Raw genomic sequence first — 257,775 nt, 5'->3', positions numbered from 1 at the left:
GTATCCTATACTCATTAAGTAAGAATCTCTGGGGACATTAGTAGTTTTTAAAACTTCATGTTATTCAAATATGAAGGCGCACTTGAGAACTACTTTAGAAGGGGAAACAGGTGAGGGACAGACCAATAAATGCAATGAACTCTAATCAACTTGTTTCTGGAACAACAGTCCTTTGGTAATTTGAGGTGCTACGTTCTTGAGGGGAATGATGCAGGTGAGAAACCTGGTACCACCTCATGTCCCACAGCTGGTAATTTGGGGAGTAAAGATGTGGTCTCGGGACTTCCCTGGTGGCTCAGTGGTTAAGAATCCACCTGCCAATGCAGAGGACCTGGGTTTGAGTCCCAGTCTGGGAAGATCCCACATGCCACGGAGCAACTAAGCCCGTGTGTCACAACTACTGAGCCTGCGCTCTAGAGCCCATGAGCCACAACTACTGAAGCCTGTGCACCTAGAGCCTGTGCTCTGCAACAAGAGAAGCCACTGCAACGAGAAGCCTGTGCACTGCAACGAAGGATAGCCCCTGCTCACTGCAACTAGAGAAAGCCTGCGCGCAGCAACAAAGACTCAATGCAGCAAAAAAAAAAAAAAAAAAAAAAAAAAAAAAAGAATATAGAGCCCAGAAACAAACCCATACACTTAAAAACAAAAAAACAATGTGGTCTCAACCAGGTTGTACATAGGCAGGTCCAACTGCAAGGCAGTGGGGACCTCAGCAGCAGGGCAGGGCGTTGGGGAAGAGAAGAAGGCTGGGACTATTGAGGGCCAGGGCCGAGAGTGAGGGTAGGTTTCTAAATCATGGCATCCAGAGAAATTGGGGGAATCCACAGAGTTACCTACACTGAGAAAAGTGAAAGTCTCCAGGAATGCACAAACCACCATAACCTTCATCTGTATAACTTTCCCTGGTATTTCAGGTCATATCTTAGAGATACTTCTTCCAGGAGTCCTTCCCTAACCTCCAAGCGTGAGTTAGAGTCTCCCTTTTAAAGCACCATTTTAATAGTCTGCCACATTTAATCCTTCTAAGCCTATGTTATAGTAGTTAAATGATCCTCCGTGTCCTCAAGCTAAATGTGATTTATGTAAAAACAGTGCCATGGCCCATGTGTAGAGTCTATTTATTATTATATAGCCTCTGGATAAGGCAGAAACATGGCACTTGTGGCAGAGTAAGAAATTATATCTTGAACCTTGATGTGCAGAGGAAAAAATAAAACAGAAATTATAACCAATGCAGGTTATTAAGCACATTCAGGGTAACATGCCCTGAGTTCATAGCTTTCTATTCCCTGACAGGACTCCATCTCCCAATACCCATCCCAGATTGGCCACTGTTGGTCACCAACACAAAGTGTGTGTCAGGAGGGTCCAGAGGAGATCCAAAAATTTGTACTTATCAAGCATCTCTAGTTGATATCGCTTATCCTTTTGCTGACAGTTGTATCCTTTAAACCTACAACAGTAGAGTGGAATTTGCATACAATCTATATATTTGAGTGTTAGTTCTCACCAATTCTAAAGCCTAGTCTTCTGTTGAATTAATGATCACTTTTCACTCAGTATTATAATTGCCTATTTGACTGCTTAGACATTCCACCAAACCAGAATTTTTAAGGTGGCAGAGAGCCTATCTTCTTTACTGCTATATTTCCACCCTGAGTTTAGTGCCTGTCATGTAGCAAGTGCTTCTTTATGTTTGTTGAATGAGAATAAAGATGAGTTTTTGGCCTGTTGAGTTTGAGGAGCCTTTGAGACCTCCAGGTAAAGACACCCGCTAAGCAGTCAGTTGTGTAAGGCAGAAGCTCGGGAGGCTGTTCTGGGCTGCAGTTCGGAAAAATGGTTGCTGCCATGGACAGGAATAAGGTGACTAAGTCGAAGTGTCTAGAGCAGGGCATTATCGACATTTGGGGCTGGATAATTCTTTGTTGTAGGGGGCTGTCCTGTGCACTATAGGATGTTTAGCAGCATCCCTAAACTCTACTCACTAGACTCCAGTAACACCTCCCAAGTTGTGACAAACAAAAATGTCCACAGACTTTGTCAGATGTTGGCTGGAGAGCAAAGTTGCTCCCAGTTGAGAACCACTGGTCTAGAGTGACAAGAAGCATTGGAAGGTCAGCATGTCAACGTGTGCACTTCGGCAAAGGCCTGGCTCTGTAGAGTCAAGGGAGGGGTTCTTCCTCATTGCCTCACGACCTTGCCTACACTTCCATCCTCTTCCTCCAACCCAGACACTCACTTTGGTATTGGAAGTAGCAGTGCAGCCTTGACAGATGCAGTAGTTATGTCTATGCTGCTTAGTATTTTAAAAAAAAAAAGGAAGTCATACTCCCAGTTGTGTAAAACGGAGTCTCTTTCCTTCGCCTAATTTCATGGGTGAAGAATGCCTCCTTCCTGAGTGGGAGCCCCTCCCTGGGGTGCTTCATGGCTCCTTTAAACTCCTGAGGCTCTGGATAGGAACTGAGACCTCTGAGAGAAGGTAGGTTGCCTGGGGGTGGAGTGGTCCTGAGGAAGTAGTTGGAGCAGGTGCCAAGTAAAATATTTCTTCTGAGGCTCCACACATCAACCCTTTCCTTTCATGCTCAGAAAATATGTGCTAACCACACAACAATAACCTCAGTCAGGCAATGAGTGATGTTTCTCTAGATGGATTTAATCATTAGAATGTTGCACATAAGCTGAATTCTCAAAATGAACTCACTCTGCTTTCCAAACTATAGGAACGTGAGAAATAAAGCCACAAGGGGAACTCGGAGTGGGTCAGTGCATGTCATCCTATAACAATACTGGGAGGATGCTTAGAAGGCTTCCCTTCAGGGTCTAAGCTGAGAGCAGGAAGGGCTGGTTTTCCTCCCTATATCCCTTCCTATGTTTCCCAGAACATTTGCCATGTTTAAAAAAAACCCTCATTTAGATATTTGTGGACAAAAAAATCAGGTTAATCTAAGAAAACATCGACTCTTCCCTGTTTAGGGTAGTAAGCATCTCATTTTTCACTATACCTCATGATGAAATGTTCATTATAATATAAAAGGGGTCACAATTTGAAAGCAGGAAACGTGGAAGGGGCCAGTGATTTCTGTCAGAAGAGCAACATAATTAAGGTGGGTAAATGGACACTTGACCTTCTCATCATTCAATGTTTGTGGGGTCTCTACCATGTTCCATGCTCTGTGCTAGGCATGGGAGATGTACGTGGAAAAGGCACAGTTTGGAACCATAGTGTTGTGAAGTAAATAGCTGACTGCCAGCCAGGGTGATAAGCTTAATAACAAGTAAGGGGGGCTCTGGATATACATAAGGGGTGGTCCTAATAAGACAGAGTCAGTGAAAGGGTCCCAGAGGAGGTGTCACGTGAGCAGGTGTGAGTATCTAGGTGAAGGGCATGGGCAAAGATGTGTCTAGTTGTCACACTGTGGTTCCAAGGCCAGACTGAACTTTCCTCCAAAGCCATAGGAAGTGCTCTGAGGGAACACACATATAGACTGGGGCACTATGACTCATTTCTATTAAAAAATGAAAGTGTCCTCCTATAAAATGAGGGGAAGGAATTCATAAATAATCAATGCTAATTAGAGGTAAGCAACGACCTAGCTAGAGTTTCTGTCAGCCATTAGGTATAAGTGGATAGTGCCTGCTTAAAACTACGGTATCAGAGTGAAGCCCCTCAAGCCGCCTGTCAGAATCTCTTCTCCAGTTGGCCAAGCCCGTGAGCTCACTGGGCCCTAAGAGATTCCAACTCCGTATCTGAGCCTCACCCTGTAGCTACCTTCTCTGTGGCACTTCTGCTCCCTCACACCCACCATAGTTGACTTTCCATTCCTTCCATCACTTACCACACAGGACTCAATAGAATTCCATCAAATTTTAGAGCCAGAGGGAGCTTGCAGAGCATATTATCCGACTTTTTCATTTAACAGCTGAGAAAACAAAATTTATGGCTGAGAGCTTTTGGAGGAAGAAGCCATTACCTGCTATGCAGGCTGAGCAACAGAGAAAGCCTGACTGGTGCAAGAGAGACGGCGAAGCAGAGAGATGCTCAGAAAGGAGCAGAGATGAGAGGCTGTGAAAGAGAATTCCCAGGCTGCCTAGTTCTATCTGTTCTTGAGGTCCAGCTGCACTCCTGCCTTCAGGCTTCATGAGACTCCCGCAAACCCTTATTACAAATTGCCTTTCCTGCTTATGGTCACTAAGGTCAGTTTCTTTTACTTCACACACATAATGAATCAGAATTCAGTCATGTAAAGTCATCTGTACGAGAAAGGGTGACTCTCAAGCTGAAACCGTTAAGTATTGGTCTATTAGATTCTTGTGGCTACTGTAAAAAATTACCACAAACTTGGTGGCTTAAAAAATTCAGAGGGGCTTGCTTCCCTGGTGGCGCAGTGGTTGAGAATCTGCCTGCTAATGCAGGGGACAAGGGTTCGAGCCCTGGTCTGGGAAGATCCCACATGCCACGGAGCAACTAGGCCCGTAAGCCACAACTACTGAGTCTACGCGTCTGGAGCCTGTGTTCCGCAACAAGAGAGGCCGCGATAGTGAGAGGCCCGCGCACCGCGATGAAGAGTGGCCCCCGCTTGCCGCAACTGGAGAAAGCCCTCGCACAGCAACGAAGACCCAACACAGACATAAAAATAAATAAATAAAATAAAATTAAAAAAAATCAGAAATTTATTTTCTTACAGTTCTAGAGGCCAGAAGTCCAAAATCAGTATCACTGGGATAAAATCAAGGTGTCAGCAGGGCCATGCTCACTCCAGGGCTGTGCTCCTTCCAGAAACTCTAGGAGAGAATCTGCTTCTTACCTCTTCCAGCTTTTACTGGCTGTCACAGTTCCTTGACTTGTGCCCACATCAGTCACTTCAAACTCTGCCTCTTGGGTCATGTTGCCTCCCCATCTTCTGTCTATGCATCAAATCTCCCTACTGTTAAAAGGACACTGTGATTGCATTTAGGCCCACCTAGATAATCCAGATATTTAATGTAATCACATCTGCAAAGACCTTTTTTGCCATATAAGGTAATATTCACAGATTCGAGGGATTAGGATGTGGATATCTTTTCGGGAGCCATTATATAGCCTACCACATTTGGCATATTTAAAAAACAAAATGCCAATTTAAAATGGTATTAGCTGGCAATGGAATGACAAAGTATTTTCAGCAAGGGGTGGAATAAAAGGCCCCCAGATACAAAGAACACAGGATGTAACCCACCCCCAAGGTTGCATATCCCCCTGGAGGAAATGGGATGGATGCATCATGTTATTGTGGTCCAGACACCAGCCACTATGCTCACTGAGCTAGCATCCCTTGTTCTGATTTCAAAGAACTTTCCAATAATTTGGCTGCTTATGTAGATTAAGCAGTGACAGGATATGCTGATCTGTATGCCAAAGTACCTAGTTTGTTGGATCATTATATTTCTCATTATAAATATAAAAATCAGAGTTCTGGTTTTTTCACTCATTAGTTTTCACGAGTTTGGGTAACACATATCATCAGGCTCTGAGATGAGGGCTGTCTATTTCACAAGTTCAGAAATACAATTTGCCAGTACACTAATGGTTAATCCATTCCTGCAGGATAGTTAAACTCAGTTGTAATCTGTTGGTCCTAATTCCAAATTCCTAAGGAAGGAGTATAATTAGCCAAACTCTAGTCAATTTCCTGCCCTGGAACAATCAACTGTGGCTAAGGACTGAGGTCCCTTTGAATGTACTGCTTTTATTTTATATGCATTTGGGAGGGATAGGGCAGTTTCCTCAAAAGTCAGAGAATATGGCAAACAAAGGACATAATCGTACACTGCAGCCCGTGTTATACCTTAACTCTTAGAAGGCATTCTATTCCCAAATGCTCCCTGTGCTATCTATTGTCTTCTTCATGATTGTGTATTTGTATTTTGGGGATTTATGGGAAAACTACATTTTCTCCTTCCTCCAATGTATTCTTCTCACTTCTACTAAATTAATCTCTATAAAATACCTTAGATTTATAATCTATGATGACTATTACTGATATACTGTTTCTGTGTTTTAGCTTTATCTATGTTACCTCCTGTATTTTATCACTTAATATTTAAAAATATCAACTCATGCTATAATTAAATACATTAATTTAAAAAATAAACTATCATAAATGAAAACTGATATCACTTTCCTTAAATAGAAAGTAATCATGCAAATAAATATAGCAGGATGTTAGAATGTGGTTTCCAACCATGGTTTTTGACTGAGGCTCCAATGTAATATACAGCATATATTGCCAAAGTTAGTGTAAGATGGACTCCTCATATGCAAGTTTACATAGGAAATTGTGGAGAACTGGTTCCATGATTTTTGTACCCCTTAGCCAGATCAATGATATTTAAAATGAGTCAAAGTGTGGAGGGAGAGGAGGATTTGTGGAGGATCTTTCAGGTGGGGTCTGGTGCTATAGCAGAAAGGGGGTACTGCCTTTTCTTCAGACTTCGAGTGACAAGTTTCCTTGGGACGACACAGAGAGCTATGGAATATGTTCCCCACAGTTAGGGGAGATGGAGTAATTGCAACCAACTCCTGCCTAAGAAAGGGTAGAAGTGGCTATGTTAGGAGTGGGCTGCATTCCCAGTGTTTTGGGGACAAGGAAGGTATTACTGTTTCCCATGGACCAGATGTGGGCCACTTGGAATAAAGAGAAGTTGCGTCAGATCATCTAGGGTCCTGGAGGAACTCCAGCAAAAAGAAGCTAGAGGGGAATGCTGTCTTTTTAGGGGCTGTGAAAGGACTAGAAATACTTAAGTGCCCTGCCACAGGGAGAGAGAGAAATCTACGTGAAAGTGCCCAGGCAAGAAGAACTGAGGTGTGACCTACTTGGCCAAGAGAGCCCTCAGCCACCAGCCAGAAAATACTGTCCTAGCGCCTTTACCTCTCTTCTCTCTGACCTCCCCTTTTCTAACCTGGGAAGAAGTAAAATAGCAGCTAACAAATGAAGGAGGAAGCGAGTGGAAAGAGCAGAAGCCAACCACACTGCCTTCCTGGAAGGCAGGCAGCTGTCAAGTAGAGGCCTTGCCCAGGGGATGGGGAGGAGGTGGAAGAGCTGGCTAATATCTAGGACTTGACATTCAAATTACCAAATTAAAACTGAGTTAGAACATAAAAGACTGTAAGACTGTCTTTTACCTAAGAGCTAGTGGAAAAAAAGACACTGGGCCTGCTGGGATGTTATCCAGTGGTAGTTAAAAAAAAAAAAAGCTTTCCCACTGGATCAAGTTTAAAGGAGACCTGGGAAACAAAACATTAAGTTGAATTTTGATTGTGTCTCAGTCATACTTGTTCAATATACTGCTGACACACACTGCAAAAACAAAAGTTATATTTTAAAAAATTAAAATAAAAAATGACAATCAAGTAGTAAATATAATTTTGTTTTCAAATGCATACAAGAAAAGAGTTTATTTTAAACATGTGAAAAACTCCTTGGTCTAGGTTCAAGACTGGCCAGTTGGTGACTGATGTTGCCACTAAGCCTAGATGCTTCCTTGGTTCAGAGTGGGTGGTGCCCCTGCTTGGTGGTATGACACAGTTGGGACACCTTGACAGCCCATGCCAATTTGGATGCAATCTCAATGTGGGAATGATAACCTACCAAGACCACTATGGGAAAGACGATAGGAGCAGTTATTCTTACTATCCCTACTTCCAAAAAGTCATGGTGAAATGTTTAGTACATGAGGGTCTGAAAAATTCATGGCAAAATGTTAATCTAGGTGGTCTGTGTAAACATGTTTCTACCTTCTGTGCCCAAGTATTTTTTTCCCTAATAACATTAAAATAAATACTTAGGTATAAAGTTAAAAAAAAAACCTTCAGTGGTATGCCTCCTGAAATCCTCTTGCATACCACACTCTGCCAGAATTCTCAGGTGCCATCATATGTAGCTGACTCTGTCTCTCATGGGTCCCAGCCTGGCCCATCTGTACAAAGTCCATCTTTACTGATTTCCAGTCCTGTCATGTTTTCTGGTTTCTAAATCTCTAGTGATTCAAATCTGCTCTTCCTTCAGAATTCCTCTATTTCTCCTTTCAGTTCTATTGGTTTTTACAGCACTGTTGCTTGATGCAAACATATTTAAGATTACTCTATCTTCCTGATGGGTTGACTCATTATTATACAATGTCCCTCTCTGTCTCTAGTAAGTTTCTTTGCTTGATGTCTACTTTGTTACTAATATTCCTTCTTTCCTTTAATTAATGTTTGCATAGTATATCTTTTTCCATACTTCTACTTTCAACCTGTCAATATCATCATAATTGAAGTGAGTCTTTTATAGACAGCATATAAGCTGGGTCATGTTTTTAAATCTGGTCTGCCAATCTCTGTCTTCTAATTGGTGTATTTAGACCATTTGTGTTTAGTAATTATTAATATGTTAGGGGCCTTAATCTTCCATTTAATTTTATTTATTTCAATTTTTTGTTAATGAAAATAAGTTTTTTATGTCAAATAATAAATACACACGAAGATGAAAGCAGTTTTAGTCTTTTTTTCCAGATGTTTTGATCAGCTTACAGTAAAGACAGTACTGAAATCTACAGATTTGTCTTGGTACAAAAATTGCTGTTGGGTTGCTCCTTTTTCTGTATTTATAAATTGTGACTTTTTAAACTAACTTCAAAGCACTAATATCCATGCAAGTGCTTAAGCAAAAAAGAAGTTCTATTATGTAGAATCTATACTGTACAGCTGTCAGTAAAATAAAAATTAAAAAATAAAGTGAGCTGTCAGTATTCATTAAAAACCAAATCCTTAGAGTTGTGTTGGCTTATGAAAAGGAACAAGGAAGAATTTGGGCTACATAAATGAATTCAACAGAGAAGATTAAAGTGAGATACTGGTATCTTGGAGGCAAGCTATAGTTTGCCAGAAGAGTAGATAACAACTTTTATGTGCGTCTTTTTAATCGATGCTTTTAAAAAACCCGAATAGTTCCTAACTACTTAAAATGCAAATTCTAATTAACTGCAAAATCTTTTCCATAGGTTCAGAGCCTAATGAACCATGAGAGGGAAAAGGGGAGAAAAATTCAAACTGTTACTATTTTGAAAACATGTTTCTTCTGGACAGAAGAGACAACTGTAACCTCCCATCTTGTAAAAAAAAAAAAAAAAAAAAAAGGAAAACCTTTCAAAACTAACAAGGTGACTAGGGTCTGGCATTGTGTTCTGTTTCAACCAAGCACTCCCTAACCAGTCCTCTAGGGTGGATGATGCCTCAGTGTAGGTGGGTCTGATCACTTTCCCCAACCCTTTATGATGGTCAGCTGCTCTGCATATTTGCTCTGAGGTACTTGGCTTCTCCCAGTTCCCTGGGTGTAGCCTAGGGATGGTGGCCTGTAGTCACTCAGCCGCTGATAGTACTGTAAGGACATTACCATGAAGGTAAAAGGTGAGTGGACTTTTCCAACCTTGTTGAGTGAGACCACGGGCCTGTGCAGTCAAGTTTAGTTTGGAAAACATGCCTCCCCTCCCCCCATCAGTGATGGATGGCACTTGGTTGCAGCCAGGGGCAGGCCTGTGAGTGTGGCAGTGGTGAAGCTGGGCCTACTGGCAGGTAGTAGTGGTGGCTTAGCAAGCCCGGCATTTGTGTGCTGGTTTGTACAGTTGTGCACCCACTGAGCTCCTGAACACTTTTTATTATTTCCATTTTATTTTTGTTTTCTCTCTGTTTTTGTTTCTCTGGTTTGTTTGTTTGTTTCTTGCCTTCCTGTAGGTTACTTAAACATTTCTTAGAATTCCATTTTGATTTATCTGCGGTGATTTTGAGTGTATCTCTTTGCATAGCTTTTAAATAGTTGCTCTAAATATTATATCTACCTAACTTACTAGTCTTTTGGTGTCATCATTTTACCAGTTTGAGTAATGTTAGAGAAGTGTTACCTCCTTTTGTGTACTTTACCCTCCCCCATTTATAATATAATTGTCTTAAATATCTTACATTTAGAACCAAATCAGACAGTGTTATAATTTTTTTGCTTTGTCAAAGATAATTTTGAAAACTCAAGAGGAGAAGAAAATTGTATTGTATTTACCATAATTTCGCTTATTATGTTCTTCTTTGCTGATATTTCAAATTTCCTTCTTTTATTGTTTCCTTTCTGTTTAGGGAACTTCAGTTAGCCATTCTTTTGACATGGGTCTGGTGACAAATTCTCTTAGTTTTCCTTCACTTGAGATGTCTTGATTTCCCCTTCATTCCTGAAGGATATTTTCACTGGGTATAGGATTCTGGGTTGAAGGTTCTTTTCTTTCAGCACCTGAAAAATATTATGCCACTTCCCCTTGGCCTTCATGATTTCTAACGAGAAATCTGCTGTCATACAAGTCATTCTTCTACAATAGATAAGGTGTCATTTTTCTCTGGCTTCTTTCAAGTTTTCCTTGTCTTTAGTTTTCAGAAGGTTAATTATAATGTGTTTTTGGCATGGGTTTCTTAGCTTTATCCTGTTTGGAGTTTGCTCAGCTTCTTGAACCTGGAAATATATGTCTCTTGTCAAATTTGGGAAGTTTTCAGTTATTATTTCTCTCAATAATTGTTCAGCCCCATCCTCTCTCTCCTCTTCTGTGATGTTGATGACACAAATGTTAGATCTTTTGTTATGATCCCACAGTCTGAGATTCTGTTCATTTTTTTTTCAAAGGAAAGAAAAAGTGAAATAAAAGAACCATAAAAATTACCCAATCTGAACAATAGAGAAAAAAATAGACTTAAAAAAAAAAAGAACAGAACCTCAGACTGTGGGATCATAACAGTCTGTGTGAGGCAAAGAGAAAACCCAGGGAATTTGCCACCATGCCATTCCTCGGGTCCAGAAGTCTTGTCCTCTCTCCACCTTTCCGAGGTTTCTTATATTTGTTTTATATTTTATGTCCAGGGTTTTCAGTTGTGCTTAGTGGGAGCAATGGGGAAAATTACATTTCCTCCATCTTCTTGGAAGCAGAAGTCACTGGGTCTATTTGAAGTCTTAATAAACACTTGGTGATTTGACTCAGGCACATCATTTCCCCCTTCTCACTCCTACCCTTTACACAAATACAAAAGAGTAAAAGCACCAAGTTAGTAAAATATTTTAGATTAATTAATAATATAAATATATTTAATTAATCAAGAGGTGAGTTTATTTAAATAAAAAGTTAAGTAAATAAAATAAAGATATAATTTGATACATATGTTTATCTACCCATGTAGATATTTTTATAGACATAGGAACATGAAAGTTAACAGATTCAAAAATATATATGTTTAGACTGATGCTGTGAATTGGAGAATGTTGGGTATCTTCTAGAGGCCCTGAATTTCAGACCTTGGGGATAGAAGATGATAGTTACCCTGGACACAGAACCCTCAGCAAAGTCGAGGGTGATATGTTCCCAATTCTGCACACAAGCAGTGGATCAGGACCCTTTGGCTTGTGGCTTCCTAATACACATATTCTCATCTAGCTGTCCCCAGGACAGATAGAGCAGGATAGTCAACAGACAGGCAGACAGATACACACACACACTGTGAGACATTGATGAACTAGGCTGATAGAAAAGTGACTGAAAGGATTGAATACAGGAGAGTTTATGAATAATTAATTAGAATACCTGTTGCTCATCCTCTATGTATCAGATACTCTATAAACATTACTCATTTAATTTTTAAAAGTTGGAATTACTACTCAATTTTAACCAATAAGTAAATAACTGAGGCCAGGAGAGGTTAAATAACTTGCCTAACATCACATCTATTAATTGCAGAGCCAAAATTCAAACCCCAGTTTGCCATATTTGGACATCGTCTGCTTTGCTGCCTATTTCTCATAGAGGAAGGTGGGGTCTGGGGAAAGCAGCATCAGGAGATAAGGTAATAGAGACCTCAGTAAACTCCACGATGTGGTCACAGAGGATTGATAGATGTGGTTGGACTTCACTGCCTTCCTCAGTCCCTTCTATTCTCACAGTTGTGATGTGCATTGTCCCAGAGTCTGCAGACTTCTTTTCCCAAGATGAACTTTCATTTCAAGGGAAAGTCTGTGCTGGGTTCTACTCTCCTCCCAGTAATGAAGGGAGTTGGCCAGGTCTCCTCTTCTGAGTGTACATGACTAAGAGAGATGGGAGGGGGCCCACAGCACAGAGACCCATTGCCAAGAACATCTCAGGGTGGAGAGACCTCTGGAACATTTTTTCCATTCTGCATCAGACAGGGTAAAATTGATTAGCATTTAATTGGTTTCAGCTGTTCTTAACATGTTGCGTAGAAAACTTCGATGTATTTTGCTAAATTCAATATTCCTTATGGTTAACAGATTGAAAGCCAAAAACACCCTTGAAGAAACACCAGAAATCAGTGCTTTGGATCACACTGAGTTCTTTGCTATGGTTCACCTATTTGGAATGTTCTGGGAATGCTAAATACTTGGGATTGGGTATAAAAAAAGAAACAAATCTGTGTCTGGTAAGACTCTTGGGTAGATAGCTTCCTAGAAATCAAGATATCTAAATTGCAGTTCCAGCTTTCCGTGTGCAGCCAGGTGATTCTGGTGAACCTCTTCACCTCTCTGGACTGCACTCAGGCTCCTAATCTAGAAAGTGAGGAGACTGAACTCAATGATCTCAAGAGCTGCTTCTATCTCTCAGATTCTGTCATTTATTTTCATTATTCTGATGCTTTGGTACAATTCTGGAAAAACAATGCTACAATGCTCTCTAATTAAGAAGTGCACAGAACAGCTATGGCAGATTATGTCTTGGAACCCACTGAAGGGAGAGGTTTCACAGGACATAAAGTGGTTAAGGGTAATCAATAGGTATTTTAGTCTCCAGAGGCCAAAGGACAAATGAGGAGCTGGGAAAATCTCTGACACTGTGTGTTCTTGAGGAAGGACACTCCAGTCCTCACCCTTCATGTCTCCATCTATGAAACACAAATAAGGACACCTACCTGTTAATGCAAAAATCTTTGTTAAGAGGTTTGGTCAAAGTGGGATGTAAATAGTATCAGATGCTGAGGGCCACAGAGGGGGTACAGCTACAGTAACAGCTCTTTCTCAGTCCTCCCTCCATTCTTTCCTGTATTCCCTTAAACTGCTCATTCTCCAACTTTCTCTTTGCCTTTTTTTCTTCTCTGTCATTGCTTCTCTCTTGCTGAAACACCCTCACTGGGTCTTCTTTTTGCGAATGCTCACGGAAGACTGAGGTGGCAGCTAGAACAGTGAAAGGCCCAGAGAAATTCCATCCTGTAACACAGCTGCTTAGGAGGACCTCAGAGGGAGCCTTCTGAGCCCTGCTTGCCACCCATTTGGCTTCATAGGGTCCCCAAGGGTTGTTGCTCCCTTACCACCAAACCTCAGGTTAACATTCTACTGACTCACTTGCAGGCCCAACCCCAAGGCCTGGAGAACTCCAGAGCCATCTCCAGCAGCCCCAGGGACTTCACCACTTACCTCCAGGGCTTTAGGGCTGAACGAGGACTTAAGCTTGAGCAGGGAGAGATGCGAGATACCTCCACTGAATGCTTCCCTCATTCTCTGAAACTAAGAACTCCTCTCCATGAATGAGTTAATGCTTGAAAGAGCTCAGACTGCTGGACCCACAGTTGGTGCTGCTGCATGCCTGGTCCAGGGCCCTTTAGGGTCATAGGCTTTCACAATGGGGCAAGGCCAAACCTGGCTGTAAAATTCTAGAGCCTTGCCATGAATATAACACTTAAGAGCTGTTGGCTTCGGCTCAGTTGGTTCTCCAGGATTTAATGCCCCCTATAGATGGTGTGGATTTGTGTTAGTAAAACACAGAGCTATGATATTGAAGGCAAAACTAGACATTGCTTGTAACCCTACTTCATGAGGGTTATTGTATCAATGCAGGACCCTCTTTCCCAGGGCTAAACCATGCACTGGGAATCTGAAGTATGGGAGAGAGTTCAGTCTTGGTCACTGACTTACCCACTTGAGGATGCCAGCCTCACTTGATTGGAAAGTGGATGAATAGTGGAAATAGTGTCAGATGGAAATATCTGATATATTTCCTCTGGAAATATCATGTGGCCACCTAGGAGGAGAGTGAAAGCTTGTAGGCAGCAAGGTCTTCCCAGCCCCGTCTGGTATCTCTTTACCACAGTCTGGGTAGGACTGGCCCGTACAGGTTCTTCTCCACAAGTAGTGGAACATTCTATCTCTCTGAACACCCTGGGAGAGCAGAACAAAACCGAGCCTGTTAAGTGAGCCCAAGAGTGCAGCAAGTCCAGAGTGCTACACTCTGCTGTGTGCTAACTACTCCCTCAGAACCTGGCTCTCTCATGATTTTATTTGGAAAGCTTTACTGAATCTTTCCCTGGTAACATGGGAATTACACACTATTTCAGGTATCATTTCTCTTAAGAGTTTACCCATTGTTGGAAATGTGAGGAGTCCATGGAATAGATATGAGAAAAAGAAGTTGAAAGTGCTTTGTAAACTCTAGAGTGCCGGTGTTGTTTATTCTTATTGGTATATAACACCCCTTGAAACCTTCCCCAGTGGTTCCTATTTTCTACGTACTGAGTCAGGGAATGGGGCCCTGTCATCTGGTGACTTCTATGCTCATATTCCTCAGGGAGAAGTCCAATCCCATCCTTGTAGCCTGGCCAGCTTGGCAATAAGCCCAGACTCATCTTATTACATCCTGATTCTGCTCTTTCTCTCCATAGTCATAGCACATTGACCCTAGGCATTTTTGTTAATTTCCCAACTCTAATTCACCTTGAGTTACAAATGGATGATGGAAGATCACATGGTTTCCTTCATTTCGATTATAAAGAGAGAACATGAAGGAGCTTTTATTCTTGCACTCACTCTGTGCTCCCCACATGTTCCTCTGGCTCAGTTGTGTGGGTGGAGGGTATGGTTGAAATCATGCCCCACATGCCCCCAGGCTCTCAGCATAGGCTCTGTTTCTCCTCTGGGTTCCTCTCCCAACCCTTCTGAAGGCTTGTTTTTCTTTCTCTGGCATCCTTTTAGTCTGAACTCATGTAAACTATTAATGAGCCAGGCAGCGTTACCCGATTTTTACAACTTGAAGGATAGAGGTTTATAAGAAAACAAGCCTTGATTATGGAAGGTGCCATGAACATCACGTTCTACACTGATGCTATTGAATTGGCCTTTATTAAAAACCAATTATAATTCTTCTGGGGTCAGGACTGCTAAAAATATTAGGAATTAACTTGGAAATTCTATGCTTTCATTATCCCCACTTTCCCTAGTTATTTGTTTTCAGCCAGAAAATCTGACATATCTTAAGATATGTTGCTTTTGCCATAGGCCATAAACTTAATTTTCAGCTGCTGCACCTTGGAAACCCAAGATACTCAGAATATTATTTATATTCAGAAAAAAAAGATTTTATTTTAATCTATCAAGGTTACTTTATAGTAATTAGGTCAGCTTGAATAAACCTACATTTTCTTCCTCTTTTTTATTGATGATGAAATTATGAGAACTATAGTATTTCATGATTATGTATTTAGATATTATACTATCAAAAAGCACCAATAAAGGAGAAATAATCAAATGAAACAGATAAATAGGAGAAAATTCTATCCCCCTTCCTCCCTCCCCTACTTTTTTGGGTATTTGTAATAGTCCTCCTAACTAGAAGTAGAATTTAAACTCCCTGGACATTAGTGGAACTGTTTATGTTCAAACTCCTCCCTAAGTGAAGATTTTGTGTTCTGAGTCATTGTGTTCTTAGGCTTTGGTCCAAAGTGACTTCATTTTCTGCCTGCTGGGATTTGAGTGACTGCTAGTGTAAGGGCGGCAGATTCGTGAGCCAAAGATGCCTTTTTTCTGACTCATGTTAAATAGGACTGAACTATGTGTTAAGATGCCCATCAAGCGTCTCCAAAATTTCAATCACGTTTTGCAGAATTCTATTTGGCTCAACCACAGAGTTAATTAAAATGTACATTACAGATCTGATACACTTAACAATGAATTGGCATTGGGAAGGCATAGGAACAGCTACAAAAACTCTAAAAATAACAATTCTCAGAGAACAGTTCCCAACCTCATATTAAACACATCAAAATTAATTTCAGCTGCTTCAAAAATTTGGCCTGTGAGTTAGTTCAGGACTTGTTTTTGATTTTTTAAATTGGTTTGAATAGAATGGCAAAAACAAATCTAGGGTTTCAAGATGGAAATGAAGAGTTTACTAACCATGAGCCTGTCCATTAAGAATGATGCACCATCTTACTACTAACATCAAGCCTTCTGGCAATTGATACCACTGTGAACCAGAAGGTCAACATTCCTGGGAGAGCCTGAGCTTGAAGAAAATTGGCATTTGAAAGTTATCTCTCAAGTCATTTACTCCAGCCTTCAGAAAGGGAAAAAGATAATCCAAGATGTGCAAAATAAAAAAAAAATTTGTAGAAGGTTATTTGTTGCAACAATATTTATCACTGTGAGAAATTGGAAACAAATAGCCAAAAAGAGAATCCTCCTTTAAACAAATTATGATATGGTCACACAGTGGAATACTATACAATTATAAAATAATGTTATGTTGTAGTAGTATTGAATTTCATAAGAAAATTTTATGATATATTAAACTAATTATTATATGTATTAAGAGAAAAAAAGCAGGTTAAAAAATGACTCCAAAAGTTAATCATGGCCATCTCTAAGGCAATGCCAGAAAAACCTGAATTTTTTTCTCTCTGCCTCTTTCTATAATCAAAGAAAAGAGAAATAAATGCCTCAAAAAGACATTTCATTTGCAAAATCTGCTGAGAAATGGTGCATATGCTAATCTCTTATTTTTAAATTAGAACTCTCAAATTACTTGGCTTTTTAGAGTGAATCTACTTCTTATATTTCTCATCAATAAAAAATAATACCTGTCAGTTCCTGTCATATTTGGAAGTTTTCTGCTCTTTACTTATGTGGTGCTTTGGGGAAATTAAATTTCAGTGTGCCAAAGTCAACAGAAATGGTCTTAATTTTATTTCTGTGAAGCCTCTTTAAAAGTTGTTAGGTGGCTTTAATAGGCCATTAAATTGGTCAAAAGGCCTGAAATAAAACAGTCCTTTATTACTGCAAAAACCTCCATAGACAAACACCACCCTCAAAACAATATGCAAACCCTAGAAACTGAAAAGAAGGCATACATGCTAAGCCAGGGTGCTCCTGCATACAGAGCCCAGATCAAGCTGCCTGACTGTAGATGGAGAATTGAGGCCTTGACCAGTAAGACTGTGCACTGGGGAAAGATCAGGCCTTAGGTCAATGCAGTCTTTTGTGGAAGGATCCCTGTCCATGGCAATTTCACAGCACAAATGAGAATGACTCATGGTTAGATGGGAAATTCCATTAAACCCTATTATCCAAGATGGTCAGGAAACTAAAGTGTTATTGTATTAGCTACTCCCAAATTGAGACACATGTATTTAAAAACTGCAAAATCTCAATCTCATTTCTCTTTCTGTCTCTCTGTCTCTCTCTCTCACACACACATATACACCCCCAGTGAAAAGAGAGACAGATTTTAGGAGAGTGACTTATAGCAATAGTTGGAATTCTCAGTGTTTCTTCCTGTTATATCTTTCTTCTTATGACCTGGACCTCTTCCTTTTCTCCCTGGCACTCTTATTTCTACATATTTCATCTACTTCCTGCACTAACCCAATTGCATAAAGGATAATGGGGAAGCCTTTCTTATGCTTCCAGGCTTAGGTTGCCTAGGTTGCACTCTCAAGGGAAGAAGATAGCAGAAAATCCAGCAACAGATATGTGGCTGGTTGGCTTAGAGGGTAAGATGCAGGAGACGGCAGTTGCTTGGCACCATGGGGATAACGAGAACCAGGTCAAAGGAGGGGGAGAGTAAAGTGAGGAAGAGTAGAGAGAGACCAGAGGGAAAGGGTTAATGGTGTGCACACTATCAGGGCACCAAGCATGGCAGAGGCAGGGAGGAAAGTGAGGTAGGAGTGGCCTGGGGTGGAGAACTGCTGAAGAAGAGATGGGCAGGAAGCCTGGTTGGCAAAGCAAAAGTTCTTTCAATGGAGGTCTGTGGATTATAAATAGTTTTAGTTTTGTGTGTCTGAAAATATCTTTATTTTTCTTCATCACTCAAATTGTGGTTTGGCTGAATATAATAGTCTAAGTTGAAAGTTTTGTTCATTCAGCATTTTGAAGACTGCTTTCTCTATTGTTTTGTAGTATTTAATGTTGCTGCTGAGAAGTCTGATAATCTGTGGGTTTTTTTTTTTAATAATAATCTGTGTTTCTTTTCTGGAACATTTAAGATTTCCTTTTATTCTTTATGTTCTAAGTCTCATGACAGCATTCCTAGGTGGGGATTTATTTTTATTTATCCTTTCGTTACTAAGACTGAACTTTCAATCTGAGGATTTATGTCTTTCTTTTGCTCTGGAGAATTCTCAGCCATTACTTTTATGTGAAGCAACTTATGCTGTCGTTCTTTTTATTCTCTTTTTCTGAGACTCATATTATATGCCTGTATCCACTCTTTTGTATATTTAAACTCTTTGTCTCTCCGTGTTAAATCTGGGGTGAATTCCTCAATGTGAGCTTTCCAGTGACCAGTACTTTCTTCACTGAGTCTAGAGCTCATTCTGTCTATTAAGTAATTTTAAAATTTCGAGGGGCTACTTGAAGAGTAGTTCTATTTGGTCATTTTGCATATCCAACTGTTTTTGATTCATTTATGCCTGTTTTTGTTCCGTAATAGCTGCTTTTTTTTTATAACTGTTATTCTCTTATTTATCTCTTTGAGCTTCCTTGTTTTAACCATTTTGTTATACTCATTATATATTCATTACAATTAATTTCCTTCTGGAGTGAATTTATGTTCTGATTTCATATTTTATTGACTTTATTTTTTAGGATTAGATTTCATGGCTATTGGAATTTTGATTTGCAAGCTAATTTTGAGTTGAAATGTTTTTATTGTTGTTTGGTTTCAGTCTCCTTTTTTTTCTCTCTTCCTTTCCTGTGTCTACTTCTCCAAATTCATTGGTTTTGTGATTGTCTCTTCACTTGGCCCCCTGGAATTCTGTTTCAGAACCAGATTCTATAAAGGCAGTTCAGGGCTCTTGGCCATGGTGATGTCAGAGATACCTCAGGTCCAGTCACCAGGCCAACATGTGGTTTGGTTCTTTTCCTGCTTTCAAGGCTGGATCTGTGTCCTCTCACCTGCCTAGCTACCTAGACTCTCCTAACTCAAAGCTTAGGCAGTTTCTGGCTAAGGCGATGATCCTAATTGAAGTCCCTTGTCCCAAGTGGAGTAGACTTCCAGTCACACAGCCTTCACCACCTAATTCTGGACCTGGAGACTGGCGGGTCCATGGCTTTAGCCTTACTCACTCTTTGGTATTCTGTTGTTTTTTTGCTCATCCTTGGAGACAGCAATCTTTTTTTTCCCCCCTTGAACTCTGCCATGTTATTTTTATTTTCTTTTTCATAGTTTATCTTTACCATGTATTTGAGGGAAGAACAGCAATGCCAAAGTGTGAACTCCCTGTCCCATCTTATTAGAAGTCCAGCAGTTGTTTTTAAAAATCTCCCTTGCCAAGCTTTCAATTTTCTGTGACAAAGTGACCATTAATTAGAACATAGGCCATGGGTTGTAATGTTTAAGGTATGAATGGGAATTTTTGTAATTAGCAAAGTTAGAATGACTTGCTGATTCTAAAAATAATAGGGTAAGATTTTCTTTGTCAAGGGTTAAACTATTCTTACAGAATCTAGAGCTCAGTACCTGAATTGATTTGCAAATTCTGTGGTCCCTCAGGACCTAAAATCCAGAAAAAGCTAAATATATTCTCTTAAGATCTTGAGGAAGATATATCATCATGGGATTTTAGAGTTCAAAGGAACATCAAAGATCACATATTGTAGACCTCTCACTCCTGGACCTGGAAAAGGAGAAGCATAGAGAAAGCTTTTGCTCGAGGTTACATGGTATTCTGGTAGCAAAGCCAGAGCTTGAATAGTTGGGTTCTCCTAGGTTTGTATTTCTCCAACAAAGTTGTCTGTAGCATATACCAGAAGTGATAGAACTAGGATACTTGATAAATGAGTTCTACTGCAATGCTTAATTATTTACAAAGTAGAGGCATTTCACAGAACAAATCACATCCAGGTTTCATAAGGTCTCAATTTCAATCTACTGTGCTTTTTTCAAATACAACTATGTGCATACCAGCATTTCTTGCTTCAGATATAAAGCAGTTAGCCAGGATGCTCCTTATTCTATCTCTCACATGGTCATATTGTGTCCAATTCAGATAAATATAAGAGAATAAAAAATAAGAATAGAATTGAAAATAGGGGCTTCCCTGGTGGCGCAGTGGTTGAGAATCTGCCTGCCAATGCAGGGGACACAGGTTCGAGCCCTGGTCTGGGAAGATCCCACATGCCGCGGAGCAGCTAGGCCCGTGAGCCACAACTACTGAGCCTGCGCGTCTGGAGCCTGTGCTCTGCAACTAGAGAGGCCGCGATAGTGAGAGGCCCGCGCACCGCGATGAAGAGTGGCCCCCGCTTGCCACAACTAGAGAAAGCCCTCGCACAGAAATGAAGACCCAACACAGCCAAAAAATAAATAAATTAATTAAAAAAAAAAAAGAAATGAAAATAGAAGTATTATGGGGACTTCCCTGGTGGCACAGTGGTTAAGAATCTGCCTGCCAATGCAGGGGAAATGAGTTCGAGCCCTGGTCCAGGAAGATCCCACGTGCCACGGAGCAACTAAGCCTGTGCGCCACAACTACTGAGCCTGCACTCTAGAGCCTGCGAGCCACAACTACTGAGACCGTGTGTCACAACTACTGAGACCATGTGCCACAACTACTGAAGCCCGTGCGCCTAGAGCCCGTGCTCCACAACAAGTGAAGCCACCGCAATGAGAAGCCCGCGTATTGCAAGGAAGAGTAGCCCCCGCTCACCACAACTAGAGAAAGCCCGCGCACAGCGACAAAGACCCAACACAAAAATAAATAAATAAATAATAAAATAAATTTACGTTAAAAAAAAGAAGTATTGTGTATTTCAAGGTCCACAGTTACAAGCATCAGAACCTGACTCTAGATGATTAAACAGAAAAATAACTTATTACTAGGGTTTTGTGTAGCTCACAAAATCGTTGGGAAGGCTAGAATCAGGCCTGAGAATAAGCTTCCAGAAACAGGGCCCCAAACTTTAGAAGTAGCCTGCTGAGAAAACCACTACTGTTTCAAGCACTGAGCAATGGATGCTATAGTGAACTAGTTGCTTAGAGGAACTTGGCTTTACTGAAACTACAACTGCCACTAGCATCAGTGCTATTTCTGTGTAGAATACACCATGCTTTGAATGACACCTGCTGGAATTGTGCAGTGTGTTGGTACTCCTCCAGTCATGGGACATCAGTTGCAACCCTACCAATTCTGAAAGCCAGTCACCTCTCTTGCCATCCCGAGTAGCAAAATATTCAAAGCTTCTTTCTTCAAGCAGGAATCTGCTGTGCTTTGTTATGTCTAATTGATGTACTACAGCTCACACCTCAAGCTAGCTGCAAATGAGGGGCTGGGGAAGCTAGTTTTCTGTTTTCTATCTTGTAGAGCCAGGGCTCCGAACACGGAAACTTCCCCAAATATCTCAACAATGATCAGGTACCAAGCAACTAGAAAGTTTGCCAATGTTTTCTACATTTAATAAATTAAAATTGGTAAACAAACAAAGAAGCGGAAGTGTTCATGGAGGTGCATGGGGACAATCCATTGTGCTAGATACTCTCCATTTACTCCTCTAAATCCATTTTCCATCCTTCTCCACACTGCAGTGTGCCACGAGAGGCTGACTTATGTGTACTTCATCAACCAGCTTCCTTGCCTTCTGCCTCCAGTTAGGTTTGGCCAGTGGGAGGGGCTGGCAGAAGATGGGAAGGTAGCAGAAGGGCAAGGTTTGGGCGTTTAGTACCCCAGTTCCCTCCTGGCTGGGTTACAGGTTGTTTCTCTCCTGAAGGCCCCTGTTGGGTGACCCTCTCCTACAGCTGGAGTTCTGGCCATCACTCCTTTCTCCTGCCCCTCCAGGTTCAGTGGTTCCCACTATTGCTAGCTGGGGCACTTACCCACCCCTTGTGACTTCCCTATCCTCTCCACACCTTGTAAATAGCTTCTTTAAACTCTCCCCAATTATCCTATTTGCATGTTTTATCAGTTCCCTGCCATGATCCCAAATAACAAATACATCCATCCCCACTGTGACACATGCCTGACCTTATTTTCTCATCTCACCCGTAAAATTCCAGAATATATTTCCTTTTGTTTTCTTCTCAAACCCAAATCACTGATTAATTGAATTAGATGAAGACAATATTTAAAACACGACAGTAGGAGAAACATATCATTAAGGTTTCAAAATATTTTTTCTATAGCGATAGCCAAGTTCTTTTCATTCCTGGCCATGCATCATAAAAACACTTAAAAAATCATGAACTTGGGGCTCCATTTCAGACCAGAAGGAGGGAGACCAAGTCATATATATCTTTTTAAAAAGTATATCAGCTGATTCTGAGACAAACCACAGATAGATGCTAGGGAAGAAGGATTCACTGAAACAACACAAAGTGATAAAAACTGCTCCCACCTTTCCACATATTCCAATGGACATATTTCCTCCTTTGAGAGTGTCACAACTCTGAGAAAGCTAAAATTAGTACCCTGAGTGGATTTTTTTAACAGAGAGAAAAATTATACCTCTTTGAATTCTCATAAAACTCTATAAAGGGCTTCCTTGCTTAAATAGCTGTTTCCCCAGTTGTTTCTGATTGATGGATAACTTATTCTCACATTCTTACAGGTGTCTTAGCTATTTCTGTCACCTGTAACATAAAATCCTCTGCACATAAAACCTTTAGTAATATGATACAGTAATGAATCCACTGAAATTTCCACTGTACTCTGCTTAAAAAAAAAGAACATCCTAAGAAAACAAGGTCATATAAAAGTAACAAAAGAGTCAACTGGCAGTATAGGTACAACCACTGCCCTACATCTACTCTTAGAATCATGTATGGGATCACTGATCTCAGAACGACGGACGCGGGGCCTGCATTATCTTCAGTCTTTAAAATCTGTTTTATTATGTTCAATATTTACTAAATGCCTTTTATATGCTCAGTTCTCCTCCAAGTTTTACAGGGAATGAAAAAGTATGATCTATGGTGTGTGCCCTTAAGGAGCTTAGAATATAATGGGAACAACAGTGAAAATTATTGAAATCATATTAAATGCTAAATGGTATGGCATTCAGCGAAGAGAAGTTCAGAGAAACCTGTTATGTTCCTGTATGATACACACTTCAGTGTTTCAAATTAGTCAACAAGCTTAGACCAGTCAATCTTGGTGGATGACCCAGGTGGCAACTGTGGCCACATCTCTCTTCCCAAGGCTTCTCTTAATATGGCTTGAAATTATATTTTTAGCATCTACATCGTAGAACGGCTTCTACAATGATGATTCTAACACTAGGTTTCTTATATCCTGCACTTATGCAATTCATGTTCTGAACCTTTAAATAAAAGTCTATACTCTTCTCTAGTCCATTATTCTGGTTGTGTGAGACCCATTGTTCCATTCATTAAGATAATTTCGATCAATTTATTAGCTTACCCTCCTAACCCTGGTCCACTGAAACTTCAACTTGGATATACCTTAATTATAAGAAATTTCATTGCACTGTGAAGTTTGTGAAACCTTGTTACTTATATCTCGTTTTATCATCGATGTCTCAGGGCAGTGCTCATTCTCTTTCTTACAGGGGTCCTGAAGCTCAGAGCAGCAAGGTGACTTACTAGCAAGTGCAGAGGATATGTGTCTTCAGAGTAGTGCCTTGGTGCCTTTTCTTTCTTTAAAATATTACATATTTTTAAAATTAGTTAATTTATTTTTTAATTAAAAATTTTAAATTTACTTTTAACTTTACAGGTAACATGCTAAATAACATTAACATTGCACAAAACCAAACACCATAGATTAAGTGAACATCCCTTTGGCCCTTCTTCCTCTAACCCCATGTTCCTCTCCAGAGGTATTCACCCAATGTGGCTTGGAATATATTCTTCAAGACTTTTTCCCATGCATTTCTTTACTCCTAGAAATAGTTCATTTTGTGGGATATCATACTGTACTTGTTTTTCTGAAATTTGCCATTTCACTTCATAATATATTTTAGAGTCCTTTCCATTTCAGCATTTACATATACTAGTCATTTTTTTATCTGATGCAGTGTTCCATTGTAGGGATGTGTATTACTTATTTAACTTTACTCTTGTTGATAGACATTAAACTTGTCTTTCAGTTTTGTTATTAAAAAAATACTGTAACAAATACCTTGTACCTGATTCTTTGGGTACACTTGTGGGAATTTCTCTAGGCTACGTACCCATAAATGGAATTGAAAAGGTATATGCTTTTCAAATGTTGATAACAAATGCGAAAATTGTCCTGCAAAAAGGCCTTCCAATGTGTATTCCTGCCAATGTGTACAAGGGGAGCGTTTTCCCACACTTTCAGTAATATTGATTAGTACAAATTCCTTTAATTTTTACTAACCTGAATTGCTCCAATTCCTAGTGCATCTGAGGATCTATTTCCTTTTCTATGAATTGCTTATTCTTATTCTTTTCACAATATTCTCTTTACTCTGTTTTATAGTGTCTTCATATGCACCTACCCGAAAGAGTGTTGAATAGGAAAAGAACATGTACAGAGCTACACATTACAGCCTTAGAGGCCTTCCTCTATGATGGACATGGATCAATTAACAGACATTTGAATGCAATTGTCTGGTCAGCAGTGGATCCCTCTAACCAGTGTACAAACTGGGCAACATCCCTCCACCTTGTTCAAATGAATATTATGAGCATCTTTGCAAAATATCGTGCTGAAAAAAGATTAACTATGCCTGGTATTCTTACATTCTATCTATCTTTTAGCTCTATCGGAAAATAATATGAAGTTAATTCAGTGTCTTAACGCTTAGTTCACAAATGTTTATGTAATATGCATTCTAGAATATTGCAGAAAGTAATGCTAAGCTCACTCTATAGATTCCATAATCCATTTTTTCTCCTTTTAGAAAATCTGTATTTTTGCCTGGCTTAGATTTCTGGCACCTGTCCTATTTTCTATTTCCCTGAGACCTATAATCTTTTGTTCAGACTGCAAAGCCTGCATACCAGTTCTCTCTGACTCTCTCCTCACTGAGATTGGGCTTCAATTTATTCTCTGTGATATCTATTATACCCTTCTCAGTTTGAAGATCATGTTCCTTATTGGAGAAGAAAGAAGCAATTGAGTAGCTCTGCCTTTTCTCCGTTATCATTTAACAGAATCTTCTCTAAGCAGTCGGCTTATCCGTTCCTTCATCTTGCTTCAAACTGTGTGTGTGTTTTTAAAGCCCTTTCTGCGGTCCTTACCATTTGGCACTCCTCACCTCATTCTGGATTTTTGCCTTCTGTCACTTTCTTACAACGTTTTTATAACTTTTTTATTCATCTTGGTTTGTGACCTTTCTTTCATCTTTTGTATGTGTCATTTCAAAACATAGACTCATTGGAGAACTCCATGTTGGATCACATTGGCTTCTGCAGGTAATTAGTATAGTACAAAGTTTAATTTTTCTCAGTTTCACAATTAAGAAAAACCAACGTCCTTTTTACTGCCTCTGGCCTTGGGGTTATATTTATATTTCTATGAACTTGTTGAAGTTTGTTTTCCTAAAGCCTCAATTACATGTCTATTATGATGAAAGGTTCTTTTTTTTTTTTTTTCTATTAGATTCTAGAATGACATGATCCCTTTCTTTCTTCTTCAGGAAGGCAAGGACTGCATTTTATTTCATGTTTGTTAAAAGATTTCTATCATATAAACATCATCAACAAATCCTTCCTTGCTGGTCAGATTGAGTCTAGCACAGCAGTTCCCTTCATTCCTTCTTGTACTTTTTGAAAGATGAAATTATTAGGAAGGCAAGTCAAGGATGTATTAAATTCTAAGATTGTTGCAGAGATTTTGAATAGCTGTCCAAGTAGTTGAAGTAAATAACAATATTACTTCCTGCCTCTGTGACATTTTTATCATTTGATTTAGGGAAGCATCCTCCTTTTTAGCCTGGCATTCTTAGCATGCTCCCACAAATGACAGTACTCTCTCACTCTCATTTAATCCTCTCCATATGCTGTATACTGTACTTGTGGATTCCATACATTTGCAGTTTTGACACTATATATATATGGTGGTAGTATATATCCATTTTTATCAGATATGTTTACATTGAAAAACATACCATTTCATTGCTTAAACCAGTTTCATTTCCCCAAGTCTCAGTAAGATCTATGAAATTATACTTATCTGTGAGGTGGATGTTATGATGTACCACCCATTCCCCTTCAGGAATAAAGGAATTGTTACTCAAGCTACTGGGAATGACACTGAAGCTGGTCTTCACCTGTTAGTCTCCTCGGGGACTGTCTCAGCTAAGGAGAGCTGCCTCATCTCCCAAGGCCATGCCCCTTCCAGGGTGGCCTGCATCCAATGACTGACTGATGTGGGGATAAAGGCCAGGCCCTCTTGCCTCAGTTCAGGGTAGCTCTGAGGGTCATCCTCAACTAGGTTGGCTGAGACATTCCATTGAGATGGCACAGAAAATCCACTTCTCCCTCTGATCAGTTCTGCTTCTTTCCTTCCAGTTCACAGATATTAATCCCAAGAGCACTCCCTAATAAACTTCCTGCAAGCTAATCTCTGTCTCAGTGCTTGTTTCCTGAGAAATCCAACCTGGGACAATTTGCTTATCTTAAAGTGTCAGTTATATTATATTACCTTATACATTGAAACATGAATAATTGAGCCTTAAATATTATTCCCAGTCTGGTTCTCTGTTATTTTCTTAGAATTACTGGGCTTCTCTTTCTCCCACTGTGAATCTTTTTTCTATGTCATTCATAATAACTTCCATTCATGAGATTTAGAAGTTTCTTCTGAGCCTTTTTCTCCCTTCCCTTCAAACTTCATGTGGAGCCCTTTGGCTAGTAAGCTTTGTCCCTAAAACATTTTTTTTTAAATCTTCCTAACCTGTGTCCCTTGTTTTGCCAGGAATCTGTCATTTTGGTATTATAAATCAGAGTTGAGAAGAAAAATACTGACACCATCTTCTGAGATACCTATTCACTTCCAGTAATCTTTATTTTTTTATTTTTTTATTTATTTTTTATTTTTATTTTTTATTTTTACTATTTATTTGGTTGCGCCGGGTCTTAGTTGCAGCAGGCAGGCTCCGTAGTTGCAGCTCACCAGCTCCTTAGTTGCAGCATGCATGTGGGATCTACTTCCCTGAACAGGGATCGAACCCGGGCCCCCTGCATTGGGAGTGGGGAGTCTTATCCACTGCGCCACCAGGGAAGTCCCCAGTAATCTTCTTAATCCTCCAAAGGCACAACTTTCAAGTGGAAGAGCTAAGATAGTGCTGGTGCATTCAGTCCTCTGCCTGTAACCCTCCCCATCCAGCAGCTCAGTGTCCACCGTCTGAGGGTTTATTGCTGAGGATTCAGTGTGAGATACTGCCTCTCACGAGAGGGTCCAGTGGGCTCTGTCCTCGGAGGCGTTCTTGGGGGCCAATGAGCCCAGTGTGTCAGTTTGGGTCCTCCGGGAAGCATAATGGGACAGAGTCAAGAGTTCAAGAGTCAAGATAAAGGGGGTGGAAGCAGGCTAGGGCAGGGAAAGGTTTCAGACTGGGAGGTAGGTCTGACACCTGTGAAAGGAGAGTAGGGAAGAAGCATAACTGGGCAGGGAAAGCTGCAGCTATGCTGCAGACCTAACCACCTTGTATATATACAACAAATATATGGTAGCAATTCAGGCAAAAAGAGGAACAGCACCCACACTCCAAGTCCTACAACATCTGCCTCAGAAAGTATGCTTTCTCGGTCTTAAATCCTTCCTCATAAATAAAGAATTTTATTATTAGTAGTGGCTAACATGTAAGTACTGATTACTATCCACGGACTATTCTGCATATCTTATAATTATACATGAACCCATTTGCTAATTACAATAATAAACTCTATGAGGTAGGTACTATTGTTTCATCCATTTTGCAGATAGTAAAACTGAGGGAAAGAGAAGTGCAATGACTTTTCTAAGGTCATATAACCAACAAAAGGTGAAGCCAGGGTGTAGATGAAGGCATCCTGGTCCAAGCCCACCTAGTAAACGCTAGACTACACTGCCCAGTGAAAGATTCATCAAGCCTCCCTATGGTGCCTCAAGAAGACTTAAAGGAAGAGTCAAGAATAGGTGGTTACTTGGTAAAATTTAAGACCAAGAAGTGTCCTGTGCTGGGTGGTGGGATCTCCTATTTGCTTCTCTCAATGGGAACCAATATTGCCATATGCCAGACATTTTCACAAGGGCTGCTGATTCTGGGGCTTCTGAGAAGGCTCTTTTAAGGCTGAAGGTTGGTCTTCCTCTAAATTGTTACTTTCCCCTCCCCCTTTCTAAGCAGCTTTTGCCTATTAGCAAAGCAATTAATACCTGGAAAGGAGTTCACTTCCCCAGTGGCATTCTACAATAATGTATTTCTTCCCACCTGTTTGCCAGGACTATTCAGTGAGTCTCTCGGTCTAGGGACCTGTGAGAAGCCTCTTAAATTCACTTTGGTTTTTGTAAATTGTTATTTCCTACCCTTAGGAAGTAAGCAAAGCAGTGAATGCTTAGTAATAAATTAACAAGGAAAGTACACTAATTCATTTTAGAAAGATTTTTCTACTGGAAGGTTTTTTCAGTTAACCTTCCATCTCCCATTATCCAGAAAATTAAATTAACAAGAATGTCCAATTCCCTGAGCCAGTTGGTCTATTCGTATTTCAATGTACAACAAAGTTAATATTTACGGTCGTTAATCTAATTTTTCTCTAGAGAATCTATTCACTTGATTAATGCTTCTCCTTGCAACTCTCTCACCTTGTGAATCCCTCCAATCCAGTTTTTCCTTGTCTGAGAATGGTTTAAGAATTCTGCCCTGAGTATAAGAAAATGTTCATGGAAGTGGTCCATGGAATACCTACCACAGAGGAGCTACTCACGGGACAAGGAAATCCACATCATTTTTCTCATCATCTAAAGCAGGGTAGTTAGACATCTGCGAGGTTCTGGTTCGTGTTCCAGCGCTGGCTGGACAATACTGACTGGCCACAGTATTGTATAACATATAGTATCAGCTGTTAGGTTTAACTGTGAACCCAATGCCGTGTCCTTTCACCGAGTTTGTGGATGTGATATTTATAAGATTCCTCAAAGCTTATAAGATTCCTCAAATGCTCCTCAAATGTGGAGCATTTCCTAGGTTCCAGGGAAGCTAGGACGTAATCATAGTCCATGACCACCTACCTTAGCTCACCTTAGGGATAGTGGTAAAATAGGCAGAACTACTGAATGAGAATATTCAGAGTTGGGCCCAGGCATGTGCGTTTTACAATTATTAAGCACACTGGAGTTTGAGAACCATAGGCTAGCCACTGTAAGTGGTATAAGTTAAGAATCAACTGAGGGTAGAATTTTTTGCAGATATTCACAACCTGATTCTAAAATTTATATGGAAAGGCAAAGAAATTAAAATAGTAAAAACGTCACCAGCAAAGCCCGTTAACAATTCCCGGGAAACAAAAATAAAATCTGGGTAATAAAATAAAGTCTAACCTTTTCCTTTTCCTTTGTGGTTAGTCTAGTTTCACTTACTCAGAGGGTGCCGTGTGCAGAGGCCTCGCACCTGGCACTTCAGACCAGAGTTCCTAGTGCGAAATGGTTGCGCCAGCACCTCAGTTGGGTGTGTGTGTGCAAAGATGCTGCACCCGCCCTGCAATCTGGAGCACGAGCAGCACAGCTGTGCCTGACCCTCGAGAACTCCACCCCCATCCCTGCTGATGAGATCCCTATAAAGTAGCCCCTCCCACGGCCTTTCAGGGAGAGCAAGTGCTCTAGAGCATAAGCTTGTTACGTCTCCATTCTCTGATGAAAGAATAAAGCTTCCCTTTGCTTCTGGCCCGAACTCAGTGTCCTTCTGTTGGCTCAAATGACACCATCCAGGAGGACCCTTGTTCGGATCTGACTCAAAAGGATCGGGAACAAATTTTGACACCACAGGTGGCCTTTTTGCCTGCACCTATCCACTAGGCTCCAGGCTCACCCTGGCTCCAGCGGGAGGATGGCGGAGGCTTTGGGAGGTTCACAAAGGTGAGACTGGGAAGAGGCCCAGGTAATAAGGACCGCCTGACAAAACGGAATGAGGAGTTCAGGCAAAGGCACGAGGGATGCCTGAGTGAGAAAGGGTCCCAGTGTAGGTGTGCGACTGGTGACTTGACCAATTCCAGCACTAGTTTCTCTGAAATGGGCTGGGGAGCCCTGTGAGCCGCTCATAAGACCAGGAACTCCTTTATCGGGAAGCCCTGTGAGCTGCTGACAAGAACAGGAAACACCCACCACCTGCCCTCTGCCCTCTTCTGCCTATGAGGCAAACCTTGGGTGATTCTTTATTGACCGAGGTTCCAGGGGCTCCCCTCCCCAGCGATCTGGTGAGTACCCTGTGGGAATCCCTCATGTTTTTAGCTCTCACCTGATGAGAAGTTGGAAAACTCCTTTTTGGCCAAAAGGAGGAAAGAGAAGACTGCTGCCTCAGATAGCTGTGCTACTCCCTAATGGACCAGGTGGGTCAGGAACTAATGTGGCTAAGCTGCTCTGGCCCAGAGGTGGTCCTGTCTAACTTCCTCTGGGATGTTCTGACTGAGCGGGGACTAACTATCTCAAGCACAGGCTGTTACAGATTCAAGGGGGACCCCCAGTTATATCGAGGCCGTGACATTTGGACATCTCATATTTTGGTCTTTTGAGGAATCCATTAACAGTTTGGTGCTGGTTCCAAATTTCCTGAACTGGAAATCTTATTCGGGTCAAATCATGTGCCAAATGTGTGCCAGTAAATCACTCCAACCGCCCCCCTCAGTAGTGGGAAACAAATCCAAAACAGAGCATCTAAGGTATGGGAAACCAAACGTCCACTATACCGAAGGGCAGCCTGTTAGGGTGCATCCTGCAGAAACATTCAGTCTTCTATGTAATACAGCCTGGCCCCAATACCAGCTGGGAGATGGAGAAAGTTGGCCCATCAATAGGTCACAAACTAGGGTGACCTACCTAGGCTTCATTCTCACAGAATGTCAGAGAAGCCTACCCCAGGAAAGAAAATAAGCCATTTTCAGTTTTGCCTCTCCTAAAACTAGAAGACAGCTTAGAGGTTTCCTGGGGATGGTCAGTTTTTGCCCTATCTGGACCCCTAACTATGGTCTAATAGCTAGGCCTCTATATGAAATGTTAAAAGGAAAAGATGATGATCCTTTTGAATGTAATTCAGAATGCCAAGGGGCCTTTCAAGAATTAAAAAAGCAATTATTTCAGGCCCCTGCCCTGGCCCTCCCAGATTTAGCTAAACCCTTTGACCTTTTCATTCACGAGAAAAGGGGAATCACCCTTGGGGTATTAGCTCAGAAACTGGGACCCCTTACTGGGGTGGTTGCTTATTTCTCGAAACCATTGGATCAGATTGCTACGGGATGGCCTCCTTGCCCCTGGGCAGTAGCAGCTACTACAACCCTGCTAAAGGAGGCTGAAAGTTAACGTTTGGTCAGCCAATCATTATATGGACTCCACACCAGGTTCACACTTTAGTAACTTCTAAGGGAACAGAACGGTTATTCCCCAGAAGGTCGATTCAAGTCCAGGCTATGCTTTTAGACAACCCACTTGTTATCATGAAAACCTGACACATGCTAAATCCTGCCACCTGCTACCCTGGAGGGTGATTGTATAGAAATGGGGCCCCTGGAGCATGATTGTGTAGAAACCATACACATGATCTATTCTAGTTGCCCTGACCTAGGAAGTGATCCTTTCCCAAATGTCGAAGAGGAATGGTTCACAGAGCAGTTTTATGGGAGAGGGTAAAAGGCTAGCAGGATACGCATTAACCTCCCAGACCAAAGTCATAGAGGCACTACCCCCAGGGACTTCAGCCCAAAAGGCTGAGCTGATAGCCCTCACTTGAGCCTTAGAGCTCAGGTCAGGGAATATCTTAAATGTTTACACAGATTCTCAGTATGCATATGCCACCCTACAAACAAACACACACACACGGGGCTATTTGGAAGGAAAGAGGTATGCCTACTGTGGAGAATAAACAGGTGAAACATGGCATAAGCATACTGACACTCTTAGAAGCAGTACAGCTTCCAAAAAGTGGCAGTGATTCATTTTGCAGGGGGTCACCAAAAGGGGGATGCAGAGGTTATAAAGGGAAACAACAAGGAAGACGCAACTGCCAAAAGGGTGGCCCTAGAAACAGTAACTTGGCAACTACCCCTCATACCTTGAAGGCCAGATCCATCCAATTATTCCCCAATCTATACAAAGGAAGAATTAGAGCCTGAAAATGGAGCTTCAATAGAGATCCAGGAGGCCATGTGTGCCTACTTGATGAACATGGGCAATACTTCTTTCCCTAAACTGCAGCTTTTCAAGCCATCAGGGAGGCTCATCAAGGAACTCACTATGGGAGAGAAGTCCTATATAATTGGTCATTTGAGGTCATGGTAACTCCTGGCGTGAAAAGTATAATCAGTCGGATAGTTGAGACCTGCCCCATCTGCACAGTGAACAACCCCAGCACCAGACCCCCCCAGAGGTCCCCACATAAGGTCCATCAGACCAGAGAAGCATATCCTGGAGAAGATGCAGGTTGATTTCACTGTCATGCTGAGAGCATCAGGCAACTTCAGGTATCTCTTGGTGCTAAGGCATACGTTTTCAGGGTGGGTAGAAGTGTTCTCTGCTGGCAGCCAAAGTGGCTAAATTATTACTAAAAGAGATAATCCCCAGGTTTGGGCTCCCAGGACCCCTACAAAGTGATAATGGTCCAGCATTTGTCTCTCAAGTGACAAAGGGGATAACGAGTGCCCTGGGCATAAAATGGACCTTGCACTCAGCCTGGAGACCCCAATCACCAGGGGTAGTAGAGAGATCCAGTCAGACCTTGAAACAAGGCCTTAGCCTAGCTATGTCAGGAAACTCAAGAAAATTGGATTAAGTTGCTTCTAATTGCCCTGCTCCACATTCGGTTAACTCCAAGAGATAGGTTAAAGTTTAGTGTATTTGAACTCATGTATGGTAGACCCATTCCCAAGCCTGAGACAAGGGACACCTTAACCCCCTTGAAATGGGACAACTCAAGTATACCCTCCAGATAGGAGAAACCATGGATCCAAGCCCTCATGAAACATGGTAACCAGGTGCTGCCTGCACCCACTGACCTTGCCCTGCACCCCTTCTGGCCAGGAGCCTGGGTGAACCTAAAAACCTGGAAAGCTGGCAGTCTGCAAGACCAACTCAGTCCTAAGGAGAACAGACTGCACTTGGTGATCTTAACCACCCTTTCCAAGCTGAAGTTGCAGGGATCACTCCATGGCTACACCACACTCTAGCGAAGAGGCCCCTGAGCCCCAGCCTCTGGAGAAACAACCTGGGGCAATGAATCCCCTTGACTACTCATGTGAACCTCTCTCTGACCCGAAGCTTCTCTTCCAAAAAACAACAAAAGTGTGACCAGGGATATTCAGGCTATGGCAGTGAGCCCCAACATCAGGGCACACTTTTGCCTACAGGCAAAAGACCCAGATAACTGCATTTTTAGGAAAGAAAATTGACATGTGACCATTATTCGCCTGCTAATATTTGGGCCATGTATTATTTATTTATTTATTTATATTGAAGTATAGTTGATGTTCAGTATTATATGTCACAGGTGTACAAAAATTGATTCACAATTTTTAAAGGTTATACTCCATTTATACTTATTATAAAATATTGGCTATATTCCCCGTATTGTACAATATATCCTTGTACCTTATTTTATACCTAATAGCTTGTACCTCTTACTCCGGTACCCCTATATTGCCCCTCCCCCCTCCCCACTGGTAACCACGACTTCAAATTGTCTGGTGCCCTTTGTCTCCAAAAGGTTAGACAAAAGGTGGTCACTCAGGGATACCAACAGTCAGGGCTGAGGTCTGGTGACCATCAAATGTATCTAAAGGCAGCTGAGGAGAAGTTCCGCTCCTTGCCCTCAGCAGAAAGCAGTTACAGAAGATGGACCTGCACCCCTCAGCGCCCCTCAAGAATGAGGAGCAGGACAAAAGACAGAGGAGGGATTTGCCACTGGCAAAGCCCATTAACAATTCCCAGGCAATAAAAATAGAATCTCGGTAGTAAGATAAAGTCTAACCTTTTTCTTTTCCTTTGTGCTCTGTCTAGTTTCACTTGCTCATGGCGGGGCCGGGGGGCGGCGTGCAGAGGCCTTGCACCCAGCACTTCAGACCAGAGTTCCTAATGTGAAATGGCTGCGCCGACACCTCAGCTCAGCCGGCCGAGCGCAGGGACGCTGCACATGACCCAATTCAAGATGGCGGCCGCAGCAGCGGCGGCGGTGGGCCGTGTGCAGAGACGCTGTGCCCGCACTGTGGTCTGGGGTGATCTGGAACGTGAGCAGCGCAGCTGCACCTGCCAGGCAAGAGCTCCGCCCCCTTCCGCCACTGAGGCGATCCATTTAAAGCAGCCCCGCCCACTGCTGGCCTTTTTGGGGAAAGCGTGTGCTCTAGAGAGTGAGCTCACATCTCCATTCTTTGATCAAAGAATAAAGATTTCCCTTGCTTCTGAACCGAACTGGGTCTCATTCTTTTGACACGAGTGACACCAGGCAGGAGGACCCTTGTTGGGGACTGACTAGGGAGGGTTGGTAATAAAAATAATTTTGGAAAAGAACAAGGTTGAAAGATTCTTAGTACCTGGTTACAAGACTTCCTAAAAAGTCTTTTTAAATAAAAACTGTGTGGTATTGGTAAAAAGGTAAGTATACAGATCAGTAAAACAGAATAGAGGATCCAGAAATAGACCCACACAAGTATGGTCTATTGGGTTTCGACAAAAGGGCAAATGCAATTCAATGGAAGGACAGTTGTTTCAACAAAAGGTGCAGGAACAATTGGATGCCCAAATGCATAAAGGTGAACCTCAAACCATGCTCCAAACTTATACAAAAATTAACTCAAAATGGGTCATGGGCCTAAATAAGAATGTAAAATTATAAAACTTTGAGAAGAAAACATAGGAGAAAATCTTTGTTTGAGTTAGGCACACAGTTCTTAGAGTAGCAAAAGCATGATTCCCAAAAGAAAAAAATTAATAAATGGAACTTGATCAAAATTTAAAGCTTTGTAAAGATGTTATAGACTGGGGGAAATATTTCCATATCACATACCTGACAAAGGATTTTTATCCAAAATATATAAGGAACTCTCAAAACTCAACAGTAAGAAAGCAAACAACTCAATTTAAAAATAGGCAGAAGATTTGAACAGATACTTCATTAAAGAAGATAATTCATGGATGGCAAATAAGCACATGGAAAGGTGCTCAGTATCATTATTTGTTAGGGAAATGCAGATTAATACCACAATGACAAAATACCATACATCTATTAGAATGTCTAAAGCAAAACAAACTGACAAAGTTACAGGAACTCATATATTGCTGATAAGTGGTACAGCTACCTTATAGGAAACTCTGGCAGTTTCTTAAAAAGTTAAACATAGATTTATCATATTACCCCACAATCCCACTCTTAGTTATTTATCCAAGAGAAATGAAAACTTATGTTCACCCAAAACCTGTATGCAAATATTTACAACTGGAAACAACCCAAAGGTCCTTCAGCTAGTGAATGGATAAACAAGCTGTGGAGCATCCGTGGAACACTACGCAGCAACAAAGAATTAACTACTGATACAGTCACTGAAATGGACGACTCTCAAAAGCACTTTTCTAAGTGAACTAAGCCATATCCAAAGGCTACACACTGCACCATTCCCTTTATATAACAATCAGGAAGGGGCAAAACTACAGGGACGAAGGATGGACCAGTGGTCTCCAGGGACTAAGGGAAAGGGGAGTTTTTGACTACAAAGAGGCAGCATGTATGATGGAGTTTCTTAGGGTTATGGAACTGTTCTGTATTTTAATTGTGGTGGTGGTTACAGGGCTTTTTATGTTTGTCATGACGCAGAACTGTATGCCAAAAAGTGTGAATTTTACTTATATGAATTAAAAAAGAAGAATCAGCTAAGGCATATCTCATTAAGACCTGCCAACAAATTGAAACCAGTATTTATTAAGCACCTATTATGAGTAGGGCCTAGACTAGTGGTATGAGGAAAACAAAGCCTTCTAATAAGCTCCTTCTCTCCGTAGACACCAGTCCACTGGAAGACACAAACAGGTACACAAATAACTACTATTTACTTAGGATATGTGCCTAACAAAGGAACAGTGAAGGTGTAAATGGAGAACACTGGATTCTTAGAAGGAGAATTATAAGCTTGGAGAAGTGTAAGGCTGAATCACAGCAGAAATAAATCAGATTGTACACTCATCAAAAATCAGATGGGAAAAGGTTATGAGGATGGAAAAATGTGATTACTGATCAGGGAGGGTAAGGTAATAAAAGCAAACTAAATGTAATGAGATTGAATCAATGCATGTAATGCTATTTTTTAAAAAGGCAAGTCAAATAATTCACTACTGATTCCCCACCAGGAAGGGAAATGAATAGATAAAGTTTGTGGTATGAAGGTGTGTTGACTTTAGATTCTATGAGCAATTTCTTTATCCCCTCCTCCCCCATAAAAATAGTTCCTCTGAAAACTACTGATGGAAGAAAAGGCAGGTCTTCTGTAAGTTGAATATGAAGGTTATTATCAGGAGAGACCTCTGTCCCTCCTGGGTGCAAGGGAGTCATCTGGTAGTTAGATCCCAAAGAGGACATTGATATCAAAGAGGTATAAAATGAAAACTCCCCCTTTATAGCATCATGTGTCTGGGATAGTGGTTCTCAAATCATGGACCCTGGACAGCCACAAAACTTCATTTGGGAACCTGTTAGAAATACAGGCTTTATGCCAAACCTACTGAATCAGAAACTCTGGGGTTAGGCCCAGCAATCTGTTTCAGCAAGCCCTCTGTGTAATTCCAATAAATATTTGAGAATTTTGAGAGTTTGAGAAGGTGTCAAAACTGAATGCCGTCCTTAACTATTGTAACCAGCTGAAGCTGAAAAAGGAACATCAACTTCTAGTGAGCCCCCACCCAGACCCTCACTGGGCCTAACTAAGGACTCTCCAGATCAATGGACAGTGGGGCTTGTTTTAATGGATCATGTTAAGACTTAGGGTCTGGCTCCATTCTATCCAAAGTATTAGTTTTCAACGCTTACTTAGCATAACCACCTTGAATCCCCTCTACCTTTCTAAAGCACTTACAAATTCTGACTTTTCCCCCTCAGCAAACTAGTCACTGAATTTTTTTTTTTTTTTTAAACTGATGAGTGTTTTCTTGTCAGGCAAAGAAATAAACTTTACTCTGCTTTCTTTTTTTACTGTTAAAGCTCTGGTGGTCTTTGTTTCATTCTTTTACAGAGACCAGGCAGTTAGCAAGTGACTCTGGGATGTAAGTTTGCTTTTTCATCCCTAGACAAGTTCTTTAGACCTATATTCTAATCCTTGTGTCAACCCAAATTGTTGGAAGGCCTTGGGCAAGCTACTTAACATCCCTGAAAGTCAGTTTTCTCATCTGAAAAGAGCAAGCAGGTAATTATCCTACCCACCTCAACTGGCATAATGGCTGTGAAATTGCTAAGTGGGGAGTGGATACACATGCAAGCATTATTATCATTTTGTGGGCCTTTCTCAACACTGCTCTTAGTACCCTCAGTTTCACCCCTCCCCACCCCCATCATCAGACCATCCCACAGGGAAAGCCTGTAGTCTGGGCATGGTCCAGACTCCTCTGGAGGCCCAGCCAGCAGGGCAACCATCATTGTTTTAGAATTACTCTGGGTGAATGGAATAGCAGAAAACATTCCAGCCTGAGGGATCATGGATAAAAACATTAGACGACTATAAGAATACATTATAGACTTGCCATCAGAACTTGGAAATGACCTGGCAAATCTGTGTGTAGTTTACAATAAGAAATGTTCTTCTTATCCTTGGAATGAGCAATTGGCTTATAGCAAATCTTCTGAGCTTCCCCCAAAGGCGATCCAATGAAGTGTTCTGCATGCAGAGTATCTCATTACCTGACACAAACAAATAGGGTACAGCTGATGTCAGTGTCTAGTGGTCCTAGGAAATAAACTGCTGCTTCTGGTAAATAGGTGGTAATTTATGTTGAATTATTTGCTAAGGGCCAAATTAGTCCCTTGTAGTGTGCACAGCATTTCTGAAGAATGAAAAATAAATGTTTTTCTGCTTAAATAATACCATGATCCAAAGCAATTATAACTGTAATGTATCTGACATAGGAGTGATCCTAACACTTCCCCAGGGCCTTTACGAATAAGAGGATCTTTCTAAAGCATGCTAATGTTAAAAAGAAAGTAGATCTCTAGGCTTGGCTTAAAAGAGGCAAGCAGAGAATAAGTTCAACGAAGAAGGGAAAGTAACTTATTTATCTAGCACTTACTGTGTGCTAGGCACTGCACTAAATGACACACATGTTAACCTTATCCTCACAATAATCTGTGAGGTAAGGATATTCCCCCTCATTTTAACAGAATAGGACACTGCGGCTCAGAGCAGTTAAGCATCTTCCACAAAGTCAAACAGCACACAGTTTATGGCAGAGCTGAGATTCAAATTCAGTAAGTGGTCTCTTATCTAGACAGTTGCGACAGCCCCTGTGCCAGATAGTTTCCCTGTGCTCCTCCAGATCCTCTCTGTACACTTCTCCATCTTACTCTGTTCCCACAAAGGCTGCACCAACTTGCTTGCTGGTTTCCCATTGTGTTTGGCCAGTAGAGATTATTGGCAGGAGGTGCGAAAGAGGAAGGAGAGTAAGGCAAAGGTTTTTCTGCTCCCCTCCCCAGCTCTCTCCTGCTCCACCAACCAAAAGTCTTAGCTCCTCTCTGCACAGGTTGCTTCCTCTGCGTTTTGATAACCACTCCCTCCTCTGAGGGCCCTACACCCTGGCCACACCGTCTCAGATCTCGCAGTTTCAGTGTGCCTACAGTTACAGTAAATTTTAGCTCCACCAGCTTATAAGACATCAAAGCTTGGAAAGGATGGCCCCTCCATCTTGCTGTTGTTTTGTTACTGGTTCTGATTCAAATGAAGTTGTTGAACGATGGACACATTCCGTGTGTCCTCCACAGTGTTCTACCTGAACAGCTCCTGGTTCCATGTTTAGAGAGTGTCTCTTCTTCTGGCTACAGCTCCCAGAGAGAAACTAAATGGTTTTTATGAGCAAAAGCACCTCACTGAATCATATGTGGTTTCTGAATGATGGCGTTCTGAATTTGGTGAAAAATAATAACAGAACCTGACATTTATACAAAGTTCTATAGCTTTACATTTATTACTTTCTGTTTAAGGGTATATTAGAAGGTAGATGCATGTCCAGAAAAAAATAGCTGAACGCGAAGCTACAGTAGTTATTTTTTTAAAGACAGGTAATGTCCGAACTCTCATCAAGACACATAATAGCTGATGAAGGTCTTTCCCCTGAACTATTTTCATTAAGCTAATGAAACTGGTCTGACTTGGCAGTGCTAACTCACTCCTGTTTTCTGAGTGAATTCATTACCCATGACTTCAGAAGAATAAAGAGGAAAGAGAAGCAGACTATTAAACGGGACAGATGCAATAAGTAGTTTTGCACAGTAATGCTATATAGGGACAAATAAAATCTTTGGTGATCAGCAAATGTAATAGTCCTAACATTTTCAAAGGTGTCACTCTTAAAAGTCTAATGGCAGGCATGGATGGGCAATAATTTTTTAAAAATTGGTTTCATCATATTTTGGTGCTTGAAATGACATGGCATTTTGGAATCATCATCTTACCTGAATATAGTTATTCTATTATTAGAAAATTATAGCACTTAACAAAAGAAAGGAAGATAGAAATGGGTAATATTTTAAAATATGTTTAATTATGAAATGTCCCCTTTAACCTCTAGCAATACTGCTTACCTCAACATCTACTTTGTCTGATATTAATTTAACGACATCAGATTTACTTTGATTAGTATTTGGGTAGGATGTCTTTACTCATCCTTTTATTTTTCAATCTTTCTCATCTTTCTCTCTAATGTGTGGCTCTTATTAATAGCATTTAGCTGGTTTTTGTGTTTTTATTTGCTCTGACAAACTTTGTATTTTAATTGGATCATAGACCACTGACATTTAAGATAATTAATAGTTAATGATACAGTTTAAGTCTAACACTTGCTATTTCTCTCCTATCTGTCCTCTTGTGCTTTCTTATTTCTCATTTCTTGCCTTCTTTTCTTTTTTTTTAACATCTTTATTGGAGTATAATTGTTTTACAGTGTTGTGTTAGTTTCTGCTGTATAACAAAGTGAATCAGCTATATGCATACGTATACCCCATATTCCCTCCCTCTTGCATCTCCCTCCCACCCTCCTTATCCCACACCTCTAGATGGTTGCAAAGCATGGAGCTGATCTCCCTGTGCCATGCGGCTGCTTCCCACTAGCTATCTATTTTATATTTGGTAGTGTATATATGTCCGTGCTACTCTCTCACTTCGTCCCAGCTGACCCTTCCCCTCCCTGTGTCCTCAAGTCCATTCTCTACGTCTGTGTCTTTATTCCTGTCCTGCCCATAGGTACATCAGAACCAGTTTTTTTTTTTTAGATTCCATATATATGTATTAGCATATGGTATTTGTTTTTCTCTTTCTGGCTTACTTCACTGTGTATGAGAGACTCTAGGTCCATCCATCTCACTACAAATAACTCAATTTCATTTCCTTTTATGGCCGAGTAATACTCCATTGTATATATGTGCCACATCTTCTTTATCCATTCATCTGTTGATGGATGCTTAGGTTGCTTCCATGTCTGGCTATTGTAAATAGTGTTGCAATGAATATTATGGTGCATGTCTCTTTTTTTTTAATGTAAATTTCTTGTTATTATTATTATTTATTTAGTTTTGGCTGCATTGGGTCTTCATTGCTGTGCGCGGGATTTCTCTAGTTGCGGCGAGCAGGGGCTATTCTTCGTTGCGGTGCGCGGACTTCTCGTTGCAGTGGCTTTTCTTGTTGCAGAGCACGGGCTCTAGGCATGCGGGCTTCAGTAGTTGTGGCTCGTGGGCTCAGTAGTTGTGGCTTGCGGGCTCTAGAGCACAGGCTCAGTAGTTATGGTGCACGGGCTTAGTTGCTCCGCGGCATGTGGGATCTTCCCGGGCCAGGGCTGGAACCCGTGTCCCTTTGTATCTGTCTTTAAGGTGGAAGCCAATAGCACTCTGCAACTTGCATAAACAGATGGGGCAAAGGTCGAGGGGACGCTGGTCAGCTTCTTCCAAGTGGTTGGAGCCTTGCATCAGGCATGCGAGCCACGGGCAGTGCTGAAGTCCAAAGATATGTCCAATCTCAAGGGTTAAAGTCTTACAGGACTGAAGCAGCAAAACACTAGTCACTTCAGGAACGTAATAATTATCAAAAACTGAGTAGTCACGTGAAGATTTCTTCTGCAGCTTCTTCAGTTTGTCTTCATAGTGTGAGATGTAAAAATCACTGCCGTACCTGGCAAAGCTGAATATCCTCACACCATCTGTCAAAGAGGCCTGTCCAGAGACAAAATTCCGGGAGTCTCTTGGGTAAAGATCGATCGTTATTATTCCCACAACACAAAAAGCATGTTCAGGTTTCTTCTTTTTTAAGAACTTCAGGATCTGCCTTGCATGAATCTGTAGGTTCTGTGTATTATCATTGATTCTAAAGGAACACCTCGTTGCAGAGACAGGAACTGGTTCTAGGAGTTTTACTGTCAAGCCATAGAAAAATGCTTCACAGTAGCCCTTGAACCATTTCACATATTCTTCACTGATACTTCCAGTGTTTCCTAGCGATCCAATGCACTGTATATAAATACTGTGCTTCTGTGGAGAAGGTGTCTTTCTGTAAGGATCATTGAAAAACTCTGCAAAGTCTTGGGGAGCCTCAGGATGGGAGGTTATCCAGTCTGACTGTGAATGCAAAGTAATGGGTCCAAAGAGATTACTGTCTGGCCGGAAGGCTTCATCCATCAGACGCTTTTCCCCAGCATCTAACTTCTCGTACTGTGACACAAGTGCTGGGTTCTTTGAGATGAGAGCTGTCTTTAGTGTGTGTTCAGAGTGCCGTACTGTTTGCATAGTGACAGGCTTCTTCCATTCACATCGCATGCCTGCGCAGAGATTTCATCCTTCCCTTTGAACGGGTCAGACAGCTGTTCCACTGCGAGGCTTCAGGGAGAGGACGGCTCCCTCTCAAGTTTCTGCCTCACAAGGACCGGCATGTCTGGGCCCAGGTGGGAGTGCATGGTGTGGGTGCCTTCACCCCCGTCACCCTCATGCCATCACCGTCATCCCGCCGGGCGTCGATGCCGCCCACCCTGCGCCATGCCCTGCTCCGTGCCCTGTGCCCGACGCCATGCCCCGCCCCTTCGTGCCACATGTCTCTTTTTGAATTATGGTTTTCTCAGGGTATATGCTCAGTAGTGGGATTGCTGGATCATATGGTAATTCTATTTTTAGTTTTTTAAGGAACCTCCATACTGTTCTCCATAGTGGCTGTATCAATTTACATTCCCACCAACAGAGCAAGAGGGTTCCCTTTTCACTAAACCCTCTCCAGCATTTAATGTTTGTAGATTTTTTGATGATGGCCTTTCTGACCGGTGTGCGGTGATACCTCATTGTGGTTTTGATTTGCACTTTTTAATGATTAGTGATGTTGAGCATCCTTTCATGTATTTGTTGGCAATCTGTATATCTTCTTTGAAGAAATGTCTATTTAGGTCTTCCACCTACTTTTAGATTGGATTGTTTGTTTTTTTGATATTGAGCTGCATGAGCTGCTCGTGTATTTTGGAGATTAATCCTTTGTCAGTTGCTTCATTTGCAAATATTTTCTCCCATTCTGAAGGTTGTCTTTTTGTCTTGTTTATGGTTTCCTTTGCTGTGCAAAAACTTTTAAGTTTCATTAGGTCCCATTTGTTTATTTTTGTTTTTATTTCCATTTTTCTAGGAGGTGGGTCAAAAAGGATCTTGCTGTGATTTATGTCAAAGAGTGTTCTGCCTATGTTTTTCTCTAAGAGTTTTATAGTGTCTGGCCTTATATTTAGGTCTTTAATCCATTTTGAGTTTATTTTTGTGTATGGTGTTAGGAAGTGTTCTAATTTCATTCTTTTACATGTAGCGGTCCAGTTTTCCCAGCACCACTTATTGAAGAGGCTGTCTTTTCTCCATTGTATATTCTTGCCTCCTTTATCAAAGATAAGGTGACCATATGTGCGTGGGTTTCTCTCTGGGCTTTCTATCCTGTTCCATTGATCTATATTTCTGTTTTTGTGCCAGTACCATACTGTCTTGATTACTGTAGCTTTGTAGTATAGTCTGAAGTCCAGGAGCCTGATTCCTCCAGCTCCGTTTTTCTTTCTCAAGATTGTTTTGGCTATTTGGTGCTGAGATGAGGACCTCCGGGAGGCCTCACTCTGATTGATATTCTGCGGGGGCTGAAGTTCTCTGTTAGTCCAGCGGTTTGGACTTGGAGCTCCCACCACAGGAGCATGGGCCTGACCTCCGGCCTGGGAACCAAGATCCTGCAAGCTTCATGGCATGGTTAAAAAAAAAGGAAGAAAGAAAGAAAAAAAGGAGCAGTACAATATCAAAGAATAAAAAATAAAATAAAATTAGAAAGATAAAGAATATATTAGGAAAAATAAAACTATAATTGAAACAACTGCAACTAGGTAAAATAAAACCACAGCAGAAAAAAGAAAAAAAAAAAAGTGGGGGGGGGGCAACAAGCCAAAAGGAGAGATCACTAACAAAGTATAAAGAATAAAATAAAATCAGAAAAGTAAAAGATTTATTAGGAAAAATAAAAATATAAAAGAATCAACAAGGTAAAACAGAACCCCAATCTAAAAAAGGAAAAAAAAAAAAAAAAGCCTTGGGTGTGGAGGCAGAGTTTAGGTGGAGGGTGGAACTTAGGCAGAGGCAGGGTTTAGGGTGGGGTAGGACCTAGGCAGGTGGCGGGTGAAGTTTGAGTGTGGCACGGGGCCTCTGCTTAGGACATGCATGGAAGGGGAGAGGCAGCATATGGAAAGAAGGCCCTCTGGAGTGTGGGGTTCCAGCGTTTGGATGTAGGGCCCTGAGTGAGGCTGTGTGGGTGGGGTTTAGGCCCAGCTCGTGGGAGGGGGTCTCCGAGTGCAGAGGTGGGGCCCTGCGTGGGGGTGTAGGGGCGGGGCTTGGGCTCTGCACGGCAGGAGGGAGGCTCCGAGGGCAGAGGATTAGGCCTGGGAGCCCAACAGGCTTCCCGGAGCCTAAGTGGACAGGGAAAGCACTCGCCTCGTTCCCTTCTGTTCCTTGACGTTCCCCCCCCACCCACCGTCTCCTCCAGGGTCTACCCCATCCCCGCTGGACCCCTAACCGTGGGTGGGTCCCACTGGGTGTAGGAACTTCTTCCCTTCCCCAGCCACCACTCAGGGGTGCTGTCCCGGAGGTCTGGCCTTTACTTTTGCTCCCCTTTCCCTCCCTCCCACTCCCCCAGGACCCATGCAGCTGGCAGGGGCCTAGGTGGGCAGAGAATCAGGCCCGGGATCTCAACAGGTTCCTGGGGGTCCAACTGTCCTGCCTTCTTTTGGATTATGAAAACATTTTTTATTATTCCATTTTTCTTCTTCACGTTTTAGTTACACATTCCTACAATAGTTCTTTTAGCGGTTACCCTAGAGATTACAATATGCCTTCTTGATGTATTACCGTCTACCTTAAGTAAGTACTTTTGATTTTACCACTTCCTAAATAAGGCAAGAAACTTTGCAACAGTTAAACTGCATTTATCACCCTCCCACAGTTTGAGCTATTATTACCATTGTATTGTATTTTAGTTCTACATATGGGGTTATTATTGTTTTGATGTAAACAGTCAACATTCTTGTACATTTAACCACACATTTACCCTTTCCAGTGCTCTTCGACGCTAACATCTGATATCATTTTCCTTTAGCCTGAAGAACTTCGTGGTATTTCTTTTGGTTTACAGCTGCTGGCATTGAATTCTCTCATGTTTTGTTTGTCTGGAAACATCTTTACTTAACTTTCATTTTTATTTTTACATCTGTATTGTGGCATAATTTACATGTAATAAAATTTACCTACATTTTAGATGTATAGTTTGATGAATTTTGGTAAATTGCATGCATACATGTACAGAGTCATGCAGCCAGCCCCCCACAATCCAGTTTCAGCACACTTCTTTCACTCAGCAAAAGCTCCCTTCTGCCCTTTTGCAGTACATCCTTTCCCCCAGGGAACCACTGATGTGCTTCAGGTCATTATAGTTTTGCCTTTTCTAGAATTTCATACAAATGGAATCATATAGTACGTTATGACTTTTGTGACTAGGTTCTTTCATTTAGCATGATGCTTTTGAGATTCATCCATGCTGTTATGTGTATCAGTAGTTCATTCCTCTTAATTGCTGAGTAATATTCTATTGCATAGATATGCTATATTTTGATTACCCGTTCACTAGATGATGAATATTTGTATTATTACCATTTGTGGTTATTATGAATGCTTATGCTATATTCAAATACAAGTCTTGTGAGGACATATTTTTATTTTTCTTAGGTAAATATCTAGGAATGAAATCGCTGGACTACATGGTACGTATATGTTTAACTTTAAAAAAAACTGCCAAACTGATTTTCCAAGTGGCTGTACCACTTTGCATGCCTGCTTATAATGTATGAGGATTCCAGTTTCTCCATATTCACCAAGGCTTCATATTGTCAGTCTTTTTAATTTCAGCTATCTTACTGTAGTAAACTGTAGTTTTAATCTGCATTTTTCTAATGACTACAATTTGGGGCATCTTTTCATGGGCTTGTGGGCCAAAAATATAGCTTCTTTGGTAAAATGTTTGCTCAAATCTTTTGTCCAATTTGTTTTTGTCGAATCTTGAGAGTTATTTATATATTCTAAATACAAGTCCTTTATCAGATACATATTCTGTTTTGCAAATATTTTCTTTCTATCTGTGGTTCACCTATTCATTTTCTTAATGCTGTGTTTTGATATTAGTATGGTGGATTATACTGAATAATTTTGAAATATTGAACTAACATTGCATTGCCAGGATAAACTTCCTTGATTGTGGTGTATTATTCTTTTTATATATTACTGGATTCAATTGCTAATATCTTGTTGGAATCTTTGTGTTTCTGTTTATAAGGTATATTAGTCTCCAGTTTTCTTTCCTAGTACTATCTTTGTCTGGTTTTGGTATCGGGGTAAAGCTGCCCTCATAAAGTAAGTTGGGAACTGTTCCCTCATCTTATATTTTCTGGAAGAAACTGTAGAAATAATGTTATTTATTCTTTAAACATTTGGCAAATTCACCAGTGGAACCATCTGGGTTTAGAGCTTTCTTTTTTGAAAGATTTTAAACCATGAATTCAATCTCTTTAATATCTATTTAATCTTTAGTACATCTCATAGTTTGTAATTTTCAAGAAATTAGTCAATTTAATTGAAGTTGTTGAATTTTTGTGTGTAGAGTTGTTCTTCATAGTACTCCCTTAATATTCTTTTAATGTCTATAGGGTCTGTAGTCATATTCCTCTTTCATTCCTGATATTGGCAATCCCTGCCTACTGCCGGATTTATCAAGTTTTATTGAGTTTTTTGTTTCATTGATATTTATCTATTGGTTTTCTGTTTTCAATTTCATTGATTTTTGCCCATATCTTTATTTTTTCCATTCTTCTGCTGTTTGGGGTTGATTTAGCTCATCTTTTTAAAAGTTTCTCAAGGTGGAAGTTTAGATTGTTGATTTGAGAACTTTCTTCTTTGCCAATATAAGCATTTAATGCTATAAATCTCTCTCTAAGCAATGCTTTAATTGCATCTACAAATTTTGATGTGTTGTATTTTCCATTTTTGCTCAGTTCTAGATACTTTCTAATTTTTGTTTTAGAAAAGTATTTTAAATAATTCAAGAGGAGAAGAATACTCTCATATTTACCTATGTATTTGTTATTTGTGTTGCTCTCTCTTCATTTCTGATATCCCAAGTTTCCTTCCTCTGGTATCATTTTTCTTCAGTCTGAAGGACTTCCTTTAGCAATTATTTTTGGGCAGGTCTGCTGGCTCTTAGTTTTCCTTCATTGAGAATGTCTTTATTTCACCTTCCTTCCTGAAAGTATTTTTGCTGGATATAGAATTCTGGCTTGACAGTGTTTTTTCTTTCTTCACTTTAGGAATGTTGTTCCACTTCCTTCTGTCCTCCATAGTATCTAATAAGAATTCCAAGTTCTTATTAGAACAAGTTTAACTGAACAAGTTTAAGTTCAGTTCTTAAACTTGTATGCTGTTTGGAGTCAGCATGGGCATGGGCATATGCACTTGGAAGTGAGCCCAAGAATTCATAAGCAACTTTATGGGGTTGCTTTCCCAATCTCCTCCCTGTGGCAATCTCTTCAGTACTTTCTGGTTACCTGGAATTCTCCAACCAGAAAGTTGGAGCTTTTTATTGACTCTGTTGCACAATTTTTGCAATTACACTGATGTCCAAGATCAACCAGCAGGAGGACAGAGAGAAAACAAAAAGCAACAGGGGTCTGTCCCACACAGATGATCACAGCTCCTCTGATCAGAGACAAAGGTTCCCCTCCCTCAGCATTTTAGAATCCTGCAGGTCCAACCGTCACTACAGATGCTGCCACTGCCACTGCCACCATGGGATTTCTTAGGGGCTGGCGTGTAAGAGAATGGAGAAAAGAAAAGAGGCGGGTTTCCCCCACTCTCTCAGAGCATTAGGAGACTCTTCTCTATTCTTTGAGCCAGAGCTAGAGGGTTTCTCCTGGAGCTCCCTCTGTGCAGATACCCACATTCAGGTTTTATGCTGCTTATTGGAGCAAAAAGATGACAAACTCACTACCAGTTTGATGGTACTTCAAATTCTAGTCCTCTTCCCCAATCACCAACTACTATTTAATTTTCAGAGTCCTCAAAAATCTGCTCTATATATTATGTCCAGGTTTTTTGTTTTGTTTTGCTTTGTTTTAGGTGCATCCATTGTGGAATATGTGGAATACTCCATTGTACCTGGAATTGGAAAATTCTATCTTGTTTGAGCCACTGAATTACTGTTGGGTCCCTGGTTACAGCAGCTAGGCCTATCCTAACTTACTGAGCCAATTCCACCATTCCTTTGTTCTTGCAATGCATCTACTCTGCAATCCTTTAACCTTGGATCAATCCTAAAATCCACCTATCTGCCCCCTACACCCAGAATGATGAGCTGGGCTGGAGAAAATTCATCCAACCATGTGGGCTGGTGGCCTTTCACTTGTTAAATATCTCTGCCCAGCTCTCTCCTGTTCTTCACAGAAATTACTATTAATATTTGTCTTGGACCTTTATTGCTATCCTTTCACTCTCTCAGCAGATGTCTTTACCTCTCTAATGTCTTAGAGAAAACTAGGTGGCTTCTTACTGCTCACCTATAGATGTGTCTTCCCTTCTGTTTTAAATAGGCATCCCTCTTTCCCGCCTCCTGTTGAAGGAGCTAATGCTTCTTATGCTCTGGATCCTATCTCCTCCTGCCTTCTCAATATTATCCATAAATTATTATCCCTCTTTCTTCCATCTTCCACTTGTCTTCTCCAACGGCTCCTATACTTCAGCATATAATATGGAAAGTCTTTATCTTATCTCAAATATTGCAAACATCTCCTAATACTCCTTCTGCACTAGTCAGATTAGTTAGATTAAGGTAATCTAACAGTGTTAACAATATTTGGATCTCTGACGCTTAACACACACACAAATTATTTTTTTACTCATGCAAAGTTCAGTGTAGGTGTTCTTGGTTGGGTGGCTCTCCTGGGCACCTCTTCTCTGACTCAGGGATCCAGGTTCCTCCCATCTTGTGACACGACCGTCTTCACCATGAGACCTCCAGGGCTGCTGTGGAAGGGAAGACAGTATGAGGTAGATTCACTTAACCACCTTGGCTCAGAATGCCCTATACAATTTTACTCACATTCCTTTAGCCAGAGCTAGCCACATGGTTCCACCTGGAAAGATCTAGGAAATGTTGACACTCGTGGAGCAAATGCTTCCCTGCATCATGAATATTCAGTAGTCAGCCAACTATTTCAGCCACACTCCTTATCTCTGATCTTACCATATATCCATCCACACGGAATCTATCATGGTCTTCTTACCACAGATCTGATCATGTCACTTCCCCGTTTAGCACCCAATTACTGCTGACTGCCAACTGAATGAAATCCAAACCTTTTATCAAGGTATTCAATACCATTTAGGATCTAGCCCTTCCAGCCCTATCTCCTATAAGGTCTTGTCTTAGGCATTAGTCCCATCAAACTGCTTCTAATTCCCAGTTATTGGAACAAGTTACAGTTACTGTTACTTGCCTCTTTACATTAGCACACACTCTTCCATCTTTCTGAAATGTCCTTCTTTGCTGTACCTAGTGGGAAAATTTCTACCTCTCCTTCAAAACTTGTTATAAGCATCTTCCTCTGTGAACCTTTTGTAGCCTTTTTTTTTTTTTTAATCTTAGTTTGGCCTCGCCGCGGGGCATGTGAGGTCTTAGCTCCCCCCATCCCCATCCCTGACCAGGGATCAGGCCTGCGCCCCTGCAGTGGAAGTGCAGAGTCTTAACCACTGGACCACCAGGGAAGTCCCTGTAGCCCTCTGTTTTAAGTAGAGTTGATCATTTAGTTCCTTTGTGCCACAACTGAGCATCAGCAAACCTCCATGTAGTACCCATTTCACTGAGTTGAACTTGTATTTTTATTTACCTGTCTCTCTTCTTTTAAACTATGAGCTCCTTGAGAACTGGGACCATGACTTACTATCTTAGTATCTCCAGCACCTAATACAGTGTCTGCCACATGATGGATGTTTAACAAATGTTTCATATAATGCATAATTAAATGAATGAATAAATGATGTACAATTTAAAATATTTCTTACACTTAAATTTCAGTTTAGTGTTCATTCAATATTTAAAAGTTCTTGGAGAAAGCGATGGACTTGTGCTATATTTACTGTATCTTCTTTTAATGAAGAAGAATGGCTGGCATTAAATTAAAGCCTTACAGATATACACTAACATAAATTCTTGATCTGGTGAGGGAAGCTTCTTCACACTCAATCAAAAAAGTTAATGAAAATAATGCAAAAATGAGCTGAAGCTACAAGGAGGTTACAGTGACTGATTCTTACTGATGCAGAAATAATACTGAATGTTTCAATTCTGGGAAGTCAAAGAGCACGGAGAACAGTGATAAGACTGAGAGGATTTGGGTGATTGAGATGAAAAGTGTGAGGAAACAATTATTTCAGTCTGTAATATAATCATGAGAGGTGGGTGGGGCGCAAGCATACTTTCCTGAACTTTTCCCTTCTGAACCATGAAAAAACAACTCAATTAGAGTTAATATACATTTTGAATTAACTGTATTTCATTAATAATTCTTCAAAAATCATTGTTCATCTATGTTATATATACTATCTCTTAATTACCTAGACTGTTCAGTTAATCGGCTAATCATTCCATCTCTGACCAGTCTATATGAGTGGAGTCACTGTACCTTCAAAAACAATAAATAACAAACAAAACCCCCCAAAACCAAATATCCTGATGCCCATGTTATCTCTTCTGAACCATAATCAGTTATTGCCATAATTCAGGTGGTCTCCAGCTTGATCTGTGCTGAAACTTTGTCACCTGGGGGGGGGGGGTGGAGGGGAGTCAGTGGGGAGCTGGAGTAAGGCAGGAATATTATCTATCAAATGGAGCTAAGAATCAGGAGAACTGTCCCAGCTATAGGACTGGTGCAGAGCAGGAAAGGAGGCTGAGACAGTCTCAGTCCTCATTTCTGACATCAGTTTTGGCAGAATATGGAAGCAACAGTGGGAGGTCTCCCTCTCCATGAATTTGGAGATCAGGGACATAAGGTCACCTTCTGAGTTGAACTAGTAAAGTTCACAATGGATGTGGTTAGTCACCTGTGGGAGTAAAGCAAGAGACTATCTGAAATGTGTGGCTCTCAAGAAACTCCAATCAAGGGAGGCAATCCAGATGTAATCAGAGGAAGGCAGGTCCAGAATGTGAATGTCATTTCGTAGAAGGTATTTAATCAACTGAATTGTATAATGCCTGGGGGAAGACTATATGAAGGTGGGTGAGGGTGTGGGCAGAGGGGAAATGGTCACCTTGGACTACAGGAAATAAAAACCCAAGGCATCTTAACTCGGCAGTGCACACCCAAGCCCTATGCCAAGGAGAGACCCTGCCTTTTGTGGTTGCTATGGGACAGGAGTGCCTCTTCTGATCTCTCTTCAGTATCCTGTGTTCATTCTGATCCTGGGACTGGCTGCCCTGGGCAGTGGACATAAGCTTTTCAGTCCCTGGGAAGAAATGTCTCCCACTGTAAACTTGTACTATGGCTATGAGTAACCTCATGGATTTGAGTGATTCAGGTGACCCTGGATTCTGAAAACTTCTGAAAACCTGATGAGAGTAAACACTGGAATTTGGAAGGTGGTTAGTTCCTCAAGGGGTTGCTACCCATGAGACCTCCTGGTAGGCAGCTACAGCCTTCTTCCAGGAATGCACCGACCTCCTCTTCAGTCCTTTTCTGCCTTCCATGGACAGTATCACAGTATCCACTTAGGTCAAGGATTCTCAACCCCATCAGATCCAATGACCTATTTTTAAGTGAATGTTTTGTTAGGTCCCATTTATTATTCTGAAAAGAAATTCACAAGTTGTAAACCTCCTATACACATTTCTAAAAGTCAATACAATGTCCTAACTATAAAGATAAAGAAAAATTACTGGTAGAAGAGGAATAATTTACAATTAAATAATATGTACTGGAGTGTATTAATATTTAGGGATGACTAACTAGCAGGTAGAATGAAGCAGTTGCTTTGAGATCCGAGTGAACGTGACAGAGACAAATGGAGACAGAGACACGTGTGCGGACAACTCAAATAACAAGAGCAAATTGCTGGCAGCGAAGTGCTTTTCTGAAATTGTGACTACTGTTGGTAAAGTTCTGAACAAATACAGTGTAATCCTCTCTTCCTTTAAAAATGCCTAGGAGGTGTTTGCAGAAAAGTCAGTGTATATTAAAATATGCAGAAGTAACTTGTATTTCCAAGTAAGATGGGATTGAGTTTCACAGCCAGATAATTATAAACAGGTTTTTCCACACAAATGTCCAGTGTGACTTTTGAAGGTTGCACAGGACACACGACACTTGTTGGTGTAGTGCCTGTGCTGCACATGCTCAAATAGCCAGCATCCTTGGTTCCTCTCCATAAATGTCACTAGTGCCCCTCCTAATAATTGTGACAATCAAAAATGTCCCCTGGAGTTTCCAATATATCTCCTAGGGGGTGGTAACACTCCTATTGAGAGACACTGACTTAAGTGAACAGGAATCAATATTAGGGTCCAATAAGGCAAATGTGCTTTCTTATGGCACAGTCATTCCATGAGCTGGCATCACAGATCACCCCATGGTGGAAAGAAGGGACAAGGGTGGATGAAAGTTGGGTAGAGTACCTAGTGCTAGAGGAAGAAGCAGAAATCCAGGCAGAACAATAAGTCAGAACTTATGAGGGGAAACCAGGATAACAGTTCACCTCTGGGACTTGGGCCAACATACAGAGAAAGGCCAACATAGAGAGAACTGTGGTCCTGGGGCCACAGGGGTACCCAGGTTTGTTCTTGGTGCCAGATATTGCAGATCTGGCTGAAAGGGAAGAATTTAGGTCAACGTAGGAGCCCAAAAGTAGTGATTTGGTTCCTAGAATGTGGGTCTGGGAATGTGAAATTTCCAAACTCCTTATGCATAGCCTCAGCCAGAAATGACTCAACGTCAGGCATGGGCTTAAGTCTTCTCAGATAGTAGCAGCTGAGAAGAAAGCGAAGGCAGGAGAGACCAACAGCCACAGTTTCTCAATGCCATGTGATTGAAGAGGGTATGTCTACACAACTTTTGATTTTCTTACATTAGAGTATTTTTTTGTCCTCACTTAAACACATATGAATCAACCCATTCTTCAAACAAAAATATATGATTTAGGCATTCACAAACCATTCCTCACGCCGCCCCTACATCATCTATCTGTTGCTTTGCTGTGGGTGGACATAAAACAGCTGCCTGGAACTCAGATTTGGAGTCCATTTCCAAAAGTGGGGTCATAAAGGCGTGGACATAAATCGCAGCAATGCTTATACTGAATACCACAGTTTACAAGGGTAAGTACATAACTTTGCCTGGAGCCCAGACCAAGGCCAGCCCTACAACCCATGCTTTGTGACTCAGGAGCAAAACAACACTCACACAAACCAGATATTCCCCAAAGACCATCTCAACAGGACGATGCCTCATCTCCCATGACTGTTCCCAAGGTCCCATCCAAGACCATTATCTAATCTCTGCTCAGGACTCAAATTACCTAATGTTTTTACTTCATTGGATTAAGCAGGCTCCTTTGTGCATACAGTTCCTGAAAAAAAAAAAAAAAAAAGATGTTCTCATTTCAGTTACCTCCCTTTCAGAGGTCTTATTACTTCATCTGTCCCACGTTCATTATAGTGGATGGTCATGAGAACAAGTTCAGCTGTATAGTCCTTGATGGAATGCATTAGCAAAATTGAGTCTTAAAAAGAAAGAGAGAGAGAGAAAATTAAAAGCATTCTGTGCATGAAAAGAATTTTCCATTTCAGCCTGTAAATTGAGGGAAGAGACTAAAAAATTATCTGCTATTATAAAATATTCAAGGAGACAGCTGGCAATATATTTTTTTCTTCCAGAAGCTTCAATCCAATCATGTTTAAGGTATTGCTGAATTACATACCTGAGGTCCCAACTCATTGTGCTGACCTCTCACTTGTTCTCTGATACCTTCCATCCCTCCACTCTTTCCCACTCTCTCCTGATGCCTCCTATTTCCGTATATACACCACCCTCCAAGCCTATCTCTGTCCCTAGCTTTTGAGCACGTGCCTGGGTAGATTTGAAGGCCGCTTACCTTTTGGTTGTTCCCTCGGTGCCAGTGACCAAGGATTTGATTATCTGGTAGTTTAAGATCTGAGATGCCACCAGAAGTAACTCTGGACAAGGCACTCTATGAAAAGGAAGAACATCTGCATGTAGGTGCTAATATATTTCTCTGTGCTTTTTCCTATATGAATGTGTCCTTAGGATTTTCTTCCTGTGTGTATCTCAATTTAAAAACCTAAATCCAGCATGTATATGTATTATGGATTCACTTTGCTGTACAGTAGAAACTAACACAATATTGTAAAGTAACTATATTCCAATAAAAATTTTAAAAAAAATAAAAAATAAAAACCTAAATCCAGATCCACGTCCCTATTCAGAAAGCTTTAATGGTTCCCTGCTGCCCACAAAAATCAAGATCCTCTGTGATTTTCCCCCAACACACCTTTTCAACAAATCAATTCCTTTAGCCACAATGAGAGAAGCTGTATAAAGCGGTGGCTGGATGTATAGCCTTTGGGCTCAAATCCCAGCTCAGTCACTTATAGTTTGTATCCTCAGGTGAGTTACTTAAACCTCTCTACACTTCAGTTTCCTCAACTGTAAAAGTGGCTTAATAATAGAAATAGTTTAAATTGCATGAGAATCAAGAGAATTAATAAATGTTAGTTGCTGAGAACAATGTCTGATACATGATAAGCATCATCTACTATTGCGATTATTATTACTCACTACCCTCAATACACTTGTATTTTTCTATTTTTGTACCTTTTCTTACAGTTGCCAATTTCTGAAATGCTCGTCCCTTCTCTCCACTTCCCATCCTTTAAAGTCCTGATCAGATTTTTCCTTTTCCTCAGACTTCCCTGGCCTGTGCAGTTCATGGTGTTCTTTTGTGCACCAATACGCAAATTATCTATTCCAATAGTGTTGCAAATGGTCATTTGTTGCTTCATGGCACTTCTTGTATTGCTGCTTTATAATATAATCCAAATATAATTTCACCTGGTCTCCCCGAGTTGGCCTGTGAGTCCTTTGAAGGCAAGGACTCAGACCAGTTTTTGTATAGAGCTCAGCACCTGGTAGATTGCCTTCCCAATTATAGTTGAATAAAGATCTGTTTGTTTGACTTGATTGATCCGCAGATTGAATACAAGTTTGCTGGATGCTTTCAGAAGTGGTGGGCTAAAGGGAGTGCAGAAGCGTTGGAACCTTAGTTATTCACTTGCAGAACATTTATGAAGTGTCTGTGCAAGGCTCTCCACTTCCACCTTGCACCTGACAAGGTGTCACACCCACCTCTAGGAGGCACCTGGACTGTCTGATTAGTGGATGAGATCAGGTGCTGTGTTTGGCCAGAGGGTGCAGGCTTGGTAACCAGAAAGGCTTTTAGAATAGCAATTTGGGGGGATGCAGGGAGGCAGAGACAGAGTTCCCAGTCCTGGCTGTAACATCAAGGGTCTCCTAAAGAGCAGCTGCTTCTGCAAAGAGGTTTTGCAAATTCAGATCTTCCTTCCTTGGTTGTTCAGAGTTGCCCCTGGCTGGAGACTTCTGGCGTCTAAAAGGGCCAGGGTCAGGTAAGATAGGAGAAGAGCTAGCAAGGCATGGTATTGGGTCAAGACTTCCGGGTTCCAGTCCAGGTTGTTTCACTAACTTCCTGGGTGGCCTTGGACACTTATATCATCACCATACTCTTAAGTTCACTCATCCGTCAATGAGGGTGTTGGATGAACATGTAATCTCTAGCGTGCATGTTATCTCTAATATTCTTTCACCTTAGGAGTCTTCTCATAGTGGAGTCATTGGTAGCTACCAGGGGAGAGACAGAGACCTCCTTCAGCTGGAATTAAGATTCTTCTGGCCAGTGGAGCTCAACTCTGTGAGCCCCTAGGGTATGGGATGGTCTTATTTATTGGGAGTGGCCCTGCTTGCAACAGTCTTGGAATCCTTCTCCTTCTCCACCAAATCTGGGAAAGTAAGGACTTGGGATATAGAATAATGAAGAGATGTCAGGGTAATAATGGGGCAAAGGTCTTAAGTTGGGGCCATCCCTGTTTATCAAGTCGATTGTCTTCACCTCTGGATTATCCCTGAGTGTTCCCCCCTTGTGGTCCTGACAAAAGGACTGAAGTCACAGTCATTGATGAGGGTAGGGGTCTAGGGACATGAAGCAAGACTGCACTGAGGTTAGGTGCCAAGTGTGCACAAGTGGTCACAGAACCCACACAGGCCTTGGGCTCAGCCCTATTGGTTCATTCCCCAGACCCGCCCATCCCTCCTGCTGGCGGAAGGCACTCTCTCCTTCCAGTCACCCGGATGTCCTTGGCAGCTTTCCTCAGATGCTCTGGCTGCTCCTGCCTGAGCACTCCTTTCCCTCTCAGCTTTAGCTCAGAGCAGACCCTCCCAAAGTAATTCACCTCTACTCCTCAGCTAAGGCAGCCAGTGGGTCTTCTTTACTTACATCAGGCTCCTGAGGCATGAGATCACTGAGGCCATGTCTCTTTGTACCTATGAGCCCATCTTGTGACTGGAAAATCATGCTGAGGAGAAGGATATTGCTGTTGCCATCAGGGGAAATTGTGCTGTATTCTAGGACTTGGGGAATAGTCTGGCAATCAGATTACTGTCTAGGGCAGAACTAGTACAAGGATAATAGTTCTTTTGGGACAAGTGGTCAAATGTGGAAACATACATCTGTCCCATTTATGTATTTCACATTCTTTCTTTGTTTTCCCTCTCCTGGCAATGCAACAGCCCCTGCTAGGTGCTTGGCTCTGTGACACTTGCTGGAGGGGTATAGGAGGGAGGAGAAAACACATGGCCTGAACCTCCAAGGAGTTTGCAATCTGGTCAGAGAAACAAGGCGTTCACACATTTGTAAGAGTTCATAGGGTGGTCGAGAGTAAGGGGATTTTACCTGGGGTCCATGTTGAGCTTAAGCATCTAAGAATCCCAAGCTCATTTTTCTAGATAGATGATCCATAATTATCCTATTTCAAAAGCACACTAGACCCTCCCCCACAAAAGATGAAGAACTGAGCTCAAGTTAGCGGACCTGGGCTGGAGTCCTGGCTTTCCACTTTCTGACTGTGTAATAACACATTGTCTAACCTCCTTGAGCCTCAGTTTCTTAATCTCTAAAATAGGGAGAATAATTTCTGTCCTACCTATCTCATAGCATGGTTGTGAGGATCAAATGAGGCAAGCATGTGGAAGTGCTTTATAAATCATAAAGCACCGTACAGGTAAAAGGCATCGTTAATATTTAAAACCAAAACACAAGGCCATACAGAATGAGAGAACATAGAGTTTATGGGAACCTAAGAGACGTTTGCACAAGTATTTTCCTCTTGCAGATAATGAAATCAGACCCAGAGTGGATAGGTGGCCCAGGGACAGACAGACAGCTAATCTGGGACACAGCCAAGACCAGAGGACAGCCTCCTCAGGCTCTGCGCTGGAACCGCAGGGGGGGCCAGGTAGCCAGCGCTCTCTGCGTCTGTGCTCCTGGGGCCCCGTCTGCTGCAGGCTGGGCTTCCTACTCCCTCAGCCATGTGGACAACACTATCTGGCTAATGGTGGATTTATTCACCTCCTCACTCTACTCTGCTCCAACCCCTGTTTTCCATCCCTTACCATGCAGCCAACCCCTATAAAAATGGTTTCCAAGAGGAATCTGTGTTTCCTCTTACATCACCACCAAATAACTTCTGCCTCTCTGGAAGAGACCCAGAGATAAGGTGAGGTCGGCTTATGTGCAAAAGTGAGAGGCCTTGTAGCCAGTCCAAATATTGCAGACAGAAGTTTTGTGAGCAAGGACTCTTTGAACAACCATTTGCCAAGATGGCTCACGTCTTTGCAGGCAAAGATTTAGGCACAAGTTTTGAAACTAATAACACAGGAGTGGCTTGATAGAAGGGGTCCTGGCGTGTTGGTGAAAGGTGGGCCAGTGGGAACCGTGAGCCTTTTATCTGTCTATTTCTTTCCAGCTGCTGCTAAAGGCCTCTAACGTTACATGAGTTCTTTTCTCTCCCAATCTAGAAGAGAATCTGGGGAGCCAAGTTCTCCAGGTCATGCCCGTGTCTACGCTGGGTGTCACCTGCAGCCCTGCAGAACACAAAGGCTGCTTCTTTCAATAAAGGCCTCTGGAGGAGAGTGCCCAGCCAAACTCTGTGACCCATTCTAGTGTTTAACTGTTGCCAAATCTTCAAAAGTGGGCCTTACAATGACCTTAAGATACCACCTTGGCAGTTTGTTTATTTCCTCTGGTTCATACTGATTAGAGGTGGAGAACAGGCACTCACCAAGTTTTCCACTTAAAAGCATGCTTTTAAATATTTGATCATAATGCGCCCCCTTTACCTACCCTTATCTAGACCTAATAATTAAAAAACACTTTATGCGCTGACTAACTTGATTATAATCTTCTTCGACTGTTCTATAATCCCTGATATCTGACCCCCAGCTCTTCAATCCCACCCCCTGCAAACACAAACAAACAAAAAAACCTCCCCCGCAGGGCTCCCCTCTCCTTTCTAGGCACCCACCTCTCTTCCCTTCCTGAGAACCTTTCCATCTTCAATTCACTAACATTGAACAGCTGCACAAGCACAAAGTGTTTAATTTGGGAACAGTGTCTGTGGGAAGGAATGCTTTGTAAGTTTCCAAAGTAATGCAAAAGCTTAATTTAGAAAGTCATATAACAACTCTTTTGGTTCTGCAAGTCACAGAGATTATGGATTGCACTGCAGAGGCAACCTGCCTGATGATGTTAGCACTTTATAGCACTGGGTTTTTCTGCAGCAGTTTCATTTTTATTCCTGTTCAGAGACATAGTGGGTCAGTCCAATTGAAGCATTCGCTCCCTGAGGACAGGGCCTATGTCTTGTTCAGCCTCTCTGTGTGGTCAGGGCCCAGCAAGGGCAAGCAAGTCGTCAGTGCCTTTAAATGTTGGATTGTATTGCCTGTCTGCCCCCCTACTCCCTACTTTGGTCTTCAACTTGGTCCAAACAGGTTCTAGAACTAGGAAATGATAATGGTTACCAAGTATTGAGCAGGGCAGGAAGAGGGGTGATCAGATCATACCACCACTACCTTCCTTGGCTACAGGAGGCTGAAAGAAAGTTAAAGTGCTAAGATTAAAGAGTCTCATGTCCTACCTGATCTCATGTTAGAATCTGCCTCTCAGGGATACACATAATTAGGGTCTGAAAAATAATGAGAACCTGGATAGAACAGGATAAATCTGGACATAGGATGGGTCCTGGGAGACTCATCCTAATGAGGGTGCAAGCACGAAATGTAGAAACGAGGAGGACACTTCACCACCACCACCACAGTAGCCGCAGTACCTGGGGCTGGAACTGAGACAGTGCCTGCTGAGCGGCATTGCCCAGAGCCATCTGTATAAAGTCCATGCTCAGGGCACTCACTTGGCCTCTGTGGGGTCCAGGCAAAGCATCCTTTTGTAAGATGCTAGGGGTGCTTCTTGACTGTCATGGGATATTCTGGAAACTTAAAACACATACTCAGTTGCATTTCTTGAGTCCTCAGTGCCCAAAACGCCAGACAAAGAATTTAAACTTTGTCCCCCAAAGGGGTCAGATATATACAGACTGTGTGATAAGCCAGAGGTCCCCTGGTGTCAGTCTGGAGAAGAAGAAAGACAATGAGGAAGATCCCCGAGAGAAAGTCACCATGAGCGAAGATACTCTGGTAGAGTAGACCAGGTCCAGCTGGAGCACCTGATATTGGAGGACAAGAGGTTTCAGGTAGAGCGCAAGGCTGAGCTCCTCACCAGTTTCTCACCTGGAGCCCCTCGACCCCAAATCCCAAGAGTTCCAGTGTGTTCTGGGCTGGGTCTTACTTAAGAAACGAAAAACTGTGTCACTAGAGGTACAACTATTCTGGACCTGAAACACCTTGTTGGGCTGGTCAGGGAGGGAGATGACCCCTGGAGGTCAATGGTTTGGGGGAGGTGGGCAGCAGCTTGGCAACAGCAAATGGACAACAGAGAATTATAGGATGGCAAGGGCAGCAGGCCTAGAGACAGAGACAGGAGAACATACACAGAAGACATGACTGAACTGTAAGTGCTGGCAGGATTAGCCACTTTTGCTGTATAGCATATTTTAAATTCTGTTCAAAGTGTTAGTTTTTGCCAGATCTTAAAACCTTTCAGAGCTCAGTCTGCAGTAGTTTCATCTCCATTTATTTTTCATTAACATTTACTAGTGGGCCTAGAATGATAGAGAAAAAACAAGAAAGAAGCATAGGCAGAAACACATATTCAGAGGAAATGGGAATTACAGAAGGAGATACACACAAAGAGATACTGAGCGAGTTTGAGACAAGGGATTAGAAATAGAGGAGGACAGAGAGAAAGGAATTTGGGAGGGAGAAAAAAGAAGGAGAGACCTATTAAGATATCCAGGACCCAGCTAGTGTTCTGTGAGAAGCTAGCTGGGTCCCCTAGGATGAAAATCAGGCCGTCTTGGATTGAGCGTCCCAGGATTAAGAACCCAAGAGAAACCACAAAGGTTCACTGTTTTGTTTAACGGGAGGTTTTGGCTCCTGGCAACCTGGACGCTGGCATTCTGACACACTGCCCGAGCTCCCCCTGCTGGCGGCTCTGCAAAATCTCACCATCCGGCTCCAAAGTGGAATAGCATTACGTAAGTCTTTTCGAGGTTTGCCCGCCATTTTGTCTTTTTTTTACCTTTTTAAAACATTTTTTAAAAAAATTTTAAAAATTTCTCAAGTTCTTGGTTCTCCAAAGTCTGCAGTCTAATGCTGGGGTTTGAATTCCCTAACTGATTGCTACCGTCCTAACACCCAGTGAGGGCAGTCCTGGGAGACCCTTACTAACAAGGGTGCAAGCGGGCGGCTGGCTGAGCAAACATTTATCGAACCCGTGCTACATACAAAGTGCTGTGGAAAGGCCTGAAGGAAGTTCATTTGGCCGTTAGCCTTCTCGCCTCAAAAGTGACTGCTAGAATTAAACTGGCCTTCCGGGCTTGGGGTGAGGGCACTCCCCTGCTTTCCAACAGAACCAACGGGATCGGCCTTCCAAAGTCCAGAGAAGAGCCTACTAGGGCAACAGTGACGGCCTCCCTCTCTTTTTTTCTTCTCTTTCTCCCCGTTTGTCTTCCCTGCATGAAGAAGAGGAATTGCTATGTGCAAAGCCCCTGGGACAGGAAGGAGAGAAACACAAGACTCCCCAAATACCAAACCGATTTCACTGCTAAGAATAACCTTTATCTCTGGGAGGAAAGGCAGAAGACCTGGTTCTCTCTCCTCTCTCTCCCAGGTGGATTTTAAAGGGGCATCAGCACCCACTCATAGGAATACACTGAGCCCTGTCTTTCCTCAAGCGCTTAAGTTCTGAGTCACAAAGTCTGGAGAGGGGCAATGTGGGAGGAGAGAACTTGAGTCCAGAGGACCAGGGAAGGAGGTGAGGGAGGAGGCAAGAGGGAAACTGAGGGGAAGAGAAAGAACAAGACACGGGGATCTCTGTTACACCCCGAGCCCGGGGCTCTGCAGCCCCAAGCAGACTGACAGGGGTAATCAGACCCTTGTGGGGAGGGTGACCGTGGGGTGGGCAGTGGAGCCCCCACTCTGGCTGAACTTGAGGATCAAGTACTTGGGGGATGGGACAGATTTGCAGGCCTCTGGCTAAGATGTATGCTCACAATAAGGAGCCCTTGTTCCTCCCCCCACCACCTACTCAGAGGTTAGAAACCCAAACCATCTCTCTAAAAATTAACTTTTCTTTCATAAAAGTGCTGCGTTTCTCTCAAGGCAGAAAGCATAAATGTTCCTAAAACATTAGGTCAGAGGCATAGGGTTGTTTTCAAGGACTCTGGAATATCAGAAAGGATTCCCTTCCTTTGTTAACTAAAAACTAAACAGATTTTTACAGTTAACTGCATTGCAGAAAGCAGATAATAGCCCTCAGAAAAATGGAGTCACTTCTTTAGTCCCCTGTTCTGTCCTTACCTACTGTTTCTTTCTCTTATCCACCTTCCCTCCCCTAGCTTCTTCCTTTCCTCTTATCACTGGTTCAGACTTTTGCTCACACTGTCTCATGGTCTCCCCGGGCTCTGGCTTCCTTCCCCACTCACCTTTCACGTCCTCCTGCATCTGCTTTCCTGGCCAGAGTGCCCATGTGGAAGGAATAGGAAGAAAGGATTGCCAGGTCTGCTTGGGATCCCCAAATGCCTGATGCCCTGCAGCCGTCTAACAGGGCAAATGGATACCCTACAGAATATGAGGAGAATCAGTCTCTGGGTTTTTCTTTACTCACCACTCAGTCTACAAACCACCTCTGGAAAACTACTGGCCAGTTAACGGCCCATAAATTGCACTATCTCCTATTTCAAACAGCCCTTTCCCCCTTCTACCATAGGAAAGCATTTTAGTGACTCATGAGTCAATATAAGCAGAAGGGCCTGGGCAGGCACTGCATAAATACAAATAATGGTTATTTATCACAAATGAAAGTGGCTCATAAATATAACCAAAAACTGGCCCAGTTCTGCTACTGTTGAATAAAGGGAAAAACCCTACCAACATCAAAAAATAAAAAAAGAGGAATGCTCTGCAGAAGAGGTCATTTCTTCGTATTTCTATAGCTAAATAAATTGTAGCAATTTCCAAAATGCTCCTGGAGAAGAGATGATTTTAGAAGAAACCTCCTCAGTGGCTCTGTGGTGTGAGTCTGGGCTGCCCGCGACCAGCAGAGGGCAGACTTCAGTTGTAAACAGGAGCCTTCAGAGTGGATGGTGGGGAAAGGGCAATTTAGGATTCCAAGGTTGTAAACTGCTTATTCCATGATACGCATACCATCAGAGATCATAGTCCAAGATTCTTGACAGGATATGAGGGACTAGATTTCAAGGAATCGGTTATAAGCACAGAATGACATAACTGTAAATGTTCCTTTGTTTATAAGAAAAGGCTGGTTCTGCATACCTCCTCTGGGTGCTGCAAGCTGCTATTCATTGTGAGCCACTGCAGTGACTTGTCCCCATTCTTGTCTGCCACAGTCCTTCAAAGCTGCATATTGTTTAGAGTGGAGATGTTTGGGCTTTGTATCTGACTTGGAAAAGCAGGTGCTGTGTCCAGGACTTGGTGAAGAAGTTCCTGCTATTGGTCATTCCCTTTTGTTTAATGAACATAGAGAAACCTGTTCCCTGGGAAACAGATAAGAATGACGACCATTAGAAATGTTTCTTTAAGATTTGAGCCAGCCTAGCAACTCCACTTCTAGATATATATCCAAGAGAATTGAGAACATATGTCCACACAAAAACTTGGGCAGGAATGTTCATAGCAGCATTATTCATCATAGCCAAAAAGTAGAAACAACCCAAGTGTCCACTGACTGACGAATGAATAAGCAAAATGTAGTTTATCCGTACAATTGATTATTCACTCAAAAAGAGGGGAAGGACTGATACATGTTACAACATGGATAAACCTGGAAAACTTCACGCTAATTGATAGAAGCCAGTCACAAAGCACCACATATCGTGTGAGTCCATTTGTATGAAATGTCCAAAATAGGCAAATTCATGGAAACAGAAAATAGATTAGTGGTTGCCAGGGGCTGGGGAAAGGGAGGACTGGAGAACAACTGTTATGTGTCTGTGATTTCTTTTGGGGGGGTGATAAAAATGTTCTGAAAATAGACAGTGGTGATGTACAACTCTGCAAATAAACTAAAAACCACTGAACTGTATACTTTAAAAGGGTGAATTATATCTCAATAAAACTGTTATTTAAAAAAAGATTTTGAGCAGGGTAGATGTTATAGAGGGAAACTCAGAGCAGGAAATAAGGAGAATATAAAGAGAATATTTGACTCTAGGAGAGCCAGTCCTATCCCCAAGCTAAAAAATATTTTGAATGAAAACAGTAGATTTAGTGCAGACTGGAAATAGAGGTAGCCCAACTCACTATAGGAAGCAAGGAGAATATCCACAAAGCGGAACTGATCCTGCATCTTCTCTAACTGCCTAACTTGTAAAGGGTTGAACCTCTTTGATCATGCAGTCATGGTAACATGGGTGCTATTTCACTCAAGGCAAGAGGGCCACCTTTGTGTTGATGTCAGGGTGACCCCCTGTGTTGAGGGAAATAAGGGAGAATCACACACCTCGGGGCACAGTAACAAGAAAGACTTCCCAAGCTCTCAGGAGCTGGCGAGGAAGGAAGGTGATAATACTTAGCTCTCAGGAGCTGGCGAGGAAGGAAGGTGATAATACTTAAGTCACCAGCTCAGTTGCTGGGGGCCTCACAGTCACACCTGAATTCCAGGTGTATTATCAATAATGCCCACAGAGTCTAGAAGCTCATACTTCATTCCTCCTGTAGCCCCTGCACAGCATCTTGCAGAGCCTGAGCCTATAAGAACTCTTAGTAAGTACTTGAAAAAAGTGGAGGAATGAAGAAATAGATGAGCACACAAGTGAAAAGGCCCTAGGATGCCTGGGGCCATGGCCAGGTATGGCCTTGGTCAACACATGAGTCAGAAAGACAAGAAGAAATGACTTTATTCACCCACTCTTTATCAGAAGATAAAGATGATTCACAGATCACCGGGCCTGCCTTGTTGAGTCCTGAAGCATTACGCAGGGCAAGGTCCCAGGCACATCTGAACACGTCCTTCTAGAACAGCATGTTTGACATGTCTTTCATTTCTCACCTTTATCCAATTCCTGGAGAGAAACTGTAATATGTTAATATCATTGTGTGCTAGCGAGTCAAAATTTGTTTCACTTCTAAGATGCACTGTGAAGAAACTCTATGAAAGTATATGCCTTTTAAAATTCGTGTTTACTGATTTAAAACAAAAAAAGCACCTTCCAGTTCTATAATTGCTTATGGTGACCAGGGAGAGGAATGATACTGGAGTATAATAAATATTTCCCAGCCCTGTGTTTTTCTCCAAGTCTGGTCCTCTGGGTGAATGTTAACGCATTTTAGGGAACCAGGGACTATGTCTAAGTATGTCTTATGAAACTTGCTTAATTACAGATTCCGCCAAGAGATGGGAACTCAGTAACTAATTATGTACCTAGAGCTTCAAACAGGCATTGGAACCAGAGCTCAAAACACTTCCAATTATCCAGTAAGGGGTTAAAAGCCACGGGCCAAATACCAATTGTTTTTAATAAATTATGAGTTCAGAAGTAGAAAGAATTAGATTTGGGAGTTGGGCAGATCTGGATTTAACACTTGGCTATTTCCTTCTGTTATTCCTTTAGGAAATGTGTATTGATCTCCTACTATGTACCAGGTACTGTTAGGCATTGAAAATAGAAGCACGAATGAGAGAGTCAGTCTCTATCCTCGGAGAGCTTACAGTCCAATAGCTACATAAAATACTTATCTTTAAAAAGTTGCTAAACCTCTCTGCATCCAAATCCGTAAGATGGAAAAAAAAGATGATTCCTAAATTTGAAAGTTGTAGGAAGGATTGAGTTGAATAACAAACAAAATGCCTAGGATATTGCATTTTAAAAAATGTTGCTTCTTTTTCTCTTATATACACCCACTGGTAACACTTCATCATTTGCTACCACACTCTACTACTGTCTTTAATTGAACATTCATCAAATGGGTCAGGGCTTTGAATAGAAACCCCAAAGCAAGTCCATTAGGAAACAGTAAGCGTTATAGTTGGGAATATGGGGGTTGGCGTCAGAGAGGTCTTCATTAGAAGCCAACTCTGTCACTTGCTGATTTGGGGCAAGTTATTTAACCTCTCTAAGCTTCACTTTCCTCCTCTGTAAAGTGGGGCTAAGACCCCTATCCTCATGGAGTTGTTGGGAGGTTAAATGAGAAAGACCAGAGTACATCACAAGTAGTAATAATAAAGTGTTATTTGGTGAAATCTTTGTTACATGTCATATATGTGTGTTGATTTATGTATTGTGATGTTACAATTTAAAACACACTTTTAACTGTGGGCCATGGTCCAAAAGAATTAAAAGCCACTGCTACTGCTTTAAGACATGATCTGTGTTGCCTGTGATTTAAAAAATCACACTAATTTTCTTTTTTAATTGAGATAAAATTGGTACATAACATTATATAAATCTTAGGTGTACAACATTATAAATCAATATTTGTATACACTATAAGGTGATCACTGTCATAGGTCTAGTTACCATCCATTGCCATACAACTGATTCCCTCCACCCATTTCACCCTCCCCCTACAAACCCCCTCCCCTCTGTTAACCACCAGTCTGTTTTCTGTATCTGTGAGTTTGTTTTTGTTTTGTTTTGCTTGTTTTGTTTTTTAGATTCCACATATAAGTGAAATCACATGGTATTTGTCTTTCTCTGTCTGACTTACTTCACTTAGCATAATACCCTCTAGGTCCATCCATGTTGCTGCAAATGGCAAAATTTCCCTCTTTTTATGGCTGCATAGTATTCCATGGTGTGTGTGTGTGTGTGTGTGTGTGTGTGTGTGTGTGTGTATATACATACACACAATGATGAAGTTGGCTATGATTATACTCAAGGTTCTAAGACACAATGTCTTTCTGAAGAGAAGCTGTATGTATACACACACATACCACATCTTCCTTATCCTTTCATGCATTGATAGACACAGGTTGTTTCCATATCTTGGCTACTATAAATAATGCTGCAATAAACATAGGGGTGCATATATCTTTTCAAATTTGTGTTTTCATAGTCTTAAGATAAATACCCAGAAGTAGAAGCATAGCTGGATCACATGGTAGTTCTCTTTTTAATTTGTTGAGGACTCTCCATACTGTTTTCCACAGTGGCTGCACCAATTTACATTCCCACCAACAGTGTTCAAGGGTTCCCTTTTCTCCACATCCTCTCCAACACTTATTATTTCTTGTCTTTTTAATACTAGCCATTCTAACAGTTTTTTTTTTTTTTAATTTTTATTTATTTATTTATTTATTTATTTATTTATTTATGGCTGTGTTGGGTCTTCGTTTCTGTGCGAGGGCTTTCTCCAGTTGTGGCAAGTGGGGACCACTCTTCATCACGGTGCGCAGGCCTCTCACCATCGCGGCCTCTCCTGTTGCGGAGCACAGGCTCCAGACGCGCAGGCTCAGCAATTGTGGCTCACGGGCCCAGTTGCTCTGCGGCATGTGGGATCTTCCCAGACCAGGGCTCGAACCCGTGTCCCCTGCATTGGCAGGCAGACTCCCAACCACTGCGCCACCAGGGAAGCCCCTAACAGTTTTAATATCTCATTGTGGTTTCGATTTACATTTCCCTGATGATTAGTGATGTTGAGCATCTTTTCATGTGTCTGGCGGCTATCTGTGTGTCTTCTTTGGCAAAATATCTATTCAGATCTTCTGCCCCTTTTTAAATTGGGTTTTTTGTTTCTTGTTGTTGAGTTATGTGAGTTCTTTACACATTTTGGATATTAATTCCTTATCAGATATATGATTTAATTTGCAAACGTCTCCCATTCAGTAGGTTGACTTTTTGTTTTGTTGATGCTTTCCTTGGCCATGCAGAAGCTTTTTAGTTTGATGTAGTACCGTTTGTTTATTTTTGCTTTTGTTTCCCTTGCCTTTAAAGTCAGATCTTAAAAGAAAACATTGCTAAGATCAATGTCAAGGAAATTACAACCTATTTTTTCTCCTAGGAATTTTATGGTTTCAGGTCTTACATTTAAGTCTTTAATCCATTTTGAGTTGATTTTTGTGCATGGTGTAAGATAGTTGTCTAGTTTCATTCTTTTGCTTGTGGCTGTCCAGTTTTTCTAACACCATTTATTGGAGATATTGTCCTTTCCCCATTGTATATTCTTGGCTCCTTTGTTGTAAATTAATTGTTCATATATGCATGTGTTTATTTCTCAGATCTCTATTTTGTTCCATTGATCTGTGTCTGTTTTTATATCATTTTTAATTACATATTTTGAATTACACACTCATTAATTCACTCAATAAATAGTTATTGAGCACCTACAAAATGCTAGGCACTGTTCTAGGCACTGGAAATACAGCAGTGAACAAAATAGACAAAAATTCCCGCACTTATCTGACTTACCTTCTGGTGGGGGAACACTAGTAATATATAGATGAGGTACAAAATTTAGGAAATACATACGAGGAGAAAGGAAGAAAGGAAAAAAGAAAATGCAGGACATTCATAATCATACAACCCAGAAAAAAACAGTTAGCATTTCAGTTTATGGTCTCACAGACTTTTCTTCATCTACATATGCTATTTATCTTGCCATTTAGAGAACTTCAGGGTAATAGGTGTCACATAAATGTACAGGATGGATACTGACCAACATCCAGTCCTCTGAAGCATGTAAGGAGAGCCTTTGCTTTTCTCTCCATCCGCTTCCCTCCTCCCTCTTTCCTTTTATCCCACGGTGATCTCCACATTGCTTCGTTTCTCTTTTCTATAGTAATTATACTGCCAGGTCCTCAGCCTTGAAGACAGAGACCTCTATCGTACATGAAATAGGCACAGTGCTGGCTGACCCAGAGCACTGGGAAGTTCTGTGTCAGGGTTCTGTCGAATATTAACTTTTAGTGACTTTAATGATTTAATCATTTTATAGATTAAAAAAAAATTGAGGTCCAGAGAGGTTGTGACTTATCCAACGTGTCACAACAGGAAGTAGATCAGAAGTCTGACATGCCTTGTGCTCCCCTGTGTGAGAGCCTTTTTTTGGCCATCACCATCTGCCATGCATTTCAGATTCCTTTCTTATTGTGCCAATATACATATATATTTTTAAATTTAAAAATACTAAGCTGCTGTAGTTAAGATGTTGTTTTCTAGAAGGCACAAACTGGTTAGACTTATCCTGGGTTAAGAGACCATTAATTTAGCAATTCTCCTTGGATTTTGTGACTGCCATACTAAAAGTCGTAAATGTAATAAGAAATTGCACTTGGGTACAGCGATAAGAAGATAGAATGGGATCACTTCCAAAGGCAGTATTTATACTTGGATGCCTCTGGCCTTCTCATTTACTTTAACAAGCTATTTCATGAGGTAACTTTATCTTTAAAGACTTTTTTTTTTTTTTAAAGGGGAGATGGTTTTTAGGAGAGCAAGGAACTTAAAATCAAGAGGTTTGGGCTCTAGTCCCAATTCTGCTGGGCGATCTTAGATTAATTTGAGCCTAAATTCCTCATTTGTACAATGCGAGGAGTAGACTAGACTAGAGATTTTCACACAGGGGTCAGTGGGGCCTCAGGATTTCCAGGACATCTTTCTGGGCCACACTGGGGGACCTATAGTGAGGCTGACTCACGGGCTGGGGCGCCAGAACCACACTGCCCTCTGTCCTCCTCCCCTGCCCTGCTCAGAGCAGCATCCCTTTTATTTGCCTTATATGGGGAGAGTCTGCATAAAATTCTATTTGAAGGAAAGGTTCTGTTATTTTTTTAGTATTTAAATATCACCAGAACAGCTCGATGATCTGAAAGAATCTTTCTTGTTCTAACGTTCTAGCATTTCTACGTTCAAAGAATGGCTCCTGATTTTTCTTTTTAGAGGTTTCTCTGCTTTTATGGATACAGTACACTCACCAATCACCCCTTAATTATGAATACTTTCTCTGCTTACCCTAGCTGACTGCTAACTATGGATTATGCTGGCTATAAAGATCCTGGAAATGAGCTTGTCTGGTAATCCTGCCCTAAGAGCGTTGTGACCAGCAGGGAAGAGCGTTTGCAGCAGTGCTCATTTGCTGACCAGGGATTTTATTTATTTATTTATTTTAACTTGTAGGCATTTGTTCCAGCCACTTTGGAAAAACAGTTCCAGAATCGTCCCCAGCCCTGGCCAGCACAGCAGCACCCTCATTTGTACGCTGCCACTTCTAGCAAAAGGCATCCTGCTATGCTATTCCTAACTGCTCCCCGCCGCGGTGAGCAGCTATGTAGATGGGATGTCACGTCCTCTCCTGCACATTTTGTTTTTCTGGCTGTCTGTCTCACTGTGTGCTCACAAAGTCGCCTCTGAACGCCAGCGATCTTTGGCTGCCACTGCAGTTGGGACTGAGCCAGGCGGTGCCAGCCCAGTCCTTCCTAGAGCACCCCAGCCCTTTCTGGTATGGATTTATTTCACACACAATGTGGCTGCTTTGCCCAGAGTGGAGCAAGAGCAATTTCCTTTACAAAGAACTGATTTGGACTTTCATCTAAAGTCCACTGGTGCTAAAAGCAGACCAAGATAAATCAGCATTTTTCACTCACTGCAGGTTGGGAACGGTCAAGAGCTTGCTGCCAGATGTGTAAAATCAGGATGTAGGATGGGGAAGGTGAACACTGCTTCAGGGCCTGTTACGTATCACACTGAGTGTTCTTTACCTCATTTAATCCTTATAATAACCCTCCTAGATAGGTACTCTGATCCCTATTTGTTAGAGGAAGAAACTGAGGCTTAGAGAGGTAGAATAGCTTGTCTGACATACAGTTAGGAAGTGGCAGATGCAGGAACTGAACTTGTTCTATCTGGTACCAAATGCTGTGTTTTTTCCATTTCATCATGCTGCCTTCTTCATGAGCATGCTGACTCATTTGGGAAGTTATGTAAGCTTGTAAATCACATTGAGATTCCAGATAATGTGACTGCATAAAGAAGAACAAAGTATTGCCATGGTAGCTTGGGTGCAGTGGCAGTGGAGGGAGGCACTCCACTGCCTGGGAAGGATTATGCAAAACTGTTGAGGTGTAAAGGGCTGCACTAGCAGAATCCAAACCAGAAGCAATCATTTGTCCCTCCCCCTCCCAACCTGCTCTGTAAGTAGACAAGGTTTTAATGATACACATATGAATAAAGCTCTCTCTCCACTGAATTCACAATTGGACTCAATTGGACTCAAAGTCCAATCAAAACTTTGTTCATATGCAAAAGGTATGCCAAAGGTGCCCAGGATCATAAGGTCAAGTACCACTCAAGACAGTCAACTCCATCAGGGTAAATAAGCAAGGTTGTTCTTTAGCATCATCCATATACCCTTTTTATTAAATAGAGAAGTGCCAGAACTAGATTTGCACTTTGGAAAGTTATCTGTGGGCTTTGTGTGGGGAGAGAGCAAGAAGGGAGGTGATGTAGTGAGTGCTGTTAGTGCCCTGCCATGTCCCCTCCTTATTCACCACTATACACTGAAGGCCTGTGACCCTCTGCCTTCTGACTGGCAGCATGCTCAGCCTGTACACAGTGCAAGACTTCTTGCCCCTGAGAGCAGCCATCAAGTGATGATGGGTGGAGAGGTGGTGGATAAATACCCCAGCTACCTTGCCCATCAGTTGGGGTGACTCTGAGGTGTGTTCTATAATGTACCCCAGAGTTTTCCAGTAGGATGGAGCGCCAATGTCCTGCAGTGCTTGTTAACACACCCTGTACTGGCTTCTTTCACTTCCCCTACTCAGTTCCCAGGTCTCCTGGGATCACCTGTAGAATAAATGATCCATACTCAAATCCTTGTCTCAGGCCTCTGTTTCTGGGGGAACCCAAATGAAGACGTTCCCATACCTCAGTGTAGAGATAGATAATGGGGGTCCAAAAGGAGCTGAAGTGGGAATGGAGAGGAGGGGATGGATATGAGTGATATTCACCCTGAGATTTAGGACTTTAGAACTGGTAAAATGGAGCACCAGAGAGAGGGGAGGGAAAAAAGACTCTACAAGGACTCTGGGTCTTGACCTTGAGCTCCTGGATGGTGGCTAATGCCTTGAACTGAACAAGGGAATATATTTTGGGGTAAGAAAGTAAATCCAATTTCAAATATGTAGGAGAAAGTGGCATCTGGCTCTGTGATGTCATTTACAAGAGTGAAAGTACCAACTTTGCCAAAAGCATCTTTCCAACTTGCTTACCCTAGTGCTTGAAATTCCATATTACTCATTCTTTTGGCTTGCTTTTTCCAGAATCCTATTTTTAAAATGCTCCTGAGATTATTGATAATTTTGTTTCATGTGATAATAGCATTGTGGTTATGTAGGGAAAAAACCTTCTTAACGGTTAGAAATATATGCTGAAGTATTTATGGGTAAAACAAAATACTGTCAGAGATTGCTTTAAAATAATCCAGCAAAAACAAAAGTGAAATGTATATGTCGGGGGATAGATAAAATGACATTGACAAAATATTTAAAATTGTAAAAGCTGAGGGATGAGTACATGGGGTTGGTTCATTATACCATTTCCTCTCCGTTTGTGTATATTTGAAGATTTCAATAATAAAAAAAAAAAAAGAAGTCACCCTGATATTTTAATGATGGTCCTGGGAGGATATCACATCCAACTGTCTTTACCACTTGTGAAAAAACTACCACAAAAGTGTATTTTAAAACTTTGGTTGGGGACTTCTGTGGTGGTCCAGTAGGTAAGACTCTGCACTCCCAACACAGGGGGCCCAGGTTCGATCTCTGGTCGGGGAAGTAGATCCTGCATGCATGCTGCAACTAAGAGTCTGCATGCTGCAACTAAGAGTCTGCATGCCGCAACTAAAGATCCCACAGGCCACAACTAAGACCCAGTGTAGCCAAAATGAAAATAAATAAATAATGAATAAATAAATATTTTTTTAAAATCCTTTGGTTGGACTTTATGTTTTTAGAACATTTAGAAGAAAAGGGAGGCTGGTCTTTTTAAGAAATAGACTTCTGATGGACGGAGAACCAAGATGGCAGAGTATAAGGACGTGCTCTCACTCCCTCTTGCAAGAACACCAGAATCACAACTAACTGCTGAACAATCATTGACAGGAAAACACTGGAACTCACCAAAAAAGATACCCCACATCCAAAGACAAAGGAGAAGCCACAATGAGATGGTAGGAGGGGGGCAATCACAATAAAATCAAATCCCATAACTGCTGGGTGGGTGACTCACAAACTCGAGAACACTTATACCAACTGGAGTGAAGGTTCTGAGCCCCAAGTCAGGCTTCCCAACCTGGGAGTCCAGCAACGGGAGGAGGAATTCCTAAAGATTCAGAGTTTGAAGGCTAGTGGGATTTGATTGCAGGACTCTGACAGGACTGGGGGAAACAGAGACTCCACTCTTGGAGGGCACACACAAAGTAGTGTGCACATCGGGACCCAGGGGAAGGAGCAGTGACCCCAGGGGAGACTGAGCCAGACCAGCCTGCTAGTGTTGGAGGGTCTCCTGCAGAGGCGGGGGGTGGCTGTGGCTCACCGTGAGGACAAGAACACTGGCAGCAGAAGTTCTGGGAAGTACTCCTTGGCGTAAGCCCTCCCAGAGTCTGCCATTAGCCCCACCAAAGAGCCGGGTAGGCTCCAGTGTTGGGTTGCCTCAGGCCAAACAACCAACAGGGAGGGAACCCAGCCCCACCCATCAGCAGACAAGCAGCTTAACGTTTTACTGAGCTCTGCCCATCACAGCAACACCCAGCTCTACCCACCACCAGTCCCTCCCACCAGAAAACTTTCTCAAGCCTCTTAGATAGCCTCATCCACCAGAGGGCAGACAGCAGAAGAAAGAAGAACTACAATCCTGCAGCCTGTGGAACAAAAACCACCTTCACAGAAAGATAGACAAGATGAAAAGGCAGAGGGCTATGTACCAGATGAAGGAACAAGATAAAACCCCAGAAAAACAACTATATGACGTGGAGATAGGCAACCTTCCAGAAAAAGAATTCAGAATAATGATAGTGAAGATGATCCAGGACCTTGGAAAAAGAATGGAGGCAAAGATCGAGAAGATGCAAGAAATGTTTAACAAAGACCTAGAAGAATTAAAGAACAAACAAACAGAGATGAACAACACAATAACTGAAATGAAAAATACACTAGAAGGAATCAATAGCAGAATAACTGAGGCAGAAGAATGGATAAGTGACCCGGAAGACAGAATGGTGGAATTCACTGCTGCGGAACAGAATAAAGAAAAAAGAATGAAAAGAAATGAAGACAGCCTAAGAAACCTCTGGGACAACATTAAATGCAACAACATTCGCATTATAGGGGTCCCAGAAGGAGAAGAGAGAGAGAAAGGACCAGAGAAAATATTTGAAGAGATTATAGTCAAAAACTTCCCTAACATGGGAAAGGAAATAGCCACCCAAGTCCAGGAAGCACAGAGAGTCCCATACAGAATAAACCCAAGGAGAAACATGCTGAGACACATAGTAATCAAATTGGCAAAAATTAAAGATAAAGAAAAATTACTGAAGGCAGCAAGGGAAAAACGACCAATAACATACAAGGGAACTCCCATAAGGTTAACAGCTGATATTTCAGCAGAAACTCTACAAGCCAGAAGGGAGTGGCATGATATACTTAAAGTGATGAAAGGGAAGAACCTACAACCAAGATTACTCTACCCAGCAAGGATCTCATTCAGATTCGATGGAGAAATCAAAAGCTTTACAGACAAGAAAAAGCTAAGAGAATTCAGCACCACCAAACCAGCTCTACAACAAATGCTAAAGGAATTTCTCTAAGTGGGAAACACAAGAGAAAAAAAGGACCTACAAAAACAAACCCAAAACGATTAAGAAAATAGTAATAGGAACCTACATATCGATAATTACCTTAAACGTGAATGGATTAAATACCCCAACCAAAAGACACAGGCTTGCTGAATGGATACAAAAACAAGACCCATATATATGCTGTCTACAAGAGACCCACTTCAGACCTAGGGACACATACAGACTGAAAGTGAGGGGATGGAAAAAGATATTCCATGCAAATGGAAATCAAAAGAAAGGTGTAGTAGCAATACTCATATCAGATAAAATAGACCTTAAAATAAAGAATGCTATAAGAGATAAGGAAGGACACTAATAATGATCAAGGGATCAATTCAAGAAGAAGATATAACAATTATAAATATATATGCACCCAACATAGGAGCACCTCAATACATAAGGCAACTGCTAACAGCTATAAAAGAGGAAATCGACAGTAACACAGTAATAGTGGGGGACTTTAACACGTCACTTACACCAATGGACAAGTCATCCAAAATGAAAATAAATGAGGAAACAGAAGCTTTAAATGACACAATAGACCAGATAGATTTAATTGATATTTATAGGACATTCCATCCCAAAACAGCAGATTACACGTTCTTCTCAAGTGCCCATGGAACATTCTCCAGGATAGATCACATCTTGGGTCACAAATCAAGCCTCAGTAAATTTAAGAAAACTGAAATCATATCAAGCATCTTTTCTGACCACAACGCTATGGGATTAGAAATGAATTACAGGGGAAAAAACGTAAAAAACACAAACACATGGAGGCTAAACAATACATTAGTAAATAACCAAGAGATCACTGAAGAAATCAAAGAGGAAATCAAAAAATACCTAGAGACAAATGACAATGAAAACACGACGATCCAAAACCTATGGGAAGCAGCAAAAGCAGTTCTAGGAGGGAAGTTTATAGCTATACAAGCCTACCTCAAGAAACAAGAAAAATCTCAAATAAACAATCTAACCTTACACCTAAAGGAACTGGAGAAACAAGAACAAACAAAACCCAAAGTTAGCAGAAGGAAAGAAATCATAAAGATCAGAGCAAAAATAAATGAAATAGAAACAAAGAAAACAATAGCAAACATCAATAAAACTAAAAGTTGGTTCTTTGAGAAGATAAACAAAATTGATAAACCATTAGCCAGACTCATCAAGAAAAAGAGGGAGAGGACTCAAATCAATAAAATTAGAAATGAAAAAGGAGAAGTTACAACAGACACCGCAGAAACACAAAGCATCCTGAGACTACTACAAGCAACTCTATGCCAATAAAATGGACAACCTGGAAGAAATGGACAAATTCTTAGAAAGGTATAACCTTCTAAGACTGAACCAGGAAGAAATAGAAACTATGAACAGACCAATCACAAGTAATGAAATTGAAACTGTGATTAAAAGTCTTCCAACAAACAAAAGTCCAGGACCAGATGGCTTCACAGGTCAAGTCTATCAAACATTTAGAGAAGAGCTAACACCCATCCTTCTCAAACTCTTCCAAAAAATTGTGGAGGAAGGAACACTCCCAAACTCATTCTATGAGGCCACCATCACCCTGATACCAAAACCAGACAAAGATACTACAAAAAAAGAAAATTACAGACCAATATCACTGATGAATATAGATGCAAAAATCCTCAACAAAATACTGGCAAACAGAATCCAAAAACACATTAAAAGGATCATACACCACAATCAAGTGGGATTTATCCCAGGGATGCAAGGATTCTTCAATATACACAAATCAATCAATGTGATACACCATATTAACAAATTGAAGAATAAAAACCATATGATCATCTCAATAGATGCAGAAAAAGCTTTTGACAAAATTCAACACCCATTTATGATAAAAACTCTCCAGAAAGTGGGCATAGAGGGAACCTACCTGAACATAATAAAGGCCATATATGACAAACCCACAGCAAACATCATTCTCAATGGTGAAAAACTGAAAGCATTTCCTCTAAGATCAGGAACAAGACAAGGATGTCCACTCTCGCCACTATTATTCAACATAGTTTTGGAAGTCCTAGCCACGGCAATCAGAGAAGAAAAAGAAATAAAAGGAATACAAATTGGAAAAGAAGAAGTAAAACTGGCACTGTTTGCAGATGACATGATACTATACATAGAGGATCCTAAAGATGCTACCAGAAAACTACTAGAGCTAATCAATGAATTTGGTAAAGTTGCAGGATACAAAATTAATGCACAGAAATCTCTTGCATTCTTATACACTAATGATGAAAAATCTGAAAGAGAAATTAAGGAAACACTCCCATTTACCATTGCAACAAAAAGAATAAAATACCTAGGAATAAACCTACCTAGGGAGACAGAAGACCTGTGTGCAGAAAACTATAAGACACTGATGAAAGAAATTAAAGATGATACCAACAGATGGAGAGATATACCATGTTCTTGGATTGGAAGAATCAATATTGTGAAAATGACTATACTACCCAAAGCAATCTACAGATTCAATGCAATCCCTATCAAATTACCAATGGCATTTTTTACAGAACTAGAACAAAAAATCTTAAAATTTGTATGGAGCCACAAAAGACCCTGAATAGCCAAAGCAGTCTTGAGGGAAAAAAACAGAGCTGGAGGAATCAGATCCCTTGACTTCAGACTATACTACAAAGCTACAGTAATCAAGACAATATGGTACTGGCACAAAAGCAGAAACATAGATTAATGGAACAAGATAGAAAGCCCAGAGATAAACCCACGCACGTATGGTCAACTAACCTATGACAAAGGAGGCAAGAATATACAGTGGAGAAAAGACAGCCTCTTCAATAAGTGGTGCTGGGAAAACTGGACAGCTACATGTAAAAGAATGAAATTAGAATACTCCCTAACAGCATACAGAAAAATAAACTCAAAATGGATTCAAGACCTAAATGTAAGACTGGACACTATAAAACTCTTAGAGGAAAACATAGGAAGAACACTCTTTGACATTAATCACAGCAAGATCTTTTTTGATCTACCTCCTAGAGTAATGGAAATAAAAACAAAAATAAACAAATGGAACCTAATGAAACTTCAAAGCTTTTGCACAGCAAAGGAAACCATAAACAAGACGAAAAGACAACCTTCAGAATGGGAGAAAATATTTGCAAATGAAGCAACTGACAAAGGATTAATCTCCAAAATATGCGAGCAGCTCAATATCAAAAAAACAAACAATCCAATCTAAAAATGGGCAGAAGACCTAAATAGACATTTCTCCAAAGAAGACATACAAATGGCCAAGAAGCACATGAAAAGCTGCTCAACATCACTAATTATTAGAGAAATGCAAATCAAAACTACAATGAGATATCACCTCACACTGGTTAGAATGGGCATCATCAGAAAACCTACAAACAACAAATGCTGGAGAGGGTGTGGAGAAAAGGGAATCCTCTTGCATTGTTGGTGGGAATGTAAATTGATACAGCCACTATGGAGAACAGTATGGAGGTTCCTTAAAGAACTAAAAATAGAATTACCATATGACCCAGCAATGCCACTACTGGGCATATACCCAGAGAAAACCATAATTCAAAAAGACACATGCACTCCAATGTTCACTGCAGCACTGTTTACAATAGCCAGGTCATGGAAGCAACCTAAATGCCCATCAACAGAAGGATGGATAAAGAAGATGTGGTACATATATACAATGGAATATTACTCAGCCATAAAAAGGAACGAAATTGGGTCATTTGTTGAGACATGGATAGATCTATAGACTGTCATACAGAGTGAAGTAAGTCAGGAAGTGAAAAACAAATATCGTATATTAATGCATATATGTGGAACCTAGAAAGACGGTACAGATGAGCCAGTTTGCAAGGCAGAAATAGAGACACAGATGTAGAGAACAAATGTATGGACACCAAGGGGGGAAAGCGGCAGGGGGGAGGGGGTGGTGGTGGTGTGATGAATTGGGAGATTGGGATTGACGTGTATACACTGATGTGTATTAAACTGATGACTAATAAGAATCTGCTGTTTAAAAAAATAAATAAAATTAAATTAAAAATAAAAAGCAAATAACTCCATGAATAAATGTAAAATGTTTAGAAAATTGGAGTTTATTTAAGTACTTATTTATACTTTCTTTTTTTTTAAAAACCAACTTTAAGTTCAAATACAGGAGATAAGTAAATTATAATTATTTGCTCTTGTTGGAATTTTATGTATCCATAATATTATGGATAATAATATGGATATTATTATCCATAATAAAGACTAAAGAAAAATGCTTACATACAATCTTAAGTGAAAAAGCAGCATACAGTATATCTATAGCACGATTACAATGTTTTAAAAACATCCTCTACATGGAACAAAGTTTGGAAAAAATGACAAAAAATCTTGTGATTGTTCTGAGGTTGTAGAAATATGGATTCTTAAAAATATTTTGATTTTTCATTCTATCTTAAAATTTTCCTATAATGAAATGTATTTGGAATGGAAAAAATGTTAAAAAATAAACCAAAGAACTTCATTTTACTTTTTATCCACGTTTAATCCAGGGTAATGAAGATGCTAATAGGAATAAAAGAAGCTAAAGATATTAGTTTTATGTTGAGAACATAAATATAATTTGGCAGGAAATCTGAGCAAGTGATGGTAAGTTACATCTTAGCTGCCCTCAGCCATGTACAAGTGAAGTAACCTCATCACTGGGCCTCCATCCATTTTGCTTGATCAAGGTGACTATGAAACATTGAGAAGATCTGTTCACCTGAAGATCACAGTAATGGTAACAGAATAGAGTGCTAGCAATAGGTCTCTCTCTAGACCTCAGGAGCTTAAATTTGTACGCCAACATTTTTCGTTAGCCATCTCGCTGGCATTTTTAAGAAGTCATAAGAGTTAGACTCTGTTTCAGGGGCCCTGACAGTCTTTCAAGGGCGAGACTGATGCTGCATTTTAGAAAGCTAGAGTCTACCCGGGCAAAAATGTGAACTATATCTTTTAGCTGGAGAGAGAACTTCTCTCCAAGACTATTAAACCAAAGCTGTACTGCACCCACCCACAATATCTACAGAGCTCTTTCACAGCGGTGGGGCCGGGGGGAGTAGTTTCTGCTAGCTGACTCCAAAATTGAAACATTGGCTGTCATTTGGAAACATGAAATTTAGTCGCTTTCTTGAAGAGGCTTTTACTAAAGCCTAAGAAAAGATACACGAACAATTTCATTATAATCTAATCAGGACTAGAGCCGGGCTGTGCACAGGGTTCTAAGCCACGCTCTTCAGGGCACGTGTAAAACAGGAAACCGAACTTGCTCTTAAAGGAGAGGGAGAGAAAAACAACCATAACATTGCCTGTAATAACAAGTAGAATAAAAGAAGTAGTGAACATACTTAAGGAAGAGAAAAATCACCTTTGCTTATTGGACATTTGAAGTGGACTTTGATGGATATAGTATTTCAGTCGGCCACAGACAGCAGGGAGGGCATAGAGTGGCATTGATGGGGGGAATAATATCATCAAGCAAAGGAAAAAGTGAAAAAAGGGGCAACGTTTTCTGTTCCAAATTTTTAAAAAATGCAAGAGGCCCTATAAACCAAGGCCCCTAGGAGTTGTGGCTCAGTCTATGGCTGTGCTTTGTTTTGCTGAGCATAGCCTCAGAGGCAGGTAGAGGATGAGGTAGCTCGGCTAGAGGGGCTCCCAGAGCAGACTTGGCAGGGGGCAAAAGAAGAGGGATGAGACACCTCAAAGCTGCTGTAGAAATAAGAACTAGGGGGAAAAGCAGAGATGTTAAAAGGGCATTGTTAGGGCATTTTGCTTTGTGATGTACCCCCTCCTCTGTAACTACACAAAATCTTCAGTAAAAGTCTACATTACTGGACAATGGTTTTTTTCCTTGAATTTATAATTTGGGGTTGGGGGCACAGGGGGGAGAGGTGATGAGTATGGAGTATGGCGTGGAAGTGAGGATGGGATGAAAGCAGAGGCAGCAAGAAGGGTGTAGGCATGTTTGGTTAATATATTCTCTTTGAAGTGAAGATAGACAACTGGTCATTTATTCATTCATCACTGCTATGATGTGCCAGGCACTGTGCTAGTGTTGGGATGGAGGCTGAGCCAAGCCTGATGTAGTCCTGGTCTTCAAAGAGCCTACATTCTAATGTGGGGGGTGAGGAGAGACAGGGATTAGCTAAATAATACCAAATGTAAAGTTAGGATTGGAGTTAGTGCTGTAAAGGAGAGGTCTACAGTGCTATGAAAGCTCATAGGAGAATTTGACCTTGTTGGTTAGTTATGGGAATATAGAATTGAGTGAGTTCTGAAGGATGAATAGGAGTGTAGAGTATAATGTTTAAGGCAGAGTGAAAAGTAGGTGCAAAGGCCCTGTGGAAGGAAAGAACTGAAGAGAGGCCAGTGTGGCTGGAGCGCAGACAGTGATGGGGGAGCATGGAGCCAAGTGTAGCTGAAGAGGTAGGGAGCAGACCTCACTGGATCTTGAAGTTATGCAAGACTTTAATTAGGAGAGATAGGATAACAGATATTTTAAAAGGTCACTCTGGCTGCTGTGTGGGAAAAAAAAATGGAAGTGTGGCAAGTGTGCACATGTATAAGAAAACCAACTAGGAGGCTATTGCTTTTCGCAAGCAAAAGATGATGGTAGGGCACAACTTTATCCCAAGAAGAAGGCATGACATAGCCTCAGTTAAGAGTATTAACCCTCTTTTATGTTAAATTGACAACTTGCAAGAAAATGTCACCTTACACTTTGTAGGAAACTTATTGTTCCTTTCAAGTACAAATATGTCCTTATGTAAGTGACTTTAGTAGTAAGAACAGATATATGACTAGGATGAAAAGACTGTCTCTGAAGAAGAAGAATGCAAAATGTAATATTCATAAGCTTTTGTTCAGGTCTACATGACAGATGTGTTTCTAAGTGTACTGTATATTTTAAGCAGAAATCTTTCTTTTTTCCTGGTTCGTTTGTATACAGCACAATAAGTGGATGGAGTGAGCGAACCATTATGTATGAACTGCTTTGTCTTTATGGTAAAAACAATTCACAGATGCATGCACATTAAAATGTTTTCATATCACCTTCAATTCACCCTGTGTATTCTAATTTCGCTCAAGGAGAAATGAACAAACCACAATGGCATTGGAAGATTATAACACAACTCTATGTTAGAAATAGATCAAGTAGACAAAGATGAATAAAGATATGAGAGATCCAAAGCACACAATTAACAAGCTTGATCTAACCTTGCACTCAATGAATACAGGATATACATTCTTTTAAAGCTCACATGGAACTATTATAAAAATGACTATGTATACACAGGGAATATAGCCAATATTTTATAATAACCTTTATAAATGGAATATAACCTTTAAAATAAATGGAATATAACCTTTAAAAACTGTGAATCACTATACTGTACACCTGTAGCTTATATAATATTGTACAGCAACTATACTTCAATTAAAAAATGACTATGTGTGGGACTGCCCTGGTGGCGCAGTGGTTAGGAATCCACCTGCCAATGCAGGGGAAACAGGTTTGATCCCTAGTCTGGGAAGATCCCACATGCCGCGGAGCAACTAAGCCTGTGTGCCACAACTACTGAGCCTGTGCTCTAGAGCCCACGAGCCACAACTACTGAAGCCCACACGCCTAGAGCCCGTGCTCCGCAACGAGAGACGCCACTGCAATGAGAAGCCCGCACACCACTTCAAAGAGTAGCCCCCACTCGCCGCAACTAGAGAAAGCCCGTGCGCAGCAATGAAGACCCAACCCAGCCAAAAATAAATAAATAAAAAATAAATAAATTTCAAAAAATCACTTAAAAAAATGACTGTGTAATTATGAGGGTGTGTTCACTTTGTAATAACTCATTGAACAGCATATGTACGATTAATGCATTTTTCTATATGTAGGTTACATTTCAAAAAAGATGGTGTGTTAAAAACAAAACAAACTGAACAAAAAACTCATCACATATGAAGTCCCAAAGGGCTAATATTATACAAAGTTCTCTGACAATAATTCTGTTAAACTAGAAATTAACATTAAAAAGATAGACAAAACAAAACATCTTTTGCATTTCTAAATAACTAATGAGTTGAGGAAAAAAGCATAATGGAAATTTTGAAATACTCAGAGCTACATGACAATGAAAATACTAATAAAAACTTGTGGAGATGTAGCTAAAATGAAAATGTACAGAATTACATGCATAAAAATTATAAAACACATATAAACAAAAATAAATGAGATAAGCATTCTGCTTAAGAAGCTGGAAGAAGAACATTGGAGTACTCTCAAGAAAAATAGAAGAAAAAAGTATAAGAGGAAAAATTACTGATTAGAGATAATTTTAAAAATTAAAAATAGTTTCTTGAAAAGACAAGGTAGACAGAACTCTAGCAGTATTGAGGAAGAAAAACAAGGAGCAATAAATAAACAGTAATAGAAGCAAAAAGAAGATCATAATTATAAAAGACAATGGAGACTGAAAAGATCATAAGATGAGAAACTCTATGGCAATAAGTTTAAAGAAAGATATTTGAGAAAATGTAAATTACAATAAATGATTCCAGAAGAAAACCTGAACAAACCAACAATCATTACAGAAATTGAATTGACAGCCAAAAGTCTCTCTTGAAAAAATATAGAAGACTCAGACAGTTTTATTAGATAATTTACTAAGCTTTCAAGAATTATAGTTCCTGTCTTGTACAAACCGTTTTGGAGAGTTAAAAGAAAAAAAAAAGAAGGAAATCTATCCAACTCATTTCGTTTAAATATATTACCAAAAGTACATAAGAACAAAATAAGAAGAGCCAATTCATTTGTGAACATAAATGGTAAAATTCTATAAAAAATGCTCATAAATTTAACTCATCAATATATTGAAAAACACATGACCATGAAGTAGAGTTACTTCCAGAATGCAAAATGACACCACATCAGAAAAACCTACCAAGGTTCTCTGTCTTTTTTAACAAATTAACAGAGAAAAAACATATAGATCAAGAAATGTGGAAATAGCATTTGATCAATTAAACAATCATTCATTATTTTTAAAAACTTTTGGCAAGAAATAAAAGGGAATTTTATTAACCTGATAGAGCACTTCTACCAACCCCACAGCAAACATATTTAATGGTGAACTAACAGAAGATTTCCTATTAGAGCTGGGAACAAGATAGGAGATTCACTACTTTTACTATTATATTGTCCTGGAGGTCCTGGCTTATGCAATGAGAGAAAAACAGAAGTATAAAACTTGGAACAGAAAAGGCAAGACTGCTATTTTCACAAGATATGACTGACTACACAGAACAATTGAAAAGAATATATAGAAAAGCTAATAGGACTGGTAAAAAGTTCAATAAGGGTACTGGTTCCAAGATCAGCATACCAACATCAATAATATTACCATATACCAGCAATAACCATTTAGAAAATATAAGAGGAAAAATAAACAATTAACAATAGCAATGAAATCTATAATGTAGCAGGAATTAATCTAAAAGAAGAGGCCAGAATTCTTTATAGAGAAAGTTACAAAACATGATTGAAGGAAATAAAAGACCTAACTAATGAATGGGAAGATACAATATTATAAGGATGTTTGTTCTCAGGTCAAGCTATAACTTTAGTGCAATTCCAATAAAAATCCCAATGGATTATTTTTTTTCATGGAACTTGATAGCTTAATACTAAAATTCTTCTGAAAGAGAAAAGGAAAAAAAAGTTGCTAAGACAATTGTGAACTATAAATAAAACGGAGAGATTTGCCCCATGAAATATCAAGACTTATTAAAAAGCTATGGTAGAAACAAGTAGAAAGTGATGTATGTTTGTAAGAGGCTGTGTAGTCTCAAAGTGTCTTCTGGATACAATCTGCTTCTTAAGATAGTAGTTCTATGTGAGTCTTTTCCAAATATGATAAGCTTCTTTGACCTAGGTGTATTTGTTAGGGATACAGAAAAACAGTTGTGTAATCTTATTCATGACTAATTTGGACAGTGCCCAAGTCAAAGAGCCACAGATGAGTTGGATACAATGAAAGTCAACCTCCCATGTAGTGCTTTGGGGCAATCTATATTGAATAGTGTCAAACTGACTCAATAATATCCTTGTTTAAAGGAAGAGTTAACACTAGGTAATAAACAAAGGGAAAGTGGGATACGTGAGCTTAGGTGAGACTCTGAAAACTCTGGAGTATTTTTCTTATTCTCCCTTGCAACTGCTGTTCGTTTCAATTTTGGAAGACAAGTTCCCAGGGTGGCTATGCGAAAAAAGAGATGACTTTCCTTGCTACCCCCATGTTCCTGGATCTCCTTGCAATTAAATTAATTCACAAAGCACTCTGAGTCCTTTCCTTGCAGCCTTAACAAGACTGACAAACAGGAAGATCCAGGTTTGATGGGATTTGAAGTTTATATAATTTGGGGGAGAAGGAGGGGAGAAAAAATCTTTGAGAAAAAGAGATTCAATGATGACTAGAAGAACATTCTACAAATTAGCTTCTAGTTCTGTTTATTTCAAACCTTGTTCTCTTCCTCTACCCTCATTATTTCCAGGGCCAGGCTTCACAGGACAAGTTTATATCACAATACAAACTCTGATCCTGAACCTTCATGGCACACTAGATGATGGCAGTATCCCTGGAAGCCATCCTGTACCTGGATGGCTAGCAGTAACTTAACTCCACCTGGCATAGATGTGAATCAAATAAATATATCTTACTAAACCCCAACTTTTGTTGGTAAGATTCCCCAAATATCTAAGGCCACCGCAATACCACCCAACAGCAGAAAAATGTGATAGAAGGGGGAAGTCAGAGAGGAGAGACACAGCAGTCTTAGGCAATTGTGATTCAAACAGCTTACCTTTACTAATTTTACAAAAACAGAATGACCATGCGAACACATTTTTACGGTCCTTACCAGGGTAGTGGAGAGGGCCCCTGTAAAGAGGGGACGTTTCATTAGCTTGAGAGTATATCCTTTGCTAACATTCAATGTTAGGACAAGATTTTAAAAAATAATAGTAATAGAGAATACTCACTAAATGTCAACTGCTGTTAATCACTGATTAATTAAATCTCTGGGCATTGGGTTTATTTTCAACCCAAAGTGAAGAGTTTATTCCCAAATATACATATGATCCTACTCAATTAAGAGAAGGAATGTTCTTCATATTGTTGCAAGCTGGAACTTATCTTCTTCTTACAGTTTCTGTATTCACCTGTCCATCTTCTGTTCCCTGAAACCCTGCCCCATTTATATAGCTTAACCACCCCTGCATATATGCACTTCTCTCCTTCTACACTTCACCACTTCATCCCCCCTCTTCTGACCAAGTACAGATACATGTATTTAGTCCCTGTAATCCAATAAATTCTGATAAATTCTATTAGGAGATTTCTTAGAGAAGTAAAAATCTTCAAAACATGAAATATACATTGATGATATGACCACCTGTGAAACTGCTGCTCACTGAAATTATTCCATCTGCTAACCCTAGTGCCTACATTCACCCCATCGAAGTCTTGGTCATCCATTTGGAAATATCCAGTTCTCGAATGCAATAGAAATCTATTGCAAATCTTGCAAAAGATGTGGAATTTCATGAAATTGATGAAAGTGATGTTGGTGAACTGCTAGATCCACATGCAAAGTTCCTAATACAGGGGGATCTTACAGCTGGACCAGGTAGCAAATGAAAAAGAGAAAAATGAATAAGAATGATGATAACACCAGTGTTTCAAAAGGAAATAATCTGGTTTCAAAGGATTAAGAGAGCCTTGGGAAAACTGGACAAAGCCCTCCAGCACTTTTGCAAATATGACCCTGCTGCAAAAAATCAAATGAGTGAAGCATAATGAGCTACATAAAAATAATGTCCCCACAAATTAACACGTGATTTATCAGAGTTAGCACACAGTTGTAATTGTGACCTAAAATGTATTAAATACAAGATAAATTCATTTTCATAATTAATTGGTTGCATTGTTTCAAGCTAAAGTCCCAATCAAGTCTTTTTCTTTCACTATAGAATCTAGGTCTCCATCTTAAATAGATTCACTCTAAGATGGCCTTTTCTGGGAAAAGGAAGACCTCTTATATTCATCTCTATGTTCCCCAAACATGCACTATTGTAAGAATCCCTTCAAGAAATTGTAAAAAATACAGACTCCTGGGTTCCCCTGAAGACCAATTCTGAATCTACAAGAGCAGAACAAAACCTAGGACTTCATATTTTTAACAGTTATCTGAAGGGATCCGTATGATAATTAAGCAAATGTGGAGGGACTTCCCTGGTGGTGCAGTGGTTAAGAATCCGCCTGCCAACGTAGGGGACACGGGTTCGAGCCCTGGTCAGGGAAGATCCCACATGCCATGGAGCAACTAAGCCCGCGAGCCACAACTACTGAGCCCACGTGCCACAACTACTGAAGCCCTCACGCCTTGAGCCCATGCTCTGTAACAAGAGAAGCAACCACAATGAGAAGCCCACGCACCACAACAAAGAGTAGCCCCTGCTCGCCGCAAAACCAGACAAAAACCTGTGTGCACAGCAACGAAGACTCAACACAGCCATAAATAAATAAATAAATAAATGAATAAATAACTTCATTTAAAAAAAAAAAAGCAAATGTGGAGATAATCCCCTTAACTCATCCAAAACAAAATGATGTTTCTTCTCTCTGTCTCTCTCTCTCCCTCTCTTAACCTTAAAAAGTCTTTTATTTTTTTTTAACTTTGTCAGTGGCTTGTACTCTTCTTTTTTCTTTTCTTTTTTTTTTAACATGCCCTTCTTCCTAGATCAGCATCTAATCTGTTAACAAAAGGTTGTTGAAACTATCAAGGTAGTCTTTAGAATTTTCAACCTGCTCCTGCTTTTCATTTTATTTTCTTAATATGTTTAAACACCTCAGAAAAAAACAGAACTTTTTTCCCCCTGCTCCTTTAAAATGGAGTGTAAGTGATTTGTCTCAAGTTTCTTTTTTTCTACATTCCCTCAGCCTGCATTCTCCTGAGCTCACTTTGCTCTATATTTATTTGATCATTAAACTGCTTTGCAAATATTATCATATTCTGTCTGTTCTTTCTGTACTGCCTGATTGTCAGCTTCTCAGAGACAAACATCTTGTCCTTCATTTCTTCTGTGTTTCCCCCACTGAGCCTAGAAGATTGACCAAGACTGACTAGTGTGCAGTGTGCTTCATGCGGCGAGTGCTTAATAAATATTTTAAAACAGTATTAAAATGTTGAATAAATTTGACAGCAGTGCTACTCCTCATCACTTCAAGTGCCAACACTTTCTCGGCCCCTTCTCTGCCTAGTAACCATTTCCCAGCGTACCTACATGTCCCCAGACGCTTCACCCAAGCTGATCCAGCATTCCCTGCCTGAGTTATGGAAATACTGTTTACATGTTTTCCCCTAAGGAGTATCTGACTGGTACCCAAAGACCCTGCCATACAATTTGAAGTTGCCCTTTTTCTGTGGTGATAGTGGGGAGAGGAGAAGGACAGTAGGGGTGGAGAACGTTTCCTTTTAGGTTACCCTCCTTGTTTCCCCAAATCATCTTTCGCAGCAAGACACAATGCACTTATGCTTATTTTCGTATCTCTAAGGATGTTTTTTTATTCTTAGCACCTGAAGAGTGCTAGGGATTTTACATAAGAGGTTTTAGTATTTTAACTAAGATATTGTTTCTTTGCGAGGTTTATTCAATACCATTTTTTTCTGACCTATAGTCAGGCAGGGAACACTTCTAACATCATTCTCCTATGAGACATTATTTCATGCCAATGAAAAATACTCTTCTGCTTATGTTGTATGGATCTAATATGGTAACGCACAGAATAGCTAATTTTCTTTTTCTTGGAAGAGAAATTGTGCTTTGCAAAGTATGTTGGCATCTATTAATTATTTATTTTAATCCTCACAACAGTTTTGCTACGTGGATAGAATAGGGGTCATTATCTCCAGGATAAGGAAGAGGAAACTCCGAGAAGTTAAGTGACTTGTCGCAAGTCACAGAGATGAACCCACACTGAATCAGAATTCCACAGTCAATCCCATTTTCAGTCTCTGCCAGCTCAACTTCACATAATAAGTTCTGTATGTCAGTAGAGATACGGCTGCTAGGAAGGAGCAACAAGCGATAGATTTGGAGGGTGGTAGGGGAAGCGGGGTGGGGAAGGCGAGGAAAGTACCTTGCGCCTGCGCAGATCGCCACTAGGGGGCCAAGACCGTGAGGAAGGTTGAGGAAAGAGGCTGAACTTCTTGCTAAACTCCATCTTCAACCTCTGGCTGACGCGCAGGCGCACTGCCTCGGGACGAAGGTCAGACCGAAGAGGGCGGGCTTCGGACCGCGCAGGCGCAGTTGTGCGCCGGGTCGCCAAGATGTCGTTCCCCAAGTACAAGCCGTCGCGCCTGGCCACCCTGCCAACTACCCTCGACCCGGCTGAATACGACATATCTCCGGAAACCCGGAAGGCACAAGCCGAGCGTTTGGCCATAAGATCCCGGCTTAAACGGGAGTATCTGCTTCAGTACAACGACCCCAGCCGTCGTGGGGTCATCGTGAGTGAGGGGCCAGCGGGTGGGAATCGAGGGGCCAGAGTCGGGACGGTCCCGTCGGGCTGGGCAGCTCAGACCTGACAAGGGGGATCACGCCGCGGGGCGGTCACCGTTCCCGAAGAGTATTTTAGGCATGGATCCTCTTCCAGGCCCAGAGAGCAGGCCAGTTCATTAGCCCTTTGACCTTGGGCAGAGAGCTCGGTGGTCAAGAGGACGGGTTCTGGATTCACACCAGGCTGGGTTTGAGCCTCGGCTTGATCACTTCCCGCCTGAGTGATTTTGAAAAAGTTGTTCAACTCTGCTGCTCAGCCTCGGTTTTCCTGTCTGAAAAATGGGGATAATATAGTAATTCCTATCTTATGAGGCTGTTAGGAGGATTAAATGAGATAAGGCACGTGACCGGCCAGCACAGTGCCTGGCTTGTGATGAGTGTTCAGGAAATGTGGGGGGTGTGTGTGTATTTTTTTTAAAGATGTTTTCCACTTTTCAGTTCACAATTATAGCAATACTGCTCTCTTTTGAAGGGTATATAGTGATTTTTCGGTTTATATCTTTTAAAGACCCAAACACCCTACAGCTTGCTGAAGCTTTGGGCTTTGGAGTCAAACGCCGAGGCAGTATGTACTAGCAAACTATATGACTTTGTGCAATATCCCTAACCCTTCTGAACCTTAGTTTTCTAATTTTCATATATGGAAATGGTAGTACATTCTTTATAGAATCGTTGTGAGGTTAAATGAGATAGTCTGTATAACATTCCCGGCACATAATACATGCTCAGTAAACTGATAGCTATTATTATTTAAGAAGTGTGCTTTTAGATTAAAAAAGAAAAAAGACTTCCCAGCAGTTGCATTGGTGTTCCGCAGGAATTTTAGGAAGTTGTGAGAATTGAAAGAAATTTACAATGTGCCAGGCACTATTGAAACTCTTTCTGAATGATATTCAAATATCACAGCTATTCAAAGAGTTAAGCTCTATTACTATCCCCATTTTACAGATGAGAAAGACTACATGGGAAGGACAAGTATGTCATAGAGTGATATACGTTAGCAAGTGCTAGAGCAGAATTTGCACCGTAGTCTGTGTAACCCAAAGCATCTCTTAACCATTTGGCTATATTGTCTTCAGCCAGAACCTCATTTACTTGGGAGAAGATGAGGACAGAGACATTGATTATATACATACTCACACGGTTGGGTTTGATGTGCCAGATAGTAAGATGTAGTTAAAAAAAAAAAAAAAAAAAGAGACTTTGAGTCAGACAGAGCTGAGGTTTAAACTCCAGATTTTCTTTTTTCCAGTTCTGTGACCCAGGGCAGTTATAGTTTTGCTGTGTAAAACAGGTTTTACACCAGCCTCACTGGTTGTTCTGTTAAGTAAATGAGGGCCTGACAGTTATATATTGAGCAATACATGGAAATTCTTTGCCTAATGTCTAAGAATGATTGATTTAGGGAATAAATAATTGCTCAGGATCTGTTATGTACCATGTCCTCTTTTAGACACTGTGGTAACAGTGGAGAACAAAACAGGCAAAGACTCCTGTCCTCATAAAGCTTTCTTTCCAGAGGGAAGACACGTAATAAGTTAAAAAATTAAATCATTTAGTCTGTTAGGTAATGGGAAGTGATAAGAAGAAAAATAAAGCAAGGAAGGGGATTAGGAGTGTGTGTATGTAGTAGAGAGGGAGAGCAGCTGCAGTTTTAGGAAGGCACAGGAAAGGCCTCACTTGGAAGGTGACATTGAAGTTCTCTGGGAAGTGAGGGGAGGGAGCGAGCCATTCAGCTCTCTGGGAAAGTAACATTTTAGTCAGAGGGGACCGCAAAGACGAGGGTCCTTCGACAGGAGTGTGCCTTGTTAATCCCCAGATACTGAAGAGACCGTTGTGACTAACACGGAGAAAGGTGAGGGCAGAGTAGGAAGAGATGAGATGGGAAAGTTACCTGGGACTAGATCACACCAAGCCTCATAGGCCATTGAAAGGACTTTTCTGAGTCGGGTGTCCCCTAATCAGGACTTACATTTTAACAACATCTCTGGCTGCTTAGTAGAAAAGAGACTCTGGGGGAGCAAAAGCAGGAGCAGGGAGACTAGTTAGGAGCCTTTTACAGTACTCTAATTTCTTAGTTGATGGTGGCTACAAGGGTGATGGCAGTGGAGTTGGTAAGAAGTGGTCCGTTCTGGTTATGTATTGAAAGTAGAGCCAGTTAGGTTAGCTGGCAGATTGGATATGTGGTGTAAGAGAAAGAGAGGACTCAAGGATAACTCCAAGGTTTTTGACTGAAGTGAAGAATGAAGTTGCCTTTTACCAAGATAGGGAAGAGTGTGAAAGGATCAGGGATGAAGGTGGAATGGCATATTGGCAAATCAGTTTGGGATACATCATATTTGGCATCACATTTGCCAATTAGACAATATGTCAGCATTAAGCAGGGAGTGGGATATTATGTCTGCAGTTCAGGGTAGAGGTCTAGGGCTGGAGGCATCATTTTGGGGAGTCATCAGCCTATAGGTGGATATTTAAAACCATGTGACTAGAGATTATCAAGGGAGTGAATGTAGATAGGAAAGACCCACAGGGTCTGAGGTCCTATATTAAGAGACTGGGGAGATAAGGAGGAAGAGAGCAAAAGAGACTAAGAGGGAATGGCCAGAGAGTTAGGAGGAAAGCCAAGCTGGTGTGTGCCCTTGAAGCCAAGTGAAGAAATGATTTCAAGAAGTGGTGTTCATGGGCTTCCCTAGTGGTGCAGTGGTTGAGAACCTGCCTGCCAACGCAGGGGACACGGGTTCGAGCCCTGGTCTGGGAAGATCCCACATGCCGTGGAGCAACTAAGCCCGTGCACCACAACTACTGAGCCCATGCGCCGTAACTACTGAGGCCCAAGCGCCTAGAGCCCATGTTCCGCAACAAGAGAAACCACCGCAATGAGAAGCCCATGCGCTGCAACCAAGAGTGGCCCCCGCTCGCCGCAACTAGAGAAAGCCCGTGCCCACGCGCAGCAACAAAGACCCAATGCAGCCAAAAATAAATAAATAAAATAAATTAAAAAAAAGAAGTGGTGTTCACCATGTCACATGCTGCTGATAGTCCTTTGGACGTGGAGTGGTGTCAGAGAAGGAGAACTGTCTCCCACGGCAGGTGTTTTGGAACCTCTTTCAACAACAGTACCTTGTTCAATGAACTATGGTCATGGAGCTATTGGTATTTTTATGAAATGAAATGTCTGTTTCTGGAAGACAGATCTGGCAGATATTAGGTGTAGAGAGGTGACTGGTAGAGAATTCTGGCATGAGAGAGTCATTCAAATGCATTTATAGCAGGAAGGGATAGATACAAGAATAGATAGATGTATTTATCCTTTCAGGTATAGAGCTCAAATGTCCCCTTGAACCTGTATCTTGTGTCTTCACCTTCTTTACTGTCTCTGCAAAGAGTTTGACAAACAGTTTGGTTTAAAATGTTACTGTGAAAGATCCAGTTTAATTATTTATGCCCTACCAATCATGACTTCTTGGCGTTGGTTAAGACCTTGAATGTTCTCCTCACAGCTTAGTATTAAAGTTTTAAAGCTGATTTCATTTGCTTATTTTTATCTATCAGTTAACTGGAGCAAATAATTTTGTAAAATCATTAGGGTATTTAGCTAATTAAATTTAATTACATATTTGGGGTAGATTTGCTATTCTTACATAGTTATTCTAGTATAAATATATTAAAATTGACAGTTACTTTTTTTCTTAACCAAGACAATCTGATTATTTTTCTTTAACAACCTTGTCCTTTCAAAAAAGTATTTTAATCATGTGAAATGTAATAATTTTGCTCTTAAAATACCAGCGAAGTCAGCTTAAAAAATGTAAAGTTCAGAGTTAGCCTACCTCTGACTTCCTCTTCCTGCAGTTTATTTGTAGCCTGGAAAGACCAGTGTGGGCATAGCATTAGAAAAGGTCCTGGAAACAAAGTTCACAGTATGATAGAGCATATGAAATCTGTTTGTCCTCATTGGATATACTGTGTGGTTCTGTTCGTCATACTTCGAGAAAGACAGTGAAGCCAAAAACAATCCAGAAAAGAATAGAAAAAAATGATTTAAAAAAAAGTGCCTTCTCTGACAGCTTAAAATGACTAGGAGTCTTAAATCTTAAATAAATAGGAAGCTGAAGGATGATATGAGTCTTTTAAATTCTGAACAGGATCATCAGAGAATTATTCAACAAATACTGGAAATGAAAGATCTTCTTTGAAGCTATTTAGGAATATTCAGGGTATACCCTTAACTGTAGAAGAGAACAAAGGGCATCTCTTGTGCTTCTCCACAAAAGTCCTGATGAGATTGTTTCTTAGTGTAGAACTTAATTTCCTGTATCTTTTGTTTTCATTCATTTTAGGAAGATCCTGCCTTGATTCGTTGGACCTATGCAAGATCAGCAAATGTCTATCCCAATTTCAGACCCACTCCCAAGACCTCACTTTTAGGAGCTCTGTTTGGAATTGGGCCCCTCCTCTTCTGGTATTATGTTTTCAAAACCGACAGAGTAAGTATTAGGACCTTGTGTTTGGTATCTGTGTGATAGGTTCCCTCTGTGCTGGCTGCAGCTCTCTCTCTTGATAATTCCCATCTTGTCTTTCTACTCTTCCTTCAGTTCCTCTTTTATCTTTATTCCTTTCCAACTGAGTTAAAACAGGAAGTTTCAATTATATGTTTAGTTTTATTGCTTTATTATTTCATCTCATATAGAAATATACTTTCTTATAAACTACGATTGTCTCTGGGTCTTTCAAATTTAATTTAATGGCTATTCTAGAATTTAAAGTAATGAATTGGTCACTTTAAATATCTAAAACTTGAACTTAGCTCATGAAAGAGTTTTCCTGTTGTGTTTTATTATTTTTTTTATTTATTTTTGTTTTCCTGATGTGTTTAAGATTAGGTAAGGAAATTATAATGTGTATATTAAGCAAGAGAATATAGAAATAACTTAAAAAGTTAATTTCTTTTTTCTCATTAGATGTGCAGAAGTTAACCTTTTCTATTCTGATTAATCTTTAGATGTTATCTTTGCCAATTTTTATATTTAGTTTATTTTGTTTGCTTTTAAAAGAGATGTTTATTGGGTTAAGTATTAGCAGACTACATATATCACTTAGTATGCTCCCTGTTGGCATGAATTCCAGTTATGTTGGTCACATTTTGTGAATTAATGTTAAAATATATTAATACTCCAACAACAGAAAAGCCAAAGCAGCCTGTGGTGGGGCTCACTGCCACCAGAGGCCTGGGTATGTGACTGCACAGAAAGCCAAGCTAATCTTTGACACTAGACCACTCTGATACTAGGTCCCCAACCCAGCCCCCAGGCCTCATGTTCCCATCTACACTGGAGCCCATCCATGTAGCTCTGCCTTAAACTGGCCAGTCTCCTGGAGTGTATATATTTTGATTATCTGATAAATTATTGCTTAACAGAAAGGTAGGCCACACTTACCTAGAAGGTATTTACATTTTGCTTTCAGTGTATGCTACTTAGTGGGATAATATAATTCTACTTACTAAAATATAGGTGTTTTTCAATAGGAGTGTTTTCTTATTGTCCCTTTATTTCTTCAGATTATTCCTCGCTCATACTCTGTAGGCTTTAGACAATAGGGGATTGTAATTAGGCTGGGAGTGTTTCATTCCTGTTTTTCAGAGCTATACCATGAATTGTGCCAGAATGCATTGTTTTTAATGTACTTTTTTTTTTTTCTGTCTATACAGGATAGGAAAGAAAAACTTATCCGGGAAGGAAAATTGGATCGAACATTTAACATCTCATATTAAGTCTGGCAATGATGACTATATGTACTGTTGTTTAAATGAGTCTATTAATCATTAAAAAGTTTTTCTTTCTTAATATTACTTTGATTCAACAAACATTTGCTGGACATTGTAGAATCCCTATTTCGTAAGAGTTCTCAGTTTAATGAAGAAACAGATTCATGTTCATTCATTCAGTCATTCAACAAATGAGTGTCTGCTATGAGCCAGGCATTGTGCTATTGTGCTCAGATTATAGCAGTCAACAGGACAATTTAGGCCCTGTGCTTAAGGAGTACACACTCTGACAACTGTTTATTCAACAGTTATTATTTGAGTGCTTATTACTACTTAAAACCTAAGCTGTCGTCTGGCTCCAGCCCCAGTGGTAAATGCAGCAGAACAGTTACAACCTTGTGGTTTTAAAAAAAAAAGATAGCGATTCAGGAAAGTGATGTTGGCAAGCTGATGAAGAAGCAGTTCTGTCTAGGGAGATGGCATTTGATTTAGGCTCTGGAGATCACAGGGGCTGACAGAGCAGGATAGGAGCACAAAAGGGCAAGGTGTGTTGGCTATGGCTAGATTGGGGGCCACTGCTGGGTGAGAAGACAGGGAGGGTGGAGGCCATGCTGAAGAACAGGTAAAATGGTATAGAGCATGGGCTTTGAAGGTCAGATCTGGTCTAGAATCTTAGCTTGAGTTTACCAGGCCCCCCTTTCATCATCTATGGCATGGATATAGTAATGCCTACTACCTCATAAGGTCATAAAGATGAAAATGAAGTAACAGAGTATTGCTCAATAAAAGCTACCCCATGCTTTGTAGTTTAGTCTTGAAACAGTAGGGTGACAATTTCATCTATGAAGACTAAAATCAAGTGCTATAGGAAGAACAGCATGCTCTGTGGGGCTGGCTTACATGAGTATATTGCTTTTAACTTTCAAAGCATATTCACAACTATTGTCTCATTTGATCCTTGTATGAGCCTGGAGTACCCCAAAATGCAGAGCCTGAGAGAAAAGCTTGTATGTAGATAGTTTATGTTAGGAAGTGATCTGAAAGAACAGGTGGGAGACTGCTCAGAGTGAAACAGGCTGAGGGAAAACCCAATGCTGTATAGCATTTTACCTGTGTTCTTCAGCATGGGCTCCACCCTCCCTGTCTTCTCACCCAACAGTGGCCCCCATTCTAGCCGTAGCCAACACACCTTGCCCTTTTGTGCTCCTATTCTGCTCTGTCAGCCCCTGTGATCTTCAGAGCCCAAACTGTGCTCTTGGCCCGTTGCCTCTGGGAGTAATGGGCTTAATTCCTATAGGGGCCTTCTGAGGAGCTGTGTGGAATGGACACAGAATTTTACCCCCAGACACGGAAAAAGTGAATATTTACGTACTAGCTCTTCTCCCTCTTGGTCCAGAGTTATCTCATGCAGTTAATTCCCTTGTACTCCCAGGTATGGGCATGCCTCAGACTGGCTGACTGGGTTCTTACTGGCATCTCGTGGAGGAGGAAGCATAGGGCAGAAAGCAGGTGGTGTGCTGTGCAGCTGAGGTGAAGTATTGTCAGGTCACACCTGCAGGCAAATGAGAGCTGCAGCAGCAACTGGAGTAAAAAGATGGACTGAGAGGAAGTGAGGCACGCACAAGAGGTATACTATTTCCTCATCCACTCCATGTACTGCTTGGGTCTGTGCACACATTGAATCTAATCTGCAATGTATCATTCAGGGTGGTAGTCAGGTACAGTCTAACAGGAGGGTTAGTGGAACAAGCTACAGTCTACACAGCTGTGACTGGTCTGAGGCCCTAGCTGATAATCTTCATTTCCCCCTCACTGTAAATTTCCCTTCTCTTGGCCATAACTTTTGCAGATCTAGGTTGCTTGCCTGAGTCACCAGGACCTTCATTTCCAAAGGCCAGAACCTTAGTTACTCTAGCATCATCAGATGCTTTGTTGCAGCAACTGCCTGTTTACAGTTATCACTGGACATGAAAGCTCCAAGATAAGCCAGTGAATCCCTTGGGTGCCAGGCATATCCCTTTCTGCCCCTGTTGTGTAGCAGCGACCCTAGCTCCTTGTAATCAAGGTCACTTAGTGCTGCCAGTGTGAAAACCTTTTCTTTTTTTTCTTTTTGTCTGCTGTTTCCCAGGTACAAGAAGACCCAAATGGCCAGGAGATAGTCATAGCTTCAAATTAAAGTGAAATCCTGTTATACTGTGATTTATAATAAATATATATTTGGTCTTTGTTTCTGGCACAAAGCTTCTAAAACCCTTGGGATTTCCTAAGTGATGAAACAGATAAAGGTATCTTTTGTTACATTAATGAGGTGAGTTTTGGGCCACACCTAAGGATGGGGGCTGGCTGCCTGGAGAGCCAACCATGTGATTAGAGAGTTGGAACTTTCAGTCCCACCCCTCCTTAACCTTTATCTCCCTGCTCTGCTACTTACTGGTGAAGTGACCTGGAATGTATTTAAATTCTGTGTTTCCTTATCTTTAAAATGGATAAACTAGTAAAACTTACATTGTTATTAAACTCATTGTTTAATGAGTTATTACTTACAAAATATTTAGAACAGTGGCGTACATTCAGGTCTCAGTGAGTGTTTACTATTATTATTATTTTTTTGGCTGCATCAGGTCTTCCTTGCTGTGCACAGGCTTTCTTTAGGTGCGGTGAGCGGGGGCTGCTCTTTGTTGTGGTGCGTGGGCTTCTCATTCCGTGGCTTCTGTTGTTGCGGAGCACGGGCTCTAGGCGCGCACGGGCTTCAGTAGTTGTGGCTCACAGGCTCTAGAGAGCAGGCTCAGTAGTTGTGGCACACAGGCTCAGTTGCTCCGCGGCATGTGGGATCTTCCTGGACCAGGGCTTGAACCCGCGTCCCCTGCATTGTCAGGCGGATTCTTAGCCACTGTGCCACCAGGGAAGCCCCTATTATTATTTTTAAACCTAATTAATGAAAATGTTTTAATTTGCATTTCATTTATTATTGAAGGATAACTTTTTTCATATATTTTTGTCCATTTTTGTTTATTTTGTTATTTACTTGCTCAAATCCACTGCCCAATTTTTCTGATGTAAAATGTCTTTTTTTTCTTAATGATTTTAAGACTTAACCAAGGTAAATTAAAGATGTTAATCCTTGGGCTTCCCTGGTGGTGCAGTGGTTAATCCGCCTGCAATGCAGGGGACACGGGTTTGAGCCCTGGTCCGGGAAGCTCCCACATGCTGCAGAGCAACTAAGCCCATGTGCCACAACTACTGAGCCTGCATGCTGCAACTACTGAAGCCCATGCGCCTAGAGCCCACACTCCACAACAAGAGAAGCCACTGCAGTGAGAAGCCCGCGCACCGCAACGAAGAGTAGCCCCCACTCGCCACAACTAGAGAAATCCCTCGCACAGAAACGAAGACCCAACACAGCCAAAAATAAATTTTTAAAAATAATAAATAAATAAATAAATAAATATATTAATTCTTGATTATACCCATCTTCTTTCCTCAAGAGTTGTTTTAGTACACCTCAGTAACAGGAAAAACATTTACAGTATATCTTTTGTGTCTAAACTTTGAAAGAAGGCAATACCCAGAGAGGCATAGGCAGGATTTTTTAAACACTTTTTTAACATAGAGAATTATTGAGCATTGTGTTCTTAAGAGTTTAATCAATTTCAAAAGATTTTTCATCACCATGAACAGTGCCCCAAATCACACTCAGAAGTGATCTGGTGAGAACACCAATTACACCTCATCTGAGCACTCAGTGCTGCCATTTGTCTGACTGATGCTGCTAGGGGTACTGGGCACAGAAGCCCACACCAGTAATCTGCTTCTGTTGGCCCAAGAACTCAAGTTTGTTACAAGTACAGCCGCTGGAAAGAGTTCCTCAAGGCCGCTGTATCTTCCCATCACTTGCTGCTAAGTCCAGGGCATCTGATTGGCTGAGCCTAGGTTATGTGCGTGAGTTCTAGCTGCAAGGGAGACTGAAAAAGCAAACATGTAGTATGTTCAGCTCTAAAGCAGGTAAGGAATTCCCAAACATAAAGTGGTTCAAATGCTGAGCATCCAAAAAATGATAGTTATATACTGAGGAAGGTAACCAGGAACAAGATCATAAAGCCTTTATCACAGGTAAGGAATTTAGACTTCAACCTGATGACAGTGGGAGCCTTTGAAGGTGTTAAGCAGGAGTAACCTTATTGAATTTGCACTCCTGGAAGATCCTTCTGGATCCTGGAGGAACATCTTGGGGTAGGAGAGGCTGGAGGATGACTAGTAACCAGGCTGTTGTAAGACTTCAGGCCAGAAATTATTTTCAGTTTTTGAGACAGCTCTCAGTGTAGAACAAAGCAGCCCCTGCCGATCCCAGGATGACTTATTTAGATGTGAACTTGTCGAAAGCTTTATGAAAGTCTAAATATATTATCTCTGTTAGTTCCCCTTCAGGCACATGCATGAGAAGTCAGTGTTCTTAATAATTCCTTATCCTTGTATGACATCCCTTCCTCTCTCTGGAACAATATTGCTTCTCTAACAGGGTGGTTTGTTTAAGTACTATGTCTTTTTACCCTTTATTATGGATCCTGCCTGGAGAAAAAGATTATTCATGCTCTGATCAAAATCCCCTTGAGTCCAGTCCCTGATTTATTTTTCTTTTTCTTCTTTTTCACTCCTGGCACATAACTTCTCATAACTTTGGGGAAGATACAGGGTATTGATTATCTCTACAGTCTTCAGGATCGTTAATGGGGTATTTGAAGAGATTAGAGATCTGAACAAGAAACTGTCTTGATCAAATATGTGTGATTTAAAAATATGAACAGCACTTTAAAATTAGTAAAAACATAATCCTATGAAAACATTCAAAGATTCTGAATTTTCAAAGCTTCCAGTGCCACTTTCTACCTTTGTGTGAACAAACAGAATTTTATCATGTTTCTATTACAGGACCCATTTGTACCTATAACTATGACTGTAATACACCCGATAGTTCCCTCTCTGGCTGCCTTGTTTACTGCCGTTTCTCTAGCTGAGCTAGAGATGACTCCTTCTGCTGATAACCACTGTGGCCTGGACAGTGTCATCTACCTGGAGACCCTTTATCATCCCAAGAAGGTGCAGTGAGCATTAATCTTATGGCCAAGTTTCAGGATTTATAGGATTAAAGTCAAGCTGAAAGTCTGGCATCTGATCTCTGAATGTCCCTGGAGATGGATGGCTGGTGAAACATCTGAGATTTCTGAAGCAAACCTGCACTAAAGTTCAAATTCATTTCCCCCATAATCACAAAGAGTATCATCTTATCAGATTAAAGTCAGTTCTTATCACCAATTGCATTTAAATCATTCATCCCTTATTTAATAATTAGGCTCTGGAAAAATCTTGGGGGTGGGGGAGAGAGGCAACTTGGCTGAGGCTGCTCCAGAAATCATTACAGGAGGGATTCAAGGACTGCAGTCTGATATAAAATTGTTGTGGGTAGGAGGGAAAGGTGAGAGGGGACTTCTCTTGAAACTACATTTGCACAGTTAAGCACTTTTTTCTGCTTACATTATATGTTTCACATCAATTAAAAACAAAGTTTTCTAAAGAGGGTTTTATTCTTTATGTGAGATGGAGATGGCATCAAAGAGTAGTAGTATTATTTTATATGGAGTGGCTTGGGTGAGGGTAGATGGAGATGGAGGGTTTCAGTAACCCCGGCGCCATGTACTAGAAGCTGGATGGGCAGCTTCTCCAAAATTATGCTCTGCAGGAGTGGCACAGAAGCAGTTTGGTACCATCAGGGAGTTTGGGAGGCGAGACAAGTGCAGGCCACAAGGAAAATGAGCTGCTGTTGGTCTGCAGGTACTGGGGATGGTTAGTTTCCTGGAGCCACTGGGATAGAGGAGCCTGTGTCCTGCTGAATTCTAGTAGGACACTGGCCATCAGGTCTCTTCTGTGCGTGTGTGTGTGGTGTTTTTTTGTTTTTTGTTTTTTTTTTTTTGAGAAAGAGGCGCTTTATTGGGAAGAGAGCACTGCACATGACCAACATACAAAGAGAGCCAGACGGGAATCCTACACATCATGCTCAAAAGGTACTCAGGATGCTGTGCTAATGAAGGTCAACTGGAACATGGACTCCTAGGCAACTTCCCCAACCTCACACCTCCGAGGGGTCAGGACACTTCCAACCTTTTCCTGGAAGGCAACTGTGGTCCACTAGAGATAGGGCCCCTAAGGAGAGCCTTCCTGTTTTTCATAAAGAACATTTTCTTTAGACTTTCTGAAGTCTTCATTCGTTACTTTCATTCTACGTTCTCTCAAGGCCATCAGGCCAGCTTCTGTACAGATTGCCTTGATGTCGGCACCAGAGAGGCCATCTTTAGCCATGATCAAGTCGTCCAGGGTTACATCATCGGCTAGTGTCATACTGCTCGTTTTCTGTGTTGATCAAATACTTACTGAGCCCCGGTCATTTACTAAGCACTAAGGATACTAATCTGAAGATACAGCTTCTTCTTGGAGGAACTCACAATGGAGAAAAATAATTACAGCAGTCAACGCTTGTTAAGCTTTTTACTAAGCTAAAGTAAGGGCTTTACACACCTCCCAACATATCTTAAAAATCATCATTAAAATCGTACCTTAAATCTCATCATCATAAAATTTTGAGAGGTTAAATAATTTGCTCGAGTCCTCTAGCTAATAAGGGCTGAGATAGAACTTAAATCTGGGCAGGATGACTCCAGAGGGCATATCTTTGAAAGCGATAAAGACTGATGTTGTGTGGAGCCCAATACTAAGAAAGGACACCTAATCCAGCCTGGAGGGATTAAGAGATGGTGCCTTCAAGAACAGGGACCCCCATGTGCACTTTTCTAGCACATTCACAGGTATATAGTTAGAGCTGGAAGGATCTTTAAAGATCTGCTAGTCTCACAGCCTAACTCTATAGGAAAGGTTTGGATAGGAGAAACAACTTGTCCAATTCTTCAAGAACCCTGAAAAAGAACTCTCATTCATTTCTGGTGGGAATGAAAAATGGTACAGTCACTTCGGCAGTTTGTCAGTATCAGTTTCCTACAAAACTAAACATACTTTTACCACGTGATCCAGCAATCATGCTCCTTGGTAGTTACCAAAAGGAGTTGAAAACTTATGCCTACACAGAAACCTGCATCTGGATGTTTATAGCAGCTTAATTCATAATGGCCATAACCTGGAAGCAACCAAGGGAGGGATGAATAGACAGAGGACAGGATTTTTAGGACAGTGAAACTACTCTGTAGGACACTGTAAGGGTAGATACATGTTATTATATTTGTCCAAACCCACAGAATGTACAATGCCAAGAGTGAACCCTAATGTAAACTATGGGTTTTTGGTGACAATCGTGTGTCAATGTAGGTTCCTCTGTTTTAAAAAATATACCACTCTGGTGGGGGATATTGGTAATGCGGGAGGCCATGCATGACTGAAGGCAGAGGGTATTTGGGAAATCTCTGTACCTTCCCCTCAATTTTGCCATGAACCTAAAACTGCTCTAAAAAAATAAAGTCTATTTAAAAAAAAGAAAGGGACTTCTCTGGTGGCGCAGTGGTTAAGAATCCACCTCCCAATGCAGGGAATGTGTGTTCGATCCCTGGTCAGGGAACTAGATCCCACATGCATGCTGTAGCTAAGAGTTCACATGCCACAACTAAGGATCCCGTGAGCCACATCTGAGGAGCCCGCCGGCTGCAACTAAGGAGCCCGCCTGCTGCAGCTAAGACCTGGCGCAACCAAAACAAATAAATAAAATTTTAAAAAGTTAAAATTAAAAAAAAAAAAGAAACCCTGCTAATTTGAGGATCAGTATTTTAGGTTTTGATTAAGTCCTACTGCTCTGATTGTCCGTGTCACCTGTTTGTGATTAGAAATGAGACTGTCGGGACAATTGAGACAACTGCCAGCCAACCTCCTTACCCTGTATAAAAAGAAGACTTGAAAAGCCATTTTGTCACCAGCAAAGCCCACTGGGGTCCTGGGAAAAATAAGATGGAATCTAGGTGATAATTTAAGGTCTAAACCTCTTCTCTTGTGCTTAGTCTAGTTTCACTTGCCCATAGGGGCCCGAGTGCAGAGGCCTTGCACCTAACACATCGGATTAGAGTTCCTGGGGCAGAACAGCTGTGCCTGACACCTCAATTCAAGATGGCCACGTGCTGTGTGAAGAGGTGCTGCGGCCTGAAGTGCCGTGAACAGCACAACTGCGCATGACCCTCAAGAACTCTGCTGCCCCTCCCTCCGCAGATGAGAACCCTATAAAGCAGCTCCTCCGGTTGCCTGTCCCAGAGAGAGCATGTGCTCTAGGGCTCGAGCTCGCATCTCCATTCTTTGATCAAAGAATAAAGCTTTCCTTTGCTTCTGAACTGAACTTGGTCTTGTTCTATTAGCGCCAACGACACTGGCAAAAGGACCTTTGTTGGGGAGCAACCCGGGAAGGTTGGTAACAATTTTAATAAGGATGTACTTGGAGAGAAACTAGGCAGATGTTTGGAGCATATTCTGTGTAAAGCAGGTATCAGTAGATTTATCTCTTCTTGGGGCTGTGAGAGTGAAAATATTTGATTCAAAACCGACACTTCCCATGTTATTCTTGCCAAATTTCCACAAGAAGTTATCCATGGCAGGCAGTAGTTGTTGCCCACCAATACTCACTCTCCTTTTTCTTCTAGTAGAACCCTGATTTGTTCAGGAGGGTGGTGGAAGTCCCTTTATCTCAGGGAGGGTGGGCATGACCCCACGCCCAGGGAATGAACCTGGGATTGGTCTAAGGGTGGACATGTGACCCAGTTCTGCACATGAGACGTAAGAGAAATCTACTGGGGAGGGCTTCCTTCCCTCAATAAAAGACATTTCCCAAGGAGAAATCTTTCTGTCCCTTCACCTTTTTGCTTTCCTCCCTTCCCCTGACCAAGAACATGGAAGTGAGATGAAGATAAGACAATATCCCAGAATAGCAGAGCAGAAAACCAGAATGAACTTGGTTCCAGGATAACTTCGTGTTATCATTGTCCTTGTCCTGACCTGCCAACTGCAGACTTCTTTTTTGAAATAAAGTCCTAGTTGTTAAGCTAATGTTAGATTTTCAGTTACAGTTGAATGCACTCAATTGATACCATGTCCTTTTATTAAGAGAAGTGGTGTTGTAAAATGTACCTGTCCTTTAGATTTTAATTTTATTTATAAAATAAGGGCAGTAAATGCTCATTAATGAGTGAAATTGCCCCATTTGTTAAATTTCTATTCCAGGAACTGTATAGAATTGCATACACTTGTTTTTTTTATGAGGTATCACTGTTGATAGTGCTGTAGTGAGTTGTGTCAAAGCTTCTGATATAAGTTTAGATTTAAAAAACCTAGAGTAGGCTAATTAGAGTCCAAAGGCCCACATGATTAGGCAAGATTCCTCAGGAAAAGCTCTGTAGTTAGTCATAGGTGAGCTACTTATATCAAAGCCATTTTAGATTCTGTCTTAATTTTCACTTTAATTGAGCTATTAATATGCACTGTTGAGATCTTAAATTGAACTTCAATATGGTTTTCTTGTTTTAAGACCTAAAAGATGACAAAAAGAAGGCAGTATGTACTTTAAATTTTCCATACTTTGGGCTTCTGTTACTTATTGCATTAGAAGAGTACATGCCTTCCTCCTCAGCTAAAGGCTAGTTATTTAGGGACAAGGACCTTGGCTTACTCATTCCAGTGTATCCTACAGTAGGTCACACAATAGCTTCTCTGAGGCAGGAACTAATAAGTATTCACTGAGTCACCATAGCAACAATAAACTATAACAATAATAATAGCTAAATTTGCCTATGCTCACTATGTGCCAAAAGCAGTGTGGGTGCTTTCAATGCAGGCTCTCATTTAACCCCCACCAAATCCTTGTGAAATAAATCATTTCCTTCTTACAAATGAGGAAGGTGAGGTTTAGAGAGGTTAAGTCACTTGCTCAAACTCATTCAGCTATAAGCACAGTCTGGATTCTAGAGTCTGAATTCCTCATGAAGTAGGTACTATCATTATCCACATTTTACAGCTGAGGAAATAGAGGCTCAGAAAAACTGATAACTCACTCAGGGTCACACAGCTAATAAGTGGTAGAGCCTGGATTTGAACCCAGGCAGTCTGGCTTTAGCATCTGTCCTCTTAATTATGTACGACACTGACTCACAAAAGGATACATTTTGGACATACTTCAGATTTGTCATGCAATTATATAAAGTTGATTATATTAAATTGAAGGCTAGCTGATTACTAAATGTAACAAAGAAGTTTAAATGTCAGCTCTCAAGCTCCCCCCCACCTTTTTTTCATTTTAGTAGTAAAATATCTTTCCAGAAGGACAGAACTTCCTTCAGACCCAGAAGTGATAACTCTTTCATCACTCTGGAAAACTACAACACAGAAACTGCACATTAACTATTAACTTATAGTTTACATCCGGGCATTAGGTTTCTTACCTTCCCTCTCGTCCTCCCTGCACTCTCTCTGTGCCCCATCTGGGCAATAAAGCTTGTGCTTTCTGGAGGAAGGCAGTGGCCCTCCCCACCACTGCCTTGTAGCCTGCTTCTCCTCCTGGGTAATTGCTCACTACACACCCCATCCCATCCCATCCCATCTCATTCCATGAAACATTGGGAACTTTTCCCACCTCCTTTCTGTAGACCCCAGGAAGCCCAGATTTGGACCAGGATCTAAGGTTGGAAACAGAGAATGTTTTGGATACTGATTTTAAGGTAGTTTCCATAACAGTGGTCCTCAGCCTTGCCTGTGCATTGGAATTACCAGAGGAGTTTCAAAAAAATTCTTGCTTGGATTCCATTCCTAGTATTTCTATTAGTTGATCTGAGATACACCCTGGGCACTTGGAGTTTCAGAAGCTGCCAGGAGCTCCAATGTATAGCTGAAGTTGAAAACCACTGCAGGGTTTTTCAACCTCGGCACTATTGACATTCAGTACTGGATAATTCTTTGTCCTGTGCATTGTAGAATGTTTGCCAACTTCCCTAACCTTTACCTGATAGATGCCGGTAGCACCCTCCCCAGTTGTGACAACCAAAAAATGTCTCTAGACTTTGCCAGATGTCTTGGGCGAGGGGTACAAAATCACCCTTATTGAGACCCATTGGTTTAGAGCGATTGCCAGTAGCCCAGGCTGTGAGAGAAGTCTCCCAAAAAGAAAAAAGAGAAGGGTGGCTTCTATGGCATTCTCTCGAAAATATATAAAGATGCCAAGCGTACCTGGCAGAAAACCCTCCTGTCATTGGAGGAACCTTAATCGGGGTGGCTTTTTTTTTAAAAAAGATTTTTTAATTTCTAAGCCAAGAGATGGTGTATTTCTTGGGAAGCACAGTAGAGGAAGATATCTTCGAGAATAGGGAATTAAGGAAATGATACAGATCTTTCTAGCTGATCTGAAGCACAACAGAAGGAAACTAAATCTTTTTTAAATTAGTGTGAAGAGCCTGGCCTGGATGAAATATTGTCTCCTGCTGATGAGTTGCTGCCAGCACTGGGGAGATAAAGTACACAGGCTTGGATGCTAAATGGATGTAAACCCAGAACGTTTCCTTAGCTCTAGGAAGTCTTTGTCACCACACTGATGATAGAGTGAACCAAAATGGGTGAGAGTCTAGGTTTGTGTATAAGAGGAGAGTTAGAATGAGCTCATTACGGAAGTGCTGGAGTTTGGGAATATTTAGTGGTTGTCTTAGTTTGGGGTCATTTGAGAAAAGAGCCCAGGAAGCACCATAGGAGAGTGGGGGGGTGAGAGGGAAGGAAGCTACTAATGGATGCCTTTCTAGAAGTTGCCACCATGGGCAGTGGAGCTTAATCCTTCTGGAAATTGAGGGGAATCACAGCTGAACACAAGCCTCAGAAGTATGGAGCAAGAGAGCTGGCGTATTTATCCACTAATTTCTGTTCCGTTGGTTGAGGGCTGCATCCAGGGCCGTCCAATCCTCAGCACTAGCTGATTCACTTTTTTATACAGCAGAAACTAACACAACATTGTAAAGCAATTATACTCCAATAAAGATGTTAAAAAAAAAATCCTCAGCACTTTTGTTCTGGTTTGGGCCTCAGTCAATGTTGTGAGTGTCCTGCTGGCAACTGGAAGCAGCTGGTCAACACAGGATGGTGATTGCTAATGGGATATAGGTGAGCCACTGGCAACCTGCTATAGGGGTCAATTTAAAAATTTTAAAGGACTAACTGCTTTACTAGTTTACAATGGTTTATTTTTAATAGATTTCTTAATATATTAAGGAACATTGGGAAGGCACACCAACTACTGTCACCCTCAAAGGTACCTTATTGTTTGAGATCATGAAATGCCACTGCCAGAAACCCAGCAGTTGTCCCAGCCCTGTCTACAGTTCCTCTTTCCACAGCCCTTACATCCAGCCCACTAACAAGTTCTTTCAGGTCTACTCCAAAGCTTTCAGGGATTTATCCACTCTCTCCCTGCTGCCACCTCACTAGTCCAGGACAATGGTGTCTTTTGCCTGGACTATTGCAATGGCCTGCTCCTGGGCTCCCCACATCCACTCTTCTTTCAGTTCCTTGAACCCACAAGGCTTTTTCTTGGAATGCTCCTTTTCCCCAGCCCACCCCAGCCCAGCCCTACTCTTCCAATGACTTGCTCCTTCCTATCCTTTAGGTCTGGCTAAATGTCACTTTTTCATTGAAGACCTTCCTCTCTAAAGAAAGATCTCCCCATCACACCTGTCATTCCCATCTCAGTTCCTATTTGTTTTCTTCCTTGCCTGTTTCACAATTTGTAATTATATTGTTTGTGTATTTTGTCTCCCTGTCTACAATGTAAACTCTGTAAGGGCCAGGACCATGTCTATCTCCTTGACGACCATACCCTTGTAGGACTGACAGATTTAGCAAATAAAAATACAGGCATATCAGTTAAATTTGAATTTCAGATAAACTATGAATAATTTTTTAGTATAAGTATATCCAAATAATGCACAGGACATACTTATACTAAAAATTATTCGTGATTTATCTGAAATTCAAATGTAACTGGGCGTGTTGTATTTTATCTGGCAACCCTAGTTCCTAGGCCCTGACACATAGCTGACTCTCATTACACACTGTTAAATAAAAATTTGGTAGCAGCAAAATTTGGCAACAAAGTGGGGGAAATGTGTTAAAACTACAGAACTAAAGTAGTGAGAAATACTGCTTCCCATTCCTTTCTGTTCTGTTGCCTGTCTTCTCACTCCAGGAGAACCTAATCTCCTGGTCCAATCTCATGGACTTCCATTCCCAGGCACTACAGGTCTGCCTCATCAAGGCCTGATTATGACCAATTGCCACTTTCACAGAACACCAGCAAGTATTTATTGAGTAATTAAGCTGACAGAACTTTCCAAATACATATCTATGAATGTTTGAGTTCCTTGACTGTGAAAAAGTAAGTTCTCATTTTAACCAACCTCCTCCCCCAATACTGCCAAAGAGCATGAGATTCTAAAGGAAATCACACAAATCCATTCTCGATTATGGTAGCAATGCTCCAGTCTCAATTAGTTCCTGCAGGGTGCCTGGAATTGGGGGTGAAGTGGCTCTTGAGAGGTTCCCAGCACTTGTAGTAGTTCTCATCCAAACAATTAGAGGTCTTCAGCCCCCACTTGGTGACAGCCATACTTAGAGAAGACTCAAACATAAATGCCTGTAGGGAATGAGGTTGGGGACAAGAAAGAAGAAGTGAGGTGGATAATAAAACACATTTGATTAGATGTCAAGAGAGACGATATGAGTAGGTAGAATCTTTGAATAATAAATCATGTGTGCTAGCATGGTGAGGAGAAAAACTCAAGCCTTGGGTTCTGGCTCTGGCCCTACTACTTATAAGTGGGTAGTAGCTTGTGCAAGATCCTTAACTTCTCTGACACTCAAGTTTCATTCTGTAAAATGGAACTGGACACGTAAGCATCACATTGTCCTTGTAGCATCATGGAGCTAAATTTGCTTGATCCAAGGGCAGAGGTGGGAGAGTCCTAGGAATATTCTTCTCAGGGGCCATTACTGTGGCTATGTCCATGTGAGGGAGAACATACTTCCCATTTTGCAGATGAGAAAACTAAGGTTCAGAGCTGGGAAATGACTGTCTAAGGTGATAGTAGTAAGAAATCATAGAGCTGGGATTTGAACCTTTCTTTTGCAGGACTCTGACCAATAAATAGGCTGGGAAAAGGAAAAGAAGGAAAAGAGAGAGTGAGGAGGAGGAGATGGGAAGAAGGGAGCAGGAACGGCTGTAGCACTTTTAAAAGCCCTGTCCCAGAAGGTTCTGAATGGTGGATGTCCTGCTATGTTCAGGCAGGTTTCATCTGCAACAGAAAGAATATGCAAGTGCCCTGTGCATCCTAGACATTCCAGCTTCACCTATTGCTGATTTTCCAACTCACTATGGCTTAAAAAAAAGAAAACCCCAAATTCTTATGTGCTCATGTTGCTGGAAATTTTTAAAATATACATGGACAAAAGGAAGATAAAAATTTTCTTTGTGCCACAACTCAGAGAACCCATGTTAATGTCTGGTGTCTAATATACATTAACTTCTTTTTGCCTAAAACAATGGAGAGGGACTTCCCTGGTGGTCCAGTGGGTAAGACTCTGCACTCCCAATGCAGGGGGCCTGGGTTTGATCCCTGGTTGGGGAACTAGATCCCGCATGCATGCCACAGCTAAGAGTCTGCATGCTGCTACTAAGAAGTGCGCATGCCGCAACTAAAGATCCCACATGCTGCTACGAAGATCCCATGTGCCGCAATTAAGACCAGGAGCAGCCAAAATAAACAAACAAACAAATAAAATAATAAATAAATACATATTAAAAAAATAATACAATGGAGTTGATTGTCTCTGCCTGACTTCCCGTGACAGGCTTGATATGAGGACCAAATGAGATCATATGGAGGTGTTGTGCACGTTATAAAGCACTATTCAGATATAAAGGTCATTATTAAGGCCATAATTATTGTTGTCTCTGCTGACTACTTCTTAGGGCCTTGCTGTCTGACTGGAGTAACAAAACTCCATCCCAGCTGAGCTATGAAGACAGTATTATAAAGTTAATTTATTCCAAAGTGGTATAAGGATAAGGCATATGGATGAGCCTGGATCCAAATTATGTAATGGGAAATGGTGAGGGAGACCCAGTTAGGTCTAGTAAAGTGTTGGACCCTCCTTTGCCAGGTAGTCTGGGCTCCCCTCCATAGGAGAGCTCCTTCTCACTAGAGCTCCAAGCCCTAGACATTCCCCAAAGCCTTGCTCCTCATAGAAACAGCCCTGTCCTGTGCCTCACTGTTGGCAAAACACTGCTGCCTGGTAACACTATCCAAAGCCAGGTTGGGCACTGAAGGTTACTAAGTGGTAACTCTGGGGTAGCCTGTGAACTTCCAGGAACTTTCAGAGGTAATAGCTTAAGATTATCAATATTTCATAGAGCTCTCGCACAGAGATGAAGGGGTTCTACAGAAACTCTGCAGAGGCCCTTGCGAGGGGAAATGGAGCCGAGGTCCAGCAGATGGGACTCGCACCCTGCCCCTGCAGATCAGCTCCATCAACTATGGTCCTCAAGTTGGAACTGAAAGTAAACTGCGTTGGGCAGAGGGACAGATAAGCTCTCTGATTAAGTAGTTTGCGAGCTGGGCATGGAGTCAGGCAGGTCTGTGCTATCGATTTTAAAGTCAGGTGGCACTGAAGGCATTTGTTTAAAACTTTAAAGCAAATTTACATATGATTTAGCATAAAATTACTCCTTGTGGTCCCTAAACTAGAATGCAAAATAAAATGAAATCAAGTACTGCAGCCAACTGCAATTGTGTTCAGCCTCAGTGTTTACAGCGTGACACAGGAGGAATACAAAACAGGTTTTAAATCCCATCAGCTTCATCCCATGCCAAAGGAGAGCAAAAGAAAATGAGAAAACAGCTGAGAACTGCTGCTCACAATCTCTGACTATAGTCAGGCAAAGGTTTCCTTGACCCTCCTGGGCTTGAGAAACTAGCTAAAGGTGACATCTTGTATCCCCTGTTCCTGTGGCCCTAGAAGATTACTTCAAAAAGCAGGAGATGACTCTTGAGACAGAGCATATATACAGAGGGCTGCATACAGATAAGGGAAGACTCCTCACATAGTATTAAAAATATCCGCCCTTATATTTGAACAGTGCTGTACAGTCAGCAGGGTTAAATCACAGCCACTGGCTGGGTTGGATGCCCTACCTATTCTACAGATGGAGAAAATGAAGCACAGAGAAGTTAAGTGACTTACTCAAGGTCACACAGGAACCAAGAGCTAGAATTTGAACCCAGGTCTGACTCCAAGTACAATACAAACTCTTTTTACCCTACCACATCAGGAGTCTAGTATATACACTGGGGTGTGTGCATACACACATGGGAACATACACATAGACACACACTCTCCTCTCCTGACTCCTTCTTTGTGACTTTGGGAAAATAAAAAATAGCCTCTCAATAAGGTTGGGGACCCCAGAGGCCACCAGAGCCTCACATCTAACTTGCTTACCATGGTGCCATCAGCAATCCTCTCAGGTGCCAGCTTGGCTTTACTGGCCTTCTCAAAGCAGTCGGCATCAGGCCCATGGGGCGTCATTGGGCTGTGCAGGCTGCCTCCCCCTGGCAGGAACCCACCTTGCTTTGCCTCATAGTGACCTTTGATGAGTCCCATGAATTCACTCATGCAGTTCCCTGGGAAGGTTGAAACAGTATTATTTTTATTATCCCACGCAAGGCCCGAAAACACCAAGACCTCTCAAACATTATTTCCACAGAATGTCAAGAAGATAGGAGAATCTGATAAATTTCATAGAAATAATAAAGAATATAGATAGACAGGAAAACAACTGCAAAACATTCATTAGTGTGGAATTCTTGGTAGGCAAAGCTCTACTCCATGGCCATGTGGATTATCAGAGGTCTTAAGTTCCACTGCCTGGATGAAATTATGCTAGATCTAAAGAAAATCAGGGCCCAGACAAGAATTTTAATAATAAGTAACATGCAAATCATAATAAAGAAGGGATGTACTCCATCATCTAGGCTTACAAGCCCCATATAAAAATTATCCTCTTTCTCAGATCTGAATCCTTTCTCAAATAGTCTCACAGTCATACAGGGTATCACCATATTTCTGGTTACCAAATTAGAAAATTGAAGTGGTGTGTGTGTGTGTGTGTGTGTGTGTGTGTGTGTTGATGGAAATGTGATGTAATGGAAAGAACCCTGGACTTGGAGGCCGTTATCAAATAATAATCTGTGTGAAAAAATCTTATTATCTATAAAAACTAATCCATAAATACTATATATTCTAACAAATATCTTCTATATCTGAATCTAATATCATCTTATTCTTTCATTCTCCAAAATGCTTCTTAGATTCATTCTTTTTCCATTGACATTCTCTTCATAGAATCTGAAAATCTTAATATTAGAAGGGACCCCTACTCCTGCTCAAAACAGAAATATTCTGTATATCATTCCTGACAGATTACCTTCTGGACTCTGCCTGCACTCCTCCTGTGAATGGAAGCGCTCTACTCAACAAAGGAACCTATCATATTACTGAAGACTCTGGGTGTTAGAAAGTTCTCCCAAGTTAAATGGAAATTTTCTTTCATATAAGTTAAGTATACTGGTCCCAGCTGTGCCTCCAGAATCAACAAAATTTGACAAAAATCACCATGTTCCCACTTTTTCAATCTTATGTTTCTGTTGAAACAAAGCTCTTTATCTAGAGCAAGAATTAAAGAAATATAACACCTGGGTGAATATCTACCCATCCATCCATCCATCCATTCATCTGTCCATTCCTTACCCTATCCATCTGCCTATCCATCCATCCAGCATATACGGACACTGTGCTAAGTACTGTGATAGAAATGAGTAAGAAGCAGCCACTTTAAAGTTCTTCATAGTCTCATAGTCATAGTCTGTCCCATGAGAGTGCTCAGAGTGCAAATCTTGGGCAGAGAAGAGAGAGATGGCATTGGCAACCCTTGCAAAGCCAAACATTTGACATGATAAGTGCTCCACCCCCTTCCTTACATGTGAATATAGCCAAATGCCAAAATACTTGTGGAACTGCCTAAGCAGCCATACCCATTTTGCCCAGAAAACAAAATGCTGCTGCAGGCCCCTGCAGAAAAGGTAAGACCCAGATCATAGCTCTACTTGTTTCTCCATGAAGCAGAAATAGAGGAAAAGAAGCAACTGTAAGCATAAAGTGTCTATATTTTAAAAGCAGTTCTGTTCATGACTTAAATATGCTGTCACACTCCTTGATCTAGTATGTATCCTCAGGGTCACCTTCATGGCTTAATTTTGAGACGAGAGCAAGACAGAATTCAGCTTTGGTCTGAATATGAATTTAGGTAGCAATGATTTGGTGATGACATTTCTACATCATTTTCTGTATTTCAAAGGACACTGGGAAGGTAGACCTTGTCTTTTTGATTAATGCTGAATCCAGTCGACTAAGGTGCATTAAGATGACTGGAGGCGGGCTTCCCTGGTGGCGCAGTGGTTAAGAATCTGCCTGCCAACACAGAGCACACGGGTTCGAGCCCTGGTCCAGGAAGATCCCACATGCCATGGAGCAACTAAGCCCGTGCGCCACAACTATTGAGCCTGCGCTCTAGAGCCCGCGAGCCACAACTACTGAGCCTGCACGCCACAACTACTGAAGCCTGTGCACCTAGAGCCCATGGTCCGCAACAAGAGAAGCCACCACAATGAGAAGCCCGTGCACCACAAGGAAAAGTAGCCCCCGCTCACCGCAACTAGAGAAAGCCGTGCAGCAACGAAGACTCAATGCAGCCAAAAATAAATAAATAAATGAATAAATAAATTTATTAAAAAAAAAAAAAGATGACTGGAGGCAATATTTCTACAGAAATCATTCTCCACTTCTGTAAAATCACATCAAAGTGGCAAAGATTTTGATTATTGCTAAAGCATTATTTTTAATATCTCTGGTAAAAATAATTTCTAACTCAGGGTTCTGGGGTTTTTCCAACTAACTCAGGGCAACCATACCTCTCCGAGATTTATCTATCCTGGGCCAAATTTATTTGAGAGTCTTTAAAAAAAATTAGAAGAGGCATTTCACGAGGCCATTTGTTTCAGGCAGTCTGAATTACAAACTAAAATCAAGCAATGGATTGAGAACTATAGCACAGGAGCGAACCTGGGTGGGGAGACTAGCCCCAGGCCAGCATTTCTCAACATGTGGTCTGTAGACCTCCTGCATCAGAATCCCCTGACTTGCTAGTTCAAAATGCAGATTCTGAGGTTCCACCTCAACACCAACTAATTAAACTCTCTGAGAGTGGACCCAGGGGAAAATTTTTTTAAAAAAGTCATTCTAAGTGGTTTTTATATCCCCTAATGCTCTTAAAGTGTGGTTCCTGGAACAGCTGCATGAGCATCAGGAGGGAACTTGTTACAAATACAAATTCTCAGGTCCTACCCTGGGTGTTCTGAAGCAGAAGTTCTGAGGGTGGGACCCAGGAATCTGCATTTTAATACGCCCTCCAGGTGACACTGACACATGCTAAAATTTGAAAACCACTACCTCAGGCACAAAGAGCAGCCTCCATATAAGAACTATGTGAAATAGTGAAGTATCAGGGATTAGTATGTGACGTACAGGCTATAATCCAGAGCAATTCTCTTGCCTTGACAACAGGCCCTCTAGGGGACTAATTTCCAGGAGGAGAACAGTTGGGACCTGTGATGGGCTTGATATTCTTCAGAAAGGACATAGTTTGTTACATCTTTATTCAGAAAGTATCTGGTGTCCTTGAAGCGTTAACCAATTGCGTCCTTTTCAGGTGACATCACCTGAAAAAGGTGATGCTGACATTTGACCATGAAGTGACCTTCTTCCATTCTGAGGGCCCTTGTTCTCCATCCTCTACAAATGCCTAAATTGCTCATTTAGTCACTGTTGTATCCTGTTAAAGTGCTGGCACCTGGGAACATATAGAGATGAGCCTCAGAGACAGAAAGCCCTGAGATTAACTAAAGAAAGGGGTTTGTTTTTTAGAACGTTGCAGCTGACATGCACCTCAGAGTCTTTCCAGAACTCTATGTACAAAAATGCAATCTCCAGGAAGTAGAATTGTGCGTTGACATTTAGGTTGGGTTTATAGCTAGCTACTGCAAAATTAAAAATGCCAGCTTCATTAAGTACAGCCATGAGGTACCTTATTCATTCTTGGCGATGCATTCACTTATTAAATAAATATTTATTAGATGCATATCATGCACTGGGCACTGTGCTAGGCATATCCGTTAGTGCCCATGACTGTCTGGTCTGGCATCGGACTGCCTTCATTAAATCCTGACTCCACCACTTAACTAGCTGTGAGGCCTTGAGCAAGTTACTTAATCCTTCACAGCTCAGTTTCATCTCTGAAAAAAAAAAAAAAGCGGCAGGGGTGGAGGCAGATAATGATACTACCTACCTTTCACAACTGTTATGAGGATTGAATGGGTTAATACTTTTAAAGAACCTTAGAGCCACAGGAAATTGTCATTAAGTGTTCGCAGTAAGTAAAAACAGTATTAATACGATGAAAAAAAGCATAGATCTGGTAAGTTCTGTTCTAGACAACAACTGCTTTGCAGAAACTGCTTCCAGAATAGGATCCATCCCCTAGTGTGGACTGCAATCTGCTTTACCCCTCCAATTATTATTGGAGAAGGCACATTTTATTGGCTTTTGAACCAGACTTAGATAATGAACTTTCCAAAAACAGCAAACTAACCAACAACATCCCACGGTTCCTCCTCCCTTTACACCTAAAATGTAAAGAAACATCTTGCTTCATCCTTTACCAGCCTTTGTGCCATTCTTCAGGGCCAGAGGAACTGGGCTCTAGGCATTACACAGTTGTTTCCTTCTCAGAGTCAAACGCCACTGCCATCCCCACACAAGTTGTGGCGTTTAAGTAGCTAAAATTCTGGGGAAGCAGCCCTGGGCCTGGGGAGGCAGGCTCTGAACTCCAGCCAGGGCAGGGCGCCCAAAAACACCTCTGGCAGCGTTCCCCGCGGGTAATGCTCACCACTCTGCTGTCTCTTTGGTTTTCAAATGTAACTTGGCAAAAGACTTACTGTGGTAATAAGGAGGCCTGAAGGTCTTATCAGCAACTCCCCATCGCGGTGGGAAGATGACAAAATCAGCGATGGCCACTCCGGGGCGGACAGACTTGGCAGTCAATACCGTGAAAATGGATGGGTCCTGTGAAAGAAAGGACAAGGAAAGCCTGAAGACACGAGGAAAGGGAGGTGACTGGACAGTGACACACGTCACCCACGCATGAAGGGGCTTTTGAGTGAAACTGCGATTTCTGATCAAACCACAGGCCAGGATAAGAAGTCTGGGCTTGTCATCGGGGTGTAGTAATCACTCATCTGACTTTCCCCTCTTGCTGTGCTTGAAGCAAAATGAATTAACACCAGCTAAGGAGATTCTGAGCAGCTTTTTCACCCTGCTGAGCCCTCATTTCTTGTAAGTACTACCCTGTGGGTCTGACAACAAGCAGTGCATGCCCCCCAACCTCAGGTCAGAGTGACCAGAGCTGGGATGTGCTGCAGGGAGCTCTTGGCAGAAGGGGTGCTCAGAGTAAGGTGGAAATAGAAATAAAATAATATCCAAGGGTTGGTATAGATGTAGGATGTGCATCCCTTTGGAGGAATCACAGAGATTCCAGATGGTATCCTCATTGCTTTCTTACCCTTGTTTGACTCTCAGGTCTAAAATGCATCACTCGTCTGGGTGGTGGTAGTGTAGAAGGGAATAGGTGGGGGGACAATATTATGATTTATCAAGAACTTTAGAATCGGTGGAAAGACTGAGATTCAACTTAATGGCAATCAGTGATCACGTTTGCTTTCAGATGCCACATGAGGGTCTGGGATTCAAAGATGATTGAGCACTACTCCTTGCCCTTTAGCGTCATTAGTGGTGGTGGTGTGTGTGTGTGAGGGCGACTGAAGGAGTAATAAAACAAGTGCATGAATAATGAATCACAGCAAGGTGCCAAGGGCAATCTAGCTTTACAAATAGAGAGCCAAGGGGGTACAGAGTGCCTATCTCTACGGAGAGGATCAGGGAAGGCTTCAAAGAGGAGGTGACATTTGAGGTAGGACCTGAAGAATGAAAGGAGAAAGAAAAAGAGAGGGAAGGAGGAAGGAAGGAAGGTAGGAAGGGAAGGAAAGGAAGGAAAAGGCAAAAAGGCATTTTAAGCACAGAAAACAGGAAAGATCAAAATGCACAGAGATTTTGTTAAGAGGCAAGAAAGCTAAAGCCCAGAGTGCACTGGCAAAAGGGAGAGGGGCAAGAGGTGGTACTGGGAAATGAGCCCAGGGCCAGATGGCGAAGACCATCAGATACCATGCTTCAGAGCTCAGACTTAATCCTAAACCACAGGGAGCCTGCAAAGGTTTTCTAATGCTGTGATAGAATGATCAGGTCTGAATTTTGGGAAAACAACTATAGCAGCAGTACAGAGGAGATTGGGCATGTGTAAATGCAAGTCAAAAAACGCTTTATGCTGTGAAAATGAACACTTCATCTGTCATGAGAAATGATCTGAAACTGTTAAAGAAAAGGTAGCGAAGCTCAAATAAAGCTCTATCAATGTCTCAGGATCCCTTTTCTTGCTGCTTTGGGCATGACGCCTCATTTTCTTTTCCCTTTTGATTTTATTAAGTGTGGCTGCTCTTCAGAAGGGTAGTTTTGGGCCCCTAGAGGTAAGCTGAACTGGCTCAGAGTAAGCTTTCTGTCTCTGGTTCTCTGGCTTCTGCCCTAATTACCCCTCCAGCTTGTGGGTTAAGTTAATCTATTATGCAAAGTGAACTTTCCCCCAGGATCTCAGAAGTAGCACTTTATCAAGAATGTGGGGCCTTGGGGGCCTGCACTGTGGGCTGGGGACCTATTTGTAGTCCTGTGATTGACTGAAAAATATGACCGAATTCATAATCTAGAATTTCTTTGGTTTAAATTCAAGTACGGAACATTATGAGTAACTTTAGAAAAGGGCTGTCTGTTCCATCATGGCTAAAAAGAGCCGGGCGTGGAGGCACTGGAGTGGGCAGTCAGAGCAAGCAGACTCTTGGTATTTATGAGCAGGACAGAGAACTTTCCAAATCCAGAAATGTTCCTTCCTCACCACTCCATCACTAACATTAGCACTGGTTTTCTTTTGGGGATATATTTTCCAGGAAGAAACCAAGTTTTTAGCCATGTAGGAGAGTTCCTGTGAATACTCTGCAGAGAACTGAGCTGTATTGCAGGGTGAGTGCTGAGCGTCTAGCCTGGATCGCCCTCTAGCTATGTTATTTACTCCTTCACTGAAGCCTTGCAGCAGATGATTCAAGTTCCTGTCAGCACAATGACAAATGACTAAATCTCGGGCTTCCAAGGGTGACACTGGTAGTGTTAAATCTGTGAATGTCAGGGGTCTACTGTGGACCCCTCCCACCTACGGGTGTCCTCTCCCCGGGGCCCCTCCGTGGGCCAGACTTACTGCGTGGTCAAAGGCCACTGAGTTGATGACCATGAAGTTCTCCAAGTTGTACTTGTAGGGCGTGTAATTCCCATGCCAGGCCACAACATTGAACGGGGAGACATCCTGATTAACAACAACAACAAAAAAAGGCAGGAAAGGGTGATTCTAGCATGTAATGCTTTTGTAGCTATGATTCCTCGGTTCGTACTTGGCATTACTGTCTCTTTTTTGATTTGATTCTGTTCTCATCATTTAATAATACCATCTTTGGGAAAAATATCACCCTGAATCATCTTGTGGTTGCTTCACATTCTCTCAAACCGTCCTCACTACGCCGCTAACCCTAGTCTTCCCGTTCATAAGCTGCAGCTGCTTCTGATCACATGTGCAGCACAAGCACAGCACATGCTCCAAGCAGCAGTGCCTTTTCAACAATTTTAACACAATTGTGAGAATCTGTGGATGCCAGCAATTCTTTGACAATCTGGGCCACCGTCTGGGTTTCCCAGTGCTGAGGGCAGGCACTTGGCTGTGACTGCTCTCCAGCTAACTGCTGCCCAGAGGAGATTCTGGTATGTTCAGTGCCTGGGTTGGTGAGTGCAGGAAGGCTAGAAGGTCTCTAAGAGTTCCAGCCCCAGGGACTTGAGATTTCAGAGCAATCCTAAGGTGATGCTTCTTGGGTCTGCCCTGGGGTAAGAGAGGATCAGTGCTCTGTTATAGGAAGGTAGTTAGGCTAGGGAGTCCAGGTGATATAGTCCATGTAGGTCAGCCTCCCAGGGCACAGATCATGGCAGAGATGGGAGAATGGATCAGCGGGGGCCCACACAGAGAATAACCTGCACAGAGTCCATTTGGAAAGTGGAAACCCATGGAGCTGCTGGCTACCTCTAGAATGGTGATCCTCTATCAAATGTATGTCAAATATAATACAGGGAATAGTCATTTAAAAATGAATGTGGATGGCACAATTTCGTTCCTTTTTATGGCTGAGTAGTATTCCATTGTATATATGTACCACATCTTCTTTATCGCCATTTGCAGAGACATGGATGGACCTAGAGACTATCATACAGAGTGAAGTAAGTCAGAAAGAGGAAAACAAATATCGTATATTAACACATATATGTGGAATTTAGAACAATGGTACAGATGAACCTATTTGCAAAGCAGAAATAGAGACACAGAGGTAGAGAACAAACATATGGACACCAAGGGGTGGGGGGTGGGATGGACTGGGAGATTGGGATTGACGTATGTACACTACTGTGTACGAAGTAGATGGCTGGTGAGTTCCTACTGTATAGCACAGGAAAAAAAAATGAATGTGATTTCCACACTGCATCCCCAGAGGTCATCATTTTTTGCCAGGCTGGAGTAGTGGCTCAGCACCTGCATTTTAAACAAGCTATCCTGAGAATTTCTGATACAAATGGTCTCTGAACCACATTTTAAGAAATCCTGATCCAGAGAATATAAGGGTGACTATGTGTCAATGAGGGTGACAATGAACCCTCAAGAGTTAATTTTAAATGCCAAACTAGTTGGCCTCTGCTGGTTAGCATACCTTCTAGATGCTGTCCAAAGAAAATAACAATGCCCTAGCAAAATATAAGCAATAAGTTAAATGGGCAAAAATAAAGCAAATGAATAATGGTAAACAGAAGAGATATTTGGATTATTTTTACTGTATGTTTACTTTATTCTACTATATTATATATCCAGTATATGAAGTAATAATGTATTATATTATAGATTATATATTGTTATTTTTATTATTATCTATGCCTTTGCTTATCTCCTGAGTTTACCAGGCTGGTGCTATAAACGAAGTCAAACTAAATGAGTTCTGCTTGTTTTCTATCAATCATTTGCTTGTATTTGAAAATATAGTGACCATTGTTGAATATAAGCCTTAGACGAACTGCTATTAACTCATTTCCCTTTTCAGAACACATTGCCCTGCCTGTATATTATGTTTCCCCCACCATTTATAGAGACCTAGATATTGCGGGGTTTTTATTGCTTGATAAATAGAAAGAGGATGCATGCCCTTTGGAGTCAGAAAGATATGGGTTTGAATGCTGATTCTGTCATTTACTGTGACATTTGGTAAGTTATCACCACCTGGCCTGTTTTCATGACTACAAATAAGGCAAGTAGCACCTTATTTGTAGTATCTTAGTGATGTGGTAAAGATGAAATAATATACGTAAATACTTAATACTAGCCTTGGCAATCAGAAGGTGCTTAATAACTATTCATTTGTTCCCCTGCCTACAAACCCGCTTACTTTACCTGTTTGGCAGAAAACAGCTTGCCCTGGTATTTATTAATCACAGTGTAACCACCTGGCACTTGGTGATCTTCATACCAGGCAACAGGTATCAAGAAATCACGAGGATTGGCCAAGCCATTGGCTCCTAGAACAAATGACCCAAAAGTCTTTTAGACACTTCTGAAATCACATAGGAAAGATGCCCACTGTTGCACAAAGAGAAAGGGCTTTCTTCCACGTCAAAAGCTACTCCACAATTTGCTTTCATTGTTCAAAGGCTCATTGGAATCCCAGTCTGGTGACTTTTAAGGAGGACCCAAGGAATTTGGTCAGTAAAAAATCATGAAAATATCATCATCATCATCACCAGCATTACGTCCTAAAGTTGTAGAGTGAATATGGTTTATAAACATTTTACATGCATTATCTCATCACTACAGGGGAGGGAAGGGGAGGAGAGGAAGAAACTAGAAAAGAGGAAAGGGAAGATATGATAGAATACTAGATCTTTTTTTCCAAGAAAACTCTGATGACTCTAGAACTCATCTACAGTCCTTGAGAAAGAAAAGGTTACATACTGTAGCCCCAGGCGTGCCTCTGTTCCTCAGACAGAACTCAGAATCAACCCAAACCTGAAAAACTGCCCTGCAGCTTGACAATCTGTCTGCCACTGAGGGAGACAGTATTTGGGACTTGCCTGCTTACCTTTGTTTTGTGAATGTTCCCTCCAGAGAGAAAAAAATAAATCAAAAGACCAAAAATGAAAAACGTAAGTGCGAAAACATAATTTAACTCCAAAAGGAGAGACCTGGGGAGTGTTTTATCATTTCCAGCTCCTGGGGTTTAAAAAAAAATATGTCCCCAGCTGGTTAGTAAATTATATATATTTTCCAGAGGGTACGTGTTCCATGGAACCCGGAGGCTCTGCTGGCTCTGGAGCAGCAGGAAGCCAGAGCAAAGTGGGAAGAGAGGGTGGAGAGCAGGATAACAGATGGCCCACCATGGCTCCACTGCCTCTCTGCTGCCTCTCATCTTCCTCTGACTATTTGGATCCCCCAGGGGAGTGACCAGAAGGCACATGCTGGCCTGTCCCTGGTTTGCTCTAAAAAAATCTGTTGACAAGGAAAGGGAAGAGCTGGGGGGCTGTGGCCACCACCTTCAGCAAACATGCCAAAGATGGATCCAAGGGCCAATTTTCCCAATCACTCCTTTCACTCCCAGAGACGTTTTGAGAACAACCCCTCCTACTGCCTTCACTTCTCTCCTGCTCTCCTGTCTCCAGCTTGCCAGAAGAACTGGGGATGGGGGACCTTGGTTCACTTTTGGAAGTTTTAATCTGCCTCATGGAGGCTGTGGTTTCTAGCTCCTTCACAGGACTGAGTGAGGTACGCTTTTTGACCCTCAAGTGTGTAGATTTTTTGGAGGATGCTCAGTAGGAATGTGAGGGTCATAGACTGTATGTCTTTCAGTCCGTTTCCCCTTTCCATAGCCACATAGCCCCTACCATTGTTATGGCTTTTCCCATTTTATTGTCTACACACAAGCCTCTCATTTAAGAACATGATCTTCCTTCTATCCACAAAACCCATTCCCACTTGTACACTTTTTCTTAAGCTGATCTCTTTCCTCTTTATTTTCCCTCAACTTTCCATCAAGGATTAGTCAAATCTTATCTTTTCTATGAAGCTGTTCCTGGAGACTTGGCCTACAGTAACCCAGACTTCTACATCCTCTAGGGTATACTGTGTATAACCTGAAATCTATTACATATTGTTTTGCTCTCCAATGGTCTGTATACTATTCTAGAGAGAGATTTACCATGGGTTGGCTTGGATCGTTTTCTGTTATGCATGTATGTGATGGGAAGAAGCTTGTTCTACCCTTAATGTGGTTCCTGTCATTACGCTCAGCACAACATGGGAGCCGAGACAAGCTGATGGACTGGTGCACTGACCAGCTAATTAAAGAAGCTGTCATCTCATCAGATGGGTCAGCTATGCCACCTGGAGCCCCTGAACTTAGAGGTCTGAAATAAGAAGTCTGCGATTGCTCAGGGAGCTCTAATATGTTCTGAAATTCCCAACTATACTTGGTCTAGGGAAGAAGTTGTCTAGAGAGGAAAGTTGAAGTTTGAGTGAGATAAAGAGGGGAGATGGATGTTTAACTTTCATGCAATTATCTGTGTCCTATATTTCAAGTCAGGCTTAGAAGCTTGCATTGAAGATTTACCAATCGGTCCCAGGTCAGGCAACTCAAAGTGGACGCCGTAGACCTCCAGGATGTAGCCCCTGGTCTCCTCGAAGACATCTATGCTGAACCGCATTCCTCTCTGGAACAGAAGTAACACTGGTGTGCTCTCCCAAATTATACCTGTAGTTATAAAGAAGCTGCCCAAGAGCCATAGCCAGCCTCACTTGCACAAGTAATTCTGTAGCCTGTTGAACTATGTTGGAGAGGTGACCAGCTCAAAGAGGAGGTAGAAAGAAAAATTTAACTTCTAATCACATCTGTGACCCAAACCAATTCTAGTCTACTCTCTCACTGGGTTCATAGATAACAGTGCCCTGATTTAGCCAAATTTTAAAGAAATCCATCTTCACTGCTTTCCACCCCCACCAGGGCCTTATCCAGAGTGTGTATAAATATTTAGGAAAGTGAATTGACGATGTTCTTTGCTTTGTGATTGTGTGCTATTTTAAAACAAAGTAGGGGGCTTCCCTGGTGGTGCAGTGGTTAAGAATCTGCCTGCCAATGCAGGGGACATGGGTTTGAGCCCCGGTCTGGGAAGATCCCACATGCCGCGGAGCAACTAAGCCCGTGCGCCACAACTACTGAGCCTGCGCTCTAGAGCCCATGAGCCACAACTACTGAGCCTGCATGCCACAACTACTGAGCCCGCGTGCCACAGCTACTGAAGCCCGTGTGCCTAGAGCCTGTCCTCTGCAACAAGAGAAGCCACCGCAGTGAGAAGCCCTTGCATCACAACGAAGAGTAGCTCCCGCTCGCCACAACTAGACAAAGCCTGCGTGCAGCAACGAAGACCCAACACAGCCAAAATAACTAACTAACTAACTAAATAAATAAATAAAATAAATTTGAAAAAAAAATAAAACAAAGTAGGCACACAAGTCTAGTTACCCTTCTGCACAGGGAGCCTTCTGTATAACTTAAACTCCCTCCCCATTGCCCAGACATGACAGAGAAATTTTAGAGTTGGAAAAAGCAGCAGTTGCAACATCAGATTGCTCCCAAATTAGGGAGAAGCAGGGAGGAGAGGGGGACACATCACCAACCTGAATGACGCATATCTCGTTGGGCTGAACAAGCATCTTGCCAAACTCGGTGTAAATGAGAAGTTTCCCTTTCTGGGGAACTAACAAAAAAGACAGGGTGGCAGTGAGTAGCTCTTTTCATGCGAGAACGACTTCATGAAGAGTAAAAGGCTTAAGGGCTGCATTTGCTTTTTCATTCCAAATGAAAAGTACTTTATTGAGTTTTATGGGGGAATATGACAGAATTGACAAGTTAGGTTAGCGATTTTACTGTCTAGAAAAACATGAATGGAAAAATTGACTCTGCTTTTTTCTTCTTTTCTTTGGTTGCCAGGTAAGGAGCTTGTATTTGCACAATTCTGTGGCTTGACCAGAAAGAGCAGCAGAAATAGGATGGAAAAAGACCCATTTCTGATGGTTCCAGCAGGATGCTGGCATTTGCATGTCTACTGTCTACATCAAAATGTTCACTCCAGAATATCAGTACTAAAACCATCGAAAAAGAATGGGAAGACCAGAGAAATCCCTACTAGACTTTCCATCTTGATGGTCTCATGAAAATTTGTATTTATATTGCAGATATCTATGACAGATGGTCTTTTCTTGGGTGAGTTTGAAGGCAAATAGAGTTATCTTAACAAGTTAATCACATGTTGGTATTACTCTTCATTTCTTTTCAGTTGCCCAGATCTCCCAGATCAGAAAGGCCCAGAAGAAACGAGCAAAGACAGGGAGACCAGGAAATAGAGTAGGGGCTTGGGGGTACACAAAGAATCTTTTCCAGACCTCCAATTGCCTTTACACCTCAGTCTGTAGACTGCACTAAGTAAGACAGATTGAAAGGAAAGTCATATGCATACAATTAAAAAGTAGCTTATGACTAGGGATCAATTAACCAATGAAAGGGTCTGAAATCTTCAAAACTTACCAATCAAGAAGTCTCCATCTGAACTGTAAAAGCATCTGAAACATATAGAATAATTCCTATGATTTTCAGTTTTAACACTGTCCAGGCAAATTAATTCACTGCACAAATTATTGCTCAGTACCTGGTATGCGCCAGGCTTAGTGCTGGGTGTAAAATGATGAGCAAAATGACCCCATCTCTGCCCTCATGGAGCCTTAGAGTCTAGTAGGAAGTCAAACAGCAATCCAACAATTACAGAACCATATCATCATAAACTGTAATGGCACTGTGAATGTCACATTCAGGGGACTGAAAGAATAATGAACCTGATCTAGTCTGAGGAGGCAGCCAAGGCTTCCCTGAAGGGGGAATGTTTGACCTGAGATCTGAAGAAATCATCTAGGCAAGGGCTTGGGGATGGGATGGGGGTGGGGTGGGGAGAACATTCCAGGCAGAAGGAACAGCACAGGCACCTGCTCTGAGGCAGGAAGGCACATGGCAGGTAGAAAGAACTGAATGAAGGCTAATGTAGCTCAGGTAGACAGAGAGGAGGAACCTGATATGATGCTGGACTCCAAGGGACATCTCCAGTGCCTTGTCATAGGGCCGTGATCTTGGCCCTGATTCATGGCTCAGAGAAGTTAAATGACTTGTCCTAGGTTGCTCAGCCAGGAAGAATGGATTGAGCTTTGGACACAACAGTCTGGTTCCAAAGGTAGTGTGCAAAACTGCTATGATATTCTGCTTCCCAAAGAAAAGGCAAAAATGACTTTTATGTAAGTGTTTCTGATTGAAAAAACAATCTAATATGTAAGTTCTTTTATTTAGGATCTTTAAGCTTACGCAAAGTTATTAGCTGAAGCCAAAGTCTGCCACCAACAGGTAGCTCTAATGGCTGCTCATATAGTATGACTTTGGACTCAAGAACAGCCCTGGGGAACCTTAGAAGTTAAGGATATTCTGACTCAAACCTGATTAAAGTCAAGGTTTGAGTCAGAATACTTAGATTACTCCTGCTTTCAGTGCTCCATTGTCCCTTTTCTATTTGCATTGTTATGTGACATTCTTATTTATGCCACAGGAGTCAGTCAAGATAGAAATGCTCATTTATTGTCATTATTTTAAAATGTATACCAAGATTGCTCTGGGGTAAAAAAAAAAAAAAAAAAAGTAACAAAAACAACAAACCAGCCTTCACCCTCTTGCCAGTAGCTCTTGGGGAAGGGGGCTCTTGTGCCATAGCTCTGAGCCACTTACCTGTTGCCCATGGAGGTGTTGCAGAGGAAAATGTGGACAGCAAGCCCATTGTTAGACCTGATGTCTCCAGCTCCACACAAGGTGTGCAGGCCCTGGGAGAGACCCGCACGAGAGGGAAAGGTGAATGAGGCCAGCCCTCCCGCTGGTCCCTGAGAGTCATGAGGCAAATTCTACTAGGGTCTTCCCTTTGGGACCAGGCTGCCTCTGGGGAACCCGGAATTTACTGACTTATGTTTTTCAGATGGTGGCTCACCCTCATTGCCAGGCATGGCCCTAGATCTGGATGGTCTTAATGGCTCCATCAGAGTTGACCTTACAGAGCATCAATTCATTAATTGGCATTTTATCAGTTTGGTGCTTAAGATCAACCTGAAGGAGAGTTTCCTTTGGAGGTAAAATCAGGCATCTAGGAGGCTTGGGGAGGAAAGTTGCAGCATTAAGGACCAATTAATGCCCCTCAAATATACGTTACCATGTGGGTAGCCCTCTGCTTATGAATAGGGTCAGCCCTAACCTTTCCAGAACAGGGTAGAGGAAAGTATTCTGACCAACTGTAATCCTCTCTGCTAATAACCCACAGTCCCAAAGACTTTAACACATGGGCCTTCCCGAAAGGAGGGAGCTCTGTTCCTCCAGATATCTGTAATTCATCCAGGGTGAGGGATTTCTTTTTATATTTTAACTCAATTTGCAAGTTTGGGGCCTATTTAGATGAGCCCACACAGGGCTTGGAGCACTTAATATGATAAAGAATTCAACATGGAACAAACAATTTGGCCTAAGGCTGGGCACCTGGACTCTCCTTAAGTAAGCTATGAGCTGAGGTTGGTGTACAGAACCCTCCACTGGCTTCTCTGAGCCCCACCTCCTTGTAGTTCCCAGCCTCTCCCCTATATATGCTTTGTTCTGAGGACAGGTGTTCCAATACTCCCAGCACCTATAACTACCAAGTAGAACTTCTTTTTTTTTTTTTTTTTTTTAATTTTATAGCTACTTTATTTATTTATTTATTTATTTTTGGCTGTTTTGGGTCTTCGTTTCTGTGCGAGGGCTTTCTCTAGTTGCGGCAAGTGGGGGCCACTCTTCATCGCGGTGCGCGGGCCTTTCACTATCGCGGCCCCTCCCGTTGCGGGGCACAGGCTCCAGACGCGCAGGCTCAGTAGTTGTGGCTCACGGGCCCAGCTGCTCCGTGGCATGTGGGATCTTCCCAGACCAGGGCTCGAACCCGTGTCCCCTGCATTAGCAGGCAGATTCTCAACCACTGCGCCACCAGGGAAGCCCCCCAAGTAGAACTTCTAATCAGCATTGTGCTAACTAGAGTTGCCACCCTGAGTCGATGCTATTCTAGCCCAGGGATCCATTTTGGGGAGTTCATGAAATTGGATGGGGAAAAAAATTATATATGTATTTCACTAATCTCTGACTTAAATTTATCATTTCCTTCAATTGACGTGAATGTAAGCAACAAACCACAGCAGTTGTAGAAGTGCCTGTAACCTTGTACTGATAGAAACCATAGATGCTTTCATATCACATTATAGTTGTTACAGATATCCCAAAATATCATTTATGCTCATACTTTTAATAACCATAGTTATTAGATCTTTTCATAGATCTTGTGATTTAGTGCATTAAGAAGGTAGCATATATATTACTATAAACCAAACCAAATTTACTATTTTAATATTTTTATCACTGTATTTCAATATAATTGGCTTCTTCGTAATTTGATGTAATTTATTTTATGCATTTAAAAACACAGGCTTAAAAAAATAAATAAATAAATAAAATAAAAACACTGGCTTCCAGACTTTCAAAGGAGTCCATGGAACAAAAAGGCTCAGAACCCGTGTTCTAGCCAGGAACAAAGAAACGTGAAGTAGGTAAATGCCCAATTTCCACTGGCTGTTTGGAGATGTTGTAAGTAGCTCACAAGCGCCCTTTGGTGTCAGTGGCCATATAGTGCCTGTACGTAAGACATCCCTCTGCCAGCCCCCAAAAGCAGAGGCAGGTGGTGCTAGGTCTGCTGCCTGCCTCCAGGGCTGCTTCTGCTGGGCATCCAGGCTGCAAATGGCTGGATCACTCACCGCAGAAGAGAAGAGAGTGGTGGGCAGGTGTGGATAGTATTGACTTACACTCACGAAGTCCACTTTCTTCTGAGAGGCTTTTGGAATCTCAAATGGTTTCCATCTCAGCTGGAAAAAAAAATACACATACAGAAAAATTATTTCACAAGGGGAAACCACAGACTTTCTCAATAAATAGCATGAAAAAGGACAGCTGCTCACTCTGTGAGGCTCTGACTACTTGTGATTTTGTTATTTTCAATTTAATAATTATCCATCATTTCCTTAAAGGGGCTCAGTTGGGTTCTGTGTGTGTATGCAGGGTGTATGTTTGTGTTGTGTGTGAATGTTTAACCTATATGTATATATATTGTCTTCATTCCTTAGCATTTTAAATTACAAAAATAAAAAATCATTGCTTCCTATTTCAGAAGCTATTTCTTTTAACATTTTGCTCTGGCACATCAGTGAGTTTTGACTGATGCTGCTTTTTATGCTATTTATAATCAGCTCCCTTTCCTGGTGTGCCAGCCTCTCTGTGTGGGCTCCTGACACTGCAGGGGAAGGCTCTACTTCTTACTTCCAGCCCTTGGAGTTTTGAATTATTTCTTTAAGAGAAAGAAAAAGCACCCAGCTGAGATTGGATTTGGTAAATGCAGTACCAGGTTCAGTTTCTTCACCAAACCCCGTGTTTGTCCCCAGGCTTCCTGCCGGTTCAGTTTAAATCACAACAATCTTTAATTTAATAATGAAATGATCTAAGCAAGTAGGAAATAAAATCAGCAGGTCTGAGCCCTACTAGAAGTGTCAACCCAGCACTTATTAATCAACTTGGCCGCAGGCCTGACCCAGGCAGTCTGGCAGCTGATAAACCCAGCAGCCTCAGGACATCTCATGGAGTGACCTGCACCCCAAGGGCTGGCTCCACTGGCTGCAGTGCCTGGTCAAGGCAGGCCAGGCAGGTCCTCCAGTGGGTCATGGGGCTCAGCTCATTCTGTAGTCCAGAGAGGCAGCTGGGTGGGAAAGGAAGCAGCACGTGGAAAAGGCAGCACTGGTGTGATCCTGCCTCTCTGATGTACACAGTCAGGCAGCAGCCTTTATTTCTTAAAAGCAAAGCAGGATTATCACATTCTGGGACTACTTGAAAAGAATGTAAGATGTTGATTTGAAAAACATTGTTGAAATCATGCTTCAGAAAGAAGGAAAAGGTTTAGGACTAATTCCACTGAGGATGATATTTCCTAGGGGAGTGGGGGGAACCTGAGATCAAGGATCTAGGAAAGGGTTTCTCAACTCTGGCACTACTGACGTTTTGTGTCAGACAATTCTTGTTGCAGGGGCTGTCCTGTGCATTGCAGGATGTTTAGCAGCATCCCTGACCTCTACTCACTGGATGCTGGTAGCACTCCCCCAAGTTATAACAGCCAAAAACGTCTCCAGACATTGTCAGATGTCACCTGGGGGACAAATATTCCCTGGTCGAGCACCATTGACCTAGGAGGATATTCCCCCGACATCAGCCAGGGCCACAGCTAAGCACTGCTGGCTTTTTGAAGGGGGTTTTGGTTTACCATGAACCATTACCTGCTGCTTCCCTGTTTAGTAGCAGCACAGAGTTTGTACACCCAGGAAGATTGTCTGGAAGATAATACTACATAGAATCTTGGTTCTAAGAGGAGTCATCATTCTAGATTTCCCAATGGAAGGGATTTAAGTATCCGATCAGTGGTTACCTGGGCAACCTTTTAGATCTATCCAGAGATTCTAAACCCTGACAAGCCATGAGAATCACCCAGAGAGTCTCTGAGACCCGAAAACTAATTAAATCAGAATCTTAATTCTGATTGAGAAGGTAGGGTCCAGGCATCAGTATTTTATAAAAGCTCTGTCTTATAAAAAAACTTTAATGTGCAGCTATGGTCTAAGAATCAGCACACCCAACCCAGAGAGCCTGTGATTTTTGTATTGCTGTTCATGTTCATGTTCAGAAAAGTCCACTTAGTCAACCAACCAATCAGTCAATCAACTAAATTGTTGTATCTAGGGCCAGTTACCAAATAGCAAGGATGTTTAAATAATACAAGTCTAAGGTTTGCAAACCTAAGGGAAAAAGAAGAGCAAGAAAAGAGAGAGAAGAAAGAAAAAAAGAGAAATAAACAAAAGGGAGCAAGTAAGCAAGAGAGAATCCCAGTAATAGGAAAGCACTACCTGGTTTGTTGCACCGAGACTGAAACTGAGCAGGACCCTGCAGGGTCCTCCCAGGTGTCCCCTGTTTCTTGTTTGTAGAAAAAAAAAAAAAAAAAAAGGCTTTAGTTTGCTAGGCCTTCTCTGAGCTCCAAAGAGCAGGCTCAAGAAGAGAGAGTCACAGGACTCCTGGTTCCTCCTCAAGGGATATACATGTCTGTATCTGATGCATATCTTTGAGTTGTTCTGCAGAAATTAAGACCCCTACCCAGTGGAAGATGGTGACTATATGCTGACAACAAGCACTTAGACCCCAGACTGGTTGGAACCAGAAGGTTGAGATTCCAGAGACACCACTGTGTTACCTCACCACCAACCAATCAGAAGAAAGTCACACCCCCTGCAGTCCTCACCCCAAATTTTGCCTTTAAAAACTCTTCCCCAGAAATCATCATGGAGTTTGGCCCTTTTGAGCATGAGCCACCTTTTCTCCCTGTTTGGCCCTTGCAATAAATCTTTCTCTGCTCCAAACTCTGACATCTCATTTTGTTTAGCCTCACTGTGCATCAGGTACATGAACTTGGGTTTGACAGCAAGACAGCACCTTTGTAGATCTTCCTGAAACTAAAAATACCTGTTGTGGGTAGAAATAAAGTCCTGGCCCCTAGAGAAGAGGTTGGTACATTTTGAGTAGGAAAGACTGAACCAGAGAGGACAATGGGTTGGTTTGGTTAGGTTTTTGCTGGTCAGTTTTTCAAAGTCTTCTGTAGCACATCAGTCATGAAGAGAGAGAGCCTGGAGTGGAAGGTGGAAGGGCACCTACATGATGATGTAGGTAACATGCCTTCAATAGAGCCCACATCCTGGATGAGGCGGTGGTCTTGAAGAACCTTCTCTAATGCAAAAGGTGATGCCCTTCAGATGATGGAGATGGTATAGGGAAAGGAGTAATTTATCTGCTGAGTCTGAGGGCAGAGGATTGTGCAGGACCTATACTCAGCATATCATGAACAATAATAAAGACCCCAAGGTAGTTCTGATAAACCCAGTACCCACAAGAAGAAGCCAGCTTTGAGTCTTCAGGTAAGAGATTTGTTATTTCTTTTTTCTTTTGCCCTACCCAAGTACCGGGGGAGTTTCTTGCCTTTTGGGAGGTCTGACGTCTTCTGCCAGCGTTCAGTGGGTGTTCTGTAGGAGCAGTTCCACGTGTAGATGTATTTCTACTGTATCTGTGGGAAGGAAGGTGATCTCCGCGTCTTACTCTTCCGCCATCTTCTCTCTCCCCCCAAGAGACATTCAGGTAAGAGATTTGGGTCAAGAGTTTTGGTGCAATATCATGTTGAATGCAGGGAGGGAAATTTGAGGAGAGGATGAACAGGAAGAGGCTATGGAGTGGAGAGTGGAAACATCTCCTGCTAAAGCCAGATGTTCAGACTAACTGCATGCTATGGAGCAGTAACCCTCTGATCCAAGGCCAGCCCAAGGGGACTGTGCACTGGGCTGAGCCAGGAGACCTGGGTTCTGCTGCTGCCTCTGTTCCTATTTACTCTGTGACTTCTGGCAAGTCACTGGATGCTTATTAACTGATTTAATTCTATAACTTTTTAACAGTTAATTTTGTTTATATTATATATTATTGCTAAAGAAACCCCCACACAGAATTCAATTATTAACATTTCAAAAACAATGAAATCAATTGAAGTACCCAATACAACATCTTGACTATAGTGGATATTAATATATTTGTATTGAATGATTGAATGAATGAACAAATATAAGATACTGAGAACATTGCTAATATCTCAAAGAACAAGACTAAAGCAAATTTGTGAGACTTTTGGAAGTCAAAATGACATTCAGGCAATAGCTAGTAAATTGACAAATGTTTCTAAAAGTCCTGAGATTGTTTCTAAAATATGTCAGTTCTTTATACATGTGAAAACCCCTCAGTTCTTCCATATCCTTTCTGATTTTCTGTCCACTTGTTCCATCAACTGTTGAGAGAGAGGTGTTGATGTTTCCAACTATAATTGTGGATTAACTCTGTTTCTCCTTTCAGTTCTATCATTGCTTCACATATTTTGCAGCTGTGGTCTGCAAATTCTATTGGAAAATAAACTCTTACTAGAAGTGAGATGGTCAAAAATAATTTGGAAAGCGTCTTCAACAGAGACTAAAGTTAGAATTAAAAATTATTTAAGGTTACCAAAGGAGTAGGAGAATCAGTGGCAATATTTAATGATCAGGATTTGAAATTCATACTCAAGGATGTAAATGAAACCAAAGAATTGGACTCAGTATTTCCAAAGTCAGAAGATTGCGAGGTGTACTGGATGATCTGAGTATCACCTTCAACACTATGTGAGATTCCCTCCAAAGCTGCCTTGGACTCAACTATATTGGATGAGTTGGATACTCTCAACAACATTGGTGGGCTAGAGGTAGACATATCATTAGAAGTTGATAACATCTATCCAAGATTTTGGAAGTAACTTATAGATGCTTTTGTGATCATAATATGCAAACAGTCGTTAGCAGCAGCTATGGCTAGGAGAGGTCCAGGGTAATGCACTACAGTGAGTTTCAGCCCAGACTAGGGAAGATGGGACAGGGGATTAAAATAAAACATTCGCTCATTAAATTCTTCAGCAAATCTAGAATTTGAGGAAAAAGGCAACATAATTTATGTGGAGAGAAATCAGGCTTTGAGCGACTCTTTGGCAGTCTTAGAGGTAATAGGTAAGAGCACAGGTAAGGAAGATTCAAATCACTGTAGTTTTTTTAGACTTTTAAAAGTCTTTCATGAGAAGACAAAAAAAGATGAGCCAGCATAGTATTTAGATGACATTTTTTCATGGATAGAAACCTGGATTCCTATTTGACCTTGCCCTTGAGGGTAAAGCTAAGGGTTTTATATCCATTATTCAGCACCCAGAGCATGAAACATAGTAGTCACTCCATAAATATTTGTTGGATGACATTTAATTCTCACAACAACCCTCTAAGGCTCCCATAATTATTATCTCTATTTTAGAGTGACAAGACAAATGGTTTAGAGCAGTTAAGTTTTCTTTACTAAGAACTGATACCAACAATTTCTCAGCCTCCCTTAGCAACCTAAACCCTGAGCTCTTTAATCTCAGCCTGTCTTGATCTGCTTTCTAAACCATTCATGATCTCCATGGCTCCTGAACCCAGGCTTTGCCTCCTTTTAATGGTCTTGTACTTGGTCTTCTAATCTGGGCCCTTATCTACTGCTCCTCTGGTGCTGAGTTGCCTTGGCCCAGTCTAACTCCTGGGACCCAAATCCTGCTAAGGTCCTTCAAAGTCAGCATTCTTGTCCAATCCCTATATATTAACTCATTCAAATGATTTATTGTACCACTCCATGTGCCAGGTTTTGTGCTAGGTACCAGAGGTGAACATGACAGTCTCTGCCCTCAGGGAACAAGAAGACCCTGCAAGTATGGGCAATTCATGATTGAAAAACAAGGAAATGGATAACTGGAAATGACTTTGGAAGAGAAATATAAGCAGGAATGTTCCCTCAGGAATAATTCCTGGTACAGGGCATATTTAACATTCTTACACAAGAGCAATAAGAGACACACACAATAAAATAAGCTGGTTTGCATACAGCTTCAACATCTTTCCAAGCAGTGAAATGCAAGTTGATGGAGATGTACTTAAAAAGAGCCAGCAAACTGTCCAAAAGGGCTGAAAAGGGCAATGTGCACTGCGGTGTTGGCAAGTGCCAGTGAATGCATTTAGAGAAATGTAATCTAGTCTATTTATAGGATGATGGGATCTGAGCTATCAGGGAGTTACTTCAACAAATACTTGTGATTCTACCGTTTGGAAGAAGGCATGTGCTGGACACTGCAGGTTATATGAAAATGATGGAGACATAGATCCTACTCTCAAATACTCTGAGAAATATTGAAAGAGTTCAATGAAGAAGGTGGTATTTAAGATGAGTCTTAAATTATGGGTGGCATTTGGATGGGTGGATACTTGTGAGGGAAGAAGAGAAAATTCTAGGTAGATGAAAGAGAATAAAGCACCCAGGCAAGAAAATTTAGAGTATTGTCCTGGAATGGTGAAGGTTCCAGTGTGGCTGATGGGTAGAGGACATGGAAGAGAGGGAAGGGCTTGAAAGATACAATAAAAGTCACCTGTCATGGGAGCCTGCACTTGATTGGCTGGGCAGTGGGAGGGAGAGGTAATGACAGGATTTAAATATTTTTGAATGATAATTTAGTAAGTTGAGTCTGGCAGCAATGTGAGGGATAGGGTGGGAAGACACATAGATCAGTTAGGAGGCCATTTTAACAGTCCTGGTAAGAGGAAAAGAGATCCAAACCAGGGGTGTGAAGAAAAGGAAGGAGAATACAGATACCAGAGACATCTTGGGAGCAAATGCTACAGCAGTGTTTCTTAAAGTGTGGTCCAGAGCCAATCTGAATGGAAATCATCTACAGAGACTCCTGTGCATCATCCCAGACCTACTGAATTAGAATCTCTGGGTGGGGAGTCCGGGGAATCTACATTTTCAACAAGTCACCCCGGTAACTTTTATGTAGATGGGAATCACCATTCTATAGACATGGCACCTAATTCAATGTAAAGAGAGAAAGAAGTTTTCAAAGATGACTCTAAGGATTGGCTGAGTGGTGGAGGGGAGGGGTAATAGCAGGTTGAGTGTGAAAGAATGGTGTGTCATTAACAGACCTAGAGAAGCCATAGAGAGAGGAAAGTTTGGATGGGACTATGATGTCTTCAGTATGGATCCTGTTGAGTTGGGACACACACATGGCAATGTCCCCTGTGGGGTTTGAAGTTGGTGGGGAGATTTGTAAAACATATTGCAGAGAGGTAATAGTTAATGTCATGGGAACGAATGATGTTTGTTAGATTTTAAAAAGTAAAACATGGGAGATGTGGAAGATGGCGAGAGGGAGAAGAAGTGGATGCTAGAGTATAAATGAGGTTCTACAGTGAAGGCAGCCCCAGAATAGCTTCCAAACCCAAGTGGTGGGACTGACTTCCTGCAACATGGCCTACCAGGTTATACCAAGCTTTGGGCTGAAATTATGTTGGGTGAAGTTAGATATCTATAATTCTACCTGCAGAGATGTATACATGTGGGGATAGGTGGGAAGTGAAGTGGGCTAGAAAATCCCCCTGCTGCTCAAGGAATTCCTCCTCTTAGTTCACCAAAGCTGGGTATTTCTTATAAGCAGCAATTAGCCCTTCATCTCTAAAACAGAGTCCAATGAAAGTGGGACTCACTAACTGATAATTGGAAGGAAAGGGGAGGAGGCAAAGGGAGAATTGGGCTGAACTGTCTTCTCCCCAAAATTCGTATGTTGGAGTCCAAACCCCTAGTACCTCAGAATATAACTGTATTTGGAGATAGGGTCTTTACAGAAGCGATTAAGTTAAAATGAGGTCATTTGGGTGGGCTCTGATCAACATGATGTGTCCTTGTAAGATGAGGAAATTTGAACACAGAGACGTAGAGAGGGAAGACGATGTGAAGACACAGGGGAAGATAGCCAACTACAAGCCAGTCGAGAGGCCTCAGAAGAAACCCAGCTGCTGACACCTTGATCTCAGACATCTTGCCTCCACAACTGTGAGAAAATAAATCTTTATTGTTTAAGCCACCCAGTCTGTGGTACTTTGTAAAGGCAGCCCTAGCAAACTAATACAGAAGGGAAGGGCTGATGGGGGTGAAAAGAAAGAGAAGAAAAAAAGAAGGTAAGAAAGACAAGAAGGAAGAGGAAGTGAGGAGCAGGAGAGAGTAAGTACTTCCCTCTCTCCCAGGAGGATGATGGAGACAGGGCAGGGGCAAGAGAGTCTAGTTCAGGACCTTGGAGATGGCCTGTTTTGCAGGTTTACACAATGTCACAGAACACAGGAAACGACAGAGATCCAGGAAGAAAAGAGGATAATCTAAAAAAAAAAAAAAAAAAAAATGGTTCTGATGAACCTAGGGGCAGGACAGGAATAAAGACACAGAGACAGAAAATGGACTTGAGGACAGGGGGAGGGGGAAGGGTAAGCTGGGATGAAGTGAGACAGTGGCATGGACATATATATACTACCAAATGTAAAATAGATAGCATGGACATATATACACTACCAAATGTAAAATAGATAGCTAGTGGGAAGCAGCCGCATAGCACAGGGAGATCAGCTCGGTGCTTTGTGTCCACCTAGAGGGGTGGGATAGGGAGGATGGGAGGGAGATGCAAGAGGGAGGAGATATGGGGATGTATGTATATGAATAGCTGATTCACTTTGTTACACAGCAGAAACTAACACACCATTGTAAAGCAATTATACTCCAATAAAGATGTTTAAAAAATAAAATAAAATAAAAAAATAAAAGAAAAGAGGGAAGTCAACTGTTCCAGGCTTTGGGACGTTGAGGAGAAAAGCATTGTATTTAGCCATGGATGATTTATAATAGTAAAACTGGAAACAATCTAAATATCTGACAATAGAGGAATTATGAAAAATCATCTACACTCAAAAAGTTTAAAAAGACATGGAAAAAGGCACAAAATATGATGTTTAAATAAATAAAAAAAACCAGAATGTAAAACTGTATTAGAGAATGACTGTACTTACAGCAAATATATATGTAACTACTTTTTTAAAAATTAAAGTATAGTTGATTTACAATGTTGTGTTAGTTTCTGGTGTACAGCAAAGTGATTCAGTTATACATGTATATGTATATATATTCTTTTTCATATTCTTTTCCATTATGGTTTATTACAGGATATTAAGTATAGTCCCCTGTGCTATACAGTAAGACCTTATTGATTATGTATTTTATATATAGTAGTTTGTATCTGCTAATCCCAAAGTCCCAATTTATCCCTCCTCCCCCTTTCCCCTTTGGTAACCATAAATTTGTTTTCTGTCTGTGAGTTTGTTTCTGTTTTATAAATAAATTCATTTTTATCATATTTTAGATTCCACATATAAGTAGTATGATAATCTCTACTTAGTGAAGTAAGTCAGATAGAGAAAGACAGACACAAACAGCATTAATATAAGAGTATGCACAGCCTCTTCTCCTTCCCTTCCCTGCTCCCTATGGAAAATTCTGCTTTGCTCATTCCCACTCCCTCAGTCCTTTGAACTCCAGTCTCACCATGTAGATCAATGTTGTGTGTGTGTGTGTGTGTGTGTGTGTGTGTGTGTGTGTGTGTGTGTGTGTGTGTGTGTGTCCTGGGAAAATGGGATGAGGACCTACACTCTGTCATTTTCTAGAGGCAGAAGGTAGGGGCAGGCAGAGGCAAGCCATGAACAAGTGGTCCAGGCCTGAGGAGCTTGGGGAAGAAAAGAGGTGTGAGAGGGCTGGAGTCTAGGAAAAATTGGGGGAAGGGGATTTTGAAAAGTGTTGCTGTGGGTCATAGCCTGGATGCTCCTTAAGGTTTTCAGGAGAAGCAAATGAAGATTGGGATTATTTTCAATTACTTTTGGTCTCTGGCTACATGAGACCCCAGACCTTATTTATTTACATATATATGCAAAGAAAAAGACTGGAAAGAAAGAAACCAAAACACTAGAAGTGGTTAACTCTGCATTGGTGGGATTATTAGGCATTGACACTTTTATGTAAATTTTGAATAAAAACATGTATTAATGGTAAGGGGTGCATTATTGTTGTTTAAAGAAGGTATACATACTTTCAGTAGAGTGATCTGGGCAGGTTGAATTGCAAAGGGTTAGGAGTGAATAGGGGTGATAAACTGGGCTTAGATTACTTTCTCAAGAAGTTGCTATGAATAGGAGAGACTTGGGCAAAAGCTTAAAGAGGTGGGAAATCCAAGACATTTTTGGAGGGAGGGGGCTTTTAGGATAGTGAGATCTAAAGAGTTTGACAAATAAGGCATCAAACACCCACTAAGGATGTATTGTTTTGAAACATTTTTGATAATTTGTATGTCCTGGAGGCAGAAGGAATTTTATGATATAATCTTTAATTAGCTTTGGGGTGTTTCTCACTTGGTCCAAATGATATTGATTGAGAACTAAAAGGTAATTTCCTCAGCTGAGGCTTAACTGGGTCAAGAGTCTGACTTTCCAACAATTAAGACAATAGGGCTGTAGTGATAACAAAGATAAACTTTAAAGGACTCTGACATTTAAAAGAGGAATGCTGATTCAGGAATGCTAACTGAAATCTGTAAACTCACAGTTAAATTAGATGTAGATTTGTTTGTTAAATTCTGGGATTCCAGAAGTTAGAGGAAGGTGCATGATGAACAAAATTAGGTATATTTCTTATGTGAGATATTAATGGATAGAACTTGTTATGTCCACAGCTGAATCTAAATACACTCAAAAACAGTTTGCATTAATTCTTAGATGATTAATTAAATATACCCTAAAAGAAAATGAAGGTTTGGGGGCATAGTTTCCAATATTCCTGGGAGGGTATCAAAGATGACAGTGATGGTAGCATATCCCATAATGCTCCCTTGGAGGAAATATTAAGTAATTCTCATGTTCTGACATTCCCAGAGATGACTAATGTGGGAGTTGGTGAAGCTGATGAAGCATTGGATTTGGTCTGTGACAGGTGAAAACATACCTACTCTACAGGTTTCAGCTGAGAAGAACTGTCAGATGTGTACCTAAATATAATTTTCTCAGACTTTTTCTTTGAGTATGGAGTACATATTTGGAAGAGGTTACAAGGAGATGGGGGGGGAAGTGATGAATGCAGATTGCTGTGGTTAATTAATGAAGCATAAAATTAGAAAGAGATATTAAATTGTCAAGAAGGTGTAAATGAAAAGACAAAAGGATAGATTTTGCAAGAACAGCGAGGGTGTGTATCAGGACAAGGGAAGCAGGATGGCAGGTGTAGGTTACAGAGCGGGAGGAGGATAAACCTCTACCTTGATGGAGCTGGTGTCCAAAGAGGCACGATAGAGTTCTGGGGCACATCTGTCCCAACATGTGTGAGCACAACATTGAAAATGAGTAGGGGAAGTACTGCAGAAGAAATACATTTGGTGGCCACTATGTAGAAAGCACCTGAAAGATTCAAAACCAGAGGAAGGTAACAAGTTCAAGGAAAAATGCAAAGCAAGGAAATGGGGAAGGGGAGAAGGAAACAAATGTGTATTGAGGTTCTGCTAGAAAGCAAGCAGAAACTTCTGATGCAGCTATTTTGATGCCTTTACATTAACTCAGGCTTTTAAATGCAGTTTCCTCAAACTTCTCTCTCTAAATATATGTTAACTACTTATGAAATAATGAATTAACATGCACAACTGATGTACTTGACTCTCACATATGGGGTGAGATTTCCATTTTCTACTTTGTTAATTTCTATATCATTTAAGTTTTTATAAGTATACATTACTTTTATAATAAGACAAAACCAGAAAAATTCTATCAGAATGAGGTTAGCTTCCATGGATAAGCCACTTGTACCCCCAAATAATCATTGTGAAGTGTTGTATTCATGTTTAAAAAAATGTATTGATAGTAGTCATAGCAATAATAATATTATATAATAAAAGGATATTACTGAGCATATTACATATTACACATCACACTCACATTTTCCTTAAAGGTTAGGTTTAAAACCTCACCTCCCCACCCCAAACAAAATGATATAGGTGTGGCTCCACTGTTGCCCACACAACCACACACAAATCTATGATGATGTATAAAGAGACTTAGATAACTGTGTGGGTGATATGAGCAGGCAGAGGCATTGGAACTCCCCTCTCCACCCTATACACCACTGGTCGATAGTTACCTTAAGAGCTCCACAATTTGAATTCCCAAACATCTGCCTACAGATTTTGCCTATAATCTCTCTTTTAGTCAATGCTCAATTGTTCTCAAATTTAGTTCAATGGTTCTCAAATTTAGTGTGCATACGAATTACCATACAAAGTAGCACACACAAAGCCATGTATCCTATACTTTATGGGTGATTTAAGGGATTTTTCAGAGATAATTTTGTATGTACTTAATTTTTGTCTTACTTGCTGACTTTACAGCCACGCTGTTCCTTTGTATAATATGAGATTTGGCTCTACTTGAGAGAACTGTCAGAAACTTAATTGGGGATTCTCTTTGCCTCCTGAAGAAAAGAATTAGAAAACTTACTGTGGTTCAAATAGCTTCTCAACCTTCCAAAGCTAGTATATAATAAATGCTTAATTTTTAGCCTGACCAAGAATCCTATAGAGGTATAGGCAACCATCCTTTATTATTTCTAATGAAAGATGGAGTCCTATTATTAAGCAGTCAGATCTATTTATTAATCTAAAACAAACAAGTATGACCATTGTAACTCTAAGAGAGAAACTGGAGAATTTGAGATGTAACCCATTGAGGAGTCAAGCAGATTCTCAAAGAATGAACAGTGACTTTGGATAGAATGATTTATGGCCCTTTGTGAGATGAGTGGGGAAGTAAATGGTTAAATGAGTGAGGTAAATGATTAAATGAGTGTGTCTGCCAGATGGGTTCCTAACCCCAGAGTGTGGGAGAGAAGGATGTATGGGATTGGATTAGGATCCCAGGTGAGACTCAGACAGGTAAAGATGGGGTCTACAGGTTGGCTGTGCAAATTGTGTCCAGCACAGGGCCCTGATCTGCTGAAGGGGAAAGGGGCAGTGTCTCAGCAGGGGACTGTGCCTGCAGGGTTGGGGATTGGGCTGCCTTTTCCCATAGGCTCAAAGGCAATATATAGGCCAGTGGTAGACCGGGGAGGATATCTGCTTCATGCACTAAACTTCATACAAGTTTAAGGGTCAGTTATTTAAACAGGATGTCTTGGCTTCAAAATGACTGTGAGGTGGATGATACTTTATGTTGCTAACTCACATATTTTTCCACTCTTAAGGCTTCTCTTCCTGTCCCTGTTGGAGAGGGGTGAGTAGCACTCAAGCAGTTACTTGGTTCTCTGAGATTTCCATAATTAGGGAAAAGATGGAGCAGGGCAGGAAACCAAAAGTGACTCTAAATTATTCTGTCTTGTTCTACAAAAAGTCTAAGCATTTAAGAGAAGGAGATTAGCAGGTATATAGACCAAACATCTTGGTAAACCAAGAGAAAACAGAAGATTTCCTTGGGCTGTGGGAAGGAGTTGTGGAAGGGGAGGAGAGTGGAGGGAAGGAGAGGGAGAGAGACTGATCAATCTGTGTGAACTTTGAATACAGAGGGGACCCTTGAGCCCATGTCCTAGCAACTCCCAGAAGGAAAAAATGGTTATGTGGCATGTCTGGGACAAGAAGACTAGAAGTATCTTGCAGATGATTCCATGCCCAGGCCTGACACGATAGCAGCAGAACAATGGGCATCTCAACACCATCAAGTGAAAGAGGACCAACCAGCATGGCCCAACCCCCAGTCCTACTTTGGCATTGTTTAAAACCAGAGAGTCTCAGGGAAGACTGAGACGAAGTTGTTTTCTGCCAGTTTGGCAGATGGAGACCTCAGAATTTAAAAAAATATAAAATGAAAAAAAATTACCTGAATATAAATTCTGAGATTTACATGTACTATCACTGCCTTTAAGTGAATATATCAAAATGGCTGTATCAGAGTCATGGTTCTTGCCTACTGTGTTCCAGGCACTGGGCGAAGCATGTTCACCACCTGTTCTGTCAAGTAAACTTCACAAAACAGCACTGCATGGCAGATGTCATGATTATCCCAGTTTACAGGTGAAACACTGTAGCTCAAAGACACAGTGACAAGTAGAAGGCCAGGGATGCAAACCCAGGTCTGTTTTCCTTCCTGCATTATGCTCTTGTGATCAGTGACATGTACCTAAACTCAGGGGCAAAGGGAATACACTGGGGTGCTCAAAAGGTAAACAAACAAAAAAAAGCTCAGTCCATTATAGCAATGGGTCTGTCTTGTTACTGAAAGTAGAGTACATAAATAATACTGATATGCAGAGGGAAAGCCGATTTGTCACTAGACCAAAAGAAGGAAACTCTTAGGCAAGGAATGGAAGTTCCTAGGTGACACTAGACTTATAGAATCCAGGTCAGACAACAAGCCTCTCTTCTCTATATCAGAGGCCTCTTCTCAGAGGCATAAGTGTTGAATGTGTTTTCAGTATGCTGTGGTGAGTTTAGATTAAAACAAACCAACCAAAAACAAAAAAACAAAAAAACCCAACCAACCAACCTACGGGTGTGTAGATGTATTTTCACCAGCCTATATGATTTCCATTCATTCAACTCACTGGGGCACTCCTAAAGCCATTAGGCTAGAAAAACGAAAGCTTATATACACACACACACACACACACACACACACACACACGTGCACAGGCACAGTCAATCAATTCCAAAATTCCTACCCAAGTTTGAGCAAAAGAACAGATACACTTTAGCATTTATTTAAAAAATCTGTCTAATTTCTCAAAGACCCAGGTTAGACTTAAATGTTTGTACTTAAGGCTTTGGATACATGCTATTCTCCAATTCACAGGACCAGGTTACCTGGTTAGGATCAGGATCAACTTCATCCCAGTTGTGAGTGACATGGCCTTGGTCAATGGATTCAAAAGGCTTGTGAGAAACCGAAGGTAGAATCCTATATAGCCAGCTGGGGGGAAACAAGGACACGTAAGCCTTAGGGTGATGTTATGAGTGATGCACAGACTGGCTCAGGAAATACCATTAGGAAGACGCTCAAGTCAACAATGATCTGTGGGCTTTAATGTGAGAAGCAATGACACAGCATCATTTCTTAATAGCCACTGCTGCCCATAGCCCTGGCCTCTTCTCACCTTTCCACACGATCCATCACTCTTCAAATTGAGCCTGTAGCCCTTGGTTATTTCCATACTGACAAAAAAAGAATTGCCTTTCCCAATGACAACTATAAAGGAAGGGAAAGTACCCTGAGGGATATCTGTGCAGGCAAATCCACAGAAAAACATTAGCTTATGTACATATTGGATACTAATCCTTGCTCTGGCTCTGGAAAGTGAGGACAACGAATCCTTCACAGATTGAGACAATATGGGTGGTTTCTTTGTCATTTTTGAAATATAAATCAATTTTCTTCTTTAAAATTATAGAAGTAATTCATGCCAGTGATAAAAATAATTCAAGTAATTTAAAAAGTCTCAAAAGGTAGACTTAGATGGCTTTCTCCTCCAATTTCTTCAGAGCCAATCCTCAGAGGCATCAGAACTTAGCAATTTTCTTGTACAATCTCTAAGATATTTCCAATGCATAATAAGAAAAATTGCCAAATTGTTGTACCACTTTATTCTCACAGCACTGATGTGTGAGAGTGCCTGATCACCCACATCTTTACAAATAGGGGGTATTATTAATAATTTTGGCCTTGTAGGTGAAAAATACTATCTCATTTTTATTTTGTATTACCATTATTATGAGTAAGGTTGAGAATCTGTATGTTTATTGGTCCCTTGGAATTTTTCTATAAATTACTTGCCCAAATCCTTTACCATTTTTCTATTGGGTTGTCTTTTTGATGTTAATTTGTAAGATGTTTAGGAAATTAACATATCTAAAATTATAAGAGCATCCATCTTTACTTTCTTATAGTACATTTCTGGCTTTGTTTCAGGAAGAGAAGACTCTGATGAAGGAACCCTGAAGGACACCAGGAGGAGAACCATCCAGAAGTTGAGAGGGACACTGAACCTCACTAAGAGGGACCCAAGTCCTTTCAGAGGCTGTTACCCTGACAGGGTACAGCAGGAAGAGGAACACCACTTGGGGCAATGGAAGACCAGACCTGCTTGAACAAGCTCTGGCCCTTTAAGCCCCAGGACAGTCTACTTCAGGGGGTGGAATTGACCTGGCCCTACACTGAGCCATTTGGGAGATTAAAGGGCTAGCTAGATTTGTTCAGTTTTCTTTTGATTCCTCTAGCTCTAGGTGAAGTAATCTCAGACATTGGACTTCGGGCCATGAATTAACTAGGCCTCTCTAGGTTCTATATGGAATTGAGAACATGTGTGTGTGTATTTTAGAACCGACTGTGTGATCCTGGGCAAGTTACAAAACTTTCTTGTTTTTTTTTTTTTTTTGGCCACCCTGTGTGGCTTGTGAGATCTTAGTTCCCTGACCAGGGACCAAACTCAGGCCCTCAGCAGTGAAAGCTCAGAGTCCTAACTACCGGACCTCCAGGGAATTCCCAAAACTTTCTTGATCCTATGTTCCTCATCCTTATCTCCTAGGATTGTTGTGAGGATTCAGAGTTTATGTACCTAGAATGCCTGGCACACAATAGGTGCTCACTTACTAGATGTGTGTTGAATTGTCTATCTGCCTACCCCTAATCATCTGGGTTTTTTTGATGATCCAGATTTCCTACAATCTCTGTCCTGGCTCTCACCTTCTCAGGACCTAAGGGATCAGCTAACTAATCAGATAAAAATCAACCCCTGATAGATATACTCTCTGATAGTTTGTGGGTGGGGGTGGGGGAGTTCCTGAATTCTGTGGCTTGAATGAGTAGTGACTAAATGTAGGAATTTCAGGTTTTCTCATCTATGGATGGGGCTGGTTCCATCTTCCCACTGGGGATTTTGAGCATTTTCACAAAATTCTTGTGGATACCTTTGAAGAGTTCTAAACAGATGGGTGAACCATGCCTAGTGTCCCTTGTTTTTTAGCTGAGTTTATAAAACTCCCCAGGCAGCACTACACTGCCCTGGACAGAGATTTAATTCTGATTCAGGGAATGGTGCCAGCGTCTTAATGAAATGCCAACAGCTCCTTTTCAGCCTCCTGGAACAGGGCTCTGCTCCTGCTGGCTGAAGATATTGCTGAATAATGGGGGCAGGCAGCAGAATCCGGAGTCCAGGTGTCCAGTTAGTGAATGGGTCATAAAGTCATAAAGTCATAAAGTCAAGAACATAGTCATGGAGGCCAGGCTGTCATAAATTAGAATAGACAGGAATTGTCTGTGTGCTTACCTTACCTTGGCTATCTGGGCTTGCAGAGAGAGAGAGATGATTAAATAGTGATAGAATTAATCTTGATTTGACAAGTATGGGAAACTATCTCTTTCCCCTCCATGTACAGATCTATCCAGAGGGAAGCAATATTGATATTGACATGGTAGCATAGCACCTGCCACTCAGTTTTCCGACAGCCTCCTAGGGATACACTGTATTGGAGGGAGACACTCTGCTACTGTGGCAATAATGATGATGATAATAATTAATGTTAATTGAGCACTCACCATGTACCTGGCAATGTGCTAAGCACCTTACATACGTTCTTTCCCTTAATCCTCATCACAACTATGAGATAAGTACTATTATTATCTCTTTTACAATGAGAAACCAGAAGGCTCTTGGAGGGTACATGACCTGCCCAAGGTCACACAGCTGGAAAGAGAAGGAGCCAGGATTTAAACTCAGGAGGCCTGCCTCCAGAGTGGGCACGATTAACCCCTAAGGGGAACAACCTATCATTTGTGTGGTCCATGGTGCTTTTGTTCTCACTATCTCATTTACTTCTCAGGAGGACTCGCTGGAGACAAACCCAATCACCTTCCACTAAGCAGTACAAGACTGCCTGCCCTCCTCCCCCAAACTCCAATACAAGCAGCAGCCCTCTACACAGGTGTCCTATTCTGAAATTCCCATAATTAGACACTGCTTGTTTAAGTCACAACACTCAACTGCTTCCCTAAACCACAACAGCTACTGAAACCAACCTGCCCCAAAGGAGTTAACCAAGAGACTGAGTTCATTGACCTGGCTTGTAGGATTAGAGCAAACATGGATCATGACACGTTGTGCTAATGAATGTGCTGGTTTCCAGCAAAGACAAATTCCGAGGAGAAAAAAACCTTATTAATTCAAACCACCAGGGGCCATAATACATGACCTTTCATCTAACCCAAGCTTGGATTATCCAACATTTTCATCCAAAGAACATAATACTTCTAGTCAGCTGAGGAAGATATTGCACTGAATCTTCTATAATTTTGAGTTAATCATTATAAAAAAAACTCCCAAGTAAATCAAAATTTGGAACTCAACTGCACAATCCCAGGGGAAGGCCAGACTATGAGGAACACTTTCTTCTGAGTACAAGCAACAAATTATAAATGGAACTAGACATGTCTGTTTTCTAGGCTCTGTGCAGCTGCTCTCTCCCCTTCTTCCATCAGTCACTTGATTCTAGCTGGAGGTGAGGTTCATCCTCCCCTGACTATGACCCAGAGCACAGCCTGTTAGAAGCAGGCTCTTGGGCAACCCTGGGAGGCTGTGGCCCGGGTATAGGAGGCAGCACTAAATACTAGTCAGAGCTCCCATAGACCGCAGGTCAGAATTAACCTAATCCTTTTACCTTCTTTTATTGCTGCTCCGTGGACAAGTGAAAGCTGATCCTGAGAGCTGCTCAGCATACAGATTGTAAGGGCAAACTTGAGGATTATTCTAAAACAAAGGAGGCAATAAATGACATCACTCCATCAGAAAAGCATTCCACCTTCTCATCAAACAACTCAGTGGGGGAATTCTGTCTTGGATGGGGATGCTCTGGGCCACTCACTGCACATGACCATCTCCAACCCATACATCCTTCTTGTAATAATGTTTTAGGTGACTTTCCTCCTTGATTAGAAAAGTAGTACATGCTTATTGTAGAAAATTTATAAACTATAAGCCATTATCTCACCATCCAGAAATAACCCAATGTTGACATATGAGTATATTTCCTTCCATTCTTATCCTCCAAAATGGGAACCCTATGATATGTGTAGTCCTGTTAATAATTAGCCCTTTAAAAAAAGAGGAAACACTATATCATGAGCATTTTTTCATGCCATGAAATATTCTTAATAATTTTTGACAAAATTTTTGTTTGCCATATTTTTGCTGTTGTAACCAACACTAGTGTGAACATCTTTGTGCACACATTTTTTTTTTTTTTTAACAAGGACTGATTATTTTCTCATCATTGCCATATCTTATGCTGTTCAAGGGAACTTTAAGGAAGTCCCTTAACCCTGGACCTAGGGGACCTTCTTGAAAGCCCTAAATTTAGTGTTACTTTTTTGGGACTAAGTGCTTTGCCATAGGTAACTATTATCCAACTTTAACCTTTGTATTGTCATTGTTCTGCATCCCAATTGTCTTAATGATTTGTGAACCTCCTAGACAGTTCACAGGCTAATTTTCAAGATGGTGGGTAGAAGCACTTGGCCTGAAAGCTGGTCATTCATTCTTATAATTCAGAGTTCTCCAAGCTAATATTCTATTCACTCATACCTGTCCTTCTGGCAGGGCACCTGGGCAGCGAGGATCCTCTGAGGCACACTCATTACCGAATCCAGAAATGTACTGCATGTGACAAAGACACAAAGGTCACCATTAATGGGATTTAAAGAGTATTTTGCTATTTTGACTGTCTATGAAGGTAAAAATTTCTTTATGCACATATGTTTGTGTATCACATTCTATACATAACATCTTTGCTATGTCTTGGCATGTGAACCATTTAGGAAAGATAATTTCTCTGTGTGAATTTTGAAGACCACCAATTAATTGGGAGAAGAGTGCTGGATATTACATGGACTTTCCATCCTTAGCTGTACTTAGTTGATTTATGGGCTTGTTCTTAATTATCCCACTCCAAGAAAAGCTTCTTTAATTCTGGGCCCATCAGGGAGTTCCTGAGAGGGGAGATGGCTCAGGCATCACCTCAACTCCAGGTTAGTAAGATCTGGCTGGCCTAGCTTGCAACCTCCCCGAGGTTGGAGCCCCACTTCCCCTCCATACGCTGAAACAAGTAGCTGTAAAGAGTGTGTGGATCCAATCTGACAGCAAAACCCTTGAGAAAAAGCCCTCCAACCAGCCTCGCTGCAGGCAAAAACCTACATCATCTGGCTCATCTATGGAGCACTTGTAAATATATTTGCATCTACGTGGATATAGGAAAACAAGTTTTGAAGATATGGGTGGCTTTCAGGAGAATAGCCAGATCAGAATCTGTCCTCAGTGGCACGATGGAGTTCATTCTGATTGTCATCAATTTACTTTTCATCCAGAGGAAGAAAAGGGAGTTTCTCAATAAAGTGTGCGGAGCCCCTAAAACTTATTTTGACAACACTTAAACACACCTGTGAGTTCTTGTTCACTGTCTGGCTTCTCTGCTAGTTTATAAGCTCCATGAAGGCTGGAACGATGGCATCGTGTTTACCTCTATATGCCTTGTGCCTGGTTTATAGAAGGTACTCAGTAGATATCTATTGTTTGATTTAGTTTTTCCCTTAGAGCCTATTCTATTCTACTCTATTTATTTATTTATTTTTGGCTGGGTTGGGTCTTCATTGCTGCACGCAGGCTTTCTCTAGTTGTGGAGAGTTGGGGCTACCGTTAGTTGCGGTGCACGGGCTTCTCATTGCAGTGGCCTCTCTTGTTGTGGAGTATGGGCTCTAGAGCTCAGGCTCAGTAGCTGTGGCGCAAAGGCTTAGTTGCTCCGTGGCATGTGGGATCTTCCCGGACCAGGGATCGAACCCCTGTCCCATGCATTGGCAGGTGGATTCTTAACCACTGCGCCACCAGGGAAGTCCGCCTTACAGCCTATTCTAACACGAGTGTATGTATCCTGCTCTAAGTAGGGTTAGAACCCCCTTTTCTCTAACTTAAACATCAAAAAAAAGGCCACTTTCTTCCTATAGTTGTTCCTCATAAATGTATCAATACTTAATTTTAGCCCACGATAATGAAAGTGCAGTGTCACTCAGTGAGTGAAATGCCACCATCTGAGTACATGTCTTTAAGAGATATAAGAAGGAAGTAAGTGGGTGGAGGATAAACCCTCCAGAATTCTCAGCAGCTTGGAGCAGGATGAGATTGATGTAACACACCTGGATGTGTGAGCAATGATCAGGGCAACAGCTGCCCATATTTGGAAGGAATATCAAATGTGAAATGTTATGACCTAGAAAGCAATGGAAGTGAAATTATTCTTTTTTGCCTCCAGACACGATATTTTTTTATATTTGAAAATCTATCAGCACTAAAAACAGTGAGTTATATTACACAGAGATTGGTTAACAGCGGCATGCAGTTTGGAATGATTTCTTTGGGGAAAGGGCAGAGACCATCCAGCATTCTGACTCTCCACTGAATAAAATTTTCTTCTCTCTAATGAACCTCCTGCTCACCATCAAGAAGATTGAATCTGAGCTGCTGAGAAATGGTAATGACCGAAATTATCTTCGGTTCTGTGGAATGGAATTGCAGACCAATCTTGCCTGAAGCCACTGAGTATCACAGTGGCTTCACTTTGTTCAACTGCAGCATTGTTTCTCTCTGCAAAGGGAGGCAAGAAGGTCTGAGCGCTGAGCTTTCTGGCAGGAGTGGGTGGGTTTACTCATTAACCTTCTCCATTCTTTGCAACTGCTGGCCTCAGAACAGAGTCCAGGGTTATTTGTACGTTGGGAACAAAGGAAAAGAGACTTACTATATGTAATTTTAAAGCATATGCTTCAGACTGCTTTAAAAAGTAGAAAAGAAAGTAGAAAGAACAGTTGGTGCTTTGGAAGGGAGCCACCCAGCTCAGAGAGAGGTGTGAGTTCTGAATTGGTTTCTCAATCTTAGCTGAGGTGCATTGGCTGAAGAGGGGGGTGAAAACTGCTGAGTCATTCTCAAACCAGTTGGTTTTCCTAATCCCCTGAGAGAAAAATTACAGATGAGTTTGTTAGAGTTTTAAAATATCATGTGCCTTACTGCTGAAGGTATCAGAATCAAGGAAGCAGTATTCTGCAACTGCTGTCCCAAGGCTTTGAGATCAAGGACAGAATCTGAACTCTGCTTATATCAGCTGTGAAAATCCAAGCTTTCAACTCCAGCTGGTTCAGTGACTATACAAATATACCTTATACCGAAAAATTGAAAATAAAAACGTCTGACATTAAGCAAGTGTGTTTGTATGCTTTCTTCAATCCAGATTTCTGAATAATTTGATCCCACATAGAAACAATTTTGTTTCCTTCCAAGAGAATTATACACATCCTTTCTAAATGAAAGAACAAATTATTGAGCTCCATGTAACTTCAGTACCATCAGTTCTTTGGCAGCTCCCTAGTGTACAGCTTTCTGATTTTCACCTGGTCCCCAGGATATGATTTATTTGTCAGAGTAGTTTTATGAGGTGCTTTCTTCTGACTATGATTCTGGGTAACACCCTGATGGGACGAGCAGATACTATACCTCACTTCCTTTTCCTGGGCATGAGGGAAAGAGAGAGAAGTCAGGGTAGAGATGGAACTATAGCTACCTTTTTCTCCTGTGCAAAGAGTCCAGTATTTCTAGTTAACCTTGTTGGGAACATAGGATATAGATTGTTAGGGGAACTTGAAAATTATTGCAAGTAGGCTAAACTGCGGTAGGCTGAATAATGATGCCCCAAAGATATCTATGTCTTAATCCCTGGAACTTGTGAGTGTTCCCTTATATAGCAAAAGAGACTTTGCAGATGTGATTAAGTTAAGGATCTTGAGATGGGGAGATGTCCTGGATTATTTGGGTGCACCCTAAATATAATCATAAGTATTCGTAAGAGAGGGAGGTAGAGGAAGATTTGATTATAGAAGAGGAAAAGGTGATGTGATGATGGAAGCAGAGATGAGTGATGCACTTTGAAGATGGTGAAAGGGACCATAAGTCAAGAAATGCAGGCAACTTCTAGAAGCTGGAAATGCAGGGAAATGGATTCTCCCCTTGAGTCTTCAAAAGGAACCAGCCAACACCTTGACTTTAAGCCCAGTGAAACTGATTTCAGACTTCTGACCTCCAGAACTGTAAGAAAATTAATTTGGTCATTTTAAGCCACTAAATTTGTGGTAATTTGTTACAACAGAAACAGGAAACGAATACAATAATTATGTAGACCAGGGGGTCCCATCTCTGGCTAATCATTAGAATCACCCCCAAAGCTTGTTAAATACAGACCCATACCTAGTGAATCAAAGTATTCGGTGCTGGGGCCCAAAGTCTGCATGTTAAACAGCTCTGTTTTTTAGAAATGAAGAAATCAAGACTTGTAGAAGTGGACTTGTAGAAGACTTAAGAACATTGGGTGGTTCATTTAAAATTTAATTTTACTATTTTATCTTTTGAATTTTCTTCCCCCAGTTGTGCTGCTTTTATGTAAATGTGATTTCATTTGAGACTTTGTGTTGACATATCCATTAAAAGGAAGAAATAAAAGCAGAGAAATATTTTTTTTAACTTATAATGTGTATTGATTAGAGTGATGCAATCTGGCTTTCTGTGTTTGGATTTGTGATCTGTAGAGCTAACCTTTCCTTGCAGAGATTAGACAGCAGCCTGGGAAAAATGCCTTTGAAATTGAGAACAAAGATCAGCATGCAATTTACGTTGGTGTGCTGGTGCTGTGCATAATAAGTTGCTCAAAAATTTCAGCAGGATAGGATTTTAGATATAATTTATTTATAAATGGTAAGGATGTTTCCACCCCTGCTGAACTTCCCCATAGCCTTTCATCAGGAAATGAAGTTTTTATGCACTCCCCCTCTTCTAAGCCTTCAACTACCACCATTGATATGATGACCTCCCATATCTATTCTCCTAGCTCTACCCCCTCCCCTGAGATCCAGATCCATACATCTGACCACATCCTGGGTATCTCATCTTGGCTGTCCCTGCGGCCACCCAGATTTAACTCTTGGATCCCAGAACGTGCAGGGCTTTCTGTGTGTGCTGCGCCTTTGCACCTGTTGTTTCCTCTAGCCCCTTTTCAGTTAAGTCAATTTCTACATCTCTCCTAAGACTCAGCTTAGGAACAGCCTCCTTGGAGAAGTTTCTCTTGGCCCCGCCTAGTCCAGATTCAGTGCCTTTCCTATGTTAATTCGTGGCATCATGTATTCACATATAATATTTGCCGAATGAAAGAATGAGAATTCTTTCTCAGTCTTTCTAACTCTTGATCAGGCATAAAGAAGCAAACTCTTTTACTTCGGTGTTGAGTGGTTTTAGGGCCCCTGTTAATTAGGGAGATGTTTGATTTTCAAACTCAGCATCAGTTGAAGGGCATTCAGGAAGTGCTCAAACTCTGGAAGGAAGCCTGGAGTCTGGCACACTTGGCTTGAGTCAAGATTCTGGGCAGTTCTACTCAGGCCCACATGCATGTGTTGGGCACTGATGCCAGCCTGGGGTGGACACTAGGCATGGTTTTAGACACTGGCCTTAAGGCACTCAGTCTAGCAGATGCCACTAAGGCTCCTTTTGGAGCCTGGGCATGGATTCAGACAAACCCAACTTCTAATCCAGTCTCCATCACCTATCAGCAGTGACCTTGGGCAAGTCACTTAATCTCTCTGACCTTTATTTTCCTTAATGGTAAAGTGGCTACCTCCAGATTTACTTTGAAGATTATGAGTTAATTCATTAGTAGCACATAACCCACACATATTTTTCAATTGAAGATTAAATAATAAAAAGGAATTATTTCCTAGAGGAAGTGCTAGGGTTTCTACTGGCCAAGCGCTGATTGTGAGCCTCAAAATAACTGAATAGATTAAACAGGCCTAATTGGTCGGCTGGAGGCTGTCCAGGAAGCTGCAGCATCAGGAAGGTGTGGGAGAGTAGGGGCTGGCAAACAGACACAGTGAGAAACATGTCTGTCCATGGTGGAGGAGAGCCCTTATGACGTCTACAGATTCCCAAGACAATATATGAAATGAGCAAGGCAAGAGATGGACAATTAGAGACCATCATCTCTTTTCTTTATCATCCCCCAGCCCCAGCCATGCTTACGGACACCACCGCGAAGCCTCTGAACGCAACAGCTTGGACGAGGGCCTCTCTAAGTTCTTTCTGACTCTGAAGCTCTGGAATTCTCAGACGCTTCCGTGAGTTGTGGCTGAAGAAGCCACAGCGAAGTGGCCAGATAGTGTCTTACCTTCAACTCTGCCATTTTCCTTCTGCTGCAGGTGTGACGATTTCAGGAAACCCAGGCTCAGAGAGGGTATGAAGTCAAAATGCTTCTGTTTCTCCTTCAAACCACCTCTGGATGTTGTTATTCTACTGCTTCACTGTGCTCGCTGGTCAGCTGGTCGCTCAAATTAGCCAAACTAGTTAGCGTTTCCTAACTGCTACACTAGGGAGAAAGTCCAGCATGCTTGTTTCCAAACTGCTTACACAACTGTCTTTGGTTTTGAAACCCGGGCTGTTTCTGAAGAGTTTGCAGAGGACTGTCTCCTCTTCACCCGAGGTAAATGTTGACCAATGATTTGTTCCAGTTAAAAGAAAGAGGCTTATGACTAAAGGCAGAGAATTTAAAGCTCTCTGTGGAAGGAACTGTGGCAGTTAGGGCCTGCTGTGTGAGGTAGAGGCTTCTCCACTCAGTCCCGACTGAGGCTGGGAAGGAACAGGGCAGAGTGTTCAGTCTCTGGAGAGCAGTGAGTAAATGATCCGTGCTGTGACACAGGCGTTTTCACGCAGCTACCTGAAGCAGGGACAGGGTCTAGACAGCTCTCCACACTTGCTCCCAGGGATGAGCTGGGTGAACAGTTCAGAGCCTGAAGCACTTCGCTTAAAGCAAACTGAGATATTTACTATCGCTCCTCTTAATTTCTTAAATGTATTTAGTGTTCTTATAAATTCTTCAAGAATCTTATTTCCTAATGCCTGTACCTCTCTAGAAAGAGACCAAGGGATTACTTTCCAGCCACCTTTTCCATGACTCCCTTGTCCTTCATCTTGGCTACTCTCCTTAGCCATGGTCAGGTATCAACTTCATGGCTAATGGCATTCAGGAAGGAAGAAACCATATATCGAGAGCTTGTTCATGCCAGATTTTCCCACAGACATTACCTCATTTAATTTCACAAAAACAATCTTTTAAACTAGGCTTTATTATCATAAACTCAAGTGCAGCAGAACAGGAAGGAAATGTAAATGGGTAAAGTAGGCTAGGTGATTTTTTAAGATACGACTTTTATACACGAAGTTCCAATTTTTAAACACTGGCAACTTAAACAAGTGAATGGATGAATGAATGAATAAAGCCATTGTAATAGATTGCAAAAAATGCCCACAAATTCCTTTCATCCTTGTATGCATGCCCCTTTGCAATGTGACTTTGCTGCTCCTCCCAACATGAGACGGAGTCTTTTACTTACCTCCTTGAATCTTACTTTGGCTAATAGCAAACACAACACAAGCAGAGGTTTGAAAAATGTTTGTGCCTTAGGATTTGCCCATTTCTTGCTACTTGAGACCACCATGCAGAGAAGTCAGGCTAGCCTCCCTGAGAATGAGACCAAGAGGTCCAGGCACTCAACAGCCCAGCACTAGCTGCCAGATGTGTGAATGAGGCAATGCGGCTGCCAGATGACTGCAGACATGTACGTGATCCCAGGTGAGACCAGCAGGAGAACCACCAGCTAAACCTAGCTCAAACTGCTGACCCACAAAATTGTGAGCAAATAGAATGACATATTTTATGCCGTTAAGTTTTGGGGTGTTTTGTTAAGCAGTGATAGATAACTGATACAATTATGTCAAAAAACATGCATGTAGGTGTGAATGACTATGGGCTGCCAGTTTGACACATTCTGCTTTAGATAAAGGGGTCTAAGCAACCTCCAGAGGTCCCCAGGCTCCAGTGTACTGCAGTAGCAGCAGAATGATTTGCCTGTGTCTGAGATGTTAGCACAGAAAGGACCAGGCCAAAGGAGCCATGGTGATATAAACAAGTGACAGGCTGGTAGCAAACTGTGTGGACTGATGCCTGCAGACCAGGGAGCTTATAGCACATCTCAGCATATGTCAGCATAGACAACTGACATTGTGGTATTATATAAGCTTCCCTGGAATTTATATGCAAACCTGGGAGAAAGGGGGGTGTAAACCTTAGCTTTACTGAGGCTAAGTTTTTATTATTCCTGCAGTATGCAGACTCAAAATCAAAAGTGAATTCAAGAAAAATATTTCTTGCATATCTGAGTTTATGAGTACATTGGGTCTTGAATCTCTATTGATCCTAGAAGTTAGGCTTTGGTGATCAGGGGGAAAAAAATGGATGGGAACCAATAAACGACAAAGGAAAAGCTTTACTGCTTTGTTTTTCCATAAACTTTATATGTTCTTTCCAAATCAGCTTTGAAGGCAGATTTAAGAGGTGTTTCAGTTCCTTCCTAAGGTGTGAGAGATTTCTGAAAGAGTAAGAAAGTGGTAACAGATCCTTGACTGGATGAAAATTATTTTGAGGGGCCTGAAAATATTTAAAATTGAATAAACCTATCAATTACCTATTTAGGGATTTCTCCCAAGTGGGTTCACTTTATTTCCTGTCTTTTTCTGTTTTTGTAACAATAATTCAAGAAAACGAGTATTTGCTTTGTAACCACTATGTGCCAGGTACTGTGCCATACACACACAGGAGAAATGAGAATAAATAAAACACAGAACACATAGCTCTGAGTCTGTCTGATGGCTTTCTATTTTAATCTAATCACGCACTTATTCATTTATCTTACAATTATTGGGGACCTGCTATGTGCCAGGCCCTGTGAGGTGTGGGGGGATACAGAGATGATTAAGAGTCTGGTTCTGTAGGAGGGCGCATGCTGGAGAAGACTGACCAATAAACGGACCATTACAACGGAGTGCCATGTGTGCTGTGACAAGAAAGAGTCAGGGTGCTATGGGAGGGAGTAGGGACCACAGAGCTCTGACTAGCTCCCTGAGGAGATGATAGCTGAGCCAAGTCACACAGAGTAAGAGTTGGATAGGGCATTGAGCAGAGGGAGGGTTGTATACAAAGACAGAGAAGTGCAGTGCATTCAAAGACCTGTTTTTAGGGCACTGACGGAAATAGAGTGGAGGAGTCTAGTGAGGGAAGGCTTCCAGAAAGGGCAGTTTTGGCAGACATTTAAAGCAGGGGAAAGAGGGGGACTTCTAGGCAGGGTGATTAGCATTCAAAAAGACACCCAGTGGAAGAAGCAGGTTGTGTGCAGGGACAAGGCAAACATACACTGGACCAGAGCAGAGTCACAGTATCAAAGCGGTGAGCAATAAGAACAAAGATGCTAAAAACCAGGCAGAGGGAGAGGGACTCAGTGAATGATATGGGGAACAGGTGAAGAGAAGAACTTGAAAAGGACCAGGAATTGGAGACACCAGATACCTGCCATCTCTGGATTCTAGCACAAGATAGGTTTACTCTCTGCAGAAGCTCTGGACTCACAAATATCAGGGAGTGGGGCGTAGGACCAAAACCAAGTGTAGTGATGATGAAATCTCCAGCTTCCTTCTCCAACTGCATTTCCAGAATGCTATCAGCGAGTGTTTTACCCTCCAGACAGGACACTGGAGGATTCTTCTCTAGGACAGTGTCCTATAAATACTATACATTTTGATAAATAATTATTAAATATAAAAGGCAAAGTCTTTCTGGAAATGCTTCTTTTAATGAGGTAGATGGCTCCCTCCCACATTAATTCAAATATCCATGAATAATTCTTACTTCTAGAATGACACAGGATTCAGCATCATTTAATCCTATTTTTTGCTTTTATAGACATAAATGTTGAGAAAATTTGTTCACATAAATAAGCAGTTATGAACGGAAGGGATTTTGTTATGGTAGCACTCAAATCCCTTCTGAATTAAATACCAAAAATCACATACTGACCTACCATTAAACATTATTTTAATGACCTATCAGTCAATAACTCAGATTGGTTCTTCTTTAATTTTGTTGCAAGCAAATAATTGGAAACCTGATTGGAAAAGGCTTTGTTGCCCAGCTATTGGAATCAGTGACTTTAACTGTTACCCTTTCACTTGGAGGTGCTTTGTCTAACTCATTTACTCAGAAAGGGTTGGGAAAATAAAAATGTTAATTTTACATACCTTTGCCTATATAATTATTTTTGATAAAAATGTTATTTTGATATTTTGATAGACCAGGCAAGAAGACTTGCCATGAAAGAATGTGCCACAGCCTTGGATGTTTCCTACCAAAGCTCTTTGCTTTGTTCTCAGGAGCTCTTCCTTAAGAGCTCTGCAAATTTTTTTTTTTTTTTTTTTTTTTTTGAGGAGTGGAACAGACAAAATCCTTAACTAAAACTAATATTTAGAATTGTGCCTTTGTTGGCATCCTGAAGACATTTACACCCTGGGGCAAAATGCCGTATTTCTATTGCACTAGTAGTGAGATGCTCCTTTTCTGTAGTGGGAAAAGGGCAATTGGGAAAGTAGAGGTGGTAAATAAGAGCCAGCATGAGCTGCTTCACAAGCATATCAGTCTTAACAAAGATACATTCATATGAGAATCAGTGATCTGGAAAATGATTCCCTTAAAACTATCCGTGCCCATGTACCTCTTGGAAGAGATTCTTCCACACATCCCAGTTGGAAGACCACTGATCCACACCAAGAAAATGGAAAATATTACATCCAGGAAACTGGGGATTATTACAGAGTAGTGTGAAGGACAAGTGGCAGGCCTAGAGAGCAATCACTCCAGAGTGCAGTTAGAGGACGGAGAACTTCAGGACCGATGTCTCCAAGAAAAAGATGAAACTGATAGATTACCTGATATATTTGATGGTACTGAGCAAGATTTTACATCTTTGTTGAAGTTCAGGGGTTTCATTCTTCACCTTTACTTATTGATGACCTTGGTAAAGCTTAGTGGTTGGCCAGCTGAGAAAACAAATGTGGTATAAGAGAGGGGCTATGAATAAGATGGCAAGGCATTTCATTAGAAATAGATATACCCAGAGGGTAGAAAGTGCTAGTATTAAAAATGGGTAGCAGTACATCGAAGACAAATATTTCCTGTTTTGCCGATAGAGGATGTGACAATCACGTTACAATTGCTGTGGCATGTGTAGCCTTGAGAGGGAGGAGTGGCTTACTTAGTTCATTAAGGGGCGATCATGAAGAGGAAGCCAAAGATGAACTTTGATGAACTCTGCTATAACGGTACCATAAGGTAGAGTCTACAATCCATGTGTTCCCTACGTTTTTGATATGGGTTTATTTTTTTCAAAGGGTGGATCCTGAGCTACCTGCATCAAAATCACCTGGTTTGCCTGTTAAAAATACAAAATCCTGGCTCTATCCCATATACGTAGAACTGGGCGAGGGGGGCAGAAGAAATCCTGGAATCCTCATTTTAAACAAGCACTTCAGAGGACTTTCATGCACTTTTGAGTTTGAAAGCCATTGTTTTGAGTCCTTAAATGTAGGTGCTTATTAATTGTTACTCGAAGTTGGATCCTTTTCCTACTCTATGGAGCAGCGCTGGCAGGCTCCAACTCCAATTTTGCGTTAGGCAAACATACTGGGGAATATGTGAGGCTCAGGGGTCTCCCAGTGCTAGATTTCCTGGAACCCTTCCTCTCCTACCACAGTAATTTAACTCAGTTTTGGGACTATGGAGAAATGAATTTTTTAACTTCCTTCTCCTCCTTCCCCCAGAGTATCCTCCTTTGAATTTTAACAGATGTTAAATCAATGCAGACATCCTGTTAGACTTCAAACTTCTTAAAATAGATGCTACCTGTGCTTTAAAAATTTCAATTAAACCAACATTTAGATACCCATATAAGGCCCTACCTAGGTTGGGTGCTAAAGCACATACTGTTGAAATGAAGACTCAAAAGCTCTGATTATGGCAGCGGTTAGGGGCTCTTCACCTCAGTCCGATGGCCCAGCACATCAGTTCTATGCAGTCCACTTCCAGAATGGAGAGAAAAACAGCAGTGTCACGGCACCTGGATTATATCACAGATGTCCCAAGTTCAGGAACTTCTGAGAACCTGAGTAAAGCTGATATGGATCAACCCCTTTGGGAGTGGCTCTCTCTCTAGAGCACTAAGGTAGAGAGACCAACCCAAATCAAATCCTTAGTTGGATTCCAACTAAGCAGCCTGGGGCACAGATGAGTGGCCATAGATCTTCATATCTGGTTGCCTCCACAGTGAGTAAGAACGTTGGTTAGACATCTGAATCACAACAGGGGAAAAAAAAAAGTTCTCTTACAGCTAGCAATTTGTTCCATCAAGAAAGTAAGAAAATTAAGGCTTTAATTAACTTTTTAGGAAGTATTTGGTATTTCAACTTGTTTATTACCTAAAAGCAATTTTTATGAGCAGGTCTCAGGAAGTCTTAGCAAAAATTATGCTTCAAAAGATTCTTTTTGAAGAACTCTGGCTAATAACATTCACTTTGGCCAACAACCTTATTTTGCTGCTACAAATGCTGCAACAAACTTACCTTAGATGATTAAAATCATTTTTTCTTAGAAAACTATAATTCAGGAGTCAAGCCTGACAGCAAGAACAAATGAAGTTGAGTACTGTTAATTTTTCAAGGTTGACCCTGAAGCCATCAGTGATAGGTTATTTTCATCTTATTTTTTAATAAGGGAGAAAATAGAGAAATTGGAATAGATCTTCTTTCTAATTAAGGGTTATTGATTTATTTTTAAAAAGAGGAATACAAAGAGCTTCAGTTGGTTTAGGTCTTCTGCATATGCATTTGGTTTCTACTTCTTAACTGCACAGCCACTGTCACAAAATACTTGTGCCAAATTCCACATACAGATCCTGATTTGCATAGCTCTCCTTTATGTCAAAAAAGAAATCAGGGCTAACTCTTGTGGGGGAGGATGTGAAGAAAGATGCAGGATATTCTAGCTGATGAAAAGTGCTTTAAAATCCTTGCCAAATTCCCAAGACTGACTTTCTAAAAGCACTCTCTAACATCGTCATTTTAATATCCTCTTTCAGCACACCTTGATTTCCAAAGTACGGAATAGAAAGAGAATTTAGTGTTTTTTTCCCCTAGTTTTAAAATGAGAAGCTGAAACTGTGTATTTATTATTATTATATTTTAATATGGAGCAAAATCAGGAGTGCAGAGACCTCCTAGAGAGAAGAATACATGTGAAAAGGAGTTGTTGAATAAGGCAGCAAATTACAGTTTTCGTAAAACAGGTTTATATATTAACAAAGACTGGGGCAAAGGCAATTATACAAGCAAAAAAGATGGGTAAAAAAAGTAATGATGAACAATTATGCATATACACACACACCACCCCCAAAAAATTTTGGATTATGAAATCCAAGAATCCTAGTCCATAATTCATGTAAATGTGTTGCTGTGGAAGTTATTTTTACTTCTCTCCATAAATACATTGTTGACACAAAGAATAATATTCTTAGTTTACGGACTATAGTTAAGGGACATTTTAGGAGTTGACCTTTCCTTCAAAAATAAAAATAAAAAATGAAGAGGCTGTAAATCTCTCTTACTGTGCTTGTGCAGGTCTTAGATTTCACCCTACCTATTTCCAAACAGAAAACAGTAAGAGGGTGCAGACAGCTGTAACCTAGAGTGAAGGATTTAGTGAGCTGTCAATTTCTCGCATAATTCTTCTTTTCTGGTACTGCTGTCCTCTATGTATTATTAATCTATTTATATTTAACTCCAGCTATTAGTCTGCCTCTTCCAGCCACTGAGCCATTTGCAAAGGAGAGGAGAGAGAGACAAGGGTTGCTATTATTAGGCATTCTTTTGTGTGATGAAGGTGGAGGCAGTTAAATAACACCATTTTGCTTCTTTGAAAATGACAGAGAGTGTTTGGGGTGGACAACTCAGGGCTGGTTAACATAACCTTTCCCCTCAGAAGGTAAAACAATAGAGATACATTTTTGAAGTACTTAATTAAGCCTTCAGCAAGGAGTGTGGGAAAATTACAGACCCATAAAAACCCTCCAGTTCTGGGCAAGGGTAAATTTTCTCTGCAGCATTCTGTCGCTGCTCATTTACTGCATCATTTTGACATCTCGTATTTCCACAAGGCTTTTATAAAATCTATAAACAGGGACAGAAAGGTGAGGAACAGAGAGAATGGGGACAAAGTTTGGACTTCCCATGCTGTTACTTCCTTTCAGTTTTCCATTAAAGGGTGAGGCTGAAGGGTGGCATTTTAAGATGATTTCGTTAAAAGCCTGAGACATTAATAATTGATACAGCAAGAAGAAAGCTGTGAAAAACTGCCACTGCTTGCTTACTCTTCCAAAGGATGAGTGTCATTCAGTCATAATGTAAGCTCTTTAATGTTCCTCCCCCAAACCTTTTTCGATCAGGAAAGCCTGGAATCTGTAGGCAAGAAAGATAATCATATTAGGACTCAAGCAGGCAGAGTTCAAATGCTAATAGCCTTTAAAATGTTCTCCTTATTTTCTGTTTCTGTATGCTGGGCTGTCATTCTTTAAAGAACTATCTTTCTGCGGTTTTACTCAGAAAACCACAGCAGATTAAATAATAAAAAGAAATTCTACCAAAATGAAAAACATTTGCCAAGCAATTGGTGATAGGGCCATCTAAATCAGACAGGATGGTGGTGAATCTCATAATATTCACCTATTGGACTTTTATATGAATTATTTGCATTGTGATAGACTCTGGATATATGCCTTTGGAGTCTCAAGCAATTCTATTATTTTATAATGTAACGTAATCTCTGGATTCTTTTTGTTTCTTAGACCCTTATTTTCCCTTGATCTGATTTTTTCTTTTGTATTTAACAGGACAGAAGAAAGTCAGTTGCTTGGGCCTGCAAAGGACTCCCTCCCACCCCACTTTAAAAAAAAAATTTCAAAAATAAATTTGGAAATTAATTTCAAATAAGTCAAACCTCTCTCCAAATTCAAGAAATCATTTTATCAAGAAAAGATAGATACAGACCTGATTACCATCTCTTAAAAAGTATCTCTTCTCTATGACCTGTGAAAAACAAACAAAGATTTTAAGGGCTTAGCACATATACCTTGAAAAGGTGGTAACTGCAATGGCCACTAATGGCACTAAAAGGTGTATACCCAAATTAAGAGTCTTTTCAACAGCAATAGACATCTAGTACAATGAGTTAAATCTGGTGCTTATGAGATCAGGATTGTGGAAGTATTTTTATAAAAGCCTGCCTCTTGTTCCAAAAAGCATTAATGATAGGTCAAAAAATACATGAACAACAAAAAAGACTAAATAACCAGAAAGTGACATGAGATCCCATGCAATTCCTAGTGTATGGCTGCAAATTTGGCTCAAAGTTCCCTAGCAGTCAGCCCCAAAAGGTACCAAACAGAATCCATAAGATAAAAGCAGAGCACTTTTGCTACTACAGTAGCATAACTATTCTTTAAAGAGGAGTCTGCCTGTGTAATGTAGGAAACTGCCACATCCCTCTAGTAAATACAGTTGTACATCCTGTCAGTCCTTAATGGAGACAGATGACACAACATCAAAAGCAGTCAATTAACTTCTTTTCCGACTTAATCTGCACCCTTAATTCAGCAGTTTCGGAACTGTCTGTATTTGGTCAGTAGGAGAAATAAGGTAAAGCAGTGGATGTATCTGTACAAATCCATCACTACTACTGAAAAGAAGCCTTCAAAATATATGCCCTAACATAATGAGTTTAAGAGCACCATATTTTCACATGATGAAAAACATTTTTTTTTGAATTTTATTTTATTTTTTATACAGCAGGTTCTTATTAGCTATCTATTTTATACATATTAGTGTATACCTGTCAATCAAAATCTCCCAATTCATCCCACTACCACCCTCCCCCCCTGCCACTTTCCCCCCTTGGTGTCCATACGTTTGTTCTCTACATTCACATGATAAAAAACATTAAAAAAAAAAATGAACTCTGTTCTAACACTTGAGAAACTGCAATGGTGACAGAGGCAGTATTACTTTCTTTACGCAGAGCTTTACAGGTGATTAAGAAAAGTTCATCAGATTAGAATACAGATTAGCTGGAGATTAACTCTAAGACATTAGAATATAGAATTATGAAGCTAGGAATTTCCTCGGAATAAAGCGGAGCATCTTCTTCCAGGCCTGCAGCAGCTTGCTCTCATTGGCCTGACAGCCATATCATCTGTATTCTTTTTATCTTCGAGACTATGGATGGGTTACTTTTAGCCACAAGAGACTCAGGGTAAGGTTGCACTCACTGGCCTCAAAGGTAGAAAAGTTGGTTCATGATTAGTACACATCTAAAATACTTGACCCCACAAAAACCATGACAGGACTGATTTTCCTTCCTCTCTCCAGGGTAGGAAGGGAAAATTCTATTACTCTAGAGTGGTTAGGAATTACTATTAGCGAAGGGAGTGTGGAAGAGGATTAGATTCCCTCTTGGAAAAGAAATCTTTTATTTATTTAATTTTTGAGCCTTTGCTGCTGCAAGTGGGCTTTCTCTAGTTGCAGCGAGTGGCGGCTACTCTTCGTTGTGGTGCATGGTCTTCTCATTGCAGTGGCTTCTCTTGTTGCAGAGCATGGGCTCTAGGCACACGGGCTTCAGTAGTTGCAGCACATGGGCTCAGTAGTTGTGGCTCGTGGGCTTAGTTGTTCCGCAGCCTGTGGGATCTTCCCAGACCAGGGCTCAAACCCGTGTCCCCTGCATTGGCAGGTGGATTCTTAACCACTGCGCCACCAGGGAAGTCCCTTGGAAAAGAAATCTTTACACTAAATTCTGGAAGATATGATGTAAAGTCATATCTTAGCTGCCAAGTCCCTTGCTTTCAGGCAACCACCTCAGACTGGAGGTTTGGCCCAACTTTTTTTTTTTAATTAATTAATTAATTAATTAATTAATTTTTGGCTGCGTTGGGTCTTCGTTGCTGCGCGCAGGCTTTCTCTAGTTGCGGCGAGCGGGGGTTACTCTTCGTTGCAGTGCGCGGTCTTCTCATTGCGGTGGATTCTCTTGTTGCGGAGCACAGGCTCTAGGCGTGCCGGCTACAATAGTTGTGGTGCGTGGGCTCAGGAGTTGTGGCTCGTGGGCACTAGAGTGCAGGCTCAGTAGCTGTGGCAAACGGGCTTAGTTGCTCCATGGCATGTGGGATCCTCCAGGACCAGGGATCGAACCCGTGTACCCTGCCTTGGCAGGTGGATTCTTAACCACTGCGCCACCAGGGAAGTCCTGGCCAACCTCTTAATCCACCTGACTTTGTCTGTGATGTAAGAAACTAAGAGAGAAGTTGCTTTTCAATTTTGCTCATAATTCCCTGCCCTCAACTTGCGATATCCTTCTCTTATCAAACCATTTTAAAAAAAATTATTTATTTATTTATTTGGCTGTGCCAGCTTTTAGTTGCCGGCACGCGGGATCTTCGTTGTGGCATGTGGGATCTAGTTCCCTGACCAGGGATCGAACCCGGGCCCCCTGCATTGGGAGGCCTTAACCACTGGACCACCAGGGAAGTCTTAACCACTGGACCGCCAGGGAAGTCTCCTCTTATCAAAACTTGCTCTCTTCTTAAAACCAACCAAGTTCCCTCTAATTTTTTTTTTTCAAGTAAAGTCTTGCCTGACAACTTGGGTCACACTGATCTATAACCCATTGTTTCTCTAGGATATAACTTATTACATTTTATTTTTTTAATTTTAAAATTAATAGATTATTTAAAATTTAAACAATATACTGTGGGATCTTTCCATGTCAGACACAGATCTATATGATGCTGCTCCTAGGGGACATAGATAGCAGCCACGGATCTAAACCAAATGGAAGTTCTTACGTTTTAAGTTTGAAAACAACGTGGAGAGAAAATCTGGTTCCTTGCAGTGCTTCCAACCATTTTTTCATGTCATGACACATTTAGAAAATGCTAATATTTATACATTAGCAAATGTACAAATGGAGTAAATGGAAGAGCCAGGCCAGGGGCTCTGGCTGCTCTGAGAACTGAGGGGATCACTATCTCAGTGCACCTGTACCCTTTTGGCCACACACCAGTTGGGAAGTTCTGCAATAAAGCAAAAATTTCCCAGTGGCCTAATATTAAACAGGGATGGAGTGTGGGGCTCGTCTTATGCTGACCTATTGGACAAAAGAGCCAAATATTAGATCTCTAAATAGTTAAAAGAAAAATGATTCATAAAGAAGAGCTATGAGGAGGAAAATTTTTTTCTTGGGAGATTACTTGTAAAAGGAAATATAAGACAGAAATTAATCTTTTTTCAATAATAATACAGAAATATATCCTATTTTACTTTACTACACAATGTCAACATTGGGTAAACAATTTAACTTGGTCAATATTGTATGCAATGCAGTTGTATGGCCTTGTGAAGGAAAGACAAACAGTGCTCTAATTTACCAGTATGTTGAAAATGCTACATTTTCATTCCAGTTCTGGACAATAAGATGATGCTGGTAAGAGTCAAAAATTGGAATGCAAAGGTTTCTGACAGGGAAAATTAGGGAATCAAGAAGATGACATAGCCTTAAAAGTATCAGTAACATTTATATGGAGAATATTAGTAGCTGGGAGAGCAAAAATAACTCAGGGCTTTAAGCAGAATGTCCTCAGTTTAGTGTCTTTTGTGGGGACTTGGGGGTGGTGAATAAGCACAAAAATGCTAGAAAATATGGAAACATAAATTGTTTTAAGGAGGGAATTAGGTATCTTAAAAAACCCCATCTGAATCCAGTAGCTTTCATTCTTTGCTTAGAGAACAATGGTGATAGAATAAACACGTCAGCAGGCCTTGAGCAATTATACCAACAGATAAGAGAGATCAAAACAAGTAGTATTCAGGCTGTGAAGTTTAGGATGAAGGAATAAACGGACAAAGCATTCTACAAAGAATTTAAACTCTCATAATACATAAATTAAGTTTAAAAATAACTTAATTGAAGCCATTACCTTATCAAAAAACCTACTGAGCTTGACAGCATTGGAAGAACCTGCAGCTAAGTACCGTGGATTTGTGCAATCCTAGAAGATAAAACATAAGATCCACAATTAAACGTTAGGAAACATAAGCTCTTTGAGAGTCATTACTGTTCCTCTTGCACATTTCTATAGTAAAATATTAGGCATAATGCTCTCATAAAACATTCAAGTAATTTTCAAATTATGATGCACAGAGCAAAGAGGAAAGTGCTAAAGGAAGATGAGGCCACTTACTCTTTGTTATTTAGGCAATTTTAGAGGACACTGAACCACTGTATTCATCATTAAATAATTCATAAAGGAAAACAGGATTATTAATGTCTTACTAACAACAAAACCAACATACTAATTAGGTGACCTGCCTACATTTACCTTCAAAATCAGAAATAGAGCTATTAAAAACAGACAACACTTTTTTTTTTAACATCTTTATTGGAGTATAATTGCTTTACAATGGTGTGTTAGTTTCTGCTATATAACAAAGTGAATCAGCTATATGTATATATATATCCCCATATCCCCTCCCTCATGCACCTCCTTCCCACCCTCCCCTCCTTGTATATATGTGCCACATCTTCTTTATCCATTCATCTGTCGATGGACACTTAGGTTGCTTCCATCTCCTGGCTATTTTAAATAGTCCTGCAATGAACATTGTAGTACGTGTCTGTTTCTGAATTATGGTTTTCTCTGGGTATATGCCCAGTAGTGGGATTGCTGGGTCATATGGTAGTTCTGTTTTTAGTTTTTTAAGGAATCTCCATGCTGTTCTCCATAGTGGCTGTATTAATTTACATTCCCACCAACAGTGCAAGAGGGTTCCCTTTTCTCCACACCCTCTCCAGCATTTATTGTTCGTAGATTTTTTGATGATGGCCATTCTCACCGGTGTGAGGTGATACCTCATCGTGGTCTTGATTTGCATTTCTCTAATGATTAGTGATGTTGAGCATCCTTTCATGTGTTTGTTGGCAATCTGTATATCTTCTTTGGAGAAATGTCTATTTATGTCTTCTGCCCATTTTTGGATTGGGTTGTTTGTTTTTTTTGATATTGAGCTGCATGAGCTACTTGTATATTTTGGAGATTAATCCTTTGTCAGTTGCTTCGTTTGCAAATATTTTCTCCCATTCTGAGGACAACACTTCACTTTTTAGTACTAGTTACTCACCAGTGCTCAACTAACTTAAGTACCATAAAGTTCTTAGGAATAGTAGGAAGCATGAAAATAAAGAGCAAGAGGAGCAAAAACCAAACAGAACAGTGGCCAGGGACTTCTCACTCACTGAATGCAAGGCACTACATCTCTTGGTAGGCCATAAAGATAATAATAAACAACAGATATATTTTTTGGTTAAAATAAACAATAGAAAAGTTTATTTTAAAATATCATTAAATATTATTTTTAATAATAAATAATAAACAACAGATATATTACTATTAGGATAAAAATAGGAAAAAATAGGGCTCTGAAGAGACAAAAGAATCTGAAACATTATAATGAAGTGACTAGTACATTGCAATGATTAGTAAAGACCTTAAAAGGTTTACTATCCCTTTCCTGGAATTCCGATGTTGAATTGCCTTAGCTTGTCACCACTGACTTGCCAACTCAAGAGATCGAGTACTTTGATTTGTACCTCAAATGCCACCTAAGACCCAACCATGGGGATATCATATAGGCTCCTTTGCAAGGATAGTATTGATTTTTTCAGTTATAGATCACCTGTGTCCCTTGGGAAATCACTGAAATTATTATTGTTGCATTTATTCTGATTCTAATCTCTCAGCCCACATGATTCCTTTCCAATGCATTTTGTAACAATCCCTATTTTACCAATATACAACATTCAAGGCTCACATTTTAAATTCTGACCAGAAGCTGTACATTTTCCAAAACCACAAAAGAAAAGAGAGACTACAACTTTTCAAAGATCATAGAGTAAAAGAAAAATCAGAGGTCTTCAAAGCCAGCAGGCTCTGAATCTGAGTATCTATCCCAACATCTCTAGATTGTGTGACATTGGTTAGGTTATTAAACCTTTAAAGTTGAGCTTATTCATTTGTGAAATGGAGATAGCAATACTTAACCCATAGGATTTTTGTGAAAATTAAATGAGATAATGCATGTCTGACACATAGTAGGTACTGAAATATTAGTTTCCTTCTTTCTTCATCCCAAGAAAATGTCATCAGATTGAATTTTCAGACACAAAAGCACCTAACATAATAAAAGATAATTCTATATATGGATTAAGCAGACTGAAATGTCATCGTGTATACTGTTGTATTTGAAATCATGTTTGAACACATTTATACAGCAATTGAGGCATATAAAAGACAGACCTTAACTAGATCTGTATTAGATATGTTTTACAAAACAGATATTGATCACATAATCATCAGAATGTCAAAAGACTTCAGAGATGACTCCAAATAGAGCTAAAGTACTAAATACAAAAATTAAATCAAACATCAAACAAACAGACAAAACCTCCCAAAAACTTATTTCTAAGCCTCCACAATTTCCGGTTGACCAGGCTAGAGAAACCCTATGATTTTAGGAAGAGAATTTTAGATCTGAAAGAACTATAACTATCTGCTATTGATCATGGCGGAGGGCAAAGCCTGAAAATTGATAGCTCTAAATGCTTGCCTAACCTTGAGAAAGAAACATTAACTAGGGAAGATGCTTCAGAATGATCACTTTGAAGTAAAAACATAACAGAGGAAAATTTGTGCTAGACACAAAAAAACCTAATAGGATTTAAAAAAATAAGTAATCTCCTCCCTGCTTATAATTTAAACAACTTGCCTTTTTTTTTTCCAGGCACAAGAAAGCTTTGCTTCTATCTTTGATGTATACAGTTATGTTAATTCTTACTTTTTAATAATTTTAAGTAAATTCATACAGTAACCAAAGATGCTAGCACTAATACTGTTAAATTAGTTTTTACTTGAGATTTTATATTTACTTGCTGAGTCTTTTTGACTGTTGGCTCTTTTTTTTTAATTTTAATTTTTGTTTTTATTTCCATTACTCTAGGAGGTGGATCAAAAAAGATCTTGCTGTGATTTATGTCAAAGAGTGTTCTTCCTATGTTTTCCTCTAAGAGTTTTATAGTGTCCAGTCTTACATTTAGGTCTCGAATCCATTTTGAGTTTATTTTTGTGTATGGTGTTAGGGAGTATTCTAATTTCATTCTTTTACATGTAGCTGACCAGTTTTCCCAGCACCACTTATTGAAGAGACTGTCTTTTCTCCATTGTATATCTTTGCCTCCTTTGTCGTAGATTAGTTGACCATAGGTGCGTGGGTTTATCTCTGGGCTTTCTATCTTGTTCCATTGATCTATGTTTCTGTTTTTGTGCCAGTACCATATTGTCTTGATTACTATAGCTTTGTAGTATAGTCTGAAGTCAGGGAGTCTGATTCCTCCAGCTCCGTTTTTTCCCCTCAAGACTGCTTTGGCTATTCGGGGTCTTTTGTGTCTCCATACAAATTTTAAGATGATTTGTTCTAGCTCCGTAAAAAATGCCATTGGTAATTTGATAGGGATTGCATTGAATCTGTAGATTGCTTTGGGTAGTATAGTCATTTTCACAATGTTGATTCTTCCAATCCAAGAACATGGTATATCTCTCCATCTGTTGGTATCTTCTTTAATTTCTTTCATCAGTGTCTTATAGTTTTCTGCATACAGGTCTTTTGTTTCCCTAGGTAGGTTTATTCCTAGGTATTTTATTCTTTTTGTTGCAGTGGTAAATGGGAGTGTTTCCATAATTTCTCTTTCAGATTTTTCATCATTAGTGTATAGGAATGCAAGAGATTTCTGTGCATTAATTTTGTATCCTGCAACTTTACCATATTCATTAATTAGCTCTAGCAGTTTTCTGGTGGCAGTTTTAGGATTCTCTATGTATAGTATAATGTCATCCGCAAACAGTGACAGTTTTACTTCTTCTTTTCCAATTTGTATTCCTTTTATTTCTCTTTCTTCTCTGATTGCCGTGGCTAGGACTTCCAGAACTATGTTGAATAATAGTGGTGAGAGTGGACATCCTTGTCTCGTTCCTGATCTTAGAGGAAATGCTTTCAGTTTTTCACCATTGAGAATGATGTTTGCTGTGGGTTTGTCATATGTGGCCTTTATTATGTTGAGGTAGGTTCCCTCTATGCCCACTTTCTGGAGAGTTTTTATCATAAATGGGTGTTGAATTTTGTCAAAAGCTTTTTCTGCATCTATTGAGATGATCATATGGTTTTTATTCTTCAATTTGTTAATATGGTGTATCACATTGATTGATTTGCGTATATTGAAGAATCCTTGCATCCCTGGGATAAATCCCACTTGATCGTGGTGTATGATCCTTTTAATGTGTTGTTGGATTCTGTTTGTTAGTATTTTGAGGATTTTTGCATCTATATTCATCAGTGATATTGGTCTGTAATTTTCTTTTTTTGTAGTGTCTTTGTCTGGTTTTGGTATCAGGGTGATGGTGGCCTCATAGAATGAGTTTGGGAGTGCTCCTTCCTCTGCAAATTTTTGGAAGAGTTTGAGAAGGATAGGTGTTAGCTCTTCTCTAAATGTTTGATAGAATTCACCTGTGAAGCCATCTGGTCCTGGACTTTTGTTTGTTGGAAGATTTTTAATCACAGTTTCAATTTCATTACTTGTGATTGGTGTGTTCATAGTTTCTGTTTCTTCCTGGTTCAGTCTTGGAAGGTTATACCTTTCTAAGAATTTGTCCATTTCTTCCAGGTTGTCCATTTTATTGGCATAGAGTTGCTTGTAGTAGTCTCTTAGGATGCTTTGTATTTCTGCAGTGTCTGTTGTAACTTCTCCTTTTTCATTTCTGATTTTATTGATTTGAGTCCTCTCTCTCTTTTTCTTGATGAGTCTGGCTAATGGCTTATCAATTTTGTTTATCTTCTCAAAGAACCAGCTTTTAGTTTTATTGATCTTTGCTATTGTTTTCTTTGTTTCTATTTCATTTATTTCTGCTCTGATCTTTATGATTTCTTTCCTTCTCCTAACTTTGGGTTTTGTTTGTTCTTCTTTCTCTAGTTTCTTTAGGTGTAAGGTTAGATTGTTTACTTGAGATTTTTCTTGTTTCTTTAGGTAGGCTTGTATAGCTATAAACTTCCCTCTTAGAACTGCTTTTGCTGCATCCCATAGGTTTTGGGTTGTTGTGTTTTCATTGTCATTTGTCTCTAGGTATTTTTTGATTTCCTCTTTGATTTCTTCAGTGATCTCCTGGTTATTTAGTAACGTATTGTTTAGCCTCCATGTGTTTGTCTTTTTTACGTTTTTTTCCCGTAATTCATTTCTAATCTCATAGCGTTGTGGTCAGAAAAGATGCTTGATATGATTTCAATTTTCTTAAATTTACTGAGGCTTGATTTGTGACCCAAGATGTGATCTATCCTGGAGAATGTTCCATGTGCACTTGAGAAGAACGTGTAATCTGCTGTTTTTGGATGGAATGTCCTATAAATATCAATTAAATCTATCTGATATATTGTGTCATTTAAAGCTTCTGTTTCCTTATTTATTTTCATTTTGGATGATCTGTCCATTGGTGTAAGTGAGGTGTTAAAGTCCCCCACTATGATTGTGTTACTGTCAATTCCTCTTTTATAGCTGTTAGCAGTTGCCTTATGTATTGAGGTGCTCCTATGTTGGGTGCATATATATTTATAGTTGTTATATCTTCTTCTTGGATTGATCCCTTGATCATTATGTAGTGTCCTTTCTTGTCTCTTGTAACATTCTTTATTTTAAAGTCTCTTTTATCTGATATGAGTATAGCTACTCCAGCTTTCTTTTGATTTCCATTTGCATGGAATATCTTTTTCCATCCCCTCGCTTTCAGTCTGTATGTGTCCCTAGGTCTGAAGTGGGTCTCTTGTAGACAGCATATATATGGGTCTTGTTTTTGTATCCATTCAGCAAGCCTGTGTCTTTTGGTCGGGGCATTTAATCCATTCACGTTTAAGGTAATTATCGATATGTATGTTCCTATGACCATTTTCTTAATTGTTTTGGGTTTGTTTTTGTAGGTCCTTTTCTTCTGTTGTGTTTCCCACTTAGAGAAGTTCCTTTAGCATTTGTTGTAGAGCTGGTTTGGTGGTGCTGAATTCTCTTAGCTTTTGCTTGTCTCTAAAGCTTTTGATTTCTCCATCAAATCTAAATGAGATCCTTGCGGGGTAGAGTAATCTTGGTTGTAGGTTCTTCCCTTTCATCACTTTAAGTATATCATGCCACTCCCTTCTGGCTTGTAGAGTTTCTGCTGAGAAATAAGCTGTTAACCTTATGGGAGTTCCCTTGTATGTTATTTGTCGTTTTTCCCTTGCTGCTTTCAATAATTTTTCTTTGTCTTTAATTTTTGCCACTTTGATTACTATGTGTCTCGGCGTGTTTCTCCTTGGGTTTATCCTGTATGGGACTCTCTGCGCTTCCTGGACTTGGGTGGCTATTTCCTTTCCCATGTTAGGGAAGTTTTCGACTATAATCTCTTCAAATATTTTCTCTGGTCCTTTCTCTCTCTCTTCTCCTTCTGGGACCCCTATAATGCGAATGTTGTTGCGTTTAATGTTGTCCCAGAGGTCTCTTAGGCTGTCTTCATTTCTTTTCACTCTTTTTTCTTTAGTCTGTTCTGCAGCAGTGAATTCCACCATTCTGTCTTCCAGGTCACTTATCCGTTCTTCTGCCTCAGTTATTCTGCTATTGATTCCTTCTAGTGTAGTTTTCATTTCAGTTATTGTATTGGTCATCTCTGTTTGTTTGTTCTTTAATTCTTCTAGGTCTTTGTTAATCATTTCTTGCATCTTCTCAATCTTTGCCTCCATTCTTATTCCGAGGTCCTGGATCATCTTCAGTATCATTATTCTGAATTCTTTTTCTGGAAGGTTGCCTATCTCCACTTCATTTAGTTGTTTTTCTGGGGTTTTTTCTTGTTCCTTCATCTGGTATATAGCCCTCTGCCTTTTCATCTTGTCTATCTTTCTGTAACTGTGGTTTTTGGTCCACAGGCTGCAGGACTGTAGTTTTTCTTGCTTCTGCTGTCTGCCCTCTCCTGTTACCTCTTTTTGAAACTCTTATCTAATTCTCCTCCTCATTTTTTCTTCCCTGCATCCTCAAGACCCTCTTGTTTCTGCTGTGTTCTTGAAGGTATACACTGATAAAAGGCCATAAGTATGTTGTATGTGAATTCTGTGAAGACCATGTTTGCCACTTGAGTACCTTTACATCTTGTTAACAATTAAAGATCGCCCTGACTTTGGAAGTAAAATAGGAAAAGCACATATCTAGATGATTGTCACAGAAACCCACAGGCACTGGAAACAGATGCATTCTAAAATACATTAAAAGTAAAATAGTATGTGTCTAGCATGTGTAAGCACTTAATAAATGCCAGCTACTTTTATTATTAAAAAAAAAGTAATTGCTGGAACAAATTAAGCCTATTCAATGGTAAATTTCCCTTTGGAAACAATGTTCAAAGTAACCTCAGTACTTCTTCAACAAGGATATTATATATTCTATGTAACAGGAATTCTCTGGAATATGATGGTCCAGTGTTGACTACCTGGGCATTTATGCTGAATATTCTATGGTGGCAGCTGAGAAAAATAAAGCACCTCCACTGCAAAGCAGAATGTAAAAAACAATGGAATGGCAGGCAGAAGCTGACTCAGTTATGGGGGTACAGGTGGAGTTGAACCAAGCCGTGTTCACCAATGTTGATTCACAGAGAAAGGGCATCAGAATCAGCTAAGTCATTAGTTAAAATTACTGAGTCCTTCTTTCAAACCTATGAATAAAAAGCTCCAGCTGTGGGGCACTTATTCAAAAATTTTCACAAATACTATAATATTGAATACATAGTCAGGTTTGAGTAATTGGTGATCTAGATGATTTCTAACAATTCTTTCAGCTCCGAGATTCTAAATGTTAGCTGAAGGGTAATTAAGTGGAAAACAGGCTTAATTGTAGAGCATGGGCTCTGGAGTCACAGTGCCTGGTTTGACCTCTGTAACCTTGGCCTAATTACCCCTCTTTGCTTCTAGTCTTTGTTTTTAAAATGGAGGTACTTATAGTACCTACCTTATAGGATTGATGTGAAGATGATGCATGTGAGATAATGTACATAAAGCACTAGAACAGTGCTTGGTACTAATAAGTGCTTAATAAATGTTAGCTATTAGTGGTATTAAACTACCACCACCACGTCTGGAATGCCAGTGCACTGATACTTGCAGAAATCCTACTTGCAAACAATGACATATAAACCATGACTGAAGCTGCTGGCCAGGATCATTCTCTAGGCAACACTAACTAGCTTATATGAGAACTTTTCTAGCCTTCTTAATGTCCAGTTCTAATTGAGCTAAATATCTCAGGAAGGGACTCAATCCGTTGTATAAACTAATGCTTATACATTATTAACTATACATTAGTTTATATAAACTAATGCTTATGAAGCACTCCTAGTTTACAGTTTGTAATTTTCTCATTTATATATTTGTTTACCCTTTAAGGTAAATTCTGTAGTTTAAGAAGCTAACAGGCTTTTTTTCTAAAGCAAGAATAAAACAAAGTTTGAACATTCCAACAGGTCAGCATATAAGGAGGCTTTGCCCATCTCATAATCTATGTTGGCTCCAATCTTCATTACTTTTTGGACTAGAACCCAAATGCCTGATTTCAAATATAAAGCTTCTTCTGTGAGAATACAGAACTTTCGAAGTCTTTGGTTTTGCCTTTACCTGATAATAATACAAACATGCATTAGTAAAAAATACACACCAAATTAATCTCTTCTGCATTGAAATCCTCAGCCAGGAAAGCAGTCCTAGTTAAAACTTCATGGCGCTTGGTTTCATGAATCTGATCCAGTTTAGTCCCTATTACCAACAGTGGGATTTGGTTATCAGCAAACTGTTCCCGGTCATAATCCCTGTGATAAATAATAATGAAGAGGTGAATAGAACTTACCTTTCTGATGTAGATGTGTAATATTTAAATGCAACTACTCGCACTATTTTACAGATACTTCAGTGACTCTTGCTCACCCATTACCTATAAACCTACTTTTCTCCCACCTACTTGTTCATTTTTTCAATCAGTCCTCGCCATCTTTCAGGTTCCAACTATTAATTCAACTACTCAAAATTTGTCCCATCGGTCTTTATAGACTACTTGAATAAACTGAGTGCCCACCAGGTATATGAAAGTAGGTTGACTTGACTTCTCCCAAAGCTCTGTCTTCTAAGGCTAACAGCTCAGGAATTTTTCTGGGTAGATGCAGAGAGTGGATTCAAACCTCAGTGGAGAGAAAACCCAGTACCCTAGCATGGCAGTCATGCCTTTTGCCAGAGGGGAAGATGTCACGCTTCTGGGTACCTTCTGGGGTATGCATAAGCTTTACAACTACCATACTCATTTCTGTCTATGAATAGTAAAGAAAAATAGATCATTTTAGGAAAATCAGAAATAGGAATGTTGAAGGCCAGAATAAATCAACCATAGGTGATGCTACAGCCTGGGGAAAGATGGATTCAACAAATGGAAAGGGAAAGAAACAGCTGAAATGCAAAATGAATAGTAAAAGGAAAGAATTAAGTACCAAATAGTTGTTTGTCCTGACATGAGAGCTGTGGGAGACACAGAACAGGTAGTAAGAATCACTTAGGGTTAGTGGCCTTGGGTCACTGTCTTTCTATTAATGAGAGGAACATAGAGCTCAATGTTGTTCATTTAATATAAATTCTACCCACGTATGAGAAATGAAACAGATTTGGATTTCTGACATATTATAAGCTCAGTTTATAACAGTCAGCAAAATCTGGTTGCAACACCTTATGACAGGAAATCAATATTGCATAACCCAATCAATACAAACCAGGTGAGTATAATTTTTTTCCTTCCTTTGACATCACTCTTCTTTCTCTTTGAATAATCTAAATTGTGATCGTGTGTGCGCCCACGCACGAGAACTTACCAAATTTTTTGCCCTTCACAATAACCTTACAGAGCCTCAGTTACTGTTCAGCCTTGGAACAAAATTGTTTTGAATTGTTACCTCCCATTTCATAAAAATACTATCATTCTAATTACTGCATCAAAGCCAACAATAGTTTGAGTTCAAGGCCTTTGATTCTTCTTGCTAACATCAATGTTGACTTAGGAGACATGGTCCAAAACTGAAATTTGCTTTATTAGAGAATAAAGTTTTGAAAGTGCCCTCCTTTAGGACTTTTTTCCCCCCTATACTCTAACTCTGGCTTACATACAACTTTTTGTATATATTTTATCAAACATCATCTTTGATACACATATTTGTCACTTGCAGTCTTTCATAATCTCTTGCACATTAACATATATATTTATTGTATATATGTAACATAACATATATGTTGCACATAATATATGTATATTTACAATCTGTTCTCTTATTTCTCTTTTTAGCTTTCCTTTTTCTCACTTTCTTTCATTAAATCTTACATCCAATTTGAAATTTGATCTCAAAATCCTTTTTCTCTTTTTAAATCATTAGGTAAAAAACAAATGGTGAATTTTATCATGAATGGATAAGTCTGATAACACCTTAACATCACAAAGAGACAGATAACCAGGTATTGTATTATATGCTCGGTACCACTTAGGCAAAAACAAAAAACCTTGCATCTATCAGGCCACTATATTTAACGACCATTATGAAGATTAGGATTCAGAGAAACAAATGATGTTGGAACAATTGGACATTCATATACAAAAATCAACCTCAACCAAACCCTCACACATTGTAACTAACTCAAAACAGATCATAGATCTAAAAGTAAACGAAAACCTGTAAACCTTCTAGAAGAAACACAGGAGAAAACCTGCATGATCTGGGATTAGGCAAAGAGTTGTTACACATGATTCTAAAAACATAATACATAAAAGAGAAATCAGACTTCATCAAAATGAAAAACTATTGCTTTGTGAAAGATACTGTTAAGAGAATGAAAAGACAATCTACAGACTGGGAGAAAATATATGCAAACCAAACATTTTACAAAATGTTATTTTGGAGGGTACATTCCTGGGATTGCTATAGCATTTCAAACCAACTGTGAAGTAATCTGGTCTTACCCATTTGTTACCAAGACTCCAGTTGGCACCAAATCCCTGTTGAGAGCTTCCAATGACCAACGATACAAGTTTTGGGATGACTTCTTATTTGTTAAGTCATGGACTAAAATAATACCTAAAATAATCAAAGAAAATAATGTCAATATTGTAACAACTCCTCTTCATTTCACAATTGGCAAAACATTAGGTTGCTTACTGAATGCATTTTGGTACAACTAACAAACTCAGGCACAATTCTTTTAAAATTTCCTCTGTAAGTTCTTGCAAATAATTATTTAAAAATAATTAACTAAAAGCTTTTCTTTGTCAGTTATATAACTTTTAAAAAATTCTACAAGGGCTGACAGAATGTCATTAAACTTTAGAATGTCTTTTCTTTTTTTCTTCATTCAACACTTAATAAGTGCCTACTCTGCCTGGTCCTAATTACAGAACTACTTCATCAATAAAAAGAATCAAAACTACTTCAAGTATATAGGAAATTATATTCATTCAAAAAGGTATTTTTTTCCACATTATGCATCTGTCATAGACATCATATATACACATATTACTTACACTCATTAAAATATTTAATAATAAAAATTTATTAAAATGGTATTGATTTAATTTGATACAATTCCTATTCTTTAGCTGACAAGATGTTTTCTTGTAGATCACCTGAACCTAATCAACTCAAAAGTCTAATCGTTTAGTTCTTCGGATTAATGGCTAGCTATGTAAGCTTGCTCTACCTGTAAGAGATCTAGTTAATAAAGCAAAAGAAATATGCCACTAGAAGGAGGTAGGAAAAGATAGTCAAGAAGTATGAATAGTAGAAAACAGATGGACTTTTAAGAGATTGAAAAATCGCAAAATGTAATAAGGTTTAGAAATACAATTAAACAGAATCAGTTAAGATCCTAGACAGAAAGGTAAAGCAGGTTATTACAATATGATATAGACAAAAAAGGAAAAGCTTTAATGCCTACTGAAATTTAGGGTACCATCTTGTGATCAAGAGACGATAGGTTTTTAAACCCCCAACCCTTGCCTGTATTACCCAGATTCTACTGTGAAGAGAGAATGTGAAACTGATGATTCTTCCATCTTCAAGATGTAAGATATGTAAATTTGAAAAAGAAGGGCATAAGAGTTAGAATTATTTGGCTCCTCTAGTTTTTACAGACATTGTGCAGCTAAGGTGCTTGTGCAAATTATAGTTGACTAGTTCCAGTTAGCTCAGATAAATCTGTATCTCTCCTGGGATCTGGAAAAAATAGAGATCTGACACTTGCCCCTGTGTCCAACTGCATTCACTCTACCTTCCTCAATGAGGGGCTCTATTAGGCATTAAGGAAACATGAACAAGGATAGATTTTAAAAAAGGAATAAAAAGCTACTATTAAAGAATATAGCTAACATTTATTCATTATTTATGTGGTAAATATTGTGCTTTACGTGTGGCATCTAATTTGATTTTCAGAACAGTCCTATGAGGTAAGAATTATTATCTTCATTTTACACATGTGGAAACTGAGGCTCAGAGAGGTTGAGTAACTTACCCTAGGTCACGTGGTAAGTGGGGTAGCCAGAATTTGAAATCAAGTAATCTGACAGTAAAAGACTGGAGGAAGGCAGAATAAAGTCACTTCAGGGCAAAGGAGTGGAAGATATTTTCTCCTCTCCTTATTTCCTAGGTATAAATACCACAAAACTATGGGTGGGTTTGGTTGGGAGAGTGAAAAGATTACAAAGGCCTAAATGAGCTATTAGATGGACAGGGAGGAGTTTATTTTTTGAGGATCTCTATTTAAGGCTTATGACCTTTTAAGGGCATTGAGCACCTTTTTCCTTATCTTCCTTCTTTCATTTGTGCTGAGAGTTCCTGCTTTGTAGATTATGAGCTAGAAGGGACGGGACACAGTGAGGCCCAAAGGAAAGAAGTCAGGGTGATAGCTGATCAGAATATGTTCTAAATCTTTAAAAACAGAGAGGTGGAGACACTTTACAGGTTTCCTTTGGGGATTACCAGCCTCATTCATCACAGTGGGAAGAGGTAGGGCATTGAGGGAAGAGAGTTATTGCTAAGAATAGACTGTATTTGAATGGAGTGATCCTTATATGCTCTGTTTCTTAGAAAACTAAGGATGGTAGATGGAGTAAAGAACCTTGAATGCTTCTACCAAGAGAAATGTTCCAGAGGTAGGCTCGAAGAACACAGAAACTGATTTTTCTTTCTTTTTCATTGAAGTATAGTTGATTTACAATATTGTGTTAGTTTCAGGTGTACAGCAAAGTGATTCAGATATATATATATATATTTTTTTTCAGATTCTTTTCCATTATAGGTTATTACAAGATATTGAATATAGTTCCCTGTGCTATACAGTAGGACATTATTGTTTATCTATCTTATATATAGTAGTATGTATCTGCTAATCCCAAACTCCTAATTTATCCCTCCCTCCCTTTCCCCTTTGGTAACCATAATTTTGTTTTCTATGTCTGTGAGTCCCTATTAAGATTGTTCTTAATAGGGATTTTTTTTTAAGAAACAGGAATATCTCTCAGTCTTACCTGTAAAACTAACATAGGATATATGAAATTACTTCAATAATATTTAAGGAAGACACAAATCACTAATGGAGAGTAGGTATAGAAAAGATAACCAAATAAATACAGATTTAGATGGATTTCTTCAGTACTTACTAAGCTTACAACTCAGAATTCCATAAAGTTTCTAGGATTTGAATGGTCTTTAACTTTATTATTTATTTATAATTTTTATCCTAACTCTCAAAAAGATCTAAACAGGAAAAGTGTTATTTATCCAAATTTTTCTTTGCCAAATCGGATTGATATCAACTTTGACAAGTCATTTGACCGATATAATCCAAGTTTATCACTTGATCCGAGATCTAAACCAGGCTTCATTTCTTTCTCTCCTGCTCTTTAGCAAGTCACTTAATACAATACCAGTCTTATCTTACTGTTTTCTCATTTATATACATTCTATTAATATATGCCATTATCATGTACTTTATCATGTATCATTATAATGTCATATATTAATGTCACCATCTTAAATTGTGTTTTGTTTCATTTATGAATATTTTGTTTCTTCAATTAGATTGTGACACTTTCAGATAGAATTCCAAGCTAAATGCGACATACGTCTGAACTAACATGACTCATCCTGTATTCTACAGTACGTATCCAATGGCAAGAGCCTTCTCTACTTTTTGAAGTATCTACAACATCTTATGATATGGGATAAGACATTGAAAGAGGAATATAAGTAATGAAGATGGTACTGAATAATTACAATGCTTACTTAATATAGAATGAGATCTAAGCATAGTATAAATGAAGGCCAATTAATAGCTAAGCATCTACCAGAAAGGAAGGGGTAAGATACCAAATCTTTTGGTACATCAATCAAAGAGAAGTTGAAATTATATTTCACAGTAAAAAAAAAAAGGTAAAAAATGAATTAAAGAAAAGAGAAGATAAAAAATTCTATAGGTAAATCACAGGTGTCAGTAGTTTAGTTCCTGGACACAGAGTAGGCACTCTATGAACTGCAATTATGTCCTATTAAACACCTCTACCTGGAAGTCTGCTCCAGGTGTTTGTATATCTATAACTGTATGAAATTTCTGCACCCCTAAAAACATGCTTAGGCAGCTTTTATAATTACACAGGACTCTCTCTAAGGAGCAGATGAAAAAAAATCTCAGTATCTCTGTGACATCTGGCTTAGACCGTGGGACTCCTAATGGTATATACTCAGTTGACTGAAGAAACAGCACTCCCAGAGGACAGTGTTTTGGAAGGTTCCATGTTTTATGTCGAGCACCCAAACTATCTCTCAATATTTAGTTTATGACAATAATATAAATAGAAACACTTAGACAAAGCAAATATCTAATGTTTTGAAATATACAGTTAGAATCTTAAAAACACGAATTGGAATGTGATATGCAGATTTAAATTAAGAGTTGGGAGTATCTTGGATCTTCCTTAAATTGAGTCCAGCATTCCTCCATCAGACGATCTGAGACCATTAATATATGGTAAAAATAAAAAATGTTTTACCATTTACAGAGTTGTAGAATACTGCTCTTGTGCTTTTCACACTGCTGGCACTGCCCACAGAGCCTCCAACATCCCAAAATTCTATATAGTAGGTCTTCTCTTCTGGGGTTCCTTCTTTGTAGTCATGAACCTAACAAATCAATCCATCAAAATAATTATTATAGCCACTAAGAAAACTCATAAACACCCTTATTCCAGTTTAAAGCACTGAATATTCCATATCAGCAGCTTACCCTCTGACTCTCTAATCACCACCTCCTATCTTTGCAGCTTCCTCTCTCTAACACTCCAACTCTAATAATAATCTTTGACCCCAAAGGTCCCTATAGTTCATGGATCCTAACACCTTCCAAAGTACCCCCTTCCACTTCCAAACCTTCACTTCCTTCCTAACTAAGCATAAATTCTGCTATTCATCATTTTAATCTCTCTTTTACCCCTCCCTCACATAGTATTCATTAGACAAAACTCCAGCCCTGATTATATCCACCTTTTCCTGTATTCCATGTCTGCAACCCAGCTAGCGAGTGTAATGTTCAGAAAAATATACATTCAAGCTAACTGGATTCATTTTAAATTCAAGTCTACCTTTGGAGCTCTCCTTCAATCAGTTCCATAGTCTATTTCCTCTTTTCCTCCCCTAGGTAACTATTTCACACTTACTCCTCTTTTTCAAACTTCCAATCTCTCTTCCTTGTCCTCAAGCACAGCTAATAATCTTGCTTCCAGAGACAGAAGCAATCAGAAGAGAACTCTACAACCTGCTCTTCCCTTATCTATCCACTGCCTGCATCTGTACCCATATAATCTGCTTTCCTTGCAGCTATTATAGATAAACTGTCTGTGTCCCTAAGGTCAAATCCCCTTCTTATGCATAAAATCCCATCCCTACTTTCTTATCAAAGAGGTAGCTCTATCAATTCTCCCTTTCATCATCAAATTTTCCCTCTCTGTTGGATAATTCCCACCAGCGAACAACCATGCCATAATTTTTCCCATCTTAAAATAACCTTCTCTTGACCTCATGTCTTCCCCTAGCTGCCATACCACTTCTCTATTCCTTTTTACAGCAAAATCCCTCCAAAGTGTTGTCTCTTCTCAACTGTCTCTAATTCTTTTCCTTACATTCTCTTTTGAACTCATTCCTGTCACACCTTTTGTCCCAGTCACCCCACTGAAATATTCCTTATCAAGGTCATTAATGGCTTCCACACTGCTAAATCCAACGATCAATGAACAGTTTCCATCTTACTTTACCATCTGATAAAACTAATCACTCCTCTTTCAATACTATCTTCACTTAACTTACAGGATATCATACTGTTCTGCTTTTCTTCCCACCTCACTGGCTAAGCCTTTTTAGTCTCCATTTGGGTTGTCCTCATCTCTCTACCCTCTTAATTGTTAGAGTGTTCCAAGGTTTAGTTCTGGGATATCTAGCAACACTTGCTCTTTTGACAATTTCATCTACTCTTATGATTTAAAATGTCATAAATACGTTGATGAATTCCAAATTTATATCCATCCTGGACCAGTCCCTTGAACCTCAGACTACCATATCACCTAACTACAATTTGGATGTCTAACAGGCACCTCAAATTTAACATATTTAAAAATAATATCCCAATCTTCCTCCCAAACCCATTCTTCTCCCAGTTTTCTCTGATTCAGTAAAAGGCAATTCTAGCCTTCTAGTTAGTTGAAGGGCCAAAAACTTAAGCGTTAACTTAACTCTTAACTTAAAACTTAACTCCCCTCATACTGCATATCTGATTTGTCAGCAAATTCTGTTGCTTTTGCCTTAAAAAAAAATCCAAAACCCGTTCATTTCTCACCACCTCAACTATTACCACCCTCAAAGCCTCTATCTCTTTGCCTGAATTAATGTAATCATCCCCTAACTGATTTCCCCACTAGAGCCTCACCGACTCACTTTCCCACCACCCTCCATTTGTTCTCCATATAGTAGCTAGAGTGATCATTTTAAAATGAAAGTTAGATCATATCCCCCTTCAATTCAAAACTCTCCAATGACTTTCTTACTCAGAGTAAACTCCAAAATCTCTCTCTTTCTCATGGTCTAGACTCTATAAGAATATACTGCTTATATTTCAGAAACGAAATCTGATATATGGCAACCTTATCTATTAGAATATAGACAAGAGCCAGATTATAATACGGTGGTTCAGGGGTGTACATCAGAATCTTTCAAGTTTTTTTTTTAGAAATATACATGCCAACAAAAGCAAAAAGTAAACAAGTGGGACTACATCAAATAAAACAGCTTCTACACAGCAAAGGAAACCAGCAACAACGTGAAAAGGCATCCTATGGAATGGGATAAAATATTTGCAAATCATACATCTGATAAAGGGTTAATATCCAAAATATATAAAGAAATAATACAATTCAATAGCAAAAAACCCAATTTAAAAAATGAGCAGAGGAACTGAATAGACATTTTTTCAAAGAAGACAAATGGTCAACAAATACCTGAAACGGTGCTCAATATCACTAATCAGAAGGGAAATGCATATCAAAAGTGTGAGATAGCACCTCACACCTCTTAATATGGCTGTTATCAAAAAGACAAGAGATAACAAGTGTTGGTAAGCATGTGGAGAAAAGGGAACCCTTGTACACTATTGGTGGGAATGTAAATTGGTTCAGCCACCATGGAAACAGAATGAAGGTTCCTCAAAAAGTTAAAAATAGAACTACCATACGATCCAGCAATCCCACTCCTGGGTATATATCCAAAGGAAATGAAAACAGGATACTGAAGAGATATCTGCACTCCCATGTTCTGTGCACAACAGCCAAGATATGAAAACAATTCAAGTGTCTGTCAATGGATGAAGGAATAGAGAAGATGTGATATACAGCCATGAGAATGGAATATTATCCCATTATTCAGCCATGGGGTTGGGGGGGGGGGGAAAGGAAATCCTGCCATTTGCGACAACGTGATTGGATCTTGAGGGAATTATGCTAAGTGAAACAAGCCACTCAGAGAAAAAAAAAAAAAAACAACTGCATGCTATCACCTATATGTAGAATCAAAATAAAAAGTTAAACTCATAGAAACAGAAAATAGAAAAGTGGTTGCCAGGGGTTGCAGGGGTGGGGGAAATAGGGAGAAATTGGTATAAAGGTACAAATTTTCAGCTCTAAAATGAATAAGGTCTGAGGACCTAATGTATAATATGGTGACTGCAGTTGATAACACTCTATTGTATAACTGAAACATGCTAAGAGAGTAGAACTTAAATGTTCTCACCAAATAAATAATAAATAAACATGTGAGGTGATGGATGTGCTAATTAACTGGATGGGAGGAATCCTTTCACAATGTGTAAGAATATAGTAAATCATCACAATATACACTTTAAATATCTTACAACTTATTTGTCAATTATATCTCAATAAAGCAGAAAAAAAAAGTCCTTAAAAAAAAAGAAATATACATGTCAGACTTAACTGAATCAGTAACTTTGGGGTCCAGTCCTTGGCATGCATAATTTGAACAATTCTCCAAATGATTTTGCTGTAACCTCTAGTTAAGAATTACTGATTTTATACAATGGAACTCTTTTGGTATCAGGAGGCCTAGACTATATTCATTGATTGCTACTAATTATCCCTGATATCTTTGAGTCTCAGTTTCTTTGCTTATAAAACGAAGAAGTTATGTTCTGTATATCAAATGGCTCTGAAATAACAGAAAGCAAGATAGCTGAATAGTTAAAATAAATGTCATAAAATGCATATATCAATATATATTTAACAGAATGCTTCATACTTTTTCTTATTCACAATTTTTTTTTGGTCCAAATCCTTTTGTCCAAGGAAAACTTTAAGTAAATAAGATATTCTACAGATAGCCACATTGACATTAAGAGAAGACAATTAGCAGACTGGCAACAAAGAGGATAGGACACAAAAATGACAACAGCAAAATCACAGCAGTTGGGGACCATTGTGGATAACAAAGTAATCTTGTATACTGTGATAAAAGGTATCACTATTTTGCTATATGGCATAAATAACTAATAATATGTAAAAATGTTAAGTCATCAATAAAAAGGTTAAACTACATGAATTCTGTTTATGAAAGCAAGGAAATTTATAATTTATATTATCAAGATTTCTAAGCAAAACAACTGAAACGAACAATACAAGGTATTATAAGGAGTCAGTTACCTGGTATCAAAAAGCTCAACCACTTTAGTGAAGCTTTGTTGATCCTGCCACCCTCCCTGGCTCCAAAACCAATCAGGGCCAGTTAGGTACTCTTTTTATTTGCTCCCATAACATCCTGCACAGTTCTATCATTTCACTAACCACACTGTCTTATTTATCTGCCGATATCTCTTCTATTAGACTCTGAGCTTAAGAGCATGGACCATATTATTCATCTTGGTAGGCCTACAACATAGCATAATACCTGGCACATATTAGATGCTTTGATATGTTTAGTTAAATCAAGGAATAAATTCAGGATATATCATCCTCTAAGGTTTTTTTATACTCAGTTTATTATTTTACTGAATTCCAGTGCTTCTCAAGTACAGTTCTAAGAACAAACTAAATCAGAACCAATAGGAAGGCTTATTTTAAAAAATACAGATTCTTGGACAACTCTTGAAGCTTCTGGGGTGGGGCTCAAGAATCTGTATTTTAAAGAAAGCTCTCTAGGTGATTCTCATACATAATTAAGCTGGGCAACCATTTAAGTACATCATTTTTTTCTCTAAAGTTATCTCAAATGTCTAATGTTTACAGACTGTAAACAGACTGTAACTCCTTCCAGAATAGCCACTATGTACTACAACTTCCAGGTAGCATGTCCTCTTAGCCTTGCAATGTACCAAGTCTATTAGCCAGCTCCCTTCTGGCTACACACACTTCCAAGCCAGATTCACCCACTCATCTGTACTCTTCACCACAAAATACCTTCCTTAATTAAATCTTTTCATGTTTCCTTCCAGAATTAGAAGAGAAGGTACCCTTCTTTCTTTCCAAACTGGTGAATTAAGCTAAGTGTTACTTAATTCAAATGTAATGAATCCTAAGAACTTTAAACCGTGGCTTGTAGCTCATAGCTATGACATAATATCTTTTATATGGGTGAGTGATCTCCAAGGGAAAGCTTGACATTTTAACAAGTATTGCTCTTGACACAATAAGTGGTATGTTGGTGCTATACTAAGAGCCCAACATGATGGGGGGTAATGCCAAACTATAAGAAATGTGTTTTATATTTAAATCAGGTCATCAAGGAACGAATATTTAAAGTCATTACAGACTTTACAGCTATATAAAGAAGGATTTTTCTCAACAGGTAGCAACAGTACGTGCTGATCATCAAATGGGAAAAGGAACCATACTGTAACTTTGGTACTTCTCATTTACTCACGTCTTAACTTTTTATTGGAAATCAAATCACGACTAAGTATAAAAGGTTTTGTCTCATTTGAAGAGTTTATTCATTGTTTGTAATTTTTAAAAAGGAGAAACAAATTTAGTAAAGAAAATGATACACATCAGGAAAGAGCAGTGGATGTTGTAGATATTCTCTAGTAAGTTTGGTTTAGTATGTGTGCCTGTAGAGCTATTATTAAAGAGTCAGGAAGGTAGGCGGTCTTAGGAGAGAGTTGGGAGAAAAGACAGAAGGACAGAAAAAAGTCAACAATGAGAGTGTACCAGGGGAGTAGGAATTGAATTTGTCTCATTCATTGCTGTACTTCTAATTCTTTGCGGTGTCTGATACCCAGGAGGTATGCAATATATATAATGAATGAACAAATGAATGAATGAATAATATCATAAAGGTGTCTGCTAATTGCCTCTTCCTTACCAGTAATCTTGTTTTGCCTTCAGCCAAGTTCATTTCCTCTATTTAAAAAAAAAAACCCTTGGACTTCCCTGGTGGTGCAGTGGTTAAGAATCCGCCTGCCAGTGCAGGGACCACGGGTTCAATCCCTGGTCCGGGAAGATCCCACATGCCCCACATGCCACAGAGCAACTAAGTCCGTGCGCCACAACTACTGAGCCTGCACTCTACAGCCCACGAGCCACAACTACTGAGCCCGCGTGCCACAACTACTGAAGCCTGCGCGCCTAGAGCCTGTTCTCCACAACAACAGAAGCCACCACAACGAGAAGCACACACACTGCAATGTAGAGTAGCCCCCACTCGCCACAACTAGATAAAACCCTCGCGTGGCAATCCAACGCAGCCAAAAATAAATAAAAATAATTTATAAAAAAAATAAAAATAAAAAAATTAATTAAAAAAACCCTTCACTTTCCCCTTCTATTCTGTACCCATCTGCTCCTTTATTTAACCTCTAAACCACTGATTTAAACCTGTTTCTATTTCCTCTCTGCCTACTCACATCATTTGGTTTCTGCCACTAACATTCCATTGCATTTTCAAAGGTCAGCACTACCTTCATCGTCACCAAATCCAATTTTTTTTCTCTTAGTCTTTATATCTCTATATTATTTCATATTAAAAATAAATCATCACCAAATCCAATTTTTTTCTCTTAGTCCTTATATCTCTATATTATTTCATATTAAAAATAAATCCCTCCTTCATGAAATTCTCATCTCTTTTTTGCTCTTGCGGTATTTCATCACCTTGGCTATCCCTCCTATCTCTTTGATCAATCTTTCTCTGACGCCTTTTTCATCATCAACTCTCTAAATATACCACAAGGTTCTTCCTCAGCTCTTCTCTTTCTAAATTTTCCTTTCTGAAAACCTCATCAGCTCTCATGGTTCAGGATTATCCCTATACAGATAATTCCAACTCAGAATTCTCTCTTGAGCTTCAACACGTCAAATGCTTTCTTGACATTGGATAGCTCACAGATCCCTCCCTTCATCATGTCCAGAGCTAAATCTATCATTTCCTTCTCTTTCACCTGTAATATATATCCCCCTTCTTAAGGAATAGTACATTTGTCCGTTGCCCAGGCTACCCATTCAATCATTAACACTCAGTATAATTTTCTATTCTTCACAAGCACCTCACTTTCTCGCTTGAACACTTATATTCTATATCAGCGCTATCCCACAGAACTTTCTGTGATGATGGAAATGTCAAATATAGTAACCACCAGCAACATGTGACTATTGGGCACTCGAAATGTGGTTAGTTCAACTAAGCAACTAAATTTTTAATTTTAGTTCATTTAAATTAAATTTAAATCTCCATATGAGTCTAGTCATTACTGTATTTAACAGCATTAGAATACCTTTTTCTTAATACCATTCTGGAACAAAAGGTAGTACAGAGTAGTGATCAAAAGCACAGGCTTTTGAACCAGACTGTCTGGGTTGGAATTCCACCTCCATCACTTACTAGCATTGTGACCGTGGACAAGTCAGTTAATACTTCTGTGCCTCAACTACTTCATGTGTCAGATAGGGAAGCTAATAGTACCTACCTCAAACGGTTATGGGCATTAAGGCTTGTGGATTAGTATGTAAAATAGGTGCCTAGCCAAAGTAAGCACTAAAAAATGTTAGCCATCATTTATTATTACCATTATTCTAAAGATCATTTATATAAAGAACTTGTCCCACCTACCAGTTCCCACCTCATATTTTTAGTGGTAAGAAGACTGCCCTTAAAAAAATCTTTTTTCTCCCCAGTACTTGTATATTGTTATGCTGCCCAAGAGGAATTCAATAGATATTGATTGTGTGCAATGTGTAAATTAGAGTTAAAAATCCCATTAAAGTGAACTAGAAATGACAAATCAATTTCCTTATTTATAATTTGTGAAAAGATTAAATTCTGTAAGTTTTGTTTTCATAATTAAGCGTAGCCATGCATTTATATTGGTCCCATTAGACTTGGGGCAACAAAATTAGAACACAGCAATGAATGAAGAATACCACAAAATAAAACTTTTCTCCCTTTTCCCTTCAGTTCAGTTATGAACACCTCTGCACTGCATACTAAATCCAAAATGTTAATAATTACTGAGTACATACTTTAAGCTTATTAGCTTCACCCAGTACTTGAAATTAAACAACTACATTATCACCTTTACCATCTCTATTTTTAGTTGGCTCTTAACAGATGTGAAATGAGCTAAACAGGGCAAATGTTTTTAAGAGTTCTGAAGAGTGCGTATTTATGGATCTATACTGATTTTGGAGATCCCCTGTCAGGTTTCAGTAACACAGAAGCTGTAATTGCAATATAAAAGCTGCTACAGAAGAAAGTGTTCTTTCAAGTTATTTAGGTAAAGGCTTTATCAGATTTAATCATCCTTGCTAGAGGGAAGAACTGTTCACTTTATTACAACAATAGTCAAAATAATTTACATGTCTATCAGAACTTTCCTTAAGATTATCATTTAAAAATGCCTTTTACTTATGTTGTCACTCAAGAAATGCATTTTTCTCAAAGAAGACAAATCAACCAGCCCAATTCAATGAAAAGTAATAAAAGCAAGATCACTTTCAGCCCCACATGCCCAACTCTTCCACGGTAATGCAATTCAGGCCAGTCTGGCTTTAAAGAAGTCAGTAACACACTCATTCCAGTAAAATCCATCACATTACTACATGACACTTGTCTTCGACTACTGTAGCCTTTATTCCAGTCTCCCTTTGGGCAGTTTTACGTCCTCCCCACTGTTCCCTGGAACTATGGAGGGAGTTCAAAAGTCGGCAGTCTTTCATAAGCTAACTCAAGGGAACTTCAATTTCACTTTCTCCAAAAGCAGGGGTTTCCAAAGGAAATCGCTACTGTTACTTCTAAAACTTGGTCAGGGTCTTGGAAACTAACTAAACTCATACTGATCTGCTCTCTGGGACATACGTAGAAGCACTCCTTACAGATACACCCCGAGTCTCCACCTTCATATACAGGAGGCTGCTAAGACAAAGTTTCTTTTGGAAATTTTGCTACCAGCTACACTCAAGACCTGTTATCCTCAGTTACCACATACTTTAGGTCCTTAATTGGTTTCTCATATTCTGATTCTCAAACTGCTTTCTGCTTCCTCTACCCATTATTCAATCCCAATTGTTTCCTTCTTCCAAATCTTTCCACTTCTCTCCTAGAAACTTATTGCATGATTATATAAAATTCCATTGTATTCTTATCCTCAACCTCATTGTATTAACTGATGCCAGCCTCTACCCTGAAGACAAAACTTCTCCTGCTGCCCTCTCAGATGCATGCTGTTCACTCTTCCACATTCGAATTACCCTGGAGTTGAAAAATAGGAAATACCTTGCGTGAGGCTTTGGACCATCTAGCTATTCTCCCTTCCCTCCCTCTTCCCTTACTGTTAATACGTTTTACTCCCTGTCAGCATCTGATTCATAGTCTTGCCTCTCTAAGTCCTGTCATTAACCACTTCCATATCCACTTGGAAAACTGATTCCACATCCTACCCAGTGTTCCTCAAAACACTGTTCACCTGCACCAGAATCGTCTCAGGTGCTTCTTAAAATGCAGATTCCTGGGCTTCATGTATAACTCTCAATCAGAATATCTGGGGGGCCTTTGTTATAAAGCAGAAACTAACATACCACTGTAAAGCAATTATACTCCAATAAAGATGTTAAAAAAAAAAATCTGGGGGCAAGGTCCAAGAACCAAATTAAAAAACTAAGACGTCAGACTGGTTATCAAAGCAAAATTTAACTATATCTTATTTACAAGAAATACACTGTAAATACAAGTGTACAGGAAACATAAAAGTTAAGAGATGGAAGTAAGATACACCACAAAACATTAACTAAAAATAAGTTGGTTTATACAATATAATACTATTAACTATATCACCATGTTGTACATTATATCCCCAGAACTTATTTATCTTATAACTGGAAGTTTGTACCTTTGACCACGTTCACCCATATTACCCCTCTCCCCCTTCCACCCCGACTTCTGGCAACCACCAATTTCTTCTCTGTTCCCGTGAGTTTGGTTATTTCAGATTCCACATCTAAGTGTGCTAATACAGTAATTGTCTTTCTCTCTCTGACTTATTTCACTTAGCATAATGCCCTCAAGGTCCATCCATGTTGTTTCAGATGGCAGAATTTCCTTCTTTTTTATGGCTGAATAATATTCCACTGTATATATAACACATTTTCTTTATCCATTCATTCATTAATGAACATAATCTTAAAAATTCTCATGACAAGAAAAAAAATTGTAACTATGTGAGGTTATGCATATTACCTAAACTTATTGTGGTAATCATTTCTCAGTATATACATATATCAAATCATTTTATTGTACACCTTAAACTAATACAAAGTTATATGCCAATTATATCTCGATAAAACTGGGAAAAAAAGTGGATTTAGCTGTTTTATTACCAGACAAAATAGACTTCAAAGTACAATGTATTACTGGATATAGAGAGGATATATCATGATGATAAAATGTTAAATCCTTCTGGAAGTTTAAACAATCTTAAATTAGAACACACCTAGTAAAACAACCTCAAAATATATAAACAAAAATGGGCAGAATTAAAATGAGAAATAGACAAATCCACACTTATAGTTGGAGATTATAATACTCATTCCTTAGCAACTGATGAAACAAGCAACAAAGAAAAGCAGTCGAGATAGAGAAGATCTGAACAAAAAGACTAACAAACTTGACCTAATTGATATATTTAGAACAATGCACTCAACAGTTACAAAATATGCATTCTTTTCAAGTGCACATGAAATATTTACCAAAACTGGCATTAAGCAAATCTCATCAAATTTCAAAGAATGAAATCATACAGCACATGTTCTACGCACAATGAAAGTAAGCTAGAAATCAATAATTAAAAGATAATAAACATTCTCAAAGTTTGGAAATTAAGTGGCACATTTCTAAACCACCCATGAGTCAAAGAAGAAATCATAATGGAAATTAGACAGTATTTTGAACTGAATGCTAATGAACAAAATTTCAGAGATGCAGCTAAAGCTGTGCCTAGACAGAAATTTAGAGCCTTAGAGCTTTCTAAAGGGAAGCCTGAAAAAAACCAATGAGACAACTACCCAGTGCCAGAAGTTAGGAAAAAAAAACCAGCTAATTAAACCCAAAGAAAGTATAGACATAATAGAGAAAAAAACAGAAATTAATAAAATAGAAAACAGACACATAATAGATAAAATCAACAAAGCCCCAAACTGGTCCTAGATAGACCTCTAGTAAGACTAACCAAGAAAATAAGAGAAAAGCCACAAATTACCCATATCAGAAATGAAAAAAGGAATACTATTGCAGATCCTACAGATATTGAAAGACAATAGAGGATATAAAAACAAATTTTTTGACAATTTACATGAAACAAATTGTATCAAAAACATAAGTTATCAAAATTGATATAGAAGAAATAGTCATTTTCATATTTTCTTTAATGTTATTTAAAAACTCCCACAAAGAAAACTTAGGTCCAGAGGTTTTTAACTGTGAATTCTTCCAAATACCTAAGGAAGAAATAAAACCAATCTTACATAAACTCTTCCGGAGAATAGATACAGAGGTAAAACTTCCCAACTCATTTTACGAGGCTAGCAAAATCCTGATACTAAAACCCCACAAGGAGATTATAAGAAAGGAAAATGATAGGCCAATATTCCTCATGAATTTAGATGCAAATATTTGAAAAAAGAAGTATTAGTAAATTGAATCTAGTAATATATGAAAAGAATACATCAAGACCAAGTTGGATTTACTCCAAGAATGCAAAGTTGGTTTAACATTTAAAAATCAATCAAAATAATTTACCATAGTTACAAAATAAAGCAGAGAAATTATGATTATCATGCAAAAGCACCTGATAAAATCCAATACCAGTTCGTGGTTCAAACTCTCATCGAAACAGAAAGAGAAGGTAACTTTAATCTGATAAAGCATATCTACAAAAAGTCCTATAGCAAAAACCATATTTAATGGTATTACATTAAAAATTTCAAAAAAAAAAAAATTTCCTGAGATTGGGAATGAGACAAGGATGCCTGTTAGCACCACTTCTATTTAACACTGTACTGGGGATTTAGCCAATTCAATAAGAAAAGGGGAAAAAAACCCAAATAAGACAAAAGGTAAATTACATGAGCAGACTGGGCTCTGGGTAGATAAGAGGGGCAGGTGGGCGGGGCAGGAAAATGAATTTAAGTTCAATTTCATCTTCAAATTGTAAAGCACTAGACCTTAACCTCACACCTTTTAAGCTTCTCTGATCCTCCCTACAAACCTGTAGGCTAGATAAAGCAGGTATTATTTACCTCTAATTTGCAAATGACATACTAAGGCTCAGAGAACTAAACTGATTAGTCTAAGTCTCTCTTTAAAAAGCAAAAGCAATAGGGGACTGACCCAGGAAGTGGGAGTTCAAATCTAAGTTTCTTTTCAATATGTTACGCTTTCTCACAGAAAGGGAGCTAGAAAAGCCCAAAGGGAAATTTTGTCCAGAGCTTATTATTGGGTCTCCCAAACTTAAATAAAGTTGCCACTGAATTCATTATCTAGAATTTCTTTTTCTTCCATAGCTAAGAATTCGGGAACAGAGTAGGCTGAAATGATATAGACAGGTCCCCTCTGACTTCAAACTCATAGAAATGCCATAAAAATATTTTTTTTAAATAAAAAGGACACGCTTGAGAAAAAAAAAAAAAAAGGAAATTCCCCAGATGCTAGAAATGAAGGAAAAACTTAGAGTATGAAGTGGGAGCTGACCCAGATTCAGATATAGCTTCAGGGGTTGGTCCCCAAAGTTTTAGTGCCCAGCCAAGAATAGGAATCTGTTTTCCAGCTTTTAAAGCAAGAGTATACGTGGGTGAGTGACAAAGAACAGATTCCCTTCTTGAAATGTGGACCCTTGATGAGCAGCCCAGTCAGTGAAAGAGAGTAGGAAAAACTCTGTCCACTGGCTCAGGAAAGCAGGAAAAACTTTCTGTCAGGGACCTTGTAGAAAGTAGATGAAAGATCCACAAAAAATGGAAACCACAATCAGATGCTGGGGGAAATTTACATTATCAAGATTGCATGGAAATTCCAAGCTGAGAAATTACAAGGATCACTAAAATCTCTAGGGCTCTGGCAGCAACAGAAATGAAAGGCACTGTACTCTCACAACACAGCATACAAGACTTCAAAAGGAAAGAGGAGAAAAAAAATCCTGTTGAAGATGTGGTCATCTTCAAGAATTACAAACCATACAAGAGGTACATTTCCATGAGGTAGAGTCTGCATATATAGCAAGTAGGAGATCTGTCACCCACCCAGAAAAAAAATAGAATGAGCCAAAAGAAACCATAAAATATTATGGTGAATATGATTAAAATGAAAAGTAATATATAATGAAAGATCAGAATATTTTGAAAAATTTTGACATTTGAAAAAGAACCGAAAGGAACATCTGGAAATTAAAAGTTACAGTTACTGAAATAAAAAACTGAGTGGATTTATTAAAAAACAGATTAGACATAGTTGAAGAGATTCTTAGTTAACTGGAAGGCAGATATGAGTACATCATCCAGAATGCACCACGGAGAAACAAACAAAAGAAAGCATGAAAGTGCAATTAAAAGATGTGGAGGACAAAAATCCAATAGAAGTTCAAAAGAAGAAGATAGAAGGAACGAGGTAAGGCAAACAGATAATGGCTAAAAATTTTGAAAAATGAAGATATATACGAGGCGTACAACTTCTGACTAGGATGAATAAAAACTAATCCACCCCTAGATGTAGGTTAGCAAAACTACAGAACATCAAAGATTATAAAAAAAAATTTTTTTTTCTAAAGCAACTAGAGAGAAGAAATTACCTTAAAAAGGAATAACACTTAGGCTGACAGAGGATTTCTAATCAGTGGCAATATACATCGCAGACTGTGGAACAACAGGTTCAAGGAACTGAAGGAAGATAACTGTCAATCTAGCTAACTGCTATTCCCTCCTTATTTATTTAACTCAATGGAGAGAGGTATGCCAGTACAAGAGAGGCCTGGACAGGAATAGCTGGAATTAGCAAGACCAAAATATCTGGGAAGATAGTTAATTCAGCGGAAACTGCACTTGGGTTTCCTAAATGTGAGGTGGAACAGAAGACCTAGACATAAGGCTCCAGAAGCTTTTGCCTTTACACTATATTTCTAGCCAAAAGTTGGCTGTCTTAGTGGGAAAGGCTCGAGCAGAATGATTTATGGAGCATGTTAAGCGAACTCTAGATATACAGCATAGTAATTAAAAGTGAAGTCTCTGGAATCAGACTAATTAGGATCAAATCTTGACTCTGCTTCTTACGAACTGAATGAATTTGATCAAATTACTTTACTTCTCTATGCCTTAATTTCTGTAGCTATATCTTACAGCTTAAAAAAAGACTAAATAAGCAAAGACATGTAAAACATTGGGCATAGTATCTAGCACAAAGTAGGTGCTTAATAAAACCCAGCTATTATTATTACTTAGTCTTGACTACAGGGCTGTAATTGGATCATGAGTTTGAAGGAGTTATCTTTAATATGACACTGAAAAACTAAAATATAAGAAACACATACCCTGACATCTACTGAGCAGCCCACAGTCCATGATGGATTTCCCAGCACTTGATTTTGGCACAGGAGATGAACTAGGGAGGATTTCCCAACACCTGTAAAAGATACAAGAACTCTAGTCATTTAAAAGACATGCTGAAATATATTACGGCAAAAGTAAGACTGAGAATGAGCAGTAATAATGATATGTAAAGCATGGTTGATTAAAGGGTGTTCGTACCATACCAACGATTTAATAACCTTCATTGATAAAGAGAAGATGGTCAAGGACACTGGTTCTCTCAAATTTAGCATCAGAATCCTCTGGAGGATTTGTTAAAACACAGAATGCTGGGTCCTGTCCCCAGAGTTTCCAGTTTGACAGGTCTGTCATGGAACCCAAAGATTTTGCACTTCTAACATATTCCCAGGTGATGCTGATGCTACGGATCCAGGGAACTCACTTTGAGAACTACTGGTCCAGGGCAATTTCAAATAAACTAATCCCTTTCCTTTGGAATGATTTCATCTATTCAGCCTATTTTAGAATTGTAGAATCTTAACATATCTTAGAGGTAATCTCCTCTATCCTGACCACCAATGCAGAGGTCGCTTCCACAGACCCTGTTAGACGGTCTTTCAGATTATGCTTGAACACTATCAGTGACAGGGATTCACCATTTCACAATTCCATATTTAGATATTCCAGTTCTCCCATACAGTGATTTTTAGAAAGCAGTCAACCACTTGGCCCAGACTTATCTTTTGGAAAAGGAGAACAACTCTTCTTCTTCTTCTACATCATGGCCCTTTAACTTCATAGACAGCACTTTTCTTTTTATTGAAGTATAGTTGACATACAATATTATGTTAGTTTCAGGTGTACAACCCTTAAATACATTACAAAATGATCACCACAATAAGTCTGGTAACCATCTGTCCCCATGCAAAGCTATTACAGTACCACTGGTGATATTCCCTATGCTGTACAATACATCCCTGTGACTTATTTATAATTGGACGCTTGTACCTCAATTCCCTGCACCTATTTCACCCCTCTCCCCACCTCTCCTTTCTAGCAACCACCAGTTTGTTCTCTGTATGAGTCTGTTTCATTTTATTTTGTTTGTTCATTTTTTTTTTTTTAGATTCTACATATAAGTGAGATCATACAGTATTTGTCTTTCTGACTTATTTCATTTAGCATATCACCTTCTAAATCCATTCATGTTGTCGCAAATGGCAAGACTTCATTCTTTCTATGGCTAATAGTCCACCTGTATGTATATATATATACACACATTTTCTTTATCCATTCATCTATTGATGGACACTGAGGTTGCTTTCATATCTTGGCTACTATAAATAATGCTGCAATGAACATAGGGGTGCATACATCTTTTCGAATTAGTCTTTTTGTTTTCTTCAGGTAAATACCCAGAAGTGGAACGGCTGGATCATATGGTAATTCTATTTTTAATTTTTTGAGAAGCTTCCATATTGTTTTCCACAGTGGCTGCACCAATTTACAATTCCACTGACAGTACATGAGGGTTCCCTTTTCTCCACATCTTCAACGACACTTGTTATTTGTTGTCTTTTTGATGACAGTTATTCTGACAGGTGTGAGATGATATCTCATTGTGGTTTTGATGTGCATTTCCCTGATGATTAGAGATGCTGACCATCTTTTCATGTGTATGTCTTCTTTGGAAAAATGTCTATTAAGGTACTCTGCCTATTTTTTAATTAGATTGTTTTTGGTATTGAGTTGTATGAGTTCTTTATATATTTTGGATAGCCCCTTATCAGATATGTCGCTTGCAAGTATCTTCTCCCATTCAGTAGGACAGCACTTTCTTTTCTTATAGATCTCCCGGGTTTAGGATAATCTAATTACTAATGCTAGGGCTAGTATTCTGAGATCTGTAGGAAGAGGAAAGGGAATGAGCTATCCCTGTACATTTATGTGTAGAGTTACTCATTCAATTAACATATTTTGGGATGCCATTATAACAAGCATTGTCGGTGAATCTTTATGTGTCACTAATTGTTATCAAAAATTTAGCCGACCTCTTTGAGTGCATTACTGTGCATGGAACTATCACTTTTTATTACAAAGTTTTATTTACAGTCTATCTAGAAAGTACAGAAAAAAGAAGAAAATAAATCACCCAAAGAGCACTACTGTCAATAATGCAGATTTAATTTCATAAGCAGAGTTTTTCTATAAGCAGGTTGTTATTGTGAATATATACACAGTGTACTTAAACACAATGAAACATAAGCCTTTGCTTACACAGCTGGTTTTGTCTGAAATATCCTACCCATCCTCTCCTTCCATTTCCCCTCTCCCATTGGCCCGGTGAATTAATCTTTCAAGACTCAGCATCATTCTAGATATAAAGTCTTTTCTTAATCCATACAGGTAGAACTAAGCACATCATCCACCATCCTCTGCATCTCCACTGTACACTGTACATTTTTCTATAGAGCACTTAAAATACACTATTACACTTGCTTGTTTATAGATTTTATTCACTCTGCTTGATTTTAAGTTCTTTGAGGCCTGGGACTGGGTTTTACTCATTCTTTATTTCCAGTACTCAGAGAGGGCCTTAATTAGTACTTATTTAGTGGCTAAAAATTTCCATGTTATTACAGAATCTTCATAGATATTTTTAATGTCTCCATAGTAGTTCAGAGAGGAGATATAATGATTTATTTAACCATTTTCTCATTATTAGATATTAGGGTGTTCTGAACTTTTCACTATGCTAAGAAAAGATTTCTGTTTACACTTTCATTTAAAATTAAAATTATTTTATTAGTATACCTTCCCACAAGTGAAATTAATATGTAAACCGAAATCAACATTTACAGTTCTTGATATACATTGACAACGTTTATCTGGTTACTCTGCCACCTGCCATACACATAAGCCTGCAGGTCTTGTTGCACCTCAACAGTATGTAGTTGCTTTTTCATCTTTGTTAGCTTATAAGAGAAAAAAAAAGTGACATCTTGCTTTAGTCTGCATTTCTTTACCTTCCGGTAAAGATACACATTACGTTCATCTTTGCTAACCAGTTGTTTTTCCTCTCTTATGAATTATCTATTGATGTGCTCCACCCATTTATCTACTAGGTTTTACTGTTATCAATTTACATGACTTCTTCATATACTAGCTGCTCATGTAATTGAACCAAACATTTTCCCAGATTTCCCTTTCATTCATTTTATTTTTTTATATACATGCACGTAAGATTTTTGAGTACTCAAAGTGAGTTTTGTATTTTATTTACTGCATTGCATCTGATATCTATGGCCTTTAGGGCATATTGTTGATTTTTGTGTTTGCATGTAGATTTGTTTATGTTGGAGGAATATAACTAGGCATTTAGTTATCAGCTTGATACAAGTCTGGAAGTTCTAGTTAAGCTTAACTGTGTCAGAGTAAACATCTCTATGCAATAATATTGTATAGCTCTCCATGAATTAACTGCATTGGGTGATAAGAGTTAGCTAACATGGGATGAACTTTAAACAGTAAGAACAACAGAAGTGCCAAGAATAGTGGTTAACTTTAAGAATTTTGGGAGATTCTGATTCTATGTTTTCATCATTAGAACTAACTTAGATCAAAAGAATGCACTTGATTTGCTGGGGAAAAAAAGTTCAATATAATCAAATAAATGCCAGCTCCAAACAGAGCTGGTAATGTGTTAAGCTCATCCCTTACATATGAAGGAACAAAGAGAAAAGAGTATGTGCATGTTAGAGAGACTTTCAGGATTCCTTACTAAATTATCAAGTATCTCTATGGGATACAAACAAATTTCTAAATCCCTAGTCATTCCTTTATATATTTGCGAAATCCTCAAAATCTCACAGGGGAAATGAGCCTTTATTCAAAAGTAAACTTTGAAATTTAAATACAAAGGCAGATGAAATGTAAAAAGTATATTCTAACTTGTCAGACAGCAAATCACTGTTAAATGGGAACTGATAAAAAGACAATAACTGACTTTGCACATATAGCCTAATATCAGTGAATGTGTGACAAGATCAATCACTTTCCTGGTGGGCATGGCTGTGTCTTCTGTTTTACAACTAAACTATAATAATAATTTTAAAAAGCTTACTAACTGCCTGATCACTTTTTCACATTTAATACAGCAGCCAATTCAACCCTGTTGTGTAATGCACTGATTCCACAGCTTTATCCCCAGCACCTAATTCAGCATTTGCTATGTATTGTAATAGGGAAATTTTTTTGGGGGAAAAAAATAAATCGACTAGTTTGAACAAGATGTAACATGAAGCAATTGTTAGATGCAATAGAAAGGTAATTATAAATGAGAGAGAGCACCCACTTCACATATCATGAAGAACGGTGTTAGCTCTGGATTCTTCTAAATCCTACTTGGTGATACTCTTACGAAGCCCATTTAGACCACCGTTGCTTTCTTTATCTGCAAAACTGAGTGCTTTTATTAAATTAACTTCAGCACCACTTCATGCTAAAGAACTAAAGTTGACATAAATTGGATTATGTTCATAGAATTTCATAATGCAACTTTCTGAAGGGAATATTAAATAATGCTCTCTGTAAAATACTTTGCAATGCAAATAATCTGCAGGCAATGTGAAAATGTTCTCAACCTCCTCCCCTCACCAATTTTATTCAGTTTGGTAAGGCTAGTTTTCAAGTTCTTTGGGGTATGTCCTCTCCACCTCCAAGCATCTGACACAACGTCTTTGCTCAAGCAGACATCCAAAGGTCAACTCCAGAAAAGCACATCTATGAAATGCAAGGTTAACATTTTTTCCAAGTTCTTAAGAAGCTTAGGAGTGGAGGGTATGAGAAACAGGATAGTGAAGGGGAGACAGAAACACAGACTTCAACTCCTGTTCTCAAGTGTCCAAGGTAAGAATTTTAACACTAGGATTAAACTGGGCTCAGCATTAAGTCCTAGCTGCATCATAAAATGGCCCTTATCTTATTTTTTCTATTTCTTCCAGCCTAGCACATAATAGTTTTTCAATTAAGATTAAACAGAACAAAGAAAAAAGAAGCGCAGTTGAGAGTAAAACAGGTCTACCACCTGATAGTTCACGAAATAATATGGGTTAGTGTTCTAAGTATGGGGACTCCCGGCTCAAACTAGTTCTGTCATTTACATCTCTTTTTTTGTAAAAGAGATTTGTCATTTGTGAAATTGTTTAATAGGACTGATCTCAGGATTAAATGAGTTAATATATGCAAAGCACTTGGAACAGTGTCATTCTTCTTAGTGCACATTTGATTTCTTTAATTAACAAAATCTCTTAAAGGCAAGGTTCGAACTTCTGTCTCAGCACGGCGCCCAGTACAACACTCAACCTCCGCAGATCTTTTAAAACAAAGGATCACTAGGCTTCGGTCGCCCTGGAAACCGACGTAGAAACCAGCGAAAGCAGAGAAAGGCCCCGGCTCCGCGCCCCCAACCCGTGCGATTTGAACAAAGTCCTCTGGGAAGTGTAGTCTTTAGGCCTCGAGAGGGAATTCAGCCACGGGCCAGAGTCAGTTAGTCGGTGGGTGTGTGAAGGGAGAGTGAAAGGGGAGGATTTTCGGATAACTCAAAAGTGTCGGGAGCCCCAGAGGTGGGTTAACCGGCTCACCTGAGTCTCCCAACACCAGTACCTTCACCCGATCCAGGGACGCCATCTTGCCACTGCCTTCCTGAGGTTAACGCCTATTCCGGGATTATAGGCCAATCAGAGCTGGGATTGGAAGGCTGAGTCTTCAATGTCATTGGCCAATAGGAGCGTGACTGTCTTGATTGAAGGCCTCAGTGTGCTGATTGGCCCGCCTGGTTAAAAGTAGCGGGTGGTTTCTAAAGCTGGTCGCAGGAATAGGGCGTTCTCCTTGTCGCACAAGTGGCGTGGCTCGTTTAAACCAGTAGTTGAGGCGCTGAGGGAAGCTGTAGTGGGAGTGTTCGAGGATTCGCTTTGGTAAACCTTGTTCCCTGTTCCTTGTTCTCGGTTCCATGGCCCGGCGCCGTCTTTCAGGGTGTCTTCTACTTTTCGCTCCTTTCTCCATAGCTAGCCTCCTCCCCCTTAGCTACTCTCTTGACTCGGTTCTCTTCTTGGTCTTCCAAAGTACTATTGACCCGGAGCGGCCCATGTGCGACCTCGGGTAGGACGGGCTTGGCTGCGCCGAATGTGGCCTCTGGACTCAGCTGGCAGAGTCCGAGGGGATCTAGGGTGTCGGGGTGTCACAGTGGGGAGGAGGTGAACATTACCGGGCTCGTGGAGGCTAGCTTGTCCGGAGGTTTCGCGGTGATATGCCACTGTATGTATGAAGGCGTGGAGAGTACCGTGAACTATGGTAGCCGAGAAAGCCAGTTGGTTGTGTAGAATCCAAGTTCTTCTGGAACTGGAATAGAACTATACTGAAATAATCTGACAGGACTCCCCACATCCACTCCTTCCTTCTTTTCTTTTACACGCTGCAGTCAGCATAATCCTTTACAATCACGAATTTGATGCTTTCACCTCCTTAAAACCATTTGAAGTTTAAGAAGAGGGTTTCCAATACCCTATCTTTTTCTACTCTGGAAGCTGCAGTGGAGGAAGTGAATTGGGGGGAAGCTGGCAGGGTGGGCGTGTTTGAAGAAAAGGTGCTTTACAAGACCTATTGAAAGTTTTATGGAAGTACTAGACCAGCTGTGCTGCACGTTGGAAAGTCAGTGGTGAACAAGATTAATCTCTTGGTCTCCGAGGTAGACATGGAGAAAGTATAAGTCTGTTCACTGCAGCGAAGAAAGGGAAAGAACTACAGGAACGTGTGAAGGGGTGGGGGGGATCATTCTGAGCTACTAAGGGGAATCTGAGAGGGTGTCTCTGAGGAAATGTCATTTGAGATGTGAAGGATGATTAGGAGAAGGGCTTTGGGCTTAGCTGCGGGAGCAGAGAAAACAACATGTGCAAAGGCCTGGAAGTAGGGAATGCGTGTGTGGCTCACAGAATTGAGAGAATGCCAGCATGGCCGGAGGTGAAGCTGAGGAGGGTAGACCAAGCACAGAGAGTGCATTCATTTCAACTTTGTTTCTCCAACTCTGTTGCCCGGTGTTTGTATGATTAGAATACATAGGGTTCAAAAACAAAACCAACTTGCCTTTCGGGGTCTGGGCTGGGTAGGGTGGTAGGTGAGGCTGGGAGGTGACTGATGGATTCTGAGGCTAAAAAGAAGAAACAAGGCCTGGCCCCCAGAGGTCACACACTGAAAAGTCTCCAGAGGCCAGCCAAGCGCCTTCCCTGTTTAAAAATGTCAGCTGCTCTTTAGCTAATTGTTTCCATGTGGGAACATGGTCTCATTTTTTTTTCCGCAGATATTTGCAGTTCTCAAGAGGGCCTGAAAAATTGAAATTGATGTGAAATCTCATGATTTTTAATGTTGACCACAAATTCAGAAAATTTTGAAAACATTCTTTGAGTCAAACGATGTGGCACAGGCTACCAGTTTGAGACCTCTCATCTCAGTATTATGAAATCCAGAGATTGAGGAGATTCAGCATAATTGGGGGAGTAGAGGCAGTGAAGGAGAGAACACAGTGTTCAGGCAGGAGGATTTTAGAGTGCAGAGATTTTGAACAAGGTGGCACAGCATGACTTCTTTGCTGAGTTCCAGTTTCATTTGTTCATCCGCCTGCTGGACATCTTCACAGTAATATTCTGTGGTATTTCCTTAAAGACAAGCAACTAAAACTGAATGAATGCCTCATTTCTTCCAAACCTGTTCCTCTTCAGGTGTTAACCTGTTTCTCATAGTAGTACTTTTCTCTTCTAGTTACACTGGTTTAAAACAAATAGCTATATGTTATTGTTTAATAGGTATAATGTTTCAGTTTTACAAGGTGAAAAGAGTTGTGGAAGTGGTTGGTGGCGATAGTTGGTTAACATTATGAATGTATTTAACATTACTGAACTGTCTGCTTAAAAATACTTCATCGGTAAACTTTATGTTATGTATATTTTATCACAATAAAAAAAAATGGGGAAAAAAACCCCAAATAGCTATTTAAAATTTTCCTACTCTGTAACTCCATTTCCAATGTATTATTGGGTCCTTTTGAGTTTGTTTCTCTAATAAGTTTCATTCATCCTGTCCTCTTACAATTTTTTCTTGTCTTTCGTAGTTTAGGTTTGATTACTATCGCTCTTAATGCTTCCACAGTGCCTCCATTTTCACTTACTTCAGCCCACTTCTCAAATTGTTTTAAGAGTCACTTTTCTAAGTAGGGAGTCTTATTATGTATGCTAGTACTTAATGGAACTCTTACGATGCCAGCCTTGAAAGTCAAACACTTTACATGAATTATCTCATTTAATCTCATACATCAACTCTATGAGGAAGGCACTGTTAATCTGATGAAACTGAAGCTGAGAATTTTCCAGGGTCACAGGCTAAGAAATGGTGGAACTGGCATTCAAAACCTAAAACTATTGGACCACAGAGTTCTCTTGTCACTCCCTTTCTCAAATCTTTAGGGCCCCCTAGGGTGTTTCAGGCAAAGGTAACAGGCTGAATGATGTGGCACAGGGCCCTCCCCATGCAGGATGTGCTTTGGCCAGGTATGTAATAGTCAGGTACCCAGTTTGTTGGTAACAGTGGTCAGGGACTTATTCTGTATATTAGAGTCATCTAAGGAGCTTTAAAAATTAGTGTGATGCCTAATCTGGCCTGCCCAGACCAGCTGAAACAGAATCTCTGGGAATGGGGCCCAGGGTGGGTACTTTTAAATGCTCCCCAGATGATTCTGGTTTACAGCCAGGGTCGAGAACCATTGGCCTGGAAAATGGAGTATATGGGGTGGAAGGTCAGGGAGGGGAGTACAATAGTAGGAAATAATACTGGAAAAGTAGGTTATTTTGACATTTGTCTGCCATCCTTTGGTCTGTTTCCGAAGCCACATATTGTGTTCTGCCAACTGTTGACCATGTAAAACAAAACAAAAACCCCCAAACTAGGTTCAAGTTCAATGTATAGGCCAAATTGGAAAGAATAAAGTGCATATGGCAGTGTGTTATGCTACTACTTTGGTGTTGAACCCAGGCACTTGCTTGGCATCCTTAAGCCTTGGGATGACAGGAAGGCTCTAGGACCACAGGTTTGGATCTAGGTGCTCCTTTGTTATCTCTTATATATAGTCATGCCTGAGTATTTACAATCCAAAATATAACTGACTTTCCTTTTATTTTTCCTTTATTAAAGGTAGGGTATTCTATCCACCCCCCCCCCCACCATATGTGTATTCATTGGTTATTTAGGAATATCTTTTTAGAATAGTACTGTGGATATAAAACTGTTTCTTATAAAATAGGGTGATAGGGTTGATTATTGATTTTAAATAAAAGATTCAATAGAAACTAGTATTAATAACAATATGATTCCCTATGAAAATAATTCAATAGGATGTCTGTTAAAAATTTCCTTATAGTGTAGGGAAATTTCATTTGATATAGTCTGTGATACAGTCTGTGTGCCTGGCCGTTTTTAGTTTGAGATGTATTAAATTGATATAGATGGTGTCTTTATTAACAGGTGCTTCCTAAGCACATTACATTCTCATTTATTCATCACAACAACCTCATTGAAGTAGTTGATATTATCCTTGTTTCTCAGAGAGGGAAGTGTGGCTTGAAGTTGTTAAGGGACTTGCTCAGGATGACACAGCCACTAAAACAAGGCTATCTGACTCTAATTCCAAATCCCAGGCTTTTTAACAACCACATGAAAGTCTAGCCCATGCCAGTTTGGGCTTCTAGAAGACAGCTTTCTGGGTACAGTTAGCTTCTACTTGTCCCGCAGGGGATCCTGTATTTAAGGATATCTTGGTGTTTGTTGTTACTGTTTTTTAGAACCGTATAGCGTTTGCTTATTTGGTCATTTAACTTTTCAAGGTTGGTAAAGCTGTCTGGATATAATTGTTAATTTCTTTCAGATTTATAACAGTAATTTTGCCAAACATCCCAGCTGGTGATTACTTAGGCATTTCTTGGTTTGTTGTGATTTTATTGTGAGAGCGTGACTATGTAAAACATCCTAGAATCTATCTTGGTAGAAAATTTTTACTCAAGAAGAGAAATAAAGGCACTTAAAAGAATATGCTAACTGCTAAGTTTCTCAGGGTTTTTTTTCCCCAGCATTCCCAAAGATCTGTAACATTAAGAATAATGAGACTTCATTTAGATTTTTGTGTTTCTCTTTCTGAAATAAAGTGAGCTTGATATAGTATATCATTGCTATAAGTAATGTTAATTTTTGGAATTAAACACACAGTAGGTCATGAAAGTAACCATTTAAGAAATATGTCAAGCTTTTAAGATGTAATCTTTTGTGTACTCTAAAGTCTTGTTCTCTGTTAAATGCTTAGGCATTATAAGTCTTTTAAAAACAATGTTGTAAGTACCTTTGTGGCACTCCAAGAATAGCAATTACCAGCTACCTAATGGGTTGATTATTCTAGATTTAAAATGATTACTTTGTCCTTATGCCTAGCTAATTTTCTCTTTTTTTTCTGAATTCAGTACATTTAAAGTTGAAGTTTGCTGCTAAAGATGGCGGATCCAGATGTCCTCACTGAGGTTCCTGCAGCATTGAAGCGGTTAGCCAAGTATGTGATCCGGGGGTTTTATGGCATTGAGCATGCTTTGGCCTTGGACATCTTGATCCGAAACCCCTGTGTGAAAGAGGAGGACATGCTGGAGCTGCTCAAGTTTGATCGGAAGCAACTTCGATCAGTCTTGAATAATTTAAAGGGAGACAAATTCATCAAGTGCAGAATGAGGGTAGAGACTGCTGCAGATGGGAAAACCACTCGCCACAACTACTACTTTATCAATTATCGTACTCTTGTTAATGTGGTAAAATATAAATTGGACCACATGAGAAGGAGGATTGAAACTGATGAGAGAGATTCCACCAACCGGGCTTCCTTCAAATGTCCCGTCTGTAGTAGTACTTTTACAGATTTAGAAGCTAATCAGCTCTTTGATCCCATGACAGGTGAGATTGTTCCAGTTTATGAATCTTTCTTTTAAGTAACTTTTTAAAGTATGTATCCTTTTTCTTAAGTTGATTCATCTAGTTTTTAAACTGATCATATATATCATTATAAAAGTGGATATATTGGTGTAAGTAAGCATACAGTCATTCTTAGTCTTAATGTCCTGTTTGACTGTCATACTACTTTTAGAAGCTGTTGCAAAGCCTCCTTTACAAGGGAGTACTCATCCATGGACTGTTCTTTTATCCATGGCCCTCTACCTCTGTTTTTGCCCCCATTCCTTATTTACAACTGCAGCCTAATCTAAAGGGTTGACTTTCTCTACCACTTTGAGGCTATTCTGACTTTACTAAGTTTACATTTGAACTCTTCATTCAACAAATATTTGAGTATCTACTTGTGCCAGTCACTGTCAGACAGTTATAATAAATATGTATTATTAGAACTTAAATACTTTGTTAGTGGAAGTGCAAAGTGCTATCAGGAGGACATAACTAGGGCATCTAATGTGGATTTGGGGAGGCCTCTCAAAGAAGTTTAAACAGCGGGGACCTAAAAGATAAGTAAAAGTTAGCCAGATGAAATAAGAGGGGCACTCTTTCCAAGTTAACAATAGATATTTAGTTTCTTAGCCATTCATTAATGGAAGCGACTCGTCAACAGGAGTTATAAATTGCTTCATTTAATTAAATACTTTAGTTTTAAGGATTTTTCTAATCAACACAGAATCTACAAAGCATGTTTTTTTCTAAAACTACATGTCTAACATTAACATGAGACACTTTAAAGTGCTAGGTTGTATAGTTATGCTGTTATTTGTAAACTGGAAAAGAGACTATAGTTTTACTAATTACTCAAGTGGATCAATTTTGTGTTAAAAATTTGTAAAAATCTATAGAAAGAATCACAGCTGTTAGGTTAGATTGTCCCTTTGTTATGGCTGAATTCAGGAGTATAGGTTACTTTTTAGTTCATAGATCTGACTTTAAAATAACTATCTGAAAAATATAATTTAAGCTTTTACACATGAAATGTTTTATTGTAAAAAATTTACAGGTTTGTGTACATGTTTAATTTTGTATATGTTATATATTGTACATTTTAAAGAATTTAAAAAAATTTTAATGGGAAATAATGCCAACATCAATTAAGATTATTCACAAAAAGAGCAGTGATGGCCTATGACTTTTTTTTCCCCTTATTTACTGTGAAGCAGTCATCTTGGATGAAAAGTCATTTAAAGAATTCACATTTGTCTTAAATGTTTAATTTGTCTGAACCTAACTATTTACCTTGAAAGGGCTTAACTAGGAGAGGTCTTGGTTATGAGAAAATCTTAGCCATCCTGAGTATAAGAATTGCTTGAGTGTACTATAGAGGAAGGTTGTAGACTATATCTGGAGCTCTTTCAAAGTAGACTAGAAAAGTCTCATGATTTTTGCTATTCACTCTAACAGATTTCTTAAAGGAGCTCTGGGTTTTGGTTTTTGATTTTCTGCAGATGTTGGTGTTACAGGGGTCGTCTTCGTCACTGTTGACTGCAGTGAAGGTGTTATCCAGTCCCTCAGAGAGGGTAATCTAAAGGAATATGCTTCTACTACATTTATGCATCACTTGATTCTTATTTAATTTCATGAAAGTTTCTAAAAGGAAGTTATCCCACTACTTATATATCAGTATTTAGGAGTTTGATTCATGATGCTCTTCGAATTTTACCTAGGGTTTGTGTCTGAATGAAATTAGTTGTAATCAACAGGTGGCTTGTGGAAGAGATGGCCTGACCAAATATAGTCAAGATTATTTGTGTGAGGGAATTGAGATAGGGTAGGGAGCATGAAAACATATTATGAAAGAGAGCTAAAACTGAAACAGTTGTTTTGTGGCCAGTCTGAACAGAGACTGTATTCTTAATATGAGGGTTACGGTCAACATGATGGTGGAAAGAAGGGGTTCAGGAGAGCAAGAATAAGTCACTTTACATTGGTATCGCTCATGGGAGGATGCCCTGATCAGCCAACACTAATAGTCAACTTAATTGGCAGTTATGTCTCAGTGAAGCCTGAGATACCATGATTGAAAATTCTTAATTATTGGGAACCCTCTTTATGAGAATATACTTGCCTTTTGATTATAATTTGGTTTTTCATTTGGACTTTCCTTTACAGAGAGAATATGATAATTGGGTGATAGTAGACCCCCCAACCTCCTTGTCAGTCTGGTTTTGTTTTGTTTTTCCACTATTAGTACCTTGACAACCCTCCTTTGTTCTTCTATACATTCCCTTTAGAAATCTTGGACTTTTTCCCTCTGTTCCCTTCCTGTTTTGCTCAGTATTCATTTCTCTCCCCCTCATTTTGAAGAAGACAAGAAATAAACATTTGGTATGTGTATGGGAGGAGGAGGAGGGAAGTTTTTCTGCTGTAATATTTATTCTCTGTTTAAATTGATAGTTACAGTTTTCATTCGAAGCCAGTGCTGTACAAAGCTGTTCTATTTCTTGGTTGCTATTGGAGATTGATGGTGTTTCTGACCAGTGATGGAGGTATCTAATGGGCTTCTATCTCCATTCCAATGTCAACAGTTCTTAGGTTTATAAACTGGTTTATATTAGCAATTGGTGGTATTCAGGAATTAGATTTGAAGCCTTCTAGGCTTTACTTCTTCCCTGATAAAAAGTTCTTAACTCAAGTATATGGGCAACTCTGCCACTGGACAGAGAGTAGTGACTCCTAGATGAGTATCCAGGAATTCTGGGCTCAGGAAATTGGATCCAGCAAGAATTGTTTTACCGGCATTAATTCACACATAAGCCAGCAATTTTCTTACTTCAGTTTATAGCTTTTCCCTCCCCCACCTCTCTTTTTCCTGAAAATTGTAGATTCTTTCCATACTTCCCACTTAGATTCTGCCCTTGGTGTTCTGGGGTTGAACTCTCCCAGTGTTTGATGCTTGATATGTATAGCTAATTTTATTTTATTTTATTTTTAACATCTTTATTGGAGTATAATTGCTTTACAATGGTGTGTTAGTTTCTGCTTTATAACAAAGTCAATCAGCTATACATATACATATATCCCCAAATCTCCTCCCTCTTGCATCTCCCTCCCACCCTCCCTATCCCACCCCTCTAGGTGGACACAAAGCACGGAGCTGATCCCCTGTGCTATGCGGCTGCTTCCCACTAGCTATTTTACATTTGGTAGTGTATATATGTCCATGCCACTCTCTCACTTCGTCCCAGCTTACCCTTCCCCCTCCCTGTGTCCTCAAGTCCATTCTCTATGTCTTTGTCTTTATTCCTGTTCTGCCCCTAGTTTCTTCAGAACCTTTTTTTTTTTTTAGATTCCATATATATGTGTTAGCATACGGTATTTGTTTTTCTCTTTCTAACTTACTTCACTCTTTATGACAGTCTCTAGGTCCATCCATCTGCTAATTTTATTAAAATGGAATAGCCTAGCTTTTGCCCACTAGTCCCTGGTTTCAGAAACTTAATCAGGCAAAATCAGCTGTTTTATTTCCTGAAATATGGGGGTCTTATGTAATCAGAACAAAGGTAGCATGGCATGAAATCCATCAATCAGCAGAATAGCATATTGTAGTTCATAAATGCATGTTTTAGATTTAGCAAGGCTCTGACCATGTGAAGAGACTTAGCATTTCTACTTTAGCAATCTCAACCACAGTGATTTCATTAATGACACTTCTAAGTTAAATTCAGCAACATTCTTCCCCAAAAGGGAGGGGGCGATTGTATTTTCTTTTTAGGTGTTAAAGTTAGATGATATGGAAATAGCTTTATATTTTCCATTTTTAATTTAAAAATTATGCAGCCATGGTGTCAGAAAAAATTTTGAAGAGAAAAAATTACGACAAAACCACCACCCTTTTACGTGTTATTTATAATTACAGTCATAGTCAAGAATAGTTTGTGATCTTTTGGTCCCTTAATGTACCAACTCTCCTGTTTCTACCTAGTGTTCTAAATATGTTTTTAGGTGTGATTTTCTCCCCTGTTTTCCTTTCCACCCCTTTAGGGCACTTTGATTATATATATATATATATTTTGCTGGTATAGATATGACACTTTGAATATTTTTGTATATATAGCATTTTATTCTTGTTTTTAAAGTTTTTCCTTAAGGATTCTCAGCAGTGGGAGTATTAGGTGAAAAAATATAGTTTTATAGCTACTGTAAAGGCACATAAGGCAATGTAGTTTTATTGTGGGTTGGGTAAAATTGTTAGGTGTTTGAATTAGAAATAGTTTGGGAGCCCCTATTACTGAATTCACCTAGAGACCAGGGGATCCCATTTTAAATAAACTTTGAAGTAAGTTAAATTTTTAAAAAAGGAATCTTATAAATGTTTGTTTAATACAATCTTATAAATAGGAGCTAAGAGATTATCTAGTTCAACTCATCAAATGTGTGTGGGTACACACACATGTCTGTTATACTGTAGGTTTTGGAGGATCTTACAAAGTAATAAAAAAATGTAGGGCCATATAGATTTCCAGAATGTTTTAAATGAGTACTGGGGAAGATACGATAGCTTTCATGGAGATTCAGCTTTTGTGTGGCTCCATGGAAAAGACTTAGAGTCAGGTAGATTTTAGGATTAGTGTAAAAGAAGTCTTTAAAAACTGACTCTAAAATGTGTCCAATAAATAACTCTTAAAAATAGCCAACAGTGGAAACAGACCTCTTCCAGTGGTTAGTTCTGAGTCACTCAGAATATTCAAGTAAAGTTCTTATGTACTTGGGATATTCATTTCTAAGTTTGGTGTTAAATCACGAGTCCCTCTTTTCCTTGTGACTGCAGGAATGCTTTTTGATTTAGACAGATCAGTTTCCTGATCCCCACATCATTGAAATTCCTCTTCAGTTCCTTTAACCTAACATTTTAGGTCAGGGTCCTGTATTCATGAGCCTCTTAAAGACTTGTTTCCTTCGTGCTCACCTTCATAGAACAGGCTTTTTCCTGTCTTCATCTCTCTCTACTTAAGGCAAGAAGATGTCTTATAAGCAGTGTTTCCAATTCCTGAAATGCTAAAAACACAAACAAACATAAAAAGAAATCTTTCTAGGATTACTTTGCTCAGTTGCTGGTTTGGAATCTTTGCCCAGGATGGGTTCATTAGAAACTTATACTGGAAAGCTCAGAGGTGTGGATTTTGGGGAGACTGATGATGGGACAGAAGGAAGGTGATTATTAGAATAAGTTAAAAAAAAAAAAAAACTAGTTATGGAAAAATAGTAAGGAACAAATGTCTTCTCTCTGCTACCCTTCACTTTCCACCAAAAGCTTTAGGGCTGATTTTTTTAAAATTTTGCTGCTCTTGATTTTAAGGGGTTGAAAACTTTTTTTAAAAAAATCATCTGTGTTTTATCTTTTTTGTATTTTGAAGCTGATTACATAGGAACAAACTTATTTGTGAAAGGTTGCTTTTTAGTTTTGATGCTGGCATATAACATTCTGTTGATTATTGTCTTTCAAATAGTCATATCAAAACCACATACTTTTTGCCTGCTCACTGCATGTTGAGATGAATTTGATTTGGGCCTAATTCAGAGAATTTATTATTGATATAAGCTTCAGTATTCACCCAAGTACCACACTTCAATTTATTGTTTTCCCTCCCAGGCATAATACATTTTTTCCCCTTTATAATGAGTTCCAGAATCTAGGAATAATGCATGATTAGACCAAACCTAGATGTGTTCAGTTAAGGAAGGACAGAAGCGAGTTTCATTGATTAAATTGAGTTTTGGGGGTAGAGTTATATTGGGTACATTATGAATACATTTGAGATCTTCTGAAATTAAAAATACATTAAACGTACTTCTATTTTTTTTCCTTTTGCATGCAAATGAATATTTTACAGTGTTATATGTTCTGTAGTGAATTGCTAAAGGATGATTTTTCAAATTCCATTTTATTATAGGTAAAATAATTATATAAAATATATAACTCTGCTCCTCTCATGTCTGTTATTATTTTATAATAGCAATTCCTTTTTTCATACACTTCCCCTTGCCCAAGTAAACTGAAGAAATTTGCTTTATGAAATAAGTTTGGAAATTAGAATAAAGGGTGACTTTCTGAGACTTTAGTATTTGGCTTAACATTTTAATATATATACCCCTGAATATTTTGAGTTATAAAAGGTTTAACAGAGGACTTGATAGTGCTTTCAAAGAATATCCCAAGAATGACTGTGTAACTTTTGTGTATTAAAAGGAGTCGAGTGATTTTGGAGAATTCAAAATAACATTTGTTTTCTTTCTTCTAAAAATACGTAAGTAATATATGAATGTAAACTTGTTGAAGACTCAAATAACAGAAAAATAGATAGACTAAAATGGCAAGCCTAGTTTTTCTTCTCTATGGTCTCCCGCGCAACCCAGTCCCTCCTCTCTCCATCTTTCTCTCTGTTGACAATTGGTAAGTTTTATGATTATATAACGTTTCACTTTATGTCTCCAACCCCACCTCACCCTCCCTCCTCCATAAGCCTTTTTGAAATCTGAGAAAGCAAGGTGATTTTTTTTTTTTTGACAGGAAAGTAGGATTTATTGGTGGGCATGAGTAAGGAGGGGACAGTGCCAAAGCTCTCATGAGTGAGAGCCGTTTGTCCAGGAGACCACAACTAGGGATGTTATTTGACCCCACAGCCATCCGGGATGAGCTGCTTTTCTGCTGCCATGTTTTCATATTCATCTGCATTAAACTTAGTAAATCCCCAGTTCTTGGAGATGTGGATCTCCTGGTGGCCAGGGAACATGAACTTGGCCCTGAGTTGGGCCTCAGTCACGTGCTCCTTGTTCTGCAGCTTGGTGTGGATGGATATTATGACTTGGCCAATGTGGACCCTAGCCAGTGTGCCCTGGGGCTTTCCAAAGGCACTGTACATACTTGTCTGGAGTCCAGATTGGGGACAGCATCTAGACATGAATGTCCACTGGAAAGGGCTGTCTCCAAGGTCCCTTAGGGCAACCTGTATAAGCAACAGGCTGTACACTGCCCGGGAGGCTGCTGTTTGTAGCCATTGCACACCAGGCCTCCACAGGGAAAGTGATTCTTAATTAAATATTCTGTTGTTATAACAGCTCTGGTTATTAATGCTTGACCAACTTATGTTAGTATTGTAAGGGTTTTTCAGAGCACTTATTACATTGGGTCTTTTTGTGTAATCAGTGTTTTCAGTGGGTATGTCATTTTCAGAGGGTTTTTTGGTTTTGTTTTGTTTTTTAAGCAGTGGCTATAAGACAGCAAAGTGACAGTGTATTAGGATTCCAGAGCCATGGCTGGCTTCCAGTCTTGGGCTATGTTAGTAACTATTCCCTGGGCAAATCCTACAATCATTGTAGGCCTTTTTTAAGGATATGTAAAATGATAAGTTCAGTCTATTCTATACCATATATGGTTTCTTTCAACTCTAACTTCAAAGCACCCTTTGATTTGGAGAATAGTTGACAGTTTAAATAGAGAAGCTATTAGAGAAGCTTGGGGATGTTTTATCACTGCTTTTAGAAGATAATGTCACTTTGATTAATTTGAAATCCTAGGTTAGGAACTGAAACACCTTGTTATAGTAGTGTTCGTATAGAAAATATGCTATGTTGAATTAGGCCATCTTCAGAACACATTGTGGCATAATGGGGAATAATATTTAGGATTTTTGGCAGTCTTATTTTCCCAAGCTTTCCAGTTTACTCCCTTTCCTCATATATACATAATCTATCAAATATTCAGTGGGAGGGGAACCAATGTCCAAATTTGATTCCTAAGATATATACAGTGGTTGGATTTTTACAGAGTGGTAAAATTAATACCATATGTTAGTGATGTGTCTTGAAGTTTGTTTCCTCTTTATTTCACTAAAATCCTAGCGATTCTGGTCCCAGTAACTTGGTTTTAACATGGAACTGTGAATTGTCTTCTGTTTTGTTTATCCTAGAAGCTTCTTGAGTGAAGGGAAGTAAAAAACTTTTACTCAAATTTTTTTCATAGAATTGTCTAGAAACATTAAGCCATTATCTCTCTTTTTCTTTAACATCTTTATTGGAGTATAATTGCTTTACAATGGTGTGTTAGTTTCTGCTTTATAACAAAGTGAATCAGCTATACATATACATATATCCCCATATCTCCTCCCTCTTGCGTCTCCCTCCCACCCTCCCTACCCCACCCCGCTAGGTGATCACAAAGCACTGAGCTGATCTCCCTGTGCTATGCGGCTGCTTCCCACTAGCTATCTATTTTACATTTACTATTATATATAAGTCCATGCCACTCTCTTACTTCATACCAGCTTACCCTTCCCCTTCCCCATGTCCTCAAGTCGATTCTCTATGTCTGCGTCTTTATTCCTGTCCTGCCCCTAGGTTCTTCATAACCGTTTTTTTGTTTTGTTTTGTTTTGTTTTTTAGACTCCATATATATGTGTTAGCATACGGTGTTTGTTTTTCTCTTTCTGACTTACTTCACTCTGTATGACAGACTCTAGGTCCATCCACCTCACTACAAATAACTCACTTTCGTTTCTTTTTATGACTGAGTAATATTTCATGTATATATGTGCCACATCTTCTTTATCCATTCATCTATCGATGGACAGTTAGGTTGCTTCCATGTCCTGGCTATTGTAAATACAGCTGCAATGAACGTTGTGGTACATGACTCTTTTTGAATTATGGTCTTCTCAGGGTATATGCCCAGTACTGGGATTGCTGGGTTGTATGGTAGTTCTATTTTCAGTTTCTTAAGGAACCTCCATACTGTTCTGCATAGTGGCTGTATCAATTTACATTCCCCCCAACAGTGCAAGAGGGTTCCCTTTTCTCCACACCCTCTCCAGCATTTATTGTTTGTAGATTTTTTGATGATGGCCATTCTGACTGGTGTGAGATGATACCTCATTGTAGTTCTGATTTGCATTTCTCTAATGATTAATGATGTTGAGCATCCTTTCATGTGTTTGTTGGCAATCTGCATATCTTCTTTGGAGAAATGTCTATTTAGGTCTTCTGCCCACTTTTGGATTGGGTTGTTTGTTTCTTTGATATTGAGCTGCATGAGCTGCTTGTAAATTTTGGAGATTAATCCTTTGTCACTTGCTTCATTTGCAAATATTTTCTCCCATTCTGAGGGTTGTCTTTTTGTCTTATTCATGGTTTCCTTTGCTGTGCAAAAGCTTTTAAGTTTCATTAGGTCCCATTTGTTTATTTTTGTTTTTATTTCCATTTCTCTAGGAGCTGGGTCAAAAAGGATCTTGCTGTGATTTATGTCATAGAGTGTTCTGCCTGTATTTTCCTCTGAGAGTTTGATAGTGCCTGACCTTACATTTAGGTCTTTAATCCATTTTGAGTTTATTTATGTGTATGGTGTTAGGGAGTGTTCTAATTTCATTCTTCTACATGTAGCTGTCCAGTTTTCCCAGCACCACATATTGAAGAGGCTGTCTTTTCTCCATTGTGTACTCTTGCCTCCTTTATCAAAGATAAGGTGACCATATGTGCGTGAGTTTATCTCTGGGCTTTCTACCTGTTCCATTGATCTATATTTCTGTTTTTGTGCCAGTACCATACTGTCTTGATTACTGTAGCTTTGTAGTATAGTCTGAAGTCAGGGAGCCTGATTCCTCCAGCTCTGTTTTTCTTTCTCAAGATTGCTTTGGCTATTCGGGGCCTTTTGTGTTTCCATACAAATTGTGAAATTTTTTGTTCTAGTTCTGTGAAAAATGCCAGTGGTAGTTTGATAGGGATTGCATTGAATCTGTAGATTGCTTTGGGTAGTATAGTCATTTTCACAATGTTGATTCTTCCAATCCAGGAACATGGTATATCTCTCCATCTGTTTGTATCATCTTTAATTTCTTTCATCAGTGTCTTATGTGTTCTGCATACAGGTCCTTTGTCTCCTTAGGTAGGTTTATTTCTAGGTATTTTATTCTTTTTGTTGCAGTGGTAAATGGGAGTGTTTCCTTAATTTTTCTTTCAGATTTTTCATTTCAGATTAGTGTATAGGAATGCCAGAGATTTCTGTGCATTAATTTTGTATCCTACGACTTTACCAAATTCATTGATTAGCTCTAGTAGTTTTCTGGTAGCGTCTTTAGTATTCTCTATGTATAATATCATGTCATCTGTAAACAGTGACAGCTTTACTTCTTCTTTTCCGTTTTGGATTCCTTTTATTTCTTTTTCTTCTGTGATTGCTGTGGCTAAAACTTCCAAAACTATATTGAATAATAGTGGTGAGAGTGGGCAGCCTTGTCTTGTTCCTGATCTTAGTGGAAATGGATTCAGTTTTTCACCATTGAGGACGATGTTGGCTGTGGGGTTGTCATATATGGCCTTTATTATGTTGAGGTAAGTTCCCTCTATGCCTGCTTTCTGGAGGGTTTTTATCATAAATGGGTGTTCAATTTTGTCGAAAGCTTTTTCTGCATCTATTGAGATGAATATGTGGTTTTTCACCTTCAATTTGTTAATATGGTGTATCACATTGATTGATTTGCATATATTGAAGAATCCTTGCATTCCTGGGATAAACCCCACTTGATCATCGTGTATGATCCTTTTAATGTGCTGTTGGATTCTGTTTGCTAGTATTTTGTTGAGGACTTTTGCATCTGTATTCTTCAGTGATATTGGCCTGTAGTTTTCTTTCTTTGTGACATCTTTGTCTGGTTTTATCAAGGTGATGGTGGCCTCGTAGAATGAGTTTGGGAGTGTTCCTCCTTCTGCTATATTTTGGAAGAGTTTGAGAAGGATAGGTGTTAGCTATTCTCTAAATGTTTAAGCCATTATCTCTTGCTTAGATTTTGCACTACTCTTTTAGCTGGTCTCCTTGCTTTCATTCTTGATTCTCATGTAGACCGTCATAGCAGCCATTGACCCTTGTAAAAAACACATTAGGTTATGTCACTCTTCTGTTCAAAACCCTCCAAAGGCTTGACCCCTCAGAAAAGTCAAAGTCCTTAGTAGAACTTGGAAGGTCTTTTATCTATTCTTTTCCCTTCTCCTCCATCCCCTCCTACTCCACCCCACCCCCCATTTCAGTTACTATTTCTACCATTCTCCCTTCCTTGTTCACTGCACAGCAGCCGCACTGTGCCTTGCACTCACCAGACATCCCTTTACTTCTCCTTCCCTTTTATTTTTTTATTAACATCTTTATTGGAGTAAAATTGCTTTACAATGGTGTGTTAGTTTCTGCTTTAAAACAAAGTGAATCAGCTATACGTATACATATATCCCCATATCTCCTCCCTCTTGCGGCTCCCTTCCATCCTCTCTATCCCACCCCTCTAGGTGGTCACAAAACACGGGGCTGATCTCCCTGTGCTATGTGGCTGCTTCCCACTAGCTATCTTTTTTACATTTGGTAGTATATATAAGTCCTTGCCTTTTTATATGCTGTTTCCCTTTGCCCAGATATCTACGTGACTTGCTCCTTTATATCTTTTTAGTCTCTGCTTACACATTGCTGTATCAGAGAGGCCTTCCCTGATTTTCCTGTATAATAAGCAATACCCCTTTCTACCACCCTCCTTTTTTATCCTCTTTCCCTGCTTTGTTTTTATTGATTGATTGATTGATTTAACCTTTTTATTGGACTATTGCTTTTCAGTGGTGTGTTAGTTTCTGCTTTATAACGAAGTGAATCAGTTATACATATATCCCCATATCTCTTCCCTCTTTCGTCTCCCTCCCTCCCACCCTCCCTATCCCACCCTTCTAGCTGGTCACAAAGCACTGAGCTGATCTCCCTGTGCTATGCAACTGCTTCCCACTAGCTATCTATTTTACATTTGATAGTGTATATATGGCAATATATACACTACCACTCTCTCACTTTGTCCCAGCTTACCATTCCCCCTCCCTCTGTCTTCAAGTCCATTCTCTAATAGGTCTGCGTCTTTATTCCCGTCTTGCCGCTAGGTTCTTCATGATCATTTTTTTTTTTAAGTTCCATATATTTGTGTTAGCATACAGTATTTGTTTTTCTCTTTCTGACTTACTTCACTCTGTACGCCAGACTCTAGGTCCATCCACCTCACTACAAATAACTCAATTTTGTTCCTTTTTATGGTTATGGCTGAGTAATATTCCATTGTATATATGAGCCACATCTTCTTTATCCATTCATCTGTCGATGGACACTTAGGTTGCTTCCATGTCCCGGCTATTTTAAATAGAGCAGCAGTGAACATTGTGGTATATGACTCTTTTTGAATTATGGTTTTCTCAGGGTATATGTCAAGTAGTGGGATTGCTGGGTCGTATGGTAGTTGTATTTTTAGTTTTTTAAGGAACCTCCATACTGTTCTCCATAGTGGCTGTATCAATTTACATTCCCACCAACAGTGTATGAGGGTTCCCTTTTCTCCACGCCCTCTGCAGCATTTACTGTTTGTAGATTTTTAATGATGGCCATTCTGACTGGTGTGAGATGATATCACATTGTAGTTTTGATTTGCATTTCTCTAATGATTAATGATGTTGAGCATTCTTTCATGTGTTTTTTGGCAATCTGTATATCTTCTTTGGATAAGTGTTTATTTAGGTCTTCTGTCCATTTTTGGATTGGGTTGTTTGTTCTTTTGATATTGAACTGCATGAGCTGCTTGTAAATTTTGGAGATTAATCCTTTGTCAGTTGCTTCATTTGCAAATATTTTCTCCCATTCTGAGGGTTGTCCTTTCGTCTTGTTTATGGTTTCCTTTGCTGTGCAAAAGCTTTTAAGTTTCATTAGGTCCCATTTGTTTATTTTTATTTCCATTTCTCTAGGAGGTGGGTGAGAAAGGATCTTGCTGTGATTTATGTCATAGAGTGTTCTGCCTATGTTTTCCTCTAAGAGTTTGATAGTGTCTGGCCTTACATTTAGGTCTTTAATCCGTTTTGAGTTTATTTTTGTGTATGGTGTTAGGGAGTGTTCTAATTTCATTCTTTTACATGTAGCTGTCCAGTTTTTCCAGCACAACTTACTGAAGAGTCTGTCTTTTCTCCATTGTATATTATTGCCTCTTTTATCAAAGATAAGGTGACCATATGTATGTGAGTTTATCTCTGGGCTTTCTATCTTGTTCCATTGATCTATATTTCTGATTTTGTACCAGTACCATACTGTCTTGATTACTGTAGCTTTGTAGTATAGTTTGAAGTCTGGGAGCCTGATTCCTCCAGCTCCGTTTTTCTTTCTCAGATTGATTTGGTTATTCGGGGTCTTTTGTGTTTCCATACAAATTGTGAAATTTTTTGTTCCAGTTTTGTGGAAAATGCCATTGGTAGTTTGATAGGGATTGCATTGAATCTGTAGATTGCTTTGGGTAGTATAGTCATTTTCACAATGTTGATTCTTCCAATCCAAGAACACGGTATATCTCTCCATCTGTTTGTGTCATCTTTAATTTCTTTCATCAGTGTCTTATAATTTTCTGCACACAGGTCTTTTGTCTCCTTAGGTAGGTTTATTTCTAGGTATTTTATTCTTTTTGTTGCAGTGGTAAATGGGAGTGTTTCCTTAATTTCTCTTTCAGATTTTTCATCATTAGTGTATAGGATTGCCAGAGATTTCTGTGCATTAATTTTGTATCCTACGACTTTACCAAATTCATTGATTAGCTCTAGTAGTTTTCTGGTAGCATCTTTAGTATTCTCTATGTATAGCATCATGTCATCTGCAAACAGTGACAGCTTTACTTCTTCTTTTCCGATTTGGATTCCTTTTATTTCTTTTTCTTCTCTGATTGCTGTGGCTAAAACTTCCAAAACTATATTGAGTAATAGTGGTGAGAGTGGACAACCTTATCTTGTTCCTGATCTTAGTGGAAATGGTTTCAGTTCTTCACCATTGAGGACGATGTTGGCTGTGGGTTTGTCATATATGGCCTTTATTATGTTGAGGTAAGTTCCCTCTATGCCTACTTTCTGGAGGGTTTTTATCATAAGTGGGTGTTGAATTTTGTCATAAGTTTTCTCTGCATCTATTGAGATGATCATATGATTTTTCTCCTTCAGTTTGTTAACATGGTGTATCACATTGATTGATTTGCATATATTGAAGAATCCTTGCATTCCTGGGATAAACCCCACTTGATCATGGTGTGTGATCCTTTTAATGTGCTGTTGGATTCTGTTTGCTAGTATTATGTTGAGGATTTCTGCATCTATGTTCATCAGTGATATTGGTCTGTAGTTTTCTTTTATTGTGACATCTTTGTCTGGTTTTGGTATCAGTGTGATGGTGGCCTCGATAATTACCTTAAACGTGAATGGATTAAATGCTCCAACCAAAAGACATAGACTGGCTGAATGGATACAAAAACAAGACCCATATATATGCTGTCTAAAAGAAACCCACTTCAGACCTAGGGACACATACAGACTGAATCAAGTGAGAGGATGGAAAAAGATATTCCATGCAAATGGAAATCAAAAGAAAGCTGGAGTAGCAATTCTCATATCACACCAAATAGAGTTTAAAACAAAGAGTATTACAAGAGACAAAGAAGGACACTACATAATGATCAAGGGGTCAATCCAAGAAGAAAATATAACAATTGTAAATATTTATGAACCCAACATAGGAGCACCTCAATACATAAGGCAAATGCTAACAGCCATAAAAGGGGAATCAACAGTAACACAATCATAGTAGGGGAATTTAACACCCTACTTTCACCAATGGACAGATCATACAAAATGAAAATAAATAAGGAAACATAAGCTTTAAATGATACATTAAACAAGATGGACTTAATTGTTATTATAGGACATTCCATCCAAAAAGAACAGAATACACTTTCTTCTCAGGTGCTCATGGAACATTCTCCAGGATAGATCACATCTTGGGTCACAAGTCAAGCCTTGGTAAATTTAAGAAAATTGAAATCGTATCAAGTATCTTTTCTGACCACAATGCTATGAGACTAGATATCAATTACAGGAAAAAATCTGTACAAACACATGGAGGCTAAACAATACACTACTTAATAACCAAGAGATCACTGAAAAAATCAAAGAGGAAATCAAAAAATACCTAGAAACAAACGACAATGAAAACATGATGACCCAAAACCTATGGGATGCAGCAAAAGCAGTTCTAAGAGGGAAGTTTATAGCAATACAATCCTACCTTAAGAAACAAGAAACATCTCAAATAAACAACCTAACCTTACACGTAAAGCAATTAGAGAAAGAAGAACAAAAAAACCCCAAAGTTAGCAGAAGGAAAGAAATCATAAAGATCAGATCAGAAATAAATGAAAAAGAAATGAAGGAAATGCTAGCAAAGATCAATAAAACTAAAAGCTGGTTCTTTGAGAAGATAAACAAAATTGATAAACCATTAGCCAGACTCATCAAGAGAAAAGGGAGAAGACTCAAATCAATCAAATTAGAAATGAAAAAGGGAAAGTAACAACTGACACTGCAGAAATACAAAGGATCATGAGAGATTACTACAAGCAACTATATGCCAATAAAATGGACAACCTGGAATAAGTGGACAAATTCTTAGAAATGCACAACCTTCCGAGACTGAACCAGGAAGAAATAGAAAATATGAACAGACTTATCACAAGCACTGAAATTGAAACTGTGATTAAAAATCTTCCAACAAACAAAAGCCCAGGACCAGATGCCTTCAGAGGCGAATTCTATCAAACATTTAGAGAAGAGAACTCCTATCCTTCTCAAACTCTTCCAAAATATAGCAGAGGGAGGAACACTCCCAAACTCATTCTAGGAGGCCACCTGCTTTGTTTTTCTTTATTATACTTATCAACACCTGACGTTATTTTTTGTCTTGGCTACTCCCCAGTAGAATGTGAGCTCCAAAAAAGCAGCTCAGAAGATGATTAGGAAGATTTAGGGAGGGAGAATGTGGGAAATCCTTGGGACGTTAGTTGTGCCGTGTTGGAATGAGGCCTCTGCAGCAGGGAAGGTTTATCCTGCCTGTTTCTTTGGCCAGCCTTGAGGACTTGGGCTGCAGCATGACTCCTGCTTCAGCACTGCAGCACCTGTAGCATATCAAAACAATTGGGCTTCTTTTATTTTGATTGATTGATTGATTTTTTTTTTTTTGTAGGAAAATGGCTGAGTAATATTCCAGTTGCAATTAATATGTTTGACAAATCTTTGACAGTGAACTCTAGGCATTAGGTCATGACCTATTCATTGTGTATTTTGGAGTGAAGAAGGAAAAACCACAATCCAAGTAATATCTAATTATTTGGGGATTTGACCCATAATGTCCTCTTCCCTTTTCCTCAGTTATGATAAATTTCCAAAGCATTTTCTTGTTAAACTAAGGAGGGTAAACGTTTTTTTCCCCTTTGGTTTTACCTGTATTTATTCATTGTTCCCTTGACTGAATACTCACATAATTAAAATGATGAGTAAACAGTTAAGTAGAAGACCTTGGCCAGCATAATAGACACCACCTGAATTTTCTTTTTCTGTGTTTAGCAAAGGAAAATGTTATGTTTGAATTTTGTTGAACATTACTGGTTTTTTTTTCCTTTTGTTCCCAGTCCCTTCTCTCCCCTCCCCCATGTCTTTGATTCCTTTTTATTTTTACATTTATTTTTATTTTTATGTTTCTTATTTCTGGCGGAAGTTAAAACTGTATGGCCCTCTTTCCCCTCACTCTCCCTCTTCTTTCCCTCTCATCCCAACAAGTAGGTCTCTATTTCTTTTCTCATTTTGGAGTAATAACTTACCTTCACTAGAAGAGTCCTGAGTCATAGAATTGGGATATTCATATACTACTGCATGGACAACCCTAAAATATAGTTTTGAAATATCTATTTTTAAAAAATCTTTTTTCTCCCTATTTTCAATGCCTGGTAATTATCTACATCTGGATATATTTTAATCCTTCTTGCAAACCTGATACATTAAGACTCAGCTGAGTCAATGCCAGGCATGTGATGCACATTTAATGTTAAATAAATTTTTTGTTACAAATCCTCTTTTCTGTTCCATATTTTTAAAAATTAGAACCTATGTATATACATGGGAAAAGTTTGCTAAATTGTAGCTGGCAGGGATGACAGGAGGTAAGGAAAGGGATGTGTAATTCAGGATGGTACGGTGAATTTACTCTTTTGAATCAGAAAGATTTGTATTTGAATCCAGGCTTAATGATTTTTGCTTTTAAGCTATGACCTGGTGAACTTAACTTCTCTGAGTCTTTATTCCCTCGTATGTTAGATTTGAATAATACTCTTGCACAGACTTGGCTATGATGAATATATGGGAATATTTGTAAAGTAGCTTTTTTAGTTTTTTGTGTGTGTGTGTAGTTTATGGGTGTATATGATCAGACATATATGTTATCATTGAACTCTTCTTTTTCTCCATATCTCATCATCTGTCAAGCTTTGCCTAAAGAATCCTTGTAGCCTTCATTTTCTCTCTGCTGCCACATTCTTTGATCTAGCTTGCATGTTCTCCCTTATGTGGCTTCTTGGTCTTATGTGTGGCAAGGGAAAAATGGTAAAGAGCTCTGAGTTTCCATTCCAGTTTCTTCTCTTATTGAATAGTATATTCTGTGCAGTATAGTATAGTCCAGTTTCAAGAAGAGTTGGGATATTTATGATATTGATTACTTAACAGCAGCTCTCCACCAGGGGTATGCATTAGATTCCTTGTCTCCAGATACCTTTCATCTCCATTAAACTTTAAGCGTCTTGATGACAGATTCTGTGTCTATATGTGTTACACTACTGCCCCCTCAGCAGAATGGTACTTTGTACGGTGTGTGCTGAGCCCCATCTCCCTTTCAGATTTTGGGGAAATTGATTTGCTTTTTTTTTTTTTAAAATTATTAGCACCTTTAATTATTATTTATTTATTTATTTATTTATTTATTTGGCTGTGTTGGGTCTTCGTTTCTGTGCGAGGGCTTTCTCTAGCTGCGGCAAGCGGGGGCCACTCTTCATCGCGGTGCGCGGGCCTCTCACTATCGTGGCCTCTCTTGTTGCGGAGCACAGGCTCCAGACGCGCAGGCTCAGCAGCTGTGGCTCATGGGCCTAGTCGCTCCACGGCATGTGGGATCTTCCCAGACCAGGGCTCAAACCCGTGTCCCCTGCATTAGCAGGCAGATTCTCAACCACTGCGCCACCAGGGAAGCCCTGATTTGCATTTTTATAATGTTTAGTAAAATTTATAAAAAATGCTCCTGGTATGTTAAGCTAGTCTTAAGTCATTTTCCATAAAATGTAGAATTTCTTATTTTTCTCGGACTCCAGGCCTGGCTTTTGACAGGCTGCTTTCTTGTCTACAACTTGTGTTTGTTTGATAAACATAGGACTCAGATGTCAGGCTAGCTTTTCTTCTTGTAATGTTTGCCAGACATGGTTGTTGTTGGAAGACAGTTCTCCATGGGTCTCTCACATGTTATGTATGTTTTACAAGCAGAGATGCTACTGACTGCCTTTTTTCTAGACTGTATTTTTCAAAGAGGTTTATATAGTGAGCAGCCTTGGAAGATAGAGTTATTGTTTCTCTCCAGAGCAAAAGGCAGGTTTGCTTACTATTCAGTATAATAAAAAAGTCTCCCTCCAGAGTCTGTTTACTTAGTGTCCAGCATGGTAAAGGTAGTATCACCCTACAGAGCAAAAGACAAGCATGTTTATGCCCATTATAAAAGGTTTGGGTTCCTAAGCTCAGGGTTTCTTTCCTGGAACATGATCCACTGCATGTACAGTTGTCACCTGGCCATCTTTGTGTTACCCTATGGGAAATGGGACTCAGGGAACTGGCACAAAACCTGACACTGGTACTGCTATTGCCATGAGTAATAAAGTTCTTTTCTCTAACCTATAAGTCTTGTGTCTGTCTTCAGCATCTATAAAACTGTGGTAGGATAATTTGTTAGTTTACGAGTAGGGTAAAATTTCAGATCCGTCACAGTTTTTGACAGTGATATGAAAGCCACTCTTTTCAGAACTGCAAAATGGGCCCTCTACAAGTAATTCTTGTTAAGCCTTAATCTACATTAAGCCTGGGTCTCTGGAAAGGTACCTAGATGAGGCTAGAGCTCAGGTTCCTTATGACCATACTGTGTTTTCTCTTTTCCCCCTGTTTTTTTTTTAATGAAACTAAATTTATTCAAGTTCAAGGACTATCGTTCTGAAATAATCTTGCTATGAAATGATGTTAACAGTGATCTCCTTTTCTCTCTCTTTTCCCCAAATAAAAGCATTGCTATTTTATACAGTTGAGCTACACTGGCAAGTGTGTTGATTTGTTTACTTAACACTGAAGTTTGGAATGTATGTTATCTTCAAGAGAAAAATGGGGTAGTTGGGAGGACATTTCTTTTTAATTGGGTAACATGACAATCTCCATGGTAAATAACCTAATAAACTAGGTAATAAAACATAGTATGTTGGATGGTGACAAATGTTAAGGAAAAGAAAGGGAGGACAGGACAGTGTTGAAATTTTAGGTAATGTTGGCTACGGAAGCTCTCATGGAGGTGACTTGAGTAAAGGTCTGAAGTTAGGAGACTAGCCATTTAACTCTCTGGAGGAAAAGCATTCTGGGCAGAGGGAACAGCAAGTACAAAGGCTCTGCAGCAAAGTGTTCCTGGTACAAGACATTGAGGAGGCTGATTTGTAATGCTTTGAAGACATATAATGAGAGGATTATAGCGTTGCCCTTTGCTTAGCTATCTTTTTATTCTTCAACCAGAGCACTTACTTTTATGTTTAGGTACTTTTTCACTTGAGGAATGGGATTTCTTCCTTTAAAAATAATTTGAAAACTACTAAACTAGATAATTTTTCTTCTGCAGTATTCTGTAGTTCTCCTTGATGGTCTCTGTAAGTGCTCATTTTTCAACAGTCAACATAAGTCCCGCATCTGTGTTTTTCAATTCAGCAGGTATTTGAGAGCTGTGTTAGATCTTACTTTACAGGCATACCTCGTTTTATCGTGCTTTGCTTTATTGCATTTCACAGATCATTGCATTTTTTACAAATTGAAGTTTGTGGCAACCCTGCATTGAGCAAGTCTGTTGGTGCCATTTTTCCAGTAGCATTTGCTCATTTTATGTTCCTCTGTCACATTTTGGTAATTCTCGCAATCTTTCAAGCTTTTTTGTTATCTTTGTTATGGTGATCTGTGGTTAGTGGTCAGTAACATCTCTGAAGTTACTACTACAACTTGCTGAAGGCTCAGATGATGGTTAGCATTTTTTAGCAATAAAGTATTTTCTAATTAAGGTATGTACATTGTTTTTTTAGACCTAATACTATTGCACACTTAATAGACCACAGTATAGTGTAAACATAACTTTTTCATGTACTGAAAACCAAAAAATTTTTGACTCGCTCTCGCTTTATTGCGATATTTGCTTTATTGTGGTGATCTGGATCTGTACCTGCAATATATTTGAGGTATGCCTCTGTATGACTTATGTTTTAACTCCCACATGGATTATTTTCTTTATATTTCTGTTGAAGAGAAGAGACTGAGGCAGGTTGGAATAGTTAGAGAATACTCTAAGATAGCATACAAACTAAAACTTCTCTAGCCAAGGTCTCTATTTACCCTTTGTTGCTAAATATAAAGGCTGGCTTTCAATTCTTATTGACCTTGAAAATTAGCGCCATACCATTTCCTCCTTGAAACACCATCCTATCCCTCTGGCTGTACCATTTCTATCTCTCAAGGATTCTTCTTTCCTTGGGTTTATACCTTGACTGTCCATGCTTCTTACTCCTTAATCTCTGGATACTCTGATCTACTTTATGGCTTCAGTTACCATCTATATGTTGTTGATTCTCATATCAAAATTTCTAGTCTTAAATTCCACTCTTGAGCTCTAAGCAGTTGTAATAAGTTGGCTTCTAACATATCCATTTTGATGGCCAGTGGGCAACGTAGATTCAGATATCCAAAGCAAGGTATCTTTATTTATCTTTCTTCAAGAAAGGTATCTTTCTCCCACAAAGAAAAGCAAACTTGTTCTTCCTCTTTCTTTATTTTGGTAAATAGTATTCTTGATCAGTTAAGCCAGAATATTTATGTTGATGCCCATTAGTCAAAGACCATCATGCCCACAGTGTACAAAATTGGGTTTGTTGATGCTTTCTGCAGCAAGGAAACCACACACCATAAGAAACCATGTGATATCTCAGCAAGACTATGCTGAACAAACTTAGAGAATATGGGCTTTTGTTAGATAATATTGGGGAGGATTCAGGGAACTGGTGGGGATTTGCTGTGGTTTAGGTACTATCAAGAAGTGAGGGTAATTCTATGATTGGATATCTTAATAAATCTTATCCCAGAGGTGAGAAGACCAGGGTGAGGCTAAAAGTGTAATTGGTGAAGAAGTAGCAGTCATTCGTGTTAGCTGGGGTTTTATGTGTGTGTGTGTGGTTGTGCAGAGACCTTGCTTTTGTCTATATTCAGACAGACTCAGATTGGCTTGGTTTTGCCTCACTTCCATCATGGTCTCAGAGGACCTTTTATCTGATGTTGGTGACCTGTGAGATTCCGTTTGGCAGAAAAGCATCACAGCCTAGCTATGAGTGCTAGGTTCCTTCTTAGCTATGAGGGGCTGCTTTTCTCTTTCTCACTTATTTGAAATAGATGTAAAAGATGAGGTAGCATATGGATAGCAGGAAGATAGATTAAGAGTGTTTAGACAGGGTATATGAACAAAGAATTTACTTGTGATTGGTTGTTTATGTTTGAGAGGCAATAAAGAAACTTATTCTGTTTGAAATATATCAGTAGAATCTAGTGTTAATGTTGAAGCAGAGATGTCTAGTTTGTTTATTCCTTACTAGGGGAAGAGGGGTTGGGGGTGGGGTTATGTGTCAGTCATATATTGGGCTATTTAAAACTAAATGTTTGCATACTTACTATGTGCCAGACACTAAGTACTTGTGTGATCTCTTTTAATCTCTTGGGTTAATTGGGTTAGAAAGGAAGGATGTATATCCCTTGCATTGGGAATAAGGACCAAACTGGAGATCCAAGTGGGGCTAGTGGTGTTAAGTAATATTTAAGAGTGTGAGTTTCATCATATTGGATTGGGTTTGAATCCTGCCATCACCTCCCAATTAGTAGTAATAAGATCTTGAGCAAGTTACTCAACCCCTTAGAACCTCTGTATTTTACAGATTTAAATGCGCAATAATAATAATACTGTCTTCAGATGACTGGCGATACTTGGTACTTAGTAAGCACTCGGTATACAATAGCAGCTTTTATTACTTTTCTCTTATTGGCTATGTGCCTTTGGACAAATCACAGAACTCAGATCCTCAGTTCTGATGTCATTTTACAGGATTGGTGTAGGGATCAAAAAGTGTAAATTGAAGCGCATTAGAAAGAAAGCACTTATACAAATAAAATAAATGTTAATGTCTAGTATATTGTCTCTCAAGTGTTTGAATTTACTTGACAAGTAAAGGACTGTGGTAGGGTTATGATGTTTTTGGATCAAGTTATACAGGATCTTGAATGTTAGGATGAGAAATTTAGATTTGATGCTGTGGACTTTAGAAGTTCAGCCATCAGATAGACTTTAGAGCAGGGGGATGAGATGATTCAAATGGTGGCCTAGGAAACTTGGAATTGGAGAGGGAGAGCCTAAAGGTTCAAAGACCAGATTTAGGAAGCTAAATTTCAGGCTAAGTAATGATGGCCCAGATTAGTGAAATAATAGTAGAAGTGAAAAATCTGTGATGTTTCTAAGGAATTACTACAATTTAATTATAAGTTGAATGTGAAGGCTGTAGAAATAACAATAAAGGCTTCTTGAACTTTAATTTTGGAAATGGATTGGTTAAAGTTATTTAGATGTAAATAGTTAATAGATTTGAAGAAATAACCTTGTTACAATGTACAGAATGACCAGAGACTTTTGGTTTTAGGTATTTATTTGACTTTCCCCATGACATAGATTCAAATGTGTACTGTGCAAAAAGAAAACTGTTGGAAAAGGATACAGGTTTCAGTGGTAAGCTGTAAAGAATTTGATTTTAAGTTAAAATAAGTATAGATATGATAGAAGTGTTGTGATTAAAATCTGTTTGCTGTGCTGCAGTTAGGGGTGAAATTACTTTGAAATGCTTCCAAAAATGATAGATGGATAGATATGTGATAAATCAAATATAGAAAAATGTTAATTGTAGAATCTCAGTGGTGGGCACATGGATGTTCACTGTAAACTAATCTTTTCCATGTTTTTGAAAGTTTTAATAATAAAATGTTGGAGGAAGAGTGAAGATATTAACTGTTTGCTACAGACTAGTCTTGAGAATTTCTCTTCCCTGACCTGAGACTTTTGTTTTCTCTATAGGAACTTTCCGCTGTACTTTTTGCCATACAGAGGTAGAAGAAGATGAATCAGCAATGCCCAAAAAAGATGCACGCACACTTTTGGCAAGGTTTAATGAACAAATTGAGCCCATTTATGCTTTGCTTCGAGAGACAGAGGATGTGAACTTGGCCTATGAAATACTTGAGCCAGAACCCACAGAAATACCAGCCCTGAAACAGAGGTGAGTGTAGGCCCTGTGCTCTTATCAAGAACACTTTTAAGCTTGCCCTTGTTTTAACTACCTGTACTTTGGAGAGCAGGATTGGGTAAGTAATTTACCAGGAGACTAAAAGCTATAAGATTATGTGGATTCTAAGCTCTGCCACACATGTCGTATTAACTTGTGCCTGTGATGAAATTTGTTTGTACTGAATGCAGTACAGTATGGGCGCTAGGCAAAAATCTTTAAATAGTCAGGTTTGACTTTTAAGTACTCAATCTGCTTGGGCCTACTGCAACTCAGCCAATTGTTAGTTAGTCCTAAATTGGTTATGCCTCTTGGGGATATCTGAATTTTCCTCGTCAAGTTCTGAAGCCTGAAGTTCTTTAAGGAATACAGCTTTCACTTTTTTTGTATGTTTGTTTTTGAAGTTTTTATCCACACATTTCTTGCCTTCCTTAGTTTTCAGTGCAACTTTCTTGGAAGTGAAGTATAGTGGGTGTTACCTATGGGTTAATACTTCTTACTGTGGCTCCCTATTTTTGTCAGTGTACCCTAATTTTTGAATTGCAGAGGCAGCCTTAATTTTGCCATGCCATAAAAAGTGGTTTTTCTTCTTTGAAAAGTATAAATGAGAATTGAGGTCAGGGAGTACTCTCCTATTCTTCCCTTTTTCTTTCTTCTTCCCAGTTTCAAGCTGAGGGCTTAGAGTTTATACCCATCTACTCCCTTCCATAGAACACAATAGTCCAAGTTGTAACTGTATAGATTTTGGGAGCACTCTTAGTATTTTGTGCCCTCTTGTACTGATGTTGCAGAAAAGCCAGTTCTGGGCAGTCCTGAGCAAATTGAATTTCTTTTTGGTGGTTAAAAACAATCCAGTTATACAGAAGGTTTTGTATCTGTACAAGTTATTGTGAATTTTCTTTTCTAGCATCTGTGTCAGTTAGGATGCCTTTATCTGTGATAACAGAAAACCAACTAGAAGTAGCTTGAACAGTAAGAAAAACTTTCTAGCATGACCAGAAGTTCTTAGGTAGCACAATTCAGAATTAATTCCACAGCTCAGTTACATCTTCAAGGATCTAGATTTGTTCCATATTTACTCTGCCGAACTTGGTCTGTTGGTTTTCCTCTTGGCACCACCAAGGGAGCTAGCCTAAGATGGCCATGTCTTTCTAGGTATCACATTTAGATGAAAATGTTCAAGCACAGAAAATGGACCATCCCTTCCTTGTGTCCTATTTTAAGATGGAAAAAAGCTTTCTCAGAGGGCCACCTTCATCCTACTGTACCCTCAATGTCTCGCTGACCAGAATTGCTTTATATGCTTATTTTAAACCAGCATCTCACAGAGGAAATGAGATCACATGATTGGTGCTTGGACTGGTTAAGGTTTACCTCCTAGGACTGGGGAAGGTGCCAGAGTCCTTTGGAGCAAATAGCCATCAATACTTGAATAAAATCAATAAGCAAAGAAGGAGAGGAGCCATAATTATAGGCAACCAATATCATCCACATTACAGATAGCCTTAAATTTTTCTTACTGGTCCTTGGTCTCTTATCAAGAATTTATTTGTTATATCTTTTTGTGCATTTAAATAATACTGTAACCCTGTCACAGAAGCCTGTGAGGGAAATTGATTTTACAAAAATACATACCTTTCTAAGCTTATGGGTTATTTCATATTGAAGTGTGTTTAGACATTTTCTCTGATTGCTTTCTATACAATATAATACTATTTATGAATTATATTTGTGTTTCCTCTTCTAACTATAGCTATCTTCTTGTTTATTAAGATCCTTCCCCTCTACAGTAGCATTCATTCACCACCACCACTGGCATTCTACCTCTGTTGTTCCACACCTACCACAGTCTGCCTCCCATTCCAGGATCTTCATTTAGGTATCCCTCACTCCATGCTGGAGATAAGTCTGAGCCAGATGTCCAACAGCAGCTCACTATATCAAATCACCTGCTTCTCATTAGGTAGGCATGATGGTGACTCAAAGGATGAAGAAGAATCAGGAAATACAGGAAATAAACTAATCAGGAAAGAGGCTACTCAACAGTTTGGTCACTAAGAAGAAAGGGGAAAATGGAGGCAGGCAAGAAAGATTGAATGGTCTCCCTGGACTTCCAGCCAGAACAAAATATAACTGCTTGTACGTGGTCAGGAGAAAGACCAGTAGAGCTAGGTTAGAAGGTGTTACCCTGGCTGAGATAGCCTCACCAAGCATTTGACAAGCTCCACCGCTTGGATATAACGTCCTGAAAGTGGTATTGATTTAGCCTTTCTGTACTATAGGATCCATTTCAGAGCACAGCAGTCCTGTAGTAGCCATCCTGCCCCAGTACAAGAAAAGAAAAACATCAATAGAGTTGTATGGGGGCTCATAGACAAGAGTAATTCATTAATTAAAAAAAAAAAGCAGCATGATTGTTTGGTTACTGATATGTAACCAATTAAATTCCCTAGAACAGGAACCAGAGGCTGCCGTTGCAGGACTGTCAGTAGATTTAACCCAAGAGCTGATGGACAGTTTCTGCCTTTCAGCAAGTCAACCCACTGGTGATATTTAAAGTCTTCCTATTCTTCTTAAATGGAATTTCTTTCCAGTAACCTCTCCTTTTCCATCATCTCTTATTTAGCATTCACCTTAAAGATCTTTAAAATTTTATTTATTTTTGAAATAATATTCCTCCCTCACCCCTGAGTAAGTTATATCTTTTAAAATTCTAAAATTTCTTAAATAATGTAAAAAGATTCAAAACTAAATTGTTACTTTTGTCATCTTTAAGTGAAATGTGCACATTCTCTCCATAGAAGAAATTTAAATATGCAGAAGGAGTGAACTCTGGTGTCTCTCATCTAAATTTTCTTTAGTGTCACATTTGCTGATGATTTAATTTGACTGTGTATGTGGTGAAGGTAGAAATAAAATCTGTGTAGTCAACTCTCCATGGTAAAAATTATCTTTTAAAAAAAATTCTTCCAAATTAAAAAATTTGTTTAACTTGTGGTGAGATCTCTCCTGCCTCAGGGAATTCCCTGGTGGTCCAGTTGTTAGGACTCTGCTTTTTCTGCCGAGGGCACAGGTTCGATCCCTAGTCCGGGAACTAAGATTCTGCAAGCCACATGGCGTGGCCAAAAAAACAAAACAAAACAAAACTCTCCTGCCTCAAACTGGAATAAAACCAATCTTGAGTTTCTATAATGGAATACTGAAAACAAAAGACTTTTTAAAAATGGTCTCATGCTAACATTTATTTGAATTGTCCTGTTCTTTTTCTCTATTCTTATTCTTCTCTACTCAAAGTACTGAACACTTGCTAACCTTTGGAAGATAGTCTTCAGAGTTAATGCTAAATATACAGCATAGATGAAAACTATGTGTTCAAGATGATATAGAGAAACAATAGCTTCAGAAAGAGTGAGTGAATCATTTAAGATTCTGGGTGAAGGAGAGATGAATAAGGACAGGATGTAGTTATCCAGGTCAGAACTAGAGAAACATTGAGTGGGTGGAAAGAGACAGAAAAGGCATCTGGCTAGCTCAGGGAGACACATGTGGGCGCAGACAAGCATACAGAACAGGCTCAGCACAACAAGATAAGAACGTTAGCTGAAGATAGAAGAGACATTAAAAGGAGTCAACGAGACAACTGGGTGAGAGAGGAGAGACTAGAATGTAGAGTGAGCACAGAAACATGAAAACACAGATCAGGCCAAGAGAGAAGGGAAAACTGAATGCTTGAGAGAAAGCAAAAATCAAAAAGACAACTTAAACCAGACTAAGCACAGTCATATTATAGTGAAGCCTTTTAGAAGACAACATGGAAGATAGAAAAGGAATGACTAGGGACAGATATGGATTAAATTGAGACAAATGTAGTAAATAATGCAAAAAGTAACATTAGATGAATGCAGAAAGGAATAAAAGGTAGAGAGAAACCAGTTATTTCCAGCTGTAACATAAGACTTTAAAATATAGTAAGACAAATAGATAGATTGGGTACAGAGAGATGGCCTTGTAGGCCTAGACTCAGAGTGGGCCAGCAAATAACTGATGAAAAAGCTATAGGAAAGAGTGATTTACAAAGCAGCCCTGGTACAGCTAAAGGCAGTAGTTACAAGGCATGGATTAAGTGACCAGATCAGCATGGTTTGTACAACTAGAGAGGGTGCATTTTTTTGATAGAAAAAGTGGCAGTGGGTCTGTAGATATCCAGAGGCAGAACAGGAGGGAGGGATGGGATGAACCCAAGATTACCTCCAGAGGTTGGTCAGAAACACAGTATTCTCAGGGAGAGATGTAATGGGCCAATCAGATATGTGGATAGTAGTATACATCAGAGAAATCTCAACTAAACATGAGACAAAACTCAAGTAGATGTGAGTGGGCCCAGGAAGAAATGAGGAGCAATGGAGTAAGCAGATATGAAGTAGGACCAAAGAGAAGGAAAAACAGTGAATGGCTTCTGAGAGAGAAAACTGATACAGAACTTAAAGACAAATGAAGAAATATTGCTTAGGCTCAGAATGAGACAGCACACTACACAGGAGACAGTCCAGGATTCATGGAAAAGATTTAGGAAAAATGGCAGAGAAGTAAAGGAGAAACATAGGGCCAAGAAAATCAGTCAGCAGACACAGAAAGGAACACAGCAAAAGGTATGGAGAAAGATACAGAGCAGGTACTAAGTAAGCAGGTAGTTCATGAAATATGAAGATAGTTTATGCAATAAAAGAACTGTCTAAACAGAAAAGGAGGGACAGTCATGCCTAGAACTTGATGCAGAAAAGCATCAGTAGCAGGCAAAGAAAGACAAAGTGTGAGCTTAGACACACAGAAAATCAGGTATATTCAAAAGAATGTGGAGTACATTGAAAGTGAAACAATCAGATAAAACGGGGAGCAGCAGAAAGACTGAAAACTCATAGAGATGAGGAAACATTAAGTGACTAGAGAAAGATAAGGAATGATCCAACCTGGAACAGACTAAGAAGATCATGGGTAGTAGAAGTAAAAGGCAAAACAAAATAGACTCAGAAATAGATCATGGTTGCTGTGGGGTAGAAATAATGGTTGGGCCTGGATATGGAGAGTCAGCATAGGTGCAGAGATGGACAGATACAAGTTGAAAAGAAGCTGATCTCTGCATAAAGATTTGCCTTATTTGGTGAGTCGCAGAGTATTAATTCTGAGTTGAAGTCTGGCTTTGTAGAATACTATTCTAGCTTCTCAGCACACAAAAGAAAGGGAAAAGTCCACAGAACTACTTTGAATTCTTCTGGGCTGAGCTGAGAGCATGCTTTTTAAAATATAACATGTGTTTTGTTTTGTTTGGGGTTTTTGTTTTGTTTTTAAACAAAATACTCATCAAAGATGTTCCTGGGAGAGATTTTTGCCAGACTAGTGTCTTTAAGTGGATTATGTCACTATTTCATTCTCCCCTCTCTCTAAGTAGACATATTTAAACATCTTAATCTGTACAACGTCAATCATTTATATACACCAGAGGATTCAGTGTTTGAGGAACTTAAATATAAATATGATGTGTTGTTCTAACCAATGTAACTTTCACCCTGGGGTATAAGAGCAGATTTTCCAGAATTATGAAAGCATGTGTGCATGATTGCTAGATAGAATTTATGTGTAATTCTTCAGTAACTACTTCCCCAGCTCCCCTTCTTTTCTAGCACCAAGACTTCAAGTTTTCTTCTTCCCTTCCTCCTCTAATCTTTTTATTTAGCAAGGACCGTGCAGCAACTGCTGCTGCAGCTGCTGGCCTGGCAGGTGGGCACCACCGGGAAACATGGGCCACCAAGGGTCCCTCTTATGAGGACTTATACACTCAGAATGTTGTCATTAACATGGATGACCAAGAAGATCTTCATCGAGCCTCACTGGAGGGGAAATCTGCCAAAGAGAGACCTATCTGGTTAAGAGAGAGCACTGTCCAAGGAGCATATAGTTCTGAAGAGATGAAAGAAGGTAAGAGTAGAAGAAGTAAGATGAATATGTCTTGGGTATGGTAGAAAATGAACTTGCCTTAGGAAATCACCTGGGCAATTCTTAGTTTTATTGGAAACCCACTGTGTCTGTTTTATAAAACAATTGCATTATAGCAGGAAGTAAATTGAGCAATAAGCATTAAAACCAACCAGTAGACTTGTATTAAACTTCAACTTAGTTGAAAAAACAGACAGCTTTTTAAATTTCCATTTTAGATTTGAGAAATTGTCATTTCTTTTTGTTAATTTCTTGAAAAAGTACTCTTGTGTTCAAAGTGGCCAAATTCATTTCTTCTTTAATCTTCTGTTGCTCTAACTTGCATGCATTTTTGTTTCTTTGAATTAGGAACCATAACTATATACTAGTCCAAACTATTTATGTTGTCTCCTCATAAATACCGAGGAGATGTGCTACTTGAAATATATAAAAAGATACCAAATGAGTAAAGACAAGGATTCTCACCATCCAAGAAGATTGGCAAAACTTTATACTAGAAGATTTTGGAAATCTCTGTGAGCCCTGAAAGGTTAAGGATTATATAATAATCAGAAGCTTGAGAACTGCACGATTTTACTTTTTAAATTTTAGTCTCGAATTACTGGATTCAGAGACTGGGTGATGATGGTTTAAGACTAGGTAGAAAATGGGAGACTAAAACTGGATAAGTATTGCTCAGAAACTGGGAAACAGAGGTGAAAGAGGGAGTCTTTACCTCTGGTTAGATTTCATCAGCATTAGAACCTACCCACCCCTATTCCTAGGATATGTATCATTGCCAACATATCACTTGAGTCTGTTTCTTTGATACTAAAGAATCATCAGTAATTAAAAACCACTTGTTTTTTGACTTTTTTTTCTAACCTCTTTTCCCTTCATAATTAGCATTTCTTTACTGTGTATGCTAAGAATTGTAAAAGTAGTGTGGAGTTGCGTAGTCATGGTAAAAGCAGATGTGTGATTCTCTACTGTGATTCTCTTTGGTGTTTTAATTCCAACCAGAAAAAAGTTTTCCTTGGCAATCATACTTTACTCTCCCTCCTTCCCACTGATTACCTTGGCTATGAGGTTTAGTTATTTTGGTGCATATTGGTTTAGATTACATAGTAGTTAGGCTGTCAACTATTTAATAGGTTCGTTTTCCCCAACTTGGCTTCTTGCCTGTTCTTGAAGCAACCAAGCCTTTTTTTCTGTGAACTTAGGAACAAAATCGAATGAAATAAAACTATTGTTAGCCAGTATTGTATACAGTTAGGCTCATATGTTTAACAGTCAGTGTTTATAATTCCTAGAATGGTACAACTTGAATCATAAGGGCTTTAAATAAGTCATCTAGTCTACCCTGTTCCCTTTTGTGACTATTTCCTTCTGTGTATAAAATAGGATATGCTTTTATGTCTAAATTTGTCTTCATTAGGTTTTATTATAGTTGAATAGGCTCTATCCAGTGAATGTGTGAAGTGACTCTTATTTGTCCTACACTTAATTTTCCTCAGAGTTCAAGTTATTTTAACATCTTTCAGAATTTTATAGACTTCAGTCATGTCCTTATTACTCTACTGAAAGTTCTAATTCCTTTTGATTCTACTTTCCTTACAAAGCGTTCTCTTCCCCCAAGCCATCTCCACCTACAGTTTTTGTCTTATTTTAATTATCTTTTTCTGGACCATCTCCAATTGTAATATACTTTACTTAAGACCTAGTGACCAGAACAATACATGTTATTTATGCATGAATTTATCATTAACTATTTGAGTTTTATCTCAAATATCCTTCTAGTTTTTACATGGCAGTTTATTGCTTTGCTTCTGGAAGCATATTAAGACCAACAACTTTAGAATTATGTGCCGAGATTTTTTTCAGACTCTCTCCTGCCCTTTATCTGATAGCTTGGATAAGGTTTTTTAGTATATTTTAGATTATTTTTCTATAGGCAGATTTTCTTACACTTGCCAATAATTAAATAGATCTGCCACTTTTCTGCCCACTTATACAACCTTCAGCTCTTCCTATATTTTTTTGCTATCAGTTTGGCCTTTAAGAACCCAGAATTGCTTAGCATCATCAGTGAACTTGACAGTTTCCCAGGACACATCTTCTTCGTAATTTATAACTCTATTAAATAAGACTGTTCCTAGAACTAGTGTTTCTACCTTACCATCTAGAGATTTGTTCATTTATCCTTATTTTTTGTTTTCTGTCTTCATCTGTAACAGAATAATTCTTTTTTTGGCTAAATCTCTCAAGAACCTTGTCAGAAATCTTTTAGATATGACTTCATTTAGTTTACAAAACTAAATTGCTTTTCCTCTAATTTTATATTTACTTTAAACATTATTCAAAATACTATGTTGGTAATATTAAGGTATTTGGAAAATTCTTTTAGAAGTGTATAGTCTTAGAGACTTGCATACATTCTTTGTCTTTTTTTCCTTTTGAAATACTGCATTGGTAATAAGGGCTCTAAGGAGGAGGTTCAGCCTTTGGCACTATTTTAAAATGGTTAAGTTTGATTTTAACCCTCATTTTTACATCAATGTTATCAAAAGCCTGTTTTCTCTGATCTAAACTTTTAACTTCTCAATTCCTGTTTCCCTTTCTCTCTCTTATGTGCCCAATATCTTATCTCAGGAGTTCTATACTTTCTAAAATGTCCAGGGTTACAACTAATTCATTCTAATATGTTAATGAGAAGATACTTTCACTTCATCCATGGCCAGAATTGGTCATTTCTGGGTCTTCTCTTGATAATAAGTAACACTAATCTAAGTGCCAGGCCTTCACAAATATTCACTTAATACCCACAATAATCCAGTGAGGTAGATACTGTTTTTCCCCCTTTTTGTACTTGAGAAAATTGAAGCAGAAAAAGATGAAGTAACTTGACCAAAATCATACAGCTAATAAGTGTTAACAGTCAGGATTTGAATCAAAGAGTCAGGTTTCAATCAACATTTTAAATTCTTTTATGTATTTAAATGGCATTATATTTTGTATTATTTTCAGAATACAAATGTTTTTCTTAAATTCTTCATCTGTAATATGTACACAAAATGATAGGAGGTGTGTGGTGGGAGAAGTTTCATTTCTGATACTAGATTCCTAGATAAACAGTTCAAAGTACACTTAATTTGCTTCAGGAAAATAAAACTGCCATTTATTCACTCATTCATCAAATATTTATTCAGTGCCTAACAAGCAATAGGCACTATTCTGGGTGCATGGGATATATCACTGAATAAAAAAGGTAAATATCTGTTGTGGAGAACCTACAGCTGTGGAAAGCAGGTGACAAAGACAGTAGACATAAATTATTATGTTAGAAAATAAATGCTATGGGGAAGAAAATAGAGCATTGGGAATATAGAGGTAGGGATGAATTGAAAGAAGGTGAAATCTGAGTGAAGACATGAAAGATGCAAGGGGGTATGGATACCTAGAGGAAAAATATCCCAGGCAAAGGAAACTAGCAGTGCAAAGGCCCTGAGGTAGGAGTGTGTGTGTGGTGTGTACAGGGAATACCATGGAGGCCACTGTGACAGGAGCAGAATGATCAAGGGATAAGAGAAGGGATAAGTAGGTGGGCAGGAGGAGTTCAGATGATGTAGGACTTTATATGCCATTGTAAGGCCTTTGGCTTTTACTCTGAGCAAGGTGAGGAGCCGTATTTTGATGTCCTATTATGCCAGCTACAAAATTGGTCCTTCATAGACATTATTTCATGTTCTTATCCAGAGCCCTACAAGATAGATGCTTTTATTATCCCATCTTACAGAAAAAGGTACCAAAGTTTAGAGACTAAATAACTTGCCTAAAGTGTTACAGCTTGCATGTGGAAGAACCAGGATTCAGATCCAAGCCATATATTTCTTAAAACCCATGTACAGTTGACCCTTGAACAGTGCAGGGATTAATCTGAGTATAACTTAAATTCATGGTTTCTCCACCTCCATGGGTTCAACCAACCATGGATCATGTAGTACTGTAGTATTTACTATTGGAAAAAAAAAAAAAATCCATGTATACATGGACCTGCACAGTTCAAACCCACATTGTTCAAGGGTCAACTGTACTTAACCATTACGCTACTTAAGTTCCAGTTTGTGAGAAACATTTTGAATATCTTATGGACAGTAACTCGAAAAATGGAACTAGTGAAGTCTGTGTTATTTTATAATATTATCCTATATTTAAATATAATATATTAAAATATTATATATTTTATTAGTTATAAAGGAATGCCTTTTATATTTAAGGATATTGACTTTCTGGTTTTTTTTCCTTCCAGGTGGCTTAGATATAGACTCGTTTCAGGAGCGTGAGGAAGGCCGTGCGGGGCCAGATGATAATGAGGAGGTCATGCGAGCACTGCTCATTCATGAGAAGAAGACCCCCTCTGCCACAGCAGGCTCAGTGGGGGCGGCTGCTCCTGTGACCACTGCCAATGGCAGTGACTCTGAGAGTGAGACCAGTGAGTCAGATGATGACTCTCCACCCTGTGCTACAGCTGTGGCTGCACATCATAGGGAAGAGGATGAGGAGGATGATGAATTTGAGGAAGTAGCAGATGACCCCATTGTCACGGTGGCTGGCCGTCCGTTCTCCTACAGCGAAGTGAGCCAGAAGCCAGAGCTGGTGGCCCAAATGACACCAGATGAAAAGGAAGCGTACATAGCAATGGGACAACGCATGTTTGAGGACCTCTTTGAGTGAGCTTTCCCTACCTTTTCCTCCTTTCTCTAATGCGCATTTCAAAAAGAAATTCCCTACCTTTGAAGAAGAGTGTTCAGTGGCCTTCTGCCTCTCTTGATGTAAGTCAACTGTTAATCTTGTGCAAAGAGTAATGCGAGAGAGAGAAAGTTTGATTTCTATGCCAGAAACTTCCCCACGAGGTAGGTTGGCTATAAGCATACCCTTTCCTATTACTACAGTATTAGTATTTTGCTGTATTCCCTTATCTCATCTTTTTCCTTTCCCTTTTAAGACACATTTTTCTCCCTTCTGAAATGAGTGAGAGAAGTCTATAGGTAAATTCTTCATGTCTGCCTGTAGAAGCCCACTTTGATAGGTTACAGTAATTCATTGATCACATCCTTTTTATTTATTCTGACCAAGCATTCCAAACAACTCCTGATATTGCTGCCAACCAAGCAGCTTGGCAACAGGCAAATCATTGATGAAGGAAAAAAAAAATCTTAAAGCTTCATATTGCTTCACAGTTTAGGATGAAGTCAGTTTGTAAGGGGAGGTGGGAGTGTGTGTGGAAGAAGGATGGTTATGCGTAAATCTCATGATTAATATCTAAACCAAAATTGGTGTCTTTAGAACTGACTTGACTGACAGATATTATTGTTGTGCTTAATGCCTTTTGGTTTGTATGTTGGATAATAGAAAACAGAAAGTGTGTTTGGTAAGCCCTTAGGAAGAAATTAGAGAAAAAACACGGACTTAGGATAAGGAGTCCATGTAAATGGTTGAAGAGTGGAGAGCATTGGGAACAGTACCTTTTAACATTGTCTGAGTTTGTGCTGATTTGGAAATCCTTTATATAAAGCTGAGACTGGTCCCCTTCTTTTTCAGTTCTTCCACAGAGCTATAAATTGTTTAAAGAGGCCATTCCAGCAGAAATCAGCATATAACAATTGATTACTCCTCTCTCTTTTTTTTTTCTCTCAACATTATTGAAGGCCTTGTCTCTTTTGATTCTTGTCAGGCAAGGTATTTGAGAGTGCATCCAGTATATCACTGAGCATTGTAACCTCAAGGAAAATACTTTATTTTTGGTTCTGATATGTAGCATGGTATTATTCCTTAAGGCAGAACTTTAAAGAACTTTCATACAAGGGTCTACAACAATTGTATTTTTTATAATATTTTCCCTTGCATTGTCATTTTAAGTATTTATCATTTTATAGTACATGTGTAAAGTTGAGATAGATTTTAAACATCTGAGCCTTGTATAAAGTAATGATTCATTTACCTGGGTTGTATTATGATTGAATATTGACAATAAATCTATTTTATACTGACTGAAATTTGTTAATCTAGCTCTGTAACATCTTGGAGCATAATTAAAGTGAATACTCTTCCCATTTAAAAAAGAGTGTTTCAGAATTTTTTCTCTTATTCGTCATGTTTCAAATAATAGATGCAATTTTATGTAGTCTAAACTTTTTCTGGCAATAAGTTGCCTTAAGAATGACTTTATGGGAGGAGCTTCAAGGTGGCAGAAGAGTAAGACGTGAAGATCACCTTCCTTCCCACAAATACATCAGAAATACATCTACATGTGGAACAACTCCTACAGAACACCTGCTGAACGCAGGCAGAAGACCTCAGACCTCCCAAAAGGCAAGAAACTCCCCACGTACCTGGGTAGAGCAAAAGAAAAAAGAAAAAACAGAGACAAAAGAATAGGGATGGGACCTGCACCAGTGGGAGGGAGCTGTGAAGGAGGAAAGCTTTCCACACACTAGGAAGCCCCTTCGCGAGTGGAGACTGCAGGTGGCAGAGGGGGGAAGCTTCGGAGCCGCGGAGGAGACTGCAGTAAAAGGGGTGCGGAGGGCAAAGCGGAGAGATTCCCGCACAGAGGATCGCTGCTGACCAGCACTCACCAGCCCGAGAGGCTTGTCTGCTCACCCGCCGGGACGGGTGGGGACTGGAAGCTGAGGCTCGGCCTTCGGTCAGATCCCAGGGAGAGGACTGGGGTTGGCGGCGTGGACACAGCCTGAAGGGGGCTAGTGCGCCACAGCTAGCCGGAAGGGAGTCTGGGAAAAAGTCTGGAGCTGCTGAAGAGACAAGAGACTTTTTCTTGCCTCTTTGTTTCCTGGTGCGCGAGGAGAGGGGATTAAGAGCGCCGCTTAAAGGAGCTCGAGAGACAGGCGCAAGCTGCGGCTATCAGCACGGACCCCAGAGACGGGCATGAGACCCTAAGGCTGCTGCTGCAGCCACCAAGAAACCTGTGTGCAAACACACGTCACTATCCACACCTCCCCTCTTGGGAGCCTCTGCAGCCCACCAATGCCAGGGTCCTGTGATCCAGGGACAACTTCCCTGGGAGAACGCACTGCGCGCCTCAGGCTGGTGCAACGTTACGCTGGCCTCTGCTGCTGCAGACTCGCCCCACATCCGTACCCCTCCCTCTCCCCGGCCTGAGTGAGCCAGAGCCCCCGAATCAGCTGCTCCTTTAACTGCGTCCTGTCTGAGCAAAGAACAGACGCCCTCAGGCGGCCTACACGCAGAGGCGGGGCCAAATCCAAAGCTGAACCCCGGGAGCTGAGCGAACAAAGAAGAGAAAGGGAAATTTCTCCCGGCAGCCTCAGGAGCAGTGGATTAAATCTACACAATCAACTTGATGTGCCCTGCATCTGTGGAATACATGAATAGACAACAAATCATCCCAAATTGAGGAGGCTTTGGGAGCAACGATATATATATTTTTTCCCCTTTTGTCTTTCTGTGAGTGTGTATGTGTATGCTTCTGTGTGTGATTTTGTCTGTATAGCTTTGCTTTTACCATTTGTCCTAGGGTTCTGTCCAGTTTTTTTTTTTTTTAATTAAAAATTTTTTTTCTTAATAATTATTTTTTTTAATAACGATTTTATTTTACTTTATTTTATTTTATCTTCGTCTTTCTTTCTTTCTTTTTTTCTCCCTTTTATTCTGAGCCATGTGAAGGACAGGCTCTTGGTACTCCAGCCAGGCGTCAGGGCTGTGCCACTGAGGTGGGAGAGCCAAGTTCAGGACACTGGTCCACAAGAGACCTCCCAGTTCCACTAATATCAAATGGCGAAAATCTCCCAGAGATCTCATCTCAATGCCAAGACCCACCTCCACTCAACGACCAGTAAGCTACAGTGCTGGACACCCTATGCCAAACAACTAGCAAGACAGGAACACAACCCCATCCATTAGCAGAGAGGCTGCCTAAAATCATACTAAGGCCGCACTAGTCCCCTCCACCAGGAACCCTACACAACCCACTGAACCAACATTAGCCGCTGGGGACAGACACCAAAAACAATGGAAACTACAAACCTGCAGCCTGCGAAAAGGAGACCCCAAACACAGTAAGTTAAGCAAAATGAGAAGACAGAGAAACACACAGCAGATGAAGGAGCAAGGCAAAAACCCACCAGACGTAACAAATGAAGAGGAAATACGTAGTCTACCTGAAAAAGAATTCAGAGTAATGATAGTAAAGATGATCCAAAATCTTGGAGATAAAATGGAGAAAATATAAGAAACCTTTAACAAGGACCTAGAAGAACTAAAGAGCAAACAAACAGTGATGAACAACACAATAAATGAAATTAAAAATTCTCTAGAAGGGATCAATAGCAGAATAACTGAGGCAGAAGGATGGATAAGTGACCTGGAAGATAAAAGAGTGGAAATAACTACTGCAGAGCAGAATAAAGAAAAAAGAATGAAAAGAAGACAGTCTCAGAGAATTCTGGAACAACATTAAACGGGCCATCATTCAAATTATAGGGGTCCCAGAAGAAGAAGAGAAAAAGGGACTGAGAAAATATTTGAAGAGATTATAGTTGAAAACTTCCCTAATATGGGAAAGGAAATAGTTAATCAAATCCAGGAAGCACAGAAAGTCCCATACAGGATAAATCCAAGGAGAAACATGACAAGACATATATTAATCAAACTATCAAAAATTAAATACAAAGAAAAAATATTAAAAGCAGCAAGGGAAAAACAACAAATAACACATAAGGCAATCCCCATAAGGTTAACAGCTGATCTTTCAGTAGAAAGCCAGAAGGGAGTGGCAGGACATATTTAAAGTGATGAAGGAGAAAAACCTACAACCAAGATTACTCTACCCAGCAAGGATCTCATTCAGATTTGATGGAGAAATTAAAACCTTTACACACAAGCAAAAGTTAAGAGAATTCAACACCACCAAACCAGCTTTACAACAAATGCTAAAGGAACTTCTCTAGACAGGAAACACAAGAGAAGGAAAAGACCTACAATAATAAACACAAAACAATTAAGAAAACGGGAATAGGAACATACATATCGATAATTACCTTAAATGTAAATGGATTAAATACTCCAACCAAAAGACATAGATTGGCTGAATGGATACAAAAACAAGACCTGTATATATGCTGTCTACAAGAGACCCACTTCAGACCTAGGGACACATACAGATTGAAAGTGAGAGGATGGAAAAAGATATTCCATGCAAATGGAAATCAAAAGAAAGCTGGAGTAGCAATCAGACAAAATAGACTTTAAAACAAAGACTATTACAAGAGACAAAGAAGAACACTACATAATGATCAAGGGATCAATCCAAGAAGAAGGTATAACAATTGTAAATATTTATGCACCCAACATAGGAGCACCTCAATACATAAGGCAAATACTAACAGCCATAAAAGGGGAAATCGACAGTAACAAAATCATAGTAGGGTACTTTAACACCCCACTTTCACCAATAGACAGATCATCCAAAATGAAAATAATTAAGGGAACACAAGCTTTAAATGATATATTAAACAAGATGGACTTAATTGATATTTATAGGACATTCCATCCAAAAACAACAGAATACACTTTCTTCTCAAATGCTCATGGAACATTCTCCAGGATAGATCATATCTTGGATCACAAATCAAGCCTTGGTAAATTTAATAAAATTGAAATCGTATCAAGTAACTTTTCCGACCACAATGCTATTTGAGACTAGATATCAATTACAGGAAAAAATCTGTATGAAATACAAACACTTGGAGGCTAAACTACACACTACTTAATAACCAAGAGATCACTGAAGAAATCAAAGAGGAAATCAAAAAATACCTAGAAACAAATGACAATGAAAACATAATGGCCCAAACCTATGGGATGCAGCAAAAGCAGTTCTAAGAGGGAAGTATATAGCAATACAATCCTACCTTAAGAAACAAGAAACATCTCAAATAAACAACCTAACCTTACACCTAAAGCAATTAGAGAAAGAAGAACAAAAAAAACCCCCAAAGTTAGCAGAAGGAAAGAAATCATAAAAATCTGATCAGAAATAAATGAAAAAGAAATGAAGGAAATGATAGCAAAGATCAATAAAACTAAAAGCTGATTCTTTGAGAAGATAAACAAAATTGATAAACCATTAGCCAGACTTATCAAAAAAAAAGGGAGAAGACTCAAATCAATAGAATTAGAAATGAAAAAGAAGTAACAAATGACACTGCAGAAATACAAAGGATCATATAAGAGATTACTACAAGCAACTATATGGCAATAAAATGGACAACCTGGAAGAAATGGACAAATTCTTAGAAATGCACAACCTTCCTTGACTGAACCAGGAAGAAATAGAAAATATGAACAGACCAATCACAAGCACTGAAATTGAGACTGTGATTAAAAATCTTCCAACAAACAAAAGCCCAGGACCAGATGGCTTCACAGGCGAATTCTATCAAACATTTAGAGAAGAGTTAACAGCTATCCTTCTCAAACTCTTCCAAAATATAGCAGAGGGAGGAACACTCCCAAACTCATTCTACGAGGCCACCATCACTCTGATACCGAAACCAAACAAAGATGTCACAAAGAAAGAAAACTACAGGCCAATATCACTGATGAACATAGATGCAAAAATCCTCAACAAAATACTAGCAAACAATCCAACAGCACATTAAAAGGATCATACACTATGATCAAGTGGGGTTTATCCCAGGAACACAAGGATTCTTCAATATATGCAAATCAATCAACGTGATACACCATATTAAATTGAAGAAGAACCATATGATCATCTCAATAGATGCAGAGAAAGCTTTTGACAAAACTCAACACCCATTTATGATAAAAACCCTCCAGAAAGTAGGCATAGAGGGAACTTTGCTCAACATAATAAAGGCTATATATGACAAACCCACAGGCAACCTCGTTCTCAATGGTGAAAAACTGAAACAATTTCCACTAAGATCAGGAACAAGACAAAGTTGTCCAGTCTCACCACTATTATTCAACATAGTTTTGGAAGTTCTAGCCACAGCAATCAGAGAAGAAAAAGAAATAAAATGAATCCATATTGGAAAAGAAGAAGTAAAGCTGTCACTGTTTGCAGATGACATGATACTATATGTAGAGAATCCTAAAGATGCTACCAGAAAAGTACTAGAGCTAATCAATGAATTTGGTAAAGTAGCAGGATACAAAATTAATGCACAGAAATCTCTTGTATTCCTATATACTAATGATGAAAAATCTGAAAGTGAAATTAAGAAAAGACTCCCATTTACCATTGCAAGAAAAAGAATAAAATATCTAGGAATAAACCTACCTAAGGAGACAAAAGACCTGTATGCAGAAAATTATAAGACACCGATGAAAGAAATTAATGATGATATAAATAGATGGAGAGATATACCATGTTCTTGGATTGGAAGAATCAACATTGTGAAAATGACTATGCTACCCAAAGCAATCTACAGATTCAATGCAATCCCTATCAAACTACCACTGGCATTTTTCACAGAACTAGAACAAAAAATTTCACAATTTGTATGGAAACACAAAAGACCCCGAATAGCCAAAGCAATCTTGAGAAAGAAAAACAGAGCTGGAGGAGTCAGGCCCCCTGACTTCAGACTATACTACAAAGCTACGGTAATCAAGACAGTATGGTACTGGCACAGAAATAGAAATATAGATCAATGGAACAGGATAGAAAGCCCAGAGATAAACCCATGCACATATGGTCACCTTATCTTTGATAAAGGAGTCAAGAATATACGGTGGAGTAAAGACAACCTCTTCAATAAGTGGTGCTGGGAAAACTGGACAGCTGCATGTAAAAGAATGAAATTAGAAGACTCCCTAACACCATGCACAAAAATAAACTCAAAATGGATTAAAGACCTAAATGTAAGGCTAGACACCATCAAACTCTTAGAGGAAAACATAGGCAGAACACTCTATGACATACATCACAGCAAGATCCTTTCTCACCCACCTCCTAGAGAAATGGAAATAAAAACAAAAATAAACAAATGGGACCTAATGAAACTTAAAAGCTTTTGCACAGCAAAGGAAACCATAAAGAAGACAAAAAGATAACCCTCAGAATGGGAGAAAATATTTGCAAATGAAGCAAGTGATAAAGGATTAATCTCCAAAATTTACAAGCAGCTCATGCAGCTGAATATCAGAAAAACAACCCAGTCCAATAATGGGCAGAAGACCTAAATAGATACTTCTCCAAAGAAGATATACAGATTGCCAACAAACACATGAAAGAATGCTCAACATCATTAATCATTAGAGAAATGCAAATCAAAACTACAATGAGGTATCATCTCACATCAGTCAGAATGGCCATCATCAAAAAATCTACAAACAATAAATGTTGGAGAGGGTGTGGAGAAAAGGGAACCCTCCTGCACTGTTGGTGGGAGTGTAAACTGGTACAGCCACTATGGAGAACAGTATGGAGGTTCCTTAAAAAATACGACCATATGACCCAGCAATCCCACTACCCTGAGAAAACCATAATTCAAAAAGAGTCATGTACCAAAATGTTCATTGCAGCTCTATTTGCAATAGCCAGGACACAGAAGCAACCTAAGTGTCCATTGATAGATGAATGGATAAGGAAGATGTGGCACATATATACAATGGAATATTACTTAGCCATAAAAAGGAACGAAACTGAGTTATTTGTAATGAGGTGGATGAACCTAGAGACTGTCATTCAGAGTGAAGTAAATCAGAAAGAGAAAAACAAATACCATATGCTAACATATATATGGAATCTAAAAAAAAAATGGTCATGGAAAACCTAGGGGCAAGATGGGAATAAAGATGCAGACCTACTAGAGAATGGACTTGAGGATACGGGGAGGGGGAAGCCTAAGCTGGAACAAAGTGAGAGAGTGGCATGGACATATATACACTACCAAATGTAAAATAGATAGCTAGTGGGAAGCAGCCGCATAGCACAGGGAGATCAGCTTGGTACTTTGTGACCACCTAGAGGGGTGGGATAGGGAGGGTGGGATAGAGGGAGATGCAAGAGGGAAGAGGTATGGGGACATATGTATATGTATAACTGATTCACTTTGTTATAAAGCAGAAACTAACACACCATTGTAAAGCAATTATACTCCAATAAAGATGTTAAAATATATATATATTTATATATATATTTATATATTTTTATGTTTGGTAGAATTCAACAGTGAATCCATATGGTACATGGCTGTCTTTGTTGGACTTTCTAGATTTGTGATTCAATTTTCTTAATTTTTAAAATCTAATCAGATTTTCTATTTTTTCATGGTTTAGTTTTGGTGGGAGAATTTCCAGGAATTCATCCATTTCACCTGGATTATCTAATCTCGTGAGGTGCAGTTGTGCATAGTATACCCTTAGCATCCTTTTTATGTCTGTAAATTCAGTAGTAATGTCCACCACTTATTTTAATAATTTAAATCTTCTCTCTTTTTTCTTAGTCACCTTATTTGAAAATTTGTCAATTTCCTGGATCTTTGCTAAGAACCTACTTTTGCTGATTTTCTTTGTTGTTTTTCTCTCCTCTGTCTCCATTTTAATCTATAGTATCTCATTCTATTTGATATATTTGAATTTAATTTTCCCTGTTTTTCCTAGTTCTTTAAGACGTATAGTTAGGTTGTTGATAAATATATTGGAAATAAATTTTTATTTGAGGTAAAAGAAAAAAAAAAGAATGACTTTATGTATGTACCTCGTGCATATGGGGCTATTCAACTTTTAAACATTGTTTTCTAAACATAATTTAGAAAGAAGTTCATTTAAATAAAATAATAATCAGATGTTAAGTTTTAAAATGTAGTTGTAGGTGAACTCTCAGCTCTTCATTTCAGTGAATACATGTTTCTTGTTATTGTTTTTTCTTGAATCCAACTTACATGTTCTGCTTCCTAAAGCTACTGTTCTACTTTTCTTATCCATTATCTACCAACTTCTTAAAGGCTCATCTAGACTTGTTGCGTATTTCTTTCATCTCCCTCTTGCAGTCTGTGTTATGCCCTGTTACTACACTGAAACAGCTTTCTCCAGTCCTAATTGTCCAACCTAACAGCCCTTTATTTCTCAATCTCTTTGGCTGCTCTTTAGGATTTGATGCTATCAACCCACTTTTTCCTTGAAACATTTTCGTTTGGTATCCTAGCCATTACACTGGCCAGGTTTCTCCTTACTTCAGGAAGCCTCCCTGCTTCCCTGGCCTCTTCACCTCTCCTCTGCACTACGTATACCAACTCTCACAGTACTATGGACACAAGTCTGTGTAGCAGATCTTCACTGAAGTTTTTGTAGTAGTGGGCAGGGGACGGGCAATGAGAGGGGTTTTTGTCTCAGCACTGAATAGTCAAGGTATATGAGTGGATTGTATACATCCTTGTTCTTAAAGAGTGTCTTTGCCATTCTCACATGTTTCATCCCAAGTAGAGTCCTGCCTTCCTTGCTAAAATTTCAGCTTCCTTTTTCCTTCTCATTATCACCCTTTTCTTTCCAAAGACCTTGGAAAGCTATAAATGTATTAGAGAAAATAATTTAGTTCTTTGTTTTATTCCTACTCTAAGCAGGGCCTTGAAAGATCCTATCACATCCAAAGTGGCCTATCAAGATGTTTCCCTAACCAAGGAACCGTTTTCCCACCTACTTTTTTCCCACTCCCCCCCACTTTCCAACTTTTTTCTCCTCTCATTGCACTAAAAAAATATTACTCATATATTTGGCCAAAAGTAAGATGATGAATAAATAACTGGCCCTAGGTGATCCATAGCTTTGTATCTGCTGGAAAACTGCTTTCATTCTATCTGCCCTTGAAGTCGAAGCCTTTTTCTTATTTAGATACCACTTTTTCCAAAACACCTTAAGGAGCATTAGCTTTAAATGATTAAAAGAAAATATACAATTTAGCAGAGACTGGAAGTCAGGAGACTAGGTTCTAGTCCCAGCTCCAGTTAACTAGACACTTGCAGTGTGACAGCATTATCTGATGTAATCTTTCTGGGCTAGTTTCTCAGCTGTCAGTAATGAGAGGATTATGCTAGAATCAATGATTCCTTTCTGCTCTGATAGTTTATGGAGGTAAGTGGTAGCTAATACATTTTAAAATGAGGCCGAATAATAATAACAAAACAACAACAACAAAAATCTTCTGATGTTCTACAGCAATTCAAACCAGTTGAATGATATTTTATTTTTTTTTATTTTTTTTTTTTTTTTTTTTTAATAATTAATTTATTTATTATTTATTTTTTTAATGTCTGTGTTGGGTCTTTGTTTCTGTGCGAGGGCTTCCTCTAGCTGTGGCAAGCGGGGACCACTCTTCATCGCGGTGCGCGGGCCTCTCACTATCACGGCCTCTCTTGTTGCAGAGCACAGGCTCCAGACGCGCAGGCTCAGTAATTGTGGCTCACGGGCCCAGCTGCTCCGCGGCATGTGGGATCTTCCCAGACCAGGGCTCGAACCCGTGTCCCCTGCATTGGCAGGCAGATTCTCAACCACTGCGCCACCAGGGAAGCCCGAATGATATTTTAATTGAGGGACTAGTGTAGGTGGCAGGTTTAGGATTTAGAATGTAGCAAACCAGAGCATAAACAATTGCTAATTAGGTTTCTCTCTTCCTATCTTGCCAAGGTACTTCATTTCTAATCTCACAGACTAAGGCGGAAATAATCGAATATTTCATAACTCTTTTTGGTATCATTTTGAGAGAATTAGACGCTGAATGGGAACAAGATTGGGAAGAGCAGTTCATTTTCTTTCTACCGGTTGGCTCTATGATTAGATTCCCAGCCAGGACCACAATAGAAAGACTTACATATGTACTTTCTTGTTCTCTTTATTCCTGAGTTTAAAAAACGTTAACTAGGAAATGACAATCAAAAAACAAATATGAAAATCTTTAGAATTTAGAAATTGGTATAATTCTGCCTTCTGTTTGTTCAACGTTTTGTTTCTACCAAAGCTATTTCACATGTGTTATCTCTATCAGAGCTGGGCTACTATCACTTTTTTTTTTTTTTTTTAACATCTAAAAATCTCTTGGGGAAATGAAGAAGATTTTCAGAAAGGAACTGGAACTATGGCACTAAATTTGCTGTCTTTTCTATTGGATTTTCATATTATAAAAGTAAAATAAACTGTGAACAAGATAGTACAGGTATTCTTAAAACATGTAAAGCCAAATGGGTTGAGAAGGGGCAAGAGTCTTGAAATTTTACTTCTCCCTTTGAAGAGCTAAAGGAATGAACTAATTCTGGTGTGCCCTCAAGGGAAGGAACCTTAGCTTAACCTTAGCTTCTCTTCAGAAAGAGCTTCCTGTCCTCCTGAATACTAGACGCTGCCTTTCCTATTCCAGTTGCAAAGCAGATAGGTCTAGTACACGACCCAGCTTCAAGAATCAACCCACATTTCCCATCACATGAAAGTACATTATCGCCTACCTAATGTAAATAAGTCTGAGAAATTAGTCTGGAAATGAAGGCTGGTGCCAGGTGCTAAAGTGCCTTGAATCATGTCAAAGCATACAGGATAGTTGTACAGTTTGTTGTTGTTGTTATATAAATGTATTAATTATTTAAAAATTCATCCAATAAGAAATATATATATATAGTTAAAAATGAGAACTCCCCACCCAGCCCATCCCTATTTCATTTACCCCGAGGTAACCATTGTTGTTAGTTTAATGTGACATTTTCTAGGCCTTTAGAAACAACATACTCAGATATACTGCAATGCTTTTTAAATAAATACAATCATATACACATTGCCATTTGTTTTTGAAATATCTTGGAGATCTTTCTATATCAGTATATTTAAACCTGCTTCATTTTTAAAGATAAGGACTAGATTGAATTTTATAATATAATTATATGATGGTTTATGTAACAATTCCCTTCTTGAATGGCGTTTAGGTAGTGTCCAGTTTTTCACTATTAAAGTGCTATAATGAATTACCCTCATATCCACATTCTCTGAGTACTTCTATAGGATAGAACCATAAGAGAGAAATAGCCAAATTACAGGACATGTCCATTTTAAACTGATAGCTATTGCCAAGTCGCTCTTCACAAAGATTGTTGGAGAATTTTAAGCAGGGGAAAAATTTGTAGCATTGACATTGGGTTGGAATTGAAACCTGGAGATTATTAAGGTGATTTCAATAGTCTTAATGAGTAATAGGTCTAAAGACCTGTCCAAGTCAGTGGGGATGGAAAGGAGGGGACAGCTTTAAGAAAGTTTGGGGAGGTGGCATTAACGGATTTGGTGACTCTTTGGATATGGCACCGCCTTGGATGAAGCTCTGGCTTCTGACTGAATGGTTGTTCCATTTATCAAGATTGGAAATACAGGAGCGGGAGCAGTGTTTGTTCCTGTTTCAGCTCCCCATCTCAGTAAATGACACCACCATTCCACCTGCATGCTCACACCAAAAGTCTAGTAGTTGGCCATCCTCTCTTTTTTTCATCCCATGTCCCATTCATCAGCAGGTCCTATCAGATTTGAAATAGAGCTGATAGGACTTGCTGATAAATTGAAAATATATTCTAAATCTGACCCCACCACTACCAGCCTACTCCAAGCCATATTAACAAACCACCCCCCCCTCCACCCCTGGCGCTTAAAACCCTTCATTGACTTTTTCTTAGAATAACATCTAGACTCTAAACTCCTGACCCTTTTCTATGGGTCCTAAGAGGTCTGGCCCCTGGCTACTTTTATGACTACATCTACTATTCTTCTCCCTGTTAACTACTGTCTAACCACATTGACATTCTTTGTTTTGCAAATATGCCAAGGTTTTTCCTGCCTGAGGTCTTTGCCCTAATTGTATTCTCTGCACAGAACATTCTTCTCCATTTTTGTCCCTTTTATTTCATTCTCGGCTTAAATGGCACATTCTCAGAAAAGCCTTCTTTGCTGTATCTAAAGTAATCTCTTCTCCCATTCATGATGATATTTTCCTGTTTTATTTTCTTCATAGCAAAATTGCTATGGACAGTGAACTTATTTATTTTTTTATTTAATTATTTATATCTATCAACTTCTCCCCCAAAAGATGGTAAGTTCCCTGAGGGCAGGATACTAGCATATGCAGTTAATTCTGGTGCATGATAGGCTCTCAACAAATGTTGAATGGATGAATGGACAGATGAATTGGCACTAGGAAAACATAGTCTTTTCTCTACCACGTCATATCATTTTGTTCCTGCCTGAATATGTATATGTATGTGTATATATACACATACATACATTTATATATATATATTTTTCTTAATCAGTGAATTATGTTTACTTGTGGTTCGTGGTACCTAGGGCTGTGTCCCCAGGACTAACAGTAGAGGGTAGCAGAATATAGCTTCTTTGGTGCAGCCAATGAGATGTCTAGAAGCTTTAGTTCTGGGGAGCCATTAGCTTTAATGTTCATGGAAAAGGGAACTTAGTGAGTACTTTGTCTAGGGCTGCCCTGTCCAATGTGGTAGCCACTAGCCACTTGTGTCTATTGAGTACTTGGACTATATCTAGTCCAAATTGAGATGTGCTGTAAATATGAAACACATACCAAATTTTGAAGACTCAGAATGGGATTAAAGAAGGTAAAATATCTTATTAATAATTTTTTATATTGATAATTGTTGAAAAAATAGTACTGTAGCTATCTTGGGTTAGAGGAAATATGCTATTAAAGATAATTTCACCTGTTTCTTTTTGTTTCTTTTATATGGCTATTAGAAAATTTTATATTGCATATATTGCTCACATTTGTAGCTTGCATTATATTTCTCTTGAACAGCACTGGTCTAAGGCATTCTCTTCAGTTGCTAGTTTTGTATTGTGCTTAGTGATTATTTGCGTTATTCCTCATGTACAAGTTTTTGACCTGAATGCTGTGCCCACTCTCTTCTCCTCCCTCATCCTCTACCAGAAAGGCAGGCTTTGTTTTGTTGGTAGGCTCTTTCTCTTGGGAACAGTAATGGATTTTGCTTCTGGTTTAATTTTTCCCCTTTTAGGGGTGGGAATGGTTGGGATGAAGTGTTTTCTTAGTTTGTGTGTTTCCTGAAGTAAGGTGAAATGTAGGGATGACATCAGCAGTGGAGATAAGGAACTGAGAAATTGTTGACTACTGAGACCAATGTTGTGATGTTGAAAGTGCTGCTGACTCCTAGGTAACTGAGGAACCTGAGCACCCTGTGAAACCACACCAGAGACAGAGGAGCTGACAGCCAGTCCTAAATCAAAGGAGTTAGAAGCCCAGTGTGTTGCTCTGTATGCATGATATTAACAGGCAGTGTATGTGAGACTGCTCATGTGTTTATTGTCTGTCTCTCCCCTCACTAGAATGTAAGCTCCATGAGGGCAGAGGCTTATCTTTCTTGCTCACTGCAGTGTTCTGGCTCATATCCCTGGCTCAATGCCTGACACATAGTAAGTAGTCATCAATACATATTGAATGAATAAACAATTATGTTTATTCAGGCCAGGAGTAAACCATGGCCTTTATATAAAAGACTGTTATTTTCCGTTTCTGTCATTACTTGAATACCTAGTGTTTGTGATGCTATTTTGTATTAATTATCTTCCTGTTTGGAATGCTTACAGATGGTGAGTGCTGATCTACGCAGCAAAGTGCATTTTCCCAGCAACTGGTGAAACCACCTAACCAAAAGTACATCTAACAAATGCGTCTGGCTGAAAGCTTACATGTGAATTTGTTCACTTAGTCTATGTTAAAGTCAATCTTTAAAGAAGAAATTGTAAAGAAGAAAGATTGTCCTATTTCTTCAACTAGGGATTTTATTTGTCTCATAATAAATTAAAATTGATGATACCATGGTTTCCTTCATGATATCAAAGACCTAGCTTCCTTTTATCTTTATGCTCAGCCATTCTTGGCAAATATTTGTTGCTTCGTGGTCACATAATGGCCAATACTTAACCTTTCTACATACACCTTCAGGTAGAAGTGAGGGAGTTAGGGGATAAAGGTATATGCTGGCTGAGTCAGTATCCCCCTCCCTTTTTTTTTATTGTGGTGAAATTCATATGACATAAAATTAATCATTTTAAATTGAACAATTCAGTGGCATTTGGTGCATTCACAGTATTGTGCAAGCACCATGTGCATCCAGTTCCAAAACATTTTCATCACCCCAAAACAAAATCCATACCCATTAAGCAGTTGCTCCCCATTCTCCTTTCCCCCCAGCCCTTGGCAACTACCAGTCTTCCTTCTGTCTATGCATTTACCTATTCTGGATATTTCATATAAATGGAATCACTCAATATGTGACCCTTTGTATCTGGCCTCTTTCACTTAGCATTAATATTTTAGAGGTTCACCCATGTTGTAACATGTGTCAGTACTTCATTCCTTTTTATGACTGAGTGGTATTCTGTTTTGTGTATTTCTACAATTTGTTTATCCATTCAGTTGTTGATGGACATTTGAGTTGTTTCCACATTTTAGCTATTGTGAATAATAATGCTGCTATGAACATTCATGTACAAGTATTTGAGTACCTATTTTCAGTTTGGGGGTGTATATAACTAAGAGTGGAATTGCTGGGTTTGTGATAATTTATATCTATGTGCTGTTTCTTTTTAAAGTAATACCTCTCCCAGCACTGTGTGCAGTAATTACTATCAATCACTGGGGAGTAGACAGGGCCTTGAAACCAAGATGCGAGAGTCAACAGAAAATGTCAGAATTCTAGGGTTTGTGACCAGACAGCCTTTCCTGGCAACAGCTACAGAGGACAGAGTAATAGGAGGCATGCATATGAGGTAAGATTTCAAGCATCCTGGATTTTTTTTTTATAACATCTTCTTTGGAGTATAATTGTTATAAATGTGTGTAGTTTCTGCTGTATAACAAGGTAATCAGCTATAATATACG

General features: G+C 39.7%; 5 protein-coding genes, 1 non-coding gene and 1 pseudogene across 10 annotated transcripts; 2 read left to right on the top strand and 5 right to left on the bottom strand.

The window, feature by feature from the left end:
- Positions 1–9,187: 9,187 nt before the first annotated feature.
- LOC118894010 lies at positions 9,188–9,419 on the bottom strand (annotated as a pseudogene).
- A 29,846-nt stretch (positions 9,420–39,265) lies between these two features.
- Positions 39,266–42,566, bottom strand: LOC118894009 (archaemetzincin-2-like). Its single transcript, XM_036849678.1, has 2 exons — positions 41,383–42,566; positions 39,266–39,425 (listed from the first exon to the last, which is right to left on the bottom strand). Exons 1-2 carry the CDS (start codon positions 42,408–42,410, stop codon positions 39,266–39,268), a joined length of 1,188 nt encoding a protein of 395 aa, XP_036705573.1. The 5' UTR covers positions 42,411–42,566.
- Positions 42,567–89,154: 46,588 nt separating this feature from the next.
- NDUFB4 (NADH:ubiquinone oxidoreductase subunit B4) lies at positions 89,155–95,292 on the top strand. Its single transcript, XM_036851290.1, has 3 exons — positions 89,155–89,392; positions 93,782–93,928; positions 95,152–95,292. The coding sequence occupies exons 1-3, from the start codon at positions 89,213–89,215 to the stop codon at positions 95,212–95,214; spliced, it is 390 nt and encodes a 129-aa protein (XP_036707185.1). The 5' UTR covers positions 89,155–89,212; the 3' UTR covers positions 95,215–95,292.
- A 13,262-nt stretch (positions 95,293–108,554) lies between these two features.
- On the bottom strand, positions 108,555–153,874 carry HGD (homogentisate 1,2-dioxygenase). Its single transcript, XM_036850620.1, has 14 exons — positions 153,679–153,874; positions 148,017–148,088; positions 147,094–147,182; positions 143,248–143,353; positions 128,624–128,683; positions 126,489–126,580; positions 125,253–125,287; positions 124,346–124,425; positions 123,282–123,381; positions 121,073–121,197; positions 118,796–118,900; positions 116,379–116,505; positions 111,769–111,950; positions 108,555–108,904 (listed from the first exon to the last, which is right to left on the bottom strand). Exons 1-14 carry the CDS (start codon positions 153,691–153,693, stop codon positions 108,755–108,757), a joined length of 1,338 nt encoding a protein of 445 aa, XP_036706515.1. The 5' UTR covers positions 153,694–153,874; the 3' UTR covers positions 108,555–108,754.
- A 6,742-nt stretch (positions 153,875–160,616) lies between these two features.
- Positions 160,617–201,975, bottom strand: RABL3 (RAB, member of RAS oncogene family like 3). Its single transcript, XM_036851673.1, has 8 exons — positions 201,915–201,975; positions 196,275–196,366; positions 181,717–181,846; positions 177,637–177,751; positions 175,306–175,456; positions 166,463–166,534; positions 162,489–162,527; positions 160,617–161,900 (listed from the first exon to the last, which is right to left on the bottom strand). The coding sequence occupies exons 1-8, from the start codon at positions 201,958–201,960 to the stop codon at positions 161,835–161,837; spliced, it is 711 nt and encodes a 236-aa protein (XP_036707568.1). The 5' UTR covers positions 201,961–201,975; the 3' UTR covers positions 160,617–161,834.
- Positions 201,976–202,135: 160 nt separating this feature from the next.
- On the top strand, positions 202,136–256,643 carry GTF2E1 (general transcription factor IIE subunit 1). Of its 5 annotated transcripts, none has more exons than XM_036851773.1 (7): positions 202,191–202,247; positions 204,786–204,869; positions 206,826–207,303; positions 230,648–230,849; positions 236,587–236,828; positions 241,135–241,555; positions 256,479–256,643. In XM_036851773.1, the coding sequence occupies exons 3-7, from the start codon at positions 206,856–206,858 to the stop codon at positions 256,483–256,485; spliced, it is 1,320 nt and encodes a 439-aa protein (XP_036707668.1). In that variant the 5' UTR covers positions 202,191–202,247; positions 204,786–204,869; positions 206,826–206,855; the 3' UTR covers positions 256,486–256,643. The 5 variants fall into 5 exon arrangements, with proteins under 5 accessions (XP_036707667.1, XP_036707671.1, XP_036707668.1 ...); XM_036851774.1 differs by lacking the exon at positions 202,191–202,247 and adding an exon at positions 202,267–202,431; XM_036851772.1 differs by lacking the exon at positions 204,786–204,869 and having other exon boundaries at positions 202,136–202,247.
- Positions 214,277–214,407, bottom strand: LOC118895046. The gene has a single exon (XR_005019824.1). It is a non-coding gene; the product is annotated as a small nucleolar RNA SNORA70 (small nucleolar RNA).
- Positions 256,644–257,775: the final 1,132 nt, after the last annotated feature.

The sequence above is a fragment of the Balaenoptera musculus genome, chromosome 4 (assembly GCF_009873245.2).
Source record: "Balaenoptera musculus isolate JJ_BM4_2016_0621 chromosome 4, mBalMus1.pri.v3, whole genome shotgun sequence".
Lineage (NCBI taxonomy): Eukaryota > Metazoa > Chordata > Mammalia > Artiodactyla > Balaenopteridae > Balaenoptera > Balaenoptera musculus.
This window is presented reverse-complemented; position numbering and strand designations above follow the sequence as displayed.

Bases quoted from the DNA above. Each gene is read 5' to 3' on its own strand.
- LOC118894009 (XM_036849678.1), bottom strand. From the start codon at position 42,410: ATGCGATGTGAATGGAAGAAGCCTGTCACTATGCAAACAGTACGGCAC. The intron at 39,426-41,382 runs CTACTGAGCCTG...TGGGAGCTGTAG, and splicing joins ACTAAGCCCGTGCACCATAA to CCAGAAGAAGAGACACTCTC.
- NDUFB4 (XM_036851290.1), top strand. From the start codon at position 89,213: ATGTCGTTCCCCAAGTACAAGCCGTCGCGCCTGGCCACCCTGCCAACT. The intron at 89,393-93,781 runs GTGAGTGAGGGG...CATTCATTTTAG, and splicing joins CCAGCCGTCGTGGGGTCATC to GAAGATCCTGCCTTGATTCG. The intron at 93,929-95,151 runs GTAAGTATTAGG...CTGTCTATACAG, and splicing joins ATGTTTTCAAAACCGACAGA to GATAGGAAAGAAAAACTTAT.
- HGD (XM_036850620.1), bottom strand. The intron at 128,684-143,247 runs GTAACCTGGTCC...TTTTTTTTCCAG, and splicing joins TTGATCCTGATCCTAACCAG to CTGAGATGGAAACCATTTGA. The intron at 118,901-121,072 runs GTAAAGTAAGCG...GTTGTTAATCAG, and splicing joins AGCTGTTTTCTGCCAAACAG to GATGTCTCCCCGTTCAATGT.
- RABL3 (XM_036851673.1), bottom strand. From the start codon at position 201,960: ATGGCGTCCCTGGATCGGGTGAAGGTACTGGTGTTGGGAGACTCAG. The intron at 181,847-196,274 runs GTATGTGTTTCT...TTGATTTGTTAG, and splicing joins GCTGCTCAGTAGATGTCAGG to GTTCATGACTACAAAGAAGG. The intron at 161,901-162,488 runs GTCTGTATCTAT...TCTTGCCTACAG, and splicing joins TTTTAAGAGATGGTAATCAG to ATTCCAGGCTTTCCTGATCG.
- GTF2E1 (XM_036851772.1), top strand. From the start codon at position 206,856: ATGGCGGATCCAGATGTCCTCACTGAGGTTCCTGCAGCATTGAAGCGG. The intron at 207,304-230,647 runs GTGAGATTGTTC...TTTTCTCTATAG, and splicing joins GCTCTTTGATCCCATGACAG to GAACTTTCCGCTGTACTTTT. The intron at 236,829-241,134 runs GTAAGAGTAGAA...TTTTCCTTCCAG, and splicing joins TTCTGAAGAGATGAAAGAAG to GTGGCTTAGATATAGACTCG.